Genomic DNA, 225540 nt, shown 5'->3' on the forward strand with positions numbered 1-225540 from the left:
CTGCGTTCTTTCTGGATTTGGACAAATTTTGGCCAAAGGGGCTGCCATTCGCCGCTAACAAGACCCTCAGATGGTGCCATATCTGAAAAAATAATGACAGGAGGCTGGACAAATGGTGGTGTTTAGGATGTGCCATCCTGGTATTTCTGAGCAGGCCTATGAAAAAGCTGTTTGCTGCCCACCCTCTAACACTTGCACCCTCATCACCAGAACTTAAAAGTTCTTTTTGCAGGGTAATGTGATGAATTTTTTTATTTATTTATTTTTCACATAATGGCTACTGAACTTCCATTTCAGGAAGGCTTTCCAGACTTCAAAAGATAACTGGTTTGAGGAATATAACTTGGACTGGTTGCCTTGCATGTACCATGGGCCTTTAATTTCTTCTGCTGTGGGGATGAGAAATGGAGGTGTATGCCTGGATTGTTGTTGTTAAGCATGTTCTGCACGGGTTTGCAGACCAAGGCAAAGTACTAAAATACACCCGGCATTAACTACGCAAAGCAATATAATCACTTTCATCCACAAACTGCTCTACTTACAACAACTTAATATACAACACCTAGTTTTATTTTACTAGTATAAGATTATTAATACTTGAGTTACATCAGAAGTCACTATGTCTTACACCATTGTAACTGAAAAATCCTTTACAAAGGACTCATTTTTCTCTCGCATTTCTATTTCATCAACCTGTACATACAATGGATGTGCACAAGCAGGATCGCCTGCCTAAGGCACTGAACATAAATAAACAAATGACAAATATTATTTTATCTCTTTATTTTTTTTCCCCAGAATATTTTAATATTGAAGCCCAAGTTGTTATTTTCAAGGGACAGGGAAAGGGAAAAGGAAAGGGAGAAGAGAGAAGTTACGAAGACAAATTATTTTATTTAATTTATGGTTTTGTGAATGGCCATTTCTGTAGGCAACAAAAGGTTGTTTTCTTAAAAAAAAATAATAAAACAAACAGCACCATTAAAGAAAGCATGATCCCTGAATTCTAAACAAAACACTGTCTCAAAACAAAAAAATTGCTAAAATGCTTGTTTCACCCAGTCACGTCTGGTGGGGTAACAAAGCAAAGTGTAACAGCATTGAACTGTAGCAATCCTGCTGAAACCAACTACACCCCCTTCTGAAGATTCAGAGAACCACTTTCTGAGCTTGTCCTGTGGGAATAATATTTTCTTTGGTAGAGGACTGAAGGAGGGTATTTACTTCACTGAATGCAGATAGAAAAAATATCTATGCACGTTAGGGATCTCCCCAATAAATCTGTATTTCCCATGCATGTTAGGTACGAGTGGATTTCACATTGCTGTTATACTGCAGGAGTAATACTGCCCTATAAAGGCATAGAATGGCTAATGTCAAACAGATGTAAACATTCAGAATACTGACAAAAATAATACATACACACAAAAAACCCTGTACTGAAAATGTGAATCGAGTTAAGTTTCCGTAAAGCAGAAAAAATATTTTACAGCAGTACAAGAGAATTATGGCAACAAAGTAAAGCACTTTTCTTGTAACATTCATGAACAGTACAAATACAACAAAGTTATTCTACGGACTAAATTATTCTTTAACTATCAAATATAGTACAAAGCGAAATATTATGTGCTATAAAAGAAGCAGCTCCTTAAATTAGACTAAAAAAATGCTTTTTTTTTCTTTTCGTTGGTTTTACAGTGACAAAGCATGATGACAGAAGACAACAGGATTTCATAGATTCAGAAACATTCAGCTACACAGGTCCATGATAAATCCACTGAATATTTTGTTGCTTTCCCCCCCAGTGTTCTGCAGAGCCACAGAAGACGAACCGCTGTGCTGCTGCCAGGGGACTGCAGAAGTCATTCAGTGTTCAGAGCAGGGCCGTTCACGTGTGTCAGCTAAAATGATCCCTTTCGGTGACATTTCTCAGCTCATCTTGAGTGTTTATCCTGGTACTTCACCACACTTGGAGAAACTGCTAAACCAGAGGCTACAATAACGACTCTGAAATTGTGCGTGTGTTTACAAGGGGAAGGGGTGCAGCATAAGGTAATTTTACTTCAGAAATTGCATTATAAAGCACCATATGCACCAGCTTAAAAACTGTGCAAGGAATTGCAGGGCCCTGAAAAACCATCTGCACGTTCTGTAGCTTACCCTGACAACATGCACCACCCTCAAGAAGAAAGTCTATAGTACAGAGAATATACCTTTTGCTTTATGGCTCAACCTTTATTTTTGTCTTTTAAATGCTATTTCATGTACTAGACCTCAGCAGATAAAATGCTAATAGGGAGCATCCAATTCACCATTTCTTAATTATTTTTTTAAAACATTTTTTCAAGGGGAGTTTCTGCTTGGAAATTAGTTCAGAACAGAAACACACAAACACATACACTGCAAATGCCCTAACATAATCTGCATATCTCACAGGTATGCAATTAAAACAATAAAGAGGGAGGAAAGAAAAAAAAGAGTGTTTCTCCCTCTCACCCAAAAGTGCTGCTCCAGGGGTAGGAGTCGGGGAACAATTTTGGAGATTATAAAAAAAAAAAAAAAAAAAAAAAGGTAAATTATACATGCTGGACATTGGGACACATACGTACGTACACGCAAACACAGAGCAGTGTGTTCTTAATTAATTCTTTCACCACTTTTCAGTGCATAAACTATTAACACCCCATGGTGCAAACTGCACGGTCATTAGAAAACACAATGACATTGGGCCTGAAACCTGAATAATTAAACAACAAAAAAAGTAATTCAAAATTAACCTCTAAAAGTGATTGTGTTCTTATTGAAGACCAAGGATCATTCTCCCCCAAGCATTTGTGTGATACCAGAATCCAAGTAAGGTTTTCAGTCATACTAGGATTCAGTCAGGCTCCTGTATCACCGCAGTTGCTTTTGAGTATTTTAATACCCTGAAACTATAACCTGTAACAACATTTCATGACTGTTGCTAACTAATTAGTCAAATTTATTCCTGGTGCAACTCCAATGACTCAAGCATGAAAGGAGTGGAAATGCACTATGGAAGAGTTTGGTCAGTTGTGTAATATAACATAGCACCATCCAGTCTAACACCATTTAAAATAGCATTTTATCATGGCCTCATGCATGCAAGTTGCAATCCTGACACAAAAATGACAGTATGACATGAATGAGTTACCTACCACGTTAGTCATGCTCTTATCCTTCGAACAAAGTAAAACTATTTTGTGGCCGGAATTTATTTCTGTATTATGTCAGTCAATACAAGTAGTATTTCAGGATGCAAGTACAAACAAATATTGGCTTATGTGCTGTGGACAGGAAAACCTGAGCTAGAAATACAGATTCCCAGCAGGCTTATATAAACATAGGTTATTAGAAGTCTAAGACTGGTCGCTCTCTTTATTTTAAATAGAAGCATACTACCTCTACCAAGTATAAATACAATGCAATACAATTCTGATACAAAGGCTCCTCAAATATGAATTTGATATGCAGTAATCGACTGCACTCATGCTTACTCACGAGCATTTTCCAGTCACTGTTTTGCCAGCAGCTGGCATAGCACTAGATGCTAATTTTACGTTGTTACCTCAAGTTTTTGCTCGGAGGGTTTATTTTCCTACCAGAAGTCCTGAAAGTGCTGAGAAGCCATTTCTTAACTCACATGTGATATTAAGGAGCACTTTTGTATAGAAAAAATATATTATTGTATCAGCAACAAATTTGTTAGTGTAATTATAAATGGCCTTTGTACCACACAGTGTCAAAAATAATATTGATATGTTGCTAATCACAATAAAAGAGAACATCAAGGTGCACCATAGAGCTTCCTGTGACAGGAATGTGTTGTAGATATTCCAGCTTACTTTTAAGACAATAAATGGCATTTATCATGTTTGTGAAAATGGTCCCACAAAAAAATAAATGTGGTTCCTCCATTCAGTAGAACCTCACTAATATTTACCCATGTCAGGGAGACTGGTTACAATTTATGAATAAGTATGCAAACAAAGATCATATAAAAAAAGTATAGTGTAAAATGTAGCATACTTTTTATTTCCTAAATGTAGCTCCATCATTCACATTAGTATTTCAGAATGCAACAGTAAATGCATCACAAAATTCAAGCAGTATTACATCTCACACATTCTTACTACATTGCTCTCTGAAAATCGTGGAAGGAAAATCAGTTTTCTTGAGCAGACTGTAAGGTCTTTGGATTAGTGAGGTTCTACTGTAATGGTAAAAATAACATTTCTCTCTCATGCTGACATTTGGACAGACCTAACCGCATACTGGCAGATGGATGACTTGCACTCCACATTTTGTGTTCTTGAAGTGGGAGTAAAAAAACCCAAGGTATTTTCATCTCCCCAGCAACCGCATGTGCTTTATCCCTTTATAATATTTTCCTTTTAGGTGAATAGGGTCCCAAAACTATCTTTTTTCTTCTCTGCTGTTATGGTGGCTAGCGCATCTGGAATGCAGCTATAGTCCTGAATGTAAATACAGTACTGGATAAATACTGAAGGTTACTTTAAAGATGCAGTATCCCTTTTAAAACTGAATTTTTGCTTCCAGATTTCTGAAAGGTAGAATAAGGGGTCTGAATTCCTTTGAGATAAAAAAGTCAGTGTTGTAAGTAATTCTAAGAGTTACTTTAAATGGCAAAACTCTGAGATGTTGTTTAAATACAGTAACTCACATGACAGGAAAAACAACTGATAATCTAATATTCAAGCAATAAGCAATTAGAATCTTTTCTTCTTCATTTGTCATAAGAACACATCATTTTTAGGCCACAGAAAGGCTAAAACATTCAGAACCTATTACGTAAGTCTGACCCTGCAGATATATATATACATAGATATATATATTTGGGACTGACAATCTAGTGGGCAGATTACAGAGACAAATACAAATAAAGAAAATTTGAGTGGGAAACAGGAAGAGAGAACAGGTTTCTAATCCCCAGTAGAGAAGTTACTTTCTCCAGACTCTACTGAACCCAATGTGATTCCAGTGTTGGTCCCACAACCTATCACATATACAGGTCTTTCTCAGGGAATCAACTAGAAGAGTTGAGTAAAATTTGAGTTCCATAGTCCCTGGCAGGCATGTAAGGAAACTCCTCTAATAAACTAAATACCTCTTTTTTTTTTTTTTCCTTTCTTTTTTTTTTTTTTTTCCTAGGTGAAGTGACAATATTTCAGCCCTAGATAATGAAAGTCAATTGAAGAAAACAATCCTATCAGTAGAAAAACTGCAAACTGATTTAGAAGCTACAATGGCCGATATCCCACACCTCAACACTACCCCACTCAAAACAGTCACTATTCAGTGTGTTACTCATTCTGCATAGTTACTCCACTTTTTGCAGAGTTATTTGTCCACCGATCTTTAACCTGCAGTTTGTTTCAACTATCAAAAAGTGGAGAAAAAATGTGCTGCACTTTGTGCAAATAAATAGAAGCTACGAATGACATGCATTAACGCCTTTTTTTTTTAGCACTGCAAGAGAGCTCATAGGAGCTTCAGTAACAAGGTTATCTTTTGAAACTACTTCTACAGGTTTCCTCTTCTTCCCAGAAAATGGCACTCAGGCAGGAATAACTAAAGCATGTGGAAGAAAAAAACCCCAACAATTAAAAAAAAATAATCAATCAACTAATTGCAAACCATTAGCGGCCTACACTGCTCCAATTTCTCCGTTCTTTTGTCCTGAGCTCCCATGCTGATAAGGGATACTGCACCTTTGATTCAGTTCCTACCGTACAACCAGACAAGCTACACACAGTTTGGAAGGCCCTATGCAGTCATCATGACAGAAGGCTCCGCAGCCTTTGCACACGATCATGGCTTTCAGCCTGCAAGAGCATTTCAGTTCCAGTTCATCGGCATTGCTACTGTCAGCAAATTTCTGAACCGGGATCTGCACGTTCTGGTTAGACAGGCCTGTGGCAGCATTTGAGCCACTTCCTAGAATCCCAATCGATTTCTCAATTGCAGATGCCGCCCTTTTGAAACTTGTGCTACCAAAGTGTATTGTTGGATAATTTCCACAGAGCTGCTGCTGTTGCTGCTGCTGCTGCTGCTGCTGCTGCTGCTGCTGCTGCTGCTGCTGCGGGTGCTGCGCCTGTACTTTCTGAGCAGCGAGCTGGGTAAAAGGCTTCTGTGGCTCAGGGAGTAAATAGGAAGAGAAATCTGCATTTTTTAATGCAAATGCTTTTAACTGTTCTTTCACGTCATTCTGATCATAGGAAGCTTGTTTCATGCCCAGTTCGCAGCTGCTGCTTAAACCTTCCTCAAAAGAAATAGGTTCCGATTTTATATTGCTACAGATGCTTGCTGGCTGAGGCCAACTAAGTCTTTTAGTGGTTTCCATAGTAACTGTCGGTTGTTTTTGATCAGAGGGGACTTCTGCATTTGGGTGAGGCGGGGGAGGGGGCGGCAGGGGCAGAGGAGGAGGGGGGGGATGCACTAACGTTTTAGTCTGCAGAGTCTGAGAGGCACTGGCAATGTCATCACCTTCCTTAATTTGAATATTAGGGGAAAACACACTTCCTAGCCTCAGCTGGTGAGCTGCTGTAGAAGAAATATTCACGTCTCCCAAGCCCTTCTGTTCCAGGTGTCTGCTAAAAGCAAATGCGCTGCAGCCGGGTGGGCCTTTTGAAGTAGTTTGCAACAAAGCTGCTGTAGGAATGGGGCCTCTTGCAGCCATGGACATTTGGTAAAAATGCTGTCTATGTGAGGTACTAGCTTCTGCATGAAAGCTGCCATTTTTATCAACATGAAATAAGCTCTGCTGGAAACTGCATGAAGGCAACGGCCTCTTCTGCTGCTTGATCTCTGGGCTGTGAGCGATCCGGCTCTGAATGGCATGTTTGTTCAGCCACTCCTGCTTAAATAGCTGGCCATGCCCTAGCTGATTCATGCTGGAACTAATTACACAAGGAGCCACTTTAACATCTGTGTCCATTGACACCTTCCCAGGTTCACATTTAATTTGAGCATGTTCCCCTACAGTCCTGGCCATCCTCTTTTTCGGATGGTTTTCACGCCTTCGGATTTGTAGCGGGGCTATGCTGCCTGCTGTAAATCCTTTACCATCTGGATTAGGAGAGCTGGAAGGATGTTCAACAATATTTCTCTCGGACACTGCTGTTTTACATACTGAGGTAGTTTGCAAAGGCAAGGGAAGCCTGTTAATTTCTAGTTTGGCTCCTGATCTGGGCTGCGGCAGCACTTTCTCTAAAGGCAGATTGCCTTGCAGTAACTGTGTCACCAAAGGATTGTTGGCCTCCACTGACGACAAGCGACAGCCAGGGCCTCCGGCACTGGTGACTCTCTTTAGGGTTTCTGTTGTCAGGGACAGGGAGTCTTCCATGGAGTCCGCGATGGATGTCTTGGAGGTCTGCGGTGGCTGCGCACTCGTGGCTATTTCTGCAGTCTGGGCAGGCATTTCAGGTCCTGTAAAATCCTCGGTGTCCATCCTGAAGCACTTGTCAGACTCATTAGCTTCCGATTTAAGAGGAACAGCAATGCTCGTCAGAAGACTCCTGGATTGCAGCTCTGACATTTGTGTGTAACTGGAAGGTTCGGTTTTGACATTTTTTAAGCAGTTTTGCTCTGCATATTCCTTATGCTTACCGGAGTTAAGATGGCTGACCACTGGCTGGTCTGTACTCATTGCCTCTTCATCATGCCAACAAATTCTATTGTTAGCGCTATACTGACTGGCACAGGCAGCATCTGCTTCATTTTTCAGTGCTGAAGGACCTCTTAATTGCTCAGTAAAACCTTGGCTGGGAGTAACCACCTCAATTAATTTGTCTTGAGGAGCAAGAGGCACTTCTCGAAGACTTGAACAACCTGCCTGCAAGTTCTTGCTGTCTTGCTTTGCTGTGATGGTGATAAAGCTGGAACTGTGCTCAAGGCTTTCATTGGAGACCACTTCAGGCCTGCTTATGACAGACACCTGAGGACAGGCTATACTTTGTAAGGCAGCTTCTGTCCTTACAGGTCTGCTCTGCAGGTCAATGCTGTTCTCTGCATTTTCAACAGAAGAAGAAAGTGACAGACTGGAATTCAGATTTGTAGTGTGGTCAACAATGACTTTGCAAGGAATAGACCTATTCATGGCAGTTTGTGTAAAGCTCACTGGCTGAGATTTACCAGAGAGATCCAGTCGGTTTCGTGCTCCAGAGCTTTTTTCTAAGAGATCAGCATTTAATTTAGTAGTATTATTATCATAAGAGCTTATTGTCACCATGTTACCAGTAAACATTGAAATGGGTGGCCTTGCAACAGCATCTGCTACTGCAAGGGCCTCACTGCAACTTAAAGCTGACCTAACAGTAGTGTGAATGGAGACAGTGCTTTGTTCGTTACACCCAGTTATGGCTATCTTATCAGAAGAAAATCTGTTGGTAGTCCCCACCGGGGGAATCAGTACAGAACTACCAGAGAGATGATTTGGCAAGTTATTTGCAATAGATGAAGCTGGCACAGTGGCATAATGACTGGAGACTGTGTTATTCACATTGTTACTTGGTATCGGCAACCTTTTGTCATCGATGGCATTTGGTAAGACTGTACTGTCTATGGAGACTGGTACATTACTGTTATCAATACATTTTGGTCCAATGGTTATGCATGGAGTATCAGCCCCTTGGATGGTTTTCAGCATATTTATATTACAAGCTGAAACTGCTGTGTTTGCACTGTCAACAGACATTAAAACAGAGGATTTATCAACAGAACTTGCAAAAGAAAGTTCTTTAATTGCTCCAGACATAGCAGTGCTGCAAACAGACACAGAGACTGAACTTTTATTATAAAGCACTGGCACACCGTTACTTTCAGTAGAGGTAGATGAAATAATTTTCTCACACAATTGTGGCATAGGTATATTTTCATCAGAACTGTGCACAGATATCTCAGTAGCAGTTTCTGGTAATGTAGCTGTGTTAAGTGACTGCTGCAATAAAGTCGTAGTCTCACGGTGATGAGCAGACTTGTTGCTAGGGGACCTGCAGTTAGGATTAACTATAATGACACCAGTAGAACCTTCAATCTTTGTGTCAGCAGAAGTTGGTATCTCCAGCGATGAGGTACTTTCCTTTGAGCTGAACTGCGACTTTGGTTCTTTATTAGTCTGCAGTAAATGAGCTCTGGCTTGATGCTTTGCAAAGAGCTTGGCTTTTGTTTGCTCCTTGATGTGTGCCAGTGTTCTTGTCTTCCCACCTTCGCATGGGGTCCCCATTGCTCCAGAGACAATGCTCGCAGCTGCTGCCACGGCTGCTGCAGCTGCAGCTTCTCTTTGGGCTCTTGCTTGCTGAGCTCTTGCTTTGATATCTGCAAGAGTTCTAGCCCCAGTGTTTCTCCCACTGCTGACCGATGTACTTGGGGAAACTCGAGGTTCTGGTTTAGAAACAGGCTGGCTCTTGATGATAAAAGGTGGTCCAATTTTTGAAAGCTGAATCTGAAGGAAAAAATAAACACCAGTAATTTTAATGAGATCATCAACTTGCTAAAATCACCAGCTATCTCTTAAAGGGTCAGAGAAATGAAATGAAGTGAATTACTGTTCAGTGCAGCTGGACAGAAAAATGCTAATAATTAATGATATTTACACTTCAGTATTTTATCATCCTCCAGCATGAATAACTGATACCTGTACTAGCCTACTCATGCTGATCCTTCTGACAGGAAGAAAGATCGAACTGGATGACAACATGATGCTTATCTGATATAATTTGTCAGACCTGTTTTACATGCAGTGTATCTAACTGAGAAGATCAACAAGCCTAGTGCAGTGACACTGGAAAAGAGCCTACAACTAAAGAGAAATGCTACCAATGTGTGAAAAAATAACAACGATCATGTAGTCTCTGGTCTCCAATGACTAAGCCATAGGAACAGCCTGTCTTTCGCTTATATACCAAATAACAAATCTTGCCTTTAGATAGGATATAGCAGTGTCTCCAGTGAGCCTGTTTTTCATGTTACACCACAAAGCACTTTAGAGTAATGGTATAAAAGAAGTGAACCACCAAACAATATGCCTTTCCCTTCCTCGCTCACAATTCCAAGAGACTCACTTTAGTACATCACTGGGATACCTTCTGTACTACTGCATTTCAAAAATGAAATCCTCAAACCTATAAATATTAAAAACGCAAATTTTAAAGGTTTAAATACCTAAAAATTTCAGCAAAATAGTAACTTCTAAAATCGCTGGGATTACTATTATGTTTCCAATTAGGCATATCTGTTTACAGGATTAGAGATTAAGAGTCCTGGGACCACTTTATAACTCATACAGTCTCTCAGAATACCCAGAGGTTGGCAAAAAACATTTGAGTTTCTAATGGGCATGTTTACTGGCTGTTCGCACTAACAGGACTTGGTGATTAATGCTGCAACTTCTCTTCTGAAAGGACCTGAGAAGAAAATTAGGTAGTATTTGTAGAAAAAGTTGTCATAAGGTATGATGGGAATGACAGGAGAACTGGGATTCTTTTTCCTATTTTAATTACAAAGGATAGGGGTTTGTTGGTGAGATGACCCAAGAGCCAAATATTTGCTACACAAAAACCATACTAGAATTGATTGCCCAAAATTAAATGCTTGCCATTTTTTCAGTATTCTCATTCACTGGCTGGAGGTTTCAGGAAGACTCAATTCTTAAGACTAGGCAAGACTGACAGAATCTGATTTTCCGTAAGAGATCAGTGGAAATCAGTATTAAGATGGTACTGTGAGATATAACCATTTATATAACCATACACCTTTATGCTGGTCTGAAGGGCTGGAATACTTCACTTTTCCTAGCAGTTAAATTTTTGGCTTATAAATAAACACTTGTGCCTAATATTATTAGGCTTTAACATTTATGTGAACATATTTTAAAGAATATCACAAACTCACAATTACTTCAAAACATTTTGCTTTGTGTTTCTGTAGCAGCTTTTTTTCAGTTTCCCCTTTGCATCACCAGAACTGCTAAAGCTCTAAGTGCTTGATTATTTTTATTATTATAGTCATGACCTTTTTTTATTCCCTAGTGATCTATTTTCCTTTGTGCTTACAGAGTGACTGGAATTTATTAGGCTACACAGAGACTTTCCAAATATCAAAGAATATCACTACAGTCAGAATGGGCTAACTTCCAATTGCATCACTGCTCATAAAAATAAATTAAGTTGAAATATGCTGCCGCACTAGTGATTAAAACAGTTAGCCTATTTGCCCTCCTGGCCATATTAACAATGTTCAGTGACTGCAGCAGTTAAAAATAAATGCACAAAAGGGCATTTCTGAATAATCAGGAACTAATATTGCAAAGTCAATGGCTTCAGCAAAATGGATCTAAAACTTGGCTAGTGTCATCATGTACAAAAACAGTCAAAATGCTGAGCCTATATACAACTAAATCTATAGATGCAGGTGTTAGAAAAAACAAAGCTTTCAACTGAAATTTGCTTCCTTACATAGCAGAATGATAGAAATAAAAGTGTTTGCCTAGTTGGTGTTCTTTTTTTACTTTTTGCTTTGCCATTAACAGAGACGTAATGATTAGACACTTCCCCCTGACAGCCAGGTCCCTGTTTCCAGTTAATTCTACAAGGAAATCTTATACTTCAGGCTACCCCAAGCCTGAGTGCAATGGCTTGCAATGGCATCTTCAACTGTTCTGATTCTAGGTTCTCTTGCTGGATTAAGGCACTGGTTGTTTTTCTTAGTATTGGTTATGGTAATATGTATTATTCATGCTTGATGGAGAAGTCATCTGCAGGAGAACAAGCAGATAATACAGTTGTGCAATTAGAAAAACAAGTCGCACTGCGTAAATGATGGGGAAGCTCTTGAATTAGATTAAGCCATACATCCTGGAAAACTTTCCCTCACACAAAAGCAATTTCGTAGCAAAGACTCTGATTGAACAACTATAGGTATATCTATAGCAAAAGTAATTTTGCATGGTAGGAATGTAATAGTAAAGTGAAACCATCAGTACTAACACCCCTCACACCTTCACAAAAAATACACCTATGCGCTGTGTCTGTATGTCGTCAGTAGGAGAGAGATAATAAATGTTTAGTTTCCAAGTCAGCCTATTTATCCATTACTTTACCTTAAGGGGTGGAACTCGGGGTTCTTCTCTGGGTGGCTGATCTTTATCAGGTGGACTTGTTGATGAAGCAGTACGGTTGGGCTGATCATCATCTATTCTAGCTCTCTTCTCTTTACAGATTCCAAAACTGTGCTGTTCTGCGGTCTTCCTCTTTGGGATCTCTGGGTCTCTATCATTCCTCACTTCGGGTGATTTTGTGGGTTCTAATGACTTGGAAGAGTGTGAACTCTCTAGACGGCTTTGGGTGCTGCCTGTTAGCTTGTGAGATTTACTTCTGCACACTTCAGAGAATGTAGCTTTCTCTAGAGATGAGGTATATAGTTTATCATGTGGCTTTGATGGAAGCAATTCAGTATTTTTGCCAACTGATCCTTCTGATAAGACAGCTACCTCTGATGGCAAGAGTGTACCTTTCTTGTCACCTCTCTGCTGAACACTGTGATTTTTAATTTTGATCACCTCTGGAGGAGAGTGTTCTGGGATGGATGCAATGTAGGATTTCTCAATTTCAGAATGTGACTTACATGGCTGATGACTGAGGTTTTTGCTTTGGGGCTCTTCCAATACTGAAGTATCAGGTATAATTGTTAGTGGACAAACCTTTATATTTTCAGGGACACTCTGAAGTTGCTTTGGCTGAACAAGATTCTCTTCTTGAACCACCTTAGGAATGGCAGAGCTTTCTTCTTTCAAAGTGGGAAGGGAGTCTTCCAACAAACACGGTGATTTCCTTTGTTGCAGAATAAGTCTTTCATTGCTTGGGGAATTAGAAACAGGAGATGTCTCTGATGGAAGAGGCAAACTATTTGCCATGGAAGTTTCAGAAGTTAGAAGAACAGAAGATACTGAAGATGTTTCTGATGTTAAAGGCAAATCAGACATCGGAGATGTTTCTGATGTTAAAGGTAAATTAGAAGCTGGTGATGCCTCTGATGTTAAAGGTAAATTTGACATCAGAGATGCTTCTGAGGTTACAGGTGAGGTGGACATTGGAGAGATTTCTGACATTAAAGGCGTGTGCAAGTTTTCATCACTGGCCTTTTGCTGAATATCACCTTCAATGTTTTCAGTACTGGACACTTCAGATGAGCAAGCTGTTTCAAGAGATGCTGGAGTACAGGGTTCCTCTGAAGTCGACTGAGTGTCTCCTCCAGGAGAGGCAATACAAACACATGGTCCTTCTGGACTTCCAGAGGAAAAGGAAGTTTCAGAAATACAAGCATTCTCAGACAACTGTTCCTCAGGGTCACTTTGAAGCTCCATATCCACCGCAATGCCTCCACCAGTGAATAAGGAGCCTTCCAAAGCAGCACTTTGCATTTCTGGTGCAATTAGCTCTTTTGCAGACTCAGAATCCTTCTCTGCTGTATCACTGACAGAGTTTGTGGATGAAGCTGATTGTGCCGGTGATACGCAATCCTCCAGCTGATCTATCACAACTGACATCTCCTCCTGAGGGCATTCTGACTTCAACTCCACTTTAATTTCAATGTGAGATACAGTATCAGTTACATCATTCATCATGACACAGGACTCAGTGCTGTCTGCGAGCTGTACTGCCGCTGCTTCTTCATTTGTGCCAGCTGGACTTACTGACTCCTCAGAAAACTCAACATGTTCTGTTTTATGGTTCTCCTCCTGGCATTCACAAATACTTGTCTCAACCTCTTCAGCAATCTCCTCCTGAATGAGTGATTCTTCAGGTATCAGGATATCCTCTGAGTCTGCCGTTAGATCCTTGACAGGAACCTGTTCCATACTACAAAGAGGTGGACAATAATCTCTCTCTGGTAAAGGTGCAATTTTAGCACCTTTCTCTTCTTGGTCCTGAAAGGTTGCCTGCTTAGAAGGACCAGGTGTGCCAGAAGATCCACACAAAGAATTGCTCTCATCTTCATTGTTCTGCACTGCAGTGAGTTTCATTGATTCCCCTCTTGACATTCCCAGTCTAAATAAAAACATACAACATTAAAGAGGCCTTTTCCTCACAGACATGGTAAAGGATTAAGTTCATCTTTCTCACCCATATCTTTTATTAACAAAAAGGACATATTTTCCAGTTTAAAATAGTGGTTTGGTTAAGTGGTGGTTGACTAATTTATATATGGTTTTATATATTTTGGAAACCTAACTACCCAGATTTTCTCACCAGTGTTAAAAGATGAGAGTATATTTAAAATAAGTAATCTATTACTCATTATTTAACTATTTGGTACTTCAATGAAAAAAGCAAGCTACACAGGTTCACCACGACTCATATTTTGTTTAAATCTGTTTGGTTTTATTTTTTCTTTAAGTAACAGCACCACAATGCAATACTAACATAGCATGCATTGCAGAAGAAAGGAACAACTATATCTTCTTCTATCAGTAACAGTTCTAAAGGAAATACCTTTTTTTCTCCTACACCTGCATTTAGGGTCCACACCGCTAGCCATATGGCTTAATTGCTGCACTTTAAAGAAAAAGCTGCACCTAAAACTAGTAAGGCAAATCATAAATCATGCATTTCAGTTTTGTAATTTGACAGTTCTTTCAAATTTATTATGAAAATCAAAGTAACTCCATTTTGGCCTTAGTTTACAACTCAAGAGTCAATTATAAAGATCTCAGTTGACAGCTTGTATGCTTTTGCTCCATTCTTTCAGCAAACTAAATAATTCATTTAATATAAAACACATTCCTGAATAAACTGATTTATGTATATGCTATTCACTCAATTTCACTATAATTAAAGAGAAGTTTAACATTCTTTAGAGACACATATTTATAATCTATGCTTTTTTTCTCAGGGATGAAGTGCAAAGGAACCATTCCTACATATACTTCTCAACATTTTCTTACCTTTGGCCCTGAAAATATTAGTGTAAAAGAAGTTTTATTACTTCAACAGAATTAAAAGAACCCACAACAAAACAAAACAAAAGCCAAGGGCTGAAAAAAATGGTTATTTCAAAAAGTGTCTGTGCTCTGACATCATCATTTCCTTCTAAGTACAGTGGAAGTACAGGTGTTCAGCATCTTTAGTAAGATTTTCCAAGCAGACTTTGTGCCTCAACAATTCCATAATAGTAGAAAACACACAAGAGCTTAGTTGGAGGCCTTGAAAGGAATTTCACGTTCTTAAGGATCTTCTAATCTAATTAACAGAAGTTTGATTTCTGTTCTCATTTTAATCAGGAAACAAAGAATTGTATGAAAGTAAGCGAGCATAAAAGATATTCAGAAACAATGGAAGCAAGATAACTTGTTAGTGTGCAGCCAGAGGATATAAAGATCACAAAGGCTCATGTATATAGAAGTACAGAATAAACATGTAAAAACCCACAATCTGTGGTTGCATATTTTAAAAATACTGAACAGATGCATTACAGTGATAGCTGTAAATGCACGAGGGTAAAAAAGAAAAAAAAAAAAAAAAGAAAAGAAAAAAGAAAACCAAAGCAGCCTGGAATTGGTACGTCAAAAAGCACTCTCACAGTAATTATTAACATTGCTTACTACTAGTCGCTTAATATGCACAATGTCTCCCCATTCGATCAAAAGGCTGAGGAAGGATCCTCTAGAGAGCAATTCACAACAGCCAATTTTCATCTTCCATACTGAATGCATTTCAGAAAATGTGTTTTTCTTCTATATAGACTATAGGTTCCCTGTATAGTCAAAGTTTAGGTGAGTGAAGTTTAGTTATGCAGGTTTAGGTGAATAACTTCCTTCCTCTAAAATTCCTCGTGCAAGTGAGCAAAAGTTGTCTCAGGAAAATGAGGAGAGGAAAGAAACCCACTACATTACTAAAAACTGAATCACTGGTCTATTTTCCTTAGCTAGCTTACATCACAAAAAGATATTGCCTGATGGTTATCTTTATGGAATGAAAATCGGCAAAGGAATGAAGGACAGGATAAAGGTGAATGCAACTGTCACATGGGCAATACACAAATACAAACATTCTAGTAACATACTGAAGAAGAAGTAGTGTAAGAAAAAAAGGATAATCAGCAATAAAATTTAGAGGAGGTCTACCCAAAATTAAGCCTTTGATTTAGTGAGCTGGCAGTACTACTCTGACAGGTAACTTTCAGTGGAAAAAGAAATGACAATATCGACATAATAGAGTATAACCCTTGCAATCCTGGGTCAAGAAGCCAGAAGAATGTGGATTTCTGGCAAAACAAATCAGTTGATCTTAAGAAAAATGATTGCAGAATGAAGTTTTTGGTTTTTAAAGTAAGTCAGAAAGAGGAAAAATGAACAACCATGAGGAAGTGGAAAGAAAACATAAATGGATGGAAGTAAACTACAACGGACAGTCCCATGATAAACAGCCTGGGTGCAGATAAGAGCAAATGTAAGAAACACAATGTGTAGAGCCAACATGGAAGAAGCACTCTTAAAGCCTCTGAATGCCATGAACTGGGGAGTGTGTAAAGATGTTTACAAAGATTCTGCATCTATTAATGGTCCTTCTTTAAGTATAAGGTGAAACCTGAATTTATTTATGGAATATCAAAAGATCAAAGTAACCGAACTCAGAGCAAAAATACCACATTTACAGTAAAGTGAGCAAGTCAGACTGCAAGAGAGATTCATTTTACAGACAGTACATGTGAGAAATAGCTCAGGAAGCCTTCAAAATCTACTCCTTCAGTTGAACCAACATAGCTGAAAAGAGACAAAGCCCAATCATAATCAAAAGAAGTTTAAAAACCAAAGTGAAAAAAGGTGAGAACTTACACTGGGTAGAAACTATAGCAAAAGCTACCATCCAGTCAGTAAATAATGAGAAAAAGTACTTAGATCTGGCCAACCAGCAAAGAAGCAGAATCTGCCTACACAAGAAGAATGCAAGTGAAACCATGCAAGAGCTGGGGAAAGGGCAGGGGGGGCAGATTCAATACCGTAGTCAAAATGGAAAGTATGTGCAATATGACATTTGGCATAACAATGTTGATGTCAGGAACCTATCAACCCAAATGACATGTATCACTGCAGACTGAGTAATTATCTGCCAACTATTATAGTGTCCAGCATTCACCTAGCACGGCAGGACTGCTGGCTCTGTAAAACTATGAGTATCACTCTCGGTGCATGTGACAGTCATTTGTGACTGAAGAACAGACTTCAGCTACAGTGAGGTGCTCATGTTTTGCTGGTACTAAACTACTTCTTGTGGAAAGCCCTATGCCAATATCTTACATAGCCCTTCATGTTGGTAACCAACTCATCTCTTGACATGCATAATGAAAACCCATTATGTTCCTAATTTTAAAACCTAATTAATATTTTTTGATACTAAAGGGATCAATATCTGGACTACACTGAGGTCTCAAAGCTGCTAAGTAAGAAATTAAGCACTTGACAATAAGAAAGTCTGACATATTAAGAACCTAGAATTTCCCGTATATGTAAGGATAAAGTGGTGTAGAAATAGCATTCACACTGGGAGAAAGCACCTAGCAAGAATGTGTAAAACATATTAAAATGTATCTGTCCATTTGCCATTTGCTGCCTTGTTTTCACTACATTTCCCAGTGGTCCAAGGCAGTGGATTGTGAGAAGCGGCACTGTTACTGCAGAAACAACTCAGTTAATGCCTTAATCTTTAATCACTTAGATGAAGGGTTCCCTGTGCCCTGGATTTCCTAAGTAAAAAACATCTAAAACCAAAACTAAGACATCTCATGTGACGCTGATTCCCATGGCACATTTTTTTCTGCCAAATATTATGTGTAAATTCCATTAAAACATACCTGGAAATAAAAAAAATAGATCAGTAACTTTTAAAAAATAAATGTATAATAATTAACACTTTTAATACTTATTAGTTTTAAAAACAGAGATGTAATTCTAACTATTGATGTTTAATGGCTGTTTAAAGCCATTTTTAAAAGGAAGACTCTTGGATGTTAAAGAGATGTGAATCTCCTTAAATTTTGATTTAAAAAAACCCTGAATATAAGAACTGAACCTTCAGCTGCTGCAGAATACCAGTTCTGTACCATCATCAATGAAATTGTGCTGACTCACCCCAGTTGTGCACCTGGAGTGTGTACCTGGAGTGAATTAATTTTAGTCGGTTAAGGGTACTTACTTATTCTTTGCAGCTCACTTCTAAAATTAGACTAGTCATTGTCACATTCATTTGTCTCTAGCCAATACTTGTTCTATGTCCTATATTCTGCTCCAACAAATGGCCATCTCAGTCAAACAATAAAAAATGCCATTTGATTTTAGAAACTTTCTAACTAGCTTAGAAAAAATAAAATAAAAACATACTACAAAAATATCTTTACAGGTCTTCTAGTCTGTAGAAGCTGTATTTATATTTTGCAGGAGGGAGGAATTGCCCTAATGCCATCTTTTAAAAGCTAATTAGAAAATACTCGCATGCTTAAGCCTTGTGTCTTAAGCTGTCCTTTGAATGAATTTTTATGGATGAGTTATGAACCTTTAAAAATGTAATTGTAATGCAAGTGCAGACACACCACTATAATTCAACCCACGACTTCTTAAACTGGGGAATGACTGCCTTTGATAACTCCTTTATTAAGTTTTACAGCATATGATCGTGCTATGTGAAGCAGAGAATTATATTTTTATTTCCTCCTAAAAGAAAATAAAAAAACCACTTTTATTTGCTTCAATACTTACTTTTCACCATAAAACCTTTCAAAGAATTTTTCTTTCCAAGGTTCTGTTTTCTTTTCCTTTTCAATCTCTTGTCTGATGCGCAACTGCATTTCTGGTGTAAATTCTCCTAAAAAACAAATACTAATATATTGAATAAAAGTTGTCAAGGATTAGCTTAATATGGGTAATTATAAATCACAGATAAAAAGATGACATGCGGTGATTTCTGTGACAGTCATCCAACATTTCCAAAAGAAAATAATGAAAAGCAAAAGTGAATGTGACAGAAAGATTTAATTTACCATGTAACATAAGTATTTTAAAAGTACATTAGTGGGATTTAGTTGTGTGCATCTAGGTTTCCAAGGCTGGCAGTGATGAAAATGCTTGGATTCTTTTTTTTAAACTGTTCAAATAAGGTGCCACAAGCAAGCTGTAAAAATGTACACTAAATTCAAAATGGAATCACCAATTTTTCTTTTGCTGAATTACTGGTCTAATACCACTTTCTATTCTTTCTATAAGTATTTCTCAAATGTAGAAAAAGAGAAATTCTTCATAAAAACAATTAACCTTTGGTAAATCTGAGAACAAGTAGAGAGTTACCTTCTGCCAATCGCTGTTTCCACCCTTGTGCTGCGTATGCAAAGAATTCATTATTTAGAGCAGAACTACTGAGGCGCAAAACTCCATCACTTCCCATCTAGAAAATAAGCCGATGGTAGCAGAAGATAGTGTCAGAAATCACATAAAACCAGAGTTCCAATTAAGGGAAATGGGGAGGGATAGGGAGTGGGAGTAAGAAAATGACCTACTACTACTAAAACAGTATTTTCATTATAGTCATTACTGCAAATGCAAGTGGGCATCAGCATGCTCTCTTCAGTTATCAGTATTACTGATGATAACTCAGTTTACAACTGATTGATGTGTTTTAATCACAGCCCTCTATCTCGAGCGTATGTCTAGAGCTATTGTACACAATCAAAAATCAGGACCATCATTATACTTGTGCATCTGCCTGAAATACAGTACAAAACAAATTAATTAAATGTAATGAAGACAGTAACTTTGCTGTTTCTAAACAAACCTAACACTCATGTTAGCTAATAGGCTGTACTGGCAGAAGAGTGGATGACAAGTAACCTTAACAAAATAACTGGTGTAAATTCAGCACTAAAACTAAGAACAGCTATACACATAATTTTACAGGCACCAACAGTGAAAACTGCGGAAGAACATAAAATTTTTTTTTCTTTCAACATTTGTCAAACATTCAATAATAAAACACCATTAAAAGTCTTAACAACAGTATTATCTACAATAACTTTTAAAAGTAATCCAACTATTGAGCTTTCTTTTACCATAAAGCTTAACACTTATTTCCAGGTTGCGAAGCTACATCTGACTACTGAAGGAATTCTAATAACTGAAAAAAGTAATTCTATAAACCAGATTAGCAGTGGGTATCACTCTAGCATAATTAATAAACAGACAATAAAAACAAACTAGCAAACAGAGAAAGATGGGAAACAGCAGAACAGTTAATGTTGCTAGAACACTCTCACTATTTAACATCCTTTAAGGTAACTAAGAGATAAATGTTCGATAACACCATTTGTGATCTACCAGCACATTTTCTAGCATGTTATACACACATTTTAGTGACGTAACACCCCTTAATTCTCGGTGCTTGTTTCAAACTGGAGCCAGAAAGGAGACATGTCAGAAACTTTAAATGATATTCAGCTGTATGTCCCTCGCTAAGCTCTGTATTTCACTGATAATAGTGGTCCTACTTTTCAGAACAGTCTTTGCTAATTTACTCATTGCCTAGCTGGCATCCTGTCCCACAATAATTTCATAGGATTACACCAGAAAGATGTGAAGTTGTAAAAAGAGAATAGAGTGATAAGCATGGACTCTGAAAAACAGGCAATGCTACAGGCACTTGATTACAGCAAGAAAGTAGTATGTGTATGATACCAGGGTGCCTCAGCAGGATGCGAGCCTACGGTACTGCTTCCTGCTATATGGCATTGCTTTGCCAACAAGTCATAGGATTTGCATTTAAGTAGGGTGTATATATAATGCTTCCATGCTTCTCATGATGTGCGTTGTGGAACACACGCACATTAATTACAATTAGGCTATGACTAATGCTGAAACTGGAGAAAAACTAGAAAGAAACAGTGAAACATGCAGCAGAAGCAGCAAGAAAATAAAACCGGTGAGACAAAACAAAGGCCATAAAGAACATGTACTTATTGTATAAAACAAACTGGTGTGACACATGATCTTCCTTCTGCACAAATGAACTTTTCCAGAAACAATAAAATTCCAGAATTAAAGTGAAATTTTTAGATACCAGTGCTTCTTGCACCTGAACAAAGAAACCAGTGCATGGTCGAAAACAGCATTTACACAATTTCCTAAAAAGGTAAGATGAGAAGTTACAAAGAAAAGAATCACAAGTTGCTAAATAAACAAGTCTTTGTTCCTCAAAGAAAGGTGCTGAAGCTGCTTTCAGTTTCAACATAAAAGGAGATGAAGTAGTAACAGCCACTCATGTCAACATAGGTTTTACTCCAAACATTAGTATATTCAGGATTTGATCTCTAAGCCTCACACAGTGCTTTGCAGGAAAGAGTAATACAGACATGAAATTGTTATTTTCGTATTTAACCTCACTTAACTGTAAGCTGTCTCTGAAAGGCATGGTCCTCCTGAAACTCCATTGCTCAGCTGATGGAAAACAGTCTAGCTGTATCACTAGGCAGATCAACAAATCTCATAGGAAAGTAATAATTTGTGGACAAGAATTTTCTGTCACATCAGCAAGATGATCCAACTTGTCCCAAGGTAATACGACCATCGGATCTCATGCAAAGTTGGGATACATCACAAGAGGCAGAAAGAGAATGCCACATTTCAGCAGCAATCCACTTTGATTGCACTAAACATAATACGAAACTGTAGCCAAGTATGATTGAGCTATTTCACTAGGCTGCATAAATCAAGAGCATCATGAAGATCGCCAGTTTACATTACCATGCAAATACAAGGAGAACCGTATTAGCTTCATTGTAACCCTGTTGTTCTAAGGACATGAGAAAAGCAAGCTTTGTAGGAAGAGTTACTGCATCTTTTATTTTATTGACTAAAGTACTTGGGGGAAAAAAGTGCCAAGTTTTTGGGTGCATAATTTCTTATAAGGTGTCAAAAAGAAACTGCAACCCCCAAGCTAAATACTAGAAAGAGGTTCAACTAAATTCAGATGTTAATTAGTCCATCTGAGAGCAAACACACAGGCTGGAACTTCAGAACAGAAAGCAAATGTTAGCAAGGTCATGGGTAAAGTTCATTAGTTCTTGTGGACCAGAAAAAATGCCAAGTAGTAAGTACCTGTGGAAGAAAAAGGAGGGGAAAAAGACCCCAGGAACAGCAGAAAGGGAGAATGAGAAGATTACAGCGGGTTACCTAAGAAGAAAATTTACTATAGGTAAACTAGCAATGGAACAATGCATCATTTGTGGACTGCATCAGGAAACAGATGTATGCTGTACTGACCACTTTAGATATTAACTGTAACAGCTTACAAGTATTAGGGAACCATGTACACAAGATCGAAAGTATGATGTTGAAGATGCTTAGGTTAAGAAAACTAAGAAGAACAAACTCAAGAAGTCACTGCTGACTTCATGATAGTCATTGCCTTTGATGAACTGGCAGAGGAGGACCTTCCCTGTGACCTGTGTTCATGGGACCACACAACTCATGGAAGATTTAAGTAGCTGCAACAGCCGACATCTAGGCAGAAGAGTATACAATGTTACAGAAGATGGGAACACCCTAATTAATTAGAGGAGAAGCTTACAGTGATCTATTTTAACATGATATGAACAAGTAATTTCAGGCTAAAACACTACGGAGGCATGGATGAAAAAAGTCATCATCATCTAGACTTGATACACATAATTTAGGGTAAGAGATACCAATGGAAATAAATGCAGGAAATAAAGTGTTGGTCAGCCACAGTGACTTCACCAAACTTGCTCAAAGATTTGAGATCAAAGAAAACCTGTGCTGCAAATGGAACAGGAAGAATTTATTCAGTCAGTTAGAGCTCAAAGAGAAAAGGATGAGGGAAAAAAGCCAAAGAAACTCATAATGGCCAAAGAGCTAAAGTGAATGAGATGGAAGTTTCAAAGATGTTACAAGAAGAAAAATGTACTAAGCAGAAGAAACCAGATCCAATACCAAATGAGGAAAGCAACCCAAACAGTTGGACTTGATGATCTCAAAGGTCTTTTCCAACCTAAATGATTCTATGACTCTATGAAATCAAATTAACAAGTTCAATCGTTCAGCTATTTTTGATTAAATTAAAGATTTTATACAGGGAACAAAGTTTGAACAAGGTAGAACAGACAAAAAATGCACAATTTTACATCTAGTTGTTTTGAAAGAGTCTATCAGAAACAACAACACTACCAAAGATGTTATAATCCTTTTCTCAATAACCTAGACATGTGAAATCAGACTGACTTTTTTTTTTCCTCTTCTGTTAAACTTGGAAGGACTAAGAGGTCTTCATATTCACAATATTAGCTAACAATCTCTACTGAAATCTTTTTTATCTCACCCAGAGAACGCATTTTCACCTAAGTCAAAAAGTTGAAGTGGAAATTGAAAATTCTGAAGCCAAAGGGTGTATTTACTTCTTTATGCTCTGATGATAGAGACAGCACAATTAACCACTAGGTCTGAATTAGAATTTGAAGAAACATGCCAATAATGCAGTTCCTAAATACACTGTTTATTTTTATGGCATTTAAAAAATGCTGTCCAACAGACACAGTGCGTTAATGAGCTGGAACAACAAATATTTCTTGGAAGGTTTATGTTTTATTCTGTTGAGCTTTAAATTTCTGTTTTTATGATTAAGCACAATGGCAGAATTGTGTTTTCTAATTAATGCTTCTGTGCAGAATTCACAATGGCTTTTAAAAGTTCCTTTTTTTATTGAAAGTAAGCCCAACCCCAGAACATATCTACTAAACCCCAACATCTGTTTGCATTTCAAAGCAAATGTCAAACACTTATCAAAAGGAACCGAGTAATCTTTCAATGAACTACTTTGATTATTTTCCTCCAAGTTCCACTGAAAATTCTCTTTTGACAATAAGGCAGGGATTATTTTTGTAGCTTAACCTGAAGATTCACACTGGTGGTTTAGTAGGGATACAGCAAGTACTGCATAGGTGTTACTGGTAGGTTACCTGACCTTGGCTAGAATGTTCAAAGACAAGCAATTAGCAAATCTGTTTCTCTCTCTCAAATTATTCAGAATTCTCCTATGCTATATAGAGTTCCTGTGTAGTATAACATATTTCTTATATGAAAGCTTATGTGTGAACATCATGCCATTTGACCATAATACAAAACTAAACAAAAAGTGAGAGAATTGAAGATTCATTCAAATTAAGTGTTCAGTACCACTCAAGAAATTACATCCTTTCTACAAACTGCTGCTAACCCTTTTCTGTGCTTTTATATTTTATCTTGGGGGAAGAACAGTCCTATAATTCACACTTTCCCAAAGGTATGTAAAAGGAATTAAGTGCAAAGGATGGAAAGTATAAGAAAATACATTTTGATACTTTTGCATTAAAGCCTCCAAAATATGAAAAATTAAAAATCTTGGTGCATTTATACCATTATATATCACAGGAAAAAATACTTTCTATTTATGTATGTGGAGAGACACCACTGCCATTTTGTAACATGGAACAAATATGATTCTCCAGTACTGGGCACCAGCATCAAACTGACCTGTGATGAATGTCCAGTACAAGTCTAAATCACACATCTAAAGATGCAGTGACCGACTTTCTGAAGGCAAACACTTTGGAGAGCTGGCTAGACAACCTGGGCTAGGCTCATTTTACTCTTGACAATCACTGAGCAAAATTTCACAGGAGACAACGGAAGACCACTATCTGTATTTTCCTCCCAGAATCTCTGCTACTAAGGGAAACTTTCTCCAAGAAACAGAACTGTTTGATGCCATGTACACAGAAATAAACACTTAATTTAGGTACTCTGCATCATCATTCTGGAAGACATACTCTGCTTCCATGAACAGTGAAGGAAGCACAAAGATCAGATTCCTAATTAGGGCCTCTACATTTGCTTCCTAAGCTAGTCAGCATGAAACACTCCCTTGCAACCCAAATCCAAAAAGAACATCAATGGATGTGCTTGTAGCGTACCAGATGCTCTCTTGCTCCACAAAATGCCCAAAGGATTAAAAATTGCTGTCAAATCTAGTAAGAAGTAATAGTAAACTTCAGAAGAGATTGCAACAACCTGATGCGTGTCTCAACATGCAGGAGCTTCTACCAATTGCTCTGCTCTGAATGCAGACTACTGTAAACTGGGTACTGTGGAACACACACTCTGGGGACTAATTTTTGTGGGTTTCTTACACATCTGTTATATTGGGTAGGCCAACTGTGTCCAAAGCCAAGTGTGCTGATCTAAATTTCCACCACTTCCTACTGGTGATGATGCCGTCTGATGCACTATTCCTTCATGCCACAACATCTTTGTCAGCAAAAAACAGATTTCACAGTGCTTAACACCAAGCTTGATGGTTCATGTTGTAACAGCAGTGAACTGCCTTCTCTTTTAAAGGCCCTACTTTCCAAAATAGGCTACCTACTCAGATGACTTTAGCCACCTGAATACAGATGTAAGCAATAACTATAGCTATCAACTAGCTTAATAGAAAACATTGACATTAGGCCTGAGACTTTTTCAAGGCTTGTGAAGCAGTATTGGAATGGAAGACAGAAAGTGCAAAAGTTTGGCCCATTTGTGCTGGTTTTGGCTGGGATACAGTTAATTTTCTTCATAGTAGCTAGTAGAGAGCTTATTTTGGATTTGTGCTGAAAACTGTGTTGATAATACAGGGATGTCTTCATCACTGCTGAGCAGTGCTTTCACAGAATCAATGCCTTTTCCCATTCTTTCGCTGCCACACCAGCCAGCAGGCTGGGGGTGCACAAGAAGCTGGGAAGGGACACAGCTGTTCTAGCTGTATTCCAACCAACCCAAAAGATATTCCAGACCATATGACGCCATGCTCAGCAATAAAAACCTGGGGGAAGAAGGAGGGATGTTCAGAGTGATGGCGTTTGTCTTCCCATATACCATTACATGTGACAGAGCCCTGCTTTCCCGGGGACAGCTGAACACCTGTCTGCTGACTGGAAGTAGCAAATGAGTTCCTTGTTTTGCTTTGCTTGTGTGCACAGCTTTTGCTTTATCTGTTAAACTGTTACCTCACAATATTTTCTCATGACGTTTTCTCACTTCTACTCTTCTGGTTTCTCTCCTGTCCCACTGGGAACGAGTGAGTGAGCAGCTATGTGGGGCTTAGTTGCCACCAGGGTTAAATCACTACACCAGTTCACAGTAAGTCCCCAAGCGATACTACCAAGTATCTGTGTACACCACCAAAACTAGATGCTTGCCACCTGTGATCAGTGGTTTCAGGCCACTACTTAAAGTGCTTTTGGGATTCTTTGAGAAGGTGAATATAAGGGGTGACTGCTTGCAATCATATTAAAAACAGTATCTAAACTCATACTTTACAAACTATCATTTGATTACAAAGATTAATATTTGCTATTGATGATTTCTATAGTGTTAGTGCCAAAGGCATACAAGTTTAGACCCTACAGCTCTATCTATACAAATGTAACTTAAAAAGTAATGAAGGGTGGTGGCATTCCTGGAATGCTGGGTAAATGTCTGGATGTGGCCCAGATTTCCAGTCTCCAGTTACAGTCAATGCAGGTGTAGCCGATGCACTCAGTGGAGCCTAGAGGGCTATTCAGCTGACCGACAAGTCAGCATCTACTTCACAGTGAGACAAATAGCTCTTCAGGCTCTTTGTTCATGCACTGACTCAATGTGTGTTGTTCGTAATGGAGTGTACACTTGGCACACTTGCAGACATACACATTTAGATGTCTTCATTTGGAGGGGAATCATCCTTCTCTGATTCAAACAGCTGAGAAAGTGAATACGGAAAGGCTACAAAGAGGTAGCAACATTGCAACAATAGGAAAGCACAGTAACAAAAGCACTGACCAAACTAATTCCTGTTAATGCTTGTAAAACACAACATAAGGAGGCAATACATTCCCGAAGGCCACCTACCTTGTCATCAACTACTGGAAACTTAAAAAAGACATCCTTTATCACACAGATCAGAACTAAATATAAGCTCTGTGGATACATTTGTACAAAATGTTCCAGGTATAAGCAGTCACAAACATGCTCCTGAGCACTGACACAACAAACTATAAACCCACATCTGCTGGCAATGGACATCAATACATTCCTATTCCTCTTGAAACAGCATGTTTAAAAGAGGCACAGGTAAATTTTAAATAAGCAGTCTCAGGCACCAGTAACTAGTTTACATGTGCGACTGTTTGGCAAGACTGAAATTCATATATAGCGCCCAATTCATATATAGCGCCCAATTCATAATGCACCCAAACACACCATCAGAGAATAAAAAGGTCTCTGCATGCTAACCCTCCAAAACTTCATATGATCTTTATATACAGAGAAACGTAATCCCAAAATTAGAACCTGTTCTGAAAAAAGGGATGGAACCAAACCCAAGATTAGACTAAGAAAAGCCAGTGCTCCCAGTGTCCAAGAAATTTACTGCCTCCAAAGAGGATTGCAAGGAGGGAATGAAAGGGAATGAGGACAACAGAGATTATCTGATGAACCTCATGAAGGTCTTGGCAGGTATGATGCCTACAAAATCTACCAATTTCACCAGTTATTAAACTTTGGTGCCCATCTACCTTCACTGTAAGAACACAGCCAAAAATGAGATTAAGTGGATCAGAAGTTATCAGTAGTAACAGACATATATTGGTAATGAAGTCATGGTTTAATAGGTGCTATCAGCAGAACAGCTTTGGCATCTTTACTTACAGGGTGATGCCCCAAGAAGGTTTTGAGATATGGCAATAGTTAAGCAAAGATGAAAAAGAGCCCTCACAGAGGAAAGGAACGTTCTGTAAAGACAGACTTGTTATTTTCTCCAAAATTTGGAAGCTGTATTTATATAGATGGCCCAATAGTATGGACAAATCAAATCAAATACTGTTCTGTGGACCACTGCCAAAACAAGTTTATTTATAAAAGGAGGGGTTAAAGAAGGGGCCAATGTGATGACAGTGGTACATTTATCTCAGCCTTTGATGGCTGAACACTAACGTGAGAAATACAAATGGTATGTAGGAGGACTTTGAAGATTTAGTTGACAATCAACATTTTGACTTAATTGGCAAAATGGAGATCTGATAATTCATATAGCTGATAGTAATGTAAAAGACTAAAGCTTGTTTGGGAAAAGGAAGAAATGGCAACAGAATTTAAAAAAAAAATGTGTTTCAAGTAGGCATACTTCCATAAATGCAGAATTAGTTGGGAGAATCCCCAGGAACGTTGTGCTAGTGAAAAAGTAGTTAAAGAAACCTCACAGTTCTTTAAATAAACAATACTTACCACATGTAGTGCAAAGCCTCCTGCAAAGGAATAATGGGAATTGTACAGTGAAACCATATTGTCTTAGTTAGGACCTCACTGTTGATCTCACATCATGCAGGGAATGGAAATGAGGTCAACTTACTAAGCAGGAATACTACAGCAGAACATGGTATAATGGACCAAATTTAAGACACAGTTGGCAAGGAACACATCAGACTTCAGAAGAAATAATTATGGAAGTACGTTAGGAGCAAGATGATGATGAAAGTTAGCCCATTGTGCAACAGGGGAAAAATTAGAGGGATACAGACACAGAGCCAATGTTCATACTGCCTTTTTTGCATCCATCTTCACCACAAATCTGCTGCATTGAGGTGCTTAATACAATTAATTCCAGCCACAAAAGGCAAAAGGGTACAATCTCACGCTTGAACAAGCAAGGAGCTGAATAAATATTGCTTAAATGCACTCAAATCATCTGGGCTTGATAGACTATCCTGTTAAATGTCCAGTTATGAATCTGTCTCAGAACTTTTAAAAGATGCATTTCAGAACAGTGAAGAGGATAATTGCAAAATTCTATGTGCTGGCTATATGTATACAGCACATATGCATCACCTGTGCATAAAGAAGGGGATAAGCACAGCTAAGGACTTTCAGACTAAGCCAGCTTCAGAAGAACTCTATGGCCTACTCAAAGACTGCCAATTCTTTTTTGAGATGCCCTAGTGTGTCCTAAGATAGTCATATGGACACACTGTGGGCAGATAGAACCCAGAACCTACAGAGGACCTATAACCTTTTGAAGAAGTTGGGTACTAGACAACATAGCTCAGTGCATCTCAATTGATACAAGAAGCCCATGTTTTAGTATCTTGCTTGTTCTCCCTGTCTTCAAGATTTGGAGAATATGTGTAATGATTAAAGCACAAGACATCACACTATACACAACTGCCTGGAAGCTAACAAGGAGCTGAACAACAGCCAACACAGATTTGTCAAGAATAGGTCACGTCAAGTCAGTCAATTTTCTTTCTGACAGCGTAAAAGGCCTTGTGATAGAAGAGAAACAGCACAAGTTTTAGATCTTGATTTTAGCAATGCTGTGTCACATTTTCTTAAGCAAATCCAGGATATATAAATTGTAATTAGGTGGCTACAGAACTACTCAGAACTCTACTTAGGGAACTATTGTTTATTACCAACTGGGAGGCTGTATTTCAGGGGCATGATAAAAAAACGGAAGGGATTTTCAAATACCATTAGTCAGAGAGGGTCTGAGTACACTGAAATCTGCAACTGAAATTCAGAATTCTTTTGATGCATTTGAGAATTACTTTCGAAACAACAGGGATAATTAGGGCACTACAATGGGAGCAAATGCAAAGTTTCAGACTCTTGTAATAAAACATAACTAGAGAAATACAAAATGAAGAAATTAAGCGGCTATGCAATGCTTCTGTAGAAAAGTATTTATGGCTTACGACCACATAGGCTGATCACAATCTGAATATAAGTTAACCTTGATATAAAATTGCAAAGAAGGTGAGCACAACACTGGAAGTTATAAATGAGAGTACTGTGTGAAACCACAGAAATCAGTTCTTGCCTCCTTGGTGTTACCACTTGAGCTGGAGTAGTATGTTCAATTTTGATTGTTGCAACTCAGAACTGGTACAAAGACCAAAGGAGAGAAATGAGGCTGAGCACAGATTTAAAGTCCTAGATCTACAAAGACTGCATTAATAAGGGCTGCTTCTCAACAAAAAGAAACAGGGAGGTGGGGAATGGGTTACCGCCTTCATATTTGAAGGCTGCTGCAAAATGAACACAGCAATCTCCAGGCTCTCCGCACTGATACCAAAGTGAACAAAGAATAGCAGTCAAAATTGCAGTGACAGAAATTCAGATTAATCACTGAGGAGAAAACTTTTAAACAGTGAAAACAGTAAGGCACTAGACTTATTTGGAGAGGCTGTGAATTCACCATCCCTGAACAGCCAAAAAACCTTTTACACAGTATCTGTCAAGAAAACCAGACACTGTTGATTTTGTCTTAGTGTAGAGAAGACTAGACAAATTGTCCTTTCTCTCCATATTTCCTATGTCAAGATATAAAAGCTGCTAAAGTAGTTTAAAAATAAATTTATGTTTCGCAGTTTACAAAGCTAAAGGACAGTATATCAAATTGCCACCTATTACATCATCATTAAAAAAACCCGTAAATGTGCTCTTGCGTGAGTTTCTTTTCCAATCAATTGTCAACTTCTGTTTTTTTAAAGAAAGATGCTTAAGTCAGTCCTTGCATTCTGTCTTCAAGGCCTCTAGCCTCTTAATGCCCTTCCAACAGAGTCACTCTATGCGATCTAGTGTAACTGACCACAGCTCATGATTCATATCTGAAACAACCCCTCATTTGGACAGAATGACCTTCGGAAACACTGCAATTTCTTAACATAATGGCTTAGCTTTGTCTGCATGCAATTTAAACCTTAGATTGCAATTAGTTCCAAAATATCTAAAATGGATGTCATAGCACAGAGCATGGCACTGTCTTCTGGCTCTGCTTGTACTGCAGACACACTCTGTTAGTTTCTGGAACCTTTCTTCTCAAACACAAACGCATTGAATAAGCCACCACAATTATACTTCATGATGGCTGGAAGGAGCCTTACTCACTCATCAACATCTCCTTTGCTAGCAGTTGATAGCTTGAGTCATATTAAAGCCAAGTTAGACACTTTCTGTTCTTGAGGCCGAGTGTGGCATCCCTGTAGAACAGACTTCTCATTAAGCCCAAGAGCCAGAAATTCTCATTGGGAAATACAGAACAGCTGCAGAGAGTAGTATTAAGGCCATATGTTTTGTTCATACCAATGTTTTCTGAAAAAAAAATAATGTTACCATCACAAAATGAACAAGGCACTAAAAAGTGGAACAGAACTTACTACTCTATGTGCTCTTGCCAGTCTCTGGACTGTTTAATTTCTGACTGACACATTCTTCAGAAACTCTAACAAGATCTGCTTGCACTTTACATAAGCCTAAATTCTATGTAATAATGCAAAACAATGATTCTCCTGTTCATTACTTTGGCTAATGATCTGGGAACCAATTACGTCAAGGAGTTCTCCACAGCTAGAGCTCTCCCTGTCAAGTAATAGTTGGCAATTATAAAACTTAACTTCTATCCATCTGAAAAAATACTTTTAAGTGAACTTGCATGTATTTCTAGTATGAAAATCACCGAGGAAGTTTCTCCATTTCCTACAGAATACAGCTGACTGTTCAAGTATGCCATTACCTATCTAAAAGTCATTTCTCCACTTACTCAATGACCATTCAAAGAGATTGTGATAAATGAGACCAAACCATAAGGATGCTCTAACAGTTGGCAAGTCTATAATAGAGAATGAGTATGGATGTGCTTGGGTAAGAAAAGAAAAAGCAGCTGTAGTTGTCACAAAAAATCTGTAAGTTCTGTTAAACAATGGCTGCATTTCTGATGATAGTGTTTCTGCTTAACTCAATGTTAAGCAAAGATACTGTATTTTTCAGCAGTCAGTAATATGGGAGTGGTACCATATGGTAACAATAGCAGACAAAATCAGAGGCTGAACTAACCCTTGATAACTGCAAGGAACAGATCGTGTAGATAAAACCTGTGAATGAACACATAATTGACAATTAATAGGAAAGCTGTCAAATAAAAGATTTCTATTTAGCTTAGCTTGTCCTAAGAATGAAAAAAGGGATTCTTATTTTCAATAAATATTTCAGTCCATTTGATATAGCTGTGGCTACTACCATATATATGCATCCACCATCTTCTATTTATATCAGTTAAATTCTGCCAGCAATCAATGCTAACTTTTAGTATGCAAAAGACTTCCATGGGTTAGTAGCCTATTGTATGAAATACAGCACTTGATTGTTATTAAATCTGCTGTTCTTCACATTTAATCTGGTTCTGGTAGATTAAAAAGCACAAATATAGTAGTTTTTTCTTCAGATTGTTTTTTATAGCTCATGTAAATTTTGGAGCCCTTTTCTGGATTCTTTCCATAGCTTCTGAAGTGAACTGGCCATGTTTAATTTTCAAGATGATGACTTGATAATATTTATTTAATGAAAGGGTATTTTCTTTAGTGCAGCCTCCCTGTTGCTGCTTAGACATTCACGGAACAGATGTTTCTGCTGAGCTGTCCATAATCATGACTGTATCTTCTTTTCAAATCTGATTTATAAACTAGCAATGCAATAACCCACATCATTATTTCCAGTGCAAAACGGTGTATGCTTTCCTACACTAAATCTCAGAATCATAGAATGGTTTGGTTGAAAAGAGCCTTAAAGGTCATCTAGGTCCACCCCCCCATCATAAGCAGGGACACCTTCCACCAGACCAGGTTGCTCAAAGCCCCATCCAGCCTGGCCCTGAACACTTCCAGGGATGGGGCATCCACAGCTTCTCTGGGCAACATGTTCCAGTACCTCACTGCCTTTACAGTGAAGAATTTCTTCCTTGTATCTAATCTAAATCCACCCTCTTCCAGTTTAAAGCCATTACCCATATCCTATCACTACAGGCCTTTGTAAAAGTCCCTCTCCAACTTCCTTGCAGGCCCCTTTAAGCACTGGCACCTTTAAGGTGTCCCTAGAGCCTTCTCTTCTCCAGGCTGAACAACCACAACTCCCTCAGCCTGTCTTCATAGGACAGGTGCTCTAGCCCCCTGACCATCTTCATGGCCCTCCCCTGGACTTGCTTCAGCAGGTCTGGAAGCACCAGAGGTAAACATAGGGCTGCCTTACTATAGAACTCCCCAGTACTGGATTGTCTGAACTTCTCGGTAAACCTCATATGACAAGGCAAACGGCCACAAAAAGACAGAGCTCAAGAAAGGTCCACAGGAAGTACCTGTAGATGTGACAGATAATTTGTGTTTCTCTCAGAAATTTGGAGATCCAGAAAAAGGAACTATATGGGGATAATTCAGTGGCACTACCAGGCTCTGAAAAAAGCCTGTGTGAGGGGTCCCAGCAGGAAAGTTGAGAACAGCAAAACAAAAACATTTTGAATACAAGCTGCCACAGATTGAACAGCAAAATAAAACACTGGACTTCAATAAATTATTAGATTAGTAACTGCACAAGCTTGACTCAAGAAATAAAGAACTCTGTAAATTCTTTACAGAAATGATGCTAGGACAAAGTACACCCTTGCAAATTATGTCAGTGTAGGGAAAAAAAAAAAAAGACAGGAAACTATGAACTTAAAGCACAAGCTTTTCATTTAATGTCTAGGACCAGAAAGAACCACATTGAAAGTACTAACCTGGCTGTGTTATTAAACTATAAGAATACACTTCAGATGGGGATAAAAGTCAGGGGCCAGGCAAAAAATCAGATATAGTAACAAAGGAAAACAAGAACATTAAAAAATCATCTTAAATCACATTAAAGAGTTAGCCCATTACTGAACAGCTAACATGCTGTGTTGGTAGTTCTCCAGGTCTTCATACATACAGAACATAGATTTCAAATCCTGAAGAAAATAAGGAAATAATACAAGAAAGAACCCAGAAGATCAGAAAGAAATGACCAACAACCAGGATGGAGCTCTCAAGAAGGAATCATTGCGGCAATCTAAATGGTTTGTCTGGTAGGTCTGAGGAAAAAGCAGTAGATATCGCCTACAGAATCATACACAGAATCACGTGCATTTGGTATAACCTTCAGAAGTCATGAAGTTTTCAAAGCCATTCCACTTAGAGCACCTTGTTTAGGGCCTTGCCCACTTGAGTTCAGAGTATCTCCAAAAAGAGAGCTTCCACAGCCTCTCTGGACAACCTCTTCCAATGCTTAATCACTCTTGCTGTGAAAATATTTTTCCGGATAATCAAATCAGAATTTCCCATGTTTCAGCTTGTCTCCATTGCCTCTAATGCCATTACTGTCTGCCTCCAGGAAGAGCTGTCTTCTCCACAACCTCCCATTATCTAGGTGGGAACTGCCATTGGATCCCCTAGCAGTCTTCTCCGTGAACAAATCCAGCTCTCCTGTGCTACAGCCCCTTACGATCTTGGTAGCCCTCCACTGGACTTGCTCCAATATGTCAATATCTTTCTTGAAAGAAAGGGTATCAATGATCACTTCTCTTGACCTGCTGGCTGTGGTCCTGCTTATTCAGCCCAGGACACTGCCAGCCTTCTTTAATGTCAGGGTGTAATGCTGGCTCTTATTTAACTTGCTGCCTACCAAGACCCCAGGGTTCTTTTGGCCTTTTTTGAAGACGTGTGCAACTTTACCTTTCTCCAGTCGCTGGGGACATTTCCTGATCTCCAGCACCTTTCAAAAGAGAATGATCTTGCAACGGCCCTCTCAGCACCCTTGGATTCAGTCTGGTGTATCCCATGGATTTCTATGGGTCACGTTCTTGCAAGTAATCTTGACTTGGTCCTTATCTACTGCTGGCGGTTCTCCTCTTTGAATGCTTTTACAAAAATCAGAGGCCTGGGAGATCTTGTTGGTGAAAATGGAGGCAAAGGCGGCATTGTGTCAGCTGTATATGTGTTCACAGTCATTAAACCACACCCCTCACTCAGCAACAGTCCCAAACTTTCTTCTGTCTACTACTCCTGTTCTTTGCTTCCTCAGGATCTTGAACTCTACTACACAGTCACTATAGGTACAGCTAGCACAGTCATTTATATACCTCTATAATATAACCAGCTATTCTATGTATTCAATAGCAGATCCACCTGTGCATCACCCCTAGCCGCCTACTCCATTACCAGAAGTCAAGAAGCACTCTGACACTCTCCAGAAATCTCCCTATTTGCATTCCATTCTGCTGCCCTGCCAGCAATAACAGGGAGGTTAGAGTCCCCATAAGAATCTGGTCTGTGATACAGACTTGCCTCAAGTTCTTTAAAGAAGAGCTTATCCACTTCCTCACCCTATGGAAGAATAGTTGAGGTTAGAAGGGACCCCTGGAGGTGGTCACCTTGCTCAAGCAGGGCCACCTAGAGCTACTTGCCCAAGACCATGTCCGGAAAGCTACTGAATATCTCCAAGGATGGAGAATCTACAGCCTCCCTAAGCAACATGTGCCTTTAACACATTAAAACATTAAAAAAAGTTTTACCTTATGTTCATATGGAACCTCCTGTCTTTTGGGTTGTGCCCACTGCCTCTGGTCCTGTCACACCCTTTCTTCAGGTATTTATACGCATTTGTAAGATTCCCCCTGATCCTTCTCTTCACTAGGCTAAATGCCAGCTCTCAAAGGCCCTTCCTCATATGACAGGTGCTCTAGTCCCTTAATCCTCTCAGTAGCCCTTCACTGTAGTCTCCAGTAGCTCTCTCGCTCTCTCTACAAGGTATTCCAGGTGGCCTTACCGATGTCAAGTTGGATCTGATGGTCTAGCAAACTCCCATCACAATGACTGACATCCATGCCACTCAACTCTCCACTGACCTTGACCCCTAAGATCTGAACCAGACTATATCCTACCCTATAGAAGAGCTCCTTATACACATGGTCTTGAGGAAAACCACTCTCCTTGTCTTCTCTGACTGTCTTTTCTCAAGAGAAGCAAATTTTCATCAGTGGTTTTGATATACATAAAAAAAGGGAAAGAGAAATGTGCAGAGAAAGGCAGAGTATAACACTAAAAAGGAGCAAAAAAGAGAGGGGAATGAATAGCAAAGGAGTTGATGTACCAAGTTTAATACAAAACGTTGATGATTTCAGGTCCTGAGGACACAGATGGTAGGAATGTGGAAGTAGTAATGCAGCTGGAAGCTACAGAACATTCAAAAAAAAAACCACACAAAAAAAATAACACACAAGACTTGCAAAAAACAGAGAAAAAAGTATAGCAACTGTTTCTCTGCCTGCAGATAAGGCACATTTAGAGGCTCATCTCAAACACGAAAATACATGCATACATTTACACACAGTTCTATGACTTTGAAGAAAAATCTATCCTTTTTTATAAGTTTCCATGTATTTAAAGCAAACAATGGAAAAGGTTCTGAATTTAAAGTAAGTAAACAGGAGTGTAAGAAAATTGCTTCTGACAAGATGCAGCCATCAGGAGCATTGCAGTGTTGGGACCACAAAACAGGTATACTAAAGCTAAAAAGTACATGGATGATAAGACAGATACACCCAACACAAAGGAATACAGTAGACAGCAATACATGGGTCGGACTTAAAAGCTGCTCCCAGAAAACAAACTCAGCCACTGCAACTTCATGAGTTAGGTACATGACATGGAAAGATAACCAGTTTACACTATGTCTCTCTCAGCAATTCTGATGTAATACCACTTGAGTGCTAATGTTCATTCTGCATAATCTATTCCATTAGTCTTACCTTTTCACAGTAACTGGACCTAGAATACAGCTAAATTTTATTTAGTCCTGATTATGAAGTTATCAAGCCTTGTAAGAAAAACTTACCGTTATTTGCAACTGATCATCAATGAGTTTGTCTTCAAATACAAAAGACGGATTCTGAAGACAGATGATGAAAGTAATTCTGAATATTAGTCCTTTTAAAAATAACCAGACTAAACTTAGAAGTAAAATGTCAAAGGATGAAAAAGAAAATATCTACTACTATAGGAATAATTGCTTCAGACAAGAGAAGAAAAAAGAGTCTTTTAAAGAAAGAAACAGACCTTTTCTATCTTCACTAAAGTGGGAAATATTCTGAGTAAGACTGAAGAATTGCAAACATGTTTTCAAAATGAAATGTGACTTGTTAATGTAGACCTTATCTAAATCAGGAAGACAAGTGGGATAGCTATATTCATTCCAATACACTGTAGTGTCAAAAAAGACAATAGAATCCAATCTGGTTGAGCTCAGATGCAAGAAATTAAATGAAGAATTTAAGGAGAATAATACATTTGGCAAAATTTAAAATAAAACATTTTAAAATGAAGCAAAACCCAAGTAAAATACAGGGAAAACGAGAATATGCAGCAAACTGTACCTTCTAACTTCATTCAAATTATAGAAATTACAATTCAAATTTATTTTCCTACTATATCCATCATACAAGTACCAATCCCAAGCATGTCAGAACACACAACAAACAGCAAGTATTTATAGATACTAAAAGAGGCCCACAAGCCGGAGGAAAAAGAAAAGGTAAAATAGAAAAACATACATAGGTCGTAATCAAGGGAAGCATGTACATGTATATGTATATGTATAAAGAAAGATGCTTGGAGACTTTGAGAAAGTAAAACATTATTAAATTATCCAACAATACACATGTGCTGGGGAAGGTGCAGAAAAAGGGATGTAAACAGCCAGGGTCTATTGATGTAGCTCTTGTAAAAATAAAAGACATATGCCTTTGAATGTGAGAAGGAGAAGGTCAGGGGATGTTACATGTAAACATCTTAAATTAGTCAGCCATTTTTGATGAGTGTCATCAATTAAAACCCTGCATCCAATCCCTTTTCTCTAGGCATTGGAAAACATCCTCTTTTTTTTTTTTTTTCCCCTCCTGTGCAAAAAAAATGGCCGTATGTCCTTAACACATGAGAAAACAAACTAGAGGAAATTCGAGTTTAAATAATGCGAAGACAAAGAATAGCCATGTTCTGAAATAATTAGGAAGCCCCCTCCCCCTCAAAATCTTTTTCCCTTTTTTATTTCAGCGAAACAAATACACCGAAAGGAGGGGGGGGGGGGGGGGGGGGGGAGGGGGACTGAGGAGAAGCATGGATGGATCACTTCTGTTTGCTCTTCTTTTCACTGTCTTCAGATTCAGAACTGTAAGGAATGTTCTGTTCTCCAATTACAGTGCAGCCCTACAGTGGCAACACTGGAGGCACTGCAGACCAACTCATATCACTTAATTATTAGCACTTTGCAAGGAAGGAACAGTTGAAATACTACAGTCCAGCAGTGCAATGCATCCTTAATAGCCACATAATCTGAAGCATGCTAGTCCCTTGTGTCCATATACGTTACCATTTATATCCACATATTAGTTATACTCTCACAGCACAGCTCTTGGCACAAAGTCTTAAAAAGGCACTTGTGCAAGTACTTTCCTACTGGAAAGGAGGTGTTTTATCAATTCTTTTCTCTTTTTAAAGTACTAATAATTCTGTCAAATGTAAATGTAACTGGTATTACATACAAAGTCCTCTTTACTTAAGCACTAACAGCTGTGCACTGTACTTTATAAAATTAGTTTGGAGGGATGGAGAGGGGAACAAAAGCTTCACTAGTTCACATCAGAACAACCTTGAGTGAAGAGCCCCTCACACACCAGAACAACTTATGAATAAGGATGCTGCAGAGACAGATGTGGCTCTTGTATTTTCAGCTTTCAGCAAGCACAGTGCACTTGCTGTGTCCTACTAGATGCCCCGAGTTGAGCCTAGCTCAGACAAAAGCAATAGTTCCGCTAACACCTCTGCCAAACTTGTTCGTAAAGGCGAGACACGCTTTAAGCGTGACGAGCTTGTAGCTAGGGCTTTGGAAGTGAAACAAGAACTTCCACAACATGGATGTGGCATGGTGGAAAACACTGATTCACATTTCTGAAATACAATGACCATGTCTGCAGAAATACAAAAACATGACACAAAAATGTAAAGCTTCCTATTCATACATGTAGAAGTACTGATATTGGGGAAGACCTCTAAGGATTATTGCAAACAAGCAACCACGAATTCCATTACATTAATCAGAGCAGCCAGATTGCAATGCAGTTGCAGTAAGCCTTAGTGGACTGCACTAGGGAAGCTGAAAGAGTATTCCTGTAGCTAAAGCCAACAGGGATTTCTAAGCGAAATCCTTCAGCCTTCAACTCCTGTAAAGTGAAACTGGTGGTTTTTGTTAATACATGACTGTGAAATGTAAATATACACCATCCATACAGCTGCGTTTGGTAAAAAAGGTATTAATTTGCAGCACAAGGACAGAGGGGCCAGCCATGAGTAGTAACCTCTCTGAACAGCCCTGGCTAGATGAGCTCAGGAATCAGAGCCCCAGACTTTTACTGAAAAGGCAGCTTAAATACTTTGGAATGTCTTCAGCCATCTAGTCTCTAAGATACCTATATTAAAACTACCCTAATAAAGCTGTATAAATAAAGCACATTACAATGCCATGCTATCCACATTAACTGATAAATGCCAGTTAAAGGGAGAAATGTGACATAAAATGAGCTTCGATTACTACACACACAGGATTGCCAATTTGGCTTTTTTAATATGCTTAGGTGCAGAAGACATACATAACATTTAACCTTCTATTCCAAATGTTCTCCTCTGAACTAAGTGCTTTTCTCATAATCCTAAAACTATTTCAGTGTAAAACTAAAAAATTTACAGGAACATAATAATAAATATTTGAAAGCTACCGATGACAAAATTGAAAAGGACAGCTAAAAGGTTGCAGTATTAGCAAAAAAGGCAGCTAAGAAAGATAAGGTAACCATTTATCTACTATTACACAATAATTCCATGGAGAGAAACATAAAATAAAACTGGAAGCAAATAATACACACAGGACTAATTTCTGCAGTTTGATGTCTCATAAAAAAAATGCTGGAAAAGTCCAACGGCAAATATAATCCTCAAGTACTGATGAAGTTAAGAAAGCAAACAGGAAGATTGCTACAACGCTACAAGGAAGAGACTGTGGAAAATAAAGTTTTGCTTACTTTTTATAGAAAACATACAGTAAAATATATACTAAGTAGTATTTATTTTATTCATTGTAATCAAAAGAATAAAACAAATACTGTGTCAGAATGACAGATAGCAGACCTCTCTCCTTGTCTTTTACAAGCATAAGAATTTTGTGTATCATTCATTATCTGCTCTCCACTGCAGAATTCAAACTGATGTGCTTGGGAGTAGGAGTGATTTGTGCACATCAAAAACAATGGTTACCTTTCCTTATCATTGTTCAGACAGTAGAAACAGAGATTAAGCTATTTATTGTGCCTTTTTTTCAATGCAATGTGAGAGGGAATCTTCGCAAGGTGATATAATCAACCTGGAAGTGTCAGCTCAACCTAAATTGAGTAGGCCAAGACAGACAGAGATCCTCTGCTCGACCTTAAAATGACAGGATGCTGTAATGTTATTACACAACAATACTGGCATTGACCCAAGAGACAGTTATTATTTTGGGATTCACTGATTTAGAAATTGAAAGAAGAGATTAAGATGGGGTTTGACTTTTTAGATTTTATTTTAGATTCATAAAAAAATATTTTAGATTTATAAAAAATATTTTAGAATATTTTGATTTGTACATCATGTTTTTCTTTTCAGTAGATTGGCTTACTATAAAACTGAAACATTCACAGGCACTTCAGCAATACTACGTGGCTTAAGTATTTCCTTAAGAATATTTAAGTGTAGAATTCTGAATTTAAGTAACTACTAAGTACTATAAATTATAGATTGATTCAGAAAAGAAAATGAAAGTGCTACATTTCCTTCATAAACCAAATAAAGCTAAGACAAAATAAAACTTTTTACTAGGATATCCTCTACTGTTGTAAATGCTCTGCATGAGTAAGTTTGGTCAGATAAAAAGGCACTGCAACCTAACACACAGGTCTGAGGAGGCTCTGAGATCCTTCGTGGGTGTTTTTGCAGAAGGGAATTCCCATCCTACGTGAAAGGGTGGGGCAAGTGCAAACCACAAGAGACTCAAAAGAACCCAATACTACCAGAAGAGAAATTACAGGGTAGGGAGTTAAATTCTCAAAGATCAGGGAATTGTTAAGCGTTTGTAGAGTATGGAAAGACACATTTTTTCAGAGCTTTCAGGAAAGATTATTTTGTTTAGCGCTCCAAGGATGAGTAAAATCACTTAAGCTTTCTGCTACTATTCAGATGAGGCAGCATTCCTCATAATCTTACTACATGGGTAAGTAGTGGGGTTTTTTTTTCCTTTTGCCCATACCCCAGTGTAAATAAACAGCAGGAATTTGACTCCCCAGTAGCAGCAACAAGGAAAGCTGGTGTAGACAAGATATTGCCAGCTGCCATTCCTTTTCAGCAACCTGTCATACAGACCTGTTACTATCCTTGCACAACATACACTGTCTAATTAATATTTAAAGAGGCATTGATGCAGTATAGCAATCTAGATACAGAGAGAAAACTCCTGCTTTGAAGATGAGTATTTGCTGAGAGGTGGTCAGGAAGGCTTCTGTTACATGTAATTACCAGCTTGATGTATTAATATTAGAAGCAGGTATTCTTTGATGAGAATTCCATTGTTCTTCGGCTGTAGAATGTTCTAATTAGAATCGAAAAGAAAAATACTTGGCTGGAATTTGTGACAACTGAAATCTTTTGTGCAGAGACTTTGCTTTCCATATAGTTTTTATACCTACATGTTTTCTTTATTGCCAGCACAGTCATCTGAGTCTCCTGGGGGATCACCCAACAGGCTTCTGTATCAGCTGAGCTTTAAAATTTTAGAGCCTTTGAACACATGTAGATTAACAAAGAGCTGAAAACCTGGATGTTCATATTTCAGACATGAGGTCCCCAGTAACCACTGATGCAACATTTTGGAGCAGTCTGCTAAATAGGCAAGTCTGAGACATGGCTGCTTCTTTGAACAATGTCCACATACTATTTCACTAAGCCCAAATGGAAGCAAATAAAATCCTTGATAAAACATATCTACCATAACGCCAACTCACTCCAATTTCTTTTATAGGCATTTTGAATACAGAAAATTACACACAGGCCTCATTGCTACTGAAGTAAAATTTAAACTAATATACAAGCTGAAATAATTTTCAAGTGTGAATAACTGATGATACAATTTATCTTTTCCTAAGGAAAAAAAAAAAAAAAAAGGCAGTGATCGTACACTTCCACTTTGTCAAAAATCTAGCTGGAGTGGGAAAAATGACAGCACCAACATCAGCACAGCTGTTCTCAACCTCTTCCATTCTGGGATATCTTTCCTAAGGCTCTTTGTTCCATGGATTCCCATGGCTCTTGTTCCATAAGGGGCTCCCATGGCTCCCTGATAGCAACGACAAGACTTGAAACCAGAAGAAAAAAACACAGCCCACGAAGCTCCTGACTTGGCCCTGAATTTTTTTCTGAACATATGAGACTAACCGGGGTTGAGAGAGAAGTAATTTATTTATTATAAACACTTGCATACACACACACAAAAAAAGAGAAAATCTCAACTCCCTTAACTAATGGTTTCTAAAAATGCTTATTCAAACTGACATATGCATGACAAGTTTCGGCTCAGTACGATTTAAGGAGGAGGAGTTCTACCGCCCAGAAAAATGGTGTTTATGACAGAAATGACAAAGAATGATTCATCATAGGGTTTTTCTATGTGGAGCAGTAATAAAGCCTAAATGAGACTGCACTTCATTAGTAATTTATTTCACAGATCACTATATATACACAAATAGCATAACTCTATTACATTTTTATAGTGCCATTTATTACAGTACTTCTCATACTATATCCACACGACAACACAGAAATGCAGCTTTCTCTGGCAAAGGCTGCAGCAGCCAACTGCAGAGCAGTGAACAGGGAGGAAACACTTCAGAGCCAGAAAAGTAGGAATTCTCAGGCAAAACAGGAAAGGACAATATAAAACAACAAAACTGAACCCTCAGAGATGGCCAGCTAACTCAAAAAATAGTTTTACACCATTTTTGCTTGCCTGATGCCCCATTTGATTTAGATATTTGAAATAAAAGAGGAAGACTGAATACCCTTGACTGGTGCAGCTGGAGTGACGAACACCAGAGACTCCCACCAGAGCTCCCTGGCTGGAATTCTCTTTCCCTCTCATTTGATCCTTGAGCATTACACTGGCGTTTTTCACTTGCCACAAGAAGGAAAAGAGTATCAGTTCAACTGCTTTCATCAGTCTGTATCTGGGACGCTACTCTTCAGGCATAGAAAAGGACATAGTCTCAGCAAGAAAAAGGATACAATTCTTCCTCTGCTAAGACCTCTGCAAAGTGAGGGTTCAGGGCTATTCCGCTCCTCACCAGAAAACAATCCCCAAACTATCACACTCAGAGGCCAAACATTGCCATTAAACTTCCTGAGATGAACAGGGACTCGTGCCTTCCAAACGCATGTTAAAACACGGCATGCTACACAAACCCACAGAACACTGCGAGATGATGGCAGACAGAAAGACATCTGTAAATGTCTCACGACAACTGCTTTTTTGTGACTAGTTTGCTTGTGAAGTAACAGTGTCCAATTATGTAGTGTTGGGCCTTTGAAAGAACACCTGCAATGTATGCATTTCATGAAAGCTTTCTTGAAATAAAAATAAAAAAGAAATGCACTGCTTTTAACTAGTAAGGTATGATTAAATTCAACAAATATTCTCTTGATTTTCTTGCCAAAAACTCTGCTGTAAGAACCCTGATAAGAAGCTAAATGGCTTGTCAGTTCTAGAGCCTCCATTTGCAAAAATAAATTTTAAAGTAAGAAACTTCTATAACAAGGCTGCCTTACTTGAAATGTAATTAATGAACACTGGGATCTTTGATGGTTAGAGAAAAAACATGATTTTAGCTAGCAGACTTGTTTTTTATCTCTTCTGGTAAATTAAGTAGAAAGGGGGAAAAAACCCAAAACTAACAGGAAAATATTTGCTGGGCACTAAATTAAAATCTATTATAGAGCAGGGAAAATGGTTCTTTTAAAATCTCTTAATACTGACTTTGACTACCTTGTGGGAGCTTAAGAATAAATACATTTACATTGTTTCTCCTGAGGCTCCGGTTTTAATATTCTTTCTCAAATATTCCATTATCAAAGTGCATAATTTTAGTCCACAACATACAGTATCTGATTTGATAAGAGACTGAGTAAATGTACATCAACACAATTTTTCTTTCTCTTTTTGTCTCATATTGCACCGCTTTCCCCTGTGTTACTGTGGTAGATGCTAACTACTAACAGTTTAAGAAATGAAACCATGGCATTTAACATACTGATTTAAGATGCAGTTTTTCATCAGTCATTTAAGGGACCTGCATTTTCTGTTATATAAAAAGAGGGATACTGACCAGCTGCAAAAATATACAACACCCTATTCGGGCAACTTAATATGTCCTAGTTAAGTACATGAGTATTACCCATTGAAAATTACCCATTGAAATTGCTAAGACTTCAAATCAGGAAGCGACGCAAGTGAGCAAATGAATTTGGTTTGGGCTCTCTTTGCTATTTTAGCTACTACACGTACTGGAAGGATTTTTTTTTCTTGCTCTAAAAAGTCTGCAATCTGACCAACCTGTGCAGGAAGGACCAAACATTGTAAGAAACAACATGAAATTGAACTTTTATTTCTACCCAAATCATTCTCCTCGAGAGAACTGATTAACAACCCATATGAGTCATGAGCTCTGAACAAGAACCTCCTTACAAAAGGTGTGAATGAATGGATTCAGTGCACTGGAGCTCAGCAGATGTGTACACAGGCATGCATAAAAGGTAAGGACGAGAAGAAGCTAACAGAACTAATATTGACCTGGACATTGCTGGCAAAGTGCCCAGAAAGATCACAGATGAAAAGAGACTCAATATACAAGACAAAGTCTCCAAGATGAGAAGTTGATCTTCAACACCATAGGTAGAAAAACTAATTAAGACATCTGGCAAGTTCAGAAGATCTGCTGGCTAGTTTCCATTTAGATAAAACCAGGAACTGCACAGTTTTCAGAAAGAAAGGAAGCAGGAGCTGGTTGATGCTTAGGTAAACTTTACAGTCATTCTACATCCAACAGTTTTACTTAAGAAAGTACGGAAATTTTCTTATTCTTTCCTGGAACAATTCCTAGTCAATCAAATCAGCCTATGCAAACACACTAAAAAAGTCTCATTAAAGAAATAAATGTTGCATGATGCTACTTACCTGCCTGTCTACTTCTGGAAGCAAAAGCAGGAGGTATTGTTGAAAATGCTGAGGTAAAGAAGCAAAGGTGTGTTTATTTATTAAAGCCCTCAGGTTAGTGTTCACTAGAATAGATCCTGGTGTTTCTATGTCAATATCCTCAGCTTTGGTCCATTTCAAATGTCCTGGAGTAAATAAACAGAAATAACTTTAAACATAAATAAAGAAAGAGAGTAAGAACAATTCTTTTTAACTTTTTAGCTTTTATTGCATAATACAGTAAGCTCCAAAGAAACACTACTCTGAGAAGGGTAACACAGCCTTTTCTAGGCGTCTTAACAGCTTCTTTTATATTCTCAGTATTTGTCTCTTGAGCTCTTACAGGATCCATGTTCCAGTCAACATCACAGTTGACATATTCTTACTTCCAGCTCAAAAGACCAGCTCAACTCAGCAACAGCACAAAATTTTCCTGTCATGTCATCAACATAATTATAAGCATCTATTTCCATGCAAAAAGCTGCTCGACAAGGCTGATATGACTCAATCATCACAGATAGCTTCTCTTTCACCATGCTCTGCATCTGCGGAGCATTATGGCCTATGTAACTTGCCCCATAGCACCTGTTGAAGACTACCTGTGTGAACAGGCAGTGATCACAGAGATGAGACTATTTAATGTGTTATATAGTCTCTGAAAACATGCATTTTTCAGAACTTTCATAGGAACGGTGATCTGAAATGAGCAACACACAGAAGGCAGCAGCTGCAGGAATTACCAGAGGTTTAGAAAACAGGGTCTGTGAGGAAAATACAAACCCAGGAATGAGTAAGATAAAGACTCAGCAAGAGGAAGGGAGAAATACATAAATGGCTGATGCACAGGGATAAAGAGCAGTGTCTTCTTACTGCCCACAGTGGATAGCACAGTATGAAATATTTCTGTTAAGATACTGGGAAAGGAGAGCTTTCAATGGCCAATGACAAGGAGACACTGGATTAGATCTGTATAGAGGCATTACAGTTTTCAAGAGTGGAAATTTTTAAGAATATGTTAGACAAGTACCTGTCAAGAATGACAGGTGTGTAACTGATTTTGCCCTATGACAGGTGGACAAATTAGATGACCACTGGAAGTGCTGTCTGGTCTCATTTTGTTATTATTTCTAGGATAATATTTGAAAGACACTTTTTAAAGCTCCTTAAAGAGCAACTACTGCTACCTGCTTCAGGCTATATACATACTACTAAAATCCTTTTTTTCTCCCAGTCTTAACATATTATGATACTCAATATGGAAATGGACTAAGTGGGGGGTCCAGGTGGCTGGAAAAACTCAAAAGCTTCCAACCCCTACCAGGAAACTCCTCCAGGTTTTGTTCCACTGCACTTCCAAATATTTCAAAGATGCTGCAAAAGGGGTCTTAACTAAATCATACACAAACACCAGCAGAATCTCCAAAAGAGCAATTGAAAATGGTATTCCAGTGCTATAAGCAATGATGGCATTTGGCATTCACATAGGACCTCTCAGCAAGGATTACAACTGACATGTTAACAAGAATAAATTTATTTTACAAATGGGGGAATTTGGGCATACTGATTATTAGGAACGTCTCAAATGCTACAAATTACTTAACAGTAATATGTATAAAAATAATGCAATTATGCTTTAGATCTCTTGGAAAGGCCTATATAGTGGTCTCACCTGAAAGGCTTATAATATCACCTACAAAATGTACAAATGAAAGAAAATGCAGATTTGTAAATTCTAAAAGCTCCCCTTCAGCCACAGCCTCCCACAAACATTCTTGCAATTTCCTTTTACTTTTCAGCAGACAATGCAACTCAATAAGACAAGGATTACTTTGCACTAAGCACAAGATAACCTTTTCCAACACATATTTCCAACATACTGTATTTCAGTACAGCAAAGACTCAATTACAAACAAATGAATGCCCTACGAATAAAGGACAATTGTACAGAAGAAGAGCTCATTTTCATGAACGCATCACAATAAACTGTCCTCACCATCTGTTCCTCCCACTAAATATAAATGCAAAAAGAACACGGTCCCCAAGCATAACACAAGTAGTATGATGTATCCAATTTTAATGCCTGTATGTATAATCTTTTCTTCAATCAATACAGAATACACATCCCCATCTTCTAAGTGGCTCCAAATTGGAGTAGCATTTTCCCTAGCTAATGCTTCATATCCTATGGAACGACATACACAGATGATCCAAACTATAACAAGACATATGACTGCAAAGCCCGTAACATCCTTCAGTGGCAGATATTTTAACAGTGTGGACAAGCCCAAGGCAGTATCAGAAAGTCAAACCTAATTCTGTGTGCCTAGGTCACACATTTTTTAATTGACCTGCTACCACTTACAGGTTACTATGGAGGTTTTATCAACTTGTGGAAGAAATACGTGTACTATTCCTAGGATGACAGGCCAGTAACTCACTGTGGCTGCCCAGCATACCCATTACTTCAAAAAACAAAATCTTTTCAGATGAACAACAAATTCCCTCTCCTGCACCCTTCCTATGGTTTAGGACCTTTACTACATGTCTCAAGTTTGTAATCAGATTGAGTGAAGTATTTGGGAGTAGAAGAGAAAGCAGTAATTCTGTGGAATATCACAAGAGTGCCACTACTGCATGGGTAATCACAGCTCTGAGAGGAGTTTATGACAAAACATATGCCCATATTTTTAATATTATTTTCCACATAGAAAGACATTTTGAACCCTTATATAGCTGCTACCAGAGTTTGGGAGGATCACTGCCCAGATCAGAAACAGAACCTGGAAGATGAGCGAGAAACTCAAGCTTACAGCCTTGGAAAAGAAGAGATTAGCCGCCGAGATAGAGAATTAACTATGAAAAACTGGGAGCACCATGGTTCTACATCAACGTATAAAAATCATAATAATAAAAAAAAGAAATCACATAGTGAGCAGAATCAGCTAACTAAAAGGGGGAAAAGTTATCATGTTTAATAAGAACTCAGAAAGTCTACCAAATACAACATGCAGTGAACGTTGGGCAGGTCAGCAGAGTTTCAGACAATCAGTGCTGGAACTGAGTCATGCACTATATAGAACACTGGACCTATTCTCAAAGATGCTCAACAACTGTTCGATTAGTATATCAAGAAATATTATGTCATAAGAGAAACATTTCAGCACATACAGGAACAGAAACTCCTAAACCTTACACAAAGTTTCATGCATTCCAAGTGTGGTGTCCCAAAAGGCTAGGTGATTTTTTCTGAAATCCACAAAAAATCTAATTAATTCGCTCTACATTTGGTATCACTGGCCAACAGCTGATGAAATATCTGGGTCTGGGGAGGAATGTATACATTATATATCTCAATATTAAATGTAGAGAAAAGTTACAGGAAGTCATCTAAAATCGAACGTATCTTTGCATAGCCAAACTTGTAATACTGAAAAAGTACTTTCAGTTTTGAATAATGCCATTTGATCAACACACAGAACTAGCTATCCATCTGAATCTGATCAATAATGCACAGGCAGATCCTATATGAAACCAAAGTACACTTTCATAGCAGGCTGTGATACAGTAAGGCTTGCAGGAAACAGTTCACCCAAACTGGCAATAACATATTCAATAACCAACCTATGATATTTAGGAAGTAAAGTACCTTCAAGCTATTTTAAGGATCATTATATATAAAGATAGGACTAGGATGGATAATTAATAAAGAAGTACAATCTTATCACCACAGAGACAGACATAAATTTTTAGGTTGATCTAGCCACTGCAAAAAGCTTGTTCGCTAACTTTTCCAACATGGCCACATTGCAAAATACTTCTCTAAATGATCCAGCAGGCTGCTGAATTTAAGAAGTCCTTTGTAAAGATAAAGAAACAGTTTTTTAATTATTCTACTTTACTTTAGCCAATACAAGAGTGTTAGTGAACACTACATTTTCTGCTCCTTAGGGAACATTTCCAATATACTTCATGCAGAGCAGGAAAATCTGCCTATCGCATGGAGCTACTGAGAATTTACTCTTAGCATCTCTTCAGAGAAAATTCTTCATTAATTACAGAGCATCATCCACAAATCTTGCTAAAGAACACAGAAAATAAAATCAGAAACTGTATCTACCACCACAAGAGATGTAGCTTCAAAATAATTAAGAATCCAATTGAAGAAACAAATCAACCAAAGAAAGAGAATCAACCAAAAATGATATGCCAAATCTCTATATGACAATGCAAATGAAGAGGACTAACTTCTAATAGGGCAAAAACACCACTATCTTTGGGAATAAATGCGTATTAGACAGTATGCAAATCTACCAAGAAGAGAGAATATTTGCTGCACCCTGCCCCCATCCCCCCAAAAAATCATAATGCAGCAATCAGAAGCTAATTGCTAAATGACCTCTCTGCCTGCAGTTGCTTCGGTCTGTCAAACTTTAAAAAGCAACTACAGAAAAGCATTCTGGGTGGGAAAAAAATTGCCCATGGATTTTCCAGGTAGCCAGAAAGAAAGATGCCTTCTTGAGAAAGGGTCAGCTGCTGAGTTTGGAAAAGGGGCAGATAAACCTGAAAAATAAAACTTCTAAAGAGAACACAAGAGTTTAGAAAAATATCAGTATTACAATAACAAGTAAGACATTTGTTTTACTTCTACTCACCTAAACCAGATTTTTTTAACCTCTTTAAGTGCTGGCTTGTTTGTTTTCCAGTTGGCGACTTTTGCCCAAGTTTCATCTCTTTATCAGAACCATCTGCTTCACCATTTTTAGATTCAGATCCTTAGGAAAAAAATAAAAGCCCCCAAACATGATACTGATGCACTTGTTCCAACAATCCCCCCAAGCACCCTTACACTGTAAAAAAAACACAGAAACAGTATTTAAAAAAACATGACATCTACTTGCTGAAAGGCAATATACCTTTCTGGTCACAATACAATTCCTCATCATCAGAGGAAATGGAAGTAAAAGCTCAGTAAATCAATTAAGTGCTGAAAACTAAAGTTTATTGAACACTGCAGTCAATAACAATGTTCACTGATCTAATATAAATAATGTTTTCCTATAATGCCCAGGAGATACCTTTAAAAATATTTTAACCTCAAGTTATGGGGCAGTAAACCAATCCAAAAGCTAAAAAAAGGTTGTTTCTTTGTGAAGAAACATTTATGGAAGAGATAACCCTGGAAATAAAATTGTCAATTCGTGTTAAACATAGAAAACTCTTAAAATGAAGCAACTCAACCATCAGAACTAAAGGTCAAGGTTATGCTGCAGTGATAAGCATGGTAGCAGAAGAAGAAATGGTAACAAAAGGATCTGAGTATTGCAATGCAGAATTGAGACACAAATTCACATTCACAGAGAAGCTTGCCTCTTTCCCCACCCCTCCCCTTTTTGTGGCATTGAATGCCAGCATGCAGTCCTCCATTAGAGTTCCAGAGCCAAAAAAAATCTTACTTTGCATTCCTTTAAAGCAGCTGCTATCACCAATTGTCATTTTACTGTGCGCTTTAATTCTTTATTAAAGAAAAATCTCCATCCCTGAGACACCACATTTGATAAGGAAATAAAGACATTAAGCAAAGCCACCAAGTGGAAATATTATTTCAGCAGTTCCAAATTCTGTATGCTACACGGCTGATTCAGAGGAAGGCTCTGTGACTAGAGCTGATCTTGCAAACAGTCCTTTAGCTATTTACCTGAAGGTGAATCCGACTGCTCATCAGACACCTTTAATGGTGTCAAAACAACACGAGGAACAGTCTTGTTTACCATCATTGAGACTCCATTTCTTCTTTTCTGCTGTTGTCTTAAAGCCTACAAAAACGATAACAAAACATAAAAATGTAACAAAAAATAATGCTTATGAGTGAATTACATGAGACATATCTCTACCATTAAACTGAATCTCTTAAAATAAGCAAAATTTACATAGCTACTTGCCAGACTTCACACTCGTCCCCTTTATGTCATTTTCTTTTAAAATATAAAATCAGGCTTTTTTTAATAGAGAAAGAAGATGCACCTTACATCATTTTCCAATACAATTTTGACAACAAAGAAGCACATAACTGTTTGCTCTACCTTAACAGCACAACATGATAACCCATGGAATGTGAAACTAAGACTTCCAAGTGAAAAAAATGTAAAATAAATGTTTCAAAACCAGAATAAAAATATATATGTCTGCACATCTCTCGCAGGTGCATCCTCTCCAGTATACTGCTCAGTCAATCAAGTTAACACAGAGTGTCATCAGTATGTACAGCATGTAAGGACTACAGTATTGATGCACTCACTCAGCCGTGAGTAGTGCTGCACAAAATCACTGAACATGGCAGGAATCATTTATTTTTGTGAAGGGAATCAGTCCTAATCTTGGAAACCTTGCAGCACTTGGCTTCTGTCTGCTTGACTTTGGGCATTAACCTTCAGAACACGAACACGATGGTGTTCTGGCAAATCTGGGGAAAAATGATACAAGAATAAATCTCTACAAATGGGAGTGCTTTGTGTTTCATAAATGGATTGAATACAGGGTTGATAATGTAATACAAAATATTTAAAGATTAGAAATAGCAAATACCTGTCAGACTGTTTTATATGGAACATGATACCTGATTCAAAAGATCTTAAAACATACAAATATGAATACCTGCTAATTAATACATCTGCAAGCATTAAAATTCTGGAATTAATCAGAACGGGCTGGGCTTAATGCAGATCTCTCTTATCCTCCTGTCTATTTTTCACCAATCTTACTGTGCACTCTCTCTTTATAACTGTGATTTCTGTTATGATCTTGGGGGGATTTATTAAAGTAATACAACATCAACAAGGAATGTATTCGATAAGAATTACCCCTGTAGGTTTATGAGCATGGATGACTGATGCCTTATAAGGTTTAAGTCTGTAACTTCAATTAATCTGTAATATCTTTCCAAAATGTTCACATAGCTAAAAAGAAAAAAAAAAAACAGCTGGAAAAAAAAAATCAATATCACTCTATTCCTCAAAATAACACACTACACAACATAAAATACACCAAGCCACACAAAAGCTATTTCATAGATTAACCCCTTTTATAGTACACTTCTTAAAATACACATAAGCACTGTGCAATAAAAAGTAAATTAGAACACTTGAAATCAAACAAAGAGAGGAAGCTTGTCAGATCTGCACTGAACCAAAGACGCAAGCAGAAAACCATGAAGAACAGCCTATACTTCACACATTTTAAAGACAGAAAATTCATACTGGTATTGAGCAAGCACAGCCAGACTCATGGATAGAAAATTCCAAAATGTTAACATTTCTCAAAAATTCCAAAGATGACCCTCAGTCCACAGCCCTGCCAAGCTAAGTGTCAAAACAGGTGATTGTCATTTAATATTAATACTACTGAGACAGTAACAAACGGTCCACTAAAAATTAACTCAAAAGACAGCCAACTTCTGTGCTATCAGCATACCAATATAACCACAATGCAAACTTTGTATTGTTGTGCCCCAGAGTCTGATTTGGCCAATGAAGAGCAAAGCGAAGAAATAATGATCTTCAGCGTCATCCTCCCTAGACAAATGAGTAAGAGCCCAAACAATATCCCATGTTCTCTTCCAGCCTCCTCCTGACCTTTCAAGACAACCTCCATCTCTACCAGGGACCATAGCCTTGTTGCCAGCATCCATAAGGAAATACCATTTTAATGATTTATACAGCCACGGTGACAAAGGTAGATTCTTTGTAAAGCCTGACAGTTGATTTTCAGTGCTTTAGACTGAACTCCCACAAATGAGAGAAAGTAAGCAGCAGTGTATCCTCCATCAATGACAGGTAGTCAGCATTTGTACACCTTAGGTGACACCCGCCGCTGCAGCAAGGGCAGCGGTACCCTGTCTTTGTCAGGTGCACCACTTACCTTCTTTCGTGTTACAGGAAAGCCACTTGTGGACCTTAAGCACACGTTTACACAATCTGGCATTATCTGATCTAGCACTTCCAAGAAGCACAGGCCACCCCCTGCTCACAGAACACAAATGCAAGACAACACGGCTCATCCCAGTACTCTCCGGACACTCAGAGCCACAAGACAGGGCAACACGGCTGGCAGCAGGCAAACGTTGCTACCAGCACCATTTACTTTGGAGCCTAGCCCACTTCTGAGCTACAGGCTAAGCATCCCAACAAGTGAGGATCAAGCACAAACCTTAAATATACCATTTCCCTTTGACACACACTTGCTTTTCAGGGTATCTTTTTCCCTAACATTCTCTCTTTCATTGCCAGTCGCTCCTCCACCTCCTTCAGTTCTACAATGCAAGGAAGTGATCGCCACACAGGGCCCATAGTTAACTTTGGAAACCAGTCTGTATAGGATGATTCAAGCTGACATTAAAGCTACACAAGTGGACACCTGAAAGACAGGTTGTAGAATGGAAGAAAAATTAAAACCATGTGGACATGAAAATGTAAGTCAAAGTTTTAATACGAAGTACCAATGAATTACACTGTGCCCAGAGAACAGACGAATAATCTTTGCTATGCCTCTAACTTTTGACTTGTCAAAGGAAAGATATGAGGCAGGGGAGAAGGGTACAAAAGTATTAAGTAAATAATCTAACATTTGATTTGCAAAGTAAAAAGATGGCTGAGATTTTGCTCAGTCATCCTGTTTAGTGGGAAATATTATTCCCAGCTAACCACAACAATTTTGTGTTAAATTCTCCTTTAATTTTAAAGCTGCAGGGATTGAAATTTTGGATAGACAAGTCTTTGTAAGACACCACCAGGAGCAATCCAGCAGAGGGAGAAATTGCCAACTGATGCCTAGTTACTAGTAAGGCGAAACACCAGGAGTTAAGTGTAGACCAAGGACTCTCTGTGCAGTCTCTGCTGAGGATGAATATATAACTTCCCTACACAGAGCCTGAGGGATATCAATTTTAGGATACTAGACTACTGTAGCATAAGACAAGAATCTTACATCCCAAGATTAATTCTACTTAGTAGGGAAATCAATGGGATTACTCAAAGTGAAACACACACCAAACACTTTATTATATTGAGCTTTTAGTGCACCAAGTTAATTTAGTGCTTTCCTAGTCACCATGACCAAATAAATCTCTCGTTTTGGCTTTTCTTGTGAAGGGAATAAACACAAAGTAGATGAGTCAAATTCGTAACTAACACTGAAGAAAATGAGAAATTTTATAACTTATTCCAAAGAAAAAAGGTTCCAGATCTCACTGCAGATACAGAACAGTAACACAAACTACCTTGGCATCGTTTACTGACACAGTCTTTTGCATCTCATCCATATTTAGATATATATAATCCCCTAGCTGGGTTTCCTGCAGATATGCAAGAAAGAGCCAGTTATATCTACCAAATGATAAGGTGTCATTTTTACTATGGAAAGTAAGAGAGAAACACATATAGCACATATGATAGGTTACATAAAGTATATGTTTTCTTTACTGAGACTCTATCTTTACATTCCAAATGTATTCAATCATTTTGTGCTAAACGCTTGTTAAAAAAGCTGCAAGTTGTAAATTCCTAGAACTGATCACTGTTGAAGTATTCAGTAAAACATTACTACCATCCTATCTGTACAGCACATAAATAGAAAAGGAAAGGAAGAAAATGAAAGTTCATGTGGTATACAAGTTAAACATTAAAAGCTCTCTTAAAATCACCACCAAAATATAGTACTTACATCAAGCCTTTCACAAGTAGATTTGCAAAGGACATCTGTGAATCTCTTGCACATAATGAGTATGGAGAATTCCCAATATTCCCATTCATAAAAATGAACCTGTGACCATCTGTTGAATAACACTGCCACGGTCATTAAACAGGGCTTGGCATAACTGATTTGTTTAATGAAATTATTTTTATTTCCAAAATCTTTAAGTAACCTATCAATCCATTTTCATCCAAAGAACTCAAAATAACATAAAAAGATGAATATTAAGAAAACACAAACTCTGAAGATAGATGGCAAAAGAAAAACACCATGCAATTAACAGTGATCTTCTAATTCCAAGCAGTTTTTTATAAAGAGGTGGAAAGTGCAAGTCTCCTCTTTCTCGGGGAGTTTATGCCCCTGCTGGAGTATGGCAGTGTGTTGGAGGTTTCATGAATGCCATTATCTGTTCTTAAGGATACTTGTTTCATATTTAGATGATCTTAACACAGGAAAGACTTCTTCACCCATGTGACAAAACGGTTGACTCTCTTCAGTAAAAACTAGTAAAATAATTTTTGAGGTAGGAATGAAAGGAAGCAATATAAACTAAAAGGTAACTGAAGAGCGGGGGAAAATACATCCCCAAAAGCACCAGAACCAAAATGTCAAGCTCTATGCTCTGATTTTACTGCTCTGCTCAGGATATTTTATTATTATTTTTCTTTCCTACATCTTTTCAATTCAGAATGAAAAAATGCAGCATACAGATAAACCATTAATGCAGAAAACCACTTTCATTTGAGCTTAAATGCATGACATGCTGAGAATGTTAAAAATTATTAACAACAGAGATATGTAACACTTGGTTACATTAAGCAACATCATCCCAGATTTCTATTTATTCCGTAAATGTCAAGTCTACACTCTGAAACTCTTATCATGAAATGTAACCTTTGAAATTTCACACATTATGGATCAGAAATGTAAAGCTATAGAATTCTTCTGTTCTGCCATGTGAAAAACACTAGGATACACTGAGAAAAGTCTATTGCACAAAATAAATAACAAGTCTACATCATGGTCATGGATCTCAAATTGGCAAAGATGAAGTAGATTTATAGTTTATCACTGAATCACTTAACACCACCATAAAATTCAGTCTTTGTCCTCCTTCTCACCCTCATTTTGTTAGTAAAATTAAGACAGTCTTTAATTCCCATGTCTCTATTAAATTAAAGTATCTCAGTGGCAACCTGTTTCATGGATACATAGAGCAGTTAAAATAAAACAGCAAGCACCACAGATCATGAAGAACAAACATTATTTTCAGGATGCCGCTACTTATATTAAACATATAGTAAAAGTACTCAGTTATAAGCATGCCAACTTAAGATTAAAACAATAATAAAGATGTCTTATGGAAACAGCTAAAAAATACAAAGTGCCATTTTGAAAGCATAGAGTAAATTAATTTACTTCCAACCAAACTTCTACACCAAACAAAACAGTATTGGTGCCAAGTGTACACAACCAATCATAAAGAGTAGTGGCAAAACACCAGGCTGGAAGTTTGGAGACCTTGGGTTTATTTTCAAACACTAATAACAACTTCTCAAATAACTATCTATTTTTGTCCCATGCCTCCTACCCTGTGACACTTATACCTGTATATGGAACAAAATAATTTCTTGTTGTGTATTTGTTCTTTAGGTCCCAGCAGCGGTCAGGGTCTTTCTGTACAACTACAGTATACATTAACAACTGAACATTTACCTGTATATTAACCAACATTGAACTAAAGTGTTTGGACATCTGTGGCGCAGAGACAGAGATTTATGTGCGTGTCTGTACACCTACAAGCCAGCACTATCCTCTATAGGATACAATAATGCATTCACAGCTACAGTTGCTGCAATCATGATAGACTGCAAACTAAACATTTTTGTTGCTTTCCCAACAACAGAAAGAAGGACAAAACCCCATGTGATGTGTTCAGTGTCTGTTCTGACTTGTACATGAATGGGAATGATGATGGGATATGCATCGACTTAGTGACACTTTTTTCCAAAGAGAAGAGAGTTGGTTGTTTTAAAATTGTTTGTGTAGTACTAAAGTAATAATATGTATCAGCTGAAAAGTGCTTTATGGGGAAATCTGTTTGTTGGCACAACAAAGCACAAATAGGTAAGGAAACAGTTTGTTGAAAGCAGTTTAAAAACAAACTAAAATAAAGATAGCAATGTCAATACAAAATCTTAAAACAGTAATCAACATTTTCCATTAGATCAAATTTACAAACATACTCTGCACAGGGCCCAAAACACACAGAGGGGGCTTCACGGCTAGACTACTATTCTCAAGATCAAAAATCTTGTCATATTACTTCTCAAAGAATTTACATTGCACCAATATGAGCAGTTACAGTGGAATGCCTTTCTGTCAGACATCTTATTCCAGCCTGGGTTCTGCCACATGCCCACAAGCACTGCGCACACAGCCTTTTGGGGACCTACACAACAGCTCCGGGAACAGCATTTATAGATAACTGCTTGTCAGCATTTTATAGGAGGCTTCCTAGAGCTCTGAAGAGTTGTGAGCTGTTCCAACTCCTGTCTTTCCCGTAACAGGCCAACCATTTCTAAGAAGCACTTCAAAATCAAGGCATGATTAATTTTTACCTGGGTATAATTCCATGCTATAAACTATTCAAATCAAAAGCTGTTCTTTTCATATGGCCCAGAAGAAGATATTCACTTAGACATCCACTGCCACTATATGGAGAAATCATGTAACATCATTGGAAAAGCTTGTCTGGGACTGTCATCTCCAGTGATGATATTTGTCATTAATAGAGTAGCAATGACCAATCCATCTTAAATAGCTCCCCCTGCTACTTAAAGAAAAATGTCATCAGACAAGTGCGATGCTTAGAATTAGGCCGCTATCATCAGCTTGACTGTCTGAGACTTGGGACAAGCAACTGCCTCTACAGAAAAGAACAAAGTGCTTTTGACCTATATTTGGGAAGGAGATTCCACTATGTAGCAATGGTAGATTTAAATGAACATTTAACTATTCTACATTGAGGTAAAGGGACAACTACACTTCAACACAGTACTGTTCCAAAGTTGCTTTAAAATTCTTCTTAGTTACTCCTCAGAGTACAAAATTCTGGAATATACATTTATTAAATCAGAAAACATGCAGGAGTGCTGCAAAAAGCATGCTACGCAAACAACCCCAGAGGAAAAACAAACAAGCAGAATGCCCCAGCAACAGGGAGCTAGTTATTAAAAAGAGGTACAAAAAGAATACAGGGATTTTGTGGATTCCTGTCCCTTTCTTCCCATCATGGATAAGGGCTGAGAACCACAGGGATGACCCAGAAGAGAGTCTCATACACATTATCTTGTCTCTTACCAAAGCACTGTGTTGAGCAGCTGGCACATGCTGCCCATGCATAGGGACCTTTAGAGGGACATACCGTGCAGCCTGCCTTCGGGCAATGCATGTACTCCCTGAAGAGCTCCTGCTCTTCCAGCTTCTTTTCCCCATTATGCAGTCTCCCTGCCATAGTTTCTCTGTCCTCTTCCCTAGACTTGTCTTGGCAATCAGAAAATCAGTTTAACCATCTTCGAACTTCCATTTTCCTGAGTGCATTTTGTAAATTCCACTGTCCCTTCCCATGTCTCTCTAGAAGTCAAAAACCAACATGTTTTCCTTGCTTTCCATTTGTTGACAGGAAAATTTGTCAAGAATCATCACTTATTGGGCCAGACTTCTGATCAAATGCTTCAGCTAGGGAGCCAGAATTCTCCAACTGTGGCCTTGGTAAATTTGTAGCATCTGAAATGAAACATAGGAAAATGGTTAACAGAGACACTGAGAAACAGCAGCATACTCTCTACACCGAGGAATTCGGTACTAAAAATTACTTCTCCGTTCACAGTGGACTATCAGAGCCTTTCAGAAAGACACCCTGTGCTCAAATTCTAAGTGATAAGGACATAATCATAATGATATCCTCTGTCATCTTTGTTTCTTTGGGGGCAACAAAGGGAAAAGAGGGCAGGTAAATATATCAGGCTTACAGCAGAACACGTGAGTGAGTAGTTGCTCAAATGAGTGAAAGCATAGACACCACAGACAGACTCATACTGGATTACTTTCTACAGACAGCAAAATGCTTCAATATAACCTGCATCTGGCTGTAGTCAAGTAAAGAAGTCCTAACAGAATGAGTGTGGAAGGAGGAAGACAGGGGAGTTTGCTCTTGTTCTTCTCTCAAAGCAAGATAAGCAGTGTGCCTGAGCTGAAGACAGGAAAGCAAATCCCCGCCAGCATCAAGGGAGATCGGGATTCCATCTTCAGTGTCAACCTAGGCAAGGAAATCTTGATAAACTAGTCCTGTGAATTTGGGTAAATCAGGGCTAAATTACACTGTTCACCATTCTGGTCTGAAATTTGGTCTCTTGTTGCTTCAGGTTGTAGGTTGGTTTCTAATAATAATTACAGCTAGAAAAGTCAGCCTCAAATGTTATTTGGAGCTGTACAGGTCTAACATCCTATAATTCAGAAGCAACACAGGAGCCAAACCATAACTTCCCCACAGCTATCTTACTGCTTGGGGCCTGACAGCATCCACTGGAAAAAAAGGGGGTGTGGAGTTGCCACTTCTACTGTAAGAACAGATCACATGGATGGGTGCCTTCTCCATAAAAAAAAACTGCATCTACCCACTTTATGAATAAAATAGTGGCACATATACGAACCCAGCCACCAAGCATGCAGACAAAGCCCAAAGTTAAGAAAAACAAAACAAACCACAGCAGTAACATACCTTGTGTAGATTCCCTTATTTCCTGAGCTTCTCTCCTCCCAAACCCACTTGGCTGCTGTCTCTGGAGTTTCTGTCTCTACAAAGAGATCTGGATGCCCAGCACAGTCTCAGACATGTCCTGGTCTGTATTCAGATCCTGAGTCTGAATGGAGTATCCTTCTCTTCTCCCAACAGAAAATTTATGGGTACCCTTCTTGGTGCTGATTCCAAAGTGCCAAAAGTGAGGCAGGATTTTCTTCCATGTCTGGGAGGTCTACTATCATCCCAGACATCGTTAGAGTGCATCTTCAAGTTCTTTATCCTCTCTTGGTACCGCCCCAGGAAACAACTGGTACACTGATGGACAAGGTGTTATACTTGGCTATCAGAGTCCAACAGACACTAATACCACCTCAATGTCCTGGATATTCACATATGCTCAGTGTTACCTATGTGAGGCCAGTTTGCAGGTATAACCGTTTCTTCTGAGAAATGTTCCAAGAACAGCTTGATAGATACAGACAAATCTGTACATAGCGAAGACTTCCAAAAAAAGTATCACCTCAAGTCAATGGAACAGAAACTGGACCAGAAAGGAGCATGGTAGATACTATGCCATGACTTGATGTCCGTACTTGAGTTAGCCTTGTCCAGACCAAGAATAATTCACACAGTAGTGTGACCATGTACCACTGCTAGCAGATGCAGATGTAGTTCAGTACCTTCCCAGGAAGAGGTGCTTACATGGGTCTGCATGCCAAAACTTTCGTGTGCGAAAATGAGGTAAATCAGTATGGAACTGATCAGTACTGATAGGAAATCAAGTGTGTGACAGCATGCCATAAACCTTCTTTTCAAAGGTACTAGATCAGCAACAGCTGGGCACACATACCCAAGCACTTCCAACAGCAAAAGGGAAACAGAAATCTGTAAAATCTGCCATCAGAAAGCCATGCATAAAATGCAGCTCTACACCATAGACTCTTGTCTCAACCCTTGTGAATGGGAACTAGTATTTTGGACATTACACTCAGATACTATAAAAGAGGAAAAAACTGAAACTCCCTCCAAAATTAAAAAGAAGCGTGAAACACACTCACCAGTAAAACACTCAAAACCTTTCTCCCAACAAGGACACTATGGAAGGTGGTGAAGCTAGAAAGTTTCCAGACCAAAATGGCAGCCCAGCCTTTGAAAGATGGGGAGATAAGGTCTGAACTGTGACATGATCCTGTGAGAGTCCACTGCAACTACAAACCTCCTTAGCCCCTGCAAAGCACCCCAGATCCACTGCTACCTGAGAGGAATCAAGACCAAGAGCCAGGTCTCAGAAAACACCCTTACCTCCAAGCTCCTAGCATAGCTCAAGAAATGCAGTGTTGTGACACTAGCTTGATCCATGAGAACATCCTAAAATGCAGGCTGTTACAAGGAAACCTGAGATTGTTCTTTGTAATCTAAACCCAGGAATATACCTCTAGAATTCATTAAAAATCAAATCATACATAAATCCAGCACATAACACTTTAATTACATATGACTAGACTGGTTAGTAAGTAGATAAACAGTGGAGAAAAATCTTCTAATTCTAGGTCAGATCTTCAAGCAGTACTGCACATTATCAACTTGCCTCTCACTTTAATTTTAATGGATTACAAAACAAATACACACAAGATCAAGTTAATGTGAAGAACCCACTGTTTGAAAGACTATCTTGTAGGTTTTCATTCTGTGAAGACTGTTCAGTAATAGAAAAAATGCAGTAGCTAGGGAAGACACAATTACAACATATATATAGTATATAGATGTTTATATAGTATAAGCACCTGCTGGGAGGATGATGATGGCTCATCTTCTGGTACTTTAGCATGGAACCAGTAAGTCAGTATCAGTTGGAGGAGCACTGCATACAACTGTCTAAAGTGTCTTGTGCATTCAAAGGTGCTACAGATTCTTTGTACAAATTATGTAGTATGTATCCATAAAAGCAATGGAATGATTGGAAAGTGAAAGAATAAATTTCCAACAGCAATTTTATAAATAAAATCACTGTTAAAGTTTATTCAACTCTGCTAAAATATCAAATTAAATCAAATCTGCAGCATGTATATAGCAGTAAGCAACACCTGAAGCTTTACAGAAAACAAAGAAAAAATCCTCCATTGTGCCACAATACAAATGTCCATTTGTCTAATACTCTGAACAGAGAAAATATTTTACTGATAGCTGTAATAATATTCTCATACACTGAAGTACAGGATCTAATTACCATCAAATTAATTAAAACTAATTTCTTTTTATCGATTGCTTAACTTTCTGATGTTGCTCTAACCCTACTGCCTTAGGGAATGTTTTCAAAGACTTCCATCAATGTTATGACTTTTTATATTAATTAAGCTATTCCGATTAATTTGCCCTTTTAAAAATTATTCTCCATGCTATATATCTGCTAAGTGACAAATGGTAGAACAGTTATACAAGTTCAAATATCTGTGGCTTTGCTCTTTTTCCCCCCTCCTTTCCCTTTGCCCGCTCCCTCTACCCCTAAGAAGGTTCATGTATCGCAAAGGATCTGTTTATAAGACTTTTCAAAACCTGTCTTTTTCACAACTGTCCACACAGCTAGTGAGCTGCTTTGTGCCCACTGCTTGGTTTTCCTGACCAAACAGATGTGAGACCCAATCTAACAATCTTTTCCAGTCCTCAAAGCCTCTGAGTACAAGATCACCTTAGGTGAATCATAAAGGTCTATTAATTTTAGTGGATTTAAACTCCAACTGCATGAAAAACTAAGCACAAATACTTAAGTGTTTCGAGGAAATGTGGACAGATTTTGCTTAACTGAAGTTTAAATCAACAACCTGGCATGAAATGCTGGACTTCCATTAACTATAACTAAGAGAAGAGTTACGAGAAAAATTAAAACATCATCATCTTGTTATGCTGACACTTCAGAAAAGTTGTATTTCATTTTTTTGTAGTCTTTACAAGACTAAAGCAATTCCTACATATTGAAAATTGAAAGGAGATAATGATTTTTTTTTGTTATAATTTTTTAATTTTTCATTTGCCCGGCTGCAAGTTGAACTAATACGGAATTGTTGGAAAATAATTTTGACATTGTTAAGCTTTTAGTTAATATCTGACTTTCAATAATCAGCCACTTTTGCCAAGCTTTACTACTTATCATGCAACCTAAATCACCCGAATCATAACTTATTCAAAATGCAAAAACTACTCCACTTTTACACACGGTAGTGTCAAACACAGTGTGAAAGAAAAACTACTTAACAGACCATAAAGAAAAAGTGAACTGCAAGTATACCCAGATTCTTACCTATCTGCAGAAATTAAAAATGGTTTTATTTATTTATTTATTTATTTTAAGCCTCACATAGAATTTCCAGCACAAACGCTTACATAGGAAAAGCAGGGATGTGATAATATAAACAATTCTGCTTACTTGAAAAGCACTTGAAAAAACATCAAACTCACAACAAATGGCAGGACTGCACCCATCAGGAAAAAAGAAAAAGAAAAAAAACCCAGCAATACACCACTTAAAAAAGCACTAAAAATCCCGAGAAATGCCTTGAAAATCTGCTGAGATCTTATTTGTATAAGACTGAAACACATGCTAAAGGGAAGCCAATTGATTATCAGTCAATACAAGCTTACCTGCTTAAGTGCTTTCTTTGTGTGCTGCTGGAAGGAAGATACTAGCTTGCTTTGCACCGGTGCATTAGTAAGGCTCGAATCACGACTGGATGACAGTTCTTCAGATGTCTGCTTTGGGCAAACTTTATAGAAAGAAAAAAAAATAATCAGAATACTGTTGGGAGGTCTGCCTTCCCTATCTCTTGGAAAGTCCTGGGCGGGGGCAGAAAGCAAGTGCCTGGAAAACAAGCAGCTCTCTCTAAGAAATTCAGCTAGTCTAGAGGTCCAGAGGAGCTGAAAATCCAGCCATATTCTAAATAAATGCATTGATTCACAAACAGTTGTACCTCACCATACCCTTTCTATTGCAATTCTGCAGGCCATGCATATTTTGCCTTTCAGGTCCTGAAAGGTAACTGAAATAGTTTAACTATGGTTTTCACACAGAAGCTAGACAAAATTATCTTCCTCACCAAAACATGTTTACTGGATTGTTATGTGCCTAAACATGTATTTATACAAGAGACACTGATGACCCTGTGTTCTAGAAATATTTATAAATATGTAAATTCATGCCAGATTGCAATGGCTTCTTGGGAGCCAGACTCATCTATTTTACAAGTACTTCTTGGTAAAGCTGAGAACACACACTTTCCTGTTTAACAGGTAGACTGGAATATCCTGCAAAGAGGAATTCTGGTCTCTCAGGTAATACACACTGCTACTTCTCAGCCTTCTAAATAATACATGTTTTAATGAACAAATGCTACAGTACTTGGATTAAACGGCCTTTTGAATACATGTGTGAAACATAGAAAGTCTTCTGGTTAAAAAAAAGGGGGGGAGAAAAATAATTAATTGTTTTAAAAAAACACCTTTATTAAACAGACGTGAAAGCTATTAGTCTTGTTAGTCAGCAAGCTTGACTGAAAGGGCTGTAAAAACCTTTCCACTCTTACTGCCTTGCATTACTGTCACTCTCAACTGGTGTCCTAAGACTCCCCAGCTGAAACAGCGTTAATCCAGAAATTAAGCAACTTTTTTCCCCATTCTCCTCTGCTGACTCAGTTCCAGTTTGTCCTCCAGCGCTGCTCAAAGCTGGCTTACATGTTGATATACCTTCTTTATAATGATACGCAGCTGTATGTGGTTTTCCAACGTTTGCCATAGTTCGCACACCTACCAGAATAGTTTGAAGCCACTCAAAGACACACAGACATGTGCCAGAAATGATCTTTGCCCAACGCTTCTGTTTGCCTATGGTTTTCTCCTCCCATCCTTCAGTGGGATGAGCAGACACCTAAGAAGCATTCTAATTCCCTCGCCAGCAATTTTGTAAAAGAAATATTGTAATGACTTTGTAAGAAAAAAAGATCGAATAGAGACAATTTAGTCATCAATAATTAATTGTTACCATGATATTAAACATTTGCTTTCACACTGAAAGAAAAAATAATTAATACTTACCTCACCAACAGAGAATACACACTGTTTTATGGCATTGGCATTATGTCAAAATAATTTTCATATTAGAGTAAAAATTTTCATTTGCAGATAAGACAAATCCTATTTTGTCATAAGATTTATAACTGATGTTTGTCACTTTCTTCCCTTATACTTGAAGCATTTGTCAAAATATAAAAAGAAGCTGGAACACAAAACAGGCTCTGAGTTTACAGCATCACCTGCTTTGGATCAATCTTTTCCACATGATGAGCAAAGCTTACTATCAAAAAAGACAACTTAAAGGAGCAGCAAAGTGTCAGCAGAAAACAAAACAATAGCTGGTTTATGTAATCTAAATCACGGCAATAGCTAAGCTCCTGAGACAAAGAACACCTACACCAAAATAAAAACCTGTCATTTCAAATTACCCAGCTTTTGTCTTTTGTTTCAAAGAGATTTTTTTTTACTGTTTTCTGGCAAAGTCTGAGAGCCAAAGAACTGAAGAAAAAAACAGAAACAGTGTGAGCACACAAACCCCAGAGCTAAGGAGACAAGAACAGAACATATTTAAAAATGCCTAAAGAATGGAAAATGTTATATACTTCGCTGTCCCTCCTAAGAGAGGATACAACATGACCTGTCATGAAAAAACTATTCCTCTTCTCCAGGATGACTGCAACTCCTATTACTTTCTTGTTCAGATGGGAAAGTCTGATTTTCATTACTCTGATCTAGGACATTATCCAAGAGTCTCCCCTATTTATTTTGGTGATAAAGTTCATCCTGGACAAGTTTGATAACACTAGCTGATGATGCTCAATACTACAACCGTTAATGTCAAGTCATGATACAGCACATGAGTAAAAATAAACACAGCTCTATCTTAATTTTGTGCTTTCATTCATTCTTTCTTTTAACAATAAACCCTGAAATTGTGACAGGGTCCATTAGAGGCCATACTTCTTATTTCTATCATTACTTCAATTTTAAATAAAAATATTATCAGTGTATTGGTTTGTTTTGCTTTGACAACAAAGTTAAACCAAGGAACAGGGATTGTTCTACTGTGTGAAGCAACTGAAACAAACACACTAGAACAATAAAGAATTTTCCATCACTGTAATCTCTTCTGCAGGTACAGAAGGAATACCTCACTTCAGGCTGCTTTGGTTTAGTGCAACCGAAACCTAGTTCTGCTGAGTTTTGAAAAACAAACTTTTTTCTGTAGTCTATGACTAAAGAAATAGATATGTGAGGCTGAAATCTGCTGCTTAAAATTTTTTTAAAAACATGGTGATTACAGAAAGTCAACTTCATTTACTAACAACAAATGATACTTCCTTTCTAAAATATATTTTGTACATTACAAATATTTTCCTTCATATATCTAGCAGCTTAAAATAGCAAGAAGCTATTTTAAATATTGTTTTCCATGTTTTACTTAAATTTCCATTTCTGTTTAAAACCAGTTGTTACAAATCATGGCTATAAACATAAACATCTAGTAAATAAGATGTCATGACCTATCTTGCAAAAGTAGAAGATACAAATATTAAAATCTAAATAATTATGTTAACTTATATAAATGCTTAATAACATTAACTTTATTCACAAAAAAGATAGTAAAATTGATATACAGGCTTTTTTAGAGGACAACCAATAAACAATATTAATTGTTTACAAAACAATATGAATTGACTTTTCTGTAAGAAATTAAATACAAGTATAAGACAATGAATAAATTTGTTCTTTAAAACATGATCTGCTACTGCATGATTTATATCAATCCGTTCCAAAATCTCACTATAATACAATGTCTGTGAGCAGAGAAAATTGTATTTATTTGTTCATTTATATGGATAAAGTCCAACTGCTCTTCTCTGAATGGGGCAAAAGTAAAAAAAGGGGAAAATATGACAGAAAAATATGTAAGTGTTTGAAATTAACAGTGATGATCCTAGTTAAAAAAACAATGCCTTAAGAACAAAGCAGGCATTTCTGCTATGGAAACCAAACACAGTAAAAGAAAAACAAATGCAAGAAGAGACAGTGGTCTTTGTACATATGTTCAGCTTTGGAAAGCTGCAACTGCTTTGTCCATAAACACTGGAGATGCATGAATATTATCAGATCCATGTTCGCTTCAAAAGCTTTATCAGAAAAGAATGCTAAAAATAAACTGGATGCTACGGAGGAATAAAAAGAACCCTGAAAGAATGTGACAGATGAAGGAAAAATATTTGGGTAGCAAATAAAGACGATTCACCATTATTGCTACAGTAGAAAAGGCGAACAAGAACAGTTTTAAGCCTACAGGAGGCATTTCCATTTAGTGGAGAATAATTAGGCTCCATTCTTTAAATCAGCTTCTTCAAGGGCCAGGACTGAGTGAAGGAATAAAGCAAAAAACAACTATTAAGCCATAAAGTGTTAGGGTATGAGCTGGAGGAGCAGCTGGGTTTCTGAAGATAAGACCTCCTTTAGTGAGTGTTCACAGAGTGTTAACGTGAATCATAGAATTAGAATTACTTAGCAAGGAGAGCACGTTAAAAATGTTTTTGACAACCTCCATTTAAAATAACTTCCTCTCTTCCATTTTTCCAAGACCAGTTTTGGCAAGTATTTTGAAAGGCTATCATTTATAAAAATCAGCAATGCTATCTTTTAATTTCAAATTCTATAGGCTATCTCTGTTATTTGTTATTACCCTTTACCTTCCCTGCTCCAGAAATATTACACCTACCTAAAGCATATTAGAAGTGTTTCATCAAAGAAACGATCTTTGTAGGAATACAACTCAAAATTATTCTACCTCATTGCCAGTGAAAATTATTAAGAATAATTATAAACAGATTTCTGTAACTAAATGGACAGGAAAAATTTCTGGAGTGCTTTAAGGGGCTTATTTTGCCAAAATAAATAGCACCATTAATTCCGATTTCAGACAGACCATACTGATTTAAAATCAAACCAGTAAAAACAACAGCAGTTCACTTCCTTCTTTGCTACAGAAACCACAGCAGATGAGAAGGATTGTTTACTAATGGCCACATTACAAAACACAAATTAATATTGCTACCATATGCTAAAGACTAGAGTCTACCTCAAGCATAAAATGTATGCACACACTCTGGAGATAGGAAACTTCACAGAGAACTCCCTTAGGAAAACATACACACAAATCTCTCTCTAAAATATCCATAAAATTCAATATTTTCTTTGGGTGACATAGATCTATACTTGTATTGACATAAATGGTCATGCTTTGCCAACACAGATGTATCAAGTAATTCACCTCCATCATTCTTTGATCTCTAGAGCCCAACTCGCAAAATCTGAACAATTCAGAACTCGACTGTTGCCATCAGCTCTTGAAAATGAAAACCAGTTTGGGAGTTAGTTAATTGAACAAGTTCGCCAAAGCAAGCAAAAACAGATGAATATATCAAGGGCACTACTGTGACTATAATACTCTTTTTGAAAAGCAATACTAGCACTGTGAAATGATAAATAATATTGAATAGTATTTTTTGGAAAAAGACATCAAATACCACATCAGCTTGGTAGCTTGCACTGAATCACATTATATTCTCGGCGTGCTTTTGAGCCTAAACATTTCACAAAGCTTTGAAAACTGTGAATCTTTATTCCAAAGGAAGTCAACACTTTCCACTAAAAATATACAGCCTGTCATCACTAAGCCACCAATTTCTTAGGCCTCATTAACTCTACTGTACAGTAAAAAAAAAGCAGATGAGAAAGATCTATCCCTCAAGCTCTACAATATCTTCTCTCATTCTTATGACTCCCCTCCAGTGGGAATGAAACAAACAGAAGTTAAAATCAACCCTGGGTATAATATTTTTATTTTATAGCCGCTTGCAGGGAGATGAAAAAAAAAAAACCCACAACAAACCACCACCAAAACAAAACAAAAAAAGGGAAAAGCTGTCTCTTTCTGATATGTCATCTAAAAGTTTGTATGTTCGAGCTGCTATTCTGTTACTGTCCTGCTTTTAGAAGAGCCTGTCCCACATCTAGATGCTGCCATGTGCAATGGACATATTCTGCAGAATTATCTGATATTATTCCTAAGAGACAGATGCTGAGGGTAACAGGTTTCCCTGAATCGCCAGAAATTCTGTTCCTGGAAAGGAACTGAAGATCTAAATGTGGACTTCAGGTTTGAAACAATGGTGAATATTCATTCCTCACTACAGGAGTTATCCTAGTAGCTTCCTAGTCCAAAATGCACAAGGTGTTCAAGACCACAGACAGTAGGTATGAAGACAAAATTTCAGGATTCAGCATGAATCTGATCCTCTATTGTCCATCATTTAATTTAGTATATATAGGAAAACTGCCTAAGAAATTAATTCCGCTGCTTCATGTTCGCAATTGAAAAACTTACAGTTTTAGGAAGTACTGAAAACCAAAGTGCCTGAAGAGGAGACATATGTTGCTCATATTTGGGCAAACATCGAACCTATGTTTGGGTTGGGTAGGGGAAGGAAGTCACAGCACCATAGGAATTGCTACCTCCTCCACAGTTACATCATTGTGCATTCCATTGGCTTGCACGAAGACAATTTTTAATCAACTGTGCTCTGTGGTTGATGGATTAGCCCTGGCTTCAGAAACCCTAGGGAGAAATGCTTTTTGAGAACAGAACATCCTATTGACAGGCAAAAGGATATTACAGTCATCATTTTCCCAGGCAACAGTAATTGAGATTTTAATTCTTTTACTGATACTGACTGCATCTTTACATGCTGCCCCTGTATTTGAGGGAAATAGAATTTATAAAAAAGATACGAGACTGCTGGAGAGCTTCTATAGAAAACCCATTCCAAACAAAACCAACTGTAGCTTACAGAGTTTCTTTAACATACGCCTCTGGAGAAGGTGGGGAAAAAAATTGTCTCCACAGCATCTGAATAATCTAACGGTGAGACCATTCCAGTTGTGATTTTAGCAATATCGATATGGAATAACAGCTTTCACCAAGTCATGTGTTTATAACTGTGAGGAATTTTTATATTATTATGCTAATAAAATTGTTCAGTAGCCTGCAGTTATGCTGGGAAAATTGTGCCTGCTGGGGAATAATTCTTCTCTGAGTGTCATCTGGTACTTTTTAGCCCTAAAGCTGAAGACTATAATCTAAAAGCCTACAAACGGACTGAGGCTGTTGCTTAGGGTTTCATCCTCTGCTTCCAGCTAACCCTAAAGTGGCACTTCTAAAATTCCTGCTAGGCAATTTCTGATCACTCTGTCAGAACTGGGGCTTCTGCACTCTACCACAGTGGAAACAAGAGCAAATAAAAATGCAATCAATTGGGCAATTAAGAATACAATGTGCAAACAACACCCATCCTGGTATGTATCACACATACTAAGGCTGAAAGGAGACACACTATTTATTGACCTTTTATAAAACACAAGTCGGAGAATTTCATAAAGTGTGTTTTATACTGAATCAAATGTTATTTTTATGCCACAGAATAGTCTCCTGGAAAGAAAAATAATCCCAGCTTTAGTGTGAAAAGTTCAATTGATAGGCATCTTGTTAGATTTGGTCTGCTAAACCAAGTATTTTCTATACAAATATTTTTTCTCAAACATTTACAAACTGATTAAGTCACCAACTCATCTTTGATAAACTAACTAGACTGCCCCCCTTAAATTTCCCAAGGCAAACGAGGTATTTATGAAATTGCAGAATGGTCAGGGTTGGAAGGGACCTCTGGAGATCACCTAGTGCAGCCCCCTGCTAAAGCAGGTTCTCCTAGAGCAGGCTGCACAGAGCAGGTTTTGAATGTCTCCAGAGAAGGAGACTGCACAGCCTCTCTGGGCAGCCTGTGCCAGGGCTCTGCCACCTTCAAGGTAAAGTTCTTCCTCATACTCAGATGGAGCTGCCTGTGCTGCAGTTCGTGCCTGTTGCCCCTTGTCCTGTCGCTGGGCACCACTGAAAAGAGCCTGGCCCCGTCCTCTTGACACTCACCCTTAAAATATTTGCAGACATTGATAAGGCCCCCTCTCAGTCTTCTCCTCTCCAGGCTGAACAGCCCCAGCTCCCTCAGCCTTTCCTCACAAGGGAGATGCTCCAGTACCCTAACCATCTTTGTATCCCTCTCTAGTCGTTCCCTGTCTCTCCTGAACTGGGGAGCCCAGAACTGGACACAGCACTCCAGACATGGCCTCACCAGGGTAGAGCAGAGGGGGAGGACAACCTCCTTCCACCTGCTGGCCACGCTTCTCCTGATGCACCCCAGGATCCCATTGGCCCTCTTGGCCACCAGGGCACACTGCTGGCTCATGGCCAGCGTGCTGTCCACCAGGACTCCCAGGTCCTTCTCCACAGAGCTGCCTTCCAGCAGGTCACCTCCAGCCTGTACTGGTGCGTGGGGTTGTTCCTCCCCAGGTGCAGGACCTCACACTTGCCTTTGTTGAACTTCATGAGGTTCCTCTCCATCCCGCTTTCCAACCTGTCTAGGTCTCACTGAATGGCAACACAACACACTGATGTATCTGCCACTCCTCCCAGTTTTGTATCAGCAAACTTGCTGAGGGCACACCATGTCCCTTTATCCAGGTCACTGATGAATAAGCTGAACAGGACTGGACCCAGCACTGACCCCTGGGGCACACCGCCAGCTACAGGCCTCCAGCTAGACTCTGTGCGGCTGATCACAGCCCTCTGAGCTCTGCCATTCAGCCAGTTCTCAACCCACCTCACTGTCCACCCATCTAACCCACACTGCCTGAGTTCACCTATGAGGGGAGACAGTGTCAAAAGCCTTGCTGAGGTCAAGGCAGACAACACCCACTGCTGTCCCCTCATCTACCCAGCCAGCCATTCCATCACAGAAAGCTATCAGGTTGGTCAGGCATGATTTCCCCTTGGCGAATCCATGTTGACTACTCCTGACAACTTTCTTTTCCTCCACATGCTTAGAGATGACAGCCAGGATGAGCTGTTGTTCCATGACCTTTCCAGGGATGGCTGACTGGAACTCCTGTTCACTCAGGAGTTCTTATGTGCCTTTTCAAAATCCTTTCCTATTTTTCTTAATTCTTTCTTATAGCTGTAATGAATGCAATACATTAGTAATCATTTAACTAGCGTTACACCCAAAGGAAACACTATGCCTATATTCTTTTATCAGTACTACCAGAATTACAGTCCAAGAACTGCACTGGACTAATTAGCAAAAGCATCTAATTTATGTTCAATTCATTTTCCATTGTGATCCTTAAACACTTTTCAGATTTACTGATTTACTGAATACATGTTTCCAGCGTGCAAATGTGACCCTTTTTCTTCCCTTTACAGCCTAAAAAAAATCCATGTTATTCAACTGTAATCATTTACAAGGCAATAAAGAGGGATCTCAACATCATTATTTATTATCAACAAAATTAATCATGAAGGTTTTTATACTTTTCAAAAAGTATTGACAAAGATATTGAATGAAGAGTAGTCAAGTCACATCTTCAAGAGAACAGCAAAAATACCTACTGTGGATGGTGATTCCTACACCTTTGCAAATCTAGTAATTTGTACTTTTCAGTCCACTTAAAACTGGTTGCATTTCTCAGATGTGGCCCTGTTTTTAAGCCAAGCATTCTATACTGTAAATGAAATCACTTACAGAGTTCTACACATATATGAATAGATATCTTTAACAACAAAACTTTGTCTCAAGAAAAGCTATGATCAAACATGTTTTATGTTCTGTATCTGCTGACTGATACAAGATATGCTGTCTTCAGTTCCTTATAGATCACATCCAGCGTTGGTCTTTCTATATGCAGTATAAACTCACTATTGCCATCCCATTTACTCCTTTTAAAAATATCCAGTGCATGACATCAAAAATTTAAAATTACTTGGTTTTGAAAAGTTAAATATATCAGTTTTCCAAGATTGGTTAAAGATGAAACATGAGGGAAAGTTCTCAGGTTTTAAAACAATCTAGGTGTGATGTACTGCTCTATCCAAAATATTTTAAAACGTTTAATTTTAGCAGCTGCTCTTTTATGTCACCACAAATGCTAGAATTATTTTTATTACTGTAAACTGTGAAAATAGTATGCAGCCTCCTCTCAGTCAAAACCCAGTAATTTTCTACTTCAGGCATTCTGGCATCCTTATTTACATCCTATCACTCCTAAATAATTTCCAAGGTTTTACCATGACTTTTATTTGTTTATAACAAGTAACATCAACTTTTGCTTTACGTATCTGTAACTGTATTTGCACTGCTTTTCACCCCTGTATTCTTCCTGTGACTTAGGAAAGTATACAGGAACAGTTTGTCAGAATATCAGACAGGAATTGTTGAAGAACTACAAATAGGTATGTTCACTTATACATGTCATATATATTACCTAAGCATAAAACCACCGCACGTTCAGAGTCTGTTAACTTCTAGACATAAAATATCAAAGAAAATGAAGACACAGAGCTATTTAATAATTCTTCACTTGTTTTTTTTTTCCCACTAAGCTTCAAAATTTCACCACTAGATCCACAACAACCTGTCTTAGGTAGTTCTGTTACTCCTGTCACTGAGCATTTTGTGATTTTTTTCAGTGCTGGTAGCAAGTAATACTGAAATAGTAGTATCAGTCCTGTACAGGTGCAGCATGGAAGCTAAGTTGCTCAAGACCAAAAAGGGAAGTCTGCAGCAGAACAACATGAGCTGAGCTTTTTCATGTCCTAGTTGTAAACAGGACACCCTCTCACCATATATGAAGTGAACCAAAGCAGTAGAATGCAGTCCAGCAGTGGGACAGGTTGTCAAGTGGCAGCAGAAGAGAAGAACTGATCAAGGAAAGATTTGTTTCAGAGGTCCTGGGAAACTTGATTTTATTATAAAGCATTCAGTTTATAAGAATTAAATGAGTGTAGTTTTAATAAGAAGAATATTCAATTTCTATTACTTGCAAGTAATTTTAGGTGACTGAAGAACTGTTTTCTTAATGAGCAATTATTACCTCTCAAAAAGAAAAAAATATTTCTAAGGTTGTCATTTTCAAGGTCTTGCAATGTTTTAGTTTGTCATTATCTCAGAGAAAAAAATTCACAATCTCATACTTCAGCATGTCTTTACATCAACATGGCACCCAGGAGAATCTCTGCCTGAAACAAAAAAAAATACAAACCTTTGTCCTGTGCCCAGAACTCTACTGAGGGACCAACCCCACATGCCCACTCTGAAATCAGTGAGATGTCTATCTGACAGCTGCAAGTCTGATGCCCAATAAAGCAAATTACTCTTTAGCTGTGGGGCCTAGAACAAAAAAATTGTAAGCCAAAAAATTAGTTACTTAAAGCACACCCAACATCATTACTCATTGTCTTTTACAAATCTAAGTCAAATAGAGGCACTTGGTGTTAATGATTTCTTTACAAGGTCAAAAAAGAGGGAGTCAGTCAAAAATAGTTCCATTGAGTACACAACACTAATACTGTTTAGAAACCACACCATGAAAATCTTAAGTAAACAACACTGTTTCTTTTCCCAAAATGTGCCCTCTAACATCAAAATTAAAATACCTACCACCATTTTCTTCTCCATTATTATTGTTTGTCTCAGCCATTTCAGCGCCATCTAACTCAGATTCACATCCTAAATCCAATGTTCCATCAGTAGGGCATGTTGATTCTTCTTTCTACCATTAAAAAAGAAAAAGAAAACTGAAATTAACAAGAAAAAAATCAATCATGATCCTGCTGCATCTGCGAAAATAGATTACTGCAGTGTACTCCTCATGCTTACATTTCAAAAACTAGAATAAAATAAAATATGCTTGGGAGGTACTTCAGAGAAAGATATAAAAACAGATTTCATGAGACAACTTGCCAAGCAAAAGCAAAAAAGCTATTTTGTAAAGTCGTAACATACTTTTTTTAAAAATGTCGAATAAAATGCAAGATCTTGCAACAAAACAAAACCAGACTTGTTTGGCTGTTAAAAATCCTGGTTTTCCAGCTGAGTGTCCACAACATTGCAGCAAAACACAAATCCTTTAATGTTTCTTTTCTGCCTTTCCCTGTTTTTTGAATTCAAATAACTGAAGCAACCTGGAGCTCACAAGCATGGGAGAGATTGTGAATACCTGGATTTGTGCCAAGAATATCTCCCGATTTAAAGAAAAACAACAGCATTTGTTTTAGTAAATTAGGAAATAGAGCTTCTGAAAACTACTAATTCAAGCTCAGATACAGAATTTTTAGTTATCAGCAACAGGCAAATCTATATCGTTTTATATGTTTAAAGCCCTTACATCAAATAAGTCTGTAATAAATTACAAAAGATCCTTCCCCCCAGCCCAAAATTGTAACTGACTACATTCAGACTGCCAAATATATAATGTCACTTTCTTGTTTCTCACCTCTGACTCACATTCCTCCACTCCTATTGTGAAACCCCTCTAAGTTTGACCATCTACAGCAAGAAAAAATTTCCACCCACAGAAACCATTATATACAGACCAAAAAAGAAAAATAAAGAGGAAAAGGAATAGAAATAGCATAAAGGCAAAATTCTATCACTATAATTATATTCCTTCTCAAAAGCAATAATGCAACCTGTAAATTAAAAGCTGCTTTATATCAGACTTGCAAATAATGTTAACTATTCAAAAATAAAAGGTTAAAACAATTACTTAATGAGGAAGACAGTGATCCTCTTGAGCTTACTGCTCATAAAACAAAGGCCTTTCTGTGAGCAACTCTGAAAAAGCAGCATTTTAGCTATGCTACGTGTTTTTTATACCATATGCCAAATGTAAGAACATGTATATGCTTTCTAGGATAAAACATTTGATGTTTACTTTCATTATAAATCCTTTCAAAAGACATCTGAAAGCAGTTAGAAGGACTATCAGGTCATTTCCTCTCTAAAGAATCTAATCTGTTTACCTTTATCTCTATTGAGACATTCATAAAATGGATTAATAGTGCTATGCACTTGCCATATACAAAATTTAAACTTACTTTGAGAGCGTAGAGTCCTGACTTCCCAGGGATTTTGAAGAATGTTCCATCACCTACACGAGTGTTAGTATGAAGCATTGCATTCAGGCAAGCTAATGGAGAGGTTCCACTGCAAAATAAAATTGTGCAGTCCAAGACTGAGTGCCTCTTGTAAAACTATTCCATCGGTCTATTTTTTCTAAAACTCATGCTTGTCCAGCTTTTTTTGCTCCCCCCCACCCCCCACCCCCCACACCCTTTTTTTTTTAAATTCTCTCAACCCTGAAAACATCTACATTACAATAACAGGCCAGTTTCAAACTTAATCATATGCATCTGTCCCCTAGGCTCGAGGCAAAAAGTCTGTGAATTAGAATTATGCTTTTCTTCATACAGCAACCAGCTCCACATTCTGGGAGAACCAAAGTCCAAATATTTATGTGAAATTACTTCGTAAATAACACCATGAAGCCTCAGTTTTGAAATGTTACAGACAATGTGGCTGCTGCACATGAATGATCAAAACAGTACCAAGTTCAAGGGCAGCTGCATCCCATAGGATGAAAGGCAACAAAAGAATAATAAAGAGCCCAGGAAGAACACATTTAAAATTAAAAGTGATATATAGTTAAGCCTTCTTCTGGCTTAACACAATCAGCATGCATTGCTATAAAAAAATACAAGCATGTTTGAATCTTCTATGAAGCACTATCTTTTCTAATTAGAGTTGGTTTAAAGATTAAGAGATTGACCTACTCAAGGTAGTAATTGCAATACCACTGTGGAATGCATGTTAAAAGGACTATTTAAAAAGAAACACAAGACATTAAGAAAAAAAGAGTGCTTGTATAGAGATGTGTTTGTAATATATGCGTGTTTACATGAGAAAAATAAAGCAAAGTGTTTCTACCTTAGCTACACTTAACACTATTCTGAAAAGTTGATCTAAGAAATGGTGGGTAAGAAGGTAGTCATAAATTATTTTATTTCATTTCAATTTAAAGTACCAGATTTATAGATGTACTATCACGTCTTTGTCCCCATTTACAGACAAATGTACACAGTGAACTCAGGGATGGAATGTGAAACTGTGCTTCTTCCCTGGGGTCCCGAGCCTGCACGCATGCTTATCTTTAGCCACATAAATATATTCCACTTGGTTAAGTGGAACAATGCCTGTGCATTAAATTAAGTGTGTTGCTAAGTATTTCAGGATTAATTATACACTCAACTATAAACCAGGAACAGGGCTTCAAAAGTCCATCAGAAACTATTGCTCTTTATTATGCATTATTACAACACAACATCCAGTCTTAGTTGAAAATTGCATGACTGAATTTTTTAATAAATAAAACCGGACTCTAATTGTCATCTTTCATATGATGATGCTCTCTGCTGATTTCCATGTTTCTGTTAAAATAAAATTAATCCTTACTGTACATGTATTAAGTTAGTGGCAAGACAGATAGTGTGGTAATTGCACTTCCAGTAAAAATTCAACTATAAAGTGTCCTCAGGACAGGAGGTCCTGTCCAATATAATTTATTCACTATTGATGACTTAAGTATCACATTACTACATCTAAAATCAAAAAGTACAGGTAAAAATGCTGCTTGTTGATAAGCTTATCAGATATTTGATATCTGAGTACTGTAATATTATAACCCTAATATAATAATAAATATAATTATTATTTAAAAATAAAATACAAAAATTCTGAAAAGTTTTTGTTTCTTTTTTTCCCTTGCAGATAAAACTAATTCCACATTCCATTTTGAAATAATACTGTAACACAAAAAAACCTAAATATGGTAGAAATATAATGATATTGCTAGCAGTAGCACAGAAAACATTAAGAGATATTTTATTGAGTTTAATGATTACTTAAAACAATTTTGGAATAAGTAGGATACTTCTCTTTGCACCTTTTCCTTATTGTATTAATGTCTGACAAGCAAAGACACAAGATGTTTAACAGAGCAGTCCTACTTCCATAATTTTTTCCATATGTTAACATACATAACATGAAGCAATTTCGACTCTCAGAGTCTTGGATCTTTTTAGTGAAACATTATCACAGATTAAGACTTTCTCTGCGAGATAGAAAGAACTTGCTGACTCTGCAGTGGAAGACAAACTCAATATATCAAGAAACAATCTGTGTGCATGTATGCACTATTTGTATCCTCCTATTCCGATGCTGATATTCTGGACCCCACTCTTATTTTTAGATATCATTATCCAATTAAAATGATACAAGATGAATGAACCCAAAATAGAGGATCTGGCAATACCTCATGACCACTACTGTGCTCACAGCAGATATCTTAATCTTCAAAGTCTAGCCAACTGGCAAGTGGACAATAGAAACTACTCTCTGACTTACAAAGAAATCCGTATCAGTTACTAAGCCAAGAAGTACTTTAACTACTGTTATGCTTGTTTCCTACAGATACCTGCAATTCCTAAATAACTTGGCATGTAACCAAAGGGCCATATCACCCTTCTTGAAAATTGAATTTGGGTATGTCTATAATGAGCACAAAACAAACCACACAAGTTGCAAATGAAACAATGATCTGAATACTGTGAGGCTGGATTTATTTTGAGCTAGCGGCTCAAACTGAAATTCCGCAGTGTCCTTTATCCCTGCTATTTTGACCCACGTTGGCCAATGACTTGTCTATTCTTCTGTCAGCACAGTCATTCTTAAAAAACTGTATTAGGATTCCCAAACGTTACCCACAAGGGATGCTGGAGACACTTGTAATACATGCTATCACAACACATGGGATTGTGGTTAGAAAGCCCAACAATCAAAGATCCTATGACACAGACTGATATCTGAATCACAGAGCAGTTTCTGAGGGATCCATACTACTTATTGCATGCTTTCTAAATTCTCCTACAGCCTGAGGACATATTCGTTCTGCTCAGAGCTGCTGGCACATATTAATACACCGGCCAAGGACTGCCAAATATAAGGCTCTTTGAATATCAAAACCGGCACAGTTTGACCTAAGTTCTTGAAACACTCCAAGTCAGTTCAACTTTGATTCAGTTAAATCAAATTGGATACAATAAATTCTACTTCGTAACTTGATATCTGTGAATTTTTAGAGCCATAATGTATTTTAAACAAATGTATTGCAAATATCCCCTAGTCTACACACCAGGAATACGTTTACCATTTACAGCCTTCAGGTGCAGAAGGTTCACACTATTTATCCTCTTTTGGGTGATATTGCTGTAAGCCACTGTGGTATTCCACAAGTCATTCATACATGGGAGTCAGCCTCTGTAGCGCTATGTCTTTAAGAATGATCCTTTCCTGCTTGTATGTTTATTTTATATAAATACACATATATGCATATATACAAGCAGTATACCCACCCTGCACACTTTTAATTAGATTTTAAAAAAGAAAAATTACTTACTTTCTGCAAAGGTCATATGAAGTTACAACAACCAGCAACATAGGAAAGAGAAAAAAATTACTAATTAGCCTTCCAATATAAAAGTCGTTAATACAATTTGATTATTTAAAAGACATCAAGCATTTCAAAGTTTCATAAATACTCTTTCCAAGAGTCACTATAAGTTGGTAGTATTTGGTGCATACTGCCAAATATAATCACAAAATTCCCGTACATTATCAAAGAAAGATTCTCACCCCAGCTCCCCCATTCAAAAATATTTCCAATATTTTGTGATTCTGGGCTCCCTCTACTGGTCATGCAGCCAGTGTTACCTAAATCTAAATGCTGGACTAAGGTCTCTACACACCAAGCTCCCCAAAAACGTGTTGGGAAGTAGAGATTTCAGTTACTTTCTCCCCTGCCACCCTCCTCAAAACCCTACAAAAATCTGCAAAAAACACCAGCAAAAACACTACTTATTTTTATATTATAAAATTCTCAAACACACAGTTTTACCAGAAAAAAACTGAAAACTTCTGTGGTTATACTTTTAATTCTAATGGTCTTTATACTAGACTGCTTGCCAAGAGAAAAAAAAATTTGATCTTGTCAAAATAAAATATGTTTTAAATATGGAAAAATAATTTGACTAAAGCCAACCTGTCCAGACAATAGTGTGGCAGACAGTGAATGTTTCCTGACACTATGCAGACAGGGCACCTGGAATCCTGCAGCAGGCAGCATTTCAGCCACGCAGCCCTGCCCTGCACACGGTGCAGCCTCCTCCCAGAGCTTAGAAGGGTTCCCGATCTGTTCCTAAATCTAACAATGATGCTGTAAGAGAGGCACTTAGCTATCATATATGTGTTCAGTATTTATTTGTTTGAAATCATCTGCTCATTTCATACAGATCCATAAATCGTCACAAGGGAGCAACAATTTTTACTCGCGGCTGGTGTGTAAACCAAAACGCTTCAGAACTAATTTCTAGACCTGATATGAAGTCACACAGAGTAAAAAAATGTTTATAACGCATGCAAGTTATACCAGTTTCAGAGTACACAAGAGTGACAACAGATAAAGAAAACAAAACTTATGAGGGAAGGCTGTAGAAAACACATTTGTGTGGTCTGAAAACAGAAAAGTAAAAGGTGTAATTGTAACTTCTCAGAAAAACATAAAGGGCTGTTGAAGTCAATGGAGATAAGTGCTCTTCATGGCCACTGGGGCAAGAAAAAGAAAGTTCACAGATAGTCTAAAAGTGAGTGTAGCTGTTGATGTTTTAATCAACATCCGAACAGAGCTGGGAAGTTTGTAAAATGACCTTCATCAGATCATCAAATACACACCAGTCCTGGCTGGTACATATACTGGAATCTGTCCCAGTGTTAGCGTTTGTATTAAATAATCTCTTGAGCATGCATCCAGCACTATATCCTGGGATTCTTTATTTCTTTAATAAATCAAAATTTTGCTTAGGGCTGAGGCTAAACACACACCCTAAGTGTATTTACTCAATATATACAGCAGCCATATACAGGTGGAGAATTGACTAGATGTCTAGATGTGCACTGTTTGCTGAAGTGTTTCATAGAGCAATGCATGCAGTACTGGACACCCAGTTTGATGAAGCCAAAGCAGAAGCTTTCCCACAATCTTCAAGGAACCGTGTGCCTATGGTCTTGCTATTATATGCCAGCAAAATGTCTGAAATTGCCTTAGAAGACAGCAGCCACGACCTAGCTTGCGAGTGACACACAAAAACACTAGGAACTGAAGCAGCAATACCAAGATAGCTGTCCTATATATCAAAAAGACAAAGTGCCACTGACTGCTCTAGAGCCACTCTCCCCCCACAGCCATGCTTGACTGAGCTGGCAGTGCTGCACCAGCTGTTGGTGCTGGGGCCAAGGCTCAGGGGGGAAGAACCAGAAGAGGTGCAGTGAACAGCTGACTGAAAAAAACCTAGACATTCAGCTGTATTCAAATGGTACAGGCACAGGATCCTTCCCTTGGCACAGAAAGAAGTAGAGAGCACAGAGTAAACGTCTGAAAATAACGCTGATGAGTGCAAGATTTCCTACCAACCCTCTACAAGCTTTCAGCAATAAAAGCTTCAAGTCAGTCTAAACAAATCAGATCAACTGTCTTCCCTAGTTATTTGGTATACCCCTACAGTGTGGTGGACTGACCCTGGCTGGACAACAGGTCCCCACCAAAGCCACTCTATCGCTCCCGCTCCTCAGCTGAATGGGGAAAGAAAATACAAAGGGTCAAGGTAAGGACAGGGAGACATCACTCAGCAATTACCGTCACAGGCAAAACAGACTCGACTTGGGGAAATTAATTAATTAGCGATCAAATCAGCGTAGGATAATAAAAAATAAAACCATTACTCCTACCCCTCCCCTCTTCCCAGGCTCAACTTTATTCATGAATTCTCTGCATCTTCCCCCCCCCTTCCTCCCCCCAGCAGCACAGGGGGACAGCGACGGCATGGGGCTGGGTCAGTCCATCACACGCTGCCTCTGCCGCTCCTGCCCCCTCGGGGGAGGCTCCTCACACTCGGGCCCTGCTCCAGCCGGGGGTCCCTCCCACGGACACGGCCCTCCATGGACTTCTCCAACCAACGCGAGCCCTTCCCAGGGCAGCAGCCCTTCCCAGCCTGCCCCAGCCGGGTCCCCCCCCGGGCGCAGCCCCTCAGGCACAGCGGCTCCAGCGCGGGTCCCCGCGGGGGCACAGGCCCGGCCAGCAAACCTGCTCCCGCCTGGGCTCCTCTGCACGGGGCCACAGGCCCTGCCAGGAGCTGCTCCAGCGCCGGCTGCCCGCGGGGCACAGCCTCCTCGGGGCATCGCCCTGCCCCGGCCTGGGGTCCCCGTGGGCTGCAGGTGGGGATCTGCTCCACCACGGCCCTCCACGGGCTGAGGGGCACAGCCTGCCTCGCCAGGGGCTTCACCGCGGGCTGCCGGGGAACCTCTGCTCTGGGGCCTGGGGCACCTCCTGCCTCCCTCTGCGCTGGCCTGGGGGGCTGCAGGGCTGTTGCTCTCACAGCCTCACTCCTCTCTGGCTGCAGGTTGCTGCTCAGTTTATCCCCCCCTTGCTAAATACGCTGTCCCAGAGGCGCTACCGCCGTCACTGATGGGCTCGGCCTTGGCCAGCGGAGGGTCCATCTTGGGGCCGGCTGGCGCTGGCTCTGTCGGACATGGGGGAAGCTGCTGGCAGCTTGGCACAGAAGCCACCTCTGTAGTCGCCCACTATCAAAACCTTGCAACGCAAACACAATATACACGGGAAGACCTCAAACAGTGTATTTACTTTATCATCCAATGTTAAATACAGACTACACATTCCAGGTAAAATTTCATTAATAGAAGGCAAAATAATAGACTAAACATGTTAATCCAAACTAAACCAATTTAAATTCTCAAACAGAAAAGCTGAGTTGAACGATCAATTTAAATCTCGCTTTTGAATTTGTTCCATTTATTTTCCTATTGCAAGACTAATTCATTCATTGCATGAAATGATTAAAACACCTCAATGAGAAAATGAATAGAGTTTTAATGTAATATTACCTTCTGCTAGTCACAAGACTATAAATGCATTCAGCAATTATCTAACTTACAAAAATTAATCTAAGTTGTATTTTCTGATGCTAAAACAGCAATGACATCTTATTTACTAAATTATTACAAGTGTACTTATTTCTGTTAAGTCATTTTTGGAAAGAAACTGGAATTTGATTGGCTTTTAAATACCGAATGAAAATGCACTAGATGTGTTGGAATATAATAGGAATAAAGGCAGACTTTTCAAAATGTTAAATATCTAACAATTTATTAAACAATAAAAACATGATCTTTTAGTATGTGGGTAGTAGGTAGCTAGGGAACTATCTACTGGTTTTATGTAAACACTAGTGAAACTATAGAGCTGGTAGAACTCAGCCTCTCACACAAAGCTTTTATTCCTAAAATGAAACAAGAAAGAGGCTTTATATTTTTTGAACTTCCAAGTGGCTTCTTAATTTTAAAGGGACTACTAATGAGAAATACAGAAAATATTCTTGATACCTATAGTTGGTGTGACTGTCAAAACTATTTATGTTCTAAAGTCTTAACCACTTAAATAATAAATAAACTCATAATAAATGTCTTGAGCCTTAAACAGCTTTTGCAAAAGTTTTACAGGAATTGAAGTGCATACGGGTAGAATACTATTTATATAGTTTCAATAAAATATACTTAAGGCTTATTCCTAATATAAGCTCTCCCAATTGGATTTTTAAATGTATTAAAGGATTAGAAGAAATTTCTTAAAATATGTATTTTCTTAAGTTTATTTTTAATCAGTTTTATCCACATTAGCCAAAATTAACATCAGTTTTGTTCTCATTTGGGCAGGATCCTAAAAAAAATTTTTACATCTCTGGTCCTACTTACGCTTCACATGTAGCATCTGACTTTCAGCCTTTGAATATCACAAACATGGCTACTATTCTTGAGCAGCACAAGTAAGCCAGAAAGCTCACAGCTATCAGGTAACACAACAGACTAATACAGCCGATTTGACTGTAGTCTCACAGACCGCAAACAAACCCCAGAAGATGATAGGGAAAAAGAGCCATTATATAGACTATTGACATCGCTTCATACTCAACCCTCATACAGATTCTTGTTTTTCTAAACCAGATGAAGATAGAGGCAAAATTATTAGTAGTATGATGGAAAGAAAAAGGACCAGTACAGACACGCTAAAACATCCATCACAGATACCTCGCGCCTGTCTCACAAGCTAGCAGAACTCACCTATCAGTTTTCACTGAGGTTAACCAAAGTAGTGAATCCCATATATCTAATGCAGAAGAACACAGCAATGAACTTGGACTTTGCCCTTTGTAGCTTGTGAGGGACTTACAAGCAGCTGGAATCACAGTTAACTGAAGTATCTGATATACCACCAAGAAACTGAATCTTTTCATTGTCTTTCTGGTGTGAAATAATCTGGAGCAATCCTGGAGAGAAATTCAACACGGATACTAAATTCAAGCCAGGTTTCATGAAAGGGTATTTTTTGCATTCCTTAGCAGGAAATCTCATTTACATACTCACCTAGTCTGGTTTTATATTTTTAATTCACCAAACCTGGGATCAGGGAAGGAGTTGGAAGTGAAGCTGCTTTCACAGAACTAACGGGTGTCTTCCCCCTCTTACCAGATCGCCCCCCAAGCATTAAAAGAACACGCTATCTCCTTAGAGGAATGGTAGCAGCCACCCAGACAGACACACAAAGATTATTCAAGTACTCTGTGAAGGGATATATAGTGTAAACAAATATTGGAGATTATGCCACTACCCTTAAGACCTATTTCTACCACTTCTAGGATCTTTCTACATAAACCAATCTCCCTCTGGACCTTTTGTACATCTACATACAGCTACTGTGTGCAGTGATTACATGACATTAGCACATACAATAAAGCACAAACCTAATAAACCTCTAGCCATAGGTCATCATGAGAAAAGCAAGGTGGACAAGTGAATGAAACTGCTAGCCAAAGGTGACTGTGACAAAAAGACAGGGGATGCTAGTAAGAAAAGGTTGGTTTGTTTCTTCATTTAAGAGTTTGCCAGACTGGTTCCATTCACACAGTCAGTCACAAGTGACTAGCTGACCACAATCTGAGATGATACTTACATTTCTTGGGAAATCAAAGTTCTCATGCATGACTACCCACAACTTTTTATTCTGATTACCTCTCAGTAGGTAAGAGTTTGGCTCACTTTTGCAAATGACGGCATAGACTTAGGGTTTTTTTCACCTCTTAGCTGTATTGCAGCACTACACTATATCTCATCTTTCTTTTTTTCTGCAGCGGGAAAGACTACTGAAGACACATCAGGTCTGCCCTCTGCTCTGTACAACAGTCTTTGATAGATCAGCATTTCCACCCTTACCTTTACAGCACTCTGTGGTCTGAGGCCAGGGTATATGAAGTTCTGGTACCCTACAACACTGATAATGAATCTTTTTGACATTGAGAGCAAAGTGTATTGTATCTCCTCATGCTGGCAGCCTGGGAAAACCTAATGGTGTCAGACCTGGTGATAATAACCACAGTAATGTTCTAGAAAAAAAACCAAATGGAATTCATCTGTGGTGAAACCAGGGCTTTATTATGACTCATCTAAAACAATGAAATGAAAAGCCTCTGTAACAAAAGTTCATCACAAATCTCAGTACTCCTTAAGCCAGTGAGGCTTTTTTTTTTTTAAAAAAAAATATTTTCTCTCACAAGAAAGCCTTCACATACAGAAGTTCCAGAACCTGTGTAAAACGTAAAAGCATTCCCTAATAGAATTTTACAGAGTTATTGCCATGGATTTTGCCCTGAATATATTTTTCTTTCAAAAACATTTTTGAAGGAAAAATATCCTATAGCTATAGAAATTTACTCTAGGTTTATAATGTATTTGAAAACAAGATGCTAGCAGTATAGCAACTAAATTTGAGAAGGAAAAATAAAAACTACACAAGCATATCATATCAATGCCACATTATACATTGCAGACAGAAAGATATAAACACCCTCTCAAAATTTAAATATCCCTACCCATTATTTTTGCTGATTACCCTTGCCCTTTGTCAGCCATGCCTCTGAGTAGGTCTCCCTGAATATCTGTAATGTTCTGAAAAGTATGCTTGAAACACCATGACACCTCTTTAAATGATATTCACATATGGCAACAAGCATTCCTCGACCAGAAAGGAAATGAGAATACAAGTTTTATAGAGAATGTTTACACTTTTCTGTGTTCTCTAACACCTGTGAAAACCTGAGGTTTTTCTTCTTTGTGAAGAAAAAAATCTCAGAGAAAGGACATATAGTACATGCATCTCTGTACTTTGAATCCTTACTATTTCATTAGATTTAGTACAAATAATACTAGAAAAAAGCAATGCTAACAAAAAAGAAGTATTTTGAATGTATTTTTGAAAGACACAGGTAAAGATTAAAGAGTACCTTTTGAAATCATCCTAAAAGAAAAATGTTTCAGAAAGAAAATTATCCCGAAAGAACAATAAATCAGCATGCGTCAGAGATGGTCACGACAGCTAAGGTGTCCAAAGGACTGAGAACACCCACCTCATTCAACATCACTTGAAAGAAACTATTTGATTCCTTTGTGTAACAAATTCTTATACTGGTGAAATAATACAGTTCTCTCCGACAGCTAATTCCTATTCAAAAATGTATGGGTTTTTCTCTTCTCTTTTAATAAAATATTTTCTTTTAATAGTTTTAACTGATTTCATTAAAAAGCAGTAGCACATTTTTCATTTTCTACTTTAATACCAATGATCACCGTGAAGGACAAAATTATAAAGAAAGGAAAAAAATAAATTCCTGCCACATGAAAGGAACTCTCAAGTAGAGGTTAAAAAATGGCTTTCTTAAAGAAACCATGGGTTTGATATATATGATGTCTTATTTTAGTATCAGATTTCACAGGCCCTTGTGGGTTTTAAATACATATGTTTAGAAAAATGAAGTAATGACTGTGCTACAATCAAAAATGTAATAAACCCAAGAAAAACATTGCCACAAAATGTGCAATGTATAAAATGAGAAAAAACACCCCACCCTTCCAAATATTCTTGGCTTCAAGTTGGGTGAAGCTTACTCCTCAGAAAAAAAACCAAAACAAATACACCAAAAAACCCCGTGGAAAGCAAAGTGACTATGCTGAACAAGACGTAGTCAGTAATCACCAAATGCTTTTTGGCCTCTAAAATTTAATCACCCTACACAAGGGACCTCTATGAAGTTATCCCAAGTTCTCTTGTTTAATTTGGCTTTTTAACTGGCCAGTCTCCACAACTTGCTCTGTAGTGCTTTAAGAATATCTTGCATGTGTGTTATTGAGATTTAACTGGTTAGTCAAATGCAAAATAAAAAAAATACACCACCCCCAAAAAAAGGTTACAGCTATTTTTAAGAACATTCAGCTCCACCAAGGTTCACATACTCATATAATTGTAGCCTGATTTACATTGTGAGGAACTTCCAGAAGTCATCTAGTCCAACCTCCTGCTCAAAGCAGGGTCACTTGGATCTGGGCCTTGTCCAGTCAAGTTTTGTGCAATCTCCAAGAATGGAGACTTCACAGCCACTCTGGACAACCTCCTCCCATGCTTAACTGCTCTCACTGGGAAAATATTTTTCTTAGTATCTAATCAGAATTTTCCATGTTCCAATTTGTGTCTGTTGCCTCTCATTCTTTGCTTCTCATGCTGTCACTGTGCAACCTCCAAAAAAACCTTGGCTCTGTTTTCTCTACACCCTCCTGTTAGTGAGCTGTGGGCTGCCATGGGATCCCCCGAGCCTTTTCTTCTCCTGTGTGAACAAGCCCAGCTCTCTCAGCCTTTCTTCATACACCATATGCTCTAGACTCCAACCATCTTGGTGAACCTCCACTAGACTCACTCTGGTATACCAATCTCTTACCTGTACTAGGGGGCCTAAAATGGGACATGGTACTCCAGATGTGGTCTCACAAGTGCTGAACAGAGGGAGAAGGATCAGTTCACTTGACCTGCTGGCAATGCTGTTGCTAACACAGCCCAGTAAGGGCTTGGCCTTTTTTGCTGCAAGGGCACGTTGCTGGACTAACATCTGGCTTGTTAACAGTCAAAGGACTCCCAGGTCATTTTCTGCAAAGCTGATTTCTAGCCTGTTAGCCCTCAACCTGTACTGCTACATGGGTCACTATGTCCCAGATAAAGGAGTTTGCTTTTGCCTTTGTTGAATTTAATGAGGTTCCTGTTAGCGCAATTCTCTGCTGTCTTGACCCCTCTGAATAGCAAACCAGTCTTCCAGTGTACCAGCCACTCCCTCCAGTCAAAGATCATCTCCAACCTTGCTGAATGTGCACTCTGTCCCATTGTCCAGATGTTTATTAGCAACATTCAACAATAACAGCCTCAGTATAAATCTCTGAGCAACACCACTTAGTAACTGGTCACCAAACAGAGTTAACACATTTGATAGAAACACTTTGGGCCCTGCAGTACAGGCATATTTCCATCCATCTTATTGGCCACTTATTGAGTTCCTATCTCACCAATTTGACTGTGAATATACTATGCGAAATGATGCCAAAGGTCTTGCTAAAGTCAATGTAAATAACATCCACTGTCCTCCTCTCATGCACTGAACCATTCGTCTCAGCACAGAAGGTGAAGAGGCTGGTCAGGCATGATTTACCCTTGCTCATTCATACTGGCTTTTTGCCATACTTGCTTGACTTTCTGCACATTGGGATGGACCATTCTCATTCACCAATGAAGAAGAAACAGGCTTCCTGGGCCCTTTTGTCCGTAGTCTGATCATCAACCATAGCCAAGACTGCCATCAACCTTCACACCTTCAATCAGTTCTTCCTTGTTCATGTGTAACAAGTCCAGTATGGCATGTCCCCTAGTTGGTTCATCAATCACCTGCATCAAGAAATTGACTTTCAAGAATGTCCTGGCTTACTTGCATCCTCCATATCTACTATGGCCTGCAATAACTGCACAGCCCCTAGCAGTTACTCATCTACTTCTTGGCCAGATGGTCTGCAGCAGATCCCTACCACAACTTTACTCATGTTGCGCTACCCTCTGATCTCTCAAGTGCTCAACAGACTCAGTGCCCATTCCAAAGCAAAGCACTGTGCACTCTCGCCCCTCCTTTGCATGCACTGTGTGAGCTATCCCACCATGTCTTTGTAAGCCTAAGGAGCTCTGCAAGTGTGCACAAACTTGCAACTCCTCCTGCTTGTTTCCCATGCTCTGTGCATTAGTGTACAGACACTCGAAACAGACACCCCAGTCATACTGCCTGCATAAAAGCACAAGGTTTCTCCAATCAATTTCCCCAGACACTTCCTCAATGTTTCCCATGTCTTCACTTCTCTTCAAATTGAAGCAACCTTTCCATTAAGTAGCTACTTAAAAGCCATCCAGAAAAGGTTACTGAAACTGTCAGCAAAGATGCCCTTGCCACACTCCATCTCATGCATCCTTGTCTGTTTTCAGCAGTCCTTATTCCTCAAAAAGGGTACCTTGGTTTTGCCTGCGACACCAGCCATGCGGCTGCCCTTTGACTTAAGGGACATGCTCTCTGCTACCTGAGCATTTCCACCTCACTGGCAGGATTGAGGAAAACAACCACCTGGGCATTTTTACTCTTCACCCTTGCCCCCAGGGCTCTGCAATCATTTTTTATATATTTGGGCTCATCCCAGCAGTGGCATGGTGGCCACATGGATGAACAGCAAGGGGTGAAGTCTGAGGGCTGGACAAGCATCAGAGGTGTTCATCTGCAACATCTGTGATTGAAGTACCACACAAGAAGTAAACCTTGAAGAAGAAAGCTATCACAGGTACACCAGGCTGGCAGATGAGTGCCTCTGTCTCTGTCAGGATATGGTCTCAAATAACTGTGCCCCTCCTTTTCTTCCCCACATACACATTTGGCTGAGCCTCAGCTGGCTCCGAGGTCTCCCCTGACAATCTTGATGACCTCTTTCCAAGGCATTACATCTATTCTTCTCTGCAGGCAAAGAATCTTCTTTATATTTCCAGTAATCATAGATTTCCAACTTCCCAATCTTAGGAGACTGTCCACAGCTTGTTTGAATATAATCTCTCACTGCCCCTACTTCACATCACAGAGCTTGTGTTCTTGTCCCTACAAAGATCCTGTTGATCTCCTGTTTGTCCTCTCTCACACTGCACATGTCTACTCATCTCCTCCCAGATTTTTCACCTGGCAACTCAACACCTTGATCAGAAGAGCATGCTGCCCATGGGTGAGGCCACAGCCCTCCCCAGTGCAAGCCCTAGACCCAGGAGTGCAGCCCATGACCTGGAGTTCTCTCTGGGCCAAGTTCTCTGATGTGCCAGGAAGAGTTGCAGGTGACCATGCCCTACAGCACATCAGTACTGTCACTGCACATTCCTAATCAGTCTTGCAGTGTCCCGATCTAATTTTCTGCACAACATTGTGCCCCTCTTGTATTAACTGCTGTGATAACAGCTAGGTCTCTGAGCTCCCTCTGCTTTCTGGGCTCTGGGAGTAGTTCTACAGCTATTCCTCAAGCATTCATCAAACCACTGCTTGATCAACAGCCAGCTGAAGACAAAAAACATAGGTAGTCCACAACCAGCCAAGTAGCCCAAAAAAGCTGTCTGTAACAGCTGACAGAGGCAAATGACACACAGTCTGGCCCTGACCGGCAGCAGCAAGCCACCAAAGTTCCCAGAAGCAGGAGCCCCCCAAAGATTTTCCCTGAAGCTTCTTGAAGAAGCCTGGAAACCGCTGCAACAGAACTGAGCTACTGCACCACCCACAGAGGAATCCTATGCAGCATGTGACAGTGGCTTCATTAACTCTGTTACACAGTGGAAAAGGGAAAAGAAGGCAGAAGTGTTGCCAGAAAACACTGTGGGCCAGGACTAGTTCGTAAGGCTGAGTAGGTCTCCTAGTTTATCATGCTATACCAGGAACATAATCCTGATACAGTCACAGCTCCCAGCCAACACTCCTCTCCTAACTGATTAGAAGAATCTCCAGCCTTTCTTATAATTCACAGCAGGGGCTTTTGCTACTGCAGCTTTGTCAGTGACAGCACCCTGCAGTTAAGCCAGCAATAGTGCATCTGTGTACCTGTATGTAAGGCAACGGAGTAGCTTCTGCTTTCACTGAGTTTTGCACCAAGATTAATACTCAGTTCATGTCACTTTCAGCCAGCGCTGACACTCAAAGCAGCAGCTTGAGCAGCTTTCTCTAAGGCAGACCACACATTCCTGCCTCCATGACATAGCCCTCTCCCCCACCTCACCCCACCTTTTTTTTTTATTTAAATCCTGATTATTTCCCCAAACAGCCACGTGAATCTTGTGCCAGTACCCAGGGAGGTGGGCAGCCCTGAACAGGAAAAGCAGCTTGGAGAGTGCAGGATTACTCTCTCAGCTACAATATTGGTTTACAGTAACTGGAGAAGGATGGCCTCAGACTGACACAACTGGTTCCCATTTCAGACTCCTCAGAGCAAGGCCTGTATTTCACCTTTTGCCAGGAACGCAACATGCTCCCTTCAGCTGCTCCCAAACCTACATGCCAGATGCAGCTGGCTCGCCTGAGCTGTAACCCTTTGGGTGGCTGCCTCTGGCACGAGAAGACACAGAGGAGGGGGGACATGGAGGTACCACCCTGCTGAGTGAAAGCAGAATTACCAAGCTTGAAGGAGCTCCACACCCCAACACGTTCCACTCGAGCCTAATGTCATGTCCCTCTCACATGATTTCAGTGCAGGTTTCCAGTTGCTGCCATTAAAACCAATTGTAACTAAATTTATAAAATTAGGTGTTTATGTGTAGACATCTCCTTCCACCTTCCCTCAGTAAAGAAAACATAAAGCAAAATACAACATGCTGTTAAGACCTATTAGAATTAAATTTTAAAAGGCAAGCGTATTTCAGGGAAAAGGCTTAAATTGTGGTAATATTTAACCATTTAAAGGAAATAATTAAAAAGTATTGCTGAGCAAAGTTCACTAACTACTGTACAGTTTAAAAGTATTGTTTATATTTTATGAGAATTATGGATTTCTTTTTTCACTTCAGAAATCTTTAAATCTCAAATATGTTACTCAATGTTTACCTACCAAACTGTAATCTGAGATTACTTTATTAAATAATATTTCTCCCAGACAGAAAGGGCAGCATTAAAGGAAATTGCTATGCTGAACTTAAAAGTGATGTATTTTTCTTTCTTTACGCTCACTAGCAAAAATCTTCTTGAGTTATCCCAATTAAACTGTTACATTAACTTTGCCCATTCTTAGAAATTGACACATGCCAACATGCTAGCCTGCCAGAATTTGTTACGTTGTGCCATTTCAGTCACACCATCCATCTGCCTAAGTAATCAATTTTCCAAATCAGTAAGAAAGGTTTTAATGTTTATTACAATTTCTATGGAAATTTTTACCTGGGAAGAATGTACCTATTCACTGAATGGCAATACTGAAACTGCCAAAGCTCAGTTATTTTGATATAAGGATTTTACAGTTTTTGCTTGATGGAAAGTAATTTCCAGTGTCTTGCCTACCACATACCAGTACCACACACAAGCTCTTCCAGACAGTTAAAAATTTTAACTTCACTGCTAACAGTATTCAGTTAACAGATTCCTCAACCACAGTGGACTTGCTTGGACTTGTTTCCTTTTTATTTTTTCTTTTCTCTCATTTTCCTTTCTGTCTCCTTTTCTCCAGTTCTTTTCTTTCTCATCTTTTCTTTCTCTTTTCTCTTCCTCCCTTGCTCTTTTTCTTTTCTTCCTCTCCTTTTCTTTTTTCTCTCCCTTCCTCTCTCCTGGTTTTCATAACTCTTTTTCTTTCCTCTTTTTCTCTCTTCTTTCTGTTTTATCTTCTCTCCCTCCCTCCCTCTGTTGTCCTCTCCCTTCTCTCATGTTATTTCTGTTCTTTCCTCTCTGCTTTTTTCTCTTTCTTTTCACTGTCTTCTGTTTTCTTTCCCTGTATTTTCCTTCTTTCTGCTTTAATTTTTCTTTACTCTCTCCATTCTTTCCTCTTTTCACTTTCCTTTGTTTATCTTTTCTCTCTTTTCCTGTTTTCTTTTTCACTCCTAATTTCTTTCCCTTTTCCTTCTCTGTTTTTTCTTCTATTTCCTCTTTCTTTTCTTTCTCTTACCTTACTCTTTTCTTTCTCTCACTTTTTCTCCCTTGCTTTCTCTTTCTTTCCATTTGGCCACCAGCCAAATGCCTACCAGCCACTCACTCCCTCTCCTCAACAGGAAACAGCGAGAAAAGGGGATGAAAAAGCTCGTATGTTAAGATAAAGATAGGGAGTTTGCTTACCAGTTACCTGTTTTGTAAACCTTGATTCGAGGAAAATTAATTTACTGCAAATTAAGATAGATTTGAGTAGAGAGAAACAAAGGGGAAAAATTAAAACAGCTCCCCACTTCCAGTCTCAGCTTTCCTCCTTACCCCTGATCTCCTTTACCTCCCCATCAGTGAGCAGCGCTGAGGGATGGGGGTTTATAATGAGTCCTAAAGGGCTCCTCTCTGCCTCTGCTTCCTCCTCACACTGTTTGTCTGCGCCAGCGTGGGCTCTCTATGGGCAACAGCTCCTTCGGGAAATACCCAAATGTCCTGATTTGGGGTCTTCCACAGGCTGCAGTGTGGATATCTGCTCAGGCATGGTCCTCCACAGGCTGCAGGGGAGTCTCTGCTTTGGCACCTGAAGCAACTCCTCCCCTCCTTCTTCTCTGACCTTGGTGTTCACACTACTGTTTCACATGCTCTTTTTTACCCTCTTCTGCCTGAGTGCTGGTATGCCCTTGCTTAAATATGTAACCAGAGAGGCACCACCATCTTGGCTGCTGGACTCAACTGTGCCCTGTGGTGGGTCCATTGGAGTCAGCTACACCTGGCCTGGGGGCAGCCCTGGCCTCCACCTTGCAGAAACCACCCCTGTGGCTCCCCCGCTGCAAGCGCCTTGCCATGTATATCTCTTCCGTTCTTTCTCTGATTTCTTCTTTTCTTTCATTTCCCTTTCTTCTCTCCTTTCTCTTTCTAATTCTCCATCTTCTGTCTTCTTGCACTACCTTCTTCTGTCTTCCTCATTCTTCTCTTTCTCAATCTCCTCTCACCCTCTTCTCTCTTGATCTCTTTTGTCTCCCTCATCCTATAATATCCTATTCTAACAAAAAAAACCCATACTTCTTTTAAAGCAGAAGTATAAAATAATAATAAACCTTTCTAAAAACAAGAACTGAAATAACTAAATTTCATTTTATTTTTGTTCATTTCTATTCAAAACAAAGAAAGCATATCATATCTTATTCCTCCTCACTCCCAAAAATACAGGGAAATCTCCACAGTTTTTTTTCTTTGCTTCTTCTCCCCAGTTTTCAATTAGAACATGACTTCTAACTGAAGGAATTCAGAATTTTGAAACTAAATGTCAAATTCTGGAATAATTATGCAAAACAGTCATGTTTATTTTTACCATCCAAAACACTGCATCCAACCCAAAAAGAGAAAAAGGAAGACAGAGCGTGTAAGAAACACTTATTTCCACATCTTCAGTTCATACTCAATTGACACCAAAAAAAATGTCTACAATGTACTGTATCATGTGAAAGAATGAATGAAAAGAAATATTCTTTCCCTTACAAGAATATTAAGAAAAATCTTTTGTATTTGAAGAGTAATTCAGAATGGGAGAATGGTTCACTCTACCACCAATACAGGCAGAAAAATCAAACTGACAAAGAATAAGGAAGCTGGGAGTAATCACAAATAAATAAAGATTAGATCCAACAGCAAACTACTGTTTTCTAGCAATATTTATTCTTACAGAAATACTTCTGTAAGCCAGATGATATATTCACACTTTACATTAAAATAAATGGAACTACTACAACTTTGTTGACTACTAAGTGTCAATTATGTCCTTAAAATACTTCTCTTAAGGGCTCTTACCTGTAAGGAAAGCCTGAAAATAAACAGAGAATAGACAATCACAGTACATCCTGTACCTTTAAAAAATAGCAACATATGATTTATTGTATTGGGTAAAACTAAAATATTTGGGTGGACATGAAACATTTAAGTTATACTTGCTGTACACAAGAGAGTTTAACTTGGCAAAACAGCACAGCAAAAGGTTCTTTCCTTGCCTCAAAGGACAGAGCAGATACTTTTATTTCTGTGTTTTAACTTAATCCAGCTGTTGCAATTCATACTATTAGCAGATCTCCTTATTCTTTTTTGACTTACAACAGCTCATTAAGTCTGGGACTGAGAGACTTAAGTTTCTATTTAACTTATAACTAAAAGTCAATCTAATTTCGAAATGTCTTAGGACAATGTTTTATAATTATAACAATAGTAACTATAAAATAATTTGCAAAAGCAAAGCACTGACAACTAAAATAAAAGATTTAGAGTAGCCATTCTTGATAGGCACATCATTTCATCTGAAAATAAGCTTAATTCTGCTGAAATCATTAATAAAACCCCTTTGACTGTAGGGGCTGAGGCACACATGTATACAAAGAAAGCGCCAAAGAAATGTAAAGTCATGTGGCATCACAAACAAAATTCAGTCTTAACCAGAAATTGTTTTCTGTTAGTCATCCCAATCAATGCTTCTAAGTATTTTTAATAAAGAATTAAATTATAATACTAAATCCATTGACAGTATTAATCATGTCATGAATTCCTGGACTGTAAGCCTGGGAAAAAATAATCTTGTATCGCTACTGCTGTAGTTTATACAGTTCAGTACATCATCTCACTGAATGATATTTTGATGCAATTGTTTACATTAATATCCTTAAGCTACTACTACAAACAGAGAAAGGTAAATGGCTGGATTGGGTTTAGACTACTACAAACAGAGAAAGGTAAATGGTTGGATTGGGTTTAGCGGTGTTGCTTTTGGATCAAGGGGACAGACAGTTAAGAGTATATGTACAGTTTGAAACTGCCCAGTTTTCACTGGCCAAGAAAAGATTGCCTGACTGAAAGCAAGCAGTCTTTAAAAACAAAACAAAACAACAATTTTCTGCTTGTCACCTATTCTTAAAGATTTCCTCTCAAAAAGTTCCTGCTGTCCTTTATAGGTCATAGGTTTTTTCCTTTGTGATGACTGTGAGGGACATGTTATTTTTGACACAATGATTCCATATTTGATAATGGCTACCTAAAGTATTTAGCAGTCTATAAAACAAAAAATCCTGGTGTATTGTTAACAAGAAAAAGAAAGGAAACAAAAACAAGTAATGGGGGCCACCTGCAAGAGAAAATACTACTTGTCTAGATACCAGGCTTGTTTTATTTTATTTGTAAATGACATATAAAAGCATGCAAGTGAAGCTCTTTTAGGAAAAAAGGTACAGAATGTGTATCTTGATAGACTGATGACAGCAGATAAACATATCTTAAGCAATCTTATTGAAACATACCAAAGATACAGCAGTAGCTATGGATGCTAGAAGATGCTAAATAGGGTGACTTGGCTATTTTTGCTTGTTTTTTCCTTAGTAACTACTACCTTCCAGCAATAGAGCTATTAGAACACATTTTCCTTTTCTCATATTCCAAATAATATGAAAACCAAAAGAAATGGGGGGAAAACAGTTTGTTCTCTCTTTTGGCTACTGATGGCACGGAGCAAAACAATTCCTGGGAATCTTTTGAGCTCTTTCCCATAGTGTTTGCTATTGGAATAACTGAGCAAAGGATGTATTTTGAGTATAATTTTGAGATTTACAACTTTAGATGCGTGTAAGTGCATGGGTACAAAGCTGAATTTCTGTCTGTAGGTATATTTACACCCTCAAGCACATAAACAATTTCACACATACAGTATTTAAGTTCTTTTATTTATACTTTAATATGATATGTTTCAGTTCTCAGTTCTCTGTTGATACTGTAAATATTTTCCAGCCACACAATTACTGGTTCTAGCATACAGCTATCATAAAACAGCCTCACTGACAAACACAGTTTATTGGGATTACAAGCAGAAGATGGGATCTTTCTGTACCACTGGAAGAAAAACAGAACTTGCATAAAACATGTTTTCTTCACATGATAGTATGTAAGCAAACAAAAGATGTTTAAATACTTTTAAATTCTGTTTTGAAATTAAGAATGTGAATGTAATTTTATTTCATGGTAATTAAGATGACTACCTATGAGACTCAAAATGCGTTAAATGGAATTGCTGTCAGCTAGCCTTAGATAGAATGAAATTCCATATGTAACAAATTTTCTGAACAGTTGCACCTGATCTTTTTCATAGTCCTTGGACAGTGAAATTCTGAGGCTTTTTTTGGTCCTGATTCTATGAAAACATATTCCAAAATTTTAAGTTAAATATGCCAGCGCATGACTATACCAGTCAGCTCATGTGATGTGAAGAAAAAATAAAAAAGATAAAATAAATGCTTCCTTTTTTTTTTTTTTTTTTTTACCCTTCAGTTAAGAAATGGTTTAATTACAGGTAGACTGAAACATATACCCATATCTTTATAGAAACATAAAAGACACCCACAGCAAACTGTTCCAGAAAATAAATTATTACTAGAAAATGATGCTTTCATAGAAAGCCTGACAATGTCATCTTCTTTCACATTCAAGTAAAACACATTTAATTCAGTCTGCCAGAAATGGCTACGCTTCTGCTCTGTGAAAAATATGCTAATGATGAAAATAAGGACTTGACAATTTACTGAATACTAAGCGGAAAATCTGTAATGAATTGCTTGTGTGGTAGTGTTCATTTTAGGCTGTTCCCCCCTCCCTGCCACCCCAGTTGCTATGGAATACTAGAAACAGCATTAAAAAAAAAAAAGATTATACCCTTTTATGGGATGCTGTGCATGTCCCTTAAGACAGAGTGCTTAGAAATAAAGACAAAAGTCAGCTGTTGGATAAATGAAACTCAAAGCAGTAATAAATAATAGGTTTAAATACTAACTTTTCAGTGCAAAAGAAATACTGAGAACAAAATAGAAATGCCAAAAAAAATATCAAACCCAAACAAATAAATCTCTATCAGCAACTAGCAAGTTGAAACGTAGAATAATTCATTTTACACCTGCAAGAAAAAGCAGCTACTCAGGTTACTTGGATGTTGCAACAAATGCTCATAAATCCATTAAACCAGGCATGTCTTCAAGTTAGCAGCCAGACTTCAATTTTCACTGCCAGGTTTTAAGTTTTCAACAGATTAAACTCTCTTCCCAAGAACGTTCTACTAGAGTGTTCATTCAAAAGGTGACTCCTAGCTAAAGTCTCCATATCATTCCGTGTTTGAAAGTTTGATATATATGGCTGCTCCTGACAGGCTTACGTGCTGAATTGCATTTGCTCAAATACTTCCTAAAGGAAATACAGTAGATTATTCTTGCCTTTTCTAAGCGCAAGAGAGCTAAGCACAAGGTTGCTGGCTACTCAGCAACAGTTCTCTCATTTTGCTCTAAACTAGCATACACTGATATTAAGCTCTCTTGCAGGTCTTGTTTATGACTTTTATTTTAAAATATTTTTATTACCAATGTTAATAGGTAATGTTAATATACAACAGAACTTCATTTCAGAACAATGATTTGAAAGAACATAGTCTGTCAAATCCCAGTTTCCCAAAGATATTTTTGAAAGTTTTGGCTTTGGACAACAATGCACAACTATTACTGGAAAGTTCTTCTATGCCCTTTCTCCTCTTAAAAAGATGCTGGCAAAGCAGGCTGGTAAAGATAGTAAAATCAAAGAGCATATATGTATCTACCTACCTTCCACATAGTCATGGTTCTGTTTATAGAACTGCAGGCAGACTTTGGATAAAAGACCAGGAAAACACTCTGTACACTGTGGAAGGTCTCATTTCTTCAGTGGTTTAAAAAAAGAAATCAGGCTTAAAGCACTATACTATAGGAAACATATACACACACGCGCGCGCGTGCAAAAAAAAGCCCTACCACCAAAACAAATAAAACAGCCACCCCAAACAAACCAACCAATAAACTTGCACTGCTGGGAGGATGGATTAAAGAGCTGGTGAAACTTTCCTAGCATAACTTCTGTGAGTATCTCATTGTTTTGAACATGTTTAGATCGCTTGGATATCCTTATTCAATTTCTCTTTCTGAAAGACAGACACAAACTTTAACACAGATTTACTCTTTGAAATACAAAAAACATTAAAGAAAAAAGCTGTAGCATACTTAAATATTGCTAAAAAAGAAGTTACACTTCCTAGGAGAAATGTGGGAAGACAGTTAACACAAAACATGCAATTTAGGATAATGCTGTGCATATGGTTAACACCAATTTATAATGCGGCAGGCTTCCCATTTCATCAGCCTGAACTACATTACTACTCTTCAGTCTCTTTCAATAGTACTCTACATTCAGAGACACAACATAGGAAAAATAAAACACAACCTAAATTTGTATATTAAATATCAAAATATATTGATAAAGGCATTATTACACTATGATGAAAAGCCAACACTGACTTTGCTAACATATCTACACTATTTGATCACAGCTGATGTCCACCTCCTCTTTAAAACTAAGATGTCCTTTAACAGAAAGCCTCGTTGTTACTGCACAAAACTGGCAAATCTTGTAAAAACATCAGCATCTGCACTGCTCTCCATTATTTGTTACATTTAAGTTGTTGGATTTCCTCTTGTATTAAAAAGTAATGGCGTTAATGTATTACAGGGGTCTTAATTTCAGCAAATCAGGCTTTTACAAAGAGGACTTGGGCATGCATTCAAATATAAAATGTTTTTGCAATATAGACCTTTAGAAGTTGAAATAAATTTATCACATTACAAAATTTAACCACCATATTACATATGTATATTACATATACATAACCTTCCTAATACATCTAAATAAATTACCTTTTAAGATTTTCACATTTCCACTGAATTATTATAACTTGAGCATCTCATGATCATACAGGCTATTCTCCCTTTACCAGTAAAGCATTAAACAAATGAAAGGCTTTATACACCGCACTAGCATGACATTCTTTGCAAAAATGCAGGTTAGGTTTGGGTAACAGAAGCAGAAAGCTAAGTAACACAAGTAAAATGAAAATATTTTAATAGTAATGAGGAAGCAGGTGTGTCACAGGCTAGATTCCTGTTTTCCCAGTCTTCGCAGACACATTTTGCAGAGCTGCTAATACAGTCAAAGCAAACAACTTTATGACAGATCTTTTAAAAATATAATAAAATAAATAAAGAAAAAAAGAAAAAAAATCAAGCAGCACTATTTCCTATGACTTCCATGAAAGGTGGAAAGGTGGTTACAATATATGTTTTAGCACCCAGACACGAAGAACTAGTGCACCAAATGGAAAACTGAAGTAGTGAACACTACAGGAGCAAAAAAAGTAACAGTAACAATAATCTTTAAAAAAAGAGAATCACCTGTTCCAAAATTTCAGTTCACCTGAGCATACAGGAACAAACTTCAACATGATAACAAATCAGGAGCAAAGTACAAAAGGGGAAGCCATATGAACTTTTCTAAATTGTTCTAAGTCACCTACTGAAGGTCCCAGACATGATAAAATGATGTAACTGTGTTTTTATTTCCTCATAACTGGTACTGGAACTAAATAAAAAGCTTGGTTGGTCCTAAGCCAGAATGTGAAATAAATACTGAAATATGGGATGTCCACATTACATTAAGAAAATTTCAGGCACATAGAATGGTCAGATCAATGGAGTTTGAGTCCTCGTATACAGGAAGGGAAAAAGGATGACAGCATATTGGGGTAATTAGAGACCACGGGGCTTGTGACCTCTTTGAGAAAGAAGGAAGATTCATGCAGCAGAATCTCCTGGGATGAAGGACTGCATGTAGTTGGGAATTAGTAGATACTGTCCATTACTTCGTGTTGCTGGTGCAGAATATTGACAGTGGAGGAGCAGAGGACCAGGCTACATTCTTAGCTCTGCATTTAGCTTTGAAAAATATTACTTTGCTTCTATATCCAGTCTCTTTTTACACATGATCAATTAATATTCTTAACACTAAGAAGAGTATCCTCCAAAGTGTTCTGTGACATACTCAAAAATTTCTTATTATTTAAATTGTGCCATCATTTATCATCTGAAGTATTTCCAAAATTAAATCCACACTTTAATAAAACTAACAAAGGAATTTGCATTCATGGAACAAGCATGATTTTTAGCCTGCCTGTAACAGCTGAGGAAGCTGTTACTATATGCGTCATGCAAAAAACCCCAAACCAAACAAACAGGTAATTTTATTAAAAATGCTGACATGCAGACTGATTTTACTAGACTGTTTATTGAAGTCCCTAAGCAGAGACTCCATTGTCCTGTGAAGGGAAGAGGAGCAGTATTAAAAGAAACAAACAAACAAACACCAACAGATAATTTCTAAAAACTAAAATATGGAACAAAAATTAAGATAATGGTGGCTCAGGAAAAAAAATACATTCAAAGTAGTTAAATGACTTATATTGAAATACATGTTTTATAGGCATACACAATGGAAGAAGCACCATCACTAATAAAAATTCTGTCGCCTTTGCAATTAGCTGAGGGAAAACATTTGAGATTTTATCATTTTACATCTGTTTCATTAGCACCCAAAAACGGTTTTCCAAATCAATACAAAGATGGGATTACGGTTGTACAGACATAACCAAGCTAGCTTTAAACTAACAGTAGGATAATCACAATGCAGAAAAATGGAATCAAGAATTAACAACCCTGCTCTTAGGCTCGAGTTAATATCATAGTTGTTTTACGGCTACATCACTATCAAAATCTGAAATAATTATCACAGAGGTGACATACATGTGATCATCCGAGTTACAGTTCCAACGCTAGAGTGCCATATGTAGGAAACCCATCAGTTTTTCCCAGGTTAGATTGCATTGTGGCATAGCAATGCTGGGAATGCCCAGGCAAGAAGGAGTGAGCCTGAGATTTTCAGCTGGTGAATTGCTGCTATCACAACTGCCTACCAAATTAGGTGGTTAAACTGGGAAGAACAGCATTTCAAAGTGGTGTCTGAAGTGAATTTATGCAGAAAGACACGTACTGAAAGTTTGTTTCTTTCACTGCCTTACAGCCAAAAGCCACATCTGTAGAGGCATAAAAATCAACTTAATAATGCCAGGCAAAAGAATGCAAATAGCTTTCTCTCTCTCTTCCCATCAAGGCTTCCTTTCAGTCCGTTGCAGGGAATAACTACCTTCAAGACAAAACAATGCATCCTTCAGCTGAAGAGGCTCCCAAATAAATTCTATCAGACATATGCAACCACAGAAGCCTCTTAACTGTCTGTGCTCTTCCATTAACGATCAGAGCCTTAAGACAAAAACTGTGGTTCTCTCAGTGCAATTTGTAAGAGCTTTTGGTTACTGGGTGGGGGAGGGCATTTGCCTTTTTTTTTTTTTTTTTTTTTTAAAGTAGAAGATAAAAACTATGACTTGTTAATAATTATGAATCACAATGACATTGTGGAATTACTTTACAGAGAAAGGAAGTAAAAATGTGTCTGTCTACATGCATACACAATAAAACAAGGATCTTGAAAACAACAGAAGACAGTTGCCAGCTCATTTAACCTATTTACAAAAACAGCAACATTCAGAATGGTTTTATTTTTAAGTCAATAGCTCCAAGGATGAAGTATGCAAAGGCTTAAAGAGACACTGTTAAAAAGATCAAAGGATTCAGAAGTAACGATAATATTTCCAGGAGCACCATCTCACTTCAAAGCTAAAGGCAGACCCTGCATGGATCATGTGTTTTATTCCATTGATGACTCTGCTCAGCAGTTCAAAGTGGGTTTAATTCTAGCTAGCCCACTACTTTAATAATTCTACACAAAGAGTGTAAATCTAGTAAGAGTGTCTTGAGATTTATTAGGGTCATACTTTGCTGCTTTCCTAGGCTCAGAAGACTTAATTTGTTATTACTCACTATAGATTATTATCAACACTGTGAAGTGCAGAAGAAACAGCACTATAGCCAGTGCCAGTGGCAAGCATCTCTTCTTAGTCTTGTGAAAGACTACTATCACAACAATAAATCAACAGATAGCTTAATCTTGTGTAGCAAAAGACAAAATACGTAGAGAAAAAAAGGAGGAGGAGTCAGGACTGATGCCATGATTCTCATAGTTGAAATGAAGATCAACAAAGAAACAAAGGAAAGAATTTCAAGATTCCTACTGGAAAATGAAAAACAGAATGAGACAAAGCGATTTTTTTTTAACGTCTTCTGTGAATTACTTGAACGGAATAATCAAAGTTACTTGACAATACAGAGGTCAGTTACTTGAGCTGAACAGCAAAAATACTATTAAATTATCCCATTCCAGGTTTCATAGTCCTGAGTAATGGAGGAGGAGAGTAAATAGCTAGCATAGCTGTGGGCTAAAGTTGCACTCAAAAAAATTAAACATTGCTTGTCCCATTTTGAAAGTTTATTGGCTTTTAACTTCTACTGAGACTCTTTGGCTTTAATCTTATCCAGACAAATCAATTTCCCAGACTCACCAAGCAAAGGAGAAAGGGAATTATAGAAAGCCAAGACATAATCTAGGGTTATTATCATCAAACATTTATCAGAATTTGACTGGATATTCTCCCCTAGGACTCAAACAATATGTATGGCCCAAGTACTGCAAATTAATCTAAAAAAAATTTCATAGAACTATATGGATCAAGGGATATGGTAGTTCATTCCCCTAGTTCAAGGCAGCATCAACCAAATCATAATTTCTGACAGGCACATATCTAAATTGTTTCTAGAGAGATCTAGAGATCTCTCACATCTCCCCCACAGTTCATGACGGAAATAAATTACACGTTAGAAGGGGGAACAAAAAAATATCTTTCTACTACCTAACTGGAATCTTTTCTTGCTCCAATTTAACAGCCTTATTTCTTGTCCTGCCCATATTAGACATGCAGGGTAACCTACTCCCTTACTTTTTTCCTATCTTTTATGTATTGGAAGACTGTCTATGTCTAAGCTCAATATTCTCTTCCTTGCTCCAAACACCTAATTCATACTAACTTCTGTCTTATTTTTATTCCCCTGATCATTTTAAGCAGTCTTCAATTGGTCTTACCCTTCATGAAGGTGCAGTGCCCCAAACAGAAGGGAATAGATAGGTTATTCTTCCTGGTGTTCCTGCAGGCAATTTCTGGGTAAGGACAAAAGAAGACAAAAGCAAGGATGGTACTAGGGTCAGAGTTTAATATAGCAAGAAACAGGAGAACTGGAGAGAGAAGCTTTTTTCTGTGAGAACCTGTAAAAAATTTTAAACCACATGACTTCTTTAAACATCCCCGTTATGACCATGCAGGCACCTCTCTGGAAAAGAAAGACACAGGGACAGAGAAGCATCTGGCAAGTCCTGGGGACCATGTTAGGAACAAAAATCCTTGAACAGAAGATGTAAAAAGCAGTTAGGAAGCAAGGTAGTATTAGGCTTGATTTGAACCACTACAGAAAAAGTAGCTGAAAACACTGAGCATTCATGAAGGGATGGCTTTTCACCTTTAGGAAAATTAGGGAGAACACAAAAAGAAGAAAATGGGTTTCAGGAAATTAGACTTCAGCAAACTCACTGACTCACCATGGGCAAAGACATTTCAATAAGCACACCAACAGATAAGAAACTGGCTTGCTCTTCTGTGAAGAGGTGGCACTGAGCTCTTGCACCAAAAGCACAGAAGTGCTAGTACTTTTCCTTTTTTGAAACCTGATTAGAAAGGTGTCGATGATTAGACAGCTACTGAAACCACCACAAGGAAAAAACATGGAAAAATTGATTAGATAATTAAATAAATCAGGTATTCTCAAATCAGTTAAATATGATCAAATTCACCATAAGGTATTTAGAGCTGACTGGGCCAGTCTTAGAATTATCAATAGTCATGTTTGAGAATTTGTAGAGGATAGTAGTGATTCCAAAAAGACTACAAAACATCTAGTGACTAGCCTGAAAAAAAATGAAAAAGGCAGAGTCAAGGAAGTAGAGCTGCAGGAACTGAATTTCAATTCCCCCAAAACATGGAACAAAAATTATTTGTAAGTATTTAGCAGATAAGAAGTTGAGTAATACATAGACTTGTCAAGAACAAGTTGCTTCAAATCTATGAAAACATTCCTTACGACATAGTAGCAGACCCTGTAGTTAGGGAAGCAGCAGTAGGTATCGTATAGCCCAACTTAATGAGTCTTTGGACATTGTTTCTTGTGCGACTTCCATAAGCAAAGAAGAGAAATACCAGGCTGCAAAAGGTAACAAGTTCTAATAAGCATACAACACTGAACTTGGAAGGGATGCATGCATGCTGAAAGACAAGGCTACATGATAAAGCAGCCCAAATAAATTTGAGAAACAGTCTGCAGAAGACCTGAATACAATACTGTAAGGGGACTTCTAGATCTTAGGAGGAATAAATAACAGCAGAAACCCAAGATCGAGATAGACTAGTGAGGGGCAGTGGAAAAGGAGCACTGAGGCTAGAGTAGATCATACTCTGACTACTTTTATGCCAATCTAGCAAAATCAGCAAAATCTCATGCTAGGATGCATAACCAGCAGGTTGCAAGTCTAGAAATTTACAATGGGAAAGGGTATTGTTTTCAAAAGAATAGGACAGTGGCTGCTAAGGAGGAAAATCCAGAGCACTGTGCACTGGAGTGAGCTGCTGTCTGCCTTCTTTGATAGAGAAATTTCAGTGTCCAAGACTGTTGGCCTGATGCTCTTTACTATCAGCACAGGCATTAATGTTAAATAAATACTTCTCCCTCCTCTGCCCACACCCCTGGAATAAAATCATATATTTTCTACGTCCCAAAAAGTTTTACCTTAGGAGCTTTTACTCCTTTTATGTAGCAAACTGCCTGCCTGCTGACCATTTTACAACCAACCATCATAACAGGAAAGATACTCAAAAAACAAAATTGAGCTGTACATCCCCCAAGATACAGGCAACTGGATAGGTGTATAACATCTCACAGGACACATCAGTAAGTTTTCATTTTCATTTCTAACATACATCTGCTTTGTAACTTTGGAATTTTCCTCCTATCATATTTAATTATTTGAGTAATAAAAAAAAAATATGCAACTTGATGTCTTTATCGCAAAGAAGAGGCTGAATAGTCTGACAGTGTCTTTTTAAAGATTACATATAATGACAATGAGATTGCTGAAAATCATGTTATTCATTCAACAGTTACTACCACAGCAAAAAGCTTTAGATATTAATTAATACTGCAATATATTTGAAAAATGACTAAGCCAATTAATCTCATTCATCTATAAATGGAACAGTAGAGCAGAGAATTTTTGAAGACCTTCATTTAGGATTGCCAGGGTTCTACTGACAATGATAATCAGTATAAAGGAATAAGTAAAATATATTGAAGTGGTAACATATTGCTGGTACAAGTTTAGACTTGAAGAAGACACAAATCAGTACAGAATAAAATATGCTAGTGCCATTCTACAGCTTATGACCAGGTGACTGCACATCATAAATTCACATCCCTTGCTCATCTTAGCTGGCTACCACATAGAGCCCAGGAATGATTATCATTAGTAACAGCAAAGGTATCACACTGGCAGAAATGTACTGAAAGAAATTGCAGAGCTGGATGATGTAAATGGGAGACTCTAAATTCAAGGACTGTGAAAACAAAACATTACTAATTCACTGAGGCCCAATCAACAAATATGTGCATGAAGTCAAATACCTTACCGGCTCCTATTAAGAGTTAGGCACTTGGATAACTTTGCAGATTTGTGCATAATCAATATTAAAATGCAGCAGAAACACAACTTTTACATGAAATCAGAATGAGAATCCAGACTTTTAAAAAAAAAAAAAAAATCAATACAGAATTGACAGGTTTTGTTTTTACAATTGCAGAACTTAAAAGTTTTACACTAATCAGTTTAGGATGACCTAGCCTATAACACAGTTCAATGTTTCAAGTAAGGAGTAAAGAATATTGAATTTTATCCTTCTTAGTTATCTAGATACTCATGACCACATAGGGCATCCTGCAATCTACAACACACACACATACACCCCTGCACATACCACATCATGAATAAAAATAAGAATTAATCTGAATTTCCTTCCTATTCCCCCTTGTTTCCTGGGCATCATTGCCAAATAGACAAATTCTCCGTTTCTTAGTAACTAAATAAATGAAAGAAGATACAGCTTTGAACCTCTTTAAAAGAATCTTTCTCTCACTATTCATTCTGCAGCAATTAAAAAGGGCTTCCATATCTTCTATACTTAAATCATAAAAGTGCTGCCTTCACTCTATCCCATAGTTTTTCCACAAAAATTTGATTCACGCACTGTTCATGGAAACGAGAATTTTTTAAATTACAAAGAAATAGTATTATCAGGCATATCAGCCTCTGGCATGCAGTTGTCTCATACCACAAGACATAAGAAGAAAGCGATCTATTTGCTGCTGTGAGAAACAGTATCTTAATAAAAACAGATTTTCAAAGTTGGTGTTTCTTGCATTTCTGTTGTTGTATGCAAATCCTTGCAGCATAACACACATTTGTATATTTATTTTCAGAGGTTTTCTTCCCCTTGTTTCCTGGGCATCATTGCCAAATAGACTTGAAGCAATTTCTTGACAGGAACTAAAGCATTTTATACCTGTAAAAGCTAGCAAATTCAACTTCATCTTGATCTTGCTACCATATCTTTTGCAATTTTTCCAAAATACTAAAAGCCATTATAATTATATTATGAGGCTAACAAAAAGCACTGCATGGTTATGCAGTGCAAATGATCATGCATAGTGTTGTGTTTCTTAAGAACAACAGTGAATTCAGTAAAAATATCCCATGGTTACTCCTGGTTTACCAGAATAAACTCAGAAGTAAACAAACATAATGTGTTATTACTCCTCTACATTGGCTTTGAAGTTATCTTGTCCTAGATTTATGTTCCACACTAAAAGATGTAACTAAAATAAAAATTGGATGTCTCCCTTTGCGTTGACACCGCAACAAGTACTAAACCAATTTATTAGAAGAGAAAAATTTTACTATAACATTTGGAGGAGAGGAAACTGCATCTTGTAGGAGACCCCCAACAACCAACCAAGCAGTTTTTCTTTAACGTTTTTAACTTCCTGCTCAAGTTTGCATCTGCATGTCAGTACAAGACCTACAAAGCAGTCGACCACCTTTGGGGAACAAGAAGCTGCGTGCCCATCTGAACCAGGCACCAATGGGAGACAACTGTTGATTTCCACAGGCTCTGGATTACCCACCTGTCCCCTAACAGTTTAATGATTATAGCTGCAATCCACATCCAAAGCACGCTGTTATTAAGCAACTCAGTATCCAACCTCTGCAGCCACACAGAGTAGCTCCTAGTGTTCAAACATCCTTCTTCTTCCATTGACAATTCTTTATCAGCACAATCCCTGTTACCACGGGCAACACCAGCATGTTGTAACAGTGATTTAAGTGCCAGGCCACAATCCCAAGTAAGAGGAGTGCATCTAACTCCATCTCACACTTTCTGCACGCACATGGCAGCAGAGTCAACCCAGTTGTCAAGCTTTGGTCCTTAAGCAAAAATGAGATATAACACTGGGCTGTCTGAGCAGATAACACTGTCTTTCTAAAGAAAAGCCATTGGACTGGAGCTGGCCCACAGACTCCTTTTGGAAGGTACAAAGTTAAGCCAGTCACTAACCATTTTAAAAGCCTTGAACTAATAAACAAACAAACCTCACCAGCTATATTTCCCACTTTGGTACTGGAAATCAATTCAGCCATTAAACAACACTTGGTTTCATAAGGATTATATACCACTCCTAGATGGCTTTCAAAGAGAGAACAAAAATACAGTACATATGAACACTGACCTTGTTTCTTTTAACCCTTCTTTCTGAATGACTTCCAGTATTTGTTTTGCAGTCATTGGTGAGTTGGGGTACTTTTCCAATGCCTGAAAGGAAATAATAATTGTTTAAGTGACGAGACACAGCTGTCCTGTTAGTCTGAAAGGTTATGAGATCATGCAGTTTTTATGTAGTCATTTGTGAAAGGCAGGGAACAGTAGTGTTGAGACTGGAGTCCTCTGTCTGTTGGAAGGCCAGATACAGTCCAGGAAACTGCAGCAAGAATAAGATTTACTTGCTGCTTTTGTACATCAACTGCTACATCTGCCTGGGAAATATTCTTACCAGGTTCCAAATAAATGAGTTGAAATATGCAACTGATTTTATGACACAGCAACAGAGTTCCTTTCAGACAGAAAGGAAAAAAAAACCCAAACCCAAAGCAAAACAAAGAGACAGCTAGTCTTTTTTTATTATTATTTTTGTTACTTTAGAACTATTTGAGGTCATTTGAATATTCTATATTTAGGTTTTGTCATGACCTCAGGAACAAAATTGGCTAAAACCTTCCATTTGTAGCACAGGAGCTCCTGTGAGAATTGACACTGGTAAGTTTCAATTTTAAAATGCTTTTTGTTTCTAAAAACAATGAAAAATGAAGTAGTCAGAACAGTAACAGCATACAAGATGCTACATGACAGAGTGCAGTATATTTTTCCAGTTCAGCTCAGTTTTCCACTCCTTTGCCTTTTCCAATTGAACCCAAAGTAAACCACTCCTCTTTCCAGATACAACCATCTTGTACAAACTTTTCTGGTTTTCCACTTCCTTTTTGTCCCCATCAGTTTTCAGCTGTTAAACGAACAGCCACTCTTTTGCTCATGTAAAGTGCCAGACTGACAGCCCTGGAAAAGGAAACCTTTTGATCAGCAGTAAAAGGTGCAGCACAGGCCACAGCAATCAAGCTTCCCAGAGCATTTTGCCAACGTATCTCAGCTAAAACTTGTATTCTGCCCTGGGTAAAAAAGAAATCAGTTTGGTTTCCAAATTCACGCAGACCTGAGCTTCTCTCTAGTAGTTACCAAATGATGGCAATTGTGAAAGTAGCTACTGCTATGGATACTTGCCCACTGGGAACTAGAGATACCACCACATCTTATCATGCAAGTCATCAAACTGTGAAGGGTGCTAGCCAGGGCTGTAATTCAAGCAGCTCACCTAAAGCCAAAACCTTTCTACTCACTACCACTTGACCAGCTCAGCCTTCTGCTGCCATTTTACAGTTCTGATTTACTGCCTGTTCTCCCCTTTCACAGCCAAAACACAGTTTACCAAATCCTTTGGTTCTTTGTTACAGATGAGCTTTGCATCCTTTATCTTGCAGTTCCACAAAGGAAAATGCAGAAGTGAGGGCTGCACTGAAAGGTCTGGGAGCTGAACTGAACTTATCTCATGTACATCAATAGGCAAGATTCCAAAGAGACCCATCAGGAAAGGAAAACCGAGAGGTGATTTGAAAGAAGAAAGAAGAGTGGGTAGGAAAGAGTACTGGCAACGAGTAAGGATGGTAGGAACTGCACAGGGCTGGGAAAAGGGCCATTACACAGCAAGAGAAGAGAAATGATACCATGTATTAGTGACAGAACCACAATGACACACTGGAAAAATGACAATGTGTATAAAGATTAAGATGAGGATGAGAAAAGATTAATGATGTGAAGAGACAAAAATGGAAACTTTAACCTTCAGAAAGAAGACAAAGGACAAGGTAAAATGAGAATACACCAAAATAAAGGAAAAAGAAGAGAACTGAACTGGGAACATTCCAGAGGGCACACTGGAAAGGACAGAAGAGGAAACTACACTGTACTGGACACGGCTATGAAGGAAACTGTGTGCACTTGAAAGTGGGGTTACTCACTGTGGAGGATTCCCTGTTTCTCTTCCTGAGTACAGGCCCCTCAGCACACCTGGGCAGCTCCTCCCTGCAATTAAGAAAATTTGGGTAGCCCTGTCCCCTTCTCTATGACATCACATCCTACTCTATAAAAGTCAGTAAAAGTGCCAAGTGTTACCACGTGAGTTTGACAATAAAGGGAAGGAAACAATGAAGCTATGCAAACATCAGAAGTTACCCTGTTCTGGACAATGGGAGAAGGGAGAGCAGTTTGTGCTGAGGAAGCTGTGCTGAACTGGTTGTGGGAACAATGACCAGACATATGGATAGGGGATATCACCTTCACCAAACAACAATGAAACTAACAAGCAAGATGCATAACACCACTACAGAAAGTTTAATCAAACCCACAAGGCAGATTTCAAATACCACAGTATGAAGTGGACACATTCAGGGTATAATGACAAACTGAAATGCAGAGTATGTTAGACAGGCTGAAAGTACTGGAGCAAACAATTGCCCGTTGTGTGGAATTGTTTTACGTTGGACATGTAGTGTGGGCTGCAGTTCATACACCCCACGAGTTTAATTCTGTTCATCTAACCCTTTAAACCCTTTAAACCCTGCTTTTTAAAGAACTGTTCATATCCTAACTGAAAAGCATTAATTCTCCAATTCAAACACTGCTTAAGTTGAAAATCCTGCTATTGTGTACCTGATTTTCTTTATCAGAACAAAGATTAATTTAGCAGAGAACCTTAGTAAGGATATTTTTTTCTGCCTCTCCCACCATGCTGTTGTATCCGTGTCCCCATCCCGTTTTAACCAAACCCAACAGTAATAAAATGATTACTTGTAAAAACATTTTAATGATAATCTCATTTTCTTCCCCCAGTTTTGGAAAACAGCAGAGTATTATTTAAGAGCCTGTGAGCTAATGAATACACTGAACTGATAATTGCAGTAGTGTCTCTTGTCTCTGTATCTCACCGTTAACATTGCTAAAAGCCCACAATCCCTTTTGCATTTCTAAGACTTAAAAATAATATTAGAAATCCAAACTGAATTACTAACTGTGCTTTAAGGCAAATAAAACACTAAAATGCAGTAGCATAGTTAAGTCATAGGCTTCTTGGTGAGAAAAAGTAACTTACATAAAGGGAGGAAGCCTTTATCTGTTTTAAATATCTTTCTCCTTCCTCCCACTCCATCCACCAATATTCATATCATATACAGCCAGTGACTAGTAATGCTGAAATTAAAACATGCCAAAGTACTGTCATGAAGAATATGACTGTTCTGACATATTTTGTTAAGGACAATGGCAGAAGAATGGTTTGCACTGACTGCAACCTCTACCACAGAGGATCAAATATGCTCTATTTATTCCTGCCATTCAACCACAGCCTTAAAAAGGGACAGCCGCTAAATAACTGGGACAAATAATTTGATACCCATCAGGACAATCTGGAAGAGAACAGAAGTAGTCATTGCACTGAATACATTCTTGGTGTTCGTTCAAACCCTGGTTAATGGATCAAAGAGAAGATGACTCGGATCCTACCAAGCACAGTGGAAATTGAACCTCCCAGCAAATGGTAGCGGCCTGACAAACTGTCGTTTGTATCACCTACACATATCAACTCACAACTTCACAGATACTAAATAATTACACAGATGCCACAAATATATACATTCCGGGGTTCATTGGAAAAGTCCTGTCGGTTATATGGGACAAGAAGAAATCCAAATTCCTTTTCTCACCGTGGCATCTATTATCTGTGCATGGACAACTGTTCAAAAAAATCAGTTGCCACACTGGGGGAAAAACACTTTCTAGTGAATTGTTAACAAGAAAACTCTAGAGTAGAGTCAAGACTCTCAGCTTTGCATGAGAAATCCTGAATACTCGGCTCACCTACAAAATTGTAAGAGAACCTATATCATTGATACAATGATGACCTTCATTGTATCAATTATATCAATTTCATTACAGTCACAGCTTCTTGTGACTACCTGAATCAGATCTGTTCAACTGTCTGCATTTCAGCCACCAGAGGGAACACAAGTAGAGGGACAGCATAAAGAAAGGCGCACTCCAAGTCAGCCTTTCTGCCACCCATAAACTCTCCTCACAGAAACTGGGAAGCTTTGCCAGAGAAGCAGCCACTAGTCCTGCAGCTATCAGTTCTTACACTGACAGAAGATGATTCTTCTAAACAAGAACCAAGTGTGGTCTGATACCGTGCTGTGGTCCAAAAGCAGCTGGCAGATCAGTCTAGTGGGCTTGTTGATGCCAATTGTACAGCCAGCATAGAATTAGCTGGAACTGGCCAGAGCCTCTTCCATCTCTGGAAGCTGCCTGCAGGGATCGGACGGTCAGGTAGCTGACAAAAATCAGGATCATTTTATCATATCTCTGGTCAATCTACATTCTGAGTGACTAGTCATAAACTGAAGGAATTCTCTTTAGAACATTATTTATATAATCTGTGAAGAGAAAGAAGAACAGTACAGTTATTGCCAGTGCTCCCAGTCAACAGCTAAAATACAAGTCAGGCTGAACTTGCACAATAGACATTTTTTTACTGCCCAAAGACAGCAGGGTGAACAAAAGAACAGAAAAATAACTTTCCTCTTCTTAAGCAGAAAATATATGATATTTTCTAGCCACCCATTACTAAATTAATGAATTGGAAGACAAAGTCCCGAAGAGGGTACAAGAACAGTGTCCTGGAAAAAATCCAGCATTGTCTTTTCCAGCTGCTTGTGTGAGGTTAACAGGAGGACTGACTTCTATTGCGGGAAATGCCCCACTCAAATCTTTTGTATTCATTTTTGATTAACAGCTTTAGTCATTGGGGAATTATCAGCAGCCTGGTAAAAGTTCAAAGCCCTTTGTTTGAAGAAAGATGCATAAATGGTTAGATGAAGAAGGCAGGGTAGGGTATAGAGTAGCGGAAGAAAGTATGTGCATAGAGATGGATGAAGAAAACACAGCAAGAAGATCAAGAGGAGGGAGGGTACATGATACATGAAAAAGGAGGAAAGAGCGATAAAAATAAGAAGGGAAGATGCATTGCAAGCTGTTTTAATATTTAAGTTCTCAAATAGATGTTCAAGGAGCTCTGACTGATGGTGATTAAAAGAAAGGTAAAGAGTAGTTTCCAAGTACTAAAACATTAAAAGTAGCTGAAACAGCGGTAGTAGTTCTCCCGGTAGGATTTTTGTCTTTCAGCAGTTGCAGTTACAATAATTTATAAAACCTGAGTAGAACGTGCATTTCATAAGACATGTCTTTCACAGTATGCTCCATACTATGAATTTGTCTCTGTAATCCATGCATCACTACAGATAAGCAAGGAAAGGAACAAAGATGTAACATGACAAAGAAAGCAATGTATAAAAATACCTAAACCTTCTGAAATACATTAAATTAAGTTTTAACATCAATCTGCATGCCAGCTAGCCCACACTTTTTTTAGGTACACCAAAAAAACACATTTTTCCCCAGCCCTCTCAGTCAAAGGCACTTTACAATTCCTTTAGCATGAGTTATAGGGAGCAACCTGGTGGGTGCTTCCTGCAAGAGAATTTCTACTATATAATTTGTTTGCAAGTTGGTCTGAAACAACGTAACTTTGCTAACCTGCCAGATAAGTAAAGCATTATCATCTTCTAAAATAATGAAAGGAAAGAGCAAGAAAGAAGCTGAATGATCTGTTTGTTCATTCCATTGCTTTGACTGCCTGGTTTGAGGCTTCTTCTGAGATGCCTGGGCCCTTTTATTGTTCTTTTTTAAATTTATTTGTAATGTCATATTTAAAACTGATAAAAGTCTGCAACAGTGCTTTGGAACTTCCAGATAAACTGTACACTTTACATTTTGAATTCAAAAGAAGTTGGATTACAATTCAGTTAAAATTATACATACAATTCAGTTATTCCTTTAAAAGGCACAAGCTCTAGCAAGCAGCAACAACATCTTGCCATCGCTAATGGCCTCTTACATCACACCAGAAAATGTAGGGTAAAGTTTTCAACCCTAAACAACTGACTTATAATAACTTATTGATCTGGTCCGACATACTGAAACAAAAGGAAACCTTCATATTTCTCCCTTTTCTAATGCAATCAGCATGTCTGAGCAACCAGGAACTTTCACTTAAAGGCTCTGTCAGCACAGATCCATAAACACCTCAGTGACTGTAACAGGGTGAACCCAGTGAGCACACAGAATCCTACCAGATTTCTGTAAGATCAGGATCAAAGATACATACCCCAGTAAACAGGATGTCGAACTTTCTATCCCGGTATGGGTCCCATTATTAGCAGCAGGATTACTAGCAATGAGTTCAGTTCAAGCCATGGAGCATCCAGATTCCCAGAACAACTGCTCAATTCTGACAGCACAGTCCAGACTTCTGCTTAGCCATGCAAGCCATAACTCCTCTTGCTTTTTATCACAATACCCCATTGCTTCTCACTCTGCCCAGCCTTTCTCTACTCTCCAAGTGATACTCTTATCTTTCAAGGTGTTGCAATACCCCTAACGTCCATCTGTCCCATGTCTCCACATCCCTACTGAAATACCTTTCCCCCTTTGTCCTTACCATAGTATACTCTCACAGTACATTCCTATGTCCTCTACCTCCTGAAACATTAGCACATCCATACAGATGCAGTCCATTGCCATGGGTTCCCCAAAACACACACACAGTTAGTTACACAAGCGCTGCCTAGGTAGTCAATACCAAATAGCTAGCTAGCAGGACGCTGTAGCTCTTAGGTGCTGACAGAACAAATTGCATTGTGAACCTTCCATGGCTTGTAGATCATATTCTCTGTCTATTTAGTTCAGAGTAGAAGTTTCAATTTCCGTATCAGTGCACAGCTGAAAAACATGGGCCAAAGTTGTTTAGAGCTATGAATCATTATTCTAGAGAAGGGAGCAAAACACAGCTCTGCCACCCAAAAAACATTACCAAAATCTGCACTCATTTGGTGATCGCACAGGCCACGATGCTGAAATGCTTTTAATTCCAGCAGCAATAAAAATTCCCCTTTGGCACCTACCCCTGTACAAAATGAAGAAAGACCATGCTTAGGTGACTGGAACTAATGGAGCAGAATGGATATGAGTGCCCTGTCAGCTGCCTTTATATTACAGATAACAGAGGAAAAGAACCATCACTAGTGTGAATACATTCATCACTACTAAGGGAACAAGGAAAAAGAAACACCAAGAAGCACTAAACCCCAAACACATTTGCTTCCATATATTCTGTTTTCTCTATCAAAGGCTGATACAGACTTTTTTTTTTTTCTGAGACACTGAAGGTTTGCTATACACCTTATGAGGAGTAAAACTTCCCAGAAAAATCAGAAAGAATGGGTATGTGTTTATTTTAAAAGCCATCATCGCTCAGTTTCCTCAGGCAAATGTAATGTGTAAGGGCTACTTTTAATGTGAGAAATAAAATTCCTACTGGCTACTCTCTGAATGTACCAAATTTAACAGGAGGTGACAGTTATGCCAGTTTTCTTGCCATTGTTCTACTATCAGAGCTTATCTTGTTAGACAGTGTCCTAAAGATACAGACCTAAGATTTCCATAAGGCAAAAAACAAACAACAAAAAAAAGTAAAAAGTAGTTAAAAAAAAGTAAAGAAAAAAAGAGGGGGGGGGGAGGGAGAAGGATAACAGAATACAAATAAAATATTTTAAACTATGCACTCTACCTAAAAATTCTAACACATTAGTTTGGGCCATTTTCAGTGTTTCATCAAGGTAAAATTCACGACTTAGAAAGGCAAGACAAGTTTCATGCTGCAACTGAAATTGACTCCATTCATGCAGCAGGAATATATTTAACCAAACAAAAAGCACTTCTATCCATGTTACTTAATTGTGGTTAACAACAGCAAACATAAAACTGTAAAACTTATACTTCCATTTAAATTCTGTCAGATAGATGGCATGGAAATATCTCAGGTAATTTACAGCATTTTGATGCTTGGGTGAAAAGCCAGTATAAGTCACATTGGTCTTCTTAACCTCATAGAGGGGAAGTCCATAAACACAACTCAGTTGTTTGCTCTGTTCCTCACTCACAGAATGATAACACAGCATCACTCCCTTCAAATTAATAAGCAAGCAGAGATGCAGAAAATTACTGAGAATATTCCTTAGTAATTTTATCCCAGAGAGAAAGACCAGAATGTATCTAATGCATGGAAAACCTGGAAGGAAATTCCTGAGAGGTATACAGCAAGTGATAAAGCTGGAAAAATTAGGATTCCCTTGCAATCATAGAGATGACAAAAAGCTGCTTGCAGTTCCTTGAGCCCACCTGTTCAAGTATTGGAGGAAAAGTAGAAAACTGAAACCTCCATAAAATGAAAAATGATGAAAGCTTTGGGCTTGGTTTGTTTGTTTGTTTGGGGTTGGTGGGTGGTTTTGTTTTGGGGTTTTTTTTAGGGTTGGGGGGGGGTCTTGCTTACTTGCTTGTTTGTTTTAAATAAGAGAGTTATTCTTTCTTGTCAGAATGGACAAGACAAAAGAGTCTTAAGAGTCCTTGGGTTTTATGCAGTTTTTTTCCTTCCGAAGTTTGCACAGTTACTTTATGTCAGTTTTCATTAGTCTGAATCATGACATCATTGTGTACAGAATAGAGTCCACTGGCACAATCCAGATCTGCTTAAATTGCTCTTAGAGCAGATATGGTAAGTCATGGTTTTGAACTAAAGAAATACAGCCTTCTCATAGAATGTGTAAAGAGAGAATTCTTTTGTTAGCTGTCAGTGGGATTTTGCTATCTCTGTTAAATATATAATGGTTAGTGTCATAACAAAGATCAGCCATCATGTTATGGCATTTATCTTCATGAGTGAAGAGAGGAAGGGCTACTGTGATTTATTCCGTCTCTCCTCATGAGACGATTAATGTCATAGGAGATTAGTCTTCAGTACTGACTTGTACGCAGAATAAAATACTGAGCTGGAGTGGGATGCTAGGCAGTTTTAATTGCCACAAGTTTGGAAGCCCACATTACGTACAGATGGCACAGTTGACAATTACTCATCTAAGATTTTCAAAAATAGGATAATATTTTGCAGCTCACTAACTCATACCCATTTTGTGTCATTTATTTGTTCAGTCCTTCTTATCATTCTCTCTACATAGTCCTTTCTCCCACCTCATCACCTAAATCCACCCACACTTGCCCTGTTAAACACACCATTTATGCAGAACTGAAGTCCATACTGGTGGCTTGTAGTGGTATTTGGTAGCATCTGTTTAAAGGTTTGAAAAATACACTATTTAACAACTATTACTAAGAAACATTTGTCACAATACAGGCAGATTACAAAGAACATATAACGGCTCTGTATCTGTGTTAGTATTCATACATAAATACATAAACAAAACTCAGAATAGAAGCAGCAGCTTTCCTGAAGTTCTGAGAAAAGTTAAATGCCCACTTCTTTCCAGGGACCTTGCAAAATAACCTGACCATCCTAAACTTAGGTTAATAATCTTTCAAAAGCCTATCACTTCAGAGAAATGCACACAGAATATTTTGTTTACATGCTCCCCACTCCTTTTTATGAAAGAAAATACTTCAGATAATAATGTGGTGGGGGAAAAAAAAACACATAACAAAAACCATGATAAGCAAAAGTTCTGTTAAAGAAGAAAGATTTATTTTTCCCAAAATATGGAACATGAATTGTCTGTATTTTCTTAAATTCTCCTTTTCTGGACACTGCTAAATCATGCCACAGTAGGTAAACTTTAATCCTTGATATAGAAGTTTTTTTCTTTTAAAAACAGCTATTCTTTACCATTGGTTTTCATCAAATAGAACACATTATTAACAAGCTCTCACTATAAAGCATTATCTTTATCTAGGCTTCTCAAGTACTGACTTAAACGCTTTTATCAGGCTGTTAATCATATCCACGTATAATGTGATCAGCAACTGAGACCAGCCCTGACAGTGAGACCAGTCAGGTAACAGGGCGACATTATGGCAGGGAAAAAGTATCATGAAAACTAAGGACATTTCTTATTGATGCTAAGTGAATAGGAGAGAAAAATCAATGGGTCTTCATCAGTACAGCTGTCTTCCAACTGGATGCTGATTTCCCTTAGAGATTTAAACCAATAGGACCTCCAGCCTATAAAGCAGAAAGATGAACTGTGACTTCAAAATTGGAGTTCAGAAGGAGACAAAATGCTGATTGTTAAACCAATAATTTCTAACCAGATCTCAAAACAAAAATACAGAACAAGTCTTCCCCCATGGGGGGAAAACTTGAAAATGGTCAGGATAATCTGCAGTTGTTGTGGAGGCTCAAACTCCTGACCCTGCCTGAAGGCATTATTCCGAGCTACAAGACTGGCTGACGCCTCCAAGTCAAGCTGGACAAGGGCTGACCAGGTTACAGTGAGAAATGGCTGTCAGCCATACAAATCGTGCAACTACCATCACTGAACCTCAGAATCACAACAAAGTAATTGGTCATCAGAGATGAATCACAGAGGATTTTAGAAAGGAATATAAATACAGAAATTCTCATAAAATAGGCTTCCTGTTCAAGACAAGCTTCTATTTTTAAGTGTCCTTAATATCACAACGTATTTCTTATCCTAAGACCCCTCACTATACATTGAACAGATTCAACTGTTACCCATCAGTAACTGTAACTGTAACCTAAGTAACTGTAACCTAAGAAAAGCAAACCAAGAGAGAGTTAAACATGGCTGTTCTACAGTATATCCAGTCATGGGGTTTATTCTTTTTCTGTGAGCACCAACATACATACACATGAGGATCTGAGTTTTCCCAGTCGCATATCAGCAAACGCAGCAGTAAAAACTGTCAGCTTCTAGGAAATGCTACTGGCAAATAAATTCCATGTCTATGGGCTTTAGGTACACCATTTTAGATTTAATGTTTTAGAAGTTGGTAATAATACATGCTTTAGCTGTATCTTCCATTTCCCTCCAAAAAGAGCTAGCAATGAGTGAACAGAAAAATGTAAACTGTTCATGGAAAAATTACACTGCCGCAAATTGGGCTTCCAGTGTAACTACTGAACTCATACTGTAGCTCTGAAACAATGAGTATTAGTAATGAGATTAGCCTTACAAATCAAATCCAGGAATGCAATCTTCCTTTAACTGTACCAGATAATCTCATCCAGAAACATAAAAGTATACTTAGGAGATTTACATGCTATGTCCTCTGAGGTTAAAACAAAAATAAACAAAGGTGTCCAGGATCACAAGAAAACTACCACTGTCTCATATTCAAGCATCATGTCAGACAGACTTTTTGGACATGGCAGATTCTGGGAGTGGGGCTTTTTTTGTTTGTTTGTTTTGGGGGGGTTGTTTTTCTGGTTTTTTGGGGGGTTTTTTCCTGCTCTAGAAATACCCTGGGCAAGATAATTTGAAACCAATTCTGAAAATTCCAATCAGAGATCTTACTAGCAAATGGACAAGATAATATTTCAGATGACAAATTGGTCAATTATTTCGAAGGGATTACTTGTAATTTCAGCAATAGTCCTTTGGCTTAGATAGCTGATACGGTAACTTGTTCTAAAAATAAACAGGATGCAACACAATCAAAACATAATACTTCATCTCCAAGTCAAAGGTTGTGTCTTTTACATAGGACAGAAGATAACATTTTTTTCATCTTGTATATTCCCAAAGTTTGAGATTAATCCAAACATTAAAGATTAAGCTTTGGGGACTTTAGCTGGTTATCTAATTAAGTGAAATGGTAGCAAAATAAATAAACAAATAAATGAAATGCAGTTTTACCCTAGAATTCAGAAGGTTTTTTCCCCCCTCGTTTCTTTCATTGTCAGATATTTTTTCTCCCTTCCATATATTTGCTATTCTATTTCTCATTGGTACAAGAACATCTCCATTTCTTCTTCACCACTTCCCAGTGCAGCACTATCATTTTTCCCTGAAGGATTACATCAGTATCACCCAGGCACACACTTTTTCCACCACATGACATGCCAACAGACATAAACCCAGTTTCATTCTCTTCTGCTAATCCCAGAAAATGTATGCAAGTATTAAAAGTAATGTTTCATAACTATTTTTATGTATGTATGTAGCATTTAAAACCTCATTTTTTTCCTTAATCCTCAGAGTGCTTTCCCCAGATCTCTTCCCTCCCCCTCCACACCCATATTTTTCTACAAAATTAACTCCAATATTTAACAACACTTTAAATAATTGTGAAGCTTCTTGCCATAACAGCTGTAAGAATGCTGGTAACAGCAAACAGGTACAGTGATTTTTAATTTTTTTTAAAACCTATCAGCCTCTTCCAGCTTTCAGAAGCGTTTCCCAACCACTACACACGTATACCAACCTCAGTTATCTAGGCAGCCACTTTTGTAGATCTGGCTCAGAATAAAGACAGGAGCCTTATTTTACTTTATTTAAAATTACTATAAATAGCTTGAAACATTTTCCTACAGCTCAGACACTAATGTAATGAGTTAGCACATGAAAATTACAGTATGAAACTGAGTCTCTCTTCATTAAAGATAGTTAAAATGACTACACAGACAGAGAATTTCTTTTTGTTGGTTTTTAAAATAATGGAAGTGTTAAAGATTTCAAGAATTATAGTGAGATGAGAATGTTTTGACAATGTGTCAAACAGTCTATCTCCACGCAAAGTTGATAACCCTACAAATTAACAGAGACAGAAGCGTTCTCTTTTGCAACACAACAATTAATTCATTAGACATTAAATCTACAGAAAATTCTAACAGGTCCCTGAAGAAAAAAAAATCCCTCTTAGGCCAAACTAATTTGACAGATTAAGATATTTTAGAAATCTTTTGGTCAGCTGGTTGTTTTTTTCTAAACAGATTAAAAAATTATAAGACAATACTTTTCTGATATAACTTCCCAAATCCATACAAAACATTCTTGATCAACAGCTTTGACTCTATTACTGCAAATTTTTTTCAAGTTTCCTATCTTCTATTGAAGCAGAGCACTGGCACAGGCTGCCCAGGGAGACTGTAGAGTCTCCTTCTCTAGTGACATTCAAAACCCACCTGGATGCAATTCTGTGCAACTGCTCAGGAGAACCTGCTTTAGCGAGAGGCTGGACTAGATGATGTCCAGAAGTGCCTTCCAAGCCTGACCACCCTGTGATTCAGTGAAGTTTTCAATTTGTAATTCAGAGACCTGTTGAAAGACTACCTTTTTGGAGTCTGTGAAACACAATAACTCAAATCATTGCTCAGACACTGATTTTATCCTCAAGGTCTTTCACTTTGCCCACTCTTGCTGCTTATTTCTTGCACCCTTCAGTCAAGTCAAGCATCTCTTCATTCACTTCTCCAATATTTATGATCTCTTTCATTGGAAAACTCCCCAGACAACCCTATATGAGTTCTACAGTCTCCCCCACATGTGCCACTGCTACTGTGGTCCTGGAGACTAAATTAACAACCCACAACCGTTACAGTGAATATAAAGTATTTACTGTGAAGGGCTGATTATAGCACAGGTACCGAGAAGTTCCTCTGGAGATACTTAGTAAATGCCACAATCATCAGCAATGCATGTATACAGCACGCAGTAACTTGCGTGGCCAGACTGATAAGAATCTCTGTATTTACCTTGTGAAGCCACAACTCCAGTTCTTAAGTGCTTCTACAACTCTAAAAAAGAGCATGTTTTAACATCACAGCCATGTAGTGGGGCTCACTGTTGTTGGAACACTGCATCACAAAGAGCAGGAAAGATTCTTTCTCATAACTGCAGTGTTCAAGCTAGCTTAAAGCAGTAATTCCATTTTCTTTCACCATCTGCTCTTTGGGGGCCAATCCCATGCTCTAGAAACCACAGTATTCACTAACAGACTTTTACTAAGGACAAGAGGCATCAGTCCAGGACAAAGACACAGGCTTTGTTATCACTGACAAGTTCCACTCAAATGGGTAGCCCTCATTCCAAAAGCAACAGGGGAAACTGGCAGCGGGCAGGTCAGTTGAGTCCTGAACACTGACCGGAGGAACAGCGTTTTAGCACAAAGACTTTGATTTCCAAGACGAAACCACCACACAACTGGATGAACCCAAGAGCTGGAAGCAGTGTCCACTTCTTGCTGTAACTGTCTACCCAAAGGATGCTGGGGCTTGTTATGGGCAGACCGAATGTCCCAGGTGCACAGGCTTGTTTCTGTGATTCTCCCAGTCAGTCTCACAGGCCTGTAACACAATACTTGATTTTTTATATATATATATATATATGTAGATAGATAGATAGATAGATAGATATGGGCTGCTAAGTCAGGAATCTGAGGTAGCACATCAAAACATGCAGTACTTATTCTGTCCTCCCATCAAATATTTCCTACTGGGATACCTGGTAAAAAGCTTGTGAGGCTACTGTTGTACTGCAATCTATATTCAAAGTCTCCAGCTGCACAGATATACTGGGCAGGGTAAATTAAATCATCACAAGAATCTTCACCATTTAAAATTTATTTTTAATATATTTTTAAGTATTATTATAAAATTTAAAAGATTAGTAGCCTTATAAAAGACAGCTTATGCTTCTTACTGCTTCCCCTTTCTTTTCTACAACTTGGACTGATGGACACAAGCACCTCCTGAACTGTCCAGCTGACACGTGCTTAATACAGGGGAAGTTTAATAATCCAAACAGAACTTGAAGTTTAATAATGCAAGCAGAACTTGACAGCACAGCATCCTGGGAACATGGCAAAAGGAAGACAACCAACCTGTTTGACAAGGGCTGCCAATGCAGCAAAATTGGCTACACAGATTACAGACTTTCCTTGTTCTTGGGGCAGGGGCAAGTTTCAGACTGAGAGACTTCAGTACAAGGAGAATCTGGGCAAATGCTTGGTAGTTCCCGACATCTTCAGGAAGGTACACACTTTTGGAGCCATGGATCATCTTAAAAACAGTAATAGAAAGGTATTAATCTATCTTCAATAGTAGCTTATTTGAAAATGTCTTCCACAGTGATTTACTGAGCTTATTCCACAGACAATAAGCCAAATTGTTTTCTACTTTTTCTTTCTCTTTAAAATAGAAGATGATCGCTTGCAAGATTTCTCAAAAACTTGCACTATGAATGAAACAAATTACAAAATAGATTAGAATGCATTAAGCACTACTGCTAGAAGTATAAACCTGCTACAGCATTCCTACATCAAACTTCCCCAAAAAATCACAAAGTCCAGAAAGCCTCAAAGAAGTAGCGAATGTGAATGAGCACCATTAAACAGATACAGAATTCTCTACCTGCACAAGAAAATTGATGTTTTCTGTCTAGTCATTGTCAGTTAAAAAAAAGTAATGATCCATTTGAATTCTAAATCATGCCCATCAGACAATTCACCCTCATTTTATTCTCCTAGTTCTCCCATTTTTTGAAGTAGAATGTGAAATTCTCCAAAAAGACCAGATTCTGGCAAAAGCCAGATAAAAATCCTACCTCCTACGGGTAACGGAAGTTACCAAGTGATTGTATTGATTTCACAAAACTAAAACTCATTTGAGGCTTGTGACTTATTTTCAAGTCTGAACAGACAAGGTGACCTTGAGACCCTCTCCAAATCCATCTTCTATGATTAGCAGGTCTAAGATTATCTAAGTAATGCTCTAATTAAGATGTTTTTCCCACTCTAAACACCGAATTCCAAAGAGGTTCCTGTTGGTCTTACCTGTCTAGAATTCCCAAATTACAGAAATGACAAATGAGATGAAAGAAGCTGGTGTGACCGAGAGTGTCATAATTTTGAGACAGCTGCCAGAATCTTGGTCCAGAAGAATGACAGTGATGGCAGGCCAGCTATGGCCAATAAGGGTCTATTTTCTCCATTACCCTTGCTAGGAAATACTGGCAGATAAGTGTAGTAACATGGAATATCACATGCTTCTCCGATATGACAATGTCAATAGATATCCCAGCAGCTGGTGGATAACTGGGAATTTTGAGGCATAAAAAAAACATCCAAAAATAGACATCAATAGATGTATTGAAACATCTGGATGTGAAATTTGTTCAGCTAAAACAGATGAAACTGAAAGAAAAGTAAGCAAAACAGTAAGTTATCACTGAATGAAGGGTGAAGTTCTTTGGCAATACAATCATAATAGTAGAGCCTCATCTTATATAAAGAAGGTTCAAGCCACAAAGGCAGGAAGAAATCATATGTGACATGACGATTGACTGTGATTTACTAGACTCTGCAGACATTTCACAAGGCATCTCACCAACTGTAGTGAACCACTACATACAGTTAGGCTGGTTCTCCAGGGTGCTAAGAGTCAGCTGAAACGGAGTAGAACTTTGACCTTCAAATGGTTGATGTACACATTGGTTAAGGCTCCTTTCCCTCCCTAGACATCAAGTTATGCAGGAAGCTAACCAGGATAAAGCAATATAAACTCTAACTAGAATGACTGCTTCACTAAATTCCTGATCCTATTTATACTTAACTAAGAAAGAAGAAAATAGCTTCAACATGAAGTTCTCCAAACCAAATCATCTACTAGATCAAGACAGTTGTCTATCAAGGAACACTTCTGAAGTTGTAGATGTTTAGAAAATGTTGTTGTCTGTAAGTCAGGCTATGTTCTATAGGATGCGACTGTCACCCATAGGATAATGTTCTCCAGACCTGAACCTCTACAAGCAGTGAGGAGATTCTCATCATCAGAGTCTTGACCAATCTATGTATACAGAAGGACAAATTTTAAAACAGAGTATGTAATGCGTGCCTTCTAAATCAATTACTTTCTGATGCTCCAAAATCATGAACAATAATCTAGGACATGAGCTGGAATGTCTTCTACAGAGAACTGTAGCCCAGTCCTCTTCATGAGTCTGTGAATGCCCCTGATGATCCCAGAGCAACCAAAAACTGTGGTTGCTGATCCTGGCAAATGTTGTCAGACAGAAACAAAACTCAATGCTACACTATGAAACAAGTCTCCTCAGATGCCTGAAGTGCAGGATGCCACATCAGAGTCAGAACCTGCAATGTAACAGCCAGATCCCATATGTTAAAAACCTCATCTAAAAGGTCCTCTGATACTGAGGAAAGCTACATGCCAGGGTCCACGCAGACTTTGTCCTGCTGAGCTCAAGTCATTAAAGAGAGCTGAACTCTTAACATTCAAAGGATGAAAACATCAGATCTGCCTCCCAGTTTCCTGTTTCAATATCAAACACTGGAGCTTGCTTAGACAAAAGTGTATGGTTCTGCTCCAGATCTCTCTGACACTAAGTGCAGTCCGCAACCCCAATCAGTACATTGACACTGTGAAGGTGTGACAGAGGCTCTAGGAAGAAGGCATGCACTGCCAGATGGCTTATTAACTGTCTCCTGATACTCACGTCATCTGTGCTAAACTACTACAGTCCTAAGTGGATATAGTTAGGTAGTGGCCTGCTTGAGGTATGATATTCAGAAAGACATAGATCATTCCTTCAAACCAAGATTAGATGCAGGTAAGGAGGCACCTACCTCTGCCCTTTTCACATTCCCAGCAGGTACATGTCCTCCCAAGAAAGTAACCCCAGCAATAGGAAACTATCTTAGCAAGACTTTGCAAAGATAAAGCAGCCTCAGAAGGCCAGTACATCAACAATTGGGTTTCTTTGAGGAGGGTGACTGTCATTCAAAGTTGATATGAGATTAAATGGGTCACCTATGGCCAATCTGTTGTGCTTGAGCAGCATAGGGATTTGCTACCTGAACTAACAGGATAAGCAAATGGGCTATACCAGGACGTGCTGCTTAGAGCTGGCTCTATTCCAGGTTGTTGTTCTGCCTTTGCACTGGAAGCTGACTGTTCCTGTCTGAAGGATAATATGCTTGATTCTGCCAGTCTTTAAGTCCCTCAAAAGGAAGAAGATCTGGCTGGTTTCAACTGGAACCCATAGAATCATAATGAAATCCCACTAATCACATCTTCTCCCAGGTCTTGATAGCAGAAAAGGAGGCCACTATTTACTTATTGCTATTTACAGGGAATGCCAAGATTATCATCACGCTTGGGAAAAAGGAAAACATTTTGAAGCTTGCGACATTTAAAAAAACCCTATTACTCCAAAGCCAAGAGGTGAAGTTTAGCAAACGACTCTCCAAGTGACTGTAATCTGCTGGTCACAGAATAAAAAAACAAGAAAAGCTCCAGCAGGAAGTACAGTGACTTTGGCTTTTGGCCGTGAGGACAGCATGCTACCTGGTCCAGACTACGATGCTGCAATGACACGGTTTGATCCAGGGAATTGGTGAATTGGGTAACAAATTCAAAGCAACCTAGACATGAAGGGTGGGTAGGGCCTTGGGTGTGGTTAGTGGAAATTATTTTACTGTGATTCCACCAGTTCCACATGCAACTGATCAAATCTTGTTTGTGAGAAACTTGCTAGAAGAAGGAAAAAACAAATCAGTTGTTTCCAACAGCAACATGCAGCATGACAGGAGAAAAAAAGCCAGGAGCCACTGGAAGCATTCACTGTAACGGCGACCATTAAATCACAACTTAAAGCACTAAGAACACCTTCATGTTGTTGAGGAATGCTCATCCTCAATGTTGAGGTTCTTGTAAGGGTTTTCTCCTGTATTACCTGCTTTAATAGAAGTAATGTGACATCACTCAGAACAGGCCCCATTCCTGGGTTGGGTTCCTGCTTTTCTAAAGGTCTGTGATGCTAAGGCTTAAAAGGCTGTCTCAAGCGAACACTTAGAACCTCATTCTTCTCAATCTGCCCTAAAAGAATGTGAAAGGTGAGCTGAAATAAATTACATTTATATTTTATTTGTAGATCACCTTTTTAAAAAAAAAATTAGAACACACAGATTTCTGTATTATTTCATAAGAACAAAACCAAATATTGACACTTAAAACACAACCACAGAAGCCCCCCTCCCCAAAAAAAGTGCAATTTCAACCTTGTCTCACAAGTGCAAAATCTACTTTGAATAAAACACGTTGTAGAAAACCCCAGAGCAAATAAAAATAAAATATAGCTTTTCAAAGCTGCACTGATTGTGGATCAAAGGGAAAGGCCATCAAAACTTCCCAAGCCACAGTTTTTCTGTGTGTCTGAAAAAGAACTAACTCAGAAAAAATATGGAAATAATAGTAGGTCTCTATTAAGCCAACAACAAAGAAATTCCTTAATACCATAAAACAAAGTTATGTCAAATCTCCCATTTTTAAAGATACATGAAGCTTCTTTCACGCAATGCTTTAAAATGTTATTTATAGTAACAAAAGCAAAGACTTAACATAAAAGTCAAAGGGATTATCATCAATGGTCTAGCTACACAGAAGTTACTCTTCTAATTTTTTGTTTCATTTGTGGTCTTCAAATATAGAGATGTAATGCAAAAATACTTCCATACCGCTATACAATCTGTTTCAACTACACTATCTTAGCAGACCAGTTGAAGTAACAATCAGCTTTTGGACAGCCAGCCGCATTAAACAGTAACATGCAAGCTAACAATTCCAATGGGTTTTGTTGCTTTTCATGTGTTTTTCTTTTTAACATCAGTTTCCTTATTAATTAGTATAATTTTCCTAAAGTTTACAGGAGCGAGAGAACAACTCTTCATTAAGAACTGGATCCTGTCAGGAGACCAGCGCAAGAAATAAAAGAATTAACGTATGAATATTACTCACCCAATATGCACGTCACCTGAACCATAAGGACTCTCCATAGCACCATAAAGCACATAATCTTCAGTAACACAAGAAAACCCTTCTTTCAGAATAAAATTTGAAAAAAGAGTAAAAATGTTGGAGAGGAGATCCAACACACGAATAACCCAATGAGCACTACTGTTCTCATTCTTGGGATTTTCTTCTGCTTTACCATCAACTACTGACAGAGACTTAACTGAACTGTGTTTCAAAACACCACTTACAGGAAACAGGGCAATAATAAGGGCAAGCTATTCATAAAAAATGCTTTTAAAATGTTACTATAAACTATCACCCTTCACAGGCAGATGTTCTATGCTTCATACATATACTGAGCTCTGCATTCCTGAAGTAAGCAGCCTCCACTCATTTTGTTCAGGCCTTTTTCACCTTTCTAGATCACAAATAACTAAGAATTGCATCTAGCAGTCAAATGATAAAAGATAGGTCACTGCTACCTACTTAAAACTTATCAGTTCTTGTGTGGCAGAGTATGCTCGGACACATGTAGTATAGTATGGCATTAAATTATTAAGAGGCAGAATTCGCTATTTCAGGACTTTCAGCAACTGCTTGAGAGTTCTTGTGAGTTTAAGAACAGCTGAAACTAAACAGAAACAAATTGGGGTTTTTTCAACTGAAAGCAATCATTACAAACTGCTTAAACTACTCAAGTGTTCAACCTTTCTATTCAATTTTTATGAGTTCCATGTATGAGCAGAAAACAACAATATGGTTTCATCAAATGAAAAACAGAGGAAAGACAGGATGTTTCTCCTCCTCCTTTTAAAGATTTTCTTTTGTTCTCATTCTTTTTAACATTCTATCTTAGTCTGTCAGACACAAAAAGCAGAAAACTGGTATGGAGATGATGCCCAGGTCATACATAAGCATTGCTGTAGTCTGCTGCAAAGTACAAAGTGAGTTGACATACCGGGTCTACATCAAAGATGTGCCCTTTGGCAGGTTGTAAAGACAGGTTGCAATTTTGTCCATAAAAAATGTGTGTCCTACAAAACGCATTCTGTAACATGAACTGTTAGTGGTATGCCACCATTCCACTGATCCTGCACATGCGTTCATTTCTCAGGAATGCTTGTAAGCTGGGCTATGCCTTGCCCTAAGATAAGCAGACTTGCATGAAGAAAAGAGCAGTGTGTTGCAGACAGAAAGATTCAACTCTCTGCAGGAGACTGCTTCTATAAAATGCGAGTTTCAATACAGGACATGCCAGTGGCTCCTGTTTTACTGCCTGCATCACATATACGGTATTTACAGAAAGAGCTAAATATAATGGAAGTCCTTTCCTGGTTGTGTTTTAAAAATTAAGAGAACAGCTTGAAAAAAACACTGCATTGCAGGAACTTTAGTTTTCAAAGACCCCTTAATCAAACACCAAAAAACAGTAAATGCAACATTGACTATAAGTTTGGAGCCTTACCGCTCAGGCTTACACATTATAATGTACTTTAAGACTATCATGTAATATATTTTTCTGAAGTACTTCTGCTTCTTTCATTGTGAATGTGGGAAATGGAGAACTGTGTAATGATTTCAGGCTCGAGCCCAGTTTGTACCTTTTTATCCATAACTATTACATGCTGCATTATGAGTTTCAATACAGATTGAAAGTAGAGACATGACCATATCTATTTCTCTCATAATTATTGTGAGAGAAACAGTAATAAAGAGTGAATGAGGCAAGTGTTGCCACAGAAGCAAGATGATTTTATGACTAAGAAACAGAACTACTACAGAGACGCTGTTGGTACCATAACTGCCTCTCCCACAGATTTCCTGCACAGCTTTGAGCAAGGTACTTAATCTTTCCATGCCTCAACTTTCCATGGATAAAACGAGAGGTGAAAATACTTAACTTCATAGGCACGTTATAAGTATAGAAACATTTGCATTTGGGAAGCTACTGAATGTTGCTAATAATAGCTATGACTGAAACATTAAAGAAAAATACATTTTAGCACTGAGTTTGAAAGCTGTATTGAAAATTAAGTACGGCACCTCATATCAAACAAAGAAAATGAAAAATCAGCAGTTCTAGTGAGTAAACTTAAAGTACTTGAGAAACTAGCATGTAAGTATGTAATTTAAAGTCTAGATTGTAATATATGGACGTGCACAACAAAGTGAAAAAGCAATGCCAGCAATGTCACTTCTGTCATTTCACACTTTTTAGCACTTCACTTTGAAAGCCCAATATTGTTGTAACGTAAGGGCTTTTGTAGAAAATTTAACACATAAATATCCATACATTTGCTGTATGTATTAATTCAACCTCTTGTTCCTAAAAATAATTCAGTACCATACAATTTTACAACATATTGATCTAAGTAACTCATGAGTCATCTTTTGTGAGTAGATATCAATCACTTCATTGTTTACTTGTCGTTGGAAAGAAATTGATTTAATCAAACCTTCCAGTAATACATTATTGATGTATCCCAAGAAAAAAAAGTCATAATGAACCATCAGGGTTCTAACGTAAAACACTGTAAGGAGTGGCAACTTTGGCTTCAGTCTTTCATTGTGATTTGCAAACATATGTTGCTATACAAGTAAAGCCCGGTGCAAGACTGTAGTTGGCCCAAGTGGCACTATGTATCACTCACACAACAGACTTGGGACAAGTTCTCCATAACTTGGTAACCCCAGGAGGCTAGACAAAACTACACTGTGGACCTTGTGTATTTCCAACACTTACATAGAGCAGTTTATAATCTGTACTCAGTTTTAGCAACCCATTTAGCAAATCATGACCCTTCTGGGGGGAGCACAAAGTGGTAACACGAAAATAAGAGTCTTAGCCCTTCTCCTCGGCGATGGCTCAGCCTTTGTTCTCCAGAGGCTTTAAACTTTTCCATATATTGGACCACATGGGAACAGCAATTTAATGCAATACACAATAACATTCCTTTATACACATTTGTCAAAGAAAATACAGCTTATAGTGGCAATTGCAGCAGCAACTTGAAAGAGTAAAGTTAGAATAGCGTTTGATGTATTTTATAGACTTTTGAATGTGCTGCCAGTTTAAAGCACGGAGAAGTAGTGTAGCAACACCCACTGCCAAAAGTATTTTGGCAAAGGTGAATGTTTTACTGCAGTTAAACTTTTGTTACAATTGTAAGAAAGAGAGAACAGCAGCAACATTGTATCAGAACATCTTCACTAAAGCTGCCTTATTACAAAACGTTGTAGGACTACAATGAACCCTACCAGAATTTAGCACTGAACAAACACGAGAATACCTCGGTACAGCTTACAGAGACATCTATAGGTAGTGCCCGTCTAACACCTTACAATTATTTTCAGAGGAGACAGAGGCTGAACTTCCTATGTAAGAATTCATACAACAAAGTGAAAACATTTTTATGTGAAATGTGCTTCACAACTAAACAAATAATAGTAAAAGATATCAATACCCATTACCAAACCCAGATGCACCATTAACACAGACATGTTACCTAAGTAGTTAAGTGTTACCAGAGATGGATAAAAGGTAAAGTTGGCATAGATACAAAAAGCAATATAACCAGCAGCCTATCTTTCTAGCTTTGTCATCTTTCTACGCACTCAACCGAAGCTGAACCAGACCCAACTTTGCAGAAGGCACACATGCAAATATGTACAGCAATACATGCTGTACTGTACGCAAGTATTTGTTGTAAAATTCCTAGAACGGAGAGAACCTGTACATACTTGGAAACTGAAAAACAACATAAACGATGTGCTGCATTACACTTGGCAAACAATAATACAGAATCGTGAAAACAGATACAGTAGGGTAAGGGAGACAGTTTCTTAATGAAGTGAGAATGGACTAGGTCTCCAGAGCCACAGAGCCTTTCCAGAGGTGGGTTTGATTGCCCTGGATATTTCCCTGCTCAGTGGGGGAAGCAGAGAGGGTTGAAGGGAAATCCCAGGACAGAGATCTCTCTAACGTCCTTGCCCCTCACCCCAGTCCTCCTGTCCGCACTAAAGGGATGAAAAGGCAATTCCCGGCTATTTCACTTTCCTCTAGGATGAAAAGGAGGGATTTTCTTGGGGTATCTGGTGCACGAACTCGCAGAGACAGAAACAATCCCTGGGTATTTACACACACACACATGCAAAAGAAGAAAAGAATAGGCATTTCCTCACACTCGCACGGAGGAAGGGATGTAGCTATTTCTCCTTTCCAGGCGGGGACGGGAGGAGAGCAGCGGGCTGCCTCCACCGCCAGCTCGGGCTCACCCGCGCCGGGAGCGGGCTGCCCCGGCGCCGCCGGGGGGAGGCACCCCCCAGCCGCCCCCTCCCCGCACACAGGCACGGCCGAGCCCCCTCACGCTGGGGCACCCCGGCCTCCCCTCCACACGCTGACTCGCACGGGAACTCGCACCCTCCCGCTCACACACGCTCCCGCACAGGCACTCCCTCACACTCGCCGCCACTCCCTTACACACACACACACACGCACACGCACACACTCTCTCTCTCTCTCACACACACACACACACTCTCCCCCTCGCAGAGTCCCTCACACACGCTCGTTCTCTCTCTCCCCCCTCCCCTCTCACACACACTCGCCCCAACGGCCCCAACCGCCGGCAACAAAAGCGGCGGGCAGCGCCGGGCTGGCGGCGGCGGGACGCGCGCGGTGCACACGCACACACGCGCGCACACACGCACACACAATGCTGCCGCGGCACCTACCAGGCGGGCAGCCTCGGCCCAGGTGCGGTCCTTCTTCTTCCTCTTGTCTTTCATGTTTGCATCTCATTGAGGTGGTTCTGGGGGGGGGGCGGGGGGAGGGCGGATCGGGGGGGCGGGGGGGCCCGGAGGGGTTCCGCACGGACAATGATACGGTGACACCGAGCTCTGGAGCCCCCGGGGCGGGAGGGGCGGGGGAGGAGAAGGAGGAGGAGGAGGTGGAGGAGGAGGAGGAGGAGGAGGAGGAGGAAGAGGAGGGGAGAGGGGGCCGGGCCGGCTCGGCTCGGCTCCCCGCGGCGGCGGCAGCGGCGGCGGCACAGCTGACAGCTTGAGGGATGCTCCGCTACGCTCACAACAATGCACTATGACGTCACGCGGGGGAATGGCGCCCGCACCAAACATCCCCGCGGCGGCCGCCCGCGCGAGGAGGCCGCCCGAGAGCGCTCCCGCCCCCAAGCCTCGCGAGAGCGGCCGCGGCGCCGCTCTGCCCGCGGGCCGGGGGCGGCGGGGAGGGGAGCGCGGGCGGGGGGTCGCGGGGGGTGGCCGGCGCGGCCGGACTACAGCTCCCGTGGTGCAGCGCGGCGGGCGGGCGGGCGGGCGGGGCGCCTCCCCGGGGACGCGGCGCTGAGGGCGCTGCCGGGGCGGGGGCGGCGGCCGCGCGGGTCGGCGCGGTCGGTCGTTACGGCCGGCGTCGCGGCCGCGGCTTGGGGCCGGTGTCGCCCTTCGTCGTCGCCGCGGGCCGCCGCTCTCCCCCTTTCACGCCGAAAGCGCGTTTGGTAAACCCGGACGAAAATGGGGCCCGGCCCTCCCCCGGCGTGCGACCTCGTTGGCGCTTACTTACGGCTGGGGGGGCAGCCCGCGGCCTCGGCGGGGCCCGGGCGGGGCGGCGGCGGCGGGGCGGCGGTGGCGCCTGTGGCGGGGCCCGCCCGTGCCCTCCTCGCTCCGCTTCCAGCCGCGCGCCGGAGTGTGCCAGAGCGAGCCCCGGCCGAACGGGGGCCGGCGCGGAGAGATCCCGCGTTTGCGATTTAACTCCTTTTTTTGTCGGAACAGCAGCGCACATTTTCTTGTTCCAGCGTAAACAAAGGAGTTGATGTGCTGCGCTCGTAAAGCTGCTGAAGGATGCTTGCTTTTATTGGATGACCTACGATTGAGAAAGAGATCCACGAAACGGACTTGGCACACCTTCCCGAGTTGCAGGATACTGTGATGGGGGGGGGGGGGTGTTCCCGTTTCCTCCCCTCCCCCAAATATTAAAGTATATGCGGAATACTATTGAAATATATGGGGCAATTGTTGTTCAGGCTGAAATGAGTTAGAAATTATTCAGGCTCTTGTGTATCCATCTGTTGAGTCCCAGCTCCCTCCTTCACCTCTCTGCCAACAGCACCCCTGCTCCACCTTGTCTTTTTGACTTGGGTAACATTAAGCCTTATTTTCACACAAATGTACAGTTTACCAGGGGGTCGGGGGAAGGAATCACTCCCAGCTACCACAATGCTCAGGCTGTTTTATCTAGAAAAGAACCGGGGCAGCCCTGAAGGAAGCGGAAGAGGCGACCTGATAGCATTCCCAAAACACTCTCAAAGAGGACGCGGGTGGCGTACAGTGTGCCAGCTGCGGACACATCCTGCACTTTTTCTTCATCTTTGTGTTATAATTGGAAATGACGCATGGAAGATAGTTCTTCAACATTACACCTTTCCAGATGTCGTAAATCATTCCCACTTAAATGAAAATAAAAACATTAACAGAACAAAATGCTATTAAAACAACTGGAGGGTCTTTAGAATTTAGTATTGATTCCAGAATCTAGTATCGATTTGAGTATTTGAGTATTCCTCAGAAATATTAAGTGGTGTTGCAAATGGAATGTTTTAGGTTGTGTAACACTTTTTACTATCTTCCAATTGTTGAAACAGCTGCATACTCCTTTACTATTTACTGAGTACCTTCTTTGTCAGCTTAGTAACATTTAAAAAGGAAATGCTTGCCATTAGTATCACTTCTTCATCTATTTTTTTTACTTTGTTTTCTGCCTTTTATGCCTCTGCCCTACTTTCTTTTCCTCCCTTTTGCATTTCCTCACCTTTAGTAACTTTCTATTCCTATATCATATAGGTCTCACACCCCATGCTAAAAGCCTAAATCTGTAGTAGTTAAGTAGCCCGTTAAAACTGCCTTTGAAATACACTCATTGTTTTCAGTATCGAAACAACAAAGCAAAAAAGCATAGGCAGGTTTATCAGTCACATAAGTGGCTGTTTTAAGACTGACAGATATGTTCTGCAGTAGTTCTCAATCTACCCACAGGTCTGATGATCCAGTCGTCGATCCGCTTGTTTCACACACATAAGATGAACTGAACTTCCATTACTCAGGAGAGCTCTGGTGTTGCAGCGTTGGTGTTGGACAGAGGAGGATGTTTGTCAGGTAAAAGAAATTCAGGGAGCCTCTAAAGCTAATCTCACTTTGTTGATTTTTTTATTTGGTTGGTTTCTGCTGTTGTGTGTTGCAGTTAGGATCAAACTTTCATTTGGTATTTCTTATGGACACTGGGAATAACCTTACATTTAATGGTACTGACTATGCTGGAAAAAGAAAACCACTTATGCTCTTTGCTGTGTGAGAGCAGCGAACCAGTGTGCATTCTCTATGCTTTCATGATGAAAAAAATATGAATCTGTGCCCCTGAAATGAGATACATTTTTTCTGCAATAAACATTGTAGCTGAATGTAATAAAGATTGCCAGCATACACATAAACCAAGTGACCCAACAGAACAGTACACTGCTGCTTTAAAGGAGTTAAAAATCATGTGTAAGTTCTAGAAACACAGCAGAAAAAGGTGAAGTTCAGCTTGTGGCAGGAAGCATTTCCTATTGATTATAGATAGTATTTACTGCATGAATTGGACCCGACACTACAAGAGATCATAACCGTTGCTTCTCTAACTGAATTGGCAATAGGAAAACTGAGAAATGGTGAACTGCATTCAAATTGCAGCCACTGGAACTGTGGCTAAAAGCTTAGTATATGTAACATGTATGTATGTATGTGTGTGTGTAAATATACTACTGCTATCTCCACAGTACACTGTAAAACAGATTGGATAACCTGCAAATACTGCATAAAGACGTGATATTAAAATATATTATGAATTTCTACCTAAGCAATATTTATGTGATGTTACAGTGCCAGATCATGGAAGGAAGCAGTTATTTATGATGGATGCACTTGTGTCCAGTTGCCTTTTCTTGCTTCAGAACAACAATTATATGCTACTAAAATAACATTTGACACTGGTTTCTGAGCTTCAGTACTCAATGAATGCATTTACCTGCAATACTGTAGAAGTTTGACACTTGACTTTGATACTTATCTAGTGAGTTACCTGAAGAACATTGTTCTAGTTTCCTGCGTGGAAAAATGGGTTTTGGTATGTACTGCTGAATTTTTTATTGTATACAGTAATATTCCTGTTAGGCAGAAGTCTGTGAGCTGCACTACGTATATAAATGTGTGTGTGTGTGTATGTATTTGTATGCATTGCTTCAATACAGCAAAACACTGCTGCAATACAAATTCCAGTTTCAGCTCTCACAAAAGAAATAGTATCAGCTATTACATGGAAATGTCATATGTGTGCAGAAGGATTTCTTCACAGCACAACAATTCAATCTAAGATGCCACTTTGGCAATGAAAACTATATTCTCTACAATTGAATGAGAGATGCTGGGTTACAAAATAACTTAAAAAATAGCCCAGAATGATCCTAATGGAGACATTGCATTTTCTGAATTAGTTTCAGTACGGTGGTGAGAAAAAACAAGCCAGAATACTTGGTTTTGTGTGGACTTAGGGAAGCCAGACAAAGCCATGGTGATTGACAGTTAACCATTTACAGACACTGATGTCATAGTTGCAGAGTACGTTTTCTACTCTTGATTTAAAGAATACATATTGCCAAGTATCCAGACAGCTTGAGTTTCACAACATTTATTACACTTAATGGAACTTTTCTCTTTTAATCATGCACCATATGGACTGGGATCAATATCCAGAGCTTTTCAAATATGTTAATAATCCTTAATAACAAGCCCAGAATCTAGTATTTTCTGGATGATGTTACTGTATTTGGAAAGACTCCTAAAGCTGATGAAAAAAAATCCTACAGGCTGTACTTCAACATGTCAGTACAGGAGGGCTGAAGCTGAATTTTGATAAATACTAAATCAGATGCACAGAGTAGTATTTTCTTGTGCATGTCATCTCTCCATTCTGATTTGAAAGGTTACAGAACATGTAGAAGAGCTCACCCTTACCAGAAAAAAATAAAAATAATTACAACTGTATTTTTCAGGTTTCAGATCAAGGGGGACATTGTCTGTTCCTAAATGTGCAATGCTTGCAGAACTATTGAGAACAGTACATTGTAAAATCTAGAGTTTACCTGGGACATATCTCACCATAGCAAATCTTCAAACAATGAAAGCTTTGACTATGAATAGCCAAGGTTTATACTGTTGGCTTCAATGTTTGCCACAATTGTCATTACTTTTGTCTCAGACTAGGAATGGACAAATACTATAAATGCAGGGCTATTTTCTTTACTCCCTCCTAGCCCTCCAGCAGCCAGATAAACACTCGGGTCTTTTTTAATGGCATTGTAACTGATTGCAGGTTAACCTGAGGTCCACTTTGCCCTCCCAACAGATTAGCGGTGGTACCCACAGCATGGAGAGCTTGCCAAGCAGTCATCTTCCAGTCAGTACCTCCAGGCAACACTTCCCTCGGCCATGCTGGCCATCACCTTTTCATACTACGAATATGGAGCCACTTTTCCCCAAATCCATGGGGACAATTTCTATGAGAAGGCCATTGTGTTTGAACCATAAACAGTTTACAAGATACCATGAAAATGTTGAAAACATTTGTTTGTGCATATACTACAGAAGAGTAAGGAACCTGCCTCTGAGGCATTACACTCCAACTGCATACAGATCACACCTCCTGGCAGCTCTGTTAATGACAGGAAGACTCAGAGGAACAGGAACTGTCTGCAGATGGCTAGCAAGATTACTTTCTTTTTTATAGGACACAATTTAGTCAAATCAAAACCACAGCAGCTGATAGTTTCTCTCATCTGCTCTTTTTTAGATGCTTATCTGTTTGATTGCATGGATTATAAATGTTTGCTGCAATTAGAGGAGAAAAATTTAAAGCTGTTTGCTTATAGTGTCTGATTTAACAGAAATTACCTATCTTCCTGTCTAAAAGGTGATTCAGTAATTCCAAACATATGGATGCTATTCTAATATCATGTTTCAGCCTACAGAATGAACACCCACAGGAAAGATACGTTATGAAATGTCACCTCAAGTTATATGGAATTTTAAGAATTTGTGAAGACGTCCCAGAGGAATTACAAGCAAAATTTATACATGATGCTCATGGTAAGTCTCAAGTGGTCACAACAAACCAACAATTACAGGACAAGTACTGGTTGCCAGAACTGGATATGAAGGACTGAAGCTTAATCCTAAAATCAGTTACCAAAATTAAGACAAGTGACTCGTGTGGTACCATTACAGCCTACTCCTTACTTTTTTTTTCTCCATGAAGGACAGACATCACAGCCCCTTTAGGCAGTTACACTAGCTATCTTTCTGTGACAGACAACGTCATAAAATGACCAAACAAAGCATTTATATTATGTGACATCTGCTGCTATAATCACTTTCTTGTCTAATCTCAGCCAGGAATGAAAGCTATAAGAATTAGTATCAGTGAAGCTACACACAATGAGTTAAATGTTGCCAGGTTGAGGAGCTCTAAACCTACCATAGTAACAGTCAGATACAAAACACACAGTCCAACAGCATGAAAAGTAATAAAGATCATTGTTGTACTACAGATCTGCAATTCAAATTGGGGTTTGTAGAAGTGCAAAACCCTGGAATCCTCTGAAAAGGCAAGTCAGAGTTTATGCTGTCTCTCAGGCTCGTCTGTAGAAAAGGACTACATGCTATCTTTGGGCTAAGTACACACCTGCTTGCACCTGCTTGCCAAGGGCAACTTGGAAATATTTTGAATTGTTTGTGCATAATGGATTGCTTTCCCTTACCATCTCTGCATTACGAGACAAATGAACAAGATAGTCTGGTGAGCCTTCTGCTAGCTGAAGATAACTATCTGCACGCATCAGAAACTTTTAGACAATAACAAAAAAACAGCACAGAGATAAAATGTTAGTATATTAACACCACAGACTTCTGAAAAAGAACACGGTCGATGCAGTATTGGTGATAAACAGCAGAGGGCATTTCTCAGATGCACTGATGCGGAAAAGCAAATTCCGTCTGGGGAATCTCTTTGTGTGTTTAGTGTAGGCTTGCTGCAGACGTGGTGGTGGTTTTTCTCCTTTGCTGCTCCTTTATGGCTTACCACACAACATATGATACTTCTGCACAGGTCAATAAACAACTCGGGGTTAGGTGTATTATGTTACATTTCTCTATCTGAGCTGTGCTGACTCTGCAGTAAGGAACAATAACCATCTTCTCTCCTGGAGTTAGCAGAGAAATCTGCGCATGCTTGGAGCAGCTCTGCTGATTAAGGCCCTGGCTCTGCAAGAGACCCTATTCAGGCCAGTACTAGCAGCATCAGTGCCATTTTACCTAATGGCTTATATTAGCTATTTAAATCTAAAAAATATAAAAGCCAAACATAGAGCAAATACCATAGTTATTCAAATGACAATGTTGTCTTATTAGCAGTAAAAATGTACATGTTGTAATCTGGGGCAGGAACTGATCTTTGGGAGTGTGACTGTAGTGCAGTAACCACATCAAACATTGGTATGTAGGCATCACAACAACAATATATATATGTATTTAAGTTAAAATTGTGCACATATTCTTATAAAACTGCTATATAATAAGTTTTAAAATTCTAAGAATATCATGCAGGAAACTGAGATTATTAATTAAAAACATACTAGTCAGAACAATGAGTTTAAAAATGTTAATGTCAGAGTATTTGGTGCTTGATTTCTTCAATCATTCTTCTGTTTTCATCCTTGGCTACCCTCTGCTATATACCTCAGATAAACTTACACCCACACTAGGACAATTCTGTTCCTGTGAGCCATCCATGCTCTATACTTCAGCTGTTCAACAGCCGATCACTTATACTCAGACCTTTGAGAAATAAATTAATATTTTTTGAGATCACCTTTTACCTTTTGTAAAATTTTCCACTATAGCTGAGAAGTAAAACTTTCATTTCTATTCATATATACAGTTCATCATGCTCATTATGGTCTGCAAAACCAAATTAAAATATATCAATACTGAGCATCACAGTTCAGTTGGCATTGGCCCAACGATATTTCAAAGTTTAAAGCAAGATGAAGTCTAAGGCCCTTACCATTCCCAGATCTATACCTTTTTCAATTTAAAATATGTGAGTAGCCCACAGAAGTTCATGAGACTAGTTCTGTTAAGGAAATGTTTAAACATTAGTAGAACCAAGCTTCTAGCACGGCAGCAGGTAGTACGTGTACTGGAAACTATTTGGCTGGATTGCTGAGGGCACATGGAAGAGACACATACCCGTGATGCCTGGGTCTGCTGTTTCTCTGCAAGTTACTAAAAAATCAAAAGAGATTGTAGCACTTTTCTAGTATGCCTAACTGATCTTGTAATCAAGATATAGGGATAATGTATAGAAATTAATTTTTGAATTCCCTAATCTCCAGATATTTTTTTAAAGCATCTTTTTAAAAATGTGAGGTTTTAAAGTTAATATTGGCTTCAGAAACTTAATTTTAAATAACTATTTAAAAATTAATTAAACACACACTCAGATGATTTTGTATGTTCTTCTAGAAGAATTAGCACCTATGGATGTTCACTGTCAGTACTGTGGGTTACCTGCATAACTACACTAGGTTTTATACAGCCAATGTTAATTTTATGGATTGGAAACTTCCACCAAATTATGGCAAATTTCTGCATGTAAGGATAATTTTGAAAATGTAAGGATTTTCATGGCAGATGACTCCTCTCTGTGGAGCCTGAGGTTAGGGCAGGGACAGAAAGTAATGTTTACCTGGCAGGTTATAAGTAAGTATGCAGTTTGTAATAAAGGTTTGTAGACTGTGAACTTTTTAGATCAATTGCTTCAAATAGCTGGCTTTTAGGTTATACTCAACAATTATAAGGGGGAAAACCTGTAAGGAAGTTATTTTGAGAAATGAAAGAATATAACACATTATTAACAGGACAATTTAACTTCTGAACAACTGCTTTTATAGCTGACTAGGTTGGTCTACTCAGTTTCGATTTAAGTTATGATTAAAGTAATCTTACAGTTTTCTGCATTCATGCTACCAGAATTTATGAAAAAGGAAATAAAAGTTATGCATAATTACTGAAAATGGTTGCAAGAGAATAACATGCTGCAGGCACAGCATCTACCCTGCCTTTATGACGGCCAGCCATTTACATACACATGGGAGAAGTAATCAAAAATAAAACTTTTTATACAAAAAGGAGAAATTGCTTTTCTTTATTTGTCTTAAAAGATCTAAATTGGTTATTTATAAAACACAAGGTAACTGGTACAAGGAGTATATTATAAGCAGTTTTTAAGATCATACAACAATATTTCATATTAATAAGCATTGTGGGAATGAAAACATCACTTATACCAATCCAAGTATAATGCTATTTCAGACAGAGAAATTGGAGTGTGACAGCTCAGCAGCAAAAGGCATACTGTAAAACTTCCTTAAACAAAACACTATATATGCTGGCTAAATTCTTAGATGGAAATTTGCCATTGAGCAAGGAGCCAGCTCACATCCTGTACATCAGTTACATTGCAGGCTGCATGAAAGTATATGTTTAGCTATTATGAAATAGAATCCTACAGCAAAAATACAAAGATGTGTTTTTAGTCTACCACCTGACAGAGATTACTGCTGTTTTTCAGCTGATTGGTACTCACTAAAGCAGCCCAACCACATATATTCCAGCTGCATCCAGTCTCAGGTCTGTTCAGTGTATAATTAAATGTGTCCTTGCAATTTCAAAGGAAAAAATGTTCATTTTCAGTTTTCCAAATCAGTAGTCTAAGGTTACTAAGAACTATACTACACTGTTCCTCTAATTAACTCTTTTGAAGAGCAGTTCTGTAAACATTTACACAGAGTATTCATTTCATGCATCCATGAGGTGATCGTAAGAAATATTTCTTATGCTTACAAGCCTAGAAGAGGCTAAGATGCCTGAACTAGACTCAGGTAGAAATGCCTTAATCCAAAGTCACAAAGCCCAGAGTTTTTTCTCAAGATTTTGCTTGCCTGGAAACCTGTAAAGTCCCGTGGAGCCTGCCTGTTCTGCTGCCCATTCCATGCATGCTTGCTACCACGCTGCTTCTGTGCATGTCTTCTGTGAGCAGCCAGGCGAGGCACCTAGAACTCTACCTTAAAGGTAATAAGCAGAGTACAATGGGACTCCTGGTTACATTTCATGATGTACTGACAGAAAACACTCTACTTGTAATCAAAGAATTTAGCAAGGTGCCTGATACTCCAGCTTTACTGAAAAATAGGAAGGTATTGTCTTATTACTTTAATGTTGTAGTTATAGTTTTTAGAGTGACTAAGCTAGCTATACAGATTTTCTTTCATAAGATCAAGTTTCACTTAAAACTACCCTAGCTTTACTCTTGTGGTTATCCATACATTATTAAAGCATTTTTTTCTTTTGGCATTTCCTCTGCAGGAAGAGATTGGAACGAGAGTTTCAAGTTCCAGAATAAATGGAGGATGGTTATTCTGGTCTGAACAAGAAAAACTGTGGTTGCTGTAGTCAGGATTGAAAACCAGGTTTAGTTTGAAAAAAAAAACATATGTGAAATCCCCTGAGACATAGAAGAAGGATAATGTTCAAATTGAGATGCTGTAGTATTGCAGAAACTGTGTGCTGAGATCCTGGCTCTCATCCTCCCTTGAATCCCTGGAAGTCAGTTGCTTTTTCTCTAGCACTGTTCTCCGTCTCTTACTAGAGATACTAATATTTCATTTTTTCCTCCATTTGTCTTCTTTGCTTATTCAAATTGAAAGCTTGTCGGAACAGGGACTGAAAATCTCTTGGTATGTATACATCATGAAATAAAGTGGAAACCTGATCTTGGTTTGGTCTCTCAGGCTACCATATGAAAAAATTTGTATGTATTTCTATATATATAAAGGTAAATGGCAGATGTATGATATTTGAAAAATATTTTTTTATTTTATTTATTATTTCACTTTTTTCCATATAGATATCTAGGGAAAGCTGAATGTTGAAATGTATCATGTGAATAGTCCACTCTGTCAGACTGAGTGGGAGAAGATTGTCAGCTGGCCAATGACAGTAGCTTTCCGGATATTTTGCACAACTGGAACATCACAAGGATATGAACCAGCAATAATTTTGTCAGACTGCAAAAATGGCTGTATTTGGCAATTCTGTACAAAGGAGTTTTCAGCACAGATGCAAACATAGGATAAATTATTGTACTAATGTCTGTATATCCTTTCTAAGCAGAAGTCTCTTCCTCTATTTGTAAATAAGAAGTATTAATTGTATGCCTGGATTTTCTCTTTTCTAATAATTCCATTTTCAGAGGAGTTCAAGACTCTGAGAATGGTGAGGTAATTTGTCATACCTCTGTTCAGTTCAAAAGGGCCCTTAAAATCCGATCTTCTTTAGCTGTTGCAGCTTTGTGGCTGAAAACCACTAAACCAAACATTGCTCAGTGTTGTCAAAAGATTTAAATTCAGGTGAAGTTGGTCAAGTTTAACATGAAGAAAATGACTCTTCAAAAAGTTATTCTTTATGGGTTAAAATCTGAAAAACTGGAGAGAAATTCGGCCATAGATTTAGTCATACTTTCATTACCAGAAACTGTGGAGCTAGCATGGTTTGCCTTACTTGTATAACTCCTGTACCTCTGCTTTCCAATATTAAGACCACACAAGCTGATTTCAAAGTCTAGAGGTAATGAATAGGTCTTCATTATTTTTATATGATTCCAGGGAGAGGTACACAACTCTGTTTGCGTTGTTTGGTTTCCCCACAGATAAATATAACACTTTTACCATGCAAAGAGGTAGGGGGGGTTCATTAGCAGTGAGAGTGAAAAGGTAAGAGGACACTTGCCAGATTAAATAATTTCGTGTGATCAGAAAGGGAGGCATAAAAAAAATTACATGTAAAATGTGATGTATTGACTCATTTAGCTGCCATTGTTACAGTTTTTCTAGACTTATTCTTTTAAGATTCTAATTCTCAATATTCTTTGAACACTGGCAGTAGTGTTCTATCTTCTACGGTTGAGGATTTCAGGTTTCAGAATATCATTCCTCCTGGAACTTACAGGTTTTGACCTTTTTTCCTAAATGCCAAATTTCAATAGATTTCCAGAGTTCAATAATCCACATGGTATCTTTCTTCCATATTTTAACAGTCTCAGTGTGTTCTGTAATTGGTTGATTAAAAATGTAAAAAGGTGGAGATGCAGAACGGTTTGCATTGGTGTACCTATGATATTTATACTTGTGCTGTGCTGATCCTGGCAGGATGCCAGGTGCCCCCCAAAGCTGCTGTATCGCTCCCCAGGAGAGAAAATACAACAAAAGGCTCGTGGGTTGAGATAAGGACAGGCAGATCACTCAGCAGTTACCGTAACGGGCAGAACAGATTCAGCCTGGGGAAGTTAGTTTAATTTTTTACCAATCAGATCAGAGTAGGATAATGAGAAATAAAGTAAAATCTTAAAACACCTTCCCCCTGCCACTCCCATCTTCCCGGGCACAACTTCACTCCCGGATTCTCTCCCTCCCCCCAGCAGCGCAGGGGGACAGGGACGGCATGGGGCTGGGTCAGTCCATCACACGCTGCCTCTGCCGCTCCTGCCCCCTCGGGGGAGGCTCCTCACACTCGGGCCCTGCTCCAGCCGGGGGTCCCTCCCACGGACACGGCCCTCCATGGACTTCTCCAACCAACGCGAGCCCTTCCCAGGGCAGCAGCCCTTCCCAGCCCGCCCCAGCCGGGTCCCCCCCCGGGCGCAGCCCCTCAGGCACAGCGGCTCCAGCGCGGGTCCCCGCGGGGGCACAGGCCCGGCCAGCAAACCTGCTCCCGCCTGGGCTCCTCTGCACGGGGCCACAGGCCCTGCCAGGAGCTGCTCCAGCGCCGGCTGCCCGCGGGGCACAGCCTCCTCGGGGCATCGCCCTGCCCCGGCCTGGGGTCCCCGTGGGCTGCAGGTGGGGATCTGCTCCACCACGGCCCTCCACGGGCCGAGGGGCACAGCCTGCCTCGCCAGGGGCTTCACCGCGGGCTGCCGGGGAACCTCTGCTCTGGGGCCTGGGGCACCTCCTGCCTCCCTCTGCGCTGGCCTGGGGGGCTGCAGGGCTGTTGCTCTCACAGCCTCACTCCTCTCTGGCTGCAGGTTGCTGCTCAGTTTATCCCCCCCTTGCTAAATACGCTGTCCCAGAGGCGCTACCGCCGTCACTGATGGGCTCGGCCTTGGCCAGCGGCGGGTCCATCTTGGGGCCGGCTGGCGCTGGCTCTGTCGGACATGGGGGAAGCTTCTCACAGCTTGGCACAGAAGCCACCTCTGTAGTCGCCCGCTACCAAAACCTGGCCACACAAACCCAACACATTATTTCAGATAGTTCCCTGACATTTTATTTGGAAACTGATATGTTCTTCTTCCAAATAAATGATTCAGATAACGTGTAACATTTTTGTAACTCAGGAATGAAAGTCAGTACTGTTCATAGTTCTGTTGATATGACTTCTAGTAATTTATAGAATAATTAGGACCATATTTGGGATAAGTCTATTCCCTACATTTCTGATTTGTCCTCCTCCAATACATCTTGACAATGTTGTTGTAATTCATGTATATTGTACAGACAGAATATATTTAAAGACAGACAATTTGTCCCAGACAAACACATTAAAAATATAACACAGCTGTTTGGAGCTCACTTTCTCCATGAGGCCTTTACAGTAGATATTTGGCATGTAATGAAGAAATTCTGCAATTCTACTCTTTATTCTTAGTCCGTGAGACCACGAATGATAATTTGTACTAAATCATTATCTAAATCTTTTAAAGCCTTTATAAGGAATTCAGCTGATACATATATGAAGTGCTTTATTTCAGGAAGTATGTTGTAGGCAGCATTGTACATATATGGAAATAATTCTTCAATAGCTTAGTCAAACTATACAAATGTCTAGCCTGATGAGTAATTTTCTCAGTTAAAAGAACTACACAAAGGTATACTTATTTCCTTTTTAGTGTTTTTAGTAATTCTTCTTATGATTGTATTTTGCAAGTGTTTTTATCTTTAAAAAGTGTCATTCATGTTGAATGACAAAATATTTCAAAGAACAACACAACCGATGTTAATGCAAATTTAAAAATGGGGAATTAAGAGTCAAAGGAAGAAAATCCATGGAATTTTTACCATTGACTTAATGAGGTCAAGATTTTCTCCAGCCACCAGTATATAACCTGGGAATGTTGATTTTACACTTCTTGTTGAGATTCATGCTTCCATAGTACATAGCTCATGGCTATCATTCCATGAGCCTTAGAATTTGTGAGGGCAGAAACATTAACAAATCAAAAGCACAATTAATTATTGTCAACAAGTGTAACATTTTATAAACCTACATGTATGTTGTGATTTGTTATCTAAAAACAGAGCTCCATCAGAAATGAAATGGCTATGCACTCTGTGAAAACAACTAGTTTCAAAAATTTCATTAGAAAGTAATAATTCCATCATGTTCTCTGAACTAAATAAATGAAAATATAATTAAAATATCACTATTGCATTTATTGAGAGTAATAAACCTAATTACCAAACTCCCTTTTGTTTAATTTGACAATTTTCTTTAGGAAACCATTGATAATTTATTTAAACTAGTTCCTCATGAAAATTAAGTATTAATTATGAAATTACTATTTCATTATTGTACCATTAAAAATGCAGATCAGATGCAGATAAAGATTGGCATTTTTAATTGTTTTTCTGTGCCATTCATTTTCTTTCATCATAAATGAACACTGGATTACTTTCAGTGATTAACAAGAATATCCCAATAATATTAGAACATTTAAAAACCTTGACTACTGCTAAAATGTGTCTTGTTGTAGTTACCTGGTCATTCACAGAATTAGGAGAGTAATCAGCCTCTGAATGTTGATCAAAAACTCAGCCTAAGGAAAACATATATAAGAGAATCAGAGATAGACTACTGTCGTAATTACATACTATTTGGTAAGCAGGACTTTTTTTTAAATCCAGAGTAGCAGAATAGGGAATTTTGACTAATTTTATTGTAATTATTGAACATAATTTTTATGTTTTAGGATTTGTTTATATATCTTTTTGTCTCTGGTCAGAACTTTTTCTTATAGAAAACCATAGAACAGACTCTCTGATTTGTGAGGATGTTCAATATTTTAATGTAATAGAAATATAGGCAGTACAGAAATATATCTGTGCTCCATGCATCAAATATATAAATATATAAACTTCCTGTACCAGTAAATGTTTTAGATTATTTCCATATATATAACAGCTCTAAAAATTGCCACAGGCAGTTTTATTATGGGAACACTAGTTTTATTTAGAAACAAACTGAAGAACAAATATTACCAATAAATTGTGAGATCCCCAAATGGAGATGTGATAGGTAATGTCTTTCTGAATGCCCACATAAACAACAGAGCATCGCTTTGTGTAGATTTTGTTTTTGTAGACTGTGATGTCATTACAGAGGAGCTATTCAGAGAAATGAAAAGATAAATTTGGAATGGAATATTTTGGGGTTTTGAAAATATCATTTTGGTGTCAAAGCAAAGGAGGTGTACATCATCAACAGGAAATAATTGACTTTATTAAAGGAAAAGGACTCAATTTGATGCATACTTTTAAATATCATGTTGTTGGAAATATGAACACTGCATTTGTAGATTATGATTTGGCATGACATTTCCTCCCCTCTAATTTACATTTTATTTGAAATAAAAAAATTCAGATTCCAGCTGCATCTACCTTCACATTTTACTTCAGATAACTCCTTCATCAGCAAAGCACCTCTTCTCAAAACTCTGATGTGCTTCCTAAATACTGAATCTTCAGGTTGCCTCTGTGTTCTCACTTGTGCTCCAACAAAGCAGGGAAAAATCCAGATGATAAAATACTGAATCTTAACAGAATTAAAATTCTAGCTAGACCACTACAGCACTTCTGGAAAAATATTTCCACTGTCAAGGTCCAAGTAATGTTAGCATTTTCTGAGAACTTCTGATGTTGTATCCATTAATTCTGTTTTACTCAATCTATAACATTTATTTATTTATTTATATTGTAATAAATATAAAAATATTTATTATATTTTTTAAATGAAAGGTCCTAGCAGGACCTTGCTATAGAACCTTTTATCCAGAAAAAAAAACCCAAAAAACCACCACCTTGAAATATGGGCATACTGAAAGCTACAGCAGTGGTATATCCAAACTACTAAGTGCATTTTTATTTACTGTAAATAAATGAAATATTTCTTTAAAATGTAATAAGCTCTTTCCTGACAAGTTCACATGGCTTCATTTTCACCTTTAAAATAAACATCTGCTCTTACTTCTGAATGTATTTAACAAGCTTAGCAAGTAGTAAAAGTAAAATAGAAAGGCAATAGTTTACATGCTTGCACAGACCAATATAAATGCATAATCCATTTTTTCCTTTCTTTTTTGGTCTTTTGTTACATATACTTCTAGGTAGCTTAGATAGTGGCATTCATGAGCTTAAAATAGTCAAAATAAATCAAATAAATTTCTGCCGCTGTTTCTCCACAATGTAACAAAAACCTTTAGAATGTTTTCTCAGAATCTGTTACATATGTATTATTTAGTTTTGCAATCTCTACTAGATACTGTACCATGAAAATATACTGCAAATAGAAAACCACAATTTTATTGTTCAATAATATCCATGGTGATAATGATGTGAAATAAGAATGCCGCTTTCTCCAACTAAAGCAAACATTATCAGATTACATGCATTTTAGACTTATATGACATGTTCACTAGATTAAAAATTCATTACATTGATTGTAGAAATTTCTGAAATTCAGAAAAAAAATTCCTTCATTATTAGATTCTTTCAAACTCTTCCTATGAGGGCTATTTTAATAAGAGGTCAAACTATAAAGTATAATTAAGGGTGTAAGAGCATCACTGCTGTGAATACCTGGGCTATTGTTAGTACCCATGATTTAAGTCTTTGCATTATCTAAGAAATGTGCTGATAGTCAGAAAACACAATTGCTTTCTCAGAAGTCAGTACAGTGTAAGATGCTTAATTTGCTTTCTTCTTGAAAGCCAGTCAAAACTACACAATTTTAAGACCTTAGACTTTCCGTGACACAACTTTTGAATGACAGTTCAGACAGGGAAGGTATCTATTTGAGTATATCAGTTGCAGTCTGAAAAAACTGAAGAATGTTATAAAAACAATTATTCTTTTTATAGATCTGTAAGTATTTTCCAGATGTTTCATTTAAGCTATATAATCAATAATTAAAAGTATTATTGCTTGACCTATGTGAGAGGTAAGACAAAATTATTGGCAAGACTTCAGTTTTTAGGCAGCTTCCAAGTTATTAAACACTTTGTTGCTAGGAGTACACTTTGAAAGGTATTTTCATTGGCTTTTTTTTTCATTGTTATGTTTATTGTAAATTCCATTTTAAAAAAATGAAAAAGCTTCTCAAGTTTACACCACTGCTTTCTGCTGATGTTATTATTATATTGTGCATAAATATAGTGGCAATCCAAGATATATTCAGGTGCCTGTCCTGTTTCAGTATCATCTCATAGGAGTGCTCAGATAAGGAAGGGATCATAGGGGAAAAATCCTGGAAGGAATATGTATATTTTTCTGCACTAATTGTAATAAAGTCTTCTAGGTTAAAAATTTGTTTAAAGGATATGTGTTCTTTTTATGTGTGGAGGTGCATGTACATTAATTCACACATTAGTCTCAGCTAAAGCCTGTGGAAGATTTGTCTTTGTCCTCAGTGGGATTTGTATGCCTTTTTGGGTAAAGACTCATGATACTACATTGTTGCAAAGTAAGAATTTTAAAAAGGAAAGTAATGACACTGAATCAATGGAAAAGCAGCTGGTAGTGGTTTTGCTAATGGGTACATTTCTAGGTAGGAGTGTGACAATCATGTATTAACGTACATATTTCTGGATTATGTAGAAACACAGATCCATATTTTAATATTTCTTAGAGATAGATGTATTTCTTGAGGGAAAAAAAACAAAGATCCAAATCCTCAGGTGATTTAAATCAATGTTTTTGTTTTGCTTATTTTCCTAAAATTGATTTTTCTGTCATTTTTAAGTCTTAGGTTAAGAATTTTCCAGTCCATAACTCACCTTTAAATTAATATAAAGTCAACTATAGCTTTACAAACAGTATTATGTCCTTCCACACAGTGATTCATTTCTGTATCTATTATTAATGTCTTTGTTGCTACTGTCTATTTTAAATTAGTTTGTGTATATTATGCCTGTAGACTGTGTTTGTGTGCATTATCTTCACATGCCTCATCTTGTTTTCCTGCTCTGATCTGAGTGGGGAATTTTTTCATCTAAAGTCATGGCAGCAGCTTCTGAGTTACTAACAATTCTGTCACAGGAATTTGCATCTCCCACCTCATAATGGTTTGAAGACTATGTCTGTCTCCCCGTACCATGTATTTTGATAACAGGTATAATCTTTATCAGTTCTTTATACAAACTAACTTGACTCAAGTGAGAAACTCTATTCCTTTAGTGACAGTTTCTTTTAGACTTACAGGAGTCAACAAAAATTGGTTAGACAGAAAGAGGTATATAAGTATCATGCCGAATTCCTGTTACAGTTAGAGAATGCAACAGAGATGGCATTTATGTACATAGACAAGCTAACCCTGTAAAAAAATTTCTGTTTGTCATAGAACCTGCATTTCAGCATATGAAATATTAGTTTTGTGAGAGGCCGTGATAACTGCCATGTGTAAGGATATTAGTTTAGGCAGACAAGACACCATTTCTAGAGCATAGTGTTTGGCTTCCCAGCATTCTCATAGCTGCAGTTTGTTCTAAAGAGAGTTGCATGAATAATTGAATATTTGCCTTCTCAGCCAAAGTGAAAAATATATGTGGTGGGAATGAGTCATAATGAACCAAATTTGTGGCTTTTCACACTAGAAAAAAAATATGCTAAATTAAACATACTGTTTGTTCTGTAACGCAATTTTAATTTTCAGGCATTTGAAAGAAAAGAAAAGCATATAGACATCCACATACACCAAACTGCTTCTATTCAGTAACCCAGTAACAAAGCAGCCAACCCAGATGCAAGAAGCCCATATCTACTGTTTCTTTCTACCTTGAGGAGCTCTAAGTCACATTTACAAATCCATGAGGAATTAAAACTATGCTTCACCAAATCTGACTCAAATACTTCAGCATTTCACACAATCATAGAATAGTTGAGGCTGCAAGGGACCTCTGAAGGTCATCTGGTCCAACCCCCTGCTTAAGCAGGGCTAAATAAAACATTTTTGAGACCATAATTAAAAATGTGAAATTTATATCTTGCTGGAAAATCCTCTCCCTCCAGTCTTCATATGAAGCTCTTCTTCATTGCTAAGGTAATGATCTGAAGTGGCTTGTTTTGATTGCATTTGACTAATCTTTTTCAGTTATTAATGTAATTTGAATAATTACAACACACCATTATAAAATTGACAAATAATTTCATAGAGTAGTCTACAAGATCCAATGAAAAAATATATCTCTTTTGTGTCCTTCCACAAACTTTCATAAAACACTCTGGCTGTTAAGTACTCTTTCCAATGATACAGCTGCTTTGGCGTATTATTCATACTTTGCCCTGAAATGTAATTGCAGAAACTGGGGATGGGGCAGCAGAAGTACCTCCTGCAGTACACTTCAATTTCTCCCACCCTACATATTATGCGATGAGCTGTAAGTGTGATACAGGAAGAACTTAAACTTTCCTCCATCACACTAGGCGTTTCTCAAAGCTGCAGAATGGGCAACTCATTATGCTAAATCTAATTAATTTTGCACTGCTTCATTTGTAGAAAGCAGACATTATAAAGTGAATCTGGGACACAGATTCTATTTTCCCACATAAGACAATACTGTATTACTAAAATTTTGTATAAATGCTAAAACCGTGAAACCTCTAAAAGGCAACCTCAGGGTCTGGTTTTGTTCTGAAAATGTACTTAATGAAAAAGGTGTGCTGCTAAACAAGTACATTTTCTCCTTGAATCTGCTGAAACATTTGTAATGCATATAACGAGAAACTGGGATGTGCAGTCAGCTTTATGTATTCCTAATAGCATTGCAGGGTGAGTAGGACTATCTTGCTGTTTACACATTGCCAACATTTGTGTTAAGCTATAGTCAGTTACACTTTGCTCATATGTAATTAAAGACACAACTTGGACATCTAACAATTTATTAGTTACGAAGTATGAAAAAGAAGGAAAAAAAGAAGGGAATAAAAGCTGGTTTATGTTAACAACAGTTTGGTTCGAAGCAGTTTCAGCCACTTAACAAATCAGACTGGGCAACTCCATTCCATTTCTTGAGATGCAGCTCAGAGAGATAGCACAGGAGAAGGAAAGTTGTTCAGTGTAAACTGGGGTGCTGAAGTTTTGAGTAGTAGATGATTTTAGGCACCTCATTCTAAATGAAAGCATTGGGTTAAGTTCCTAGTTACCAGTTAGGTGTAGAAATACTGCTATGAATGCTGGCCTCATGACTTTTCTGATGTGGCTTAACACCTCTCCAATATTTGTTCTTTCATCTTCTCCATTAGTGGAGAAGATACATAATGCTGGGTTTGCTTTTGTAATTTTTGTGTCATTCATGTACAAATTTCTCACATTGTAGAGGTGAAGATTAAAGAAGTGGACTCTGAATTTCAGTATTGCAATTCAGCCTCTGTGCTAAGATCTTGGATCCTTACAGTTTCTGTACATGCTGGTGCAGTACATATAGGCTGGAAGAAATGGCACAACTGGTCTCACATTTTCAAAATTTCCTATTCTGCAACACATACCATGTAGACCATTTGCCCTTCCTTTATGGATTGATCTAGCATATCTTTTACTGACAATAACAAAGAAAAAAATATTACCAGTTTCGGACAGTGAAAGAAGCCTACAGAAGAGTAAAATAATCCACACTTTGGAGTATGGTGCCTTTTTGCAATATTCTCTATTGTGTCATTTTATATTTTCACAAACGTGTGAAAAATTCACAAAACACTGACATAGAGTCATGATTTTTCTTGGTCTGTTAAGGTCCTAATTAGTCTTTAATGAGGGTGAAAGGTTATAAGAGAGGTCTAAAAAGATATTCACTGAAAATACTTGGTTGCTGTCACAGTAACTAGCAGCTGATGATCTCCATGGTTTTTTTGTTCATCTTATATAAGCTTGTAATTCCATAATTGTAAAACTTAAAAATGCTTCTTAATATACCTATTCCTGCTTATTCTGAGCAACTTTAAAATCCAAACTTTTAAAGTCTTTAACTGTAAGAATAATTTTCATGCTCTTCTAAGAAAAAAAAAGGCACCAGGTGATGCTTTCTATGAGGTTGATGAACATACTAATACATTCTTGAAGCTATATTCCCATTTATGAAAAAATTATGCAGGTAACTACAAAGACACTCAACTCTTGGGTAAATCTTGGTTTTACTAATACCATCTAAATTTTTCAAATGTACCAGATAGCTAGCAGCTATCTAAATTATTTTTTCTTAATTTGTTTAAGAAATCTACAACTAAGGATGACCACAGTACTCTTATGATAGCAATCAAAAGATTAGACAATGTATTCTTTGTTTCCTAGTAGTTAATTCTATTCAATAATCAATATCTATATTCTGATCAAAATTAATAACCACAAGATCAAACACACTAACAGTGTTATACAGTCATACATTTGTGAGTCACAAAGAAAGCCCTTTTTATTGCTTCAATAGTAGTTTCCTTTTTCGCTGGAAGAGCCTAGAAGGTGTCAGAAACTGTGTATTACCAAATAAGAAGTGATGAATTGAAATATGAGAAATACGTGCAACAGCTTGGGGGTCTGAAGCCCTGGATTTACCCTGGAAAAGTAAAAATGCAGTATCTACACCTTTACCTATCTCCTTTCTTCAGTCTTGGTAAGGATAATTATCTCAAGGTTAAAACTGTGATTTCAAAGCCTATAAAATATCTAAGGAACATGGTATACAGCTTTCTTGAGTACCCAAGGGCATTTTTTTGTTCTCAGTAAAAGGGTGCTTGTTTTGAGATCTCTATCTCAATGCAACATCATTAGAAAGATAAGGGTAGTTTTGAATTCCGCAGTGTGCCGATGCTATTAATTCCCCTCATTGCATGAATCACAGAATGGTTGAGATTGGGAGGGACCTCTGGAGGTCATCTGGTCCAACCTGCTCAACCTACAGCCATTTGTCCAAGACTGTTTCCAAACAGCTGCTGAATATCTCAAAGAAAGGAGACTCCACTACCTGCATCAGCAACCTATGCCACTGCTCTGTCACCCTCACAGCAAGGAAGTGTTTCCTGATGTTCAGAGAGAACTTCCTGTGTTTTGGGTTTTGCCTGTTGCCTCTGATCCTGTCACTGGGCACCACTGGCAAGAGCCTGGCTCTGTCCTATTTGCACCCTCTCTTCAAATATTTTTACACACTGATGAGATCCCCCCCTAGCTTCTCTCCTCCAGGCCGAATGGCCCCAGCTCTCAGCCTTTCCTCAGGTGAGAGATGCTCCAGTCCCTTCATCATCTTCATGGCCCTCTCTCCAGTATGCCCGTGTCTTTCTTGTACTGGGATCCCCAGAACTGGACATAGTACTCCAGGTGTGGCCTCACCAGTGCTGAGTAGAAGGGACAGATCCACCTCCCTCAGTCTGCTGTCAGTGCTCCTCTTAATGCAGCCCAGGATGATATTAGCCTCCTTTGAGGAAAAGGCATGCTGGTTTTACCTGGCCCAGTTTTACTAAAATAAAAACTACTTACACCTCGTCTTCACTAAGATTATATTGAGGAAGTAAGACGAGGTAAGGTAAACGCTTCATCTCCCCTCTTTTTTTCTCCTTAAAAACATGTAAACTGAAGTTGAACATGCTGGGATGCACATAAAGACTACACAGAGAAGTGATGAGAAGGACACAGAACACAGGGGAAAGTGATTTTTGGATTGTCTCCTAAATTTATCTGACTTTTTTTTCCCTGATATTGTACAAGGTGTCAGAAGAAAAAACAAAGGGCAATCTAGGAGTAAATATGAGCAAGGCACCCTTTACCTATTCCTACCTTTAAAACAGGGGAGAAGTACAGAAGGCTGAGTATATACTTCTCATAAGGGGAACCTAGATTTAACTAGTCCCATTTGAGCCCTCCGTGGGTCCTAGTCTATACTTAAATCTGAGCGAAATGGCTTTTCACATTATTACACTATCGTGCAAGAATTTCCTGGAGTGGATTTTAATAATCAGGGCCGGCAGCAGCCATAGGGACCAGTCTGGACCAGGTGGGTTAGTAGCTAACAATTCATATAGGAAAGAGATAAACAGGCAAGGAGTTGCTTTACTCTTCAGGACAGCAGTTCCCCAAATTTTGGGCCGCCGAGCGTGTTCGACCATGATAAATTTTCATCGCACGATCAACCTCCGCGCAAAGCCCTAACGGGACGCGCTAAGAGCCAGGCGCTTTCCCAGCTGGGCTGCCGAGCTGCCCTGGCCGGCGCGGGGCCGGGGGCGGCTTCCCAGTTTCCCAGGGGGATCGGAGTGAATCCTTGAACACTGAATTCCCTGTGCACCGTGCGGAGGACGGAGAGCGGGCGGGCAGCCTGGCACCCCCGCGCCTTAGCGCTTGGCTCAGGGAGCGGGAGAGGCGGGCCGGGCTGGGCGGCCCCCCGCAGCCCCTGCCCTGCGGTGCCCTGCGGTGCCCTGCGGTGCCCTGCGGTGCCCTGCGGCGGCAGCTCCCGGCCGCGCCTCTCGCAGCCCCTCGGGCAGCCGGCGGAGGGTCTCCCCTGCCCGCTTCCTCTCGGTGCGGATCGCGAACGCCCGCGGCCCGGCCCGGCCCGGCCCGGCCCCGCCGAGGGGGCGATGCCGCCCGTTAGACCCGCGGCCGTCGCCAGGGAAACGGGCTACGGGACGCCGGGCGGGACGCGGCGGCTGGCGGCTGGCAGCCTGCCCCCTCCTCCGGGCCGCCGGCGGCGGGCGCCCAGCCGGAGCCGCGAGTACCGGCGGGCGGGGCGGGGCCCCCAGCCAGCCGCGTCGCCGGCGGCGGGCGTGCGGAGGGGTCAGCGGAGGGGGAGGGCGGCGGCAGGGAGCCGGGCCGTTGCTGCCTCCCGCTCAGGGGGCTCCGGGCCGCCGGGCTCCTAGTGCCGAGTGCCCCGAGGTTGTATTTTATTGTCCTCCAAGCGAGGGGCTCGGCGGGCGCTGCTGGCGGGGCCCCGGGCCGGCGAGGGAGGGAGCGGGGAGCCACCGCCGCGGAGGGCGTGCCGGGCCCTCGTCCCACCGCCTGCCGCCGCCAAGAGCTCCGCGCCGGGCCCCGGGGCGGCGTCGGCTGGCACGGCGCGGCCGCTGGCACAGCCGGCTCCTCATCAGCCACCGCGCTGCTGCGGCAGAAATAGCCGAAGTGACGGTCCTTGCTTTCAGGAGGCACCTTTGGAGGTGTCTGGGTGAAGCCTGGGAAGTACTTGGCCGGAGGGTACCTGCCCCGTCGCAGAGGCGTTCGGGCATCTGCGCTAGAAAGAGTTTCGGTCAGAACGGCTGGCTGGGGCTTCCAGAGTTGATCCCCTTCTCTGCTCGCAGTGCTTGATGCAGCAGCTAAAGCGTCTCTGGGAGATGCGGATATTCAATTGATACGCCTGAACGAGCTCTGCCCTCTACTTACTAAGTTAATCTTAACTGATTCAAAGAATACATCAAACTTTCTGATACATAACTCAAAAGAGTTTTCAGCCTTCCTTTCCAAATTTCAGACACGTAACATTTTGCACAGGCTCAAAAATGTGATGAGGACTACTGAAGAGGAGATTGATTAAAAATTAGCTGGTTCCCACCCACCACCCCACCACCCCCACTTTTGAGGGTGTAGTAATTATTATTTTCTAGTTTTTTCCCTTTTAAAAAAAATGCATAAGGCTAGAAAAGACAGAAAGACTTGGTATGGAAATTATTCCATAATTTTGTTACCTTCCAAAAGCTCTTGGGTTGTTTTTGAAGAATGGAATCTCTTAGTTTTACTCCATAATAACACCATGCCAAAGTAGACAGAGTAGGCTTTGAAGAAGGTGTTTTGCACACCTTATGGAAGGAAGAGGTAGCTGTTACTTACAGTGATGATGACTGACCTCCAATTTCTGTCTTATCACTTCTTTGGGGAATTAATTAATGAGGACTAGGGGAATTCACGACAAAGAAGCTTTAGTGGGCTTGTTCTAACAGCTCCTAGGGTTGCAAAGTTTTAGTAACACTTCAGTCACAGGAGTCTAGGTGAATATGTTGAGGAAATATGTAAAAACAATGTATAAAGCCCTGTAGGCTTGACTGTTGTGCTTCAGCAAAATATACCTCAAGCAGCAATCCCTTCTTGTTTTTCTGTATTGATCATGTTGAGATGTATATTGGAAGTTGAGGGGTTGGTCATGAGCCCAAAAGAAAACCCAGTATGTGGTCATTTTGGGACAGGTCATGTTCTTTCAAATTGCCCTGACTGGAAAATTGGGTATATTTGCTAGAACAGTGAGGTCCTTTTTGAAGATGCTTTCAGGAATTAAGAGATTTACTAAGGTTTTGGAGGTGTTCGATTTGCAGTCCTTTAAGATTATTCCTCATGGAGCTGTAGTATGGCTATGCCTAGTGAGATAGTGCCAGTATTATCTACAAGATTGATACATGTCTTTGAAGTTTTTTTCCCTGCTGAGAAACTCTAGATTTTTGTAAATACTGTTCATCATTTCAGAACATACAGCCTGTGTGAGATTAGAATTTATCTGACTTCAGGGTTTGGTATTGGGGTATAGATATGATGGTGTGCTTTATAGGTAGCCTTTTGTAACGAGCTTTCAGATGAAGTTAAATAAGAAGAGGACATGGTAGCTGTAACTGCACTCTACATACCTTGCATAAGAAGACAGGTAGGTCTGAAACTGTTGACATGAAGACAGCATGAGGAAAAATGTCCCCTTCTGAAGGGTGATGTTAGAACTTTTACTTCAATTTGGACATGAGACAGAGAAATTTCCTGTTCCTCTTTCAGTACTTGATGCAGTTTTGGATGAAATTATGATTTGGAAGATTGTTACCCCCACTAACATCAAAAGTTAATACTGCAATAGTGGCCTAAAATGTTTTCTATCATTAAGATCCTGTAAGAAGGTCTAGTGAAATCAACCTAAATGACAGCAAAATTATTTTCCCTGATATTTACAAGATGCCTACCAAACCATTATACTTGATGTTAAGAAAGACTTTGGAGTAGGAATAGAAATTGAATGGTTAAAAATGTTTATTATTTGTAAAGTGATAAAATCTCCTAATTTGGAGAAGTCTACTTATCTATTCCAACTTTCTGTATGGTTCCTGATTTTGTATGCTGTTATGATCTTTGTAATAGCTGCAGCACAAAACTGCTGAGTTTAGGCAGTATGCAAGCAAAATGATTTTAACTGATTTTGAATTCTGTATCTCAAAGCTGGACATTAGATAATTTGCAGAACTTTTCTGGTATTTTAAATCAGTTGCCTTCACAGTGTAAGTGAGAAACAACAGTAAATACTGAGAAAATCTGGATCACTTAGGCTCTTCCAATTTAACCTCAAAGGACTTGCCTATACACAAAAATTGTGCCATGAACTGTGGTGCAGTAAATGATGCATTACAGTAATTCTGCTGATATTAGGCTAACTACGTGCATCAAAAAGGGCTTTGTACTGGCACAGTGGATCATTCCCATTAAGAACTGTGAAGACACTAAGGATTATGCCAGTCTGTGCATATGGAAAAAAACCAAAACCTCTTTCTGTAGCAAAAAATGGGTGTTTACATGACCTCTGAACTGTGTACATGTTGTGAACTATTACGTGAGAAAAATTCTGTGGTGAAGAAATCTAGAGACAGGAAATCTAGCAAAATAAACCCCTTTCTTGCATTCTTTTTGCTCAGATATGTAATAAAATCTCATATAAAGTTTTTTTTTTTAAATATTGATTTATTCATTTTACTGTGTGTTTTTAGTTTGTTTGAAAATTTAAATTGAATTACTGAATCATGTAGCACAAACACTGAGGTAGCAGTTGCATTTCCTAGATAAAAAGTTTTATGGTTTAGGTTGTCTCACTTTGGAAGGTAGATGGTGAGAAAGAATTAGCTTGGCTGAACAGCAGCTTCAGTCAGCTTGAGATATTGTTGGTTTCATAAATTTCATTATCCTTTTTTATTCCACCCCACCCCCTGTCATGCAGAGTTTTGTCTTGGAGCTGTCATCTTCTAAAGTTATATTGCAGGACAGATACTAGAATGCACTCTTAATGTGGCTATATTGAATTGTATAAGTTAGTCTTTCCTAGAACGTTGAATCCTTATAGAAAAGCAGTCTGAGGCTGTATAATTTAAAAATCTTTTTCTATTAATTTTCTTTTAAATAAAGACTTCTATATAGCATCAAGAATTAATTAGCTGGTAAGATCTGAGCAGTGCCACAAAATGCATCTCAGTCCAACGGAACAAGACTGTGTTTATAGTTACTCAGCACTCGATTTGGAATTTGGCAAGATCTTCTCTTCAAACTAGAAAACATGCAGATGCAATTTCATGTTATTTAGTAGTTGTGTTTCCTTTTTTATTTTAAATAGATTGTATGATCCTGCCAAATTTTCAACTAATTTTGTTTCTCTAATCTTTGCAACTGAACTATTTATATAATATACTTAATGGCTAAAATTACTATTTAACTTTAAGTCCCTCTGAAACATAAAGTAATAAAATACATACAGCTTAAAATGGGAAATCAAATAGAGATGTATCAGCATTTTAAAATGTTTATTCCTCCTTTTTTTTTTTTCCTTTGAAAAAGCATAGTATTGGCATGTTAAGCACAAACCATGTCTTATGCATGACACTGTAGGACAATGGAGGTACTTTATGAATAATACTGATAGCAAGGGCTTACTACATGATTCTTTCTCAATTTGGACACAATGTCTTGCTGGGAGGATCTGCAAGCATTTACAAGGACAGGATCATTTGGAATTTGAAATGAACTTGAAGTCAGACAGTAGGATGTAAATCAGAACAAGTATGAAGTTCTATCTGTAAGCAAAAATAATGTATACAGAGGAGAAGAAAACGCTAGGTAAGGTAGCAAAAGGCCTGTAGGTTGAAGTGCTAAACATGAAAACCAGTATCATACTGTTGGGATAGAAGCAAGGGTTGTATCAGGTTATGAAATCAAAAGCATTGCATAACACTTCCATTCTTAGTACTGGTGAGGCATCAGCTGGAAGGCTGTGGCCTCTTTAGGATACAGGCCTGGAAAGACCTGGACTAACTGGAGGGAACTTGGAGGAAGAAAGTGGAAAAATAGTGGAAAGTATAATCTCTGGGACAGCAATGTGTGTGTGTGAAAAATTAGAAGAATTTGGTCTGTTCCATGTAAAGAAGGAAAAAGATAGCAGTTCTCAAACATTTAAGTTGTTTACAAGATGAAGGCAATCTATTATTTGCTGTGTACATACAGATACAACAAGGAGATTGTTATATATTAGGATGGCTAACTAATGGCAAAGATGGTTAAGTTTGGTTTAAGTTTGCCTAGACATCTGGTAGAAAATACCACTAAAAGATTTTAAAACAATTTTGGCAAGCATCTGTCAGAAATGGTTTAGATTTTATTGGCACTGCCTTGGATCTTTCTATTCATGGAGGCATTATTTTGCAAATGGAATCTGTTTTCACATTCTACAACACTTCTGTCATTACTAAAGAGAATAAAGTTTTTACCTAGTTGGACCCCTTCTGCTCCATTATGGAACTTTCCAAGAGCTTAAGTAAATAATAAATTTCTTTTTTTCTTTTACAAATCCTCTGTCATTTTTACTTATCTGGTCCCAGTCTCCCTTTCCCTACAGCATAATACATGTTTACTAGCTTTGGCTTGCAAGCACCTTTCGTTCCTTGAATGTCCTATCACTTGCTTTTCTTTACCATTGCCAGCATCCTCACACTTTGTTCTTTTACTTCATTTTGTCTTTTTCCTGTGTTGTTCTTTGGGTTTTGGCATATACAAGGTGCCATCTTTTTCTCCTATACCTGTGTTACTTCTAAAATAGTGAAGTTTAAGAACCCCATAAAATATAGTTTGATGGAAAGATTAAGAAATAAATGAAGGCAGTAACTTTAGGTAGCCTCCAAGTAAAGGGGGGTTTTTTGGTATATCTAAGAAAGTAAAGTGCACACTGCCACTGTATATGGTCTGCTAGTGCCTGTCCTCCAGTAGCTTTTGTCTATTCCAAACAGATTTGACAGATGGATAGGAGTCTCGAAGATGTTAAGTTCTTCCAAGTTTTGTGAAAATTGGCAGCTAGATAATGGGAAGAAAGACCCAAATTATTTCCTTATCTGAAAGAAAGGAGTGATAAATTAGCCTTATATATATTCCGTAGGGTAGCAGTCAGCTAATTGACTTGTGCCAGCCAGCCAGCCAGGCCCCAAACCAGTCCTGCGCACATGCCCAGAAGGGAATACCAAAGGAAGCTGGGTTTGTCAGGCTCAGTGACACTGAGGGGAGCTGGGCTTCTCTGAAGGAATGTTGCACAAAAATCAATGAAAAAACAGACTTTACTGATTCTAATGGTCATGGGATTGATGTAAAATGTTTTTAGCATTTTTACTCTGTTTTTTGCAGCAACAGTGAGACTATCACTTAATAAATAGCAATTATTTCAAATAGTAATATGATCTTTCATTAATCTATTGTTCCTGTTTTGTTTTCATTTTTTTTGGAGGGCCTGTTATAGCCTTAAAAATTTGGATGGATGAGTTCAACAAGTTCATTAGGACCTTGACCCATTCGTGCCAGGAAGGTCTGAGGAGACAAGGTAAACTAAAAATTATATCATTGCTACTTCAAACTAAAAGCATGATACTGTGTGCTAAACAAATTCGTGGACCTTTACTTTGCATTGCTTTGTTGTAGTGTATTGGCTGATTACAGTTTTTTTATGCAATGTATGTGACAGAAAGAAAAGACTTTAAGTTTCCAAGACTTAAAGCTTTTGAGTAGAGATTATCTCTGTGTTGTTTTTAACTATAATTTGTCTATCTGTTCTGTATTACCAAACTCTTTCTGAAATTCTGTTTGTTTGTATTTCTGAATATTAAAATGAAAAGTACTGATGGTAATGAACTTGGTAAGTATAAGGTAGCTCTGAAACAACTGAATCAGAACTAAGTTATTGAGCAAACAATAGAGAAGGGTTTTCCCTAGAGAAGGGAAAGGATGAAAGAATTCTAGTGTTGAAGTAAACATAGAAATCCCACTTTCCTACTGTTCATCTGACCTTCAGGGCTGTGGGTTTGTTCTGGGGGTTAGGATTTTTTTGAGATGTTTTAGATTCTTTCTGGGATCTGATAATGATGTGGAGAGGAGTTTGTAGTTAATTCACAAGCTGGTTGAATTGAGTTAATTTGTTCCTGCTGAATGCGTGTTTTTTAATGCTGCTGAGAAGATTATGCTGTTGTAAGACTTAATGTCAGCATGCCTAGAGCGCTTTTTTCCTTGTCTGCTACTTCTTGAAAATAAAGAAACAAATAAATTTATCCATGCTCAATGTCAACCTTATTTCAAGTAAAAAAATAACTTTGTTACAGGCTGTTGGGAGTGTTTATTTTTGCTGAAGTTTCTTGAGCCATTTCTGGATGTTTGACTAATAATTTATTTATTGTTCTGAAATAGTATTTCGAATTTTATGACAACAACAGTGGCTTAATTATCAACAAGTAAAAAGATAACTTAAACAGTACTTGACTAAATGGTTTAATAGAATGCAAGAAAATATACTCTAATTATAAAAGAAAAAATAATGAGTGAATTAAACAAGAATATGTGTTATGTCTATAAATACTTGTTTCATTACTCTATTTTTTAAAAAATGGAATTTAGAAGTGTCTTTGTTTCTAATGCTCAGAATAAGAGATGTGATTTGTACGAACATATGCAGCAATTATGCCAAAACTAAATTTCTTCAGTTCTGTGGTTACTATGGTAACCAATATCCACTGTATTTCATTTAGACATATACAACAGAATGGAAGATGGTAGGTTTAAGATTTAATAATCTTTGCAAAAATATTGTGCTATAGTACATGATATTTTAATTATGTGTAAGGGGACAGATCAAATAACTAACATGCTTAGTAGCATGAACATTAGTAGTAATCATCTTTAAAACATATTTGGGTTATTCTTGTGGTAATAGAATTTCAGATGCTAATTTCTAACAATTGGATTGAATTAGTTTTTTGCTTGAGCAAGGAGATTTTTCCCACTACTGTCAGGTCTCTGACCTCCTAGGAATAAGGAAGGCAATAGTAATTCTCCTATTTTGTTTCTTGCCTTGGAATGAGTGACGAGGGACACTGAAGTAGTAGATTAGGTAGCACCTTCACTCATATTTAGGTCTCACGTGAACCCATGTCACAGAATGTGAGCAGCTATTAATCTTAAGGTATTTCTTTTCTCAATACTACTTGGCAGAAGTATAATTCCTCTTTTTTGATTCATTTCAGAGAGGTGGTACTCAAGAATATATAAATATAAAGACAAAGTGTATAATTTATGACTATGGCACAGAGTACTTGGATTTAATACCTTTACCTATTGCAGAATTAAAGTGTCCTTGTTTCTCATCCTATTTAATTGTCTGTAGGTTTGGGGGTTTTGTCTGTTTAGAGCTCAGATTTGCACTAAGGTCTTTGGAAAAAGAATTGGGACTAAGTTTATTTGAGTTGCAGACTATCTAGCTGGAACAAACCACAAAAATGGTGGAATACTGGGAAAAAAATCAAATTGATTTTCATACAGCTCTATTTCAGGTATTTGATAGTAGTAAGATCTCAGCTATAATATTTTTAGTTTTGGATACCATTAGAGGTTTGTGAGAGTACATTATTTGATCTTAATTTCCTTCTTAAAGCTTGAAGTGGCTAGTATAATGGGCTAGTTCTTGGGATCTTGTTCCTGTGAAAGGTATAAATTACAACAAAGAACCTAAGGAATTTTTCCTGTCTTCTGTTGCTTTTAATAATAATTCTGATCTTTTTATTAGAGTTGGTAGTTTATATTAGCCATCCTATAAAATTCTCATGAAGCCTTGTTTTCAAGTGTGAGACCTTACTATAACAGATTTTAATGCTGCAAATTGGTATTTAAACAACACTATGTAATGTTTTGAAACATCTGCACTAATTGTAGTTCGGGGAAATAACATCAGGAATGTTAATCCTTTTCTGCATATTCTGAAATAAACCTGGGCTGCATTTCAGTGGTTAAAAGCATTCACTGTGCCACTTGAAGACAGGCAGAAATTGTGCAAGAAATTCTAGGACCCTAAAACCAAATGGTAAAATGCTGTATTTGCAGAAAGTTAATACTTGAAGGTCAGGAAATGATAGAATAAAATGGAGATTGTTCATGGAATGTTAGCTCCTTTTAACTACGCATTAGTTTGTAATTTTTATTTATGCTGAGTGCATTTTGGGGAAGGAGGAAAAAGTCCAACACAAATGACATAGGCACAGGGAATCAGGAATCAATGAGAAGATTTCAAACAGAATTATTCTGTGATTTGGCCATATCTATTGTGCTTATGAGGTAGACAATCTCAATTTGCACTTAGTTTACTTAAATAGTGGATTAGAGTTCTGGTGAAGAGGTAAGTATGAGAGCTGATGAGAAAAAAGATTCTTACAGAATAAGCTTTGCATGAAGCATATTTATGAATATCCTAAGACTCTGCCTGGGGAATGGCATTTATGATGAGAAATAGTAGTACTAGCTTATGTTAGGTGAATAGAAATTCTAACATCTCAATTCTGACCTCGTTTGTTGAAAAAAATTCATCAAGGATTTTGACTAACAAAAACTTTGTTATTTCCTCATCCTTCTATTTGAGATGCTGATATTAGAAATTTATTTTTAACAGCTCATAAATTATTTCCATTATAGTAAAGTAGCAAGAAAGTAATTAAAATGTTGTTGTGTTTACTTTAGCTTTAGTCATATTTAATAATGTATACAAGGTACATATATTTTAATGAATATTTATATATATACATGCACCTGATGAAAGATTCACAATGCTTTTTTTCCCTCCTTGTTTATAGAGTAGCATACAATAAATTTTAAAAGGTACAGTGTATTACCATGATAATGTAGTAGTTATCTTTGTCAGAGTGAGAAAGTTAGCTTGAGATCTGTAAAACAGTTTGTGCAGAATTCACTTCCTGAAGGTCAGAGGTATATATTCCAGAATTGTGAGTGCTAACTCACTGGACTTGGGTTATTTTTTTCTGGATAAGGCAATATAAAAGATTTTTTAAAATTATTTTTATTTTGATAGCTACAGCTGTGAAGATAAATAGTCTACAATTTATAAGTATTGAAGCTAAGATTTGCAACAGATACTAAATGAACTGCATGCTGAAAAAATTTTTTCCAAGCCTCAGATTGAAATTATGCTTTTATCATCAACTGTGGATTTGTCCAATATAGTTTTTTTTTAGTGTGTTGTTATGTATAGTGGAATGCATTTTTGTGTTGTGTATGATTCCTGATCAGGAAAGTAATGTTCTCACCTTTTTCACATGCTGACATATCTGACAATAGTCTGTTCATACCTTGTTCTGAATATATTGCTGGCTATATAAGCAACAACAGATTGAAACTGTTTCTTAAGCTTTTCTTCTGGATTTCATCCTTTTGTGTGTAGTATTTTTTCTTCTCTTTCCTCCTTTCTCTAGAGCTATTCTGTCTGTCAAAACTATTTTCTTTGAGTTACTAAGACTTTCAGATTCTTTTGTACTCCTTGTTGGAGCTAATATGGCCCATCTGGTCTGTCAGGATAAGCCTGTTAGGAGAGCAGAATTTTGCTTTGCAGAGTCCAAGAAGCTGACATCCTGTCACAGATACAGTTAAAAATTCCTGCTTGCCAAATCGGCATATTTCTTTGAACAATGCTGAATCCTGCCATTGGAAATAATTGTTTTATAAATTGAAAAAGCCACCAAACTTGGAAAAAAAAGGTGTTAATGTGCAAATTACATGCAAGAATGGCTCATATAATATATTTTCCATACATTTCCTGAGGAGAATTGAGAGTTGCATAGTTGAAAATGTGGTGACTTGAAACTTTATTATAGGTACTGTGAACTTTATTTCACGTTAAAAAATCTTTTGTCTAGCTTTAGTTTGAAAGGTTTTGTTGGCATTGTTCAGAGTTTCCAGGTCAATTAGTTTGTTACAGTACCAGAGAGATGATGCTCTCTGCATTGCAGTGCATGGAATTTCATGTAGAAGATAGCTGTGGATTTAGCATTTCTTTTGGCAGGCTTGGTCCACGTAGATTCTTCTAACATTTCTTTGGAACAGACTTGAGTTTGAGTGTGGTGGATCCATAAACTGAGGTGTGGAGAGTGTGAAGAGCATATTTTAGTCTTGCTCTTTGTTTTCTCGACTGTCCATCCAGTTGGACTCTTAGGCAATTATTTTCCATTCCAGAGAGTTTGGAATAAACATATATCTATTTTTAATAGTAATAATTTAAAGAATATGGAATACTAAAATCTATAATCTATGTGATATTTGTTTCCAGTATTTTATATTGATGAAAACCGTAATCCAGGTGTTGGGCTTGTTTTGGTTTTTTTACTAGTCAGTTTTTGTAGGTTGGTGATAGCTGGAAACCACAATTTACTGTGGATTTCTAATATGCCAATTGCACAGTCCAGGAGGTGTCCACCTGAATCTCTGTATGGCAATACAGTTATTTGCCAAATGTTTGAATTTTAAGGGTGATAAAACATTTCAGTACATTACCTCAGCTTGATGTCCTGAAGCTTAACTACCTAAGTTTTCAGCCAGTATTATTTTTCTGAATGATGTAAATTATAACTAAATAATATTGGTTTTGTTTACTGTAGGAAATCTGGGTTATAGATTTATATGCAAATAAGTAGATTATTTTCCTCTCTTATGTGTCTTCTGTCCACGGAGACTACAATGTTTCAGAGTACAGGTTTATAGACTTCCCTTCTGTTGACAGTTTCTTAGTTAAAATTCATCTCATAGGGTATCCATTTTCTTTTTCACATTTTTCAAACTAGTGTTGGTAACCACTGTCATGATGGGATCCAAAATAACCTGTATAAATTGAAAAGACAGTTAATATACATTGAAATTTGGTTGCCTTGGTTTTTATTTGCTTTTCAGCTGTAATTTCATTTCTTAAATAGGATCCACTGTCTAATTTGTAATGATGTCAACTGTTTAGTTGCTGCTTTTCCCTTTGTAGGAAAAGTGAATATGGATTTGCTAACCTTTAAAAATATTGTAGATATATCACTGATTAAATACTTTTTTTTATCTGATGAAAATAGGAGTTTTTAAAATCTGTATATGTGTATGTATATTTGTATATGTATTATTATTTTTCTTATTATTAGGCTGAAAAGGGCTACCAGCAATAATGTTTGAAACAGTCATTTTCCTGTTCTTCTAAGGGCAGTAATGAGCCATCCCAAAGTACAGCAGATACATCTTCTATTAGGCAGTTTTCCAATAGTTTAATGAAGGGCTTAAATTTAAGACATAAGAAATTATTTTATAATTTGTATTTGTAATATTATATAACACTGCTCCTCTTTCTTGGTTCTTACCTGTCACTGCTTGAAAAACCTTTATACAAATGATACATTTGTAGACTTTGAGTGTCAATCATTGACTTACTGGTGTTGCTCCATCCTCTAATGATAGTTCAGTTTTCTATCTGAAAACAAAATTGGCTGTATTTCACTTGTCATTTAAATTTAACTTTTAGATTTTAAGAAAAATGGAAATAATTCTACTTTCTCACTGAGTTATATTTCTAGCTTGCTTTCACAGAGAGATTAGAAGACTTACATGTAAAAATGTTTGCATTTACCAAGGAAGACCAAAGCAGTAAGAGAGTAGTATTTTTTATTAAAGCTGCTCAAACTTTTCAGTTTTTTTGTAAATGGCTATTTAGTTAGTTGCATTAATGATGTAAAGAAAATAAACATAATTTTTAAAACATTAATGTTAATGCAGTAAAATGTAAGAATAATAACAGTAGAAGCAACAAAGTGAAATTAATGTTGGTCTCAAAATCTGAACTGTTGTGCTTTAGAATACAAAACGTTAAATGTCTGTATATGCTTTCTTAGGATTGTGCTGTGTAGGTATCCTGTGAAGGTTTCTGGCTATAGAATCAGGCAGAGAAAGATCCTTTGAAACAGATTTTGATGTCTATTTCAGTGGGCTGTCTTTTCAAATAAAATTCTGCAGACAGGAAAAGACACAATCTTTTCCATTGTAGTAAGGCTGTTTATGGTAAAGTTAGGTTAAAAGAACCGTATGTAACATACACTTTTAATGTTTTACGTTGACACTTTAACTAAAACACTGAGTTTTGTTTTTTTTTTAAGAAACCCAAATTCACAGACTGTATATGAATGTTGTCTGGCTCTATTTTACAGTTTAATCCCTGTTACTATTATTGCTATTTTTGGTTCATCTCCAAGGTACATTAAAGCATTGCACCCCCCTGAACATAATTAGGTTAATGTTTGATGTTTGTAGAACAGCTTCTTAGACCTTTTTAATAGCTCTGCTGCTAGGTCTTGTTCTGGTTCCTGACACCTTTCATTAGTGACCTCTGTAGTCATGTTCCCATTCTTTGTATTAATTAAATAGCTAACGTTCAATAGTGTGCCACAGTATCATTTATTTATGTGGTTATAAGGCTAACACAGTTTAAAGAAAACATAAGTGTGAAATCCACATGTTCTCTTAAAGCAGTTCATTTATGTCATGTGGCTTTAAATTTCCGGCATGGGAACTACTTTTCTGGAGCTGCAGCCCCTAGTAAGGTTGTAGCAAACATTTGCTGGAACTAACTATTGTATACATAAGAGTAGTCTAAGCCTGCCTCTAGAGCCCTCTAACCTTTTCTGTTTCGCTCGAGGTGTTTCTGTAGTAGATGTCACCTTTGCTTTTTTTTGTTCTGATAGTTTTTTTTATGTCTGGACAAAACCCTTGCTAAGGACTACTATAAAACAAACTGGATTCATTTGGGGTTAATTATGTAAAATTAGTTATAGCAAATTGTATTTGAACTCTAGCCCTTTTTATTATATCTCTTTGAAATTATTTCTTCATAATCTTCAAGAATGTTTTAATCTCCTTCCTTGTATTTGAGATTGTATTAAAAAAGGAGTGACGTTTTGTGCAAGAAGTGTGCAGAGTAACTGATATAGCTGTTAGATTCACTTAGTCAATTTCAAGCCCAAAGCTTATCAACTTCCAGATTAAAGGAGGAAAAGCAGGTATGAGATCTCGTTTCAGCCTGCATGTGAATTGTAGCAGCCTTCTGTATTCTCTTTCTTTCTCCAGACAAGAATAAGTGGATCACTACAAGGCAATGTAGCTGCGCTTTTGTAAATACTCCATTACCCTGTATTAACAAAGCTATTCATCACATTCAAGAGTTAGAATTAAAGATGGAGAAATGCTTTCGACAGGGACATTTATGGTTGCAAATGGCCAAGTGCTTTTTCTCTCTATAGGAGCAAGTGTATTGTTAAATAGGATTACTATGTTGATTTTTATAAAAAATTAACTTTATGTCACATGTACTCTCCAAAATAGTGCCCAGGAAGTTCATATACTAACCATCGTAAGTTTTTTGTCTACTTAACAGTTTTGGCTAATCAAACTATTTTATTAAAATCAATATACCACAATATCATAATATAATATCAATATATCATAAAGATTATTACATTCATATATGACAATTTATATGCAGACAGAGTCAAGTAGCTTCAAAGATACTTTCTGCAAAATAGTTTTTGATGACTTGAGTAGGTAGTCATATTGAGCTGTGTGTCATTTTGTTATTTATAGTGATCAATGTTTTTTTTCCTGAACAGTACTTAAAAATTCCTTGATTAAAGAGTTTCTTTATTCTCATATTGAGAGACATGAATTTGAAAATGTTACGGTTCTTTCTCGAGCAGTACATGTTTTGCTAGCCTATATGTATTTTGTGTGAATAGAAACAAGAATAAAGGGAAGCTAAAAAAAAAGGTAGGTAGATAAAGAATGAAATATATACCATTTTAAAGTATAGTCAAATCTTCCCATGAACTTATTTGAAAACATGATTACTATCATTTAAATAATTCACTTTTACTGGGGAAGTGTTTCCTGAATGTTAATAAATTTTGCATATGCCTACACTGCAGTAAGAAGATCTGATTGCTGCTTGCACAGACATGTTATATTTAAATAACTCGCCAGTACTGACAATAATGTCATCATAGCAACACATCAGGAAAACTGTCTTGGATTAGTATTCCACAAGCAGTGTTAAATACTCTGCAGGGAGATTTCTGCAATTGCAGCATAGATAGTAGAAGAATCCAAGGTGTGTGAACTACAGTCATATCTTGATTTACAGTATAGACATTAATTTGATAGGAAACTTTATAGTGCCTCTACCTTTATTTAAAATAATGTGAGAAAAGTGAAATGTTTTTAATGCCATAATTTTGTCATCAATATACATGACTTAGATGGATAAGCATTGACATGTCCAGATGTTTATTCATTTTAATGTTAGCTTAAGTTGTTTCTGTAAGTCTTGTGCATATTTTCCACATCTCTTCTAAATTCTTGGGACTTAATATACAGAGATTCAAAACAGTCTGAGGCCTCTAGATGGTGATGCCATTATAACTATGAGTTTAAGAGCAGAAAAGATGGGGTTGCTATAATATGAGTATTTCATTAATGCTCTTAAAAATCAAAATTAGTCACATATACTGAAATGACTATACTACAAACATAGGAACTTTGGATTTTACTTGTCTGTATATGAATTTATTTACACCTCTGCTAGTAAGTTAAGTATTACCAGCAATATGTCCAGTTGACATGGAAAACCTCATACCCAAACTGTTCGATTCTTACCTTCCAAAATAGAAGAAACATTATGGACACTGCTTTTGAGAATGGTCCCTGACCCTTTCCAGCTCCTGAACTGTGCCTGGGAATAGTTTGGGAATGGATTGTGAATGTGGTAATTTCCCTTACCGCACGCAGGTTGTACCAGGCTTTATGTGCGGTAAGGTACCAGGCTTTAAAGTACGTATGTAATGTACTTTAATGCTTTATGTGATTAAGTTGCTAGGCCAGAAAACTTCCCTGGCAGTGTTTTTAATTTGCTGTTTTAGACATAGCCCTAATGAAGAAAAAGCATGCAAGGCTGAGCCAGAACCTCTGCTTTACTTTTGAGATTTAAAACAAAGTACAGTGGTTGAGAGTAAAAATAGAATTAACAGTATTAAGGAATTTTTTAAAAAAACATTCTACAAAATTGAGTAATGCATAAAATATATGTACAAAATCTGGGCTTTATTGACAACCGTTTGGAGATCCATGGTTTTTAGGAATTCAAAACCTTATTTTAAATTTTAGAAAGCATTCATCTGTATGTACACAGATTGGATCCTTTTATGATACAAAATTCAGTGGCCTATTTATGCCTTTTGTTAGGAAACAGGAAAAGTGTATAACATCTGAGATGTATAATGGAGTTTATGTTTTGCTTTTGCAGTATGGTTATGTGTTTAAGGAGGAGAAAATACCATGGTAAGAATCATACATACAAAATCATACAAAATAACGCATTTGTTTTAATATCAGGTTTTTATTTGATGAGATGTTACTCTGGCTATGAAGTCTGCTCTGTGAACTGTAGGCTTTACCAAGTTCTTTTGTAACATAGAAGATGTATCTCAAATAAGCATTCTTAGTGTCTGCAGTATCTTAACACCAAAAGTGTTTATGGAGAATTTCTCGTATCTTTCCTACTCTAATTTCAAAGATTCAAGATGATCACAGGTCTCAGGGCCCACCTAAGTGACGAATTTCTGTTGGTAACAGTTGTTCTTACTGATACTTCTGAAATTGTGCTAATTCTACCAATTATCTCAGGTGTCTCAATATTATAAGCTCTACTTTCTTTGAGTCCTGGGTTGGAACATGATGCATAAGCATTCTGAATGTTTCTGCATACTTACTCCGATCTTTGTGAAGTTCTCTAAATACTGTACACAATATTCTGAATTTGCATAGAGGGTCAAATTTACTCTCATTTCAGTTTGGCTAGACACAGAGAGACAAGTAATTAGAAAAGGGAGTAGGAAAAATGTTTGAATTAAACAGCCATTTCTTCATCAAATGCTGTAATAAGATGGGGCAAAAACTAAACTTTTTTTTTTCATTTTTTTCTTTCCTGATTTTCCTGTATTTATACTGTTAAGATTCTTATAAAATGAATGATTTTTATGTTTTCAGTGTTGTTTGCCAGCTACTTAAGTTTAGTTCAAAAATCTTTTGTGTTTGAGTGACAAAATTTCCTTGAAACACACTGTAGTGTTTCCAACTATGTAACATTAAAGCTAGAGAGCAGGAGGGGATGCTTGTTAAATAAAAACAGAACATAATTCTTAAGTTAAAAATAACAAGTTGAAGAATTCTTTTTTTTTTTTAGATATATTTGCACTGGAGATATCTGGAATATATACAAAATTTAAAATGTGATTTTAAAACATAAAATTTATGCAGTTTTTGTCTAAATTTTACATGTTGGCTGCATGTATTTTAAAATACGCTAAAAAACTCAAGACACTTCAGAAACCTAGGATACAATGCAATACAATACAAGTATATTTCAAAACCAGGTACTGAGAAAGTATACACAATAAGTCTGAAAGTGTGACTTTAAATTGTATTATTTATAATGCAGGGTACTTCATGATGTAGTTCTTGAAGAAAAGAATGTATCTCATGCACTGAACTTGTTGTTCTGGCTGTTTTGCTCAACAAACCCTCTATTTCCCAGCATATTTTGACGTCATATCCAATACACCTATTGAGTTTTTTTGTGCTTGCCTACTTGTTCCGCTCCTGTTTATCAGACTCCTGCTTCTTTATCTAATTTGATATGTCTTCCATCACCAGGTCCCAGTTTTCCAGTCCAATGTCTTACTATTTTCTGTTAACACAGAGATATTTTTTTCATTCCCTGTTCTTTAGCTGTATTGTTTGATTTAGGAAGGCTTCAACAGTATTTCTTTTGGTCTGTTTTTGGCATAGGCTGTTATTTCTTCATGGAAAAGGAACTTCTTTGTGGAGTTCTTTCAAATATATATTTCACGTTATGCATATATGTGTAATGTAACACTGTGACTGCAGATTTTGTTTCATCTTAGCTGCATAGGAAGGACCTGTATGTGCTCTTTAAGCCACACATGTGGGCATAAGCAGGTGCTGGTTATCCTTCCTCCCCTTGTTCTCAGCTCCGGTAGTCTAATGGGCCTTTTAAGTTCACTTAAGAGAGCTATGATTTGCTTGTGTTCTTCTTTGACTGCTTGTGTTGCTTCTTTCCCCCTCTCGGTTGCAGGTTAAATAATGTCCTTTTAACAAAGCCTTCCTTATCTCTGCTTTTGAGTCTCCCAGATTTCAAAAGCTTGTCTGTTGGAAACTGATTAAGCCTTATGCCTTGATTATTTTTCCTTTGTATCTCTGAATTTTTTTTTTCTTCATTGTTGACTCTCAAGTGATGACTTTCATTAAACTGATAAAACTGAAACTGCATCTGACCTGCAATGGCAATGTATCCGTGTCTGCACAGATACAGCATTAAATGCTTCTGTTGCTTAGCAGAGTCTGGAAAGTACAGCATATATTGCTCATGTATGTTCAGGACTTGGAAAGAGTAACAGCTTTTCTACAACAGTTACTCTTTGGCAAATCCCTGGGTATGAGGACAAAAATTGAAGATCTGTGTAAGTACAAGGTGTAAAGAAATCTGTTTCTTGTATTTCTGTAAAGAAACATGAGAAAAGCATTTATATGGGAATTGTACAATTAATAATTCTTCTGTATGACTTGCAATTATTCCATTTAGCTAGCCGGCCTTTAAATGTTTAAGATTCAATAAAGGAAATTTTGACATAGTGGAAGTAATGTTTACTTAACAATGCTATTTTCAGTCTAGAATTTTTCAGTGACAGTGGCTTTTACCTACAGGATAACAAAAGTGGTCAGTGCTGAATCTATTGAAGGTATCTGGTTACCATTGTCCCCTAAGGTGGATTTTAAAGAAGCTGGTGTATCTTGTGAAGGTAAAGGTATTTCATAATACTCGGTCCGAGTTGTAAAAGTTATTTATCCTCATTTAATATATGCTTTACATTTGTAATAATACTTGCTTGTTGCCTGCTCTGTCTTATGTAAATGATGAGTATCCTTTGAGATTTGTAGCATGTCAAGCTGAAATACACATATATTTTAAATGTTATATTATGTACTTTTAAATCATCCTGTTTGCAAGAAGATAATTTACATTTCTGTATTTAGATTAATACTGTATTTTAACCTGTCTAGGATTTGAACCAGCTAAACTAGTTATGTTGGTTGTTAGAAATGCTAGAGGATTTTTTTCATTTAATTTCTGTAAAACAGATGCATTGCTGTTACTGGGTATTCATAAAATACTCCCAATGCAGAGTTCTGGTTTTTACAGTTTAAATCTTTACTCAGATTATGCATTTTTGAATTAAGTTTTAAATATTAAAGAGATTGTGTGTAATTTTTTTAAGCCAATGTGCAACCTTTTAAATACTACTAGCCTGAGGTGATCCTGTCTGCAGTAAATTGCCCAATGAAATGTCTGTTAATAGCAGTGAAGACAAAATTTCACTCCAGATGAGTGGTGTTCTCCTTCTTTTGAATGCTTACAGTTTTTAATCGTAATGATTTAGGGAATTATTGACTGTGGAGTCAAAACTGAAATGGTTTGGACTCTGTAGCTTGTATAATTACCATTTTTTATAGATCATGACAATGGATGATGACCTCAAAGAATCTTTTATCAAAACAAATAACTGAGGCATTTTTATAGACATATTTCACAGAATGAAATGATGATTTATGTGTATCATGAGTAAAACTGCTGTTGAGATATTACACTGAGTATTCTTAGAACTCCAGAGACCTTAATGAAGGCATTGATACTTGGGAAAATAAAATTAAATAAGTATTCTTTAAAAAATTAAGATAACTAGGAACTGGTACTATTATTTGCATGATTAATTACCCAAGCAACAAGGCAAAGATGAAAATTCTGTACCATCTGTATTTATACATTTTTGTTGCACTCTGCATTGGAAATAAGATGGAGGAAAATTATATTGAATGTGTACGTTCTGTTTGTAACCAGTTCTGTTTGCCTTGATAGATGTGAGGCTAGCTTTATATTGAGAAAGAAGCTGGAATAAAGAGTGTGTGTTTAAGCCTTCATAAGAAATAATTATAATGTATTTTTCAAGACAGAAATGTAACCAGTTGTACTTACTGTGTTACATGTGAACTGGCCAACTTTGTGTTAAGAACGAAGCACAAATAAAGAGCATGTGATTAAGCTTTCATAAAAAATATATTTAAATGTATTTCTAAAGATGGCAAGACATTAACCTTGACGCAGGAAACAGAAGCTTTGTTATTGGAAGTTACTGAGCTAATGAAGAGGCTGGAGGCTGATCGTGCGAGGCAGAAGCAACTTTGGAGTTAGAGAAACAGTGAAGGAAAAAGCTTGCCATGAAAATTGATTGTATGTCACTTTGGAGGCTTCAGCAGCTCCCCGCAGCTGTGCAAAAAGGTTTTGAAACAAAGAATATTTCTCATTTTTCAGTCAGTTCATTACCAAGAATAAGAATTATGATATGACTATAGTTTTGTTTACTGTAATAGGAGTACAATATCTACTCTTCTGAGTTTGGTATCCAGGAAAAAATAAGGGGAGTACTGTGGAATGTTCAGCGTTTGAGAAATAGCGTAAGAGCGAACAAGACGCTCTTAAGATGATAATAAATGCCTAGTTTGGGACAAGGAATGAGAAGCTGAAACAGAATTATAAAATAATGCATTTGAGTTAAACCATAGATTAAACCACAAATAAAAAAATAAATTTGTTTTGAGAAAAAATAAAATGTGATAAACCTGAATAAAGTACTTACATATTTAGTAGAAATTGATTGATGTAATGATTGATAGGGCTCCTATCCCAGATTTTAAGGAGGTTTACCATTACATTTTGTGATGAAATGGCACCTACACAATAGAATTAAAGAAAAAATGAAATCAAAAGCAGCAGCTAATTAGCAGCTGTTTGCTGTTTGCCTTGTGACTCATGGTCAGAAGCAGGTATCATCTGAATCTAGACTTATAGAAAAGTTGCCTAATTTGTAACAGTAGGTTCCTGGATGTAAAATCACAGCTGGTACTCTAGTGTTCTGGTGCACATCATCCTGAGATCTTCAACAAATACCTTACAATCCGGAGTGTGGTGACAGCGTAAGAGTGTGCCATAACTGTTTACTGAGTAAACACTAAGTGAAAATCAGTGTATAATGGAGGCAAGCCAGGAGTTGTTTATTCCCAAATGCTTTATTTCTCCTCCTCCATATCCCAGAAGACAAAATGTCAAGTAGTGCCCACCCCTACCAATCTATGAGAAAAAAGTATGTTTATTTTAGCCAATGCCTACTCTTGACTTGGAAACTAAAAACCTGTATTAAGGTGTTACCAACTGGCAGAGATTGCTTTCCTTGAAAGCAATTGCCTCTGAAGGACAATTAATGATGTCCTGAAAACAGAGGAGGAGATTGAGTAAAGCATCAGAATTAAAATTCATTGGTAAGTTAGAAACTGCTTTCAGGAGAAAATCCTATGGCAATTAAAATGTCAATTTTAAAGAAGTAAAGAACTACAAGAAGGAAAGGTTGATAATATAATCTTCATTCTTCAGCACAGTAGTTCAGGATTTGAGCTGCAGAGATGCTACTTTTTGCATTTTGATGTACTTACCTACATTGATCCAGCTGTAATCATTTTTGTGTGTTGCTATACATTCCTGTTGCTTTTACTTTACTGTTTAGCATTGCCTATAAATATAAAAAGTTTGGAATAGTGGAATATAATTAACACATTTTCAATTCTGTTAATATATGCAATGATACAGTATTTAAAAAAAGAAAAAGAAACCAGCATGAAGTTTAGCTGTGAAAATTAACTGATTCTTCTTCGCTGATTTTTCAGTGGGCGATGTCAGTATGATATTGTGTCTTTGGAGTAAATTTGTAATTTTCAGGATTATGAGTTCTTATAGTATTATCTATAAGACAAACATACACTAACATGGAATTGAGAATAAAGGGAGAAGACCCTCAGGCTTGTTATAGTTATCCCTAATTTAAGTATTGCAAATGCAGGAGATACTTAATTAAGAGTAGACATTGAATCCTGTTATTTCTTCAGACTTCCCTTGATTTCCATTATTACTAACTGCTGCTGCATCCATGTCCTATAGGTAATTGTAGTGACATAACCTATCTTCAGAAATTACCTTCTCTGATATATAACAAAATCCAATGTAAAAGACATTTTATTCATCATAATGTTAGGTATCACTTTGTATTAGGTAGAAAAGCTACTTATTCATACAATGTCTCTTTAACTTCTAGTAGCAATGAAATAATAATTTTGTAAATTTGTGATTTATGTCTTGTTGACACAGCAACATTTATTGATTGTTAAGGGATTGCACTGAATATTCCACAGCTACTTCTCAGAGGCAGAGCGCCTTTATTTCTCAGTAAAATGTGCTTTTCTCTCTCAAATTTGTGGCAAAGTTTACTGCTCTGGGGACATTTTCTGATCTTTTTCTTATCAGATAATCTTACTTTACTTTCCCTAGTTTCATACCAATAATTATTCCATATATAACATAGCTGCTGCAGGACACCATCTCTAATAAGCTTTTTTCTCCTATGCAAAATAAAATAGATGATGTCATTCAGCAAGCAGTGGTCTGGTCACATACTTTCTTGTAAAGACCCACAGGAAATTTATGCCAAAGTCAGAAAAGTAAACGCAGCAAACTGAATTAAGACTGACATACTTCTGTGTGGCAACATGTATATATTTTGTTTGTTGGCTTTGAGTCTGTATCTTTAGTTTAGCTTTCTTGAAGCCATGTTTAGTTCAGGAAGTGTCCCCAAAACTGAAAATAGTTGGCATAGTAAGAGGATGTGGGATTTATATTTTCCCTGTTCTTCCTCTGCATTCACATACGTCTGTTGCTGGAGACTGGGAAGCTCATTAGAGATGTTCTTGTGTTATAATAGCCTCCGCTAGATATGCCTTAAGGCTGGATGTTTTAATTTCCTTCATAAAAACAAAACTACCCCTTGCTTTGAAGGTTTGTTTGAATTACATACTGGGATTATTAAGTTTGAGTTTAAAAACATTTCCACTGCTAATGCAGTATTTGGTGATGACGTTTGTAACCCGTGTCCTCTTTTGGCCTTCAAAGTAGTTTACAGCAAAATTTTGCAAGTCTTAGTATTATGACAACACACTTCCTAATCTCACTAGGTATCACTCAGATACTGACATTTTGTTATGCTAATTATCTTTTTAACAGAATATGAAATGTGTGTTCAAAATACCTTGGAGCTACAACGGCATTTTGATTGTAAAAGCCATCAGCTGTGACAGGTACAAAACCAAATACTTAAGACAGAAACAGTCAACAGAAAGATTCAGGAGGATACAGAGTTCGCGAAGAAACACAGCCCTCTGCTGGAAGAAAAGCTGCATCTGGAGAGTGAAGCTGTGAAAGATGTGTTACTGGCTTATGAAAAGGTAAATACAAACAATACAAAAATGTTTTTCAGAACCTTGCCACTACATAGGTGCATACCCTTTTGGAGAACAGCAGTCTTTTGGAAGTGCCAAGGTCTGGTTTATATTTTGTACACGAAGTCTGTGAATTGTGTGCCTGTACCACTACCTACAGGCACTCAGTGCAAGCAGAAACCAGGGAGGATAATGCTGTTGGCCTTTAATAAATGTCTCTTAAGCATATACGAAATGTAATTCTAACTTTGTAAGTTGATTTCATGTGGGATTTTTCATGGGAGAAGTAGAAGGCGCATATTGATATTTGCATAGATTCTTCTCGGATTTCTCGCATACATCACCATTTGTTCCAGAATATGTTAGAAGCTGTTAAAAAAAATTAATTAATTTTAAATGCTGGTGTACCTTTTTCCTAATTTATTTGTTTATATTATTTATTGATTATTATATTTCTAATGATTTATTATTTGTAGATAATAAATATCTAACGTGGATCATGTCAGGCTGAATAATCAAAGTGTGGCAAAGTTGTAGGTAGCTTAAAACTGATGTCTAAAAAGGGGAAATACTATTACTTCAAGTGCAGATTTTAGTACTACTTATTATCTTTTCTGTATATTTTCTATAGTAACTTCTAAATACAAATCTAGGGAATAATCTCTGTTTCAAGGTACTTACAATCTAAAAACGGTCTTTTGTTTGCTGGTGGTTCTTAATAAATATTGTTTATTGTAATTTGTTTTATTTTGAACTCATCTTTTGAGGACTCAACAGTCATGTACAAAATACTTCTAGAATTAAAAAGTTAATTGACTATTACACAAATAATGTGAGAATTATTGTGAATTATCTCTGACCTATGAAATAGCTTATAGTTCTATCAGTGTTATGAGGTACATTCAAAATACTGGCTAATGAAAAATCAGTTTGGTTATTTTGGGGTTTATTTTGTATCCTTTTTTCTTGTTAATGTCTTAGAATATATTGTATGCATCTAAAATACTGAGGTGTATTAAACTACAACTCTGAAAGTAAACATAAAATATCTTTTTTCTAAAGACTATTTAAAGTACATTTTTATAGAGGGTTCTTTTTTTCTTTCTTTCCAAAAAGTGACACTACATATCATAAGAAGATAGATTTGGTGGTACTGTAACTTATTTATATATTTAATTTCAACAGAATTTCTAATTGTCAAGTAAATTATTTATGACTATCACTGTGCTCTAACGTATATGCTGTTTGTTACTCAGGTGTGGTTTTTTCCTCCCATGGCCTTAAAAAGGCAACTGGTACTTAATCTTCTTTGTAATGGAAACAAGTATTTAATTTTTAATATCCAGAGAACTAGTTTGAGTAGTGAAGTGCTAGATTCTCATACAGATTTTATATAATGTTTGTTTATATTTTTAATATTTTAAAAAGTGAGACAACAGATGTGCTTATCTCTATTTGAGAGTTGTTAGGAACGGAGTGTCCCAATACTATTTATAACATTGAAAACTGTGTTCATTGTCTGCATTGTCTGAAGCACCTCTTTTATATAGGTGACTGCTGGGCTTGCATACCTTCTAGGAGATGTTTAAGTAATGATTTTGTCAGATAACTGAGTGATAGATACCTCAGTGGTTTCTTTCAACATTATTTCTTGCTTTCTGCTCCAGAGGTCACTATCTTCCCATGGAAGTAGCCACCTTTTCAACATAACTTCAAAGTTTTGTAACAGAGTGAAAGCCCTCTTGCTGCCATTTCTTTGTTATGCAATTTTACGACACATTCTGTTGTCTTTCGCTAGGGTTCTATCTATTGCAGACCATGTAGATTTTGTTGTTAGGTTGTATGACATCACAAAATGCTACCTCAACTTTACACTTCAATTTTTAAACTGCAAAGAATCAGATAAATCTTGAAATTATTTTTTATTTTAAACATTTTTTATAATTTTTATATAACATTTCAGGAAACTTGTTTTGTTTTCTTAGACATCAAAAATGTATAGTGATGTTTGTTGTGAACTCATGGAAATTCAAAAGGTAATGAAAAGAATTGATGAAGAATCTGAAAAGAAGCTAAAGTCTATGTATGAGAAAATTAAATATGCTGAGATGCTATTGAGTCAATACAAGTAAGAGCTATTCAGTACAGTATTATAATGTCCTGTTAGTTTTAATAGCAACGATCAAACTATGCAAAATTTGTTTTTAGAAAGCATCTTAAATTCTGGGTTTAGAAAAAAATAACAGAATTACACATAAAAGAAGTGTTTTCCTTGTTTGTTTTAGCTTGTATTAGCAGAGTAAGGAAGGGATGATGTCCAGAAATAAACCCGAATGGAAGATTCCGTGAATTGGCTCCTACAGCATGTCATTTTAATGTTCTATTACTTACTTATGAATTTTTTTATCCCTTTGACAGAGCTTTTAGCTATCATTCTTATTGATGGCATAAATTATTTGCATTGAACATCAGCATTTATTATAGTACCATAGTTATATTGTAATTGTAGCTTAATTTTGAACTTGTATATTAACCAGAACAATTCTAGCCAACAGCACATACTTTCAAACTTATCAAAATACCTTGCCTTTCCTTTTTTTTTTAGAAAACCAACAAAATTACTATAACTTTATTGGATTTCAAGATAGCTTCTGTATGATAATGACTTATGTAGCAGTTTACTCACTATAACCTGTCAGGTTATTAACCCTTTAATTATCAAGTGATAGTAACAGTAGAATACCACTAATGGCGAGTCATTGACAAGAAATCTCTCTTTTCTGTTGCTGGACATACAGACAAAATTCAGCATCACAAATAACTATGCCAAAGAATAAGAATACTAAGTACTTTCAAGTTTAGTGGGAGGTTGCACTTGATTTTGCTGCATACGCCTATGGCTAGTTGCCAGGTTTTGTTTGGCAAAGTAGCAAGTGACGCAGTGGCTCTTTTTCACTTGAGATGAGGAAAGCTTACAGACAGAATTGAAAGACATCAGTAAATTTTCAAGATAACCTTACTGGCAGTAGCAGATGTTTCTGTATTTCAGCCATGTGACAGCAACTGTTCTTCAGGTATCAGGTATTTCAAAAACTGTGTATGGTAATTATGGAGTATATATATTTTGTAGTAAGTCACCAAATTTGGTCCATCCTATTCATCCGAAACTCCCTAGATTCACTAAGAATTTATATGCCAGTTCTATAATTCAAGTTGTGCTAGGCACTACCGGAGTTGGGACAGCATGCACTGTTTTGGCATTCCAGAGAGCTGATACTAGAAAGCCCGTGATGTACATTAGTGTCTGAAAACCTGTCCTGCTCACTGATGCTTCATTCAAGGCAGTGAGACTAATGCTAATGGTTGAGCTGTACATGTAGACTCATGTCCTTGGTAACCTTATTTCAGCAGATGTTAATTTCCCATCCAGCAAAACCATTGCCAGGGACTGTCCCATATAACTCCTATTCCCTGTTTCTTCTCAAGGATCATTCTCATGAGAATTTCCTGTTGGCTTGGCCTTGTTAGTTTACCTAAGAGCAGTAAAGGAGCAACTACAAACCTGAAGAGAAGTTTCTAGTTACAGGATTTCTAATTTTTAAAGAAATAAGGGCTTTAGAAGGAAGGGTGTCTGTTATCTAAAGACCCATGTATCATCTCAAGTTAGTGCCATTATCTATTCTACAATCATTCTTTCTCTTCAAAGTTAAGACACTGCAGTTTCTCTTACTGCAGAATGGCTCTTTCCATACACTGATCCATTCACCCCACAGGATCTACTGCAAACATAAAATACTCCCTGACCATTTGCAGAGGATTGTTGGGCTAACAGTGGAATTTACACAGCAAAGTTCCTGGCAGTAGTGTTAGGTCCCTCAAAGAAATGGGCCAGGTAGATAGATACAGGTATGGACTAGGTAACTGCATGATTCTAGAATGCTGTGATAGTCTTTCCTTATGCTTCCAAATATGACTGTGAACTACAGGAGCTACTCTTCACACCAGCACAATTGTGATATATGTAAGAGCTCTTACTTGCTTATGTTTAGTGAAGGCCTGTTTACCAATGATGATTCTCATCTGTACGTATCTAAGAATCTTACACCATGTGTCAACCTATCTTTGTCAAGAAAACATTGAAATCTAGAAACTATTACTAGCAGAAATAAACTTTGTGATTTTGCGTGTTTACAGGCCAGCAGCACACTGCTAGACTTTCTAAAAGAGAGAAAGTAAGCAGTTACGAACAGCTTATTGTTGTGATGTAATCCAAGTGAGCAGCTGAGCCCCACACCACCACTCACTCTCTCTCTCCACGGGCAGGATGGGGGAGAGAATCAGAAGGGTAAAAGTGAGAAAACTCATGGGTTGAGATAAAGACAGTTCAACAGGTGAAGCAAAAGCCATGTGTGCAAGCAAAGCAAAACAAGGGATTCATTCACCACTTCCCATGGGCCACTTCCAGGAAAGCCGGGCTCCATCACACGTAACCGTTACTTGGGAAGATAAACGCCCTAATGCTGAATGTCTTCCCCCCCCTTCATTCTTCTTCCTACAGCTTTACATGCTGAGCGTGATGCCATGTGGTCTGGGACATCCCTCTGGCCAGTTGGGGTCAGCTGTCCCGGCTGTGTCCCCTCCCAGCTCCTGGTGCCCCCCCAGGCTGCTCGCTGGGGTGGGGTGAGAGGCAGCACAGGCCCTGGCGCTGTGCCAGCTGCTCAGTGACAGATAAAACATCCCTGTGTTATCAATGCCATTTTCAGCACAAATCCAAAACAGCCCCATACAAAGTACTATAAAGAAAATTAACTCTATCCCAGCCAAAACCAGTATACTTATACACAAGCCCATTGTAATTCCTGCATTCTGTCAGTGAAATACCTTTTGTAGGCTTGTTAACCACGAAGGCCAAAACCAAATCCTCAAATAACTGTGTAGTTGTGAGAGCTTAGGGTGCTGCAAGTGACCTTTTTGTTTGATGTACCAAATAGGAAGAACTGTTATTGTTTTAGTATATATTTTAGTAATACATGATAGAATAAAACAAGGCACACAGTAGACTTTCAGAGTAAGGTGTTTTGGTCCCCTCTATGAAAAGACCCATTCTTAGAGGGATGTAAAGAAGAGGTTGTAGCTGCTGTAGCTGTTTTCTGTTGGGTTTAGATTTTCTTTTCATTGCTTTGTTCAAGAACTAATTGGAATTAATAAGCGTGATTGTTTTGCTTGCTGTTTATGGTGCTCAGTAGGCCATAGTAAAGAGATGGTCCTGATCAAAATAATAGTGGTTGGTTGTGTCATTTCCAGTTTCTTTAGGTTATAACATCTTGGCAACTTTATTTCAAAAACTTGAAACACCTTTTCCAGTCACACAGAAGAAGTAAGTACCTGCTGCCTGCCTCAGAATCTTCTAAGTTGTTAAACCTGCAGCACAAAGTAATACTGACTTCTGCGAAACAGAGCACTCTTAACAGTGTATTTTGGGGTAGATATCAACCTCAGGAAATCATTACTTTGACTAATATGACTGGTGCTTTTGATGTCTGCTATCCAGGGAGATCTGTGCTTGCCAGTCAGCTAGAGCAGAAACCTTACTGACACATTCTTGATGAAAGGAAGCTTATTTAGATGCAGTAATCCTGTTTCGTTAAGATACCATATCACTGTAGATCTCTCTGCCATTGGCACTAAACTGCAGAATTAAAGAAAGATCATGGCTCTTCCTGTAATACGTTTATACTTTAATATGGGAGCAGGAGGCATCCTGGGTGACATGTATTTTCTCAAATGATGTTGCTGCTGCTCGAGAAGTTCCAGTCTTGCACTCGTTAAGTGTCTGTGAACTTGTAAGATCCAAACTGTCTATGTCTCAGTAAGGATGGGTCAATGTAGGATAAAATAAATGTATTCTTCTATAAGATGGGTAGCTTAGCAATACTAGACAAATAAGTGTCTCTGACTTGTTTCTTTTGTCTGCATGTTTGACTTTTTCCTTTTTTGATTCTAACATTTACAGTTAATTTCTTGGTCTTGTTTTTATTGAGTTCAGGATAATTCTGATACTATATTAGAGGTATTCATGCTAATCATATTTTATTACCTGTAAGATTAAAAAGATTCGTGTATTTATGCTTAGTTAACTAAAGCTTAATTTTTTTTTTGTTTCAGAGCCTACTTTGCAATCTGGAAAGAAAATTAGCATATGAAACTTAAAACCTTAGTCAGAAATTTAGCTAAACCCCAAATATTTTATTATACAAAATCTAAGACCAGAATTCTGTAATACCAACACTTGCCAAAGCTGGAGTGACTTCTGGAAATTACCATGTGATTCTCCAATTAAAGTCACTACATATGCCCAAATAGAGAAAGAGGGGTGTGAAGAGTAGGAAATACTTAGTTTTGATGGATATGAGGCTGGGAATGCAAGTTTCACAATGTCTTCACAATGTTTGGAATTTTAATTATAGCTTAAATATATATATAGAGATGATCTGATCAAATGCTCATTAGCTAGCTCCTCTGTGGGTTCCAGATGAGAGAAATCAGACAGCATGGGCCCCGATTCTGTAACTGGTTAAGTTCATTGCAAACCTCATGGTGATTTTAATTATGGGAAAGATCAGGTCCTGAGGAAGAAGTATGACCAGAAATGTAGTGTGATTTATTACTGTGTATTCAGATGCTCTGCATATCAGTTTAGTGTTTTACTGGCCTATTTAGTGTTCTGTCAACTTGTCTGAATTACTAGCTGCAGGCAAGAATTATTAACAATGGTTATAGTGATCCATTGCTGGAGGTGATTTTATTGTGTAATACCTGAATAAATGCTGTTTAAAGTATAGGATTGCACTTTTCTTTAGTTTTCATTTATTTATTTATTTATTGCTGTTCCAGCATGTACCTACTATTAAACTTTATTCCTTATCAATTCATATTTAGAAAGTGTGGTCAGCAGCAATTTGTTATTGTCCTCTTGTAGGCAAATTGCTGTAGTTTGGGAGTCTAAGCCTTAAGAGGTGTGCAATGATAAATATTGCTGTGTATTGTGATCCTTCTTCTCGGTGATTTTCGATTTTTACTTCGTTCCTTCTCCCTATCTGTTTTCTAAAGGAACTTCCATTATTTTCAGTGTGCTTTCAGAAGACTTCTGCATTTTATAACCTTTTCAGAATGTCCTCTAATTCCTTTTCACTTCTGTGATATACTTTTCTGAAATGTGTTGAAAGATAATGCAAACAGTATTCCAAATTAAGCCATGTCAGTTACTTTAGCAGGGATGTCTTCCCCTCATTTTTTTATTCTAATGTTTTTCATACTATTTATTACTTAATCTAACATCTTCTTAGCTTCTTTATCTGTGCTGAATGTTGAGTAGACTTTCTGAGTGTTTGTGGAAATGCATACATGTCTTTCTCCATTTGATACAGTTAATTTAGTTTTAAGGTGTACTTAATCTCTCTGATCTTATACTTCTTTTGAGTTCAGACATGAAATGGTATATGCTGTTTTGTTCCCCAGTGACGTAGTTTGTCTTCAAATTTTTCGTAAGTTTCTAAGTTCTTTTTGGCCTTGCCTATTGTAATGACACTATATGCAGACTTTTAAATTTACTAGTCCTTGCCCTTTGAGATCATTTGTAAATATATCAAAGCAACAGATATGAGATTTCGAGATACCATGCTGTTGACCTATTCTTTCAATGAAAATTGATTGTTTAATCTTACTTCTGCATTTTTTCATTAGTATTAGAAGTTTTCATCTTGCCTTCTGACTACTTCAGTTTCTAATAATCTTTTTTGCAGGATTTTGTTCAATTCCCTTTAGAATTCTGTGGTTGTGTCACAGTTGTCAGCTTGCTTAGCAGCTGTGGGTCAGTGTGGGCAGTTTTCCTCTTTTGTTTTGGTAGTCTTGGTGGAAATCAAGGCTCTTGAGATTGTTTCACATGTACTAAAGAAAGTGTGATGTTTTCCTGTAACAAGCCTTTGTTCTGAGGTGCATTAAAATTGCTTTACAGGAACTTTTTTCTTTTGGAAAAAGTCATACTATAAGTAAAATCCCCATGATAATGACAATGGGTAACTAATACCAGAAATACTGACAGATATATAACATGTATGCTTTCTGTTTCACCTAGTTAAGTGATTTCTACTCATACCACATGACAGTGATGTAGACTGTTGTGCACTTTATAACCTGTTTTGTTTGTGTGAATGTGAATTGAACTAAAAATGCTAATGATACCAGTCTTTTTAGGAATATCAGCATTTACAGGAAAATTGAGTAGAAGACGGTTTTTTCTATCCCTCTGTGAAGAAATCAATTATTTTTTTTGACTACTGTATTCTTTTTCCCCCAGCCATTTGCTAGACTGATAATTAAAGTCATAGTTATGTTACAAAGGAAGCAGTCCCTTCAGCTGCCATCTGAGGAGGACTAGAATAACATGTTGTATTGATAAGTGTGAGAAAGGCAGATTTGTGATGGCACAGACTTGAAAGACTGTTCTGCAGTTGATACTCTTATTTCTGTTCAGTGCCATCAGTGAGAAAATCATGATGACTGCATGAAACTCAAAATACTGTGGCTGGGTGCATCACACAGCACAGTCTGTTATTTTTACACAAGCTCACTGTGGCTGGTACTACTGTATTTTTCCATGAAATTGTACTCAGAAAGTTGTAGCTGATAAGTAATATGAGAACAAAATTAGAGTCTATGCCTGTTACATGTCTGTCATTAGAGCAATTCGAGTATCATTTATGTTTTTTTCATGGGTGGTGGTACCTAAGAAAGTAGACGTGTTTGAAGTTTTAAGTTTCATGCTCATGTTATATACATTCTGTGATATTTGGAATGTGACTTTGCAAGATAAACCTGTACTCCATCATTAGATGAAATCTTGGAAGCAAAAAAAGGAAGAACGTCTATCAAATAATCTTGTAGGAATGGCTCTTGGATTAGTGATGAAATCTCTTCATTATTGGTTTCAGTTGTCTTATTGTGTTTAAGTATGCAACACGCATTCAGGGGGGTTTGGGTTACGCAATAAGTGTCTCTAAAACCCAACTACTGTTGGTCTTAGTTCTGCTGTGGTGGATTTATTTTGTCATTTAAGGCATGCTTCAGAATATGTTATTGACTAAGATAGTTCTCTGGGGAGCATGGAGGAAACTCCTTTTTTCTGCCTGCTGAAACAATAATAAAAATAATGGATAAGCACCAACTGTTACTGTAAAATTATAATCTGGTGTCCCTCTGTTTCTTTTGCCTTTCACCAAATCTATTCTCATACACAGCTGTAACAAAAGGCCTGTGCACAGCCTATAATGAGGCCTAACACTGTCTTGAGGGAATGTTTTCCTGATGGTTGTTGTAGTTATTATTATCTCTTTCTGTAATTATGGCCAGTTTCTTTGTCATAATGTTGATAAATCTGCTATTCAGAGTGGAAGTAAAGACCTTATCTCCTCCTTTGCCCTTGTCTACTGTCTACAAGTTCCTTTTAACATGAGGAATGGATGTCCATAAAAAATGTTCTTCACAGGTGACATTTGTCCACAAAATGAGAGTACAGTAGATTGAATAAGTGAAGATGGCTTTGAAGTAGATTCAGCCACTAGCAGAGAAATAAGTTGGGTCCTGTTTTGTTTAATTAATGTGTGAGGTACGAAACAAAGTCTTGTGATTAACTACAGCAATACCTCTTCACAAGTCCAATTAGAAGCTGTAATGTTGGCAGGCTGTTCAAGTGCAAGTGAATGGGTAGCATGAGTACTTTTGATATCTGGCTGAAATTGCATGAACCTGCCAGGGTAGCTATTTTGAAATTTTCTCATGCATACCTGTTCAAGAAATGTAGTAGAGAATCAAAATAAATCTTTACTAATTCAGATCTGCTTTACATTTTCCTTTATGGAGAGGGACTACCTTGGAATATTTCCAAATAGATGGATTCACTTTGTGTGTATTTCTATTAGGAATGAGTTAAAGCATTCTGAATTTATTTGGACCGAATACTGTATGAAGTTAAAAGAAACAGAGGAGAAGATTATAAAGGATGAAAAACACCTTGAGGAGTTAGTGAAGCAAAAAGCAGAAATTCAGGAAGATGCAAAACGTTGGAACAGCAAAGTGAGTCTTGAATATTTATAAACAAGCAAGTAAATGAGTATCTTTTATTGAAAAGTACATGATTGCCTCAATATTTTATATGTTTAAGAGTTAACGTCCTCTGTAAAAGTAAAAATACAAATACTGATTTAAAAATAATAAGTGGTAGGTTCTCTAGAATTCTGTTCATTCTTTTGTTGTAGTATTATATTTCAGCTTTAATTATTAAAAATATCATAATCATCTTATATTCCTTTAAGTGATCTAGATGTTTTTAACTGTTGGATGCATATCTGCTTAGTATTGTTTGTTGTCTTAAATCATCTGGAAGAAAGTGTGCATTTAGAGGGACAGCATAAGTGTCCTTTTGAATTAGTAGATTTTTTGACCTGAGATGGCACATGATGCACTTTTACAGCACACATAGTGATACCCTATTTTACTTAAAATTCCCCTGTTTTCTGCTGTATTTGTCTAAGTTTCATTTTGAAATCTTGTACTTGGTAGTTTAAAATTTGGAGTTCCTCACACTGCCTGACTAGGAGTTTTCAGTTTATTGACAGCTCCATATGTGGAACAAGTAGAAAATACCTAAAACCAGATTTAGATGCCCACAATAGAACTTTTTATTTTTTAAATATCTGTAAGAACGTGTGTGTATGTGTAAGTATACAAGTTTGAAGTATGAAATTCATTCTCTTGTACATACCCAGTACTGTTGTGGTTTGAGCATCTAGATAGCTAGGTTCTGCTAATGATCCGATGGAACCCGGAATCTAGATAGAGTAGTTCTGAGAAGCTGGATCAACCAAGCATGCCCAGAACAAAAAAACCCAAACCCCAAAGCATACTGCTAGCAAAAATAAAGATACAGTCACATTAGACAGCCACCAGTGGGCATGTTCTTGTCTTTTGTTTCCAACTGTGTATTACAGTCTTCTTCCTGTTACTGGCACCAGCAACTGCTACCAACTGATATCTAGAAAACCACTATTTTCAAATAGAGCCAATACTTCTAAGTAAACTTTTTTCTTTCTGGGTATGGGTTTGCCTGACCTGATATATTTCAGTGTGTATTGCTTGAGTATGAAGACCAACACAAGGAAAAGAGAAAAATATATAACAGGGATAAGCTGGAACATGGAACTTCTCCATTTGGTGACCATCTTTGGTTTGATTAGTTTATGCTAAATGTGAACCACAGTTAAGTTTAGCATAAAGTGATTTGTTATTATCAATTTCCTTCAAAAACATGACTAAAGTATCTAACTAAATAAATCTTTATAAATAATATTGGATTTTCAGAAAGCTCAAAGTGATTCTTCTGATCATCATAGAACTGTTACTGGCATGATGGAGTTATTTGGGGAGTCGGGAAAACATTGGGATTATTTTCAGTGACTTCATTGGGGTTTGAACTGGATCAAAATTATAACACAACAATTACCATGTGCATCGGTAAGTTTGAAGACAGAATTAGTTATGTGAACTAATACTTTTCTGCATTTTTTCCCTTACTTTTTTTCTCATTATAATTCATGCTGGTTTTTAAATTTAATGTATGACCTATTAGGAGTGTTTCAACTTTTGACACTATTAGGACAACTTTGAGTTATCTTTTTCCCATGTTACCCACATTTGCATTACAAAAGGTATCTGTATGCATTAAATCCATTTTCTGTATCTACATGGCTTTTGCTTTTCAAAGATTAGAAGAAACCCTTCTTACAAAATTAATCTCATACTTAACTATTCCTCCTTTATTCTTTTGTCTTCATTAATTACCTGCACAGTGTGGCAGTATTTCAGGTCATTCCTGACAAAATGTTTGCTATAAAAACATTGAAAGAGAGAAAACCATTTCTGAATCATGTTTTTCCTATGTGTTAGTAATTTAAAAACTGGGACATTTTTGCTTATACTTAATCTGTTGGGTGTTTTTCCCCTGTAGATGTAACCAATTTCTCTTTGTCTGTCCCACACTTCCCCTGAACTGTATTTCTTAGAATATTTTATCTTTTGAGAGACTTAACAATTTGCTGTTTTATCTCTTCTTCCCCCACCCCCCCCACCCCCTCTAGGTTAGTATAGGTGCTTCTTTGCAGTTTCTTCTCACAGATAATGTCTCATAATTCCTAACCATTCTGGTTACCTTCAGTATCCAGCTAGTTAGGAAGGTGCAGCCATACAAGGACAATCAGCAGAATCCTAGAGAAGTAAAACAGAACTGTGACTTTCTCGACAAGATAACAAGACAAAGCCTGTATGTTTCCCTCCTTGGCTGCAGGGACATAGGCACAAAGTATCTTAAGTAAATCTGCTCTTCATCAGATTCTTGAGGTAGCAGTAGGAAATTACATGCCATCAAAAGTATCTGTGTCCTAATTCTGTTCTGAACTTCCCACATGTATTCTCTGACATCCCTATCAACTCTGACCCTGCTTGGACATGTGTGTTTTCTGGTCATATTCCAGTTAGACCTTTGTCCGTATGGAGATTTTATAGGTAAGTTATGGCAGGGTAGCTATGTTGTTTCAGCCTCTGCAGAGGAAGGAGATGTGAAGGAAACAAAGTTCATTAAATTCGGTGTGAGTAGGTATGCCTTTGTCTGTCTAAAGGCACTTTAGATGTTTTCCTTATCCTGCAGATCCTTGCTTCCCTCACACCCTCATTTTTCGTTAAGCTCCAATGATTGATCCATCATTGAATCTCTGCATGAATCTGTATTAATAGCAATACGGAGATATTATGGAAAATCTTGAGGCTGAGAGGAACTTAAAATATTATGTTTAATTATACCACATATGTCAGGTATGAATTAGCAGGCAGTATGTGCTTACTGATACTGTGAAGTCCAAAGATTCTGCTAGAATACATTGCAATGGCAATGTGCATCTGAATACTATAGCATGAAAGACCTCTATTAACTCTTTAATAGCCTTCTTTTGAAATTTAATTTTTAAATAGATTGTTTAATCATTAAAAAGAAACGTAGAAGATATTTGTATTACTTACTTTACAAAAAATTTGCTAGATAGAAGATTTGAATAATAAAATAGCAGCCTAAAGAGATGAGAGTGTAAAAATATCAGATGCTTCTTCCGAAGTGATTGAAGCTGTGGAAGAAGTAGTAAGTTTCTTACTGTTTATATATAAATTATGTAAAAATGCTTGCATACTTGTGTGTTCTGTTGTTGGCCTGAGATAATTTCAGCTTATGCTAAGGGTGTATTAATGTTTTAATGTTCATTAGAAATCCACCAGGGAAAGTGATCTACGGAATATAAAGCAAAAGATCCTCAATATTAATGAAGGACTGGGTGGTTTGAAATGTGAAAGTGAAGAACTTGAGGGAGAAAATGAAGAGCTTTTGCAAAAACTCAGAAATAGGTAATGCCTGCAACATAAATACAGGAAGGAAGCTTTATTTTTTCACTGAAAACATGGTTATAAAAGTGAACCTTGCTTTTATTTTACATTTATCTGTAATTCAACACTTCAATAATTTCAAGTCATTTCAGGCTGAAATTTATCATCTAACTTTTTTGACCTTCACTTGAAAGAAAAATAACTAAAAATTTTCAAAAGAAAAAATACATACTTTGACAATTAAAATAAAACAAAATGAGGAAGGTTTCTCTTTTTGTTAACAGAAGCCTCAGTCCCCAAAACATCTTGGTAAAATCTTTTATGAATTATATTTGTATTTTTTTCATATATGATGGTTATAAACAGATAATCTGAAATACTGATTTTCTCTTATTCTCTTTGAATTCTTGTAAGATGTTATGTACACATCTTTTGTAGCTTCTCAGTTTAATGATTCAGAATAGCTATAAACTACATTGTACATAATATTCTCAGAGCCTTTATAATATGACAGAAACACACACACACACACCCCACCCCCCACCCCCCCAGTTTTTAGTTCTTTCTTCCTTTGGACACTAGGTGTATGCTGGTTTTATGTATCTGACAGTTTATCTTCTTTGTGCCCTCAGTTACTTTGGATTTTATTGTCTGGTTTCAGCAAAGTCATCTGAAAAGAAAAGTTCTTGAAAATAATTAGGGTCTTACAAGTTTTGTAGAAATTGATGACTGAATTGAATACAGACACCCTGTCATCATAAAAACATTCCTTACTAGACCCCAAAATGTCCATACAAGAGATGTGGGAAAAGGGAGGATATAAAAAGATGAGAGCAGCTATATGCATGCTCCTTGTTAATATTCCAAGTTGGAGCTCATACCTTACATACCTAAGTCAATCAATGATGGGACACAAATGGGTAAGAAACCAGGCTTCATTAGTTCTGATGTTGATGGAACTACTCATTGGGGTTATTAGAACATTTTGGAATTAGTGCTGTAGCTTTCCAAATTTATTATTTTCAATTTCATTGGATTTTTTTTGATGGATTAAAGCTTTTATTTCATCATACATGTCATAATGGAGAGAGATCTTGGCCATGTTCAAAGTATTAACTGATAAGCTGAAAGAGGAAATTCAGATTTGCAAGAACATGTACACACAAATGCAGAGCATCAGGAAAGAGGGGGGAGTTCTTGGAAAACAAAATTAGGAAACATTGTTACTTGAGACCATCTTATATACTAACGCTTTACAGGGATCCTTGAAAGACTGAACAACTTCACAAGACAAATCCTTTGAGCATTATCTTTTTCATATATAATTAGTATTGACGTGTGTCCTGATTGTTGTCCTTCCACATGTTCAGGAGTTCATAAAATGCATATGAAAGTTCAGATTCAAGATCCAGAGAATGGTTATGACAAGTTCCTAGTAATGAAGGATACCAGGAGCTAAGTTTATTTATGTTTTCAATGGATGATCTGAAGACATCCTTTGAAGGGGAAATACCATTTCAAGACTGCTATTTGGTCTATTCCCAGGAAATAAGGAGTGAAGGCTGAATATAGAATTCAATTTGAAGTATTTTTTAAAAAAAGAAGAATGTAGGGCTTTTTATTTGAAAATCCTTTTTTATCTTTTTGGAGTTCTTGACTGAATAAGGAGTGTTTTAAACAAAGGCTATAACTAACTATAGTTCTTTTTGGGGTGTTGCCATTAAGTGCTATGAGATCAGTATGTTTGGTTCTGCTCAGAAACCTTTATATTCTTTGATCTGCCAGTAATCTCTTGCCTTATGTTGAAGCGATTTTACATGTTATATCATTAGTCTAATACTCTGAGACTTTTCTAGCTTCTCACAAACTTTCTCAATATAATTATGTTGTGATTTCTGTGTGGTCTTTTGTATTAGAGAAGAATTGCAGTATTGTGTGGAATTGCTATATTCCATCAGAATGGGATTCTTAAAATCAACACATTGTCTCATGCTACTCTAAGAACTGGAGTGCGTGTTTTGATTAATTGCGTACTAATAGAGTCCCTACATGTTACTTCACAAGACCAGAAAGTGAGTGACTCTCCAGCTCCTACTAAGCTGCAAGAAGACAGAGAATTATCTACTAGTGTTCTTCCTAGAAAGATTAGTTGTGTCTCTTTCCTATTTAGAACATGCAGTACACGCAAGAAATAAGTTTCATGCTCACCTGAGATTCTAGGAGCACATGCAGTTTAAATAGTCTCATTTCCTGTCCTGTCTTGTCTCTCTTGCTATGAAAGAAAGGGAGAATTCTACCTCCTACATCTTCTAAAATGGCTATCATATTCTCAGTATCTTTTATGAGCCCATTGAAGTGGGCCTGCTTTTATAATCAGAAGTGTACTTCAAATTATATTGAAGGCATTGATGACAATATCTTCACACGCGCTGATACTGAGTGCTGTACAGAGGCATCTGGAAATAGTGTTGCCTTTGGGAAAATGATCCTGAATTCATTTTTTCCCCCAAAGAATTCCAAGACTTTTCTCTAGCTAACTTGTGTTTGAGCTTAGAAGGATCTAAAATACAAAACTTATGCAAATTTCAGTGGGGAAAAAACTTCCAGTTACTGAAATACGTTGGGATTTGTTGTCTATATGAACATTCACCCCCTATATGTGTTGTCTTTCCTTCATAGTATGTTAAGCATCTTGGATGAAAGAAGCTGAGGAAAAACAGTGCATTTGACCTGATGTATACCTGTTTCCTATGAAGGCTGAGTACATCTTACAGATACCATTAGGTCAGAAAAGATCAGGTACACATGCTATACGAAGTTACTGAATGTATGAAAGCTTAGGGAAAGAAAGATAAACTTAGCATGCTTCTCAAATTGGGGCAGAGATCCTGAGTGAGCTGCATAAGCCGTGATAAATTTAAAGACCTATACAAAGGGGTGTAGTACGGAACACATGCACCAAAGAACAGTAGTTCTTTCAGCTGTAGTCCACTTGCTTTTCTGCTTGAAATATTTATATCTTCTAGCATCCATGCTTAAAGTGATTTGACTTCTTTATAAGCATCAAAACAATTTTGCTCCACATGAAAGGTATAGGAAATCAGAGTGGAACAGTCATTGTTTGGTTCCTTTCGTTTCTTTCCAGCTCCAGCACAGATCCGCTTACTCTGCAGTGTTCAGATGAATTGCTCTCTTGGCTTTGGTATTTTGAAATTTAAGTCTTTTTACATCATAGACATTTTGGAAGTAATTTGTGAAGCCATTTAGTCATCACCTTCCCCAAAATAAGATCAGCTATACTTATACCCATTTTAAGAAACAGTCAATCAGATTAATTTTTTAGGGTTGCTGGTGTTGGTTGTGTCAAAACTTCCCTAGGCAAGGTGAGCAGTTAATTGCCTAGTGACCTTTTTCCAGTATTTTAGAATATACGTTACTTTCTTCAGGTAATTTGCTTCTGGTAGAGAATTCTTTTTCCTACGTAGTCCTGTAAGTATTGTTTATATGAGGATGTTATGGGTTATATGGACATATTAAAAGTGCTTAATTAGGGAGAACAGTATATGTCATGAAGTATGTGATCTGTAAGTCTTCTACATGTAGAATTTGCAAAATTAAGTCATCTATCTCTGGAATAGTTGTGAGAGCTATTTCAGAATCAGGTCACAAGACCATCTGTAGAAAAACTTTCTGGTTTGAAAGTGATGTGGTGTGGTCTGAATAGTTCAAATCAGTGTTATCAGAGGCTGCAGGATTCAGAAATTCTGTAAGAACTAACCAAAACCATTACCAAAAGTGTATGGAAATTATTTGTTCAGGGACAAATTTGCAACTGAAGTTTCATCTGGTAGTCAGAATATCCTTGAAACTCTCTTTATTGGATGTAGTATTGTAATTACTTCTGATCCCAGCTAATCATTTGGTCTTTGGTCTCAAGGCCATACTGTACCTTCACAAATTCCTTATTTTTCACTGATTCTCCATAACAGTATCTTCTTGACCTCTTTTATCAGTCTGTCTGTAACTGGTAATCCACTTACAGTTATAACTCTCTTAAATCATGGTTATGTCACAGCCCTTGTTACTACTCACTCTGGTATAGTTGCTCTGTATCTCATTGCCAACCTCACTAGTGTGCAGGAAAATGTAATCAGTGCATGGGACAGAGGCAGACCTGTGAGTCTAACGAATAGAATTATTATTACTGTCTAATGAGATGGCTGTTAACTAAATGGTCTTAGACTTGGAAGTAGCAAAGTACATCTGCTTTCATCTTGCCACCCTTTAGCCAAAAAATTTCTGTTGCTCTTTCTTGTAATTGTCTTTGAGCATTAACATGTAGGGAAGATTTGGGCCATTCAGCTGTGTTTTTCCTAACATGCTTGTAGTAGATCCTGATCATCTCTAGTGTTTTAATTCACAAGGAACAAGCTCTTTTAGATCTATGCAAGATTTTTGTCTCAATAGTTAAAAAAAGGGGGAGGAATCCTTTGTATTTAAGGACTGTCTAAATCAATAACTGACTATGCAGCACTTTGCATGCTGGTGCAGCACTTTGCATGCTGGCGCAGCCCAGGGTGATTTCATTGTAGGCTGCACAGAGGCACCAGTGGTGTAGTGGTATCATGCAAGATTCCCATTCTTGCGACCCGGGTTCGATTCCCGGCTGGTGCAGGGAAAACCCCATCTTCCATCCTCAGCAGCAGCTGTTATAACCCTGGAGCTCAGTTTGTGAGTAGGGCTGTTACAGCTTCTGCAATATTGAAAAATGCTTGTATGTGGATTTGTGTAAATCAGTCAGTCCTGGCTTTTAAGCACAGGGTCTTACAGGTGTGTGACAGTGCTGAAGCCTCTAGGTCAGGTGTCCTCAAACTTTTTAACCAGGGGGCCGGCGCGCGGATGCAGTGGCAGGCAGTCATCTGCATCTGCTTGGTTCCCCCCAACCCACAGCGGGTGGGGTCTGTAAATACCGGGGGGCGGATTGAGGACCCTGGGGGGCTGTATCCAGCCTGCGGGCCGTGGTTTGAGGACCCCTGGTCTAGGTGATATTTTGTAAAGACTGTATTGCAGTTTTAGTTCTAGTGGGGCTGAGTTCTTGTCTCCATCGGATTGATCAGCTGCTTGGGAATCAGTACATTGAGTCTAGCTGTAGACGATCTCTTAACAGGGAAAGGGCAGTTGTAATACATACTGTATACATGGTATATGTTAGGTATAGTTCATCAAGATGCATGTGGGCAATGTTTTCTGTTCTCTTGCTTTGTGCTTCTTTGTTACATGAATTTTGGGAAGGGAAATTAAGTCGCTGTGGGCTTGCACTCTCTTACAAGTTTTTCAAGGAGTATATCGAAGATACTTACAGCTGTAAGACTGTATATTTAGGAGCCAGCAGTTCACATGCACTGAAAGCGGAATGTGCAGAGAGAGACTGTGTGTTTGTGTGTGTGTGTGTGTGCATGCCTGTGTGAAATAACCTGTGAAGTTTAGTCCTTGAACACTTAGAAATCTTTGGATTTTGTAAGGTAAATTATGTTTCCTTCCTTTAACTAAACAAATGACACCCTGTGTTAAAGCAGCTGATCTTTGAGAAAAATATTCTGGCCACTAATTCAGCCAAGGAAATGTGTGATCAGTGCCAGCGTGTTGTGGGTTTGCAGATTAAGTGTCGGAAACAATGTTACATATCCTATGAAGTTCCTTACAATACCATTTAGGTTTATCATTCTAATTCAGCACTCAGTAACTTTATTTTTCAATGATCCCATTCTTCTACAAAGAAATATTCCATTGAAGAATATTAAGTTCTGATGATACAGAGGTTGTATTCTGTCAGTCAAAGCAATATCAGGGTTTACCTGTAGTTTTTTTGTATTTGATTCTGTTTGGGTTTTGCTGTATAATCCAGCAGTCTAATCACATAGTATTTTAAGTTCACTTCTGTTAAACAGTTCACCTCTGAAAGTTTGTTTGTATGCAGATAAATTGAAATTGTTCTATGTGATCTAAGAATTCTACAAATAGCAACATACTTAGGAATTTGAATTCATCAGCTGTATGACCTGTACCACTGCACTGATATGAAGTATCCTAGACATGGCCTTTTATTATAAGATAGATGAACTGAGACTCTGTCCAGTTTTAACACTTCCAGATAAAAGGGCTGTTCTTGCCACTTTCTTCTCATCCAGAATTGATAGGTTTATATTATATTTGGGAAGAGGGGCTCAAGAAAGCTGTTTAATATTCAAGGTTCACCTCCTTCAAGCTCAAGAGCAGTCCCTTCCAATGAGTAGGAAGGAAGGCAAAAATGCCAGGAGGCTTGCATGGATGACACCAAATTGGGAGAAGTGGCTGATACTCTGGAGGGCTGTGCTGCCATCCAGAGGGACCTCATCAGGTTGGAGAAATAGGCTGAAAGGAACCTCATGAAGTTCAACAAGGAGGAGTAAAAAGTCCTGTGCCTGGGGAGGAACAGCACCAGGCACCAAGATATGCTGGGGGCCACCCAGCTGGAAAACAGCTTGGCAGAAAAGACCCTGGAGGTCCTGGTGGACACCAAGTTGAACATGAGCCAGCAATGTGCCTTTGCTGCAAATAAGGCCAATGGTATCCTGCACTGCATTAGGAGGTGCATTGCCAGAGATGGAGGGAGATGATCCTTTCCCTCTACTCAGAACTAGTGAGGCCCCACTATGTCCAGTTCTGGGCTTCCCAGTACAAGAGAGACATGGATGTACTGAGAAGAGTCCAACAAAGGGCCATGAAGATGGTGGAGGGATTGGAGCATGTGTCCTATGAGAAAAGGCTGAGAAAGCTGTTCAACCTGGAAAGACTTGGGGGATAGTAATAATGTATATAAGTACCTGACAGGAAGGTGCAAAGAGCATGGAGCCATGTTCTTTTCAGTGGTGCCCAGTGGCAGGACCAGAGGTGATGGGCAAAAACCAAAACACAGGAGATTCTGTATGAAAATCAGGAAACATAGTACAGATATACAGGAAAATGAAAAAATGGATATGTATAATTGTTTGATATCAGTAAACTATCAGGCCTTATGCTCATGAATAAAAAGACTTTAAGGCTTTGATGTAGAGCCTGGTGTATTCAACATCAAATAGCAGGATAATGAAATACTGGTTTTCAGTAAATTTGAACAATTTCATTTTAATTAATAATAATTCATTTAATAATAAAATTTTAGAATGTTTTAGCTCTACTTTTTCAATAATGGGTTTTATTTTTATTAATACACTTTACAAAACAAAATGTAAGATTGGCCATTTTATTTCAACAGCTCAAGACAAAAGGTGTATCAGTCAGAAGTTGAAACTATCTGCAAAAGCCTGTGTAAGACTGAACAGCAAATAGAAAGACTAAATGATGATCTCTGTAATGCTGAATTGTCCTACAGTGAAAATAAAAGGAAGTATGAGGACTTAAAAAATGCCAAAACTGCAGAAGAAATCTCTTACAAGATATAATTTTTCATCAAATTCATTTTTTAGAGAAGAAGAATTGAAAATAATGTTCTTTGTATCAGAGAATTATTGGGCAAGCAACCGAATATTAAAAAAAAAATAATTTAAAACATTATGATTTTAATGCTGCATTTTAAAACACTTGAAAAGTAGCAAATAATAATAGTCTCTGGAAGATAAAATAAACTGGTTACTAAACGGTCGTAGGTAATAGCAGGCTAAAAAGTAAAGTTAACAGGTTAAATATTCTCAGCCATACAAAGAATTTGTTATTGCTAAGTGATTTAAAATGAATACTAACAAATAACAATCTCATTCTTTATGTAACTAAATGATTAGAATAATTTGTAAATCAGTATAGTTTTATTTCATGCTAAATGTAATCATTGCAAATGAAATACTAGGTTAGAATAATTAATTATCATTTGGATATCATTAGTTATCTAGAATTGAAATTTTAATTCATCCTTCTATAGAAGCCTTGCCATGACTATGAAGACTTAGAAGACTTGCAAGACTTGTTTTTTCACTTCACACAATTCTTAATGAATAATATGGTACATATGCATACAACTTTTAGGATCAGTGTTATTGCAAAGTGTAAGATTCAGCATTCAGAAATATGGAAAGAAAATAAAATGGGGAATTTTTAAGGGTCTTTTTTTACCATGGAGGTATAAGTGGTGTTTTGCATATTCTTCACTAGAGAACTTCTGCTACATAGAAGGTATAGATTGCCTGAAAAGACTTTCACAGTTTTATTTTCCGTAATAATTTTAGGATTTCATTACTTGTAATCAGTAACATTAGGAACAGTAATAGTATTTTCCTGGTTATAATATGCATTGGTATATTAGGCACTCCACATGCTTCCTGCCTGCCTTTTCACCTAGCTGCTGGCCAAAAGTAAACGTATGTCCAAGTACCAGACTCTGCTTCTGAAAAGAAAAAAGGAATCATTGGATATGATTTAAAAGTCAGCTAAAAAGCTCATAGAATCGAGGTAAAAAACTGTAAAACATGAGCTAGAGAACTTTAGAGCTGTTTTCATAATGAATAGGAGTGAGTCAGTTTTATGTTTGTTAAAGTCCTTCATAGTGCCAGGTTGTCTTCTCTTGGATCAAAATTCTATTCCCAAAATATCTGAATTTGCACCATGCAGTTTTGTCTTATACATTGTATTTTTTTGGTATATTATGCTGTTTTATAGCCATATGTTTTAATACTAAATTTGTATGACTTTTCTGTTTTGTTTGTATATAAATTTCCCAAGCACTATTTTCTTCACATTCTCAGCACTGGGTGCTGAAATATTTACACAAATGGATGTTGAACTGTACAATCAGGGGAGTCCACTATGAGTCTTCTTATGGTTTAAGTATTTAAGGGATGCTAAATATTAGTCTAAAAAGCAAGGATTTTAGAAGGGATTCAGGTAAAGCCTCTAGATATTTGCTGTCCTACATCCTCCCCCCCCCCTTTTTTTGTGTGTGTGTCTTATTTTATGTTTACTCTTTACTATTAAAAATTAATTTAGAATTGGTGATACTTTCTTCTATTAATTTTACAGTCATATTTTAGACTTTTGACATCCACAACATTCTGTGGTAAGGAATTCAACAGCTTTGCCATGTGTTGTGTTAAAAACTAAATTGTTTCTTTATTTTCTGCCTGGAATATACTATCTTTGTATAGGACCTGGTTCTTATTTTCAAAGATGTATTGTTCAGTCATTCCATATTCACTTCCTACATGTCAGACATGACTTTATAGGCTTTTATCATATTCTTCCTCTTTTTCAAGCTGTGGTCGCCTAATCCATCAACTTGTTTAATTAATGGAAACTGTCCCATGTCTGTCATCCAGTTCTGTTTTCCAGTTCTGTTGTTATGGGGAAAGAGCATAGGGTATTCAGTGTGTAGACACATCTTGGGTGTATATATAGTGGTATAAAGATGACTTCTGTTTTATTCTGTATTCCTTTTGTAATAGTTCTTAATTTTACATTTAGACTTTTAAATGCAGTGGAGCATTTTCTTCTTATGATCATGTTCCTGTTGGATTACTAGGCAGCTCAGAGTCAAGCACTGTATAAAGTGAAGACTTTGTCCCAATGTGCAAACATACATTTACCTTCATCGAACGTTGACATTCGTAAATAAGAAGTCCAGCTGGTTTTAATAAGTCATCTCACAAAATCCCCCATTTTCCATATTGTTTCTGAATAAATTGGAAACCACAGGATCCAGCATGGATACTTGCAACACCCCACTGTACCCGCCACTGTGAAAACTGGTAATTTATTTCTATTGTAGGTCTTCTGTCTTTAAATGCATTATATATTCACGTGTGGAGTTTTATCCTTAACTCATGAACAATTAATTAAGGAGTTATTTATATTCATTTACCAAATACTATTTAGAAGTCCAAGTAGACTGTATTGTCCAGATATCTCTTCTCTACATACTTTTAAATACTAAAGAAAACTGACGAATTTTTAGACGTTGCTTCCCAGTCATGCTGATACCTCTCCTATGCATCAAATTTTCCATGTGTCAACTAGTATTTTGTTTTCATAACAATTCATATTATGAGTTTGCTTCTTAGGGCTTTGCAGGTTTTATTTGTTTTGGAATTTGGGCTTTCCCCCCCTTTCATATGCTGTTTTCTGAGTGCTTCATGGTAAGTCCATCTTTAAGTGCTTCTGATCATCTGTTGGCCTTACACATTATCTAGCAGGCTTCATATCAGATGTGTTTGGAAGACTTGTTTTAAGTCTCTTGCTGGTTTTCCCAAGAACTCTTAGCTTGCCTGGTGGTATTTTTAGATTTAAATATGCAAAGTTCAAGATCTTTTCCCTTTTTTTAGACATAATTTCAACTTTTTGTCTTGCTGCTAATATCTTCCCTTCTGTTTAGTAGAACTGATTTTCTTTTTGATATTTCCAAAGTGTCTGTCAAACAAACTTGATTTGCATGTGCTTTGAGCCTCCAGTATGATATCTGTAAAGTAATCTCCCTCTGGATTAGAAGTATTTTACTCTTTTAGCTGTTCCTCATAAAGTTTTTAATAAACTCCTGTAATTTTTATAAAACATATTTTTTTAATTTGAATGCAGTGTTACTGTTTGAATATTGTTGTTCCTTAAGCTCTCAAGTCATAGCTAGTGTTAACATCCCGGGCATGTAGTCAGTCAGAAATGTATTTCAAAGCCATGTATCTATCCATTTATGGTTAGAGATGGAATTTCTTTCTGTAGGTATTCTGGTTCACCTGTTGGCACAACTTAACTCCTACATGAAGCTATTACTAGCGGTCCTGCCTTCAGTAATGATTGCTTTCCAGTACCGTTCAAGTTGCTTCGGTGCCGTTGTTAATTAATACTTCTATTCCTACCACCTCCAGAATAACCATTCTGTTAACAGCTTTTAAGTTAACATTGCTATATTTAGTCTTAGTTACCATAAATTAACAAAAGTTTTGTAATTATAATAGTTAAAGCATACATATACATGTGAAGACATACACAGGGAAGGCGACCAATTTCAAGAGCTAATTGCAAAGTAAAAGCATGAATGGAGAAGGTCTCTACTTAAGTAATAATTGAATAGTGGTGAATTTTGAATATGAACACATAAATGAAGGTGCAATTTGTATTTCACTGCCTGGTCTCTGCTGATATTCTATGAGAGCAATTACCTCCTGGTGTGTCTGAAAAAAGTGTCTGTCTGTAACCAGTAGCTAAACTGTATCCTTGGGCTACTGAATAGAGTGAAAAATATAGTGATTCATGCAATCACCAAGTGTTATCATTAGTCATTCAAGATGTTGCTGCATTTTGGAGACTGGTCCAGATGCCACAGTTCATTTACTAGACTCAGGATTTGGGTTCAGATACACTATATACATATGGGGACAAGGAGGTGTGAGGGGAAGGGCAGAGCCATGGGCACAAGTTGTTGCTTGGAGTTATTATTGGAGCAAATGCATAAACTTTCATCTGGGGAAAAAAGGCTTTTACTCATTGATTACAGGATGTGTTTTCCACATGAACACTGATCTCTGTTACTTGTTTCCTTGAAGTTCTTAACAACCTTTGAGATTCGGGGTTTGAGAATATATGGGGATATTTGGACCTGGTTTTGAATTTTCTTATGTATTTGGCATCTGGGAGATGTTTATGACCTCCTTATACAGGAACCTCCCTCTCCAAGTGCTGATGGCATATGCACTTCCAAAGTGCAGATATGGATGTGAATAAAACATCTTGAATAAATACATTTCAATAATAGAGTTGATTGAGTTAATTTCTTACTTCACTGTTGGCCACGTTGTGCCTTGTCCTGCTTAAATAATCAGTTTCCCACTACCTAAATTAACTTAAAAAAGAGACAGAAAACCCTAGAGTTTTACTTGGATTGTAATCAGGTATAGTTATGATGGTCTGGTAATCTGATGTATGTTGAATTAGAGGTTTTCAAGGTGCAGACTATAATGATGTGCTATATAACTATTATCCTAGAAGTGATATGAGTAGGATAGTCATAAGAAAGGACTAAAACAGGGTCATTTTTTTTTACTAGAAACTACAAAAAAAAGTCTCATCATATAAAATATAGAAGGGACCTAGATTTTTAAATTTTGAACGTTTGATGTTCAATATCCATTTAGGTAAGCCAGCTCAGCTTCTTCATGTATTTAATTATTTTAACATATCAAAATAAATTATATTAAATCTAGAAAATATTGTTACTTACAGTATGGTCTATTTTTATTTACCTTTCATGCCTGAGACTCTGTTGGAATTTCCTTTTTTAATATAGTCTTTATGACACTTGAGAAAAATTTTAAATGCTGTGCTCCTCTTTGCTGTGATTTTAGTGTCAAATTTTCATTGATGTTGTCCATTACCTTTTTTTCTTATGCATTATGTCTGGCTTTTTTTTTTTTTCCCTAAGAATTTGGAGGGGAACCTTAAAAAAGAAATTCAAGATCAAAAAGGAATTTAGAAAGTGACTCATGTAAACATGACAGTAGACATTTTACTTCAAATCTAAAATCTTCTTCTACCTTCTTTTTACTTCCTACCATGAATTAACTTTGAGTACTTTGTGACCACCTCACATATAGAAGGCTAATAGATTTTGCTAAGTAATGATGCCTGCTGTTCAGCTGCTAGGAAAATTCAAATACTCATGAAAACATGAAATACTTTATTTGTATCCCAGTTATGCACAAAATTTTCCAGTTTGCTTTAAAAGATAAAAAACCTTTAGTAATATTCAATATATGCAGTGACATTATTTGAATTTGTATATTTTTCCTAAGTTTCTTTGAAACTTGTCGTGGTTTAACCCCAGCTGTAATTGCCACTCGGCCACTTGCTCACTCTCCCATCACCCAGGGGGGTCAGGAGAAGAACTGGAAAGGAACGTAAAACTCAAGGGTTGAGATAAGAACAGTTTAACAATGGAGATAAAATAAAACCAAAAAACCCCAATGATAACAACAGCAGCAGTTATAACGAAAAGGAGGGAGAAGAGGAGAGGAATGAAATCCAAAGGGAAGGAGAAAAGAAAACTCGTGACACACAATACAACTGCTCACCACCTGCTGACCAATGCCCAGCTAGTCCCTGACCAGGGATCAGCAGCCCCAGCCAACCCACCCTCCCCCCCGGGCCCCAGTTTATATACCAAGCATGATATCCTATGGTATGGAATACCTCTTTGGCTAGTTCAGGTCACCTGTCCTGGCTGTGTCCCCCCTAGTTTCCTGTGGCCCTCCAGCCCTCATGCCAGCAAGGCCTGAGAAAGCAAAAAGTCCCCAACCACACTGTTCCCACACCAAAACCATAGCACAGCACTGCACTAGCCACCAAGAAGAAAATTAACTCTATCCCAGCTGAAACCAAGACAAACCTGCAATCAGACCCTTAACATACCTTATATTGATGGATGCATATGTAAAATAGGGTGCCCTAACACCATTTATTTTCTCCTGATGTGAACTGCTAATATAGCAACAAACTTTGGTGTTCCTTTTTTGATTGTCAATTGTAGCTCTTTTCTTCTGGACTTCAGTGATGCTTTTCAACCATCCTCAGGCAAGTGTTGATATTTCTTCAGCTTCTCTGACTAAAATCCCAAGTTTGGCATCACCAAAAGGGGTATTCTGTCTGTATCCAATCCTTTGGCAGATGGATTCCATCAGCTGTCTTCTGCAACAGCATGGATGATGGTCATATTCAAACTATTGTAATAACTATGAGGTCTTAAAGTCTCAGGCAAGACACCGAGTGGAAGCTGCAGGATGGTTTTCTGAAAAAGTCCTTAATCTCTGCATTCAGTGTCACCAGCAGAGTTAGGAAGTCTTAAAGTGGGTCTGTCAGAACTAAGCTCTGGCTTTGTCCGAGGAGCAACTTTCCGGAGATCACTCCTTCATTCTCTATGATGCCAGAAAATCAGTGTTTCCTTCAGAGTTTCAATCCAGTAACACAGAGACCTTTATGATACAAAAGCCTGGTGTCATGGGTTGACCCTGTCTAAAAGCCAGGTGCTCACCAAAGCTGCTTTATCACTCCCTTCCTCAACCAGACAGAGGAAAAAAAATATAACAAAATGTAAAAAGCTTGTGAGTCAAAACAAGGATAGGGATATCACTCACCAATTACTGTCATGGGCAAAATAGTCTCGACTTGGGGAAATTAGTTTATTAGCAATCAAATCAGATTAGGATAATGAGAAATAAAAACTAAATCTTAAAACACCTTCCCCCCACCCTTCCCTTCTTCCCGGGCACAACTTCACTCCCGGATTCTCTCCCTCCCCCCAGCAGCGCAGGGGGACAGGGACGGCATGGGGCTGGGTCAGTCCATCACACGCTGCCTCTGCCGCTCCTGCCCCCTCGGGGGAGGCTCCTCACACTCGGGCCCTGCTCCAGCCGGGGGTCCCTCCCACGGGAACCTCTCCAATGTGAGCCCTTCCCAAGGGCCACAGTTCTTCATGCCCTGCTCCACCATAGGTGCCTTCCATGAGGTACAGTTCTTCAGGAACAGATGGCTCCAGCGTGGTTCACAGGCCCGGCCAGCAAACCTGCTCCCGCCTGGGCCTCTCTCTCTATTGGGTCACAGGCCCTGCCAGGAGCTGCTCCAGCGCCGGCTGGCCACATGTCACAGCCTCTTTCAGGAGTCTGCCTGCTCTGGTGTGGGGTCCCCATGGGCTGCAGGTGGGGATCTGCTCCACCACGGCCCTCCACGGGCCGAGGGGCACAGCCTGCCTCGCCAGGGGCTTCACCGCGGGCTGCCGGGGAACCTCTGCTCTGGGGCCTGGGGCACCTCCTGCCTCCCTCTGCGCTGGCCTGGGGGGCTGCAGGGCTGTTGCTCTCACATATTCTTGCTCCTCTCTTGTCTGGGTGCAATTGCTCATGTTTGGATTTTATTTCCCTTGTTAAATATGTTGTCCCACAGGCTCTACCACTGTTGCTGATGGGCTTGGCCTTGGCCAGCAGCAGGTCCATCTTGGAGCTGGCTGGCATTTGTCCTACTGGACATAGGAGAAGTTTCTAGTAGCTTCTCACAGAAGCCACCCCTGTAGCCCCCCTGCTACCAAAACCTGGCCATGCAAACCCAATACACCTGGCAGAATCAGCCCTTAAGAAACAGGCCAGGATTAATGTGCTAAATGATGAACTAGAGGAAAAGCAACAAGAGAAAGTCAAGAAAAGAGAGGAAGATATGGAGAGAACAGAAGAGAGACAAGTAGTTGATCTAGAAACAAAATTTAAAAGAAATAAAGCTATTGTTAAAGACAACTATGAGGTAAAAGTAGTAGATTCTGGACCACTAACTGGCATATTTTTTGTCATTATTAGAAAAAAAATAAGAGGAAACAGAAGTCCATAGCTCAGAAGAGTTGGATTTTGCAACTGTGCAGTTGTGCTGTGGTACAACATAACAAAATACAATGTAATTCCAGTCTTAGTTTTGACCTTTCTTGCTTTCTATATTAGAAAAATCCGTCTCTTTTAGCTTCTGTGATCTGTTTTCTTACAAAAGGGAAGACGGTTGAATACTTGCTTGTTTCCTTTGTACTACTTTGTGGGTTTACAAGCTGAAGAGAGCAACTAGTGTATAAGCCCGCAGCTACGGCATGCTGGGGACCCTCTTTGCTCCTCTGCTTTATGGAAGATACTGATAAAAATGTTTTCCCTTCCTCTCATGAAAGGTCTGTTTTGTATAAGAAAAAGAGACAGATGTTTAAAAACAGTTCCTCAACCTACTTGTATCAACCTAATTAAGTACATTCTTCTCTTCCAAGCATTTCTTTTGCTTCTACTGTAGCATTCCTCCTGTTATAGTATGATGTGTTTTGGTTGTCCCCCCATCATCTTGAAAGTACAGCCAAAGAGCCATTTTCATCCAGTTGTCCAGTGGTGACCTAGTAGCCTATTCCCCATATCTGCAGGGTATACTAGTGGTGTTAACCTTCCCTGTGGTTAAAACCTTGGGAAATTTTTCAGAGAAATAACCTTTTGTCCAGTCCTGCTCAAAAGAGTAACAGGAATACTAACTAAACTTGTATGACTGAGAAATATTTCTTTCATTATTAGACCTTCCTCTTTTAGACCTGGTGATCTTTTAGATCTTTGAAAGCTTTGCTTATATGCAGTGCTACAACAATGGTGATAGATAGGAGATGGCAAAGTGAACAATGTTCTCTAAATAAATTAGTGTTTAAAAACAAGATATTAAAATTATGGATGCTTTTGAAAAATACTTGTTAGTACGTGGATCAGTTGACTAGTAGTTCTACAAACATGAGACCTTAGCTAAGCAGACAATCATTTCCTTAGGCAGTGCTGATAGTTTTATGTCCCCCTGCCACTTTAACAAACCTTATTGTTCTGAAATTATGTGGAAATATTCAAAATCTGAACCATAGTCTGGTGCAAGATGTAAATTCTGCATATTGTATTGAAGAAAAACCCTCAAACAAAACCATTCAGTCTTTATTTGCAGAGCCGTTTGGAATGTAATTTAGTCACAGATTTTTTTATTTTTATTTTTTAAATTAAGAGGATTTCCATAACTCTGCTTTTTCCTTTTTATATGTCCTTTTCTTGAGCAGGTGCTTGTTCCTTTTCTTCTTTCAGGCAGCGGCTGTGAAAATGACTGGAAACACGGGAATATTTTTCAATTGTTTCCAGTCTTCTATAATGAGTGAAACAGTTTGGCTTTCACAGTGGTAATTGTACAAATCTGCAACACTGAAATTGGGGGCTGTCCTATCATAATGCTTAAATTAAGCTTTGTGTACTACTTAAAGCCTTTGTTCTGTATTGCACCACAAAATATGTGCAAATCCTTGCAAACAGGTCCTTCCAAATGTGAGCTGCTCCACACTGCATGAATAGGTGGGCATGCATTGTTCACTGTGATGAGCAGTTTTACAATCCAGGGAAGGCATTTGAAGCTTGCTTTTTTTTTTTTTTCTTCCACCCCCCACCCCCACTCCTCCCATCCCCACCCCACCAGCCCCGGGGAAGTAAGTGTCTTAGGGACCAGAACTGAAAATACAGTACTCTGTATGAAAAAAGTAATTCTTTCTTAAGTGTCTGAAAAAGGAGGGCATTTTTACTGGAGCTTACTGCCAGAAAAGAAAAAGCAAAATGCCTTCATTTTTGTTTCCAAATCAGTAGGAAACAAAACTAACTATTGATGGTTTATGTCCAGAATTAAGGCAAGGAGTTTTAAATCAGCCATATACTTGTTACAGAACATTCTCACAGTCAAGTAAGATCAACATTTTTTGAGTTTAGATACAGGTTTTTTTGTATTTTTGCTCAAAGCCCAGATAAAGAATATCTGCTGCCTCAGCAAGAGGAATTTTTTTGTTGCAGAATCAATCTGTAGGTTCGTAGTTCTGTTATCTGACTACTAGTAAACAGCTTGTCATGGGAGATTGTCTTCTCCAGTTCTCTAGTGTTATTTTATTTGAAAGGCTCTTGACATAATCTGCATGTAGCAATACTTCACCATTTTTGGAGGAGAGATGGAGGTTGTTGAATAGTTTTAGTTCAGATAATGGATTATGTGATAGTTTATTTTTGATTTGAGTTTAATAAGTCAAATTGAAAAATTAAAAGAAGAGATTCCTCTAATAGTTAATAGTATTTTCAAAACAACACATGAATGGCAGTGACTAATTTTGTTAGCCCTTCCCCAAATAAAACTGAGTAGAAACAATGTGACAAAGACCACATCATTAGTATCCTGGAAACCTAGAGAGGTGTGGTGTAAGTTATACATCATGGTCTATAGCTGTGTATTTGCTTCTGTTTTAAAAGCTTGGAAACAAGAGTTTGCACAAGCAGATCAGTATGTGAATGATATGCAAAAGATATTGGTAATTTAAAGGAAGGACTTTTTCATTGATGAAAGGTTTAAATTCTTGTTTCAGAATAGAAATATTAATACCTATTTTAGTTTTCTTTATTATAGAGTCTAAATGAAATTTGAAACTTTGAATAATAGAACTACTATACGATTTATAAAATCATATTTAGTAATGTAAAATTTTTCTTATTACCTGTATTAATAATGATTTCTGTAATTTAATATTTGGTGCTCACACTGATGATGCAAGTGGAATTGATAAAATGGACAAAAACTTGGGCTTTTCTTGAGGTGCTAATAAATAACAGAGTGACTTAATGAAAAATATAAACATGACATATCCCAATTTTTAATTTTCTTTCTTCTTCCTCTTGTTAGCTGTCTATAGCTATATTTTTCATGTGTTAGTGATAGTAAGTCAAAAACATTTATTTTTCCCTTTATACAAACCCCATGGAAGCTATTCCAAGTATATATTTTGACTTCAGAACTTTATTTATAACTTCCTTTGCAGAAAGGAAGTAAAGAAGCATGGGGAGCAGAGTAAGTGGTAATTTTTTGCTGCTAGAGAATAAACACTACATGAAGTAGCAAATATTTTCTATTATAAATGTGCATTTTTTCATTCAAAGCATAGAGTATATAAATGTACATGATGGAGAAATATGTATGGAATGGAAAACAAAAATGAGTTTAAGAATGGTAACTATTAAAGTATGTAATGACTAATATATTTTCTGATTTCTACAGAATGTAGGACAATAACTTTTGAATACTAACATTGTCTGTTTATGCATAAACTCTCCAGAAGCTCTCCTATTTGGATCAGAGAGTACAAGAGCTAGACAAAGAGCAGAAGCAAAATGAACAACTGGAACAACAAAGAACTATTATGCAGCAACAATTAAGTGATATACAGGTAAAGAATTTAAGGCCTGTATGGCTTTTTTGAAGTATGTTTAATCTCAAAGGTTAGGCTGTCATTTCTACACAGTTGCCTTGAAACTATAAACATACATAGAGTATATGTACTATTTTCTGTCTCGTGCTTGAACTAACCTATGAGGTTCATAGCCTTGAGACAGTGTAAAGTACAAAGCAGAATTGATATTGGGGTCATTGAGAAGTCCTTTGCTTTCTTCATTTGCTACACTGGCTCAGATTGCTTTGGGGCTTTAGAAATGCAATGGAGAAAATCAATAAAGGACAAAAAAGGTTCTAGTGTAATAGGAAGTGCCTGCTGATTGCATGTTTGCTCAGCAGATGGCATCTTTTTGTAAATGATGGCTTATATCTGCTATATCAGTTACTAAACTGTATAATCCACCAAAGGGAATTATTGAATTTCATTACTGAACACTATGCTTTATATAAACATGGTTATAAGCATTAGAAGAAACAAGCATTTTCTTTCTAAGATTCTGTTCATTTTTATTATTCTTTCCTTTACATATTGTAGAAACTTGAGTTAGGTATTACAGCATCAAAGATGAGATATATAGATTTTTTAAAAAAATCATCTTGTCCAGAGTAGCTTTCATAAATTCGGTAATTTCTATTGAAAAATTCTGAGACTTCCTATGTATGACAGAATCTTAAATTAAGGATTGGGAAATTCATTGATTCACACAGGTTTCTAAATTTGGCAGGGAAGACAGAGTTTATACATCTCTTTCTGTTAAAGATTGTGCTCTATGAAACTGCAGGTTTGCCAATAGATCTTAGAACATGTGGAAATGACTGATGAGTCAGCATACAGATAAGCAGTAATTCTACAATGTTTTTCAGTGCATTTGTTTTCTATACTTTTAATATTATGATTTTTAATGCTGCATTTCCTAGTAACTGTAAATACCTGTATACATTAGTTAGTAACTAGCAATATTTGAGTTGGTGTTGTGTAAGTGTTTTAGAGGAGTGTTTTGGCTAGGTGGAATAAAACAATGTACAAAGCCTGTACAAAGCCTGTTTTGCCCTAAGCTGGTTACAATACTTGGACACCTTAAATGTTCCTTTTTACAGCCTGATACAGTTCCTTGATTGCAGCAACTGACGTTTCGTAAAAGTGAGACTTTATAAAAAGGGATGTCTTATTTTTAATAACTAATATTTCTAGCTGTGCAGGGTCACACTATATGATTCTGTTAATTGTATTATTTTGTTTTCAAGGAAAAATTATTTAAAGTTATATTCCAAGATTTTGGTGCTCTTCCATGATTAAGACATTGGCTTGTTTAAAGGTTGCCTAGTGTAGCTTAAATGATGTTATGAAAGAAATGGCTATGATTCCACAGTAATCTTAGTCTAGGAGTAATATGGAGTCTTAATCTTCCAACTGATCAAGCAATTCACAGCCCTTCATGGTTTACCTACTTTAGGGCAAGATGAATCACACACTGGAAGCTTCTCCATCTCACTGTTGAATGTGAAGTGACTTAGTTTGCTGTGCTGACTTTTAAATGTCTAAAAGTTAGGTAACTAGGTATGGGCATATGAATTCTACTACTTAATACACCAGTAGTCTCGTTTAGCAGCTCAGAAGAATGAGAAATACTGTTCACATATTGAACAGCTGAATGACCAAGTGCTAAGGGACTCATTCAGCTTAGGCAGGATACTGGACTGTTATCCACTACAGCAAGCCATAAGGAGCAGATATTCAGTCTATTTATATTTGGATCACAGAATGTAGTGTCTCACCACTTTCATTTGTTTGTTCTAAAATCTGATTGCATGTCGTCTATGATAGGAACCAGGTTGCATTGACCCAATGGCTAGTATTCCATATGCGTGGAAGCCAACATTTTCCGATTTTCTCTGCCTTGGTTGAAAAGTCCTGAAAAAAGTGCAGGAAGTCAAAGAGACAAAGCTCTTCATTGTCAGCTTTGTTGTAACATAGCTCATATGTGAACCTGACTCTGGGAAAAAAAAAAAAAAAAAAAGTCATGGCTTCTTTGTGTTCATATCTATATCTGGCCTTCATATCTTAATCATCTCAGATTTCATTATTTGTAAAGTTTAAGGCCAGGACAGATCACAGAGACATGCTGTATATCTTGGACTATCACATTTCTCCAGGTTCTTCTGATACTAAGCCTAAAAATACCATTTTTCCTGAGGGTTGAGACTCTCTATGAGCAGTTCTGTTGCACAGGGGCTTGCATTAATTACCATATCTTCATTTTCTTTCGAGTCTATGTTCCTGCAAGAAACCTGAAATTTCCATCTAATCATATCAGATACAGATTACACTTTTACAAAGTTCAGCGGCCTTAAAAATTCCATGTTCTTACGGTACCTTGCACACCTTCATATCTGTGCTAACATCTGTCACAAAAAATTTGATTCCTAGTACCAGCTACCTTTTAGGTATACCTAAGAAGCACTTTTATCATAAGGAAAAAGATCATTACACTATGCATCAGGCTACTGCTTCAGAAAAATGGGGCAGTATCTAACCAAGAAATTTTTAACATACTGGTCTTTATTTAAATATAATGTGATGCATTCTTTGCCTACTGAATTGTGATGTCTTGAAATTTGGTGTTTATACATGTGTGCACTTAGATTATATGTGTGTATATAAGGATAATCAAAAGGTATTTTCCTCCCTCTTAATTTAACCCATTTACATAGCTGCTTACAGTTCATTAGTATAAGTTACAAAATCTAATGCAGCAAGACCACTTTAGAGGTATCACCCAAATAGAAGACTCCCACCTGTTTATTACCGTTGAACTGCTACAATGCTGTATGTTTACCTTGTTCATTGTGAGGAGCTGCAGCTTTGTTTACCAGGTACTGTTGCTCTTGAAAGTAGAGTTTGCTTGTGTAACGAAGCTTTACATTTTTTGGGTCCTGTGGCTGTGGTCACTTTTGGTATGATAAAGACGCTGCAACTTGATGTCTCTTCTGTAGAATAGGAAGTTTAGTGAAAACACTGTTTAAATTAAACATCTATCAGCAGATTAATGTCAGCATCTCTCTGAGTTTTGTACTTGTATCTGAGGAAAGTAGGCAGGAATTCAGGAATCTTTGTGCTGTAATCCTCCACAGTTTGGAGTACAGGACAACTGTTACAAAAACTTGACATCTGAAAGAGGACAACCGTCTATTTAGGCAACTAAATGGAAAATGCCAGTTTTCAGAGATGAGTAAGCCATATTCTCTCTGGAGAATGGCAACTAAAAATACTATTTTTTCCTGAAGGCCAAGTTTTTTAGTATTACATTTTGTAAGTACTTTGACAGTCTAGAAATAAAAGCTGCCAGTTAAGATGCTGAATCGGCATACACAGAAATAAATAGGCCCAGACTTAGATCATATGCAAAATTTATTACTTTTCACTATTATTAATAAAGTTTTTGCTGTGCAAGCCAGTGGTTATTTGAAAAACTTCTATGTATGAGAGCAATAATTAAAGAGGGCATGTATTTTATGATGATGGTGGCCCCCCGATGTGCATACATCCATATACAACATAGGCAAGTGCAAAAATACAAGCAGTATAATAAAATGTGTGGATATAGAGTAGAAGAATTGTGCAACAAGTTAGAGAAATATAACTGGATGTGCAAAGCCATGCTTTCACAGCAAGGCAGTTCTTCCAGTTGCACTAAGTGCTTCAACTGCCTCCCTGAAAGAAATTATCTTTCTTTAGGTATACAATTTCATGAATTATTGCCCACAGTCATGCACTTAAAATACAGTATTTGGAAATCTATCCCTGCCTAATTTAGATGCAATGTATTTTTTCTAATTCCCAGGAAAAAAAAAATTATTTGTTTCCGATCAAATTGCTGAATACTCTCACACATGGAAAATTTTAAAAATGAACTTAAAGAATTAAATGAATTATGGAACATGAAGCAAATACAGATGGAAAATACAGAGAAATCTTTCACTGATTTGAGGTAAGACCTACCTATTATATGAATTTTAAAGGACAGTTTATTACTTTTACTGAAGTAATTTAGTAGCTTACTTTATTGCTATTACCAAAGGTAGTTTTATTATTTTGCAGTATTATTTCTAGGAAATATAATGCACTTTTCATCAATAATTAGGAGTATTTTTGTCTGATTGCTGCTTGTAGTTTTAACATATCTGTAGAAGTTATTCATGATAAATTGTCTGCTTACCAAATTGAATTTCAGGCATCAGAATTACTTTTGGAAATTTGATAATATTCATGGTCAGTTGCATCCTTAATTAATGGAGGATTCCACGCACTCTGTGTTTTCTCTGGTTTAAGAAGTGTGGACCTACACTTACTGTGACTGATGAGTCCTGAAAATAGTCTCAAAGGGCTCTATCCAGCTGATAACGCAGGTTGCCTTCTAGGCCACACAAGCCTTGGAGGGCTGTATATGCTGATTGCACAGCAGGCTTACTCTTCAAGGATAAAGGTGAACCTGCTGTGCAATGTCGAAGAGAAAGCAGCTTGGATTATTGAATTGTACAAGATGACTGAATAGTAAGAAAGTGATCCTTGCATCTTTATACTACAGCTCTGTGATCTCTTTAACTTATGTACTGTCATTGTTGAAAGATCTTTGAGAGATTATTCCATGAAATTCTTTACTGGGGAAATTTTTTTTCTATGTAAATTTTTTAGCTGAGTACATGGGACTGGCTGTGGTTTTTTCCAACTCTTGATTCAAACAGAATGATTCAGAGGGACCCAATGTGCAGTTGAACTTCCTGAACTTCAAGAATGGAAGGCATCTTTCCATGACCGAAAAATCTCTTCTCGTTTTCCACAGCTCTTTAGCCAGTAGTTTCATATAATGACATGTTTTATTCAGAATCAGAGAAGAAAGGGATATTATCAACACAAAGTGGCACTGAAAGTTCATTCCAGCTATTCATTATTTCTATATAGCTAAGAAGTCCATCTCTTTCAAAGAGAAATTTTCTTGCAGATTCTCCAACTTCTACACCTAAAATAGATAGTAATGAAAACTTTGCATTTTTCTTGAGAACCTGCTTTTAGAGATCCCATTAACAAAAAGAACTGTAAAGTCAAAAAAGGTCCAAACAAACCCCTCTGACTTCCAGATTATCTAACCTGATGGCTAGTATTCCTATTTGTCATTCTCTGAACACAGAAGGTACAGCACATGGGAATTTCTCCATCATGTGACTTGCTGAAAACTGGCGGCATACTTATGCCTTCTGGTGTTCAGAGCATTCAGACTGTCTGTGCTTGAGGGACAAAGCAGAAGAAGAGTTTGGAGTTGGTGTTTTTTCATTGCTTCCTGCTTCTCATTAGTGAAGATGAATGGTGGCAATATTCAGAAAAAAAAATATCTCTTTCAGTCTAATCTACCTTCTTCTATTAATATTTCCAATAATCTGACATATGACATGGCATTTCATCAATCTATCTTAAGAAAGTCTGCTCTAGCCATTTCCTGTTATACATATAGTTCAATATCAAATGTACTTACCTATTTGAACTGACCTTTCTTCTTTTTGTAAGAGTGCTGATACCTACCTGACTTGGTAGAAAAACTGGAACTAAAGGGTAAACTTTTTTGGGTTTTACTTTTGGCTATTATTTCCATTTTTTTGGCATCTAATCAGGCTAATTCTGGCCTGATCTGGTGGAGAAAATTAAGGTAAAGGAGTTCCTACTTTTGCTTTCAGTCTTCACTGTTGTCCTTTTATAGGTACTTTCTAGCATCTTTGTCTGAATAACACCTCCTTGACTTGTTATTGCTTACCATTAATGCAATAAAAAGATTAAATAATAGCTACTAGAGTGAAATAGAAACATTGACACAATGTTATCAAAATAAGAGTAATTTGAAATAAAAACTTTTTTTCCACAATAGAATTGACTACAAATCTGAAGTCTACAGGAAAATTTAGCGTAACCTGCTAACGAAGGGAAAATTATATGTCACAGGTATCCCCTATAGAAACCATCTTGGAACAATGACTTTTGAAAAATTGTTTTTGCATTCTTGGAGGACTTAAAAACATGTCTTCATGTCTGAAGTTAAGAACGAACATGTAATACATTCACTCATTTTTTTTATCTCAGTGGAGTTTTGTGCTAATTAAATTAGGAGGATGATAAGCAAATCCTGTGAACTTAATGTTTATGTGAGGAGCATCCATGCTTGTACTGGAGCCCCCACTGTTGATATGCATCAGTTCCCATATGGTGTGCCTACCTCCAGCCAGAAGGAAACAAGGATAGGAGGAAAGTTAAAGGGATGTGCCCGGGATTAGGAACACTGGAAGGGGGTTTCAGTGAAAAGAAGCCCTAGGAAGTTTCCGGTGGATCCCTTAGCCCCTTTTTAGAGAGATTTGTGTAGACACTAATTCGGAGGAGGCCTTAGACGCTTTAATTTTCTGCAAAGGGGATTGATGTTCTGCAGACAGTCTCAGAAGAGACTGTGAGGAGGATCTTGTGACCTCCAGAATTTAGAACTAAATTCCAAAACTCCTAAACACATCTGTTCTGTCAAGTATCAGCTAATCAATAAGAAGGATAACTGCTTATTATTGGTCCCAGCTGTTCCTAGTTTGACAGCGTAAATGGCTTCTGAGCGGTCAGCATAATATTTACATGATAGATTTTTCCCTTTAGCAGACTGGTTGATTTGTTTTAAAATTAAAAATATTTTATTTTAGTGTCAAAACAACATTGACTTTACACAACAAATCCTTAAAATTAGAAAAAGTAGGCTTAAACTTGTCTCAAATTTCCTTTTGTCTGTGCACATTGTGATACAGTCTTTATTATGCAGCCAACTGTTACATTACCTACAAGCCTCTAGTTTAGGTTATCTTGCAGAAAATCGCTTAGAAATACTTTTTTTCTTTTTATAAAAATATGCTTCTGTCTAAAATTAACAGAAATACAGACTCTGAGAGATCAGAATGTTAGTAAAAGTGAAAACCTCTTAAAATTGCCTAACACATTTTATATGTACGGAAGAAAGAAATCATACTAGGTATGGACAGAGATAGGAACAAAATATTACACAAATGATGTGAAGCTCCTACTTCCAGTCCCAATAAATAATAAAATAGTTGTTACCCAATATGGCACTGGTCATGGGCTCACTCTGTGTCTCAGAATACAATTAATCAAACAGATACTTTGCATGTGGGAGTCAACCAGTCCATTCACTAAAGGTTGTTTTAAAAATGTAAGTTATTTTTTAAAATTGTGAGAGTTATGTATCTCAATAAACACATTGGATATGGATTCATAGGCAGAGTAACTTTAAGTGGTCAAAACATTAATGATAAGCTCCATCATAGACCTCTTTTTTTTTTTGAGTATCACTATTTACAAAAAGAGACTGTTTTATCTATTATAAAATTAGACTAAAAAACCAGTATAGCAGAATATCTTGATTACTTAATTGAATATTTTTTTTTCCAAAGGAAAAATTTAAGTGGTGTGATGTTTAAGCAGCAAAACGTTCAGATGGTATTTAATCATCTCCAAGGTGAGCTAGCAGAGTATGAGAAAAGGTTAAAGTAGGAAGTATGGAGAATTACTACAGATTAGAAAGAAAAGCCTGAACTATTCAGAAGTGAGTATTATCAGAGCTGTGTTTCTTTACGTGAGAAGTGAAGCAATTATTTGGTTAGTTCTGGCCCTTTTTAGGTCTAAAAAGGATACTAGTTTTATCAAAAGTTTGAAATAACTAGTATTTTCTTGTCCATATGCAAGTATTTCCAAATAAAGAAATTACTGATTTTCTATAGTAGACTTCTATATTTCTGTGAGTAAAGAAGTAATTCTAGGAAAATTATAAAATTGTTAATTTGCTTTAGCACTTTCAATTATTCATTAATGCTTAGGGCTGTTGTATACTTTCTCTTCCCTGTTTTCTTTTGCTTTGATTTGTGGATACCTCTTGGAAAGAAAAAACAAGACATCACTTCTTCTGACTTGAAAATCTTTTTCTCCTTTTCACCAAGTGCTCAGTAATAAATAAATCTCAGATAATTTTGACTATGATCAGCATCAATAAGTTTCCATTCCTTTTTAATCACTTAAGTACAAGAATAGTGCTCAGTGTATGCAAAAATCTTCATAGTGCAGCAGTCAAACTTCGGTCTTTTGGGTAATGCTGTTTCTGAACTGTTAGGAGCTACATCTTAACAAGACACTCACCTGTATCTTAGGTGCTGTGGTTGGTAACTGGCAAATGGGACCCAGAGTCTGTGTAGATGTAACTGAGGAATCAGAGCTATCTGAAATAGAAGTATAAAATGCACAGTGGTAATAACCACAAAATCTTCAGAGAAATCAGGTGCGAGTGCAATTCTCTAAGTTATTTTCTGTATTATCTTCATATTTAAACTTTTTCCTAAGAAAATGGATATTGCCTAATTCTTGATGTATAATTTTGTTTGGTTTTACACAAAAATGATAACATCAAATGTTTCTCCTTTGGGGACACATTCCCAGATTAAGATTTTTGCAATTGTAGCTGTGTTAAAAATAATTAAAACACTTTTAATCTTGTGTTCTTTACTTTTATGCCCATCATATAGTTTTCTCAGTTGGCTTAGAACAGTTTAGATAAAGTAAGTTTCTCAATTACATTCTCTTTAGTATTCACTTTTACTTTCTATGTCCGATGTATTAATTACTGATTTTGTTTGTTTTCACAAAATCTGTACTGATCAGAATATGAAAGAAAGGGAAATATCAACAACAATAACATGTTTTGTAAAAAAATAGAGATTACTACTTCATTAATTTTTACAGAGATACTAGTCATTTCAAAATACCAAATTTGGCTCCTTTGTTGTGTTAAATTAATTCTGAGGTAAAAAATACTTGCTGGTATGTTGACTTGCTCATCATCACCTTCACTTCAAAAATAGCTATAAGGATAATTTGGTGTGGTACCTTTGTTGTTGCCTTCTCAGGACATCCAGATTTGTTTCTACTAATGCGTCTCATTTCATACTATCTCGTCTTTTCTCCCATCTCCTTAAGACGCTGAATTACGTGTATTGCATGAAGTGCAGAGCTCTTACCAGTATTTCTTTGTTAAATTAATGTTGGAGTTATCAGGTTATGCTAAGCTTTTGGCGGCTAAATGTAAGCAGAAATAAGCTGCGTACCTGAGAGCCAGTTTTAGTTTTTACTGGAACGTGTTGCTAGTCTCTCTGATGACAGCTTCCCATCCAGGCCTACAGCTAGGATGGAGGCACGCACTGTCACCCTTTGAATATTTACCTTGTTATGACTTAGTTATTTTTATGTCATTCTTCATAATTTTTATGTAAAATGCAGTTAAAAGTGTTTATTCACATCCATAAAATCCCAAACTCCACTAATCCATTTGATTTTTTTTTTTAATTAAGAAAAGAAAAATAGAATATGTCCTAAATATTTCTATTATATCAGAAAGGTCTCTCTCTCTGTCTTCACATCAAGCTCATTTATTCTCTTTTTCTAACTGGTCAGGAAAGACTAAACTGGTGGTAATAACAACAGCAAAGCCAAATATTCCTTCAGTACCTTATGGACACACAAAAATATTTAGCAGGTTCTTCAGTTTGTTACCCAGCAGAAATGGGCACAAGGCCTCATACCAGTGGGTGGAGAAAGTACTTGAGGGCACTGGAGCTGGGATTAACAGGCAGGCTCTTCAAGGAGGCTGGCTGTGATGTGCAGAAGTTGTGCTATGGCTTTTGAAGGATGACCAGTGTGGCTCTCTGGAAAAAGTCACTTGACCAGCTTTCAGAAGTTTTTCTGACTGTAAAAATTCAAATAATTTACCTTGCTTTGGTATTGAATGATAAAGATAAATTTTCTCCTTTAATCAGGGTTGAATGAAAAAGCATTTTTCATTCTGAAAATTCTGAATTCTGAATTTTGGACTGAACAGTTCCTGTAAAAGTCATGACATCAGGGAATGTGGTACAATGATTATGAGGCTTTGTCACCCAGGGTCTGGAGATGAAAGCTGGTTTACTGAAGTAGTAACGGAGCATACATGTTAGACCAGATTTCACAGTCTGCTTCTCTGAGTCTGAAGCTGGGTGAGACCATTTAAACCCCAACTGATAGATAATTTAATAGGGATAGACTAAGCATATTTTTAAGGTGAGAGATGAGTGGCTGAAAAAGTAGTCATCACAGGATTAACCCCATGGGGAGAAAACATTAAAAAACAATGCCCTAACTTTTGAGTACAGACTATAAGAGGCAGTTCAAGAGGATCTGATCTAGGGTTTCTAGAAATTCTAGTGAAATATACTGAATGAGAACTGCCTGTCTTGGTAGTTGAAAAAATTAGAATACTTTGTTCCAAGTGTCATGAAGTGCAAAAACTAAAAGGGGATGTTTCCTATATAGGCTGTGAATATATATAGTAATGTCATACATGTTCATAGCTAAGGTGAAAACAAATTCTCAAACAATTCAACATAAGTTGTATCTTTTAGTTTGGGAGAAGTACTGTTGGATGCTTTGGTTGACTCAGGGTCAGATTTAAGCAGGAAGACAAACTCTTGACTCTGAAAATGGAAAGTTAATTCATAGTTCTGTCTGCTTAAGGAGAAATGCAGGTGTACATGTTACAAAAAGTTAGGGGTGCACAGCTAAGAATACCGTTTGGAGGTTAGAATTACCAGTTATCCTCATTATCTCATTTTTAAGATGAACAGGTATGAACCATTACACCATATGCAGAAGAGCATGATGCAGTAATAAATGGAAAGACCAGTGAGATTGAAAATCCCAGCCTGAGATCTATGAAAAGATCCAATAAAATGGCCTTTTTGTGGTGACTTGTAGATTTTGTGAGGGTGAATAAAAGCCAGTAAGCAAGAACAAGAGGAAGGAAAAACTTTTTGCCAATTAAAAAAAAAGGTTTGAATAACTTGACAGGAAGAGGATAGAGAGTGGCATCTTTATTCAAGCAAGAGGTCCCTCTCTCCTGGAGGCTAGATAGAACAGTTAAGTCCATAAAGGTGATTAAAAAATCTTTTATAAAGAAATAAACTGGCCAGAAACTTGGTAAGGAAACTAGAGACCCTGGTTGTCAGCATCATAAAGGGAAATGGAGTTGAAGAATGGATAGAGAATCTGTGTAAGAAACCAGTGGCTTCAGCACAGATCCAGACAGAGAAAGAGATCTTGTGGGGTGACTTGCGGTACACTGAAGGATAGAAACAGTCTGTTCATGATCAGGACTGAATAGGCTGCTAAACTGAAGAATCAGCGTGCCTGGTTCTTGCAGGGACACACATCGTGTGTGATGTGGCTGGAGAGCTGAGTCACCCATTTGCAGACCTGGATTCTGTCTTCTCACAGGAGAAAAGGCTGCCAGGTGGTAAGACTATGACACATAAACGGAACAAATGTCACAGCTAAATACAAGGTGTGACTTTTGTTTTACTAACATGCATGCTACTAAATGCCGCAAAATTTACATGTATAATGATGAAGTTATACATTACAGGTGTATTTTATCACTGCGCTATTTGCACCTACTCTCATAGCACCTCATTACCTTATGTTCTATAGAGACAGTACAGTCCCCTATCATAGTGCCATTCGGTTCAGTGCTGATACGTGCTGTATTAAACACACAGATAAGACTTCTTTGACATAACAATTCATAATGAGTTTGGATCACATTCAGAATGATTATGTTGTGCCTTGTTTTCTTAACCTCAAAACAAGCCCGCTTGCTCTTCTTTTCTGCTGCTAATGTGATTATTGTACTTTCAATTGAAGTAATGGTAAAAACGATTACTGTGGATTTTGAATAGCAAGACATTTTGAATGACCAAAAATCTCTTGAAATATGAAATTTGTCTTCATCAGTATTTGCTGTTGGACACATAATAATATATTTCTGAAGTGCAGATGTATAAATCTTTAAAGTCAGACATCTTTATGTACAGCCTTGTGCTTTTGATAAACACATTAAATGCTGTTACCCAAAGCATTAACAGATATGCTGATACTTTTACTTTCTTTTTGCTTTGATATAGTAGCAATATCATAACTTCCTAATTCTACTAACATTAGCCTTCCACTAAATTATTCTTACATCCCAACCGTTTCTAGATTTTCCATGAATTTGACTGTTGCATGATACTGGGAAAGGCAATGGTAATAACTTGATCTTTCTTTAGCATTGTACCTTAAAACTGCACCAAGGTCAGTGATGTTTCATCTAAAACTGAATGAGGATTTCTCGGATATATAAAAGGACATTTGGAAATTCCTTTAATGGAATGGCAAGATTGTTTCCTTATCACAGTGCAGAAAGTTTAAAAAAGGGGGAATATGCTTTTTTTAAAAATGTTTATTTCAAATTTTATAGATACAGATATTAGAGTTTTGAATCAGTTTTCACTAAAAAAATGTTTAGTCTGCAAATGTTTGCTCGGTATGTTTTTATCTTAACTTAAATGTTTTTCATTTTAAAACAAATCAACATGTTCCTATAAGCATTTTCTTTTTTTATAGAAAAGCATTTTCCATCTGAGGAATGATATATCAGAAAATCCATGTCCAGTTCTAATAGCTAGTCATGATATGTTGTTTCATTAGATACTGAGAATATTACTGATGACATAATCTACAAAATGGCATATTTCAGAAGAGATTGTTATGGAAGTATGATAATATACTGCTGAAAGCTGAATTAAGAAATAGGGAAAACAAACTTAGATCCATGGGGCCGTTTATCATGATGGTATTAGGTAAAATCCAGTGGGTGTCTTTTATCATTTACTATTAATCTATTTAGGTTATCTTGTCTTCTAGTGATTCTTGTCAGTCTTGCTGCACTAATACCTTCAGAGCAGTTTCCATCTTTTACTTTCAAAAAATACTGTTAATCAGTATTAATGTTACGGAAGAGCTTTGTTGCAGCACATCCACGTAAACTCAAGAGCTACATTTGAAGATATATGATGAAAGGGGATTTTTTTTAAAAGCTAGAGAGCTGTTGCTCCCTTTAGGCTATTTTTTGTGTGTGTGAGGTAAGGATAGCAAATAGTCTGGCTATAAAATTGTCTTTAATTAATTGACTCAATGGCTTCCAACAGCGTGCTACACTGGTATGTGGGACTCCCATGTTAGAAGATAGACTTTTGAATCTTACCCCATGCTCCTGGATAGTCTTAGGGTATCGACTTACATGCTGTCCTGTGGGAAGTGCTGGTAGTATTACCCAAATAACCATCCCACTGATTTTATTGGCTCATAGGGAAGTCATGTACCTTCCCTTCTGAGGAATATGCATAGCTAGAGGTTGGGTGCCATTACAGTAATAATACTCTGAGTGAAAATCAAGGGGATGTAAAAGTGGAAGGTTAATAGAAATTTTAAAGGATAGTTTTATGTTTCTTCATTGTAAACCAAGCCATACACATAATCAAAAGCAAATTAACCCTTGCTGTATTTTAAATACCATCAATGAGAGCTATTGTAATGGTCTAAAAATTATTTTTACAAAATTAAATCAATTACTAATTATTCTTTCTACAACCACAAAGCTCTTTCTAAGATTGCAAACCAGTTTTGATTGTAATTTCTTCACTCATAATATTTCAAATGCACTTTATTTTTGCCAAGGGTGCTGTTCTAATTTGGAAGAAATTCTTTTCTGCATTTTCTATTATGGATGTGGCAATTAAAAAAAAGTTTCCCACAATTTGTTTTCACATAATGTAAAATCTAGTGCAATTCTGAAACATGCATAATGAAAAATCA

General features: G+C 37.7%; 1 protein-coding gene, 1 long non-coding RNA gene and 1 other non-coding gene across 5 annotated transcripts; 2 read left to right on the forward strand and 1 right to left on the reverse strand.

Annotated features, from left to right (window-relative positions):
- Positions 1–360: 360 nt before the first annotated feature.
- On the reverse strand, positions 361–133275 carry ASXL3 (ASXL transcriptional regulator 3). 3 transcript variants are annotated; one of them, XM_056332551.1, is made up of 13 exons: positions 133197–133275; positions 108858–108940; positions 108506–108508; positions 75928–76036; positions 74489–74600; positions 63495–63616; positions 51006–51123; positions 49963–50082; positions 45293–45456; positions 19376–19472; positions 18791–18896; positions 12140–14087; positions 361–9484 (listed from the first exon to the last, which is right to left on the reverse strand). In XM_056332551.1, exons 1-13 carry the CDS (start codon positions 133248–133250, stop codon positions 5768–5770), a joined length of 6753 nt encoding a protein of 2250 aa, XP_056188526.1. In that variant the 5' UTR covers positions 133251–133275; the 3' UTR covers positions 361–5767. The 3 variants fall into 3 exon arrangements, with proteins under 3 accessions (XP_056188526.1, XP_056188524.1, XP_056188525.1); XM_056332549.1 differs by lacking the exons at positions 74489–74600; positions 75928–76036; positions 108506–108508; positions 108858–108940; positions 133197–133275 and adding exons at positions 58482–58843; positions 74091–74198; XM_056332550.1 differs by lacking the exons at positions 74489–74600; positions 75928–76036; positions 108506–108508; positions 108858–108940; positions 133197–133275 and adding exons at positions 58482–58843; positions 74091–74198 and having other exon boundaries at positions 59838–63616.
- Positions 133276–133770: 495 nt separating this feature from the next.
- LOC130146427 (uncharacterized) lies at positions 133771–145024 on the forward strand. The gene is made up of 3 exons (XR_008820906.1): positions 133771–135623; positions 138523–138647; positions 142986–145024. It is a non-coding gene; the product is annotated as an uncharacterized LOC130146427 (long non-coding RNA).
- Positions 145025–197541: 52517 nt separating this feature from the next.
- On the forward strand, positions 197542–197612 carry TRNAG-CCC (transfer RNA glycine (anticodon CCC)). The gene has a single exon. It is a non-coding gene; the product is annotated as a tRNA-Gly (tRNA).
- The last annotated feature ends 27928 nt before the right edge of the window (positions 197613–225540 follow it).

Source organism: Falco biarmicus, chromosome 3 (assembly GCF_023638135.1).
Source record: "Falco biarmicus isolate bFalBia1 chromosome 3, bFalBia1.pri, whole genome shotgun sequence".
Classification (NCBI taxonomy): domain Eukaryota; kingdom Metazoa; phylum Chordata; class Aves; order Falconiformes; family Falconidae; genus Falco; species Falco biarmicus.

Coding starts and splice junctions, on each gene's coding strand:
- ASXL3 (XM_056332551.1), bottom strand. CDS start 133,250: ATGAAAGACAAGAGGAAGAAGAAGGACCGCACCTGGGCCGAGGCTGCC. Junction 19,473..45,292: donor TTCCAGAAGTAGACAGGCAG/GTAAGTAGCATC, acceptor CTTATTTTCTAG/ATGGGAAGTGATGGAGTTTT. Junction 18,897..19,375: donor GAAACAGCGATTGGCAGAAG/GTAACTCTCTAC, acceptor TTTGTTTTTTAG/GAGAATTTACACCAGAAATG.